The 243265-nt window shown below is 37.5% G+C and overlaps 14 protein-coding genes and 8 long non-coding RNA genes across 35 annotated transcripts in view; 16 read left to right on the top strand and 6 right to left on the bottom strand.

Moving 5' to 3' along the window:
* Nucleotides 1-8196, top strand: part of LOC116730908 (gastrula zinc finger protein XlCGF57.1-like) — a 31475-nt gene extending 23279 nt beyond the window's left edge. The window contains exon 2 of the mRNA XM_032580474.1: nt 7059-8196. Within this exon, the coding sequence (XP_032436365.1) occupies nt 7059-8083 (1025 nt within the window). The 3' untranslated portion in view covers nt 8084-8196. The remainder of the gene's footprint in view (nt 1-7058) is intronic.
* A 22187-nt stretch (nt 8197-30383) lies between these two features.
* On the top strand, nt 30384-31551 carry LOC116730968 (gastrula zinc finger protein XlCGF8.2DB-like; the record flags this gene model as incomplete). The annotated part of the gene is made up of 1 exon (XM_032580542.1): nt 30384-31551. A coding segment is annotated over one exon (939 nt), but the record flags the coding sequence as incomplete, so codon positions are not given.
* Nucleotides 31552-41133: 9582 nt separating this feature from the next.
* On the top strand, nt 41134-41784 carry LOC116730985 (gastrula zinc finger protein XlCGF8.2DB-like; the record flags this gene model as incomplete). Its single annotated transcript, XM_032580561.1, has 2 exons — nt 41134-41556; nt 41641-41784. Coding segments are annotated over 2 exons (567 nt in total), but the record flags the coding sequence as incomplete, so codon positions are not given.
* A 2912-nt stretch (nt 41785-44696) lies between these two features.
* On the bottom strand, nt 44697-45616 carry LOC116731056 (uncharacterized). Its single transcript, XR_004341514.1, has 2 exons — nt 45506-45616; nt 44697-45320 (listed from the first exon to the last, which is right to left on the bottom strand). It is a non-coding gene; the product is annotated as an uncharacterized LOC116731056 (long non-coding RNA).
* Nucleotides 45617-59892: 14276 nt separating this feature from the next.
* On the top strand, nt 59893-69587 carry LOC116730900 (zinc finger protein 850-like; the record flags this gene model as incomplete). Its single annotated transcript, XM_032580460.1, has 2 exons — nt 59893-60557; nt 68048-69587. Coding segments are annotated over 2 exons (2034 nt in total), but the record flags the coding sequence as incomplete, so codon positions are not given.
* Nucleotides 69588-79326: 9739 nt separating this feature from the next.
* LOC116730924 (oocyte zinc finger protein XlCOF6.1-like) lies at nt 79327-81898 on the top strand. Its single transcript, XM_032580498.1, has 2 exons — nt 79327-79998; nt 81245-81898. The coding sequence occupies exons 1-2, from the start codon at nt 79377-79379 to the stop codon at nt 81808-81810; spliced, it is 1188 nt and encodes a 395-aa protein (XP_032436389.1). The 5' UTR covers nt 79327-79376; the 3' UTR covers nt 81811-81898.
* Nucleotides 81899-96746: 14848 nt separating this feature from the next.
* LOC116731053 (uncharacterized) lies at nt 96747-98103 on the bottom strand. Its single transcript, XR_004341511.1, has 2 exons — nt 97866-98103; nt 96747-97680 (listed from the first exon to the last, which is right to left on the bottom strand). It is a non-coding gene; the product is annotated as an uncharacterized LOC116731053 (long non-coding RNA).
* Nucleotides 98104-100018: 1915 nt separating this feature from the next.
* LOC116730914 (gastrula zinc finger protein XlCGF57.1-like) lies at nt 100019-106039 on the top strand. The gene is made up of 3 exons (XM_032580484.1): nt 100019-100299; nt 100887-103805; nt 104472-106039. The coding sequence occupies exons 1-2, from the start codon at nt 100242-100244 to the stop codon at nt 102068-102070; spliced, it is 1242 nt and encodes a 413-aa protein (XP_032436375.1). The 5' UTR covers nt 100019-100241; the 3' UTR covers nt 102071-103805; nt 104472-106039.
* A 342-nt stretch (nt 106040-106381) lies between these two features.
* On the top strand, nt 106382-111245 carry LOC116730897 (zinc finger protein OZF-like). The gene is made up of 2 exons (XM_032580458.1): nt 106382-106620; nt 108101-111245. Exons 1-2 carry the CDS (start codon nt 106476-106478, stop codon nt 109384-109386), a joined length of 1431 nt encoding a protein of 476 aa, XP_032436349.1. The 5' UTR covers nt 106382-106475; the 3' UTR covers nt 109387-111245.
* Nucleotides 111246-114208: 2963 nt separating this feature from the next.
* On the top strand, nt 114209-123310 carry LOC116731076 (uncharacterized). Its single transcript, XR_004341534.1, has 3 exons — nt 114209-114221; nt 114456-114460; nt 123144-123310. It is a non-coding gene; the product is annotated as an uncharacterized LOC116731076 (long non-coding RNA).
* LOC116730878 (gastrula zinc finger protein XlCGF7.1-like) lies at nt 115813-133910 on the bottom strand. 7 transcript variants are annotated; one of them, XR_004341431.1, is made up of 5 exons: nt 133818-133910; nt 133621-133719; nt 126236-129353; nt 124000-124536; nt 116523-116817 (listed from the first exon to the last, which is right to left on the bottom strand). XR_004341431.1 is itself a non-coding variant. In XM_032580422.1 (4 exons), the coding sequence occupies exons 1-3, from the start codon at nt 126294-126296 to the stop codon at nt 116384-116386; spliced, it is 1032 nt and encodes a 343-aa protein (XP_032436313.1). In that variant the 5' UTR covers nt 126297-127554; the 3' UTR covers nt 115813-116293; nt 116336-116383. The 7 variants fall into 7 exon arrangements, 5 of the variants coding, with proteins under 5 accessions (XP_032436313.1, XP_032436316.1, XP_032436312.1 ...); XR_004341432.1 differs by lacking the exon at nt 124000-124536 and adding an exon at nt 117238-117738; XM_032580422.1 differs by lacking the exons at nt 133621-133719; nt 133818-133910 and adding an exon at nt 115813-116293 and having other exon boundaries at nt 116336-116817; nt 126236-127554.
* A 1081-nt stretch (nt 133911-134991) lies between these two features.
* On the top strand, nt 134992-174101 carry LOC116730869 (gastrula zinc finger protein XlCGF57.1-like). 6 transcript variants are annotated; one of them, XM_032580407.1, is made up of 5 exons: nt 134992-135268; nt 136995-138413; nt 138750-138792; nt 153983-154023; nt 173773-174101. In XM_032580407.1, exons 1-5 carry the CDS (start codon nt 135127-135129, stop codon nt 173988-173990), a joined length of 1863 nt encoding a protein of 620 aa, XP_032436298.1. In that variant the 5' UTR covers nt 134992-135126; the 3' UTR covers nt 173991-174101. The 6 variants fall into 6 exon arrangements, with proteins under 6 accessions (XP_032436298.1, XP_032436295.1, XP_032436299.1 ...); XM_032580404.1 differs by having other exon boundaries at nt 136995-138792; XM_032580408.1 differs by lacking the exons at nt 138750-138792; nt 153983-154023; nt 173773-174101 and adding an exon at nt 139747-141088 and having other exon boundaries at nt 136995-137512.
* Nucleotides 174102-174263: 162 nt separating this feature from the next.
* Nucleotides 174264-175897, top strand: LOC116731001 (uncharacterized). 2 transcript variants are annotated; one of them, XR_004341453.1, is made up of 3 exons: nt 174264-174304; nt 174473-174640; nt 175835-175897. It is a non-coding gene; the product is annotated as an uncharacterized LOC116731001 (long non-coding RNA). The 2 variants fall into 2 exon arrangements; XR_004341454.1 differs by lacking the exon at nt 174264-174304 and adding an exon at nt 174352-174387.
* Nucleotides 175898-182190: 6293 nt separating this feature from the next.
* On the top strand, nt 182191-202677 carry LOC116730982 (gastrula zinc finger protein XlCGF8.2DB-like; the record flags this gene model as incomplete). The annotated part of the gene is made up of 2 exons (XM_032580558.1): nt 182191-182767; nt 202520-202677. Coding segments are annotated over 2 exons (735 nt in total), but the record flags the coding sequence as incomplete, so codon positions are not given.
* A 163-nt stretch (nt 202678-202840) lies between these two features.
* On the top strand, nt 202841-204644 carry LOC116731000 (uncharacterized). 2 transcript variants are annotated; one of them, XR_004341451.1, is made up of 3 exons: nt 202841-203047; nt 203216-203383; nt 204582-204644. It is a non-coding gene; the product is annotated as an uncharacterized LOC116731000 (long non-coding RNA). The 2 variants fall into 2 exon arrangements; XR_004341452.1 differs by lacking the exon at nt 202841-203047 and adding an exon at nt 203096-203131.
* A 3879-nt stretch (nt 204645-208523) lies between these two features.
* LOC116731024 (uncharacterized) lies at nt 208524-209278 on the bottom strand. The gene is made up of 2 exons (XR_004341479.1): nt 209112-209278; nt 208524-208688 (listed from the first exon to the last, which is right to left on the bottom strand). It is a non-coding gene; the product is annotated as an uncharacterized LOC116731024 (long non-coding RNA).
* A 1810-nt stretch (nt 209279-211088) lies between these two features.
* On the top strand, nt 211089-213281 carry LOC116731620 (gastrula zinc finger protein XlCGF57.1-like; the record flags this gene model as incomplete). The annotated part of the gene is made up of 5 exons (XM_032581432.1): nt 211089-211302; nt 211387-211934; nt 212352-212654; nt 212987-213086; nt 213169-213281. Coding segments are annotated over 5 exons (1278 nt in total), but the record flags the coding sequence as incomplete, so codon positions are not given.
* Nucleotides 213282-213881: 600 nt separating this feature from the next.
* LOC116730987 (gastrula zinc finger protein XlCGF8.2DB-like) lies at nt 213882-214645 on the top strand (the record flags this gene model as incomplete). The annotated part of the gene is made up of 2 exons (XM_032580564.1): nt 213882-214184; nt 214433-214645. Coding segments are annotated over 2 exons (516 nt in total), but the record flags the coding sequence as incomplete, so codon positions are not given.
* A 7843-nt stretch (nt 214646-222488) lies between these two features.
* On the bottom strand, nt 222489-223382 carry LOC116731023 (uncharacterized). Its single transcript, XR_004341478.1, has 2 exons — nt 223082-223382; nt 222489-222653 (listed from the first exon to the last, which is right to left on the bottom strand). It is a non-coding gene; the product is annotated as an uncharacterized LOC116731023 (long non-coding RNA).
* Nucleotides 223383-233816: 10434 nt separating this feature from the next.
* Nucleotides 233817-234896, top strand: LOC116730948 (gastrula zinc finger protein XlCGF8.2DB-like). The gene is made up of 2 exons (XM_032580521.1): nt 233817-234482; nt 234735-234896. The coding sequence occupies exons 1-2, from the start codon at nt 233879-233881 to the stop codon at nt 234818-234820; spliced, it is 690 nt and encodes a 229-aa protein (XP_032436412.1). The 5' UTR covers nt 233817-233878; the 3' UTR covers nt 234821-234896.
* A 3734-nt stretch (nt 234897-238630) lies between these two features.
* On the bottom strand, nt 238631-239458 carry LOC116731005 (uncharacterized). Its single transcript, XR_004341458.1, has 2 exons — nt 239218-239458; nt 238631-238795 (listed from the first exon to the last, which is right to left on the bottom strand). It is a non-coding gene; the product is annotated as an uncharacterized LOC116731005 (long non-coding RNA).
* Nucleotides 239459-240811: 1353 nt separating this feature from the next.
* On the top strand, nt 240812-242077 carry LOC116730970 (gastrula zinc finger protein XlCGF8.2DB-like; the record flags this gene model as incomplete). The annotated part of the gene is made up of 2 exons (XM_032580544.1): nt 240812-241586; nt 241923-242077. Coding segments are annotated over 2 exons (930 nt in total), but the record flags the coding sequence as incomplete, so codon positions are not given.
* Nucleotides 242078-243265: the final 1188 nt, after the last annotated feature.

The raw sequence follows: 243265 nt of genomic DNA, 5'->3' as shown, positions 1-243265 counted from the left end.
AGAGAAAGCTTTAAAAATGAAGGAACTAATGATTATAGTATTTTTTGATATAGAAAAAGCGTATGACTCACTATGGAAAGAAGGATTACTTATAAAAATGAAACAGATGGGAATAGGTGGGAGAATGTATAATTGGATAGCAAATTTTCTGCTAGATAGAAAAATAAGAGTAAAAATTGGGAATGATTATTCAAAAGAATTTAATGTTGAAAATGGAATATCTCAAGGTAGTGTAATTAGTCCAATTTGATTTAATATTATGATCAATGATATTTTCTATGATACTGATAAATGTATAAAATCTGCACTATATGCAGATGATGGGGTCATATGGATGAAGGGGAAAAATATTAAATATGTGGTAGGAAATATTAAAAAAGCAATTAGTAAAGTAGAAAAATGGTCTTATGAATGGGGTTTTAAATTATCAGCAAGCAAGTCTTGTTATATGGTTGTCACAAAGAAGAGAAATATTAATATAGAAACAATAACATTATATGGACAAACGTTAGAAAGAGTAACAGAATATAAATATCTAGGTTTATGGTTGGATAGTTCGTATTCATGGAAAACACATTTAGATAACTTAGAAACCAAGTGTAAAAAAAGTTATTAATCTATTAAAGGCTGTGGCTGGAAATAATTGGGGTGCAGATAGACAGTCATTATTAAGCATATACAGGGCTCTCATGAGATCAATAATAGATTATGGCAGTATAATATATGGAGCAGCAGCTAAAACATCATTAAAAAAATAGAAAGATTACAGTGTAGGGCTTTACGTATATGTACAGGAGCAGTAAAAACAACACCTATTAATGCTCTTTTAATTGAAACTGGGGAAACTCCACTGGAAATGAGGAGAATTAAATTAGCTTTAGCATATTGGATGAAAATCAAAAGTAATAAAGATGATAATGTGAATTCAATTATTTTACAGAATTGTTGGGAATATTTGAAGTTCCAAAGTAATGGATTTGGATGGATGGTTAGGAAATGGATTAAAATGTATAGATTAGAGGACAAGAAAATAGATCATTTTAATCCAATTAGCGTTATTCCTCCATGGTTAATACCAGAGGTTAATGTAGATTTGAAAATTAATACAATGAAAAATGATTGGAATTTAAATGAAATAGGGATCAAGACTGATATTTATTTAAGAAATACATATAACAATTATCTTAAAATTTATACAGATGGATCTAAGAATTTAAAAGGATATGTGGGAATAGGAATATATATATCAGAGTTTAATAAATTTATTTCTAAAAGAATATCAGATCGTCGGTTTTTACAGCAGAAATGGTGGCAGTTATATTAAGCTTGCAATGGGTTGAGGAGGTCCGACCAGACAGGGTGGTGGTGTGCACAGATTCCAAAGCAGTAGTAGAAAGTATTAAGGGAGAAGGAAACGATAGAAAAGATTTAGTATTAGAAATTCATCATATTTTATTTAGATTATATAGGGGTGGCATTGATGTTTGGTTTTGTTGGGTGCCAGCACATGTAGGAGGAAAAGGCAATGAAAAGGCAGATAAATTAGCTAAAAGGGCTTTAGAGGGGAAATAACAATTTCAATTCCTTTTGGGAAAGAGGAAGGGAAATCACTTATTAAGAGTAAAGAAATGGAGAAATGGCAAAAAATGTGGAATGAAGATAAGAAAGGAAGAAGATTATATGAAGTACAAAAGTCAGTTCGAATTCGAAGCATTAATGAAAGAAACAGAAGAGAAGAAATAATAGTTAGTAGATTAAGAGTAGGTCATACCTACTTAAATGACATGCTTTATACAATAGGGAGGAAAAATTATGATAAATGTGAGAGATGTGGAGAGAAAGAAAATGTAGAACACATATTGATGAACTGTAAGTCATATGAACTCGAAAGGGAAGAATTAAAGAGAATAGTTAGAAATATAGGGCATGAATGGAAACTTAAAAAAGGTATATTAGGAAATGAAGGAAACATAACAGATATTCACAAATTAAGGAAAGCATTGTTTATTTATCTTAAGAATACAAAATAAAAAAATAGAATTTAATAGATGTGAAGTAATGTTGCTACACACTCATGTACAGTAGGTGGCGGTATGCACCTTAAAGTTGCTTGTGATCCGCCATAATAGAAAAGAAGAAGAAGAAGAAGAAGAAGAAGAAGAAGAAGAAGAAGAAGGACGAGGAAACGGAAAGAAAGAAAGAAAATGGCGCATGGTCTGTTTGGTTGAATGTTCGACTGTTTCTCTAAACGAGTTTATCAACGAGCCGTTAACTGCTGCTGAAGAAACATTCACAGAGTTTAAAGAAATCATCGTCAAGTCGGAGGAAGAGATGGATGATCATCGCAGACTGCTGGATTTCTCCCGGAGGCCCCAGATAATCTTACACCGAATAGGTAGGAACCACCAGCGTTTGGATGCAGGTTAAGGTCTAAATGTCTGCACCTTTCTATATGAGGATCATTTTAGTAAATGTTCTTTTCCCGTATAAATGTTTTGTTAACCGGTAAATGAACGCAGGAATCACAATTACGCTGTGAAAATGGCTTATTGATGTAGAAATAAAATGACCTTTTATGGCTTTTCCTCCTTTAACTACACGAAGCTGAAGTTGGTTTCCGATTCCACCTAATTTTTCACTTCCTTTCGCATCTTTAATAGACTCTGGTTTAAAAACTGCAAGAACTACACTCTTCAAAACCTGGACTGGATTATTCTGCTCTAATAGCAGAATATTTAAATCCATGTTTGGGATTTGTGAAACTTTTTTCTGATTTGTGAAACTTTATGTAACAGACGGCTGCAGAAGATCTTTCCTTCCAACAACCATCTCCATCTACAATAACTCTTGGAAGAATTCATGAGTAACACCAACATTTAATTTCCCATTAGGATTAATTAAGTGGTTTTGAATTAGAATTGAATTGGAATTTTAAAAAACTGCATGGAACAAGTGTGAATAGTAATCTAAACTTTAGTGAAGTTTCACAAATCCCAAACATGAATTAAAATATTCTGCTATTAGAGAAGAATGATCTAGTCCAAGTTTGAAATATGTAGTTGTTGTAGTTTTGGCATTAGAGCAGTTTTAATATGAGCTGGATGCAAAGATGGGTAAAAATGGCATTTTATTGAAGTTCCACAAATCGGATAAAAGTTTCACAAATCACAAAGATGATTTTAAATATTCTGCTGTTAGTTGAAAATAATCTTGTCCAGGTTTCAAGAGTTTAGGTGTTATGGTAGTTTTGGAATTTGAGCAGTTATACTATAACAGAGATTTTAAAAAAAGTGGTGAAATCAACCTTTATTGAAGTTTCACAAATCAGAAACATGGTATAAATATTCTGCTGTGAGAGCAGATTAACCCAGTCCAGGTTAGAAGAGTCTAGCTGTTGTAGTTTTTAAACTAGATTCGATTAAAGATGTGGAAGGTAGTGAAAAATTAAGTGGACTCGCCCTTTAGTGATTTTGTGAATCAGAAGCTGGAAATGGAAACCAACTTCAGCTTCATCCAATGATCTCAGGTAATTACTAATTGGAATGTGCATATATAAGCTAGTAAAGCCTTGCAAAGCAAACAGCATGAAACAATAATAGAGGTGTTATTATCTGTCAAACTAAACCTCATATAAAAGTCCAATCAACAAGCCACTGCTGCATTGAGGTGATGTTTCATACGTAGGTGTAACACATGAGAAAACCCGGATCGTGACAGACGACGTGGAGTTTCAAATAATATCAAGTGGCCTAGGCTCTCCCTATTAAAAGTACCCAGGCAAGTCTGGCTTAAAATTATGAAACAGAAGTAGTATACAAAATATATTTTATTTATACATACTTTTATAATATTAAAAATAGACTTTATTATTCTAATTTAAAACCCAATGAAGCACAGCAACCCAGAACAAACACTAGGAGCAGTCTGAGACTTAAAACAACTGCAAACCAAATTAGTAGCACACACCACACACTACAGGATGATCGGTTACGAAATCGCAAGCGACAATCTTAGAGAACGATCAACGTTCTAAAATTGTCGTATGGAGAGGGGGGGGGATTGTGTAGTGTGAACTATTGCATCGGGTAGTCGATGTGCCCATCTTCTCTATTTAAATCTAATTATTACTATAGGGCAACATGATATACAGACTTTATAATCTGCACTCTTTTGGTTGAATGCAGTATTTATTTCCACTTTGGCTTTATGTTGTTTAATTTTTGTTCAAGTAGATTTTTTATTAATGGAGACTGAGAATCCATGTTATTTATGGTTTTGGTTGTTTTGTTTTGTTCATCAGCTCCAGTGTTAAATGTTCTTTTGAAAATAAAGTGTATCTATCTTTGGCAGGAAATCGCATGCATTATTACGTCATTTCCATTAAATCAGTGTAAAATGGTCTTCAAACAATATTATCGTTTATCGCAATAATTTTTGAGACGATTAATCGTTCAGCAAAATTTGTTATCGTGACAGGCCTAGTAGCAACAATATAAAAAGCGACACTGACGTTACACAGAACCAGCCACAAGTGACACATCAAAAATCCATTTATCCTACCAGCAGCACATATATTGATGATCCTGCGGCGCCAGCGCTCATCCGACAGACATCCAACTGCACAAACAACACTCATAGCTTGGCTGCCACACTCGGTGCCTATCTGCACTAATAAGCCCGACAATGCTGTGAACCGGAAGTGAAGGTGGGGAAAAGCATAGACATAATATAATGAGTAGACCCCGCATGGCTGCTCTGGCGTAGGAAATACGGCGGCCATCTTGGAGCGGTCGTCCCTCCTACTTGGCTAAACCAAAACAGCAGAAGATGCCTCAGCACTGCCAGATATTTGTGTTCAGATCGACAGACTAATGACGCGAGATCTCGGACGATAACGTTTCACAAGTAAGATGGACATATTACAGTTTATATTTTGTGATTAGAATATTACTATACTGTATTTATGTCCACTGACAAAACAACAGCTAATATTAGCTATCAGCTTAGTGTAATACCGGGGTTCAGCCCCGCTATGAAGGCTAACCGAGATTTTGTAAATCTTAAAAAGTTTTAAATATTCCCTAACATTGATTTAGATTATTCCACACAAAGTGGCAAAGACTCTTATTTATATGAAATTCTTTCACTCTGTCTAAAGTAAAATAGCTCCTGTTTTGTTTGGAAGGTTTCATAAAGACCATGTGAGGAAGAAGTGGGGAATGTCTTTAAGGAGAGACGGATTCACTGCACTGATGAATCTCAGCTGCTGAATCTCTCTTAAGCTCCTCCTCAGCTGGAAAACATGAATAAAACCTATATAGATATTATGTATATACGCATGTCCATATAAATATGTGTAGTTTAATGCATATTATTCAGCATTAATAATTATTTAAGCATCTTTATTTCTCTCTGATTGTATTATTTTGTGTTTGTATATTTATATAAATATGTATTGATATCACTAAATAACATATTTCAAAAATTATGACTGGTTGTGTGCTTTGTAAAATAATCATAATACAGAAATATCAACACATTCTATTCTGACTCTATTCTGTTTTCCCCACTAAGAATAGTTAAATATGCTCAACCTTATATCAGTCATTCAAAAATACTTTAAAAATCATTTCCTTGTAAATGTTGCTAACCTTTTAATAAGGTTTACAGAAAAATTGGTGAATATCTGTTTAGTATTTAGCGAGTTAGTTATGATAAATGCGCTGATACGTCATTGAGTCTGTTAAACATAAAGCTGAGTGGAACGGTCGACCGCTCCAAGATGGCCGCCTTAAATCTCTTCAGTAACAATAGGCAAGAGCGGTCCATGAGGCGTTTATTTATAGTCTATGGGGAAAAAGGGCACAATGACGTATGGGCAAAGGTGCATTCATGGGCCCAATATGGGTGGGAATTTACAGCTACTTCATGTAAACACATTTTTCAACTAATACACCAAACAGTTACATAAATAAAAGAAGTTCAATGTCCAAAAAACTTGAAGATTGCTTTTATAGTTTATTTTTTCCAGTTTGACAAGCAAATAACAAAGATCAAACTTTACATTAGTGATGTGTTGAGTAATGAAGCGGGTAAGACAGAGAACTCACCTAAACCTGAGCAGTTAAAGTTTTTATTTTTAAATAATAAATCGTTGTCCCTGGTGACATAGCGAGTAACAAGCCAATCACAACCCTCTTTTCTATTTGTTTCTAGTTTTCTTTTTGATCCAGCCATTATTTCATACAACCAGATTAATCAGAATTTATGTATCAGAATCACAAACATTTTAAACTTGTTTATTCATTGTAAAGCTTCATGTTGTTTTCACGTTGCCTATTTTACATATATTGTCCAGTTGATGTCACAGTAGAGCAAATGAAGCACCGCGGTGCATCGGCTCATGAGTCGAATGATTGGATGGAGTTCCTCAGGGCTTTTAAAAATGTGGACTAAAATGAAATTTGAATATAATTTATAGTATTTGTTTAAAATCCGTTCATTTGAGAATTCTCCAAATGTCAGCTGGATATGTCGATTCATCTATATCTCTGTCTACGCTCTTGAGTTTTCAAATGGTTTTTTGTTCATTTCTGCCTTAAACGATTTACTTCAGTAAAGTTAACAATTACTCTTTTTCTCTGTTTTCTTCTCCAGATTCCCTGAAGTGTAACGTTTATAACCTGGAGAGGAGATCCACTCTGGACCAGGAGGAGTTAGAACCTGTGCAGGAAAAACAACAGGAAGAGCCAGAAGATCATCAGATAACAATGGAAGAGAAAGAAGTTTACTGCAGTCAGGCTGAAGAACAGATTGGATTAAAACAGGAGACTGATACCTGCATGTTGGTTCCTGTTGATGAGCAAACAGACCACAGTGAATCAGAACCAAACAGGAACCAAGTCATCTTCCAGGAAGCTAAGAACCAAAATCAGGAAAGAGAAAACCTTTCTCATGTGTCATCTGTAAAAAGCGTTTGACTTTCAAATCTGATTTTGGTGCTCACATGAGAACTCATACGGGTGAAAAGCCGTTTACATGTGTGAACTGTGGAAAAGGTTTTAGTCAAAAAGGTAATTTAACTCAGCACATGATGATTCACACTGGTGAAAAGCCGTTTTCATGTGTGAAATGTGGAAAAAGTTTTAGTCAAAAACAGGATTTAACTTGGCACATGATGATTCATACTGGTGAAAAGCCGTTTTCATGTGTGAACTGTGGAAAATGTTTTAGTCGAAAACAGGACTTAACTAAGCACATGATGATTCACACAGGTGAAAAGCCGTTTTCATGTGTGAACTGTGGTAAAAGTTTTAGTCAAAAAGGTAATTTAACTGAGCACATGATGATTCACACTGGTGAAAAGCCGTTTTCATGTGTGAACTGTGGAAAATGTTTTAGTCGAAAACAGGACTTAACTAAGCACATGATGATTCACACAGGTGAAAAGCCGTTTTCATGTGTGAAATGTGGAAAAAGTTTTAGTCAAAAACAGGTTTTAACTCAGCACATGATGATTCATACTGGTGAAAAGCCGTTTTCATGTGTGACCTGTGGAAAAAGTTTTAGTCGAAAACAGCATTTGACTCGGCACATGATGATTCATACTGGTGAAAAGCCGTTTTCATGTGTGAAATGTGGAAAAAGTTTTTGTCAAAAACAGGATTTAACTCAGCACATGATGATTCACACTGGTGAAAAGCCGTTTTCATGTGTGAAATGTGGAAAAAGTTTTAATCAAAAACAGGTTTTAACTCTGCACATGATGATTCATACTGGTGAAAAACCATTTTCATGTGTGAACTGTGGAAAACGTTTTAGTCAAAAACTTAGTTTAACTGAGCACATGATTATTCACACAGGTGAAAAGCCGTTTTCATGTGTGAATTGTGGAAAAGGTTTTAGTCACAAACAGCATTTATCTCGGCACATGATGACTCACACTGGTGAAAAGCCATTTTCATGTGTGAATTGTGGAAAAGGTTTTAGTCGAAAACAGCATTTAACTCTGCACATGATGACTCACACTGGTGAAAAACCATTTTCATGTGTGACCTGTGGAGAAAGTTTTCGTCAAAGGTGAGTTTAATTCACCACATGAGGCGTCACACAGTTGAAAAGCAGTAGAAGTATTTTCCAATACATGTTCTATGTTGAGGTTCACTATAGAACTGATTTGGTTTAAAACTAGAATGAAAGACTGGAGGATTTCATGTCTAAAGCTGAAAATTGTTGTATTTGTTAAATGTGATCATTTGGATACTTGTAGATGTGCAACCATGACACATTTTCCTTCAGAGATGCTTTCTTGTTCTTTCTGGTATATTCTGTATCAAAAACAATAATGATAAACTGTATGTTATTGTATTAACATACAGTTTATGTCAAACTGTATGTTGTGTGTGTACAACGTGAAGAGCAGAGGGCTCAGCACACAGCCCTGAGGAGTGCCAGTACTGATGCTGATAGATGAAGAGGCTTGGGGGCCCACTGACTATTTCATGCATTAACAGAGTTTGACCGGACATGGACTCCCTTCCAGAACATTCTCACATGATTGGACTTGAGGGATTGATTTGTATTATTCTGTACCATAGAGAGTTGTGGGGTTTATTTTTGTAGTTTTTAAAATCAACAATAGAATGTACAGAATTGAGTGTTTTCAAAACATCTGCAAAAAAAGTATTTGTGATAGTTTTGTCTTTAAAGTAAAATGAGATTTCTTTCAAATTATTGTGACCAGTTTTACTCTACCTAATTAAAATCTTTTCAAATGAAAGAAAACGCATTTGTACTTTAAAGAAAATGCAAGATTCACCACAAACTAATTTTCATGCATTGATTGCACAAAGTACATGTGATTATTTTCAATTATTTGCTTTTTTCTCTAGTTTTAGCTGTAATATTTTGCTCTTTTTTGCTGCATGCATTTATGTTGAAACAATTTTTATGTGTATTTATATATGTATTTTAGAAAGAAGTTAAAGTGTAACATTTCATTGAAGATTAAAAGTTTTGAGTTTTCTTTTAGTGTATGTTATGCCTCATACTTGAACCCAGTAGATGGTGGTACTACAACTAAACTGGTTGTAAGTAAGTAAGTAAGTAAACTTTATTTCTATAGCGCTTTTCACAGACCAGGTTACGGTGGCCGACAGGTGCAAATGCGCAGCAAAAGAGAAAACATGCAAACAAAAAAAAACGCGCACAAATTAAATGCGGCAAGCAAAAAGCGAATAAAATGCAGCAAACAAAAAGAGAGACGCAAACAAAAAAGAAGACACCCCCGAATGAAATGCAGCAAACAAAAAGTGTTGAAAACGGAAGTGCTCCAGACCACTAGGGGGAGTCAAAGAAAATAGTATTCATTTCTATGGGACCAGATGCAAGATTCAGAGAAAGAAATTTGAAAGAAAGTAAAGGTACGTATTACTATATTTCTTTTCAGATATGCCGTTTTTATAATATTAAAGAATAACAGAATAATTTATGGGTAGCGTGATAGACTTTGTGTCTTTTTTGTTTGTGTCTCACTTTTTGTTTGCTGCATTTCATTCGGGGGTGTCTTCTTTTTTGTTTGCGTCTCTCTTTTTGTTTGCTGCATTTTATTCGCTTTTTGCTTGCCGCATTTAATTTGTGCGCGTGTTTTTTTTTTGTTTGCATGTTTTCTCTTTTGCTGCGCATTTGCACCTGTCGGCCACCGTACCAGGGTCACAAAGTGCTGCACAAAGTGTAAAAAATAAATAAATTAAAAGCAACATACAAAACAATAAAACACAGTATTAAGCTAAAAAGCAAGTTTAAAAAAGTGGGTCTTAAGTTGTTTCCTAAAAGTGTCTATACAATCCAGAGATCGAATGGTACAAGGTAGCTCATTCCAGAGGCGAGGCGCCACAGCTTTAAAAGATCTGTCTCCTCGAGTCTTAAAAAGGGTCCGAGGAACCATCAGCAAGTTCAGATTGGACGACCTGAGGCTCCTAGTCGAAACATAAGGCTGGATGAGGTTCTTAATATAGTCTGGCGCCTGTCCATGAAGAGCTCTAAAAGTCAGTACCAGGATTTTGTAGTGCATCCTGTAAGATAACAGGCAGCCAGTGCAAGCTTTTGAGGATGGGTGTAATATGTTCCCTCCTGTGAGTGCGAGTGAGCAGGCGTGCAGCAGAGTTTTGTACAACCTGCAGACGCGCAAACTCCCTCTTGTTAAGACATGTGAACAGACTGTTACAATAATCCAATCTCGATGAGACAAAAGCATGAACAATCATCTCAAGCTCACCATAAGTCACCATCTTACGAAGTTTAGAAATGTTCCGAATTTGGAAAAAGCAGTTCCTAACAAGCTGATTTATGTGCCGCTCCATAGACATCGCTCCATCCATGAAAACACCCAGGTTGCGCAGGTTGCTTTTAACTGTGCAGCTCAAGTTTCCGAGGTGCTGCTTAATTCCAGGCACACCACTGTCAGGAGCAACAATCAAGGTCTCGGTCTTGTTGGAGTTCAATAATAGGCTGTTTTCAGTGAGCCATTTTGTCACTTCGGCCAAGCAACTAGTGAGAGTGCAAAGTTTATGTGGCTCACTTGGCTTGAAAGAGCAGTACAGTTGCAGATCATCGGCGTACAGATGATAGGACACATCACTGAACTTCTGGATGACCCTGCTCCAGAGGAAGTAGGTACAGCAGGAACAGAACAGGTCCCAAGACCGATCCCTGCGGCACACCCCACAAAAGCTCTGCAGAATCAGACACTGCATTTCTCACTGACACACTAAAAGTTCTGCCAACCAGGTAAGAGGTGAACCATTTCAAAACGCAACCCGACATTCCAACCAAATGTTGGAGCCTGTTTATCAGGATGCCATGGTCCACTGTATCAAACGCCGATGACAGATCCAACAAAACCAGCACAGAACATTTACCGGTGTCAGCTGCCATCATAATATCACTAAACACCTTCAACAGGGCTGTTTCAGTGGAGTGAAACTCACGATACCCAGATTGAAAAGTGTCATAAATGTCATTTACCTGCAAAAATGATCTAAGTTGGGTGCAGACCACCTTTTCCAGGACTTTGGCCAAGAAAGGGGTCTTGGATATTGGCCGGAAATTCTTGAGTTCGGAAGAGTCCAGTCCCGTTTTCTTTAACTGTGGCTCCACAATGGCATGTTTGAAAAGACAAGGAAACACACCACTAAGCAAAGACATGTTAAACATTTTAGCAATATAGGGCCCAATGGAGTCAAAAACCCTCACAAACAGTTTAAAAGGAAGAACATCTAAAGTACCAGAGGACGGTTTCATTTTTTTCATGATGGTTGAGATGTCTTCCACAGTGACAGGCTCAAATGAGGCCCAGCTCTGAGTGGGAGGTTCCAAATGCTGGGAACCAGGCAAGGAGGCAAGCTGTCCTTTATTACTTTGACCTTATCAATAAAGAAATCCAGGAACTCATCACAACTAATTGTAGAGTTACGAGGATTTACAGCAGCAGGTGACACAAGAGAGCTGATAGTGTCGAAGAGCACTTTAGGATTTTTTTTATTTGAGGCAATCAGACATTTAAAATAACTTGCCCTGGCCTCCTCAATCCTCTTATTTATGAACAATATTAAGTCCTTTAAATGCAGCCTATGGACCTCCAATTTAGTAGACTTCCATAAACGTTCAGTCTGGCGGCATGTTCTCCTCAGAGACATAATTTCATCATTTATCCAAGGACAGAAACTTTCCTGTGGTGCCTTCCTAGCCTTAACTGGCGCTACTTGATCCAAGATATCAGCACATTGGCTATTAAAACAATTCACAAAACAGTCAGTTTCAGTGAGATTATTAAGAAGAGAAGGATCAAACTTATCGCAGAAAAGCATGGCTGTCGCCTCTGTGATGATTCTCCTCTTTGCCTTAGTAAATACAGGCCGAGGTTCAGATGGCACCATCAAGTCAAAGAAAACACAGTAATGGTCACTGAGAAGCACATCCTCCACACACACATTGGTAATTTGCAAGCCCAGTGCAAAAACCAGGTCTAACATGTGACCCTTGTTGTGTGTGGGACCTGACACATACTGTGTAAAGTTAAGCGCCTCTGTCAGTGATATAAGATCTCTTGCTGGGATAGAAGTAACATCATGAATCTGCAAATTAAAATCACCCACAATCAAGACCTTTCCCAATCTAATTATAGAAGATAAAAAGTCAGCGAAATCCTGAAGAAAAGTCCCAGCAGGGCCAGGAGGGCGATATTCAAAATAGTATAAAATGTATCTGAGGAACCAACTTCCATCATGAGGGTTTCAAAAGAGGTGGTGTGGCTTCAGAGAGAGCGGCGCGAGAGTTTTTGAAACAACTTTACAAAGGGATTTGTTATTTTGGCGGTTGGCATAAACTGGAGTGTGACTGGATTGGGATGACCACAAAGGTAGATGGGGGTGGTGATGAAGATGATATGGATTTTGACGAATGGACTACGGTAGGTAGAGGAAGGGGTAGAGGGAAGGAACAAGTTTCGAAAGATGATAGAGAGATTGGTAACCTAAATAGTAAGAGAAGTTTAGAAGAATATAGTTCAGATGAAGAAAACAGAGTGGTTAGGAGGAAAATGGTAAATGAGGAGTTTAAGGTAATACTTAAATTCAGGAAGGAAGATATGAACATAAACCTCAGTCCGATAGCAGTGTCTAGAGAAATAAAAAAGAAACTAGGGGAAGTTGAGTTTGTAAAAATCTTGCGAGATGGTAATATGTTGATAAAATGTAAGTCTGAAGAACAAAAGAATAAATGCATGCAGATTGATAACATTTGTAAAAAGGTTGTGAGTGAAAAGAAAATTGTTGGAGAAAACAGAGTATCACGTGGTGTAATCACAGGTATTCCGCTTGAGGAAGATTTAGAAAAACTTAAAAGAAATATACATGGTGGTGAAGTGCGGAGATTGAAAAGATTGTTAAAATCTGTGGATGGGGAGAAAATAGAAAGTTTTTCGATACTTCTGGAGTTTCAAGGTGATGTTCTTCCTGATAAAGTGAAAATTGGGTTCTTGAGTTTTCCTGTTAGACCTTATATTCCTCCTCCCTTGCGCTGTTACAAATGTCAAAGGTATGGTCACATTGCATCAGTGTGTAAAGGGAAGCAAAGATGTGCTAAATGTGGTGGAGATCATCGATATGATGAATGTGGAGCAGATGTACAGTTGAAATGTTGTAACTGCGGTGGTCAGCATAATGTAGCATATGGAGGGTGTGAAGCAAGGAAAAAGGCAGCAGAAATTCAACAGCTGAAAGTAGTTAAAAACATTTCTTATGCAGAGGCAGCAAAAAGTGTTCAAGAAAAAAGAATAGTTCAGAAAAATCAGCAAGTGTCTTCTAGTCCAAATCGTGAATCAAGTCAAAAAACAATGTCAGGAATGGAAATTACAATGGATAAATTAATTTTATTCATGGCTTATGTTATTAATTGTACTGATCAGGTGAAACAGAAAACTGAAAAAATCAAGATTATAGTGAAAGGTGCAGAAAAATTTCTAGCTGTGAAGGATTTATCTTGGGAGTTGATAAATAAAAGGCTTGAAATAGATGGGAAGCAAGGTGGAGGAAGAATTTAATGCTTATTTTACAATGGAATGCAAGAAGTTTGTTAGCAAATGGACAAGAATTTAAAGGATATTTAAACTATTTGAAAAATAAACCAGATATTATTTGTATTCAAGAAACATGGCTTAAACCAGAGTTAGATTTTGTCATAAGAGGGTATAATAGTATTAGAAGAGATAGGGAACAAGAAAGTGGAGGAGGATGTGTAATATTTATAAAACAAGGAATACAGTATAGATTTTTAGGAAAATGAGCTTCACTAGAATGGTTATCTGTGGAAATTTGGATTAATAAAGAGAGTATTAATATATTAAATTTTTATAATCCGTGTAAAAAATTGGATTTAGATGAAATGGAGGAAATGTTTAAAAATATAGGAAGAAAGTTCATTTGTTGTGGAGATTTCAATGCTTATAGTACTTTGTGGGGTAATAGGAATGATGCAAATGGAGAAGTGGTGGAAGAAGTAATGGATAGAAAACATTTGGTTTGTCTTAATAATGGAGAAGGGACGAGAATTAATATTAGAAATGGATCAGAATCAGTGTTAGATTTAACTTTAGTTTCAAAGAATTTGGCTGGGATTAGTAAGTGGAAAATATTAAGAGAATCAACTATAGGTAGTGATCATTACCCTATACTTATTGAAATTGGTAAAGAAATAGGAAAAAGTGTTAATGAGAACTTAGAAAGATGGATATTTGGAAATGTTGATTGGGAAAATATAAAATAATAAATGATGAAGAGATGCAAAAAGTTAATATAGATTTGGATGTTGATATTGATAAATCATCTTATTTGTGAGGCCATTTTAGGGGGCTGCTCGAGAAAACAATCCAAAGGAAAAAAGGAAAATATAAGAAGAAAATTGTTCCATGGTGGACGAAGAGGAGGTTACCTCCTAAAGGGCAGAGCGGCCCGAGGCGGAGGTCCGGCAGGGAGGACAGGGGCTGGCTGAAGCCCTCGCCGACCTGCAGCGGGAGCTATTCCGGGGGACAAGACTGGTTGTTGGCACCCCCCGGATATGGCCCCCGTCGATACCTCCGTCCGGGAAGCCAGCGAACCTGAGCCGCCGGTGGAGCCGGCCCCTCGTCGCTTTCCGGAGCCGCCACCTCCGCTGCCCGCTCGGAGACAGCGACGTGAGCCGCCGGCAGACCCGGTCCCTCGTCGCTTTCCGGAGCCGCCACCTCCACGGTCAGCCCGGAGACAGCGACGTGAGCCGCCGGTGGACCCGGCCCCTCGTCGCCTTCCGGATCCGTCACCTCCGCTGCCATATCGGAGACAGCGACGTGAGCCGCCGGTGCAACCCGGCCCCTCGTCGCTTTCCGGAGCCGCCACCTCCGCTGCCCGCTCGGAGACAACGACGTGAGCCGCCGGTGCACCCGGCCCCTCGTCGCTTTCCGGACCCGCAGCGTTTCCCAGGCTTCGCTCCGGCTCACCTCCGCAGCCGTTTCCAAGGCTTCGCTGCGGCTCGCCCCCGCGGCCGGTTCCAAGGCTTCGCTGCGGCTCGCCCCCGCGGCCGGTTCCAAGGCTTCGCTGCGGCTCGCCCCCGCGGCCGTTCCAAGGCTTCGCTGCGGCTCGCCCCCGCGGCCGGTTCCAAGGCTTCGCTGCGGCTCGCCCCCGCGGCCGGTTCCAAGGCTTCGCTGCGGCTCGCCTCCGCGGCCGGTTCCAAGGCTTCGCTCCGGCGCACCCGAGGCCGAGTCAGCCGGCGTTCCAGCCGGAACACCCGAAGCCGAGTCAGCCGGCGTTCCAGCCGGCGCACCCGAGGCCGAGTCAGCCGGCGTTCCAGCCGGCGTTCCTTCCGAGACTCCCAGTGTTCCTTCCGAGACTCCCAGTGTTCCTTCCGAGACTCCCAGTGTTCCTTCCGAGACCCAGACCCCCAGCGCTCCGACTCAGACTCCCTGTGTTCCTCCAGAGACTCCCAGTGTTCCTTCCGAGACTCCCAGTGTTCCTTCCGAGACCCAGACCCCCAGCGCTCCGACTCAGACTCCCTGTGTTCCTCCAGAGACTCCCTGTGTTCCTTCCGAGACCCCGACTCCCGAGACCCTCTGCGTTCCTCCTGAGACCCTGACCTCCTGCGTTCCTCCTGAGACCCTGACCTCCTGCGTTCCTCCTGAGACCCTGACCTCCTGCGTTCCTCCTGAGACCCTGACCTCCTGCGTTCCACCCGAGACCGAGACTCCCTGCGTTCCACCCGAGACCGAGACCCCCTGCGTTCCACCCGAGACCCCCTGCGTTCCACCCGAGACCGAGACTCCTGCGTTCCACCCGAGACCGAGACTCCCTGCGTTCCGACCGAGACCCCCTGTGCTCCACCAGAGACCCTGCCTCGGGGGGCTCGTCGTCGCCGTCTGTGGGCGGCCCCCGGGACTCATCGCCACCTCCAGCGCCGCGGACGGCCGCCGGACCGCCTCCGTGGTTCCCGCCTCCAGCGCCGCGGACGGCCGCCGGACCGCCTCCGTGGTTCCCGCCGCCGCGGACGACCGCCGGACCACCTCCGTGGTTCCTGCCTCCTTTGCCTCCGCCCACCCTGTGGGTAGTTTTTTGTTTGTTTTCGGACTCTTGGCCCTTCTTGTGTTTCCGCCCACGATGGTGGGTTGTTTTTTGTTTTTCTGGACTCTGGCCCCCCGTCCAGCGCCCCTCCGCCCACCCTTGTTGTGTTTTTGTTTTTTCTGGACTCTGGCCCCCCATCCGGCGCCCCTCCGCCCACCCTTGTTGTGGTTTTTTTTTTTTGGGCGTCTGGTAGCCGCCCTTGAGGGGGGGGTACTGTCAGGATCTGTGTTTTCTGTGTTCATTTAGAGTTTTTTGTGTCCTTGCGTCTCTTCGTTGTCCTGTCCTCCCCTTGATTGTTCCCAGGTGTGTCTCGTCTCTGTGATTACCCTCCCGTGTAATGTGATGGTGCAATTAATACCGAAATAAAGCTTTTAGATTGTTAAAGAGAAATCAGAATTTTTTTCAGAATTTTATTGAATATAAAAGGTCACAAGCTCTGGTTAAAAGAACGGTGATGAAAAATGCAAAAAAAGGTTTATTGGAGTAATTTTTGTGATTCTGTAGGTAGGGAAACAAAGATTTCAAAAGTCTGGGGAATGATAAAGAGAATGAATGGAATTAAAAGGGAATATGGATATCCAGTTCTGAAAGATGGAAATGTTATTGCTGTGACTGAGGAGGAGAAAGCAAATATGTTAGTTAAAAAATTTGTTAAAGTTCATAGTTGTAATAATTTAAGTGTAGAAGAAAACCGCAGAAGAAATTGTACAATTAATGAAAATGTAAATTTATTAGAAGAAAATGTAAGAAATAATGATTTATTGAATAGTCCCTTTTCTTTATTTGAATTAAACAATGCCTTAGGAAAATCAAAAAATTCATCTCCAGGAAAAGATAATATTTTTTATATTATGGTTAATAAGCTTAGCAATTCATCTAAGAAGGTTTTATTGGAATTCTATAATAAGATATGGGAAGTGGGTATTTTACCTCTGGCATGGAAAGAAGCAATCATAGTTCCAATCTTAAAGCCAGGTAAAGATCAGTCAAACCCAGCAAGTTACAGACCCATTGCTTTAACTTCTCATATTTGTAAAATAATGGAGAGAATGGTAAATGAAAGATTGAGCTACTTTGTTGAAAAGAGGGGATATTTATCAAAATGTCAAAGTGGATTTAGAAAAGGGAGAAGCACTATGGATCCTTTATTATGTTTAGAACATGAAATCAGAAAAGGGCAAGTTAACAAGGAGAGTGTAGTGGCTGTTTTCTTTGATATAGAGAAAGCTTATGATATGATGTGGAAAGATGGATTTTTAATTAAATTGAAAAAAATGGGAATTAATGGATCAATGTTTTATTGGATAAAAGATTTTTTTACAAGATAGATCAACACAAGTAAGAATAGGACAACAATTGTCAGAAAAGTTTTTTGTTGAGAACGGTACACCTCAGGGAAGTATAGTGAGTCCTTTGTTTTTTTCTATTATGATTAATGATATGTTTGACAATTTGGAAAGTGGAATGGGGTGTTCTTTATTTGCTGATGATGGAGCAATATGGAAGAGGGGGAAAAATTTAAAGTTTATTGTTAAAAAGATACAAGAAGCCATTAGTATTATAGAAGACTGGTCATTTAAATGGGGATTTAAAATTTCTATAGACAAAACAAAGACTTTATTTTTTACAAGGAAGAAAGCATCTGAAAATTTAAAACTGCAAATATATAATCATGAATTAGAAAGGGTAAGGGAATTTAAGTTATTGGGTTTATGGTTGGATGAAAAACTTACTTGGAAAAATCATATTCAAAAAGTAGTGAATAAATGTAAGAGAGTTTTAAATGTTATGAGGTGTTTGGTGGGAAGTGAATGGGGTGCTGAGAGGAAGGCATTGAAATCAATATATACTGGGTTAATAAGGTCTGTATTTGATTATGGAAGTATTGTATTTGGGTCAGCATCAGAAACACTATTAAAAAAATTAGATAGTATTCAGTATCAAGCCTTGAGGTTATGTACAGGAGCAGTTAGAACAACTCCAACGTCAGCTTTGCTGATAGAAATGGGAGAGATGCCACTTAATCTCAGAAGATTACAGTTAAAGACCAATTATTGGTGTAATTTAAAGGACCATGATGAAAATCATCCATGTCAAGACATTTTAAAATCTAGTTGGGAAAAAGAAAAGAAGAAATTAAATTCTTTTGGATGGGAGATAGAAAATGTTATAAAAGATTTTGGTTTATTTGATATAAACATTAGTCAAACAGTTCCTCTTTCACCAGTTTATCCGTCTCTATTTCATAATAATGTTGTTGATTTAACTTTGTTGGAGAAAAGGAAAGGAGAAAACGTTTCAGATCCATATTTGGTTCAATCATATTTAGATAGTAAGTACTATGGATATGTCCAAGTTTTTACAGATGCATCTAAAAACTCAAATAGCAGTAATGGGGTAATAGTATGCTCTGATTCAAGTTCTTCATTATATTCATTAAAAAATAATCATGCTATTAGTAGACCGGATCTTTTATTAGAAATTCAGTTAATAACATATAGAATTCAAGCAATGGGGTTATTAGTTATATTTACATGGATACCTTCACATATAGGAATAAGAGGGAATGAGTTGGCTGATAAATATGCGAAACTGGCTTCAAAATATAGTGATATTGATATATTAGTTCCATTTAGTAGAGAAGAAATCAAATCTATTATTAAACAAAAGGTTAAGGAAAGATGGCAGAGACAGTGGGATCAAGATAGAAATGGTAGATGGCTGTACAGTATTCAAAGAAAAGTTGGTGCAATGAGGAGAACGGGACGAAATAGAAAAGAGGAAACAGTTATATCTAGGTTGCGTTTTGGACATACAAGGTTAAACAGTAATTTATTTAAAATAGGAAAACATCGAACTGGAAGTTGTGATTTTTGTGGTCAAGAAGAGACAGTAAAACATGTTTTGTTGTTCTGTACCAAATATTCTGTTGAGAGAAGGAAATTAGTTTGCCGGTTACAAGAAAATAAATTACAGTTAAATTTACAAGATATTTTGGGAAAAATTTCTAATTCTAAAGATATAAGTTATTTAATTAATTATCTTAAGAAAACAAAATTGATAGAAAAGATTTAAGTGTTGTTATTTTATTATTATTATTATTATTATTTTATTTTTTTATTTTTATTTTTATTTTATTGTTTTGTTTGTTTTGTTTGTTTGTTTTGTTTTGAGGGGGGTGTATATAGTTAGCGTCCCGATCCACACTCCATTCCAGTAGATGGCGGTAATGCACATCTAAAAGTTGCTTGCCAACCGCCATAAAAAAAACAAGAAGAAGAAGAAGAAGAAGATTTTTGATTTTTCACAAAACATTTATTATACAATAAACCTATTTTTGTCACATTATTTCCTTAAATCAAGGCACTAATCAATACATAAAAAATAAATATACATATTCACAATAACAATTTGTTATAAAATAATTCCTTCTGGTCTGAAATGGTGCACAATACATTTTGAAAACCCCACAAGCTTAAAAAACCCGACAAATTCCCAGTGGCTCTGTGGAAACAAAACTCTAACCTCAACCTGGCTTTGACGTTGACCTTCCACAGAGTCGCAGCATCAAATTGAGGTCCAGCCTGCATTCTGTCCCGTCGAGTAATATAAATAGCCATTTTGGCTTCGGAAATTAAATAATTTAAAATCCGGGATTTAAAACTAGTGGTTTTACTATGATGTACTCCATTGATAAAGACAGCATTAGAAAAAACCATATGAAAAAAACTAAAAAAAGTCGATAAAAGATTAAAAAAACTAGTTAGCCGTGCACAATCTATAAAAACATGAAAAACACTCTCGGACATCTTGCAAAAAGGACACTCGTTTAAAACCCCAGGACTGATGACAGATAAAAAAGAATTGGTGGCAATGGCTCCGTGAAGGATCCTCCACTGAAGGTCACCAGTCCTTTTCTTGATTGGAGGCTTGTACAAGGTTCTCCAGTGAGTTTTCTGTCCTCCGAACTTGCTGTCCCACACACTCACTTCTCTTTTTTGGAGGGTCCTTTTGTTTAAGAGTTTTGTACAGTATCTATACAGTATTTTTGGACCTGTTTTACACAGGTCCATCTTCGAGTCTGTGCTCTGCAGTAGGGGACCACTGTCCTTCCTCAAAATCCGGTTCTAGAAACATTTCAGGGAACGGGTCAGTGGAATCCGGCAGGCACTCCTCCTTCTCGTACCATTGTAGGAGCCTCCTCTCCTCGGCGGTCAACCGATTTTTCACCCTCTCCAAGAAGCGCCTCGTCAATCTGACGGACCGTATTCCAATGACCGAGGCAACCTCCTGGGCATTATCAAAGTCCGGTCCGGACGCCTGGATCAGTTGCCGGAGAGTTACCGTTCTGGACTCAGACAACACTTCAGAAAAACCCGGAACGGCGTTATCGCTGACATCCAATCTTGCTCCACAGATCAAAGGTTCTTCTAAAAGCCAATACAGAGAGTTATTCTTATCTGGTCTGTGCAATTTAAAAAATGCACACGATCTAAAAACGCTTTGATAAAATTGAGGAATTCCCTTTAACTTTAAAAGGCTAAAATTTGTTAAAAACAGAGCAGCATCCAGCCCTAGAAAATTTACACGTCTCAGAATGCAGCTGGCCACATCCCTCCACACAGGGGATCCTGTTAGATACTTTTGCAGAAACTGCAACCGGAAAACAGCGGCTCTACTGGCCAGGTGGACAAGGCCCTGGCCCCCCTCCTCTCTGGATAAAAACAAAACGGACTGCGGCACCCAGTGATGGTTGTTCCAGAAGAAATTGACCATCTCTGACTGTATTTTTACTAGTAGTCCTGATGGAGGATCTAAAACAGCAAGCTTGTGCCACAATTGTGACGCCACCAAATTATTCAGAACCAGCACTCTTCCTCGATATGACATTTGTTTATGCAACCATTTCCATTTTGCCAGTTTATTCTGTATTTTTTGTTCCAAGTCTTCCCAGTTTCTTTTTACAGTATCCTTTCCACCTAAAAAAACACCAAGATATTTAAAACCGTCTCTCTTCCACTGGAGTCTTTGAGGGAGAACTGGTAGCCCACCGGGCCACTCGCCCACGGCCAAAGCTACGGTCTTTCCCCAGTTCACCTTCGCAGCAGACAAGACGGAGAATTTTTCTATTATCTCGATTAAAATGTTGACATCATGTTGATCTTTAATAAAAACAACAACATCGTCAGCATAGGCGGATAAAATCAACTTGTTGTTAAAACCAGGTAAAACCAGACCATGAATTTCTGAGCGTATTTTCAAGAGAAGGGGTTCCAGGGAGAGTGCGTAGAGCATCCCCGAGAGCGCACAGCCCTGTCGGACGCCTCTACACACTCTAAAAGGGGCACACAGGCTACCGTTGATCTTCAGCACACTCTCAATGTCACTGTACATCACCTGGATCTTGGCGATAAAACCCTCGCCGAACCCAAACCTCCTCATTACTTTCCAGAGGAAGTCGTGTTCGACGCGGTCAAACGCCTTTTCTTGATCTAATGAAATCAAGCCTGTCTGTAAACCCAATGAACTGGAGACTTCCAAAATGTCCCGAATTAGATAGACATTGTCCACCATGGACCTGCCGGGGACGCAGTAGGTCTGGTCCCGGTGGATGACTTGCTCCATGGCTTTCCCTAGTCTCGTGGCCAGAGCCTTCGAAAGGATTTTGTAATCCGTGCAGAGGAGGGACACGGGGCGCCAGTTTTTTATTTCCTGCAGGTCGCCCTTCTTTGGCAGCAGGGTGATGACCGCCCTGCGACAGGATGTGGGGAGCGAACCGGTGGCTAGACTCTCGTTGTACATTTCGAGCATGTCTTGGGCCAGAAGGTCCCAGTAGGCCTTGAAAAACTCGACTGTTAGCCCATCAACGCCCGGGGACTTCTGGCCCTGCATGCTCTGGAGGGCTGTGTGGAGCTCTTGTATGCCCAGCGGGCGCTCCAGATCGGTACTGATCTCCTTATAGATCTGAGGTAGGTCTTCGCAGAACTCCTCCATCATTCTCTCACTCTCATCATATTCGCTCCGGAACAGAGAATGATAAAACTCCACAGCCCTCCTCCTTATCTGCCCCGGTTCGCTCAGGTGCTGCCCCGTGTCCGACAGCAATGAGTGGATCATCTTCCTCTGACCTTGTTTCCTCTCTAGACCAAAGAAAAAGCCAGAGGGAGCATCCATCTCTGTGATGTTCTGCATCCGGGACCTGACCAACGCGCCTTGTACCTTACTCTCCAGCAGGTTGGCTAAAGTTAGCCTTTTTGATTTGAGAGCTTCAAAATACTCTCGATTTCCTGTGGTGTCACTAAGTCGCTCCAAATCCACTATACTCATCTCCAGATCTCTGATAGATTCAGTGATGTCACGAGTGACATTGACAGTGTGCTGCTGACTCAGCAGTCTAATCTGGACCTTCCCATAGTCCCACCACTGTTTGATTGAACTAAAATCAGCCTTTGTTTCTCTAAAACCGGTCCAAAAATAAGTTAAAACCTCTTTAAAACTCTGATCGTATATCAATGCAGAATTAAAATGCCAATACGCACTTCTCGGTAAAATGTTTCTAATAAAAACACTTCCTAAAAGTAACGAATGGTCTGTGAAGGGCACAGGTACGATCTGGCATGTTTTAAACACATTAAAATGATGCTTAAAACAATAAAAACGATCTAAACGAGCTAAAGAGATTTTACCTTCCTTGATGTGGGACCATGTATACTGCCTGAAGCCTGCATGCATCCTCCTCCATACATCCACCAGGCTATGAGACGAGACCAGCTGCTTCAAGACATGTTGGGCTGCCGGGTGCGGCTCTGCGTGATTACGATCTAAAAACTCGTTTTCTGTGCAATTAAAATCCCCACCTATAAAAACATAATCTTCAGTCTCACAATTTTCCAATCTTTCCCCAATTTTTTCATAAAAACGTTTCTTCTCTGCATTGACGATTGGAGCATAGATGTTAATAAAAACCATGTTAAAAAAATCAAACTTCATCTTTACTAAGAGACACCTCCCTTGTATAACGTGCTCAGTTTCAATAGAAAGTGGGATAAAAGCTTTAGAAAAAACAAAGCCCACTCCTGCATTCTTGGAGGTGCCGTGACTCAGAATCACCTCCCCCCTCCACTCTCTTCTCCAGTCTGTTTCGATCAAAAGATCGCTGTGCGTTTCTTGCAAGAAAATGACATCTATTCTTTTTTGATTCAACATTTGATACACTAATGCCCTTTTTTTTTGCCTCCCGCGCCCCGTTAAGATTCAAAGATGCTATCTTAAAAGAATCCATGATGGGTAAAAGGCTAAAGACAACATGCCAAAAACAATTTAAAAAAAATAAAAATATTAAAAAGTTACTGTGTATCATTAAAACTGTTTTCTGGCTTTGGTCATTATTTTCTTTAACCTAAAAACCTCTGTATTTGTAAAACCTGACACCTCTTTGTGTTTTACATAATGCCTCGCAGAGAAATAAAATATTTTTAGATCAGGGAAATAGCTTTCAAGTTTTATTCCTTTTAATCCTTTTGTTTGTTTTAAAAAGGTCTTGAATAATTCTACCGGGTACCTTGGGTCTTTGCTTGCTTGTGACATTGAAACCTCACTGGTGTCGGAAAACCAGCTCTCTTCATCACTGCTCTCCGACACCTCTTTCCTTTCTACAGCTAACTTACTAGCTTGCTTACTAGCCTGTTCAGCAGTAACCACATTTCTCCTTTTGCTTCGCCTCTTTGCGGGATAACAAACCTCTAAATCCATCTCCTTCTCCGCCCCACCCATATCCTTCTCTTCTCCACCTCCTTTAACTGACTTTTCACTATATTTTCCTTCAACCTGTTCATGCGCCTGCACTTCCCCTCTCTCCCCCTTGTCTCCACACACTAGATGCTCCACATCATCCTGCACTCCCTCTTGCTCTTCTTGTACATCACCTCCTCCCCCCTCTACACTCTCACCTGCATCACCAATTGTCCCACCTCCACACACCACCGTGCTCTCATCTTCTGCCGCATACACACTCCTACTACTATCCTCTATTGACCCCTCAACAGTGGCTTCCACCACCACCTCCTCCGCTGCCCCCAAATCCCCCACCGCGGCGTCGGGTTCCCCCGCCGCTTCAGCAGCAGCTGGTTTCTCCGCTGCTGCAGCAGCAGCAAGTTCCCCCTCCACAACAACCTCGCTGCCTGTTCCCCCACTCTGCTCAGCAGCAGCGGGTTGCTGCTTTGCTGAATCCGGCCTGGCCGACTCTGCCTTATCCGGGCACATTTTTATTACGTGGCCCTCCTGTCCACATCCAAAACATTTCATCTGACCTGATGTTGCAAACAGCACATAATCAAAATCATCCACTCTAACGTGAAACCGCAAATTCATTTCCTCATCTTTTTTATTCAAAATCATGAATAAGTGTCTCCGATGAGAAACAACATGTTTCAGTAGCGGTGATTTACACCCGGAAGGGATTTTTTTGATCGGTGACACCACTTTGCCGTGCCTCGACAATTCTTTTATCAAGAACTCATCGCTGATAAAAGGGGGTATATTTGACAACATTATCTTAGTGGCTGGTAGCGTGAGCGGTGTAACTTGTAAAAATAACCCATTCACCGACACACCTTTTTCCACCACCTGTTGTGCATGTTCCACTTTTGCAACAAACAATACCACCGCTCCATTCATTCGTGCCGCCGACCTTATATTCCCGTGTCCAATCATTTCCCCTACAGCCAAACAAACTTCCTCCACGCTGCACGGAGAACCAGCACCCACCTTGATACCGTTCTTCCGTGTCAGCGTGGAGAAAGACCCACCACCGACAACACCCACCATTGTTGCCGTCAGACGCCGGCAAGCCAGGCACGCCCGACGGCCACACCTAAACTAAACGAAAAACCCCCCTAAAACGTGACCAACTAACACAAAAACACAATTAAACAAATGAAAAACAAAACACCTAGTGAAAAACAGTAAGACAAACAAAGATAGAAAAGTACACACTCGCTCTCTCTTTCACTCTTCTTCCGCTCTCCACTCACCCTCCTCTCACACGAAGAAGAAGAAGAAGAAGAAGAAGAAGAACTCCGAACAAAGCAGCAGCGATCATTGTGGATATACGGAAACTATAGGAAAGGTTCTGATCTGGTGGAGTGAAGAAACTGTGAAACATGTTGCGGGATGTAGGAGATACGAATCAGAAGACAATATTAACTTTGGATTTGTGGAAAACTGGAATACTAATATTGTATTTGTTTTATTTAGATAAAGTGGAAGAAAAGATTTTACGTCTTTCAAAGAGAACTGGCACTGTATGAGAAATCTTTAGATGTGATGATCGTAAGATCCACAAGGTGGCGGTAATGCAATGACATGAATGAACGACAGTCATAAAATCCCAAAGAAGAAGAAGAAGAAGACAAAGAAAATGGCGCATGGTCTGTTTGGTTGAATGTTCGACTGTTTCTCTAAACGAGTTTATCAACGAGCCGTTAACTGCTGCTGAAGAAACATTCACAGAGTTTAAAGAAATCATCGTCAAGTCGGAGGAAGAGATGGATGATCATCGCAGACTGCTGGATTTCTCCCGGAGGCCCCAGATAATCTTACACCGAATAGGTAGGAACCACCAGCGTTTGGATGCAGGTTAAGGTCTAAATGTCTGCACCTTTCTGTATGAGGATCATTTTAGTAAATGTTCTTTTCCCGTATAAATGTTTTGTTAACCGGTAAATGAACGCAGGAATCACAATTACGCTGTGAAAATGGCTTATTGATGTAGAAATAAAATGACCTTTTATGGCTTTTCCTCCTTTAACTACACGAAGCTGAAGTTGGTTTCCGATTCCACCTAATTTTTCACTTCCTTTCGCATCTTTAATAGACTCTGGTTTAAAAACTGCAAGAACTACACTCTTCAAAACCTGGGCTGGATTATTCTGCTCTAATAGCAGAATATTTAAATCCATGTTTGGGATTTGTGAAACTTTTTTCTGATTTGTGAAACTTTATGTAACAGACGGCTGCAGAAGATCTTTCCTTCCAACAACCATCTCCATCTACAATAACTCTTGGAAGAATTCATGAGTAACACCAACATTTAATTTCCCATTAGGATTAATTAAGTGGTTTTGAATTAGAATTGAATTGGAATTTTAAAAAACTGCATGGAACAAGTGTGAATAGTAATCTAAACTTTAGTGAAGTTTCACAAATCCCAAACATGAATTAAAATATTCTGCTATTAGAGAAGAATAATCTAGTCCAAGTTTGAAATACGTAGTTGTTGTAGTTTTGGCATTAGAGCAGTTTTAATATGAGCTGGATGCAAAGATGGGTAAAAATGGCATTTTATTGAAGTTCCACAAATCGGATAAAAGTTTCACAAATCACAAACATGGTTTTAAATATTCTGCTGTTAGTTGAAAATAATCTTGTCCAGGTTTCAAGAGTTTAGGTGTTATGGTAGTTTTGGAATTGTAGCAGTTATACTATAACAGAGATTAAAAAGTGGTGAAATCAACCTTTATTGAAGTTTCACAAATCAGAAACATGGTTATAAATATTCTGCTGTGAGAGCAGATTAACCCAGTCCAGGTTAGAAGAGTCTAGCTGTCGTAGTTTTTAAACTAGAGTCTATTAAAGATGTGGAAGGTAGTGAAAAATTAAGTGGACTCGCCCTTTAGCCATTTCCTGAATCAGAAGCTGGAATCGGAAACCAACTTCAGCTTCGTCCAATGATCTCAGGTAATTACTAATTGGAACGTGCATATATAAGCTAGTAAAGCCTTGCAATGCAAACAGCATGAAACAATAATAGAGGTGTTATTATCTGTCAAACTAAACCTCATATAAAAGTCCAATCAACAAGCCACTGCTGCATTGAGGTGATGTTTCATACGTAGGTGTAACACATGAGAAAACCCGGATCGTGACAGACGACGTGGAGTTTCAAATAATATCAAGTGGCCTAGGCTCTCCCTATTAAAAGTACCCAGGCAAGTCTGGCTTAAAATTATGAAACAGAAGTAGTATACAAAATATATTTTATTTATACATACTTTTATAATATTAAAAATAGACTTTATTATTTTAATTTAAAACCCAATGAAGCACAGCAACCCAGAACAAACACTAGGAGCAGTCTGAGACTTAAAACAACTGCAAACCAAATTAGTAGCACACACCACACACTACAGGATGATCGGTTACGAAATCGCAAGCGACAATCTTAGAGAACGATCAACGTTCTAAAATTGTCGTATGGAGAGGGGGGGGATTGTGTAGTGTGAACTATTGCATCGGGTAGTCGATGTGCCCATCTTCTCTATTTACATCTAATTATTACTATAGGGCAACATGATATACAGACTTTATAATCTGCACTCTTTTGGTTGAATGCAGTATTTATTTCCACTTTGGCTTTATGTTGTTTAATTTTTGTTCAAGTAGATTTTTTATTAATGGAGACTGAGAATCCATTTTATTTATGGTTTTGGTTGTTTTGTTTTGTTCATCAGCTCCAGTGTTTAGTGTTCTTTTGAAAATAAAGTGTATCTATCTTTGGCAGGAAATCGCATGCATTATTACGTCATTTCCATTAAATCAGTGTAAAATGGTCTTCAAACAATATTATCGTTTATCGCAATAATTTTTGAGACGATTAATCGTTCAGCAAAATTTGTTATCGTGACAGGCCTAGTAGCAACAATATAAAAAGCGACACTGACGTTACACAAAACCAGCCACAAGTGACACATCAAAAATCCATTTATCCTACCAGCAGCACATATATTGATGATCCTGCGGCGCCAGCGCTCATCCGACAGACATCCAACTGCACACAACACTCATAGCTTGGCTGCCACACCCGGTGCCTATCTGCACTAATAAGCCCGACAATGCTGTGAACCGGAAGTGAAGGTGGGGAAAAGCATAGACATAATATAATGAGTAGACCCCGCATGGCTGCTCTGGCGTAGGAAATACGGCGGCCATCTTGGAGCGGTCGTCCCTCCTACTTAGCTAAACCAAAACAGCAGAAGATGCCTCAGCACTGCCAGATATTTGTGTTCAGATCGACAGACTAATGACGCGAGATCTCGGGGGATAACGTTTCACAAGTAAAATGGACATATTACAGTTTATATTTTGTGATTAGAATATTACTATACTGTATTTATGTCCACTGACAAAACAACAGCTAATATTAGCTATCAGCTTAGTGTAATACCGGGGTTCAGCCCCGCTATGAAAGCTAACCGAGATTTTGTAAATCTTAAAAAGTTTTAAATATTCCCTAACCTTGATTTAGATTATTCCACACAAGGTGGCAAAGACTCTTATTTATATGAAATTCTTTCACTCTGTCTAAAGTAAAATAGCTCCTGTTTTTGTTTTGAAGGTTTCATAAAGACCATGTGAGGAAGAAGTGGGGAATGTCTTTAAGGAGAGACGGATTCACTGCACTGATGAATCTCAGCTGCTGAATCTCTCTTAAGCTCCTCCTCAGCTGGAAAACATGAATAAAACCTATATAGATATTATGTATATACGCATGTCCATATAAATATGTGTAGTTTAATGCATATTATTCAGCATTAATAATTATTTAAGCATCTTTATTTCTCTCTGATTGTATTATTTTGTGTTTGTATATTTATATGAATATGTATTGATATTACTAAATAACATATAACAAAAAATTATGACTGGTTGTGTGCTTTGTAAAATAATCATAATACAGAAATATCAACACATTCTATTCTGACTCTAATCTGTTTTCCCCACTAAGAATAGTTAAATATGCTCAACCTTATATCAGTCATTCAAAAATACTTTAAAAATCATTTCCTTGTAAATGTTGCTAACCTTTTAATAAGGTTTACAGAAAAATTGGTAAATATCTGTTTAGTATTTAGCGAGTTATGATTGATAAATGCGCTGATACGTCATTGAGTCTGTTAAACATAAAGCTGAGTGGAACGGTCGACCGCTCCAAGATGGCCGCCTTAAATCTCTTCAGTAACAATAGGCAAGAGCGGTCCATGAGGCGTTTATTTATAGTCTACGGGGAAAAAGGGCACAATGACTATGGGCAAAGGTGCATTCATGGGCCCAATATGGGTGGGAATTTACAGCTACTTCATGTAAACACATTTTTCAACTAATATACCAAACAGTTACATAAATAAAAGATGTTCAATGTCCAAACAACTTGAAAATTGCTTGTATAGTTTATTTTTTTCCAGTTTGACAAGCAAATAACAAAGATCAAACTTTACATTAGTGATGTGTTGAGTAATGAAGCGGGTAAGACAGAGAACTCACCTAAACCTGAGCAGTTAAAGTTTTTATTTTTTAGTAATAAATCGTTGTCCCTGGTGACATAGCGAGTAACAAGCCAATCACAACCCTCTTATTTTTGTTTCTAGTTTCTTTTGGATCCAGCCATTGATTCATACAACCAGATTAATCAGAATTTATGTATCAGAATCACAAACATTTTAAACTTGTTTATTCATTGTAAAGCTTCATGTTGTTTTCACGTTGCTTATTTTACATATATTGTCCAGTTGATGTCACAGTAGAGCAAATGAAGCACCGCGGTGCATCGGCTCATGAGTCGAATGATTGGATGGAGTTCCTCAGGGCTTTTAAAAAAGTGGACTAAAATGAAATTTGAATATAATTTATAGTATTTGTTTAAAATCCGTTCATTTGAGAATTCTCCAAATGTCAGCTGGATATGTCGATTCATCTATATCTCTGTCTACGCTCTTGAATTTTCAAATGGTTTTTTGTTCATTTCTGCCTTAAACGATTTACTTCAGTAAAGTTAACAATTACTCTTTTTCTCTGTTTTCTTCTCCAGATTCCCTGAAGTGTAACGTTTATAACCAGGAGAGGAGATCCACTCTGGACCAGGAGGAGTTAGAACCTGTGCAGGTGAAACAAGGACAGGAAGAGCCTGAAGATCATCAGATAAAAGTGGAAGAGAAAGAAGTTTACTGCAGTCGGGCTGAAGAACAGATTGAATTAAAACAGGAGACTGATACCTGCATGTTGGTTCCTGTTGATGAGCAAACAGACCACATTGAATCAGAACCAAACAGGAACCAAGACATCTTCCAGGAAGCTGCTGAAGCTGAGAACCAAAATCAGGAAAGAAGAAAACCTTTCTCATGTGACATCTGTAAAAAGTGTTTTGCTTTCAAATCTGCTTTTGATGCTCACATGAGAACTCATACGGGTGAAAAGCCGTTTTCATGTGTGAACTGTGGAAAATGTTTTAGTCAAAAACAGTATTTAACTCAGCACATGATGATTCACACAGGTGAAAAGCCGTTTTCATGTGTGAACTGTGGAAAATGTTTTAGTCAAAAACACGTTTTAACTCGGCACATGATGATTCACATTGGTGAAAAGCCGTTTTCATGTGTGAACTGTGGAAAACGCTTTAGTCAAAAACAGGTTTTAACTCTGCACATGATGACTCACACTGGTGAAAAGCCGTTTTCATGTGTGAACTGTGGAAAAAGTTTTAGTCAAAAACAGCATTTAACTCGGCACATGATGATTCACACTGGTGAAAAGCCGTTTTCATGTGTGAACTGTGGAAAAGGTTTTAGTCGAAAACAGCATTTGACTCTGCACATGATGATTCACACAAGTGAAAAGCCATTTTCATGTGTGAACTGTGGAAAAAGTTTTAGTAAAAAATGTAATTTAACTCAGCACATGATGATTCACACTGGTGAAAAGCCGTTTTCATGTGTGAACTGTGGAAAAAGTTTTAGTCAAAAAGCTAATTTAACTCAGCACATGATGATTCACACAATTGAAAAGCCGTTTTCATGTGTGAACTGTGGAAAAAGTTTTAGTCAAAAACTTAGTTTAACTCAGCACATGATGATTCACACTGGTGAAAAGCCGTTTTCATGTGTGAATTGTGGAAAAGGTTTTAGTCAAAAACAGCATTTAACTCAGCACATGAGGATTCACACTGGTGAAAAGCCTTTTTCATGTGTGACCTGTGGAAAAAGTTTTAGTCAAAAACTTAGTTTAACTCAGCACATGATGATTCACACTGGTGAAAAGCCGTTTTCATGTGTGACCTGTGGAGAAAGTTTTCGTCACAAGGTGAGTTTAATTCACCACTTGAGGCGTCACACAGGTGAAAAGCAGTAGAAGTATTTTCCATACATGTCCTATGTTGAGGTTCACTATAGAACTGATTTGGTTTAAAACTAGAATGAAAGACTGGAGGGGTTTCATGTCTATAAAGCTGAAAATTGTTGTATTTGTTAAATGTGATCATTTGGATACTTATAGATGTGCAACCATGACACCTTTTCCTTCAGATATGTTTTGTTTTTCTGGTATATTCTGTATCAATAAACAATAATGATAAACTGTATGTTATTGTATTAACATACTGTTTATGTCAAACTGTATGTTGTGTGTGTACAACGTGAAGAGCAGAGGGCTCAGCACACAGCCCTGAGGAGTGCCAGTACTGATGCTGATAGATGAAGAGGCTTGGGGGCCCACTGACTATTTCATGCATTAACAGAGTTTGACCGGACATGGACTCCCTTCCAGAACATTCTCACATGATTGGACTTGAGGGATTGATTTGTATTATTCTGTACCATAGAGAGAGTTTGTGGGGTTTATTTTTGTAGTTTTTTAAATCAACAATAGAATGTACAGAATTGAGTGTTTTCAAAACATCTGCAAAAAAACTATTTGTGATAGTTTTGTCTTTAAAGTAAAATGAGATTTCTTTCAAATTATTGTGACCAGTTTTACTCTACCTAATTAAAATCTTTTCAAATGAAAGAAAACTCATTTGTACTTTAAAGAAAATGCAAGATTCACCACAAACTAATTTTCATGCATTGATTGCACAAAGTACATGTGATTATTTTTAATATTTTGCTTTTTTTCTCTAGTTTTAGCTGTAATATTTTGCTCTGTTTTGCTGCATGCATTTATGTTGAAACAATTTTTATGTGTATTTATATATGTATTTTAGAAAGAAGTTACAGTGTAACATTTCATTGAAGATTAAAAGTTTTGAGTTTTCCTTTAGTGTATGTTATGCCTCATACTTGAACCCAGTAGATGGTGGTACTACAGCTAAACTGGTTGTAGCCACTGTGGTTCCTGTAACTGATGGGTTGCCGGTTCAAACTCCCCACATCCATCTCAGTTGTTGAGTCCTTGAGCAAGGCACCAAACCTGCCTTGCCTGCTGTTAGTCAGAAGTCCGATGGTGCCGATTGTGTAGCAGCTTCTATCAGTCTGCCCTGCTCAAAAAGACAACCATACACAAGTTATTTCAAAACGTCAATCTTGCTTCTCTGACGCCCAACAGCAAGGAGGTATGGCTGCAGACCCTGTTGACCCCAGAGATGCTCCTCTAAACTGCAGCATGACTAAAATTAAAAAGATATACACCAAACATAAGAAAAAAACATACAGCTTTACGATACACGTTACATCGAAAATAAATGTAAGTATGCCCAGACATCTTCAAAGCTGTCATATAAACATCTGTATTTATGCATGTCTATAAAAGGAAATAGACAGATAATTTTGCATATTTTAAATTTCAATTACCTTATGAAAGACAACAAGTCTCTCAACTGCATCACTTGCACTGATTTTTGGAGACTTCTGTCCTCCTGGTTGCGGTGGAAGGAGATGTAAGAGAAGTAACAGCGAGGCCGTTTCTTGGTCATAGCCTGAGGACAAATTTATAAAAGTTTTCAGATATAATATCAGAACTTTATGAGTACTCTGAACAGTCAACTATCTTCAGATATATCTAGGTACTTACTATTTGTGTTAGCAGACAAAAAATATTGTTACATTCTTAGCAGACACTGAGTTATTAGGATTCTCAGTTTTATGGAAATATTAAAATTATAAATTATTATAATCCATGTAAAAATCTTGATAATGAAATATTTAAGGAAATAGGGAAAATACATAGAAGAGAAGTTTGGTGTGGAGATTTTAATTCTCACAATAGTCTATGGGGTAGCAAGAAGACAGATCATAATGGTGAAATAGTGGAAGAATTAATGGATGAAAGGTCATTAGTTTGTCTTAATAATGGAAAAGGTACAAGAGTAAATATACATAAAAATGCAGTTTCATGTCTTGATATTACATTAATATCAGACTGTCTTGTTAATGCATGTGAATGGGATGTTAATTGGGAGTCTACAATAGGGAGTGATCATTTTCCAGTAAGTACAATAATTGATGACAATATAAATAGACAAGAAGAGTTAACATTAATAAGATGGTGCTTTAATAAAGCTAATTGGTTTAAATTTAAAACAAAATGTGAAGAAACAAGTCATGTAGTAACATTAAAAGGTAATATTGAAGAATGTACAAATCAAATAACAGAACATATCTTAAATGCTGCAAATTATAGTATACCAAAAATAAAAGTGAAAGGTCAGAAGAAAGTAGTTCCTTGGTGGAATAATGAATGTAGTAAAACAATTAAAGATCGTAATAAAGCATTTAAAATATTACAGAAAAATGTAACAATCGAAAACAGGAAGATCAACAATGGATGCTCTAACTAGAGTCAGTAATGAAATAGAGAAAGCTTTAAAAATGAAGGAACTAATGATTATAGTATTTTTTGATATAGAAAAAGCGTATGACTCACTATTTAAAGAAGGATTACTTATAAAAATGAAACAGATGGGAATAGGTGGGAGAATGTATAATTGGATAGCAAATTTTCTGCTAGATAGAAAAATAAGAGTAAAAATTGGGAATGATTATTCAAAAGAATTTAATGTTGAAAATGGAATACCTCAAGGTAGTGCAATTAGTCCAATTTTATTTAATATTATGATCAATGATATTTTCTATGATACTGATAAATGTATAAAATCTGCACTATATGCAGATGATGGGGTCATATGGATGAAGGGGAAAAATATTAAATATGTGGTAGGAAATATTAAAAAAGCAATTAGTAAAGTAGAAAAATGGTCTTATGAATGGGGTTTTAAATTATCAGCAAGCAAGTCTTGTTATATGGTTGTCACAAAGAAGAGAAATAATATAGAAACAATAACATTATATGGACAAACGTTAGAAAGAGTAACAGAATATAAATATCTAGGTTTATGGTTGGATAGTTCGTATTCATGGAAAACACATTTAGATAACTTAGAAACCAAGTGTATAAAAGTTATTAATCTATTAAAGGCTGTGGCTGGAAATAATTGGGGTGCAGATAGACAGTCATTATTAAGCATATACAGGGCTCTCATGAGATCAATAATAGATTATGGCAGTATAATATATGGAGCAGCAGCTAAAACATCATTACAAAAAATAGAAAGATTACAGTGTAGGGCTTTACATATATGTACAGGAGCAGTAAAAACAACACCTATTAATGCTCTTTTAATTGAAACTGGGGAAACTCCACTGGAAATGAGGAGAATTAAATTAGCTTTAGCATATTGGATGAAAATCAAAAGTAATAAAGATGATAATGTGAATTCAATTATTTTACAGAATTGTTGGGAATATTTGAAGTTCCAAAGTAATGGATTTGGATGGATGGTTAGGAAATGGATTAAAATGTATAGATTAGAGGACAAGGAAATAGCTCATTTTAATCCAATTAGCGTTATTCCTCCATGGCTAATACCAGAGGTTAATGTAGATTTGAAAATTAATACAATGAAAAATGATTGGAATTTAAATGAAATAGGGATCAAGACTGATATTTATTTAAGAAATACATATAACAATTATCTCAAAATTTATACAGATGGATCTAAGAATCTAAAAGGATATGTGGGAATAGGAATATATATATCAGAGTTTAATAAATTTATTTCTAAAAGAATATCAGATCGTCGGTTTTTACAGCAGAAATGGTGGCAGTTATATTAAGCTTGCAATGGGTTGAGGAGGTCCGACCAGACAGGGTGGTGGTGTGCACAGATTCCAAAGCAGTAGTAGAAAGTATTAAGGGAGAAGGAAACGATAGAAAAGATTTAGTATTAGAAATTCATCATATTTTATTTAGATTATATAGGGGTGGCATTGATGTTTGGTTTTGTTGGGTGCCAGCACATGTAGGAGGAAAAGGCAATGAAAAGGCAGATAAATTAGCAAAAAGGGCTTTAGAGGGGGAAATAACAATTTCAATTCCTTTTGGGAAAGGGGAAGGGAAATCACTTATTAAAAGTAAAGAAATGGAGAAATGGCAAAAAATGTGGAATGAAGATAAGAAAGGAAGAAGATTATATGAAGTACAAAAGTCAGTTCGAACTCGAAGCATTAATGAAAGAAACAGAAGAGAAGAAATAATAATTAGTAGATTAAGAGTAGGTCATACCTACTTAAATGACATGCTTTATACAATAGGGAGGAAAAATAATGATAAATGTGAGAGATGTGGAGAGAAAGAAAATGTAGAACACATAATGATGAACTGTAAGTCATATGAACTCGAAAGGGAAGAATTAAAGAGAATAGTTAGAAACATAAGGCATGAATGGAATCTTAAAGGTATATTAGGAAATGAAGGAAACATAACAGATATTCACAAATTAAGGAAAGCATTGTTTATTTATCTTAAGAATACAAAATAAAAAAATAGAATTTAATAGATGTGAAGTAATGCTGCTACACACTCATGTACAGTAGGTGGCGGTATGCACCTTAAAGTTGCTTGTGATCCGCCATAATAGAAAAGAAGAAGAAGAAGAAGAAGAAGAAGAAGAAGAACTCCGAACAAAGCAGCAGCGATCATTGTGGATATACGGAAACTATAGGAAAGGTTCTGATCTGGTGGAGTGAAGAAACTGTGAAACATGTTGCGGGATGTAGGAGATACGAATCAGAAGACAATATTAACTTTGGATTTGTGGAAAACTGGAATACTAATATTGTATTTGTTTTATTTAGATAAAGTGGAAGAAAAGATTTTACGTCTTTCAAAGAGAACTGGCACTGTATGAGAAATCTTTAGATGTGATGATCGTAAGATCCACAAGGTGGCGGTAATGCAATGACATGAATGAACGACAGTCATAAAATCCCAAAGAAGAAGAAGAAGAAGACAAAGAAAATGGCGCATGGTCTGTTTGGTTGAATGTTCGACTGTTTCTCTAAACGAGTTTATCAACGAGCCGTTAACTGCTGCTGAAGAAACATTCACAGAGTTTAAAGAAATCATCGTCAAGTCGGAGGAAGAGATGGATGATCATCGCAGACTGCTGGATTTCTCCCGGAGGCCCCAGATAATCTTACACCGAATAGGTAGGAACCAGCAGCGTTTGGATGCAGGTTAAGGTCTAAATGTCTGCACCTTTCTGTATGAGGATCATTTTAGTAAATGTTCTTTTCCCGTATAAATGTTTTGTTAACCGGTAAATGAACGCAGGAATCACAATTACGCTGTGAAAATGGCTTATTGATGTAGAAATAAAATGACCTTTTATGGCTTTTCCTCCTTTAACTACACGAAGCTGAAGTTGGTTTCCGATTCCACCTAATTTTTCACTTCCTTTCGCATCTTTAATAGACTCTGGTTTAAAAACTGCAAGAACTACACTCTTCAAAACCTGGACTGGATTATTCTGCTCTAATGGCAGAATATTTAAATCCATGTTTGGGATTTGTGAAACTTTTTTCTGATTTGTGAAACTTTATGTAACAGACGGCTGCAGAAGATCTTTCCTTCCAACAACCATCTCCATCTACAATAACTCTTGGAAGAATTCATGAGTAACACCAACATTTAATTTCCCATTAGGATTAATTAAGTGGTTTTGAATTAGAATTGAATTGGAATTTTAAAAAACTGCATGGAACAAGTGTGAATAGTAATCTAAACTTTAGTGAAGTTTCACAAATCCCAAACATAAATTAAAATATTCTGCTATTAGAGAAGAATAATCTAGTCCAAGTTTGAAATACGTAGTTGTTGTAGTTTTGGCATTAGAGCAGTTTTAATATGAGCTGGATGCAAAGATGGGTAAAAATGGCATTTTATTGAAGTTCCACAAATCGGATAAAAGTTTCACAAATCACAAAGATGGTTTTAAATATTCTGCTGTTAGTTGAAAATAATCTTGTCCAGGTTTCAAGAGTTTAGGTGTTATGGTAGTTTTGGAATTTGAGCAGTTATACTATAACAGAGATTAAAAAGTGGTGAAATCAACCTTTATTGAAGTTTCACAAATCAGAAACATGGTTATAAATATTCTGCTGTGAGAGCAGATTAACCCAGTCCAGGTCAGAAGAGTCTAGCTGTTGTAGTTGTTAAACTAGACTCTATTAAAGTTGTGGAAGGTAGTGAAAAATTAAGTGGACTCGCCCTTTAGCCATTTCCTGAATCAGAAGCTGGAATCGGAAACCAACTTCAGCTTCGTCCAATGATCTCAGGTAATTACTAATTGGAACGTGCATATATAAGCTAGTAAAGCCTTGCAAAGCAAACAGCATGAAACAATAATAGAGGTGTTATTATCTGTCAAACTAAACCTCATATAAAAGTCCAATCAACAAGCCACTGCTGCATTGAGGTGATGTTTCATACGTAGGTGTAACACATGAGAAAACCCGGATCGTGACAGACGACGTGGAGTTTCAAATAATATCAAGTGGCCTAGGCTCTCCCTATTAAAAGTACCCAGGCAAGTCTGGCTTAAAATTATGAAACAGAAGTAGTATACAAAATATATTTTATTTATACATACTTTTATAATATTAAAAATAGACTTTATTATTCTAATTTAAAACCCAATGAAGCACAGCAACCCAGAACAAACACTAGAAGCAGTCTGAGACTTAAAACAACTGCAAACCAAATTAGTAGCACACACCACACACTACAGGATGATCGGTTACGAAATCGCAAGCGACAATCTTAGAGAACGATCAACGTTCTAAAATTGTCGTATGGAGAGGGGGGGGATTGTGTAGTGTGAACTATTGCATCGGGTAGTCGATGTGCCCATCTTCTCTATTTAAATCTAATTATTACTATAGGGCAACATGATATACAGACTTTATAATCTGCACTCTTTTGGTTGAATGCAGTATTTATTTCCACTTTGGCTTTATGTTGTTTAATTTTTGTTCAAGTAGATTTTTTATTAATGGAGACTGAGAATCCATGTTATTTATGGTTTTGGTTGTTTTGTTTTGTTCATCAGCTCCAGTGTTTAGTGTTCTTTTGAAAATAAAGTGTATCTATCTTTGGCAGAAAATCGCATGCATTATTACGTCATTTCCATTAAATCAGTGTAAAATGGTCTTCAAACAATATTATCGTTTATCGCAATAATTTTTGAGACGATTAATCGTTCAGCAAAATTTGTTATCGTGACAGGCCTAGTAGCAACAATATAAAAAGCGACACTGACGTTACACAGAACCAGCCACAAGTGACACATCAAAAATCCATTTATCCTACCAGCAGCACATATATTGATGATCCTGCGGCGCCAGCGCTCATCCGACAGACATCCAACTGCACACAACAACACTCATAGCTTGGCTGCCACACTCGGTGCCTATCTGCACTAATAAGCCCGACAATGCTGTGAACCGGAAGTGAAGGTGGGGAAAAGCATAGACATAATATAATGAGTAGACCCCGCATGGCTGCTCTGGCGTAGGAAATACGGCGGCCATCTTGGAGCGGTCGTCCCTCCTACTTGGCTAAACCAAAACAGCAGAAGATGCCTCAGCACTGCCAGATATTTGTGTTCAGATCGACAGACTAATGACGCGAGATCTCGGACGATAACATTTCACAAGTAAGATGGACATATTACAGTTTATATTTTGTGATTAGAATATTACTATACTGTATTCATGTCCACTGACAAAACAACAGCTAATATTAGCTATCAGCTTAGTGTAATACCGGGGTTCAGCCCCGCTATGAAGGCTAACCGAGATTTTGTAAATCTTAAGTTTTAATTATTCCCTAACATTGATTTAGATTATTCCACACAAGGTGGCAAAGACTCTTATTTATATGAAATTCTTTCACTCTGTCTAAAGTAAAATAGTTCCTGTTTTTGTTTTGAAGGTTTCATAAAGACCATGTGAGGAAGAAGTGGGGAATGTCTTTAAGGAGAGACGGATTCACTGCACTGATGAATCTCAGCTGCTGAATCTCTCTTAAGCTCCTCCTCAGCTGGAAAACATGAATAAAACCTATATAGATATTATGTATATATGCAAGTCCATATAAATATGTGTAGTTTAATGCATATTATTCAGCATTAATAATTATTTAAGCATCTTTATTTCTCTCTGATTGTATTATTTTGTGTTTGTATATTTATATAAATATGTATTGATATTACTAAATAACATATTTAAAAATTATGACTGGTTGTGTGCTTTGTAAAATAATCATAATACAGAAATATCAACACATTCTATTCTGACTCTATTCTGTTTTCCGCACTAAGAATAGTTAAATATGCTCAACCTTATATCAGTCATTCAAAAATACTTTAAAAATCATTTCCTTGTAAATGTTGCTAACCTTTTAATAAGGTTTACAGAAAAATTGGTAAATATCTGTTTAGTGTTTAGTGAGTTATGATTGATAAATGCGCTGATACGTCATTGAGTCTGTTAAACATAAAGCTGAGTGGAACGGTCGACCGCTCCAAGATGGCCGCCTTAAATCTCTTCAGTAACAATAGGCAAGAGCGGTCCATGAGGCGTTTATTTATAGTCTATGGGGAAAAGGGGCACAATGACTATGGGCAAAGGTGCATTCATGGGCCCAATATGGGTGGGAATTTACAGCTACTTCATGTAAACACATTTTTCAACTAATATACCACCCAGTTACATAAATAAAAGAAGTTCAATGTCCAAAAAACTTGAAAATTGCTTTTATAGTTTATTTTTTCCCGTTTGACAAGCAAATAACAAAGATCAAACTTTACATTAGTGATGTGTTGAGTAATGAAGCGGGTAAGACAGAGAACTCACCTAAACCTGAGCAGTTAAAGTTTTTATTTTTTAGTAATAAATCGTTGTCCCTGGTGACATAGCGAGTAACAAGCCAATCACAACCCTCTTTTCTATTTGTTTCTAGTTTTCTTTTTGATCCAGCCATTGTTTCATACAACCAGATTAATCAGAATTTATGTATCAGAATCACAAACATTTTAAACTTGTTTATTCATTGTAAAGCTTCATGTTGTTTTCACGTTGCTTATTTTACACATATTGTCCAGTTGATGTCACAGTAGAGCAAATGAAGCACCGCGGTGCATCGGCTCATGAGTCGAATGATTGGATGGAGTTCCTCAGGGCTTTTAAAAAAGTGGACTAAAATGAAATTTGAATATAATTTATAGTATTTGTTTAAAATCCGTTCATTTGAGAATTCTCCAAATGTCAGCTGGATATGTCGATTCATCTATATCTCTGTCTACGCTCTTGAATTTTCAAATGGATTTTTGTTCATTTCTGCCTTAAACTATTTTCTGCCTTAAACTATTTAAGGCAATTACTCTTTTTCTCTGTTTTCTTCTCCAGATTCCCTGAAGTGTAACGTTTATAACCAGGAGAGGAGATCCACTCTGGACCAGGAGGAGTTAGAACCTGTGCAGGTGAAACAAGAACAGGAAGAGCCAGAAGATCATCAGATAAAAGTGGAAGAGAAAGAAGTTTACTGCAGTCAGGCTGAAGAACAGATTGAATTAAGTCAGGAGACTGATACCTGCATGGTGGTTACTGTTGATGAGCAAACAGACCAAATTGAATCAGAACCAAACAGGAACCAAGTCATCTTCCAGGAAGCTAAGAACCAAAATCAGGAAAGAAGAAAACCTTTCTCATGTGTCATCTGTAAAAAGCGTTTGACTTTCAAATCTGATTTTGATGCTCACATGATGATTCACACTGTTGAAAAGCCGTTTACATGTGTGAACTGTGGAAAATGTTTTAGTCAAAAACAGGTTTTAACTAAGCACATGATGATTCACACTGGTGAAAAGCCGTTTTCATGTGTGACCTGTGGAAAAAGTTTTAATCAAAAACAGGTTTTAACTAAGCACATGATGATTCACACTGGTGAAAAGCCGTTTTCATGTGTGACCTGTGGAAAAAGTTTTAGTCGAAAACTTAGTTTAACTCAGCACATGATGATTCACACTGGTGAAAAGCCGTTTTCATGTGTGAACTGTGGAAAAAGTTTTAGTCGAAAACTTAGTTTAACTCAGCACATGATGATTCACACTGGTGAAAAGCCGTTTTCATGTGTGAACTGTGGAAAAAGTTTTAGTCGAAAACTTAGTTTAACTGAGCACATGATGATTCACACTGGTGAAAAGCCGTTTTCATGTGTGAATTGTGGAAAAGGTTTTTGTCAAAAACAGGTTTTAACTCAGCACATGATGATTCACACTGGTGAAAAGCCATTTTCATGTGTGAATTGTGGAAAAGGTTTTAGTCGAAAACAGCATTTTACTCGGCACATGATGATTCACACTGGTGAAAAGCCGTTTTCATGTGTGACCTGTGGAAAAGGTTTTAGTCACAAAGAGCATTTAACTCAGCACATGATGATTCACACTGGTGAAAAGCCGTTTTCATGTGTGAAATGTGGAAAAGGTTTTAGTCGAAAACAGGATTTAACTCGGCACATGATGAGTCACACAGGTGAAAAGCCGTTTTCATGTGTGAACTGTGGAAAACGTTTTAGTCAAAAACCTAGTTTAACTCAGCACATGATGATTCACACTGGTGCAAAGCCGTTTTCATGTGTGAATTGTGGAAAAATGTTTAGTCAAAAACAGGTTTTAACTCAGCACATGAAGATTCACACTGGTGAAAAGCCGTTTTCATGTGTGACCTGTGGAAACGTTTTTTGTCATAAACAGGTTTTAACTCAGCACATGATGATTCACACTGGTGAAAAGCCGTTTTCATGTGTGACCTGTGGAAAAGGTTTTTGTCAAAAACAGGTTTTAACTCAGCACATGATGATTCACACTGGTGAAAAGCCGTTTTCATGTGTGAATTGTGGAAAAGGTTTTAGTCGAAAACAGCATTTTACTCGGCACATGATGATTCACACTGGTGAAAAACCATTTTCATGTGTGACCTGTGGAGAAAGTTTTCGTCACAAGGTGAGTTTAATTCACCACTTGAGGCGTCACACAGGTGAAAAGCAGTAGAAGTATTTTCCATACATGTTCTTTATTGAGGTTCACTATAGAACTGATTTGGTTTAAAACTAGAATGAAAGACTGGAGGGGTTTCATGTCTATAAAGCTGAAAATTGTTGTATTTGTTAAATGTGATCATTTGGATACTTGGAGATGTGCAACCATGACACATTTTCCTTCAGAGATGCTTTCTTGTTCTTTTTGGCATATTCTGTATCAAAAAACAATAATGATAAACTGTATGTTATTGTATTAACATACTGTTTATGTCAAACTGTATGTTGTGTGTGTACAATGTGAAGAGCAGAGGGCTCAGCACACAGCCCTGAGGAGTGCCAGTACTGATGCTGATAGATGAAGAGGCTTGGGGGCCCACTGACTATTTCATGCATTAACAGAGTTTGACCGGACATGGACTCCCTTCCAGAACATTCTCACATGATTGGACTTGAGGGATTGATTTGTATTATTCTGTACCATAGAGAGAGTTAGTGGGGTTTATTTTTGTAGTTTTTTAAATCAACAATAGAATGTACAGAATTGAGTGTTTTCAAAACATCTGCAAAAAAAGTATTTGCGATATTTTTGTCTTTAAAGTAAAATGAGATTTCTTTCAAATTATCGTAACCAGTTTTACTCTACCTAATTAAAATATTTTCAAATGAAAGAAAACGCATTTGTACTTTAAAGAAAATGCAAGATTCACCACAAACTAATTTTCATGCATTGATTGCACAAAGTACATGTGATTATTTTTAATATTTTGCTTTTTTTCTCTAGTTTTAGCTGTAATATTTTGCTCTTTTTTGCTGCATGCATTTATGTTGAAACAATTTTTATGTGTATTTATATATGTATTTTAGAAAGAAGTTACAGTGTAACATTTCATTGAAGATTAAAAGTTTTGAGTTTTCTTTTAGTGTATGTTGTGCCTCATACTTGAACCCAGTAGATGGTGGTACTACAGCTAAACTTGTTGTAGCCACTGTGGTTCCTGTAACTGATGGGTTGCCGGTTCAAACTCCCCACATCCATCTCAGTTGTTGAGTCCTTGAGCAAGGCACCAAACCTGCCTTGCCTGCTGTTAGTCAGAAGTCCGATGGCGCCGATTGTGTAGCAGCTTCTATCAGTCTGCCCTGCTCAAAATGACAACCATACACAAGTTATTTCAAAAAGATGCATTACTGAAACTACTGCCGATCGATTTATTCAGGCTGTTCCTTCAACTGCTATACACTCCTGTACTTCTCTGAGTGATTTAACAGACAAGTTTATTTTTAAAATTCAGAAGGTTATTGACACCATTGCTCCTGTTACTACAAAAGTAATCTCTGGGAAACGTAAACCACCTTGGAGAAATTTTGAGTCAGTTAGAAAAGGAAAAAAAAGAGTCCCGGAAAGCAGAACGTCGGTGGCGTAAAACTAAAGTACAAACCCATTTAGATATCTTCAAAGATAAACTGAGAAATGCAAGAGTTTTTTTTTTTTTTCCAAATGTCATCTCTACCTCTGCCAACAACTCTCGTGCTCTGTTCTTGATTGTTGACAGATTGACAAATCCACCTTCTTCTGTTAACTGTAAATTTTTCTCCTCTGAGGCCTGTGACAAATTGACCACCTTTTTCATTAATAAAACGGTGAAAATAAGGGAGACAGTGAACTCCTCTGTGTCTGTTGTTAGGAAACAATTAACTATATTTTCCACCAAACAGGACTTACCTAGGATCACAGCAAAAAGCCCAGTGTTAATTTAACTCCCACAGAGTGGATTTTAACACTTTTTCAGTGTTTATATAGTCCACACTCTTCAGAGTTAAATTAACACTTTCAATATAGTTAAAATTTTAACACTTTATCAGAGTTACTTATTTAACTCACAAAACAGGGTTCATCCATATAATGGATAACACTGATCCAAGAACAAAATGTACCACTTTTAGTGTTGATTTAACATTTTCAAGTATTATTTACTCCAAAAAAAGTTACTTTATGATTATGATTAATTATAATAATTATTAAGAAAAAACATTTGACACAAGTACATTAATTTTGAACACTTTATTTTTGCAGCTGTGTTTCCAACATTTTAAATTGTGGTACGATGAACAAGCATTCATTAGAAACGCCATAAGAGTTTTGAATATCAAAAGGCTTATGAAATTTAAGTTTTCTTTACTAAATTCTTCACTTTGAACAATCCTGAAAGCATGATGATGATCATCAAATGTTTCTGTGAATAGCTGTTTAGATAACAAAAGAAAGGTATTGTCAACTAAAAGTACATCACTTATCGGACAAAACACTGGCATCTCATCTTGAATTGTGCTGCAAACAGCAAGTCCTGGTCTGTATTCAACACCCTCAACTCTAACCCAGCTGGTTGAGAAAACATCTCCTGATGAAATCATTTGAAGCATTTCTTTGTTGACCACATCTTCATCTTTAAGTGAAAATGGTTTGAGAGGCCCATGCTCATTTTCTTTAATACTTATTGTTTCCCAATGATAAGCTGTGGCCATCTGATGCTTTTTCGCAAGTGATTTGGTTATATTTTTAAAGTTTTTAAAATATTCTTTAAATATTTTGTGTTTAGCCTCAAACCTCATAGACCACATATGTAACAATGGACCTATTTTCCTAATGGAAGATGGATAGTGGATCATAAAATGATGCTTAGGTATCAAATTTCGATGTGAATACAAGAACTTAAAGAGTCTATGGTGTTCAACAATCAAATGCTTCAAATATATCGTCATACCCATAGTGAGAATAGGAGAAAAGACAATGTTCACAAAATGTGCTTTGAATAGCTCATCAAATGCTCCAAGAGAACCGTTTGTCTGGCATGGGATGAGGCACTTATCCATGACGATGTAGAAGCTGTCAATCTTGCTTCTCTGACGCCCAACAGCAAGGAGGTATGGCTGCAGACCCTGTTGACCCCGGAGATGCTCCTCTAAACTGCAGCATGACTAAAATTAAAAAGATATACACCAAACATAAGAAACAAAACATACAGCTTTACGATACACGTTACATCGAAAATAAATGTAAGTATGCCCAGACATCTTCAAAGCTGTCATTCAAACATCTGTATTTATGCATGTCTATAAAAGGAAATAGACAGATAATTTTGCATATTTTAAATTTCAATTACCTTATGAAAGACAACAAGTCTCTCAACTGCATCACTTGCACTGATTTTTGGAGACTTCTGTCCTCCTGGTTGCGGTGGAAGGAGATGTAAGAGAAGTAACAGCGAGGCCGTTCCTTGGTCATAGCCTGAGGACAAATTTATAAAAGTTTTCAGATATAATATCAGAACTTTATGAGTACTCTGAGCAGTCAACTATCTTCAGATATATCTAGGTACTTACTAGATGTGTTAGCAGACAAAAAATATTGTTACATTCTTAGCAGACACTGAGTTATTAGGATTCTCAGGTTTTTGCTTCTTGTGTGGTATCTCATCCATTAGTATTGTTGATGTTGATGCATTTGAGTCGAAGCTCGAGTCAGACTCAGAAGCAGATGACCATTCTGAGAACTCTGAAGAAAGAGACAATAGACATCAGTGACATTCTTTGGTAAAATCTGTATAACAGTATATTTAATTTGCTTTGGTATCTCACCATCATAGCAGAAAACTGTCAGTACCACATTGCCTTGTCTAAGGAGGTCACTGAATATTTCTTCGTCAACTTCAGTATCTGTTTGTATGTAACTTTGCCTTCAGGTGGCAGGCAAAATCGTTCAATGACTGAAAAAACAAGGCAAGATTTAGAGCCATCCATCCATCTTCTGTTCACCCTTGTCCCTAATGGGGTCGGGAGGGTTGCTGGTGCCCATCTCCAGCTACGTTCCGGGCGAGAGGCGGGGTACACCCTGGACAGGTCGCCAGTCTGTCGCAGGGCAACACAGAGACATACAGGACAAACAACCATGCACACACACACTCACACCTAGGGAGAATTTAGAGAAACCAATTGACCTGACAGTCATGTTTTTGGACTGCGGGAGGAAGCCGGAGTACCCGGAGAGAACCCACGCATTCACAGGGAGAACATGCAAACTCCATGCAGAAAGACCCCGGCCGGGAATCGAACCCAGGACCTTCTTGCTGCAAGGCAACAGTGCTACCAACTGCGCCACTGTGCAGCCATTTAGATTTAGAGCCTAATTCTGTAATTAGCTGGATTTTTTTAAACTAACAGTTACTTGATATGGATCATGTGATTAGTATAAAACATATTAATGAAAATACAATGGATTACTCTTTTTACTTACCACAAATGTGTAAAATATGTGTTAAATAGACATAGATTGAAAAGAATAATGCCCATGCCCCACACAGGTGTTAAATAACAAACCTTTCTCATGAAACTGATTAAAGTCATCCATCTGTTCCCTTGACTTTATACCCACAAGTTTATTCCTAAAGGTCTTTTATGTTTTTGCTCCTGATCTTTTACAAAAAATTAATAAGTCACTCTCCTCTGGAGTCTTCCCTCAGGCTTTAAAGACAAGTGGTTATGGGATTTTTTACGGGATAGAAATATTCAAGTAAAAATAGGATGTCAGTTTTCGAAATTATGTAAAATAGAAAATGGAACACCTCTAGGAAGTGTGGTAAGTCCAACATTATTTTCAGTTATGATCAACGACATTTTTAAAGAATTATCCATCGGTTTTGGTAAGTCACTTTTTGCTGATGATGGAGCATTATGGACAAGGGGAAGAAATGTGGACCATCTTATTGTTAAAATACAGGAAGGTATAGATAAAGTGGGTAAGTGGGGAGTAAAGTGGGGCTTTAAATTTTGAAAAGACAAAAGTAATGTTTTTCACAAATAAAAAAATAGGGGTTGAAAAAAAGTTGTGTTTATATGGGTAAGAGTTAGAAAGGGTTGATTGGTTTCGTTTTTTGGGAGTAGTTTTTGATAAGAAACTAACTTGGGGAAATCATATAGAACATATTATGGAGAAGAATAAAAAGGTTCTAAACATTATGAGGTGTTTAGCTGGGTTGACATGGGGTGCGAATTTCGATTCCCTTAAAAATATATGTGTCTCTAATTAGATCAAGAATAGATTATGGGAGTGTGGTGTATGGATCAGCAGCTAAAACTAGGTTAAAAAAGTTAGATGTTATTCAAGCCAGAGCACTGAGAATATGTTTAGGGGCAGTTAAATCAACACCAATATGTGCATTACAAGTAGAGTCAGGAGAAATGCCATTATGCATTAGAAGACAGCAGCTAATGGTCAATTATTGGATAAGTTTAAAAGGACATAATGCAGATCACCCGGTTAAGAAATTATTAGGAGAGTGTTGGGAAAGAGGAAAGAAACAAATTGATAGCTTTGGGTGGGTTGGGGATGATAGAGCGGAAATGTTTAATGTATATTATAAGGAATTTAGTCCAACTGTATTGTGGCCTTTGAGACCGACATGGACTTGGAAATATATTAATGTAGACAGAACACTAACAAATATTAGGAAAAGGAACATATTAGATACTTGCCAAGAATTTTATAATCAAATGCAGAATAAATATAATGAATATTTGCAAATTTATACGGATGGGTCGAAAGACCCTAAAAGTGAAGCAACCAGTATAGCCGTAGTGATTCCTGAATTAAAGATTAGTATTTCAAAAAGAACATCTGATTATTTGAGTGTATTCGCGGTAGAACTAGGTGCTATTTTAATAGCTTTAGAATGGGTGGAGGAAACTGATAGGAATAAAATAATAGTTTGTAGTGACTCTCTATCTGCATTGACGAGTATCGGAAAGGGACGTACAAAAAATCATCAAAATATTTTATATGAGATTATGGCGGTTCATCATAGGATATGTGAACAAAATAAAAATGTTGTATTATTCTGGACTCCTGCTCATGTAGGTATTATGGGGAATGAAAGAGCGGACAGGCTGGCGAAGGAGAAAATTAAAAAGATGATATTGATATGCAAATAAAGTTATCCAAATCTGAAGGCAAAAGTATAATTTGGAAAGAAAGCAAGAAGATATGGGAAGTTAGGTGGGTAAATGAAATAAATGGAAGACATTTATTTAGAATACAAAATACAGTCGATGTAGAAAGGATCAGAGGATTAAACAGGAGGGAAGAGATAATTATAAATAGAATAAGAACTGGGCATAGTTTCCTAAACGGAACTCTTTTTAAGATGGGGAAACATCTTACTGGTTTATGTAGATGGTGTGATGAAGTAGAAACAGTGGAACATGTTTTGATTAAATGTAGGAAATACGCAAGTCAAAGAAGATTATTAAAAACAGAACTAGGTGTTAGTAGGGAATTGAAATTTGACAAGGTGATCGATCAGCTGAATAGTATTGAGGGGAAAAAGAAGATTTTTCGTTTTTTAAAAAACACTGGGATTTTTAAGAGTCTTTGAGGAGTAGGTGGTAGGAGGCAATAGAGGGCAGTAGTGCAACATAATTGGATGCAAGCTGCCGTTAAAATCTAAAGAAGAAGAAGAAGAAGACAAAGAAAATGGCGCATGGTCTGTTTGGTTGAATGTTCGACTGTTTCTCTAAACGAGTTTATCAACGAGCCGTTAACTGCTGCTGAAGAAACATTCACAGAGTTTAAAGAAATCATCGTCAAGTCGGAGGAAGAGATGGATGATCATCGCAGACTGCTGGATTTCTCCCGGAGGCCCCAGATAATCTTACACCGAATAGGTAGGAACCAGCAGCGTTTGGATGCAGGTTAAGGTCTAAATGTCTGCACCTTTCTGTATGAGGATCATTTTAGTAAATGTTCTTTTCCCGTATAAATGTTTTGTTAACCGGTAAATGAACGCAGGAATCACAATTACGCTGTGAAAATGGCTTATTGATGTAGAAATAAAATGACCTTTTATGGCTTTTCCTCCTTTAACTACACGAAGCTGAAGTTGGTTTGGGATTTGTGAAACTTTTATCTGATTTGTGAAACTTTTTTCTGATTTGTGAAACTTTATGTAACAGACGGCTGCAGAAGATCTTTCCTTCCAACAACCATCTCCATCTACAATAACTCTTGGAAGAATTCATGAGTAACACCAACATTTAATTTCCCATTAGGATTAATAAAGTGGGTTTGAATTAGAATTGAATTGGAATTTTAAAAAACTGCATGGAACAAGTGTGAATAGTAATCTAAACTTTAGTGAAGTTTCACAAATCCCATACATAAATTAAAATATTCTATTAGAGAAGAATAATCTAGTCCAGGTTTGAAATACGTAGTTGTTGTAGTTTTGGCATTAGAGCAGTTTTAATATGAGCTGGATGCAAAGATGGGTAAAAATGGCATTTTATTGAAGTTCTACAAATCGGATAAAAGTTTCACAAATCACAAAGATAGTTTTAAGTATTCTGCTGTTAGTTGAAAATAATCTTGTCCAGGTTTCAAGAGTTTAGGTGTTATGGTAGTTTGGGAATTGTAGCAGTTATACTATAACAGAGATTAAAAAGTGGTGAAATCAACCTTTATTGAAGTTTCACAAATCAGAAACATGGTTATAAATATTCTGCTGTGAGAGCAGATTAACCCAGTCCAGGTCAGAAGAGTCTAGCTGTCGTAGTTTTTTTTTATATATATATATATTTAATCTTTTATTTGGAAAGGCAAGTTACAATTACATTGTACAATTCAACGTCCAACACAGTGGAAATATAAGAAGGAATAGCATAAGCCAATCCAGGTTTTTTTTATTTTTTTTTTACAGTAACCAAACAACCATAACACAAGAGCGAGTGGGGGATAAAGGAGGGCCAGATCTAATTCTTCTTATGTTATGAGAAAGAAAACACAATCAAGAGCATAATTTTGCCATAATCCTAAGCCAGGGTACAATACACTGCACAACAGTATTTGCATGTGATTGACATATTTAGTTCACAGGAATGACTGATTTTACATAGTTTGTCCATTTAGACCAGATCCTGAAGAACGATTCCCTTCGACCTTGTACAGAAAAAGATAACTTCTCCAGAATGTAAATGTCCTGTACAATATTGACCCAGTCCTCCACTGTAGGTGCTTCAGGCTTTAACCATTTTCTAGTGATTGACTTTTTGCTCGCTGCCAAAAGCATTAACAGCAGTTTTTTATCATCCAGAGTCCAGTTATCAAATGAAATGTTTCCTAAATATAGGGATTCACATTTACATGGGATTCTTTCAGTAAAGATGTTATTTAGGTGTGAACACAGTTGCTCCCAAAAAACTTTAATCACAGGACAACCCCAGAAGATGTGATGATGATTTGCCCCGTTTGTTCCACAGAGTCTCCAGCATGTGTCTCCGCTGCCCCGATGCTTTTTCTGAACTGGAGTTACAAAATATCGAACCGTATTTTTCCAGCAGAACTGTCTCCATGTATTGGAGCTCGAGGTCATCCAGTGTAATTTGTTAATCTGTTCCCAGTCTCCAGTTGAGATGGATAGGCTTCCTTCTTTTACCCACTTGTTTCTTATGTAGTTTGTGTCACCTTGTTTAGAGGATAGAATACCATTGTACAGCAAGGAGACAAGTTTCTTGCATGAACCTGACTTCAACAAAGACAAAAACACCTTAAAAAGTCCAGGTTTGGCTGCTTCCCAATTGTCACGTATATTGTGATTAAAATAATCCCTAACCTGTAGATATCTAAAGAAGTCATCCCTCTCCAGCCCTTTAGATCTCTGAAGCTCCTCAAAACTCTGAAACACCCCCTTCTGGGTAAATGTATAGTAAGTGGTTAATCCTTTTTGGATCCATCCTCCAAATCTTCTGTCAATCTTGTTCGGTTTAAAAGCTGAATCAAAGGCACACCATCTGAGTATTTTTATCTGGTTACCCACTCCACAAATTTTAATTACCCTTCTCCAAGAATCCAGCATTGTGTGTAGCATTGACTCATGTGGTATATTCAGCCCCTCCTGTAAATCCTTGTCCATTAGCACTGATATTAAAGGTATTCCTTCCACTGTTGTTCCTTCCAAATCTTTCCACTTTGCATCGTAGGATGGAGAGCTTAGACAGAACACTGGTCTTAGCTGAGCTGCAAGGTAATAAATCTGTAGATTGGGAAGACCCAGTCCACCTTTCTCTTTCTTTAACTGCAGCGTTTTATACCTAACCCTTGCCTTTTTCCCCTGCCAAATATATTGAGATATTAATCTTTCCCACTCTATGAAGCGCCTTTCTGGTATCAAGATAGGTAAACATTGAAATAGGTATAGGAAGCGCGGGAGAATGTTCATTCTGACCGACTCCACTCTGGAGTGTAAATTTGAGAAAGGGATCAGATTCCACCTCTGTATGTCTGATTTCAGATTTGAAATTAGGGGCCCATAGTTGGCATAGAGAATCCTGGAAAAATCCTTGGGCAAAGTGACCCCTAAATATTTTATGGATTCTGCTTCCCAGTTCCAATTGTACAGGCTCCTAATATTGTTCTGTGGGTTATAGTTTATCGTTAAAACCTGAGTCTTGGTAATGTTTATCTTGTAACCAGAGAGCGAACCATATTCCTCGATCGCCTCCATAAGTACAGGTAGAGTTTGAGCTGGGTTTGTTATGGTTAACAATAAATCGTCCGCGAACAATGACAACTTTTGTTTCCCGGATGCCATGTGAACACCAGTTATGTCTGTCCCCTGTCTTATCCACTGACTTAACGGTTCTATGAAAAGGGCGAAGAGGAGCGGCGAAACACAGCATCCCTGTCTTGTACCCCTTTCCAAAGTAAAGGGATCAGAAAGGTCTCCGTTAATTTTAATCTTAGCCGATGGTTTATTGTACAAAGCTGCAATGACATCTATTATGGTCTGGTGGAACCCGAACCTGGACATAACTTTGTAAAGAAAAGACCATCTGACCGAGTCAAAGGCCTTCTCCGCATCCAGACTCAGTACAAGAGTCTCTATTTTTTGTTGAGCTACATGATTTAGAATATGCAAGGTTTTTCTGATGTTATCCTGCGTCTGTCTCTGTCTGATGAAGCCTGTTTGGTCCTTATGGATTATCACTGGCAATATGTTTTCCATTCTCTGTGCGATTATAGCAGTAAATAATTTATAATCAATATTTAGCACGCTTATTGGCCTATAGTTTCCGCATTCCAACTTATCCTTTCCCTCCTTAGGAATTAGCGAAATAATTGCGTCTCTCCATGAAGGAGGGATTATTTTCTTTTCCATTACATTGTTAAAAGCTCTTAGTAAAACAGGGACTAGCTGATCTTGCATTTCTTTGTACCACTCGGAGGTAAACCCATCCGTTCCTGGAGATTTCCCCCCTTTCAACTTTCTGATCACTGATCTTAGTTCTGCTTCAGTTATCTCTGATGTTAATTGTTCGTTTTGCTCGTCTGTAATGTTGGGCAGAGAGAGTTGGGAAAGGAATGTATCTATTTGCTGTTCATTATTCAATTTGGGTTGGGAATATAGAGTTTGGAAAAAATCTCTAAAGCATTTTTGAATCTTTTCTAGGTTTGTTTCAACCATATTTGTGTATATATTCTGTATTTTGTGAATAGTTCTATCAGCTTGTTGTTTTCGTAATGTAAATGCTAGGAGCTTCAGAGATTTTCCCCCTGCTTCATAATATTTCTGTTTAGTGAAGAGAAGTTTCTTTTGTATTTCTTGTATGTTTAAATTATTCAGTTCTTTTTTCACCATCTCAATTTTAGCTCTTGTTGCCCTCTTGAACGATTTGGAATGTTCTTTCTGAAGTTTTTTTAGTTCCACTTCCAATTGAGTTTGTTTTTGTTGTCTAATTCTCTTTTCGTTGGAGGAAAAGGCTATTATTTTCCCCCTGACTACCGCCTTTAGAGCATCCCAAAGTATTGCCGGACCCACCTCTTTATTATCGTTCTCTTCCAAATACCTTTTGATTTCAATTTTCATATTCTCCTTAAAGATTGTACTATTTAATAAGTTTGTATTTAGCCTCCAGAGCGTGGATCTGCTTTTTTCAGCTAGTTGAAGGGAGATATAGATTGGGCTGTGGTCTGAAATTGGACTATATCCGATCTCCCAATTTTTTAATTTATGCACATCATTTTTAAACATGAAGAAATAATCTATTCGTGAATATACATTGTGGGAAGAGGAATAATGTGTGTAGTCACGACTGGTTGGATACTTATCCCTCCATACATCCACTAATCCCAGCTCGTCCATCATATTTTTCATTCTTTTACTAATATTTTTCGAGTTTGTTTTCCCATTTGATGAGTCCAGATTTGGGTTTAACCTAATATTAAAGTCCCCAGCACATATCATTACACCCTGACTTTTTGTTGCTGCTAATTCAAGTATTTTCTTATAAAATGACCAGTCGCTACCAGGTGGGGCGTACAGGAATAATAGACTTATCAGGATGCCATCTATTATTCCTGTAATTAAAATATAACGACCCTCCCTGTCTTTATGTTCTGCAACATGTTCATAATACAAGGAGCTAGATATTAAAATCGCAACCCCTCTTCGCTTCCCGGAGCTGTGGGAAGAAAAATAGACAGATTTAAACCCCATCTTGTTCAGTTTAGCATGTTCAGAGTCATCTAGATGGGATTCCTGCAGCATTGCTATGTGAACCTTCTCTTTTCTGAGTTTAGATAAAACTCTCCATCTCTTAATTGGATTATTTATGCCATTTATATTGAAAGAAACCACCTTTAACTGTGTCCTCCCCATTTGTGTAATTTTCTCCGGCATGTCACAGATGACCCTGAAGATCCCCCACCACTCACTAGAACTAATATAAACAGAATGTAAACAGGTGAACCAGAAACAAACATGTAAACAGGAACCATGAAAAAACAGAACATGTTCAACATCCAAAGCAGGGGTCTGTTGACTAGACCCTGTTGGGCCGCTTGAAAACAGCCCAGAAGGGAAAAACCTCCCATATCTTTAAGGAGGGCCCTTACAGGTGGCAGCAGCCCAAATAAGAGAGAACCCCAAACAAACCTTTTTTAACGTCCCATCATTCTTAAAACCTTCACTTAAAATACTTGACCGCATAATCAATCACATAATGTATGCGGATGATTTGGTAATCTTATGCCCATATAGTGCTGGCCTTCAACAATTACTAAGGGTCTGCTCCCAATATGGATGTGATTTTGATGTCAAATATAACGCTAAGAAAAGCAATGTCATGATTGTTAGAAGTAGAGCAGATAAGCATCTGATAACCCCTGACTTCTCTTTATCTGGCATTGTCCTCAATATATACAATGAAATTAAATATCTGGGACATTACATAACTGATGACCTATCTGATGATCGTGACATTCGTAGGCAGTATTGCATGATGTATGCACAGGCTAATATTTTGATCAGAAAGTTTGGTATGTGTTCATCCTCTGTGAAGGTAGCTCTTTTTAAAGTTTTTTGTACTTCATTTTACACAGCCCATCTATGGCGAAGATATAAAAAAAGTAGCCTGCACAAACTTTATGTGGCATACAATGATGGCCTGAGGCTCCTACTCAAAGTGCCTAGATGGAGCAGTGCCAGCCACATGTTTGCACATAACGCTGTTCCCACATGTGCAGCTGCGCTCAGGAATCTCATGTATAAATGTATGTGTAGATTACCCGTGTCACACAATAATATAATAGCAATTTTAGTAAACCCTGTTTTTAGTACAGCGAGATTTTTCTCAAGATTGTGGAAACATTGGCGTCATCATTTATTTGTGGCTCAGTGACTGTCATATTCCTTTTTGTTTTTTTCTTTTCTTTTTGTTTTTACTATGGACCTCTTTTGTGTCTGAAATAAAGATTGATTGATTGATTTAAAACAGCCCTTTATACACTTATCTCTGAGAGGAAAAACCAGGGAGGGAAAGTGATGTATCCTTCAGTTCTCAGGTCGCAGGTGGAGATGTTCTTCTGAAAGCTCGGAGCCTCTCTTTGTAATTTTCTCCTCTTGTAGAACCGGAGGAGCCTTTCTGTTTCCTCCCCTCCTTTCTGCTCAAGGACAGATGCTCAATCTGCTCCTTCAGAGAAGCTGGAGATCTGATGACTTTAACTTTGTAGCCCCTTTTAGCCATGTCCTCGGTGGTTTCCTCAATGGTGTCGTAGGTTCTGGACCCTTCTTTATGTTTCACTCGCAGCCTCGCCGGGAAGAGCGTCTGAAACGGGACCCCGTTCTCTTTCAGGACCCTCCAAACCTCGGTGTACTCTCTGCGCTTTCTGAGGATGGCTGGTGGATAATCATGATCCAGATTTATTTGTTTTTCACACCAGACAAAACCCTTACGCTGCCAAGCCTTGCGAAGCAACAGCTCTTTATATTTGAAACTCAGAAATTTCACAACGATGGACCGTGGCAGCGCTCCCTCCGGTGGCTGCGGTCCCAGCGCCCGATGTGCTCGCTCAATCTGCATGTCTGGCCCGCTGTCCTCCAGACCGAGCCCCTCTTTAAGTAAAGTTTCCACAAATGCAACCACGGAGACACAGTCCTTTTCAGCCCCCTCTGGAACACCATAGATCCTGATATTCTCTCTCCTGGAACGGCTCTCCAGGTCTACCAGCTTATCTTCCAGACTCATGTGTAGCTTTAGCAACTCTGCTACCACTTCCTCCGTGTTTTGAGTTCGCTCCTCTGTCTTCTCCAACCGCTCCTCTACTTCACTTATCCTTGCGTTTGCTTTTCGTATTTCCTCTTTAATAGTCGAGAGTTGTGCCTTGGTTTCCTGGCGGAACCCTCTCAGTTCTTCCAATAAAATTTCTAGGCTAGCCATTCCGTCCTATTAGCTTAAAGCTACGATACGTTAGCTGAACCTGTTCGTGAAGTTTTTCGTCCTCCCTCTTCTAATTTTATTGTCGTTGGGGCTTCGTTGTCGTCTTAACCCCTCTAAATGGCTTTCGCAAGGCAATATTACTCAGCTGAACGGGAGTATTTCAGTAATTTCTCCGGTCACCTGGGGAGTTTCTCTACTGAGCAGCCATCTTTACGGTGTTCCGGCCGGAAGTCAGCTGTCGTAGTTTTTAAACTAGACTCTATTAAAGATGTGGAAGGTAGTGAAAAATTAAGTGGACTCGCCCTTTAGCCATTTCCCGAATCAGAAGCTGGAATCGGAAACCAACTTCAGCTTCGTCCAATGATCTCAGGTAATTACTAATTGGAACGTGCATATATAAGCTAGTAAAGCCTTGCAAAGCAAACAGCATGAAACAATAATAGAGGTGTTATTATCTGTCAAACTAAACCTCATATAAAAGTCCAATCAACAAGCCACTGCTGCATTGAGGTGATGTTTCATACGTAGGTGTAACACATGAGAAAACCCGGATCGTGACAGACGATGTGGAGTTTCAAATAATATCAAGTGGCCTAGGCTCTCCCTATTAAAAGTACCCAGGCAAGTCTGGCTTAAAATTATGAAACAGAAGTAGTATACAAAATATATTTTATTTATACATACTTTTATAATATTAAAAATAGACTTTATTATTCTAATTTAAAACCCAATGAAGCACAGCAACCCAGAACAAACACTAGGAGCAGTCTGAGACTTAAAACAACTGCAAACCAAATTAGTAGCACACACCACACACTACAGGATGATCGGTTACGAAATCGCAAGCGACAATCTTAGAGAACGATCAACGTTCTAAAATTGTCGTATGGAGAGGGGGGGGATTGTGTAGTGTGAACTATTGCATCGGGTAGTCGATGTGCCCATCTTCTCTATTTAAATCTAATTATTACTATAGGGCAACATGATATACAGACTTTATAATCTGCACTCTTTTGGTTGAATGCAGTATTTATTTCCACTTTGGCTTTATGTTGTTTAATTTTTGTTCAAGTAGATTTTTTATTAATGGAGACTGAGAATCCATGTTATTTATGGTTTTGGTTGTTTTGTTTTGTTCATCAGCTCCAGTGTTTAGTGTTCTTTTGAAAATAAAGTGTATCTATCTTTGGCAGGAAATCACATGCATTATTACGTCATTTCCATTAAATCAGTGTAAAATGGTCTTCAAACAATATTATCGTTTATCGCAATAATTTTTGAGACGATTAATCTTTCAGCAAATCGGGGGATAATGTTTCACAAGTAAGATGGACTTATTACAGTTTATATTTTGTGATTAGAATATTACTATACTGTATTTATGTCCACTGACAAAACAACAGCTAATATTAGCTATCAGCTTAGTGTAATACCGGGGTTCAGCCCCGCTATGAAGGCTAACCGAGATTTTGTAAATCTTAAAAAGTTTTAAATATTCCCTAACATTGATTTAGATTATTCCACACAAAGTGGCAAAGACTCTTATTTATATGAAATTCTTTCACTCTGTCTAAAGTAAAATAGCTCCTGTTTTTGTTTTGAAGGTTTCATAAAGACCATGTGAGGAAGAAGTGGGGAATGTCTTTAAGGAGAGACGGATTCACTGCACTGATGAATCTCAGCTGCTGAATCTCTCTTAAGCTCCTCCTCAGCTGGAAAACATGAATAAAACCTATATAGATATTATGTATATACGCATGTCCACATAAATATGTGTAGTTTTATGCATATTATTCAGCATTAATAATTATTTAAGCATCTTTATTTCTCTCTGATTGTATTATTTTGTGTTTGTATATTTATATAAATATGTATTGATATTACTAAATAACATATTTAAAAAATTATGACTGGTTGTGTGCTTTGTAAAATAATCATAATACAGAAATATCAACACATTCTATTCTGACTCTATTCTGTTTTCCCCACTAAGAATAGTTAAATATGCTCAACCTTATATCAGTCATTCAAAAATACTTTAAAAATTATTTCCTTGTAAATGTTGCTAACCTTTTAATAAGGTTTACAGAAAAATTGGTGAATATCTGTTTAGTATTTAGCGAGTTATGATTGATAAATGCGCTGATACGTCATTGAGTCTGTTAAACATAAAGCTGAGTGGAACGGTCGACCGCTCCAAGATGGCCGCCTTAAATCTCTTCAGTAACAATAGGCAAGAGCGGTCCATGAGGCGTTTATTTATAGTCTATGGGGAAAAGGGGCACAATGACTATGGGCAAAGGTGCATTCATGGGCCCAATATGGGTGGGAATTTACAGCTACTTTATGTAAACACATTTTTCAACTAATACACCAAACAGTTACATAAATAGAAGAAGTTCAATGTCCAAAAAACTTGAAAATTGCTTTTATAGTTTATTTTTCCCCGTTTGACAAGCAAATAACAAAGATCAAACTTTTCATTAGTGATGTGTTGAGTAATGAAGCGGGTAAGACGGAGAACTCACCTAAACCTGAGCAGTTAAATTTTTATTTTTTAGTAATAAATCGTTGTCCCTGGTGACATAGCGAGTAACAAGCCAGTCACAACCCTCTTTTCTATTTGTTTCTAGTTTTCTTTTGGATCTAGCCATTGTTTCATACAACCAGATTAATCAGAATTTATGTATCAGAATCACAAACATTTTAAACTTGTTTATTCATTGTAAAGCTTCATGTTGTTTTCACGTTGCCTATTTTACATATATTGTCCAGTTGATGTCACAGTAGAGCAAATGAAGCACCGCGGTGCATCGGCTCATGAGTCGAATGATTGGATGGAGTTCCTCAGGGCTTTTAAAAATGTGGACTAAAATGAAATTTGAATATAATTTATAGTATTTGTTTAAAATCCGTTCATTTGAGAATTCTCCAAATGTCAGCTGGATATGTCGATTCATCTATATCTCTGTCTACGCTCTTGAATTTTCAAATGGTTTTTTGTTAATTTCTGCCTTAAACGATTTACTTCAGTAAAGTTAACAATTACTCTTTTTCTCTGTTTTCTTCTCCAGATTCCCTGAAGTGTAACGTTTATAACCAGGAGAGGAGATCCACTCTGGACCAGGAGGAGTTAGAACCTGTGCAGGTGAAACAAGAACAGGAAGAGCCTGAAGATTATCAGATAAAAGTGGAAGAGAAAGAAGTTTACTGCAGTGAAGATGAAGAACAGATTGGATTGAAACAGGAGACTGATACCTGCATGGTGGTTCCTGTTGATGAGCAAACAGACCACATTGAATCAGAACCAAACAGGAACCAAGTCATCTTCCAGGAAGCTGCTGAAGCTGAGAACCAAAATCAGGAAAGAAGAAAACCTTTCTCATGTGACATCTGTAAAAACCGTTTGACTTTCAAATCTGTTTTTGATATTCACATGAGAACTCATACGGGTGAAAAGCCGTTTTCATGTGTGAACTGTGGAAAAGGTTTTAGTCACAAACAGCATTTAACTCGGCATATGATGATTCACACTGGTGAAAAGCCGTTTTCATGTGTGACCTGTGGAAAAGGTTTTAGTCACAAGCAGCATTTAACTCGGCATATGATGATTCACACTGGTGAAAAGCCGTTTTCATGTGTGACCTGTGGAAAAAGTTTTAGTCACAAACAGCATTTAACTAAGCATATGATGATTCACACAGGTGAAAAGCCGTTTTCATGTGTGACCTGTGGAAAAGGTTTTAGTCACAAACAGGTTTTAACTCGGCACATGATGATTCACACAGGTGAAAAGCCGTTTTCATGTGTGAGCTGTGGAAAAGGTTTTAGTCAAAAACAGAATTTAACTCAGCACATGATGATTCACACTGGTGAAAAGCCGTTTTCATGTGTGACCTGTGGAAAAGGTTTTAGTCACAAACAGGTTTTAACTCAGCACATGATGATTCACACAGGTGAAAAGCCGTTTTCATGTGTGAGCTGTGGAAAAGGTTTTAGTCAAAAACAGGTTTTAACTCAGCACATGATGATTCACACAGGTGAAAAGCCGTTTTCATGTGTGAACTGTGGAAAAGGTTTTAGTCAAAAACAGAATTTAACTCAGCACATGATGATTCACACTGGTGAAAAGCCGTTTTCATGTGTGAAATGTGGAAAAAGTTTTAGTCACAAACAGGTTTTAACTAAGCACATGATGATTCACACTGGTGAAAAGCCGTTTTCATGTGTGAACTGTGGAAAATGTTTTAGTCGAAAACAGCATTTGACTCAGCACATGATGATTCACACTGGTGAAAAACCATTTTCATGTGTGAACTGTGGAAAAAGTTTTGGTCAAAAACAGCATTTAACTCAGCACATGATGACTCACACAGGTGAAAAACCATTTTCATGTGTGACCTGTGGAGAAAGTTTTCGTCACAAGGTGAGTTTAATTCACCACTTGAGGCGTCACACAGGTGAAAAGCAGTAGAAGTATTTTCCATACATGTTCTATGTTGAGGTTCACTATAGAACTGATTTGGTTTAAAACTAGAATGAAAGACTGGAGGGGTTTCATGTCTATAAAGCTGAAAATTGTTGTATTTGTTAAATGTGATCATTTGGATACTTGGAGAAGTGCAACCATGATACATTTTCCTTCAGAGATGCTTTCTTGTTTTTTTTTTTTGGTATATTCTGTATCAAAAAACAATAATGATAAACTATGTTATTGTATTAACTTACTGTTTATGTCAAACTGTATGTTGTGTGTGTACAACGTGAAGAGCAGAGGGCTCAGCACACAGCCCTGAGGAGTGCCAGTACTGATGCTGATAGATGAAGAGGCTTGGGGGCCCACTGACTATTTCATGCATTAACAGAGTTTGACCGGACATGGACTCCCTTCCAGAACATTCTCACATGATTGGACTTGAGGGATTGATTTGTATTATTCTGTACCATAGAGAGAGTTAGTGGGGTTTATTTTAAAAGTTTTTAAAATCAAAACTAGAATGTACAGAATTGAGTGTTTTTTTTTTTTTAATCTGGAAAAAAATATTTGCGATATTTTTGTCTTTAAAGTAAAATGAGATTGAGTTTTCTTTCAAATTATATTAACCAGTTTTACTCTGATTAAAATCTTTTCAAATGAAATAAAATGGATTTGTACTTTAAGGAAAATGCAAGATTCACCACAAATTAATTTTCCTGCTTTGATTGCCAGAGCCGGCACAAGGCATAGCAAACTAAGCAGCCGCTAAGGGCCCCAGGGCCACTAGGGGGCCCCCTCAGTGGAGCTGATTTTATTTATTTTTCTTAGTAATAATTTCTGTCATAATATCAAAACCACACAATGTCACTATTAAGTGGTTTGTTTTTACAATAATATATATATTTGATAATGTATGTAGAAATTATTTCTTTATTGATAGAAAGAAACAATATGCTCTTGGCGGTCCCTGGTGGCCGCGGTAGGTACCGCACGCTTCGCTGGTAACATGAGCCTCATCCAAACGTGAAAAGCTCCGGTCAGAAGACAAGTCAGCAAAACAATGTCTCCAAAAAGGACTTATCCTTCAGGAAGGGAGAAAAGAAAGGAAGAATAGAAAAAAGCCAAGATAAAGGTTTGTTTTAATGTGTCTTGGTAATGTCATGTAAAAGATTTGTAAAGCTGCTAACAGAAAATTAGCTTGAATGGTCCAGATCAACAGCCCAACATTTATAGGGTCTTTGTGTTTGTGTGAACCTGAGTTTAAACTTTAAATGAGTTGATTCTCATGGTTGGCTCTGTATATTTCTCAGGTATTTTTGGCTTCAAAACTCCGTGTTTGATAAGGTTTGATAACAATAACTTAAACTTCTCAATGTTTGACATTGTCTAGCAAAATGTTTTTACGTCAGGCTACATAGCTGCTACATGGATGAGCTGCTCTATGCTGTAGTTGGTGATTTGTTGTTTGCAGCTGAGCATAATCATTTTGTGGCCAAAACAAACATTATTTTTACATCAACTTCTAAATTATGTTAAAATCATTTGAAGGATCAGAATCAGTCCAGTACTGGTACCGGTCCACATTGTAGAGGAGAAAGACTCACATGGTATAAATTACAATTTTTAACTATTTGTTAGATTTTAAATTTCTTATTTTCATATGTCCTCATTTATCTTACTTTAATTTGCTTTTTCTAGCAGCTGTTAACTTCTGTAACTAGGGTTTCCCAAGTCTGAATAAAAAGAGGAGCAGCGAGAGGGGAAATTTAGAGTGAACTGCAATAGACGCTGTTTCAAAGTTATAATAATTTATTAAAATAAAAACAGTAAAATTAAATAATACCTCTATGTAGATGAGAAGAAGTTAGGAAAAACTAAGCTGAGTTGCCGAGGCTTGGCGGTAGGTGCTGACAGGTTCTGGATCGGAGGCTCCCGAGCAAAGAATCACCAAACACCGTGACGTCACACACTCGTTGGATTTCCCTCAATCGATTTATGTTGATCACGGGACAGCCACAGCAACAGGGGGCGCCACCATCTGGGCCAAACGCACCACCTTCAATCCTCAGAGCTAAAAAAGAAAAAAATACAAACTATTATTAAAATACCGGTAGAAAAATCAAATAGATAAAACCGGTAAAAGTCTTTTACACTCGACCACCAGCACCGCACAATTCAGTGAACAAGCCGGTGCTGATCGGCTCTCAATAAGCCACAGGATGGGCGGAACCAGCGGTAACTCCGAACAAAGCAGCAGCGATCATTGTGGATATACGGAAACTATAGGAAAGGTTCTGATCTGGTGGAGTGAAGAAACTGTGAAACATGTTGCGGGATGTAGGAGATACGAATCAGAAGACAATATTAACTTTGGATTTGTGGAAAACTGGAATACTAATATTGTATTTGTTTTATTCAGATAAAGTGGAAGAAAAGATTTTACGTCTTTCAAAGAGAACTGGCACTGTATGAGAAATCTTTAGATGTGATGATCGTAAGATCCACAAGGTGGCGGTAATGCAATGACATGAATGAACGACAGTCATAAAATCCCAAAGAAGAAGAAGAAGAAGACAAAGAAAATGGCGCATGGTCTGTTTGGTTGAATGTTCGACTGTTTCTCTAAACGAGTTTATCAACGAGCCGTTAACTGCTGCTGAAGAAACATTCACAGAGTTTAAAGAAATAATCGTCAAGTCGGAGGAAGAGATGGATGATCATCGCAGACTGCTGGATTTCTCCCGGAGGCCCCAGATAATCTTACACCGAATAGGTAGGAACCAGCAGCGTTTGGATGCAGGTTAAGGTCTAAATGTCTGCACCTTTCTGTATGAGGATCATTTTAGTAAATGTTCTTTTCCCGTATAAATGTTTTGTTAACCGGTAAATGAACGCAGGAATCACAATTACGCTGTGAAAATGGCTTATTGATGTAGAAATAAAATGACCTTTTTATGGCTTTTCCTCCTTTAACTACACGAAGCTGAAGTTGGTTTCCGATTCCACCTAATTTTTCACTTCCTTTCGCATCTTTAATAGACTCTGGTTTAAAAACTGCAAGAACTACACTCTTCAAAACCTGGACTGGATTATTCTGCTCTAATAGCAGAATATTTAAATCCATGTTTGGGATTTGTGAAACTTTTATCTGATTTGTGAAACTTTTTTCTGATTTGTGAAACTTTTTTCTGATTTGTGAAACTTTTTTCTGATTTGTGAAACTTTATGTAACAGACGGCTGCAGAAGATCTTTCCTTCCAACAACCATCTCCATCTACAATAACTCTTGGAAGAATTCATGAGTAACACCAACATTTAATTTCCCATTAGGATTAATAAAGTGGTTTTGAATTAGAATTGAATTGGAATTTTAAAAAACTGCATGGAACAAGTATGAATAGTAATCTAAACTTTAGTGAAGTTTCACAAATCCCAAACATGAATTAAAATATTCTGCTATTAGAGAAGAATAATCTAGTCCAAGTTTGAAATACGTAGTTGTTGTAGTTTTGGCATTAGAGCAGTTTTAATATGAGCTGGATGCAAAGATGGGTAAAAATGGCATTTTATTGAAGTTCCACAAATCGGATAAAAGTTTCACAAATCACAAAGATGGTTTTAAATATTCTGCTGTTAGTTGAAAATAATCTTGTCCAGGTTTCAAGAGTTTAGGTGTTATGGTAGTATTGGAATTGTAGCAGTTATACTATAACAGAGATTAAAAAGTGGTGAAATCAACCTTTATTGAAGTTTCACAAATCAGAAACATGGTTATAAATATTCTGCTGTGAGAGCAGATTAACCCAGTCCAGGTCAGAAGAGTCTAGCTGTTGTAGTTTTTAAACTAGACTCTATTAAAGATGTGGAAGGTAGTGAAAAATTAAGTGGACTCGCCCTTTAGCCATTTCCTGAATCAGAAGCTGGAATCGGAAACCAACTTCAGCTTCATCCAATGATCTCAGGTAATTACTAATTGGAACGTGCATATATAAGCTAGTAAAGCCTTGCAAAGCAAACAGCATGAAACAATAATAGAGGTGTTATTATCTGTCAAACTAAACCTCATATAAAAGTCCAATCAACAAGCCACTGCTGCATTGAGGTGATGTTTCATACGTAGGTGTAACACATGAGAAAACCCGGATCGTGACAGACGACGTGGAGTTTCAAATAATATCAAGTGGCCTAGGCTCTCCCTATTAAAAGTACCCAGGCAAGTCTGGCTTAAAATTATGAAACAGAAGTAGTATACAAAATATATTTTATTTATACATACTTTTATAATATTAAAAATAGACTTTATTATTCTAATTTAAAACCCAATGAAGCACAGCAACCCAGAACAAACACTAGGAGCAGTCTGAGACTTAAAACAACTGCAAACCAAATTAGTAGCACACACCACACACTACAGGATGATCGGTTACGAAATCGCAAGCGACAATCTTAGAGAACGATCAACGTTCTAAAATTGTCGTATGGAGAGGGGGGGGATTGTGTAGTGTGAACTATTGCATCGGGTAGTCGATGTGCCCATCTTCTCTATTTAAATCTAATTATTACTATAGGGCAACATGATATACAGACTTTATAATCTGCACTCTTTTGGTTGAATGCAGTATTTATTTCCACTTTGGCTTTATGTTGTTTAATTTTTGTTCAAGTAGATTTTTTATTAATGGAGACTGAGAATCCATGTTATTTATGGTTTTGGTTGTTTTGTTTTGTTCATCAGTTCCAGTGTTAAATGTTCTTTTGAAAATAAAGTGTATCTATCTTTGGCAGGAAATCGCATGCATTATTACGTCATTTCCATTAAATCAGTGTAAAATGGTCTTCAAACAATATTATCGTTTATCGCAATAATTTTTGAGACGATTAATCGTTCAGCAAAATTTGTTATCGTGACAGGCCTAGTAGCAACAAGATAAAAAGCGACACTGACGTTACACAGAACCAGCCATAAGTGACACATCAAAAATGCATTTATCCTACCAGCAGCACATATATTGATGATCCTGCGGCGCCAGCGCTCATCCGACAGACATCCAACTGCACACAACAACACTCATAGCTTGGCTGCCACACCCGGTGCCTATCTGCACTAATAAGCCCCTCAATGCTGTGAACCGGAAGTGAAGGTGGGGAAAAGCATAGACATAATATAATGAGTAGACCCCGCATGGCTGCTCTGGCGTAGGAAATACGGCGGCCATCTTGGAGCGGTCGTCCCTCCTACTTGGCTAAACCAAAACAGCAGAAGATGCCTCAGCACTGCCAGATATTTGTGTTCAGATCGACAGACTAATGACGCGAGATCTCGGACGATAACGTTTCACAAGTAAGATGGACATATTACAGTTTATATTTTGTGATTAGAATATTACTATACTGTATTTATGTCCACTGACAAAACAACAGCTAATATTAGCTATCAGCTTAGTGTAATACCGGGGTTCAGCCCCGCTATGAAGGCTAACCGAGATTTTGTAAATCTTAAAAAGATTTAAATATTCCCTAACCTTGATTTAGATTATTCCACACAAGGTGGCAAAGACTCTTATTTATATGGAATTCTTTCACTCTGTCTAAAGTAAAATAGCTCCTGTTTTTGTTTTGAAGGTTTCATAAAGACCATGTGAGGAAGAAGTGGGGAATGTCTTTAAGGAGAGACGGATTCACTGCACTGATGAATCTCAGCTGCTGAATCTCTCTTAAGCTCCTCCTCAGCTGGAAAACATGAATAAAACCTATATAGATATTATGTATATACGCATGTCCATATAAATATGTGTAGTTTAATGCATATTATTCAGCATTAATAATTATTTAAGCATCTTTATTTCTCTCTGATTGTATTATTTTGTGTTTGTATATTTATATGAATATGTATTGATATTACTAAATAACATATTACAAAAATTATGACTGGTTGTGTGCTTTGTAAAATAATCATAATACAGAAATATCAACACATTCTATTCTGACTCTATTCTGTTTTCCCCACTAAGAATAGTTAAATATGCTCAACCTTATATCAGTCATTCAAAAATACTTTAATAATCATTTCCTTGTAAATGTTGCTAACCTTTTAATAAGGTTTACAGAAAAATTGGTAAATATCTGTTTAGTATTTAGCGAGTTATGATTGATAAATGCGCTGATACGTCATTGAGTCTGTTAAACATAAAGCTGAGTGGAACGGTCGACCGCTCCAAGATGGCCGCCTTAAATCTCTTCAGTAACAATAGGCAAGAGCGGTCCATGAGGCGTTTATTTATAGTCTATGGGGGAAAAAGGGCACAATGACTATGGGCAAAGGTGCATTCATGGGCCCAATATGAGTGGGAATTTACAGCTACTACATGTAAACACATTTTTCAACTAATACACCAAACAGTTACATAAATAAAAGAAGTTCAATGTCCAAAAAACTTGAAGATTGCTTTTATAGTTTATTTTTTCCAGTTTGACAAGCAAATAACAAAGATCAAACTTTTCATTAGTGATGTGTTGAGTAATGAAGCGGGTAAGACAGAGAACTCACCTAAACCTGAGCACAGTTAAATTTTTATTTTTTAGTAATAAATCGTTGTCCCTGGTGACATAGCGAGTAACAAGCCAATCACAACCCTCTTTTCTATTTGTTTCTAGTTTTCTTTTGGATCCAGCCATTGTTTCATACAACCAGATTAATCAGAATTTATGTATCAGAATCACAAACATTTTAAACTTGTTTATTCATTGTAAAGCTTCATGTTGTTTTCACGTTGCCTATTTTACATATATTGTCCAGTTGATGTCACAGTAGAGCAAATGAAGCACCGCGGTGCATCGGCTCATGAGTCGAATGATTGGATGGAGTTCCTCAGGGCTTTTAAAAAAGTGGACTAAAATGAAATTTGAATATAATTTATAGTATTTGTTTAAAATCCGTTCATTTGAGAATTCTCCAAATGTCAGCTGGATATGTCGATTCATCTATATCTCTGTCTATGCTCTTGAATTTTCAAATGGATTTTTGTTCATTTCTGCCTTAAACGATTTACTTCAGTAAAGTTAACAATTACTCTTTTTCTGTGTTTTCTTCTCCAGATTCCCTGAAGTGTAACGTTTATAACCAGGAGAGGAGATCCACTCTGGACCAGGAGGAGTTAGAACCTGTGCAGGTGAAACAAGAACAGGAAGAGCCTGAAGATCATCAGATAAAAGTGGAAGAGAAAGAAGTTTACTGCAGTCAGGCTGAAGAACAGATTGAATTAAAACAGGAGACTGATACCTGCATGGTGGTTCCTGTTGATGAGCAAACAGACCACACTGAATCAGAACCAAACAGGAACCAAGTCATCTTCCAGGAAGCTGCTGAAGCTGAGAACCAAAATCAGGAAAGAAGAAAACCTTTCTCATGTGACATCTGTAAAAAGCGTTTTGCTTTCAAATCTGTTTTTGATGCTCACATGAGAACTCATACGGGTGAAAAGCCGTTTTCATGTGTGAACTGTGGAAAATGTTTTAGTCAAAAACAGCATTTAACTCAGCACATGATGATTCACATTGGTGAAAAGCCGTTTTCATGTGTGAACTGTGGAAAACGCTTTAGTCACAAACAGGTTTTAACTCTGCACATGATGACTCACACTGGTGAAAAGCCGTTTTCATGTGTGAACTGTGGAAAAAGTTTTAGTCAAAAACAGCATTTAACTCGGCACATGATGATTCACACTGGTGAAAAGCCGTTTTCATGTGTGAACTGTGGAAAAGGTTTTAGTCGAAAACAGCTTTTGACTCAGCACATGATGATTCACACAAGTGAAAAGCCATTTTCATGTGTGAACTGTGGAAAAAGTTTTAGTAAAAAATGTAATTTAACTCAGCACATGATGATTCACACAGGTGAAAAGCCGTTTTCATGTGTGAACTGTGGAAAAAGTTTTAGTCAAAAAGCTAATTTAACTCAGCACATGATGATTCACACAAGTGAAAAGCCGTTTTCATGTGTGAACTGTGGAAAAGGTTTTCGTCACAAACAGGTTTTAACTCGGCACATGATGATTCACACTGGTGAAAAGCCATTTTCATGTGTGAATTGTGGAAAAGGTTTTAGTCACAAACAGCATTTGACTCTGCACATGATGATTCACACTGGTGAAAAGCCGTTTTCATGTGTGAACTGTGGAAAAAGTTTTAGTCAAAAACTTAGTTTAACTCAGCACATGATGATTCACACTGGTGAAAAGCCGTTTTCATGTGTGAACTGTGGAAAAAGTTTTAGTCAAAAACTTAATTTAACTCAGCACATGATGATTCACACTGGTGAAAAACCATTTTCATGTGTGAATTGTGGAAAAGGTTTTAGTCAAAAACAGAATTTAACTCTGCACATGATGTTTCACACTGGTGAAAAGCCGTTTTCATGTGTGAAATGTGGAAAAGGTTTTAGTCGAAAACTTAGTTTAACTCAGCACATGAGGATTCACACAGTTGAAAAGCCTTTTTCATGTGCGATCTGTGGAAAGTGCTTTAATCGAAAACAGCATTTAATTCAGCACATGATGTTTCACACTGGTGAAAAGCCGTTTTCATGTGTGACCTGTGGAAAAAGTTTTAGTCAAAAACTTAGTTTAACTCAGCACATGATGATTCACACTGGTGAAAAACCATTTTCATGTGCGATCTGTGGAAAGTGCTTTAATCGAAAACAGCATTTAACTCGGCACATGATGATTCACACTGGTGAAAAACCATTTTCATGTGTGACCTGTGGAGAAAGTTTTCGTCACAAGGTGAGTTTAATTCACCACTTGAGGCGTCACACAGGTGAAAAGCAGTAGAAGTATTTTCCATACATGTCCTATGTTGAGGTTCACTATAGAACTGATTTGGTTTAAAACTGGAATGAAAGACTGGAGGGGTTTCATGTCTATAAAGCTGAAAATCGTTGTATTTGTTAATGTGATCATTTGGATTCTTGGAGATGTGCAACCATGACACATTTTCCTTCAGAGATGTTTTATTTTTCTGGTATATTCTGTATCAAAAAACAATAATGTTAAACTGTATGTTATTGTATTAAAATACTGTTTATGTCAAACTGTATGTTGTGTGTGTACAACATGAAGAGCAGAGGGCTCAGCACACAGCCCTGAGGAGTGCCAGTACTGATGCTGATAGATGAAGAGGCTTGGGGGCCCACTGACTATTTCATGCATTAACAGAGTTTGACCGGACATGGACTCCCTTCCAGAACATTCTCACATGATTGGACTTGAGGGATTGATTTGTATTATTCTGTACCATAGAGAAAGTTTGTGGGGTTTATTTTTGTAGTTTTTAAAATCAACAATAGAATGTACAGAATTGAGTATTTTCAAAACATCTGCAAAAAAAGTATTTGTGATAGTTTTGTCTTTAAAGTAAAATGAGATTTCTTTCAAATTATTGTGACCAGTTTTACTCTACCTAATTAAAATCTTTTCAAATGAAAGAAAACGCATTTGTACTTTAAAGAAAATGCAAGATTCACCACAAACTAATTTTCATGCATTGATTGCACAAAGTACATGTAATTATTTTTAATATTTTGCTTTTTTTCTCTAGTTTTAGCTGTAATATTTTGCTCTTTTTTGCTGCATGCATTTATGTTGAAACAATTTTTATGTGTATTTATATATGTATTTTAGAAAGAAGTTACAGTGTAACATTTCATTGAAGATTAAAAGTTTTGAGTTTTTCTTTAGTGTATGTTGTGCCTACTTGAACCCAGTAGATGGTGGTACTACAGCTAAACTGGTTGTAGCCACTGTGGTTCCTGTAACTGATGGGTTGCCGGTTCAAACTCCCCACATCCATCTCAGTTGTTGAGTCCTTGAGCAAGGCACCAAACCTGCCTTGCCTGCTGTTAGTCAAAGGTCCGATGGCGCCGATTGTGTAGCAGCTTCTATCAGTCTGCCCTGCTCAAAAAGACAACCATACACAAGTTATTTCAAAAAGATGCATTACAGAAACTACTGCCGATCGATTTATTCAGGCTGTTCCTTCAACTGCTATACACTCCTGTACTTCTCTGAGTGATTTAACAGACAAGTTTATTTTTACAATTCAGAAGGTTATTGACACCATTGCTCCTGTTACTACAAAAGTAATCTCTGGGAAACGTAAACCACCTTGGAGAAATTTTGAGTCAGTTAGAAAAATGACAAAAAGAGTCCCGGAAAGCAGAACGTCGGTGGCGTAAAACTAAACTACAAACCCATTTAGATATCTTCAAAGATAAACTGAGAAATGCAAGGTTTTTTTTTCCAAATGTCATCTCTACCTCTGCCAACAACTCTCGTGCTCTGTTCTTGATTGTTGACAGATTGACAAATCCACCTTCTTCTGTTAACTGTAAATTTTTCTCCTCTGAGGCCTGTGACAAATTGACCACCTTTTTCATTAATAAAACGGTGAAAATAAGGGAGACAGTGAACTCCTCTGTGTCTGTTGTTAGGAAACAATTAACTATATTTTCCACCAAACAGGACTTACCTAGGATCACAGCAAAAAGCCCAGTGTTAATTTAACTCCCACAGAGTGGATTTTAACACTTTTTCAGTGTTTATATAGTCCACACTCTTCAGAGTTAAATTAACACTTTCAATATAGTTAAAATTTTAACACTTTATCAGAGTTACTTATTTAACTCACAAAACAGGGTTCATCCATATAATGGATAACACTGATCCAAGAACAAAATGTACCACTTTTAGTGTTGATTTAACACTTTCAAGTGTTATTTACTCCAAAAAAAGTTACTTTATGATTATGATTAATTATAATAATTATTAAGAAAAAACATTTGACACAAGTACATTAATTTTGAACACTTTATTTTTGCAGCTGTGTTTCCAACATTTTAAATTGTGGTGCGATGAACAAGCATTCATTAGAAACGCCATAAGAGTTTTGAATATCAATAGGCTTATGAAATTTAAGTTTTCTTTACTAAATTCTTCACTTTGAACAATCCTGAAAGCATGATGATGATCATCAAATGTTTCTGTTAATAGCTGTTTAGGTAACAAAAGAAAGGTATGGTCAACTAAAAGTACATCACTTATCTGACAAAACACTGGCATCTCATCTTGAATTGTGCTGCAAACAGCAAGTCCTGGTCTGTATTCAACACCCTCAACTCTAACCCAGCTGGTGGAGAAAACATCTCCTGATGAAATCATTTGAAGCATTTCTTTGTTGACCACATCTTCATCTTTAAGTGAAAATGGTTTGAGAGGCCCATGCTCATTTTCTTTAATACTTATTGTTTCCCAATGATAAACTGTGGCCATCTGATGCTTTTTTGTAAGTGATTTGGTTATATTTTAAAAGTTTTTAAAATATTCTTTAAACATTTTGTGTTTAGCCTCAAACCTCATAGACCACATATGTAACAATGGACCTATTTTCCTAATGGAAGATGGATAGTGGATCATAAAATGATGCTTAGGTATCAAATTTCGATGTGAATATAAGAACTTAAAGAGTCTATGGTGTTCAACAATCAAATGCTTCAAATATATCGTCATACCCATAGTGAGAATAGGAGAAAAGACAATGTTCACAAAATGTGCTTTGAATAGCTCATCAAATGCTCCAAGAGAACCGTTTGTCTGGCATGGGATGAGGCACTTATCCATGACGATGTAGAAGCTGTCAATCTTGCTTCTCTGACGCCCAACAGCAAGGAGGTATGGCTGCAGACCCTGTTGACCCCGGAGATGCTCGTCTAAACTGCAGCATGACTAAAATTAAAAAGATATACACCAAACATAAGAAACAAAACATACAGCTTGTTAGGATGGCCCTTAGCGGGAGGCTGAAATAGGAGTCTGGAGGCAGGGGTGGTGCAACCAACCAGGTTGAAAAAGTATTATCCTGACCAGTAATGAAGACCTTCATTACATTTCCTCCCCCCTCTCCATAAGCTCCCAGTACCTTAACTTTCAGGAATCCTGGATAAACAGTCAGCTGCAGTGTTGGTTTTTCCAGCCTTATAACATACAGTGAAGTTATACGGTTGCAGAGCAAGGTACCATCCAGCAATCCGTGCATTTGCATCTTTCATCCGATTCAACCACTGGAGGGCCCGGTGGTCTGTTTCCAGGACGAAATGCCGTCCCAGCAGGTAGTATCTCAAGGAGTCGATGGCCCACTTCATCGCTAGACATTCCTTCTCCACCGTCGAATATCTGGTTTCTCTGTCCAGAAGCCTGCGGCTCAGAAACACCACCGGCTTCAGCTCTCCATCCACTTCCTGCAACAAAACTGCCCCAAGACCCACTCCCGAAGCATCTGTCTGCAATGTAAAAGACTTTTCAAAATCAGGAGTATGCAAAACAGAGTCTGTACAGATTGCATTTTTAAGATCTTCAAAAGCTTTGCTGCATTCCTCAGTCCATTGAATCTTATTTGGAGACTTACTCTTTGTCAAGTTATTGTCAAGTTATTTAACATAACTGTTAAATAACAGTTATGTTATTCCTCGTTCAGCAAACCGAGGAATAAACTTCCTGTACCACCCGACCAAACCCAAGAAGCTCCTCACTTTCTTCTTTGTTGTAGGTACAGGGAAAGTACGAACCGCCTCCACTTTCCCCACCTGTGGCCTAATCTTGCCAAAACCAATGATGTAGCCTAAATAGGCCACCTCTCTCTGGGCAATGGCACATTTCTGAGGGTTGATGGTCAGTCCAGCTGCTCTGATGCATCCTAACACTTGTTGTAAATGTAACATGTGGTCCTCCCATGTGTGACTGAACACCACCACATCGTCCAAGTAAGCTGCTGAAAAGCCTGAGACATCTCTCAAGACATGGTCCATAAGTCTTTGAAAAGTGGCAGGCGCTCCCTGAAGACCAAATGGCATCACTTTAAAATGATACATACCAAATAGTGTCCTGAATGCAGTCAGCTTGCGGGCCTCCGATGCCAGCGCCACCTGCCAATATCCTTTACTTAAGTCCAGTGTAGTAATGTATTGCGCTCCCCCAACTCTTTCCAACAGGTCATCTATTCTGGGCATAGGATATGGATCAAACTGAGACAGAGAATTCAGGTAACGAAAGTCAATACAAAATCTCAGTGAACCGTCTTTTTTGGGTACCAGAACCACAGGGCTGCACCATTCACTGGTTGATATTTCAATGATGCCAAGTTCCAACATAAAATTGATCTCTTTCTCCAACTCCGGCACCAACCGCTCCGGAATCCTATAGCTCTTTCGTCGAGCTGGAGAATCCTTCTTGAGACAGACATTATGTTGTACCAGGTCTGTAAAACCCGGAACCTCTGAAAAGAGTTCAGGATCCAGCAGAGCTGCAACCTCCTCCTGTTGGGCTGCAAGCAAATGAGACAGATCAATCACACAGAGCTGTGTTTCGGTGGAGGGCAAAAACTTCTCCTTCACCTCCTCATCTTGAACATCACAAATCAAAAACTGCTGCCCTGATCTCCGACGTACCTGAAATTCTTTCAGTAAGTTCACATGAAATGTCTGATGTTTTTTCACTCTGTCAGGCATAAACAGTTCATATGTGACCTTACCCACTTGTCGCGTCACTACATATGGGCCATGCCATTTGGTAAGCAGCTTGTTATCTGAGGTTGGTAGCAGCAACAGGACCTGCTGTCCCGGTTTCAGGACCCTCTCTTTGGATTTCTGGTCATACCATTTTTTCTGGTTCTGTTGTGCCGTCTGCATGCTCTCCTGTGCCAGAGCTGTCATTTCCTCCAACCTCTGTCGCATCTTGACCACATATGCCACGATGTTCTCCTCCGCTGATTCGGGACGTTCCCAGTAGTCCTTCAGGAGGTCCAATGGTCCTCTCACTTGGCGTCCATAGAGCAGTTCAAACGGTGAAAATCCAGTCGAAGCCTGCGGGATCTCTCTGTAGGCAAACAGCAAATAGGGCAACCACTGGTCCCAATCTGCTCCTGTAGTAGAAACAAACTTGCGCAGCATGTTCTTTAAAGTCTGGTTGTATCTCTCAACAAGCCCGTCCGTTTGAGGATGATAGGGGGTGGTCTTAATTCCCTTCACTCCTAGCAACTTATAGACCTGTTGTAACAGCTTAGACATAAAGTTTGTGCCACAGTCTGTCAAAACCTCTTTCGGTATCCCTACTCTGGAGAACAGTTGTATCAGGCAGTTGGCAACGTTTCTGGCTTTCACACACCTCAGGGGAAAAACTTCAGGATAGCGAGTTGCATAATCGCATATAACCAGGATGTACTTGTTACCCGCTGAACTTCTCTCTAAGGGACCAACTACATCCATCCCTATCCTCTCAAAAGGAGTACCAATAATTGGTAGGGGCTGAAGATGGGCCTGAGAAATCTTCTTCCCTGAAGTAAGTTGACATGTTACACAGGACTTACAGAAGTGTGATATTTGAGTATACATTCCCGGCCACACAAATCGTCTGGCAATTCTACACAGTGTTTTCTGGAATCCCATATGTCCCGCCCACGGAACTGTGTGTCCCAGATCCATTACTCTCTCTCTGAATTGTTGTGGTAATGCTAGGGACTCTACTTCCCCTTTACACTGGTACAAAATTCCCCCTTTTATGACGTATGTAGCATCCTCCAGAAAGCCTGCAGAGCCCTGTGCTTTTCCTTCCACCTGTGTGACCTTCTCAAACCAACCTTTTAAAGTTGGATCCTGCCGCTGAAGCTCACCCACACTAACTGGAAGATCAACATCTAATAGGTGCAATGGTTTAACAATGTTATCTGTTTGTTTGACAGAACCTCTCATTTTTTCCCTCCTCCTTGCAGCCCTGGTTTTATAAGGTTTAACTGGTCCCATTTCCCACATTTCTTCAAAAAATGGTAACTCTCTCAAAGTGTTCTGAGCACTCTGAGCCCTTGTGGTGACCATATTGTGCCCTATTGGCGTCCTTTTACTTGGGTACTCCATGGTTTGCTTTAAAAGAGCCCCAGTCACGTCCTGTGGGGGAAAATTTTCTGGTTGTGTGGGTACCAGTTTGGGAGGATGCAGTTCTGCCTGCTGAATGAGATCTGCAATAATGGGGACATCATTACCCAGAATAACCGCATACGGCAGCATTGCTGCAAGAGCTACTGACATAAAAAATGTGTGCCCCCCCACAGTCAAATAAATGTCAGCTAATGGATATTCATGTTTATCCCCATGTATGCAGCTTATGTAACATTTATCCCCAGTCCACCTTTCTCTAGGTATTAAAGAAGACAAAACCACAGTCTGAAACCCCCCTGTATCCAGCAAAGCTGTTTCCCTCTGACCATTAATGAGAACAGGTGCAGTACAAGCAGCATTATGAAGAACAGATTTTGTAGGTCTAGGAACTGTGCAAAACAGAGATGGCTTCGATTGATTCGTACGGGGACAGAAATACTGGGTATGGCCCAGTCCATTACATAAGTAGCATCTTATGTCTCGTTTGGCAGAACGAAAAGGGGCATTCTTAACCGAATCAGGTTTATATTCAGGTTTGTATTTATTCGAAACAAAGTGCCTACCACTAGAAATGTCTCTACTCTCCGACTGACCACCACCCCATTCATCCCCAACGGACTTACTGGCATGGGCAAAGTTCGAGTCCCGGCCGAAGGTACTACGTTTTGTCCCTCGTCTAGCCGCCGTGAAGACCTCCGCCAACTGTGCCGCTTTCTCTGCTGTCTTTGGGTCATGCTCCCGAAGCCACACCTCCAGTTCCGGGTTCACCATCCGCAGGAATTGTTCCAGGATCATTGTCTCAGAAATTTCTTTCACCGTTGCTTTGTCTGGTTTAACCCATTTAAAAAACAGTTCTTTAAGGCGCACATATAGTTCTTGTGGAGTCTCACCAGAGAGAATGTTCAAAGACCGGAAACGTCGACGATAGGTTTCCGCTGTAATGTCATACTTCCGCAATATGGCCGCTTTGACATTATCATAGTCTTCGGAGTCAGCAAAATCCATCAAGACATAAGCACTTCGTGCCTTACCAGTCAATAGGGGAATTAGCCGAATCGCCCATTCCTCTCTCGGCCATCAGCAGACTTGAGCCATTCGTTCAAAAGTAGTCAAGAAATGTTCGATGTCGTCATCCGGTAGAAGAGGATGTAGCTTAGGTTCTCTGTGCATGCCGAAATCCCTCTCCGGCCCGACACGCCAAGAATGTTGACTTGTTCCGTCTCCTAGATCGTCCATCTCATCCTGAGGCTGCAGTGATCCAGGCTGTAGCCGGTCCCCGTCAGCCTCCTGCCTCAGGTCATTCACCTGCTGCTGAATTTGGTGAAACTGGTGCTGCACCGACTTCCATCTGTGCTCTTGACGGGAAGCGTCTTTTGCCAGCTGTTGGTCCCGCACTGATTGAGACTGAATAAGTGCTTTCACCAAATCTGCCAACTCTTCAATCTTCTCAGGGTTACTGGGTGCCACGCCCACCTGATCAGCAGATGCCGTCGCTCCCTCATCAGGCTCCAGCTGTTGATCTTGTTTCCGCCTTTCCCTGTCCTTTGTCATCCTCAACTCCACCGTGTGACTCCGGCCCCAAACTTCTGACACCACTTGTTAGGATGGCCCTTAGCGGGAGGCTGAAATAGGAGTCTGGAGGCAGGGGTAGTGCAACCAACCAGGTGTTTTAATCTCCAACATTTAACAAAGATGACATTCCTGCTTACATGGTCATGAGGTGTCGCAGCACCCGCACCTATTACTCCTATCATGTGGCCAACATGCAGGCTTTGTAATCCTGGGCGGCACCAATTAACACACTTCTCAAAAGACAGGGTAGAACAAACCACATATACACCAAACAACTTAACAAAAGAACCAATCTTCAACACATAAATAACACACATTCTTCATGGTTACATACTCATTTACTATCTAAAACTACCCTCCTATAAATATTAATTTATTCATCACTTCTAAAATGCCTCAGGCTTTGTTCCCCCTCTTCCATCTGCACTTGGTCTCTTCCAGAATCTTTATCAGGTGTTCAGGCCCCCGGACTCTTTTCGCCTGAACACCCTACAGACAGAGGTAAGCCATAATCTACAAACATTTGTACTACATTTCATAATTACCATACCTACTTCATTTATATTATTCCCCCCAGGACACCCTCAATACCCACTGAGATGCCCTGTATAAAACACCCAATAAAATACGTCAATCTATTTGTACCCGTCTCATTATCATTTACACATAATTAAAGTATTATCCTGACCAGTAATGAAGACCTTCATTACACAGCTTTACGATACACGTTACATCCAAAATAAATGTAAGTATGCCCAGACATCTTCAAAGCTGTCATTCAAACATCTGTATTTATGCATGTCTATAAAAGGAAATAGACAGATAATTTTGCATATTTTAAATTTCAATTACCTTATGAAAGACAACAAGTCTCTCAACTGCATCACTTGCACTGATTTTTGGAGACTTCTGTCCTCCTGGTTGCGGTGGAAGGAGATGTAAGAGAAGTAACAGCGAGGCCGTTTCTTGGTCATAGCCTGAGGACAAATTTATAAAAGTTTTCAGATATAATATCAGAACTTTATGAGTACTCTGAACAGTCAACTATCTTCAGATATATCTAGGTACTAACTAGATGTGTTAGCAGACAAAAAATATTGTTACATTCTTAGCAGACACTGAGTTATTAGGATTCTCAGGTTTTTGCTTCTTGTGTGGTATCTCATCCATTAGTATTGTTGATGTTGATGCATTTGAGTCGAAGCTCGAGTCAGACTCAGAAGCAGATGACCATTCTGAGAACTCTGAAGAAAGAGACAATAGACATCAGTGACATTCTTTGGTAAAATCTGTATAACAGTTGATTTAATTTGCTTTGGTATCTCACCATCATAGCAGAAAACTGTCAGTACCACATTGCCTTGTCTAAGGAGGTCACTGAATATTTCTTCGTCAACTTCAGTACCTGTTTGTATGTAACTTTGCCTTCAGGTGGCAGGCAAAATCGTTCAATGACTGAAAAAATGAGGCAAGATTTAGAGCCTAATTCTGTAATTAGCTGGATTTTTTAAAAACTAACATTTACTTGATATGGATCATGTGATTAGTATGAAACATATTAATGAAAATACAATGGATTACTCTTTTTACTTACCACAAATGTGTAAAATATGTGTTAAATAGACATACATTGAAAAGAATAATGCCCATGCCCCACACAGGTGTTAAATAAATAACAAACCTTTCTCATGAAACTGATTAAAGTCATCCATCTGTTCCCTTGACTTTATACCCACAAGTTTATTCCTAAAGGTCTCCGATGTTTTTGCTCCTGATCTTTTACAAAAAATTAATAAGTCACTCTCCTCTGGAGTCTTCCCTCAGGCTTTAAAGACTGCGGTGGATAAACCACTTCTCAAAAAACGTAATCTAGACTCATCCATTCTAAGCAATCATCAACCAATATCAAATGTACCTTTTTTTGGCTAAAATATTAGAAAAAATTATTTTTCAACAGATAAAAGGTTTTCTAGCCCTGAACAACTGTTTTGATGTCCATCAATCAGGCTTCTGCCAACATCACAGTACTGAAACTGCTCTTGTTAAAGTATTCAATTCAAGTTAAACCACTTCTCAAAAAACATAATCTGGAAGTTTAAAGCTGTAATTATTGGCTCTTTTCTGCTGCGCATTTAGATTACTGTCTTTTTATGTTCAAATTATTTTTATGTATTGATGAATTGAGAATGAGCTCTGCATCAATCAGGATGAAGAACAACTTGTGGTGAAGAAGCAGGAGATGAAAACCTTTCCTGCATCTCCTACCAGTGTAGAAATAAGCTGCAGTGAACCCGAACCAAACAGGGAGCAAGTCGTCTCTCGGGACGGCTGTGATGCTGAGGACCGAAATCAGGAAGAAAGCAATGATGAAGACACAGAAATAAGCAGCGATGAAGAACCGAAACAAAATAACAGATGTCAGAAAACCAGAGGGTATGATAACAATTCTGACAAATTAAAACAAAAAGAGCAGAAGAAAACGCACAAAGATAAAAATCTGTATTCATGTACGATGTGTGATAAATTGTTTTCTCAAAAGACTCACTTGATCTACCACATGAGAACGCACACAGGTGAGAAGCCTTTCTCATGCAAGTTTTGTGGAAAATGTTTCAGTCGAGAAAGTATTGTGAACAATCACCTGAGAATCCACACAGGCGAAAAGCCCTTCTCATGTCTGACCTGTGGAAAAAGTTTCACTCTCAAACATAAGTTGACGGATCACATGAGAATTCACACAGGTGAGAAACCGTTTCCGTGCAACGCTTGTGATAAATCTTTTAATCTAAAAAGCAATCTGAAGCAGCACCTGAGAATCCACACGGGCGAGAAGCCTTTCTCATGTGTGACCTGCGGTAAAAGTTTCAGTCAAAGAAGTCAAGTAACGCTTCACATGAGAAGTCACACGGGTGACCGACCTTTTTCATGCGTGACCTGTGGGAAAAGTTACAGCCACAAAGGTCACCTAACTGATCACATGAGAACTCACACAGGTGAGAAGCCATTTTCATGTCTGACATGTGGAAAAAGTTACAGTCAGAAAGGCCATTTGACAGTTCACATGCGAATTCACACAGGTGAGAGGCCGTTTCCATGTAGCACCTGTGGAAAAACCTTCAGTCGAAGAAGTCGTTTAAAAAAACACGTGAGAATTCACACATGATAGACGTCCTGTGTGTGACCTGTGGGAAGTGTCTCAGTTTAAGGAGATAAGAAGCATTTTATACAGCTGTGAACTTTAAATCATCCCCTCACATATTTTTTCTGATTTTACTTCTTGGTTACTGAAATGTAAAAATCCGTAGCATCCGTGTCTGAACAATGTTTACATCTCTAATGAATGGACGGGTCTTCAGAACAATCTTGTGTTGAACTCACAGTAAGAGCTATAAGGAAAGAATAAAACTACTGTTTGCTCTTACACACACACAGAGGTTCACTTTAGAGTGACATTAGGTCATACTTAACAAATTCAAGCATATCTAAATAAACACCAGCTTCTTCATGTAAAAACTGTCTCTCCTCCTAAAGTTCAACATGAATGGAACGGCAACTACGGATTTAAAAGACTGTGGGAGTTAAGAGTTGTATGAATGGAAGACGGAAAGAAGAGGTAGTCTTATCTCGACTTAGAATTGGTCATACTGGTCTTAATAGTTCTCTTTTCAGAATAGGGAAACATGAAATAGGGACTTGTAAATATTGTAAATAGATGGAAACAGTGGAACATGTTTTATTAGAATGTAATAAGTATTCAGAGGAACGTCAGCACTTAAATTCAATGCTAAATAGAGAGAAAATAGGATTTTCTATGATAAATCTTTTAGGAAATAAATTCTGTTAGAAGTCAATTAATTATTAATTGGATTTTTTTTTTAAAAACACTGGGTTATTTAATCATATATATATATATGTGTGTGTGTGTGAACTGTGGAAAAAGTTTTAGTCAAAAACAGGATTTAACTCGGCACATGATGATTCACACTGGTGAAAAGCCATTTTCATGTGTGACCTGTGGAAACGGTTTTTGTCATAAACAGCAGTTAACTCGGCACATGATGATTCACACTGGTGAAAAGCCGTTTTCATGTGTGAATTGTGGAAAAGGTTTTAGTCACAAACAGCATTTAACTCTGCACATAATGACTCACACTGGTGAAAAGCCATTTTCATGTGTGACCTGTGGAAAAAGTTTTAGTCAAAAACTTAGTTTAACTCAGCACATGATGATTCACACTGGTGAAAAGCCATTTTCATGTGTGACCTGTGGAAAAGGTTTTAGTCGAAAACAGCATTTAACTCGGCACATGATGATTCACACTGGTGAAAAGCCGTTTTCATGTGTGACCTGTGGAAAAAGATTTTGTCAAAAACAGGACTTAACTAAGCACATGATGATTCACACTGGTGAAAAGCCGTTTTCATGTGGCAATTGTGGAAAAAGTTTTAGTCAAAAACTTAGTTTAACTCAGCACATGATGATTCACACTGGTGAAAAGCCGTTTTCATGTGTGACCTGTGGAAAAAGTTTTAGTCAAAAACTTAGTTTAACTCAGCACATGATGATTCACACTGATGAAAAGCCGTTTTCATGTGTGAATTGTGGAAAAAGTTTTCGTCACAAGGTGAGTTTAATTCACCACTTGAGGCGTCACACTGGTGAAAAGCAGTAGAAGTATTTTCCATACATGTTCTATGTTGAGGTTCACTATAGAACTGATTTGGTTTAAAACTAGAATGAAAGACTAGAGGGGTTTCATGTCTATAAAGCTGAAAATTGTTGTATTTGTTAAATGTGATCATTTGGATACTTGGAGATGTGCAACCATGACACATTTTCCTTCAGAGATGCTTTCTTGTTCTTTTTGGTATATTCTTTATCAAAAAACAACAATGATAAACTGTATGTTATTGTATTAAAATACTGTTTATGTCAAACTGTATGTTGTGTGTGTACAACATGAAGAGCAGAGGGCTCAGCACACAGCCCTGAGGAGTGCCAGTACTGATGCTGATAGATGAAGAGGCTTGGGGGCCCACTGACTATTTCATGCATTAACAGAGTTTGACCGGACATGGACTCCCTTCCAGAACATTCTCACATGATTGGACTTGAGGGATTGATTTGTATTATTCTGTACCATAGAGAGAGTTTGTGGGGTTTATTTTTGTAGTTTTTAAATCAACAATAGAATGTACAGAATTGAGTGTTTTCAAAACATCTGCAAAAAAAGTATTTGTGATAGTTTTGTCTTTAAAGTAAAATGAGATTTCTTTCAAATTATTGTGACCAGTTTTACTCTACCTAATTAAAATCTTTTCAAATGAAAGAAAACTCATTTGTACTTTAAAGAAAATGCAAGATTCACCACAAACTAATTTTCATGCATTGATTGCACAAAGTACATGTGATTATTTTTAATATTTTGCTTTTTTTCTCTAGTTTTAGCTGTAATATTTTGCTCTTTTTTGCTGCATGCATTTATGTTGAAACAATTTTTATGTGTATTTATATGTATTTTAGAAAGAAGTTACAGTGTAACATTTCATTGAAGATTAAAAGTTTTGAGTTTTCCTTTAGTGTATGTTGTTCCTCATACTTGAACCCAGTAGATGGTGGTACTACAGCTAAACTTGTTGTAGCCACTGTGGTTCCTGTAACTGATGGGTTGCCGGTTCAAACTCCCCACATCCATCTCAGTTGTTGAGTCCTTGAGCAAGGCACCAAACCTGCCTTGCCTGCTGTTAGTCAGAAGTCCGATGGCGCCGATTGTGTAGCAGCTTCTATCAGTCTGCCCTGCTCAAAAAGACAACCATACACAAGTTATTTCAAAAAGATGCATTACAGAAACTACTGCCGATCAATTTATTCAGGCTGTTCCTTCAACTGCTATACACTCCTGTACTTCTCTGAGTGATTTAACAGACAAGTTTATTTTTAAAATTCAGAAGGTTATTGACACCATTGCTCCTGTTACTACAAAAGTAATCTCTGGGAAACGTAAACCACCTTGGAGAAATTTTGAGTCAGTTAGAAAAATGACAAAAAGAGTCCCGGAAAGCAGAACGTCGGTGGCGTAAAACTAAAGTACAAACCCATTTAGATATCTTCAAAGATAAACTGAGAAATGCAAGAGTTTTTGTTTTTCTTCCAAATGTCATCTCAACCTCTGCCAACAACTCTCGTGCTCTGTTCTTGATTGTTGACAGATTGACAAATCCACCTTCTTCTGTTAACTGTAAATGTTTCTCCTCTGAGGCCTGTGACAAATTGACCACCTTTTTCATTAATAAAACGGTGAAAATAAGGGAGACAGTGAACTCCTCTGTGTCTGTTGTTAGGAAACAATTAACTATATTTTCCACCAAACAGGACTTACCTAGGATCACAGCAAAAAGCCCAGTGTTAATTTAACTCCCACAGAGTGGATTTTAACACTTTTTCAGTGTTTATATAGTCCACACTCTTCAGAGTTAAATTAACACTTTCAATATAGTTAAAATTTTAACACTTTATCAGAGTTACTTATTTAACTCACAAAACAGGGTTCATCCATATAATGGATAACACTGATCCAAGAACAAAATGTACCACTTTGTTAGTGTTGATTTAACACTTTCAAGTGTTATTTACTCCAAAAAAAGTTACTTTATGATTATGATTAATTATAATAATTATTAAGAAAAAACATTTGACACAAGTACATTAATTTTGAGCACTTTATTTTTGCAGCTGTGTTTCCAACATTTTAAATTGTGGTACGATGAACAAGCATTCATTAGAAACGCCATAAGAGTTTTGAATATCAAAAGGCTTATGAAATTTAAGTTTTCTTTACTAAATTCTAAACTTTGAACAATCCTGAAAGCATGATGACTGTTAAGTTTATTTGGATTCCGGCTCATACCGGAATAGTTGGAAATGAATTAGCAGATACATTTGCAAAGAGTGCGAGTAAGAGAAGTGAAATTGAATTGGAAGTTAAGTATAGTAAAAACGAGATAAGGAGTATAAGTAAAATATTTTACAAGAAGAAGTGGCAGGAACAATGGGAGGGTGAAAAGAAGGCAAGGTTTTATTATAGTATTCAAAAAAACGTGGGGGAGTGTAGAAAGGAAAATAGGAATAAACAAGAGGAAGATATTATATCTAGGTTAAGATTTGGACATGTAGGGCTAAATAGTACTTTGAAAATAATAAATAAACATAGTACGGGGTTATGTAATTTTTGTGGAAAGTTGGAAACAGTTATACATATTTTTATGGAATGTAATAAATATAATCTAGAAAGAGAGGAATTAGTAGAAGAGTTAAATAGGAATAAAGTTAAATTAAATATTAGAGATCTGCTACAAAAATCATCTGGAGATGTGGTTTTTAATTCCGTGTTTAGTTTTCTTAGAAAAACAGGTCTAATAGGGAGATTATAGGGATTAGACATCTTGTTCATACTCCAGTCCAGAAGGTGGCGGTAATGCACCTGAAAGTTGTTTGCCAACCGCCATAAAACAAAAAGATTTTTTTTTTGATTTTTAACACATTTATTAAACAATAAAAATCAAATCAAACAATCAGCAGCACAATAATTTACATTTATAATAATAATTTGTTATATTCTAATTCGTTCTGTTCTGAAATGGAGCACAGTCTGTTTTCAAACCCCCACAGGTCCACAAACTCTTTGAGGTTCCCGGTAGCTTTGTAAAAGCAAAACTCCAGCCTCAGTCTGGCTTTCACGTTAATCTTCCACACATCAATAATACTCAAATGAGGTCCAGCCTGCATCTTATCACGTTGAGTTAAATAAATAGCCATCTTGGCTTCTGATAATAAATAATTTAAAATCCGTGACTTAAATCTTGTGGCTTTACTGTGAGGAAACACCCCCCCCCCTCCTTTCTGTCTCTACTCTCTCACTCTCGTACTTCCTCTTCCGAGAGGGGAGATGTGCTACCAGCTCTCCTTCTAACGGGTTAATTGAGTTTCCTAAATCTGCTGGGATTTACCCTGTCCAGAACTGAAGTAAACTCTGTTTAAGCTGGTTTCGAGAAACGATTCGCCTGGTTTTCTGACGGCCTACATCCAGGTGTCCCACCCTTCTTCCCCCTGTGAATTAGCCAGACTGAGCAGCCTACAGCCAACTAGTTTCACAGAGCACACCTGTTAACGGTCGCTCGTTCTCTATTTTACAACTTGCATTTGTTATTGAACCAGGTAGGTTTTAGTAACTCGGGCGAGTCCCAAGGATGATGTTTTTCATATGGGCTACCAGCAACCTAAAAACATTTTCCACTTCTTCCTCTTCAGAATCAAACATCATAGCTATTTTACAACCATCAAAGAACTTTAAGGCGACTCATTAACTGAATGTCCATAACATCTTTTAGATTTTCTTTATGCTAAATATTTTATTAGTAAGGCATTTTTGCAAGGGTCAGTACAGCTTAATTCAGTAGCAGAAATAATCAAATAAGTAAAATCAATCATCTAGTCTATCTTTCCCTACTGCTGATACTGAGAACTAAAAAAGGGAACCTTTGAGAGAGACGGACGGAGTTTGGCGTTTCGAACCCCAGACCTGGCCTGATGATGATGAAGATGTTGCAGCAGGAGGAAGATGTTGATCGGCGAAGGCAGGAATCTCTGTAGGTCTGATGAGCTTCTTCTCCGCATGGATGGTGAGGTCACACAGGACTTGGTGCTGGCAGGAAAAAAGGCACCAGTTCTTCTTCTTTGTCTTTGCCTTTGTCTTCATCTTTGTCTTTGGGGTCTGAACCCAGCCGATGAGAGAAGTGCGATTCAAAGCCACAAGTTGCGGGGCTGACGGGTTGGTCCCCATGAGCAGGACAGTCTTCAGCTCTGTGGCCCCGGCTCTTCTTCAGCTGCAGAGTTCTTTGTCCATCTCTTGGCTCGAAGCTGCCCGGAGGATCCAACGAACGGTTCCTCTTTTGCACCCACCTTTTATAGGGTTTATCCACCCTTTTGGTGCGTTTGCATTGACTAGCACTGTTGCTGTGCTTGTTTCATTGGTTGACTGCTTAGACAGATGATCTCATATCCATCACTGTCTTACAGACATTATGTCCTGATGTCTGTGCTAATGTCTCAGGGTTGCTCAACCTGCTATGTCTCTTGCCTGCACGACCTTTTCTCTAATTAAGGCGTTGATCATCTCTGCTCTCCTGTTAGTTCCCCTTTTTCCCTTCCTTTCACCTTTCACCTACCATCTACCTCCAGCATATCAGTGATGTTTAATTGCAGTTACACCTTTTACACCATTTCAAGTTCAATGTCAAAATCACATTTATCACATTTATTTTCTTTAGCTTCTCTGATTTAGCATTCATTTATAATTTTATAACCATAACTTATATCACATTTATTTTCTTCAGCTTCTCTGATTTATCATTCATTTATGATTTTATAACCATAACTTATTAATTATCCTTATAATAATCTTAATGTGAGTTATTACATATGTTTTTCTGAAAAGAAACCAAGAATAATCCATGATTCTAATTATTTGATGCCAAAGTTACAGTTACTTGTTTTTCTTGTAAGTGTTCCCACAAATGTAACTGTAAGTATTATTACAAGTAAACCAATATTAATATAAGTATTTTACTTTGAATCTTATCAAATTACTCAAAATGTTTAGATTTCATTCTTTAAACTTTCATGCTTTAAAATAAGGAATAGTCTCAGCTATTTTTATAAATCTGCAGGCTGGAAACTTACTTCCTCTTTTTCCAGGAAACCTGCTCTTCTTGTTTAATGACTCTCTCTGACTGACTATGATTTCTTATGATTAGATAGAAAAACGTAGAATTAAAGCAAAGTTTGCATGAGACAAAAACAACACACACAACCAGATTTATTTTATTGACACTTAAGTCTACTGTTGGGCCTAGATGTCACTTGAGTGATTCATTTTAAAGATAACTTTATTTATTATTACTGTTAAACTAAAATCTCCAGCATGGGGAAGTGGGATGAGCTCGGATTTTCTTGACACGTCACACACTCGTTGGATTTCCCTCAATCGATTTATGTTGATCACGGGACAGCCACAGCAACAGGGGGCGCCACCATCTGGGCCAAACGCACCACCTTCAATCCTCAGAGCTAAAAAAGAAAAAATACAAACTATTATTAAAATACCGGTAGAAAAATCAAATAGATAAAACCGGTAAAAGTCTTTTACACTCGACCACCAGCACCGCACAATTCAGTGAACAAGCCGGTGCTGATCGGCTCTCAATAAGCCACAGGATGGGCGGAACCAGCGGTAACTCCGAACAAGGCAGCAGCGATCATTGTGGATATACGGAAACTATAGGAAAGGTTCTGATCTGGTGGAGTGAAGAAACTGTGAAACATGTTGCGGGATGTAGGAGATACGAATCAGAAGACAATATTAACTTTGGATTTGTGGAAAACTGGAATACTAATATTGTATTTGTTTTATTTAGATAAAGTGGAAGAAAAGATTTTACGTCTTTCAAAGAGAACTGGCACTGTATGAGAAATCTTTAGATGTGATGATCGTAAGATCCACAAGGTGGCGGTAATGCAATGACATGAATGAACGACAGTCATAAAATCCCGAAGAAGAAGACAAAGAAAATGGCGCATGGTCTGTTTGGTTGAATGTTCGACTGTTTCTCTAAACGAGTTTATCAACGAGCCGTTAACTGCTGCTGAAGAAACATTCACAGAGTTTAAAGAAATCATCGTCAAGTCGGAGGAAGAGATGGATGATCATCGCAGACTGCTGGATTTCTCCCGGAGGCCCCAGATAATCTTACACCGAATAGGTAGGAACCAGCAGCGTTTGGATGCAGGTTAAGGTCTAAATGTCTGCACCTTTCTGTATGAGGATCATTTTAGTAAATGTTCTTTTCCCGTATAAATGTTTTGTTAACCGGTAAATGAACGCAGGAATCACAATTACGCTGTGAAAATGGCTTATTGATGTAGAGAGAAAATGGAGCCAATAACTTTTTTTATGGCTTTTCCTCGTTTAACTACACGAAGCTGAAGTTGGTTTGGGATTTGTGAAACTTTTATCTGATTTGTGAAACTTTTTTCTGATTTGTGAAACTTTATGTAACAGACGGCTGCAGAAGATCTTTCCTTCCAACAACCATCTCCATCTACAATAACTCTTGGAAGAATTCATGAGTAACACCAACATTTAATTTCCCATTAGGATTAATAAAGTGGTTTTGAATTAGAATTGAATTGGAATTTTAAAAAAACTGCATGGAACAAGTGTGAATAGTAATCTAAACTTTAGTGAAGTTTCACAAATCCCAAACATAAATTAAAATATTCTGCTATTAGAGAAGAATAATCTAGTCCAAGTTTTAAATACGTAGTTGTTGTAGTTTTGGCATTAGAGCAGTTTTAATATGAGCTGGATGCAAAGATGGGTAAAAATGGCATTTTATTGAAGTTCCACAAATCGGATAAAAGTTTCACAAATCACAAAGATGGTTTTAAATATTCTGCTGTTAGTTGAAAATAATCTTGTCCAGGTTTCAAGAGTTTAGGTGTTATGGTAGTTTGGGAATTTGAGCAGTTATACTATAACAGAGATTAAAAAGTGGTGAAATCAACCTTTATTGAAGTTTCACAAATCAGAAACATGGTTATAAATATTCTGCTGTGAGAGCAGATTAACCCAGTCCAGGTCAGAAGAGTCTAGCTGTTGTAGTTGTTAAACTAGACTCTATTAAAGATGTGGAAGGTAGTGAAAAATTAAGTGGACTCGCCCTTTAGCCATTTCCTGAATCAGAAGCTGGAATCGGAAACCAACTTCAGCTTCGTCCAATGATCTCAGGTAATTACTAATTGGAACGTGCATATATAAGCTAGTAAAGCCTTGAAAAGCAAACAGCATGAAACAATAATAGAGGTGTTATTATCTGTCAAACTAAACCTCATATAAAAGTCCAATCAACAAGCCACTGCTGCATTGAGGTGATGTTTCATACGTAGGTGTAACACATGAGAAAACCCGGATCGTGACAGACGACGTGGAGTTTCAAATAATATCAAGTGGCCTAGGCTCTCCCTATTAAAAGTACCCAGGCAAGTCTGGCTTAAAATTATGAAACAGAAGTAGTATACAAAATATATTTTATTTATACATACTTTTATAATATTAAAAATAGACTTTATTATTCTAATTTAAAACCCAATGAAGCACAGCAACCCAGAACACTAGGAGCAGTCTGAGACTTAAAACAACTGCAAACCAAATTAGTAGCACACACCACACACTACAGGATGATCGGTTACGAAATCGCAAGCGACAATCTTAGAGAACGATCAACGTTCTAAAATTGTCGTATGGAGAGGGGGGGGATTGTGTAGTGTGAACTATTGCATCGGGTAGTCGATGTGCCCATCTTCTCTATTTAAATCTAATTATTACTATAGGGCAACATGATATACAGACTTTATAATCTGCACTCTTTTGGTTGAATGCAGTATTTATTTCCACTTTGGCTTTATGTTGTTTAGTTTTTGTTCAAGTAGATTTTTTATTAATGGAGACTGAGAATCCATGTTATTTATGGTTTTGGTTGTTTTGTTTTGTTCATCAGTTCCAGTGTTAAATGTTCTTTTGAAAATAAAGTGTATCTATCTTTGGCAGGAAATCACATGCATTATTACGTCATTTCCATTAAATCAGTGTAAAATGGTCTTCAAACAATATTATCGTTTATCGCAATAATTTTTGAGACGATTAATCGTTCAGCAAAATTTGTTATTGTGACAGGCCTAGTAGCAACAATATAAAAAGCAACACTGACGTTACACAGAACCAGCCATAAGTGCCACATCAAAAATCCATTTATCCTACCAGCAGCACATATATTGATGATCCTGCGGCGCCAGCGCTCATCCGACAGACATCCAACTGCACACAACAACACTCATAGCTTGGCTGCCACACCCGGTGCCTATCTGCACTAATAAGCCCGACAATGCTGTGAACCGGAAGTGAAGGTGGGGAAAAGCATAGACATAATATAATGAGTAGACCCCGCATGGCTCCTCTGGCGTAGGAAATACGGCGGCCATCTTGGAGCGGTCGTCCCTCCTACTTGGCTAAACCAAAACAGCAGAAGATGCCTCAGCACTGCCAGATATTTGTGTTCAGATCGACAGACTAATGACGCGAGATCTCGGGGGATAACGTTTCACAAGTAAGATGGACTTATTACAGTTTATATTTTGTGATTAGAATATTACTATACTGTATTTATGTCCACTGACAAAACAACAGCTAATATTAGCTATCAGCTTAGTGTAATACCGGGGTTCAGCCCCGCTATGAAGGCTAACCGAGATTTTGTAAATCTTAAAAAGTTTTAAATATTCCCTAACATTGATTTAGATTATTCCACACAAGGTGGCAAAGACTCTTATTTATATGAAATTCTTTCACTCTGTCTAAAGTAAAATAGCTCCTGTTTTTGTTTTGAAGGTTTCATAAAGACCATGTGAGGAAGAAGTGGGGAATGTCTTTAAGGAGAGACGGATTCACTGCACTGATGAATCTCAGCTGCTGAATCTCTCTTAAGCTCCTCCTCAGCTGGAAAACATGAATAAAACCTATATAGATATTATGTATATACGCATGTCCATATAAATATGTGTAGTTTAGTGCATATTATTCAGCATTAATAATTATTTAAGCATCTTTATTTCTCTCTGATTGTATTATTTTGTGTTTGTATATTTATATGAATATGTATTGATATTACTAAATAACATATTTAAAAATTATGACTGGTTGTGTGCTTTGTAAAATAATCATAATACAGAAATATCAACACATTCTATTCTGACTCTATTCTGTTTTCCCCACTAAGAATAGTTAAATATGCTCAACCTTATATCAGTCATTCAAAAATACTTTAAAAATCATTTCCTTGTAAATCTTGCTAACATTTTAATAAGGTCTACAGAAAAATTGGTGAATATCTGTTTAGTATTTAGCGAGTTATGATTGATAAATGCGCTGATACGTCATTGAGTCTGTTAAACATAAAGCTGAGTGGAACGGTCGACCGCTCCAAGATGGCCGCCTTAAATCTCTTCAGTAACAATAGGCAAGAGCGGTCCATGAGGCGTTTATTTATAGTCTATGGGGAAAAAGGGCACAATGACGTATGGGCAAAGGTGCATTCATGGGCCCAATATGGGTGGGAATTTACAGTTTTTTTATGTTTACGCTGTTTTCAACTAATACACCAAACAGTTACATAAATAAAAGAAGTTCAATGTCCAAAAAACTTGAAAATTGCTTTTATAGTTTATTTTTTCCAGTTTGACAAGCAAATAACAAAGATCAAACTTTTCATTAGTGATGTGTTGAGTAATGAAGCGGGTAAGACAGAGAACTCACCTAAACCTGAGCAGTTAAAGTTTTTATTTTTTAGTAATAAATCGTTGTCCCTGGTGACATAGCGAGTAACAAGCCAATCACAACCCTCTTTTCTTTTTGTTTCAAGTTTCTTTTGGATCCAGCCATTGTTTCATACAACCAGATTAATCAGAATTTATGTATCAGAATCACAAACATTTTAAACTTGTTTATTCCTTGTAAAGCTTCGTGTTGTTTTCACGTTGCCTATTTGGGGCCTGCCATGCAAAGCAATGGCAGGAACCTATTACTATTCTCCCAATTCTTTATTTTTCATCCGTAACCGTTAATGCGGCTCATACCGCTGCGTGCACACCTACAAATGAGGTATCAAAACGTGCAGAAAATTCACGCCATTGGAGCTATTACTTTTGGTGGGATTCGGGGTTAACATGGCGACATAATTCGCAAAAAACTACGAAAAAAACCCCCTTATAAGTCAATGGGAAAAATCCTTCAAATACCCTATTTTTGAGGATTTTCTGTGTCGTCACGAATTCACGTAGAAATGCCATTCAAATTTCATTTTGTAGATACGTCTGTGATCTCTTCGAAAGTGAAGACGGCTCGTCGATACCAATTATGGTTTGTCCACAATTTGTCTCTAAGCGACCCAAAGTTTTTCATTTTTCCTAAAATTAGAGTGAGAGTCAGGGCCTTTAGATCTCCGCTAGAGTGAGAAATGAAGAGAATTTTTCACCCCAAAATAATTTTGAAATCGCCATCACGCCCACAAATATCGCACGATTGGTATCAAAATCGGTCCTGACATTGATACGCATGTCTGCTCCGATAAAATGTTTTCGAAATTTATCTAGACCGTACGGTTTTCTGTCACGGTGCTTCAGAGCAAAGTCATTTCGACAGGATTTTCTCAGGCTGTCTGAGGCTCTCTCCCATGTATTTGAATAGAATTTCAGATCTGGGCACAACATTTCTTTCTCTCATCACTGTAAATGCTCTGAGTGAGGTAGAGATATGAATCTCAGGACTATCGCAGAAGACACATTGCCCTCTCATACGCTTCAAACTGTTTTTGCATATGTATTACGGTTCCCGAATGGAAAGGAGTTGTTTTCAATGCTTTTTTTCAGTAAAACTGGCTGCCTCAAAGAGAGTATTCTCTGCCCCAGCCTCTCTCACTAACAGTTCACACTTTGCTGAGAAAATTATTTACCATAGCAACGGAACTCAAGAGGCTATTGGCTGCTGATTAGGACTACAAATACGCATCACTGTAGTTCTAACTATAGTGGAACCCTCAGTTGAAACAGATCAGGACTGAACTGGCCTTTAGAACTACTTGCTGCTATGGGCTGTATATAACTGATTTAACTCAGTAACTGTTACACATGGGATTAGTTCAAAACTTTAAAATGAAGCATAATAATAATTTCAAAATAAAAGCCTTGAATATTTTTAAATCAGGTAATTGCTCTGTTGAGCATTATATAACTGATTTAACCCAATGACTGTTATACATGGGATTAGTTTGGCCCTTTGAAATGAAGTTTAACAAAAATTGCAAAATAAAAGCCTTGACAAATTTTAAATCATACTGAATGGTGCACGTCCACCTTACTTAACGTTCTTGTGATTCTCCACATGCTATTGATTACATTGCAGAGTTCTTTAGCATCGATGCTAATTTCTAGCATGATAACGCCGGGCCCATACCGACGGACACGCTTTGGCAGGCCCCAGTTAAATTTCTTCAGAAATTTTCTAGTTTACATATATTGTCCAGTTGATGTCACAGTAGAGCAAATGAAGCACCGCGGTGCATCGGCTCATGAGTCGAATGATTGGATGGAGTTCCTCAGGGCTTTTAAAAATGTGGACTAAAATGAAATTTGAATATAATTTATAGTATTTGTTTAAAATCCGTTCATTTGAGAATTCTCCAAATGTCAGCTGGATATGTCGATTCATCTATATCTCTGTCTACGCTCTTGAATTTTCAAATGGATTTTTGTTAATTTCTGCCTTAAACGATTTACTTCAGTAAAGTTAACAATTACTCTTTTGCTCTATTTTCTTGTCCAGATTCCCTGAAGTGTAACGTTTATAACCAGGAGAGGAGATCCACTCTGGACCAGGAGGAGTTAGAACCTGTGCAGGTGAAACAAGAACAGGAAGAGCCTGAAGATCATCAGATAAAAGAAGAGCAGGAGGATCTGAAACACCAGCAGATAAAAGTGGAAGAGAAAGAAGTTTACTGCAGTCAGGCTGAAGAACAGATTGAATTAAAACAGGAGACTGATACCTGCATGTTGGTTCCTGTTGATGAGCAAACAGACCACACTGAATCAGAACCAAACAGGAACCAAGTCATCTTCCAGGAAGCTAAGAACCAAAATCAGGAAAGAAGAAAACCTTTCTCATGTGTCATCTGTAAAAAGCGTTTGACTTTCAAATCTGTTTTTGATGTTCATATGAGAACTCATACGGGTGAAAAGCCGTTTTCATGTGTGACCTGTGGAAAAAGTTTTAGTGAAAAAGGTCATTTAACTCAGCACATGATGATTCACACAGGTGAAAAGCCGTTTTCATGTGTGAACTGTGGAAAAAGTTTTAGTCAAAAATGTAATTTAACTCAGCACATGAAGATTCACACAGGTGAAAAGCCGTTTTCATGTGTGAACTGTGGAAAAAGTTTTAGTCGAAAACAGGATTTAACTCAGCACATGATTATTCACACTGGTGAAAAGCCGTTTTCATGTGTGAATTGTGGAAAAGCTTTTAGTCACAAACAGCATTTAACTCAGCACATGATGATTCACACTGGTGAAAAGCCGTTTTCATGTGTGAAGTGTCGAAAAAGTTTTAGTCAAAAACAGGATTTAATTCAGCACATGATGATTCACACTGGTGAAAAGCCGTTTTCATGTGTGAAATGTGGAAAAAGTTTTAGTCGAAAACAGGATTTAACTCGGCACATGATGATTCACACCGGTGAAAAGCCATTTTCATGTGTGAATTGTGGAAAAAGTTTTAGTCAAAAACGGCATTTAACTCCGCACATGATGATTCACACTGGTGAAAAGCCGTTTTCATGTGTGAACTGTGGAAAAGGTTTTAGTCGAAAACAGAATTTAACTCATCACATGAGGATTCACACAGGTGAAAAGCAGTAGAAGTATTTTCCATACATGTCCTATATTGAGGTTCACTAAAGAACTGATTTGGTTTAAAACTAGAATGAAAGACTGGAGGGGTTTCATGTCTATAAAGCTGAAAGTTGTTGTATTTGTTAAATGTGTTCATTTGGATACTTAGAGATGTGCAACCATGACACATTTTCCTTCAGAGATGCTTTCTTGTTCTTTTTGGTATATTCTGTATCAAAAAACAACAATGATAAACTGTATGTTATTGTATTAACATACTGTTTATGTCAAACTGTATGTTGTGTGTGTACAACGTGAAGAGCAGAGGGCTCAGCACACAGCCCTGAGGAGTGCCAGTACTGATGCTGATAGATGAAGAGGCTTGGGGGCCCACTGACTATTTCATGCATTAACAGAGTTTGACCGGACATGGACTCCCTTCCAGAACATTCTCACATGATTGGACTTGAGGGATTGATTTGTATTATTCTGTACAATAGAGAGTTTGTGGGGTTTATTTTTGTAGTTTTTGAAATCAACAATAGAATGTACAGAATTGAGTGTTTTCAAAACATCTGCAAAAAAAGTATTTGTGATATTTTTGTCTTTAAAGTAAAATGAGATTTCTTTCAACTTATTGTAACCAGTTTTACTCTACCTAATTAAAATCTTTTCAAATGAAAGAAAACGCATTTGTACTTTAAAGAAAATGCAAGATTCACCACAAACTAATTTTCATGCATTGATTGCACAAAGTACATGTGATTATTTTTAATATTTTGCTTTTTTTATCTAGTTTTAGCTGTAATATTTTGCTCTTTTTTGCTGCATGCATTTATGTTGAAACAATTTTTATGTGTATTTATATATGTATTTTAGAAAGAAGTTAAAGTGTAACATTTCATTGAAGATTAAAAGTTTTGAGTTTTCTTTTAGTGTATGTTGTGCCTGATACTTGAACCCAGTAGATGGTGGTACTACAGCTAAACTGGTTGTAGCCACTGTGGTTCCTGTAACTGATGGGTTGCCGGTTCAAACTCCCCACATCCATCTCAGTTGTTGAGTCCTTGAGCAAGGCACCAAACCTGCCTTGCCTGCTGTTAGTCAAAGGTCCGATGGCGCCGATTGTGTAGCAGCTTCTATCAGTCTGCCCTGCTCAAAAAGACAACCATACACAAGTTATTTCAAAAAAATGCATTACAGAAACTACTGCCGATCGATTTATTCAGGCTGTTCCTTCAACTGCTATACACTCCTGTACTTCTCTGAGTGATTTAACAGACAAGTTTATTTTTACAATTCAGAAGGTTATTGACACCATTGCTCCTGTTACTACAAAAGTAATCTCTGGGAAACGTAAACCACCTTGGAGAAATTTTGAGTCAGTTAGAAAAGGGGAAAAAAAAAGAGTCCCGGAAAGCAGAACGTCGGTGGCGTAAAACTAAAGTACAAACCCATTTAGATATCTTCAAAGATAAACTGAGAAATGCAAGAGTTTTTTTTTTCCCAAATGTCATCTCTACCTCTGCCAACAACTCTCGTGCTCTGTTCTTGATTGTTGACAGATTGACAAATCCACCTTCTTCTGTTAACTGTAAATTTTTCTCCTCTGAGGCCTGTGACAAATTGACCACCTTTTTCATTAATAAAACGGTGAAAATAAGGGAGACAGTGAACTCCTCTGTGTCTGTTGTTAGGAAACAATTAACTATATTTTCCAACAAACAGGACTTACCTAGGATCCCAGCAAAAAGCCCAGTGTTAATTTAACTCCCACAGAGTGGATTTTAACACTTTTTCAGTGTTTATATAGTCCACACTCTTCAGAGTTAAATTAACACTTTCAATATAGTTAAAATTTTAACACTTTATCAGAGTTACTTATTTAACTCACAAAACAGGGTTCATCCATATAATGGATAACACTGATCCAAGAACAAAATGTACCACTTTTAGTGTTGATTTAACACTTTCAAGTTTTATTTACTCCAAAAAAAGTTACTTTATGATTATGATTAATTATAATTATTAAGAAAAAATTTTGACACAAGTACATCAATTTTGAACACTTTATTTTTGCAGCTGTGTTTCCAACATTTTAAATTGTGGTACGATGAACAAGCATTCATTAGAAACGCCATAAGAGTTTTGAATATCAAAAGGCTTATGAAATTTAAGTTTTCTTTACTAAATGCCTTTCTTCACTTTGAACAATCCTGAAAGCATGATGATGATCATCAAATGTTTATGTGAATAGCTGTTTAGATAACAAAAGAAAGGTATTGTCAACTAAAAGTACATCACTTATCTGACAAAACACTGGCATCTCATCTTGAATTGTGCTGCAAACAGCAAGTCCTGGTCTGTATTCAACACCCTCAACTCTAACCCAGCTGGTTGAGAAAACATCTCCTGATGAAATCATTTGAAGCATTTCTTTGTTGACCACATCTTCATCTTTAAGTGAAAATGGTTTGAGAGGCCCATGCTCATTTTCTTTAATACTTATTGTTTCCCAATGATAAGCTGTGGCCATCTGATGCTTTTTCGCAAGTGATTTGGTTATATTTTTAAAGTTTTTAAAATATTCTATAAACATTTTGTGTTTAGCCTCAAACCTCATAGACCACATATGTAACAATGGACCTATTTTCCTAATGGAAGATGGATAGTGGATCATAAAATGATGCTTAGGTATCAAATTTTGATGTGAATATAAGAACTTAAAGAGTCTATGGTGTTCAACAATCAAATGCTTCAAATATATCGTCATACCCATAGTGAGAATAGGAGAAAAGACAATGTTCACAAAATGTGCTTTGAATAGCTCATCAAATGCTCCAAGAGAACCGTTTGTCTGGCATGGGATGAGACACTTATCCATGACGATGTAGAAGCTGTCAATCTTGCTTCTCTGACGCCCAACAGCAAGGAGGTATGGCTGCAGACCCTGTTGACCCCGGAGATGCTCCTCTAAACTGCAGCATGACTAAAATTAAAAAGATATACACCAAACATAAGAAACAAAACATACAGCTTTACGATACACGTTACATCGAAAATAAATGTAAGTATGCCCAGACATCTTCAAAGCTGTCATTCAAACATCTGTATTTATGCATGTCTATAAAAGGAAATAGACAGATAATTTTGCATATTTTAAATTTCAATTACCTTATGAAAGACAACAAGTCTCTCAACTGCATCACTTGCACTGATTTTTGGAGACTTCTGTCCTCCTGGTTGCGGTGGAAGGAGATGTAAGAGAAGTAACAGCGAGGCCGTTTCTTGGTCATAGCCTGAGGACAAATTTATAAAAGTTTTCAGATATAATATCAGAACTTTATGAGTACTCTGAACAGTCAACTATCTTCAGATATATCTAGGTACTTACTAGATGTGTTAGCAGACAAAAAATGTTGTTACATTCTTAGCAGACATTGAGTTATTAGGATTCTCAGGTTTTTGCTTCTTGCGTGGTATCTCATCCATTAGTATTGTTGATGTTGATGCATTTGAGTCGAAGATCGAGTCAGACTCAGAAGCAGATGACCATTCTGAGAACTCTGAAGAAAGAGACAATAGACATCAGTGACATTCTTTGGTAAAATCTGTATAACAGTTGATTTAATTTGCTTTGGTATCTCACCATCATAGCAGAAAACTGTCAGTACCACATTGCCTTGTCTAAGGAGGTCACTGAATATTTCTTCGTCAACTTCAGTACCTGTTTGTATGTAACTTTGCCTTCAGGTGGCAGGCAAAATCGTTCAATGACTGAAAAAACGAGGCAAGATTTAGAGCCTAATTCTGTAATCAGCTGGATTTTTTTAAACTAACAGTTACTTGATATGGATCATGTGATTAGTATGAAACATATTAATGAAAATACAATGGATTACTCTTTTTACTTACCACAAATGTGTAAAATATGTGTTAAATAGACATACATTGAAAATAATAATGCCCATGCCCCACACAGGTGTTAAATAAATAACAAACCTTTCTCATGAAACTGAAACCTTTCTCATCCATCTGTTCGCTTGACTTTATACCCACAAGTTTATTCCTAAAGGTCTCCGATGTTTTTGCTCCTGATCTTTTACAAAAAATTAATAAGTCACTCTCCTCTGGAGTCTTCCCTCAGGCTTTAAAGACTGCGGTGGATAAACCACTTCTCAAAAAACATAATTTAGACTCATCCATTCTAAGCAATCATCAACCAATATCAAATGTACCTTTTTTGGCTAAAATATTAGAAAAAAATATTTTTCAACAGATAAAAGGTTTTCTAGCCCTGAACAACTGTTTTGATGTCCATCAATCAGGCTTCTGTCAACATCACAGTACTGAAACTGCTCTTGTCAAAGTATTCAATTCAAGTTAAACCACTGGAAAAACATAATCTGGAAGTTTAAAGCTGTAATTATTGGCTCTTTTCTGCTGCGCATTTAGATTACTGTCTTTTTATGTTCAAATTATTTTTATGTGTATTGATAAATTTATTTTATTAAAGGGGCCAATCAAAATGCAAACACCAGCCAACACAAGCACGTTCACCACTTCATGCACAAATAAGCCAAAAACACAAGCCTCTCAACTTGCCGACTACACCACCAGTAGGAAGGATGCTACAGAAAAGCCAACGCACCAACTGTGAAAAAGGAAGCAGCCCCTCACAGGTCCATAAACATCCCAGCCGCCAAGTGATAAGTAAAAAAGCCAATCCTAACCTGGTACAAGACGATGGTTGTTGTGAAGTCCAACATAATGAGAGCTCAGCGACCCCAACCCTGACAGACCCACACAGAGACTGCTGGATCATCCAGACACAGGACCACCACCACCCCACTGCGATCCACCTCACAACTGAGGACAAGACGTGGCATAAAGAGCCCAAAACCATGTTGAAAATTCACAGTGCAAACATGCAGTGCATGAACCGGCCCCAAATCCAGACTACATACTGAGCAGAACCCAAGTCTCAGGGTTCAGCCAGGATCCAGGGAAAATACGCCCCCAGAATCCCAAGACTACCCCAGGAACAATACAATAAAGGCAGATTAACCTCACAGTGCAATAGACAGTGGCGTGTGTTTTAAGGGACATTGCTAACAATAAAGTGTCTTATGTCTAAGTAAACAACATGTTTTCAATCATTACACTATAATAATGCTACAAAATTAAAATTTTCCGACTTACACAGGCAATATCTAATTATCTTAGACAAATGCATGCGTTTGTAGGATTATATACTAAAGTGACGCTGCAGTCTGTCCTCCAGACCAGTTGGTGGCGATAATGACCTGACTCGTTGTTTGCCAACCGTCAATAAACACCAAAAGAATTAAGCTAAATGTGATGCTAGCAGCATTAGCTTTCTTTCGTTCTGCTTGAAGCCATCCTAGGGAGTCAGGCCATCTGTGAGCTGAACATGTGAGTGTTTGCAGTAAAAATATCTCCAGTCTGGATTCAACACGAGGTTTTAAACGAGCTGCTGCTGAAGAAACATTCACAGAGTTTAAAGAAATCTTCAAGTCTGAGGAGGAGATGGATGATCAGATACTGGCTTTTACCCCGACACCTCAAATCATCTTATATCGAATAGGTATGAAACACCCGCGATGGTAACTTTTTACCGATGAGATGCAGATTGTGGATATAAAGCTTTCATTTGGGAGCTTTATTAGCGGAGATTATGCAACGAAGCTAAAGTTTGCTTCCGGCCGGTTGTGGCTTCCACTTTAAAAACAGACTAAAGGGCGATTCCACCGATTGTTTTCAAGTTCAAAAATACTTTATTGAGCCCAAAGGAAGAATAAATGTTGTTGTAACTCATATTAATCCTAATTCTTAAGAGAGTTATTGTAGATTACAATGACTGTGAACTGCAATAGAGATTGTATTGGGAGGAAAGATCTCTTGTAGCTGTCTGTATTACAGAGAATTTGAAGAAGCCTCTGACTGAAGACACTCTGTTTTCCCAAGACAGTCTCATAAAGAGGATTGTCCTTTTTATGAGACTTGTCAGGATTATGAGGATGGTCAGGGTTGTCCATAATTTTCTTTTTATTGCTTTTACCATCTCCAGTCTGCTCTAATTGGTAAGCTTCAAAACCTAGACTCTTTAATCATAGACTGGATTGTTCCAGACTGAGATTTTGATGTTTCAGACCATTTTTATATGTTTTTCAGACCACCTACTGGATCGGTTTTGGAAAGAGGAGGTTTGCTCTGACCAGCAACTCTGTAAACCTGAGACAGGTCCCAGTTTGGACCAGGAGGAACCAGAACCTCTGCAGCTGAAAGACAAGCAGCAAAAGCCAGAACATCCCTGGACTAAAGAGGAACCATTGGAGCTCTGCATAGGTGAACATAAAGAGCATCTTGAGCTGAAGCAGGAGACTGAAGATTCATTAATGTTGACTCCTAATCATGAAGAAAAGAACCACATTCAACCAGAACCAATCAGTAACCAAGTGCTCTCTCAGATCTTTAAAAAAGATTCCTTTATTCCAAAGAAAAACTTGACTCAAGACTTGAAAAGTCATACAGGTGAGAAACGTTTTCCGTGTCGGACATGTGGAAAAAGTTTTTCTAAAAAAAGAGATTTAACAGATCACATGAGGATTCATTCAGGTGAGAGACCTTTCAAATGTTGGCTCTGTAGAAACAGTTTCACTACAAAAGTTGTTCTGGACTCTCATGTCAGAACCCACACAGGGGTGAAGCGATTTTCTTGTGCCGTTTGTGGCAAAGGTTTTAGTCGAAATTATACTATGAATTATCACATGAGGCGCCACAAAAATGAAAGGCCTTTTCCCTGGAATACCTGTGAGAAAACGTACACATCAAAAGATCCATTGAGCGATAATACAGTTGAGAATCCCTTTTTGTGTGGGATCTGTGGAAAAGCTTTCCAAGAAAGCAATAGCTTAAGAACTCACCTGATGACTCACACAAAAGAGACACCGTTTCAGTGCAGAACATGTGGAAAAAGTTACAAAGAAAAAGTACATTTCACAATTCACATGAAAACTCATACAGATGGGAAGCTTTGTTCTTTCTGTGGAAAAACTTTCACAACCAAGTCTAATTTTGAAAGACACGTCAGAATTCACACTAGTGAGAAGCCTTTCTCTTGTACAATTTGTGGCAAAGGCTTTATTCAAAAAGAGCATTTGGCTTATCACATGACGCATCACACAGATGATAGGCCTTTTCCCTGTAATATCTGTGAAAAATCTTTTAAAAGAAAGGATGCATTGAAAAGACACATGAGAATTCACACAGGTGAGAAACCCTTTTTGTGCAAGACCTGTGGAAGAGCATTCATCCACCATAACAGCTTTAAAGCTCATTTGCTAACTCACAAATGAGAACCCTTTACATTGTGTGATGTGTGGATAAGGTTATGAGAAAAACATATTGATACTTGGCATGAGGCACAAATGCTTAGGGGCATTTGTCAGAATGTTTCTCTTTATTTGGTGGTAGAAAATGAAATCAAAGACAACAGATTTTATTTGATATTAAAATCCAAGTATAAAGGATAATAAATGAATGAATAATAAAGAAGTACGACTCATGCCATGGTGTCCTGTTAATGCAGTACTTGTTTCTGTGCAGTTTTCACATGCTATCTCAACCAGATTTTATCACAAAGCTCTATTTAGCACCAAGCTAACTGTCATAACAAAAACATGACAATCTTGTTCATAAACAATGGTGTCAGGACTTTTCATTTTGATGACATTGACACTTTCATTGATATGAATACTTGCTTTTAAGGAAGAAGCTTTTAATTGTTAGCAAGTCGCTCACTCCTACAGGTTATCAACTGTGTTTTGTATTTATTCTTTTAAGAAATGTAGTTGTTTTTGTGCTAATGTTAATGTATGAAATGCACAAAAGTGACAGGAAAAACTGTAGAACTAAAAATCCTCAGGCTTCTCACTAGTTTATAAGTTATTTTAGACTAATAGACTGCTTTTCAAAATTAAACATCTTTGTCAGATGACAGAATTAAGATTGCAGATAGATACAATAGTAAAAGTGTATGTAAAACTTGATGCATTTGACTGCTTTGTTAATATCTACATTGATTTAAAATAATAAAATTAAAGAAGAAACATTTTTGTTTAATATATTTCCAGAAAATGAAAGCAGAGTTAAGCTACAGGTACCATCAATTTTGTCCAGACCTGTTTCATTAATTAGTTTTTTCAAATGATTTTGTTGATCCACAGTTCAAAAGCAATATCTAGTTTTCATTTTTTCATTTTCAATAAATTTTTATTTATCATTTCTGTTGTCCATTTCAACTTATTTCAGCTTCCCAGTTATAAACAGAAGGTAGATAACCAAGAATGTTATCTACAATTAATTTACTGTGTGATTTTTGTTACTGGATGTGAGAGAAATAAAATCTGGGTTAAGAAAAAGTTGAAACCAGAAGTTTACATACACTAAGTAAAAAAAAAACGTTTCTTCTCATTGAAGTTAAATAAAACCTAACTTCTCTTGTTTTAGGTCAGAATTATCAAACAAATTTGAGTACTGTGGAGATGAGGGGACAATATATCATCTTATATAACACTGTTAGAAACAAAGAATTGATCTAAACAGAATTATAATAAAACTTATTTACTTTAAAATGATTCAGAAACGTTTTCTGGCAATATTTGATTATCTTCGATCAAAGTGACGTTGCTGTTCACCCTCCAGACCATTCGGTGGCTCTAATTATCTCATTCGTTGTTTCTCAACCGCCAATAAATACCAAGAAGAAGAATGTTGCTGTACACTCTTGTAAGGTAGGTGGCGATATTCACTTTGAAATCCGCTATAATATAAAAGAAGAAGAAGAAGAATGTGTTGCTAGTAGGGTTAGCTTCTCTTCTACTTGAAGTCATTCTGGAGAGTCTGATCATCTGTTGGCTGAATATGTGAGTGTTTGCAGTAAACATGTCTTCAGTGCAGCTTCAATGAAAGATTATCAACGAGCAGTTAACTCCTGCTGAAGAAAGATTCAGAGTTTAAAGGGATAATCAAGACCGAGAAAGAGATGGATGATCAGCGCAGACTGCTGGATTTCACTAGGACACCGAAAAGGTACGAAACACCTGCGATTGTAATGTTTTACTGAAGAGGAAGGACGCATACTGTACGCATAAGAACATAAATTGGGAACAGTTACAAGGATGCAGTATTCTCGTTTCCTGTCCGCTTTCAAAATAAAAGCATTTTGAAAGGTTTGCCAATTTGCATTATAATTTTTCCATCTGAAACAGCAGTATTTATAAACACGTAAAGTCTTATTGGTTGTTCGGAACAGGTTTCCTCATTTCCCAACTGTTTTTCCATCTAAATCTAAATATTAGATTTTAAACATTCATTCATAAATTGGAGCCTTAATACTCCGACCAGCTCTCACTCCAGGGAGAACGGGCTCCAGTTTTTGGGAGCTTTGGCGACACCTAGTGACTATCCTGCAGAGCTGTTGTCAAAATTATGTACAAAGACACACTGGATATTTTTTTCACGTGTCCATATTAAATAAGGTGGGAGGTAAATATTTTAAAAACACAAATTATTATGGAGAATTATTGATATTGACTCATATGAAATACTTATATTGTAATTTTTTCCCCAGCTCTCATTATTTAACATAGGATGCCCTCGAGGGCAGGATTCTATGTGTTAATTTGATATTTGTGTTTTATTTCATATAAATAAAATCATTAAGATGTGTTTTATTTTGCTTTTTTGTCCTCTCAGACCTCAAACAGGAACATGTTTGGAAGGAGGAGGCGCTCGCCGACCAGCGGAGGAACTCTAGTTTTGACGAAAGTGAGCTGGAACATTTTCAGATAAAGGAAGAAGATAAGGAAGCCTGTATTAGCCAGGATGAAGAGGAGCTTGGGCAGAAGCAGGAGACTGAAACCTTAATGGTGACTCCGACTCATGAAGAATTTCACACTGAGTCAGAAGCAAACTGGAACCAACTCAACTTTCCTCCTGAAACTGAGAATGAAACAGGAAAAAAGCAATCCCAAAGTCTCAGAAGTAATGATGGATGAAGAGCAAATACATTGGAAAACTAGACACCATAATGACACAAGAAGTTCACCAGAAAAAGGGCGCACAGAAACTCATAGCGATAAGAAACTTTACTTTTGTGAAATGTGTGATAAAGGTTTTTCTTTAAATAAAAACTTGATCGCGCACCTGAGAATTCACACAGGGTGGAGAGGCCTTTCTCATGTAAAACCTGTGGCAAATGTTTCACCAAAAAATCCAATTTAACTCACCTCTTAAAAGCTCACACAGGCAAGAAGCCTTTTTCATGTGACGCATGTAAAAAGACATTCAGTCTAAAAAGAGATCTGGTCAAACACATGAGAATTCACAAGGACGAGAAGCCTTTCCTGTGCATGACCTGTGGAAAACGTTTCAGGTTGAAATTTATTTTAACTGAACACACAAGAACTCACACGGGTGAGAGGCCTTTTCCTTGTGACGCATGTAAAAAGACATTCAGCCTTAAAAGAAACATGGTGAAACACATGAGAAACCGTGGAAAACATCTTAAATCTACAGGTTGTTTTGATTCAAGTCGGATAATGAGATGAGAGCGCTTTGTCTGGCTGAACATGTCACAAACATTTTAAGTCTTTTTGCCTACCAATGTTGAAAATATTGGAGATTAGTGAGGTTATTCCTGCTAGCATTACAGATTGACAATTTAACCTAAATTAAGAGATTATGTTTGCTGTGTCAATGCATTCTTATTTAATATGTGTCATTTGAAGGGGCAGTATGATATAAAATCAACTTTGAGCTTTAGATCATATTATGTTAGTCCGTCGTCAAAAACATATTTGGAGTGTTGCCTTGATTTTAAATTTTTTTTTATGTTTGAGAAATTGCCCACTCAGCTCCTTCAGACTAGCCAGCAACAATTAGCAAGCGCCTGGTGGAACTGTGCATCTGCTGAGGTCATTACATGAACTACTTTTCAGTAAAACGCTGCTAAAAACATTGTTAACGTGTTAATAGAGGCGTTGTGATGTGGCGACATCCTGAAGGCAGAGTTTCAGTTTTTAAAGAGACAGAAGCCTAATTTCAAGACTTTAAATTGTGATGTCAAATCTCTTTTAAATCATATTTGATACATGCAGCAATCAAGCAACTGAAGACAACAGTTGCTTGATTGTGATATAAAATGACGCTCTGTGTCCATTCAAAAGATTTGTTATAAAAAAAATAGACTTCTAGTGTAATTTGCTCACTAGCTGATAAAATGCTTTGATTCATCAAAAATAAAATGAAGTGAATTCTACCAACCAATTTTCACGTTTTTTCTTCATGTTTCTATGTTTAATAATTGTCTTATAACGTTTGTCTTTGAGAGAATAATCTTGTGCAACATTTAGCTATTATTTTTAAAAATAGTTAATGTATACCGTTTTTATATACCGTTTTCCATCTTTAGTTGGAAAAAACAACAATAACATTAGAATAAAATATTTGAATGCTTTATATGGACCAATTACGAAATTGGTTTCTAATTTTTATGGGGGGTTTAATCTATATGAAGAAAAAGTTAAGAAATGTATTGGATTTTCTCCTTATATTTTGTTATCTTCTGCTTTCATCCACTAGGGGGTGGTAGTGTGTTCACTCGCTGGAAAAAAAAAAAACGCCAGTAGAAGAAGAGGCGGCGGATGTAAACGGATTGCTAGCAGTTATTCTCTGAATATGTGAGTATTTGCAGTAAAGATGTCTTCAGTTCAGCCGCAGAGGAGATTTATCAACCAGCATTTAACTCCTGCTGAAGAAACCGACCCAGAGTTTGAAGAAGTCATCGTGAAATCGGAGGACGAGCTCGATGATCAGTCCAGTCTGCTGGATTTCTCCCAAGAAGGTATTGAAATGAGCGATGCTAACGTCATTTCTCTGCTAAATTTTGAAATCTGCGTGCGTTTTATGTTCTGGATGCTGACACAGAAAGCCGGGAAGCTCATGAAGCTCCGCAGAGATCAGCATCCAACATGGCTGCGAGCAAAATAGCGAACGTTGGAGCTATAAACTATAATTAAACGCTCCGGACGGGTTGTATCTCAGCAAATCAGTATCAGACACACACTGCTGCGAAATATCCGCAGGTAAAATAGATTATTTTGTGTTTAAATGTAGAAATGAAGAGAAAGTTATTTTCGACTCGTATTAGGAAGCTGGCTTCCGATTTGATTAACGACTAAAATATGATTCCGCCTCATCTTTTTTACTTTTATCTTTAATCTACGGAGCGCCCTAAGGGACATGAAGGGGACATTTTTTCGTTTTCAGTAAATCGCAATAAATTAACAAATACCCCCTGGTCTATTTTGTATACAGACACTGTGATCAATGTGGATTCAAAATTTCTGTTAAAAATCCTCAGTGAAAACGTGTTTATACATTCTTAACTATTTGCTGCAGAAAACTGGTTGAAAATCGATTTATTCACTGTTGTATTCATTTTTGTTTATCCAATACAGTATATATCAAAACAACTATTTCTTAATACCACCAAAACTGGTAGATAATGACATTACCCTGTGAATTTAACTCAAGTAGTCAAAATAGTTTAGATGTAGCTTATTTTCCTTCTTACAGAAAGTTTGTCATGTTTATGTAGGGATGGAAATAACACGTTTGACCTGTTTTGCTCTGGTATTTTTCACATAAAAACAAAAATATGAAACTTTGTAGAACTCAATCGAGATGTAAACATAGAATTCCTCCATAGAAAAACCGGACATTGTGGGAGAAAGATTTAAAAGTATTCAAGATACTTCATATTCTGAACACTAGATGCATTGTTGGCCGTTAACTCAAAAGTATTGAGTGGAAATGCAATACTCTCTATATAAATTTCTTAACCTGTATCATACAACAATAAAAGGTAATTACATATAATCTTGAACTTAGTGATCAAATAAAATTTGAGTCAGTCTGATTTTTTTGCTGATTGCTGTTCTACTCCTCGATGAGTAATTCTGTGCTAATATTGGCCAGCTAATTACCAGAGCATAGTCCTCTAACGCACCTGAATCAAATGAAGAGTTGTTGACCAGGCCTTTGAAAAACTTCTTGTAATGCTGAAGTAATTCAGTCTTTTGATTCAGGTGTGCTGCAGGACTGAAGTTATAGACCCCTGCTTTATAAACTTCACTTTCGAAAGAGCATTATGCTAATAACAGTAAAAGATTTCATCCTTTAGTTTTCAGCCCAAGGAAACAGATAATAAGACACACTCTGCTGCAAACTCATCGTCTAACTTTAGAGTGTTAGCTGGAATTTTATTAAAGGGAGTTTAAGACCATTAATTGACCCAGGCTCTTTACTGTTTAACCCTCCAGACATCCACCAGGATGATGTTTGGAAAGAGGAGGCGCTCGCCGATCAGGAGAGGAGCTCCAGATTTGATGAAGAGGATCCCGAACCTCTGCAGATGAAAGAGGAGCAGGTTGAGTTTGGACATCTGCAGATAAAAGAGGAAGACATGGAGCTCCTTGTCAGTCAAGATGAGGAACTGCTTGAGCTGAAGGAGGAGTCTGACACCTTCATGGTGACGCCTACTGACGAGGAAAGCTTTCACACCGAACCAGAACCAAACTGGTACCCGCTCGACTCTCAGGACTCCCCTGAAAGTGACAACCAGGATCAGGAAGGAAGCATTTCAGAAGACTGGGGGTCAAAGAGTGATGAAGAGCAAATGTTAAATGAACGGGGTCAGGAAACGAGACAATATAATCAGTATTCTGAGAGCTCAAATCAAGAAGGGCACAGTGCTCACAAAGAAAAGAAACAATATTCTTGTAAAATGTGTGATAAAAGCTTTTCCCAGAATAATAACCTGACGATACACATGAGAAGTCACACAGGGGAGAGGCCTTTCTCATGCGAGACATGTGGCAAAGGTTTTACTACAAAATCGAATTTAACCCTTCACTTGAGAACGCACACAGGTGAGAAGCCTTTTCCGTGCGTGACCTGTGGAAAAAGCTTCAGTCTAAAATGTATTTTAACTGAGCACATTAGAACTCACACTGGTGAGAAACCCTTCCCATGTCTGGTCTGTGAGAAAAGTTTCCCCTCCAAAAACCATTTGAATAAGCATTTGAGAAGTCACACTGGTGAGAGGCCATTCTCATGTATCACCTGTGGGAAAAGGTTCAGTCTGAAGTGTAATTTAACTGAACATATGAGGACTCACACTGGTGAGAAGCCTTTTCAGTGTTTGGCTTGTGACAAAAGTTTTAACTCTAAAAACCATTTGAATAAACACCTGAGAGTCCACACAGGTGAGAGGCCTTTCTCCTGCATGATCTGTGGAAAAAGGTTCGCTCAGAAAAGTTGTTTAACGGATCACATGAGAACTCACACGGGGGAGAAACCTTTTCTTTGTGATATGTGTCAGAAAGCCTTCAGCCTGAGGAGCAGCTTGAATAACCACATGAGAACCCATACAGGTGACAAGCCTTTCTCATGCGACACCTGTGAAAGAACGTTCACGTTAAAGAGTCGTCTGAATAGACACATGAGATCTCACACAGGGGAGAAACCATTTACATGTAATGCATGTACTAAAACCTACAGCCTTAAAAGTAGTTTGACCAAACATATGAAAACTCACGTTGGCTAGGAGCATTTCTTCTGTATACAGTGTAGAGATAAAGATGTTAGTAACCAGTAACATATTTTAATGTAATATGAAAGATAGTGACTGTTCACTAGGGTTGGACATAAAGCTTTATTATGAAATTTTGTGGTGCCGTTGTGATAACAATAAAAGTGATAATAAGAACTATTTATTAATCAATTGTTGGCTCATAAAAGTCTGGCTTTTTCACTTTTACAATTCAAATTCAAAAGATGCTTTATTGATCCCAAAAAATTTTGATGTCGCTCCAATTCATTAATTCAAGGTTCTTCAAAGAGTTATTGTACATTTTTGTACATCCATTTGGGTCTCTACTGCTTCTAGAAAGGCTCCAGGTGTTCAAAAAAAGAACAAGTTAATATTTTTTGGTGTCTAGACAGCAAACTGTTTCAAAAACCTTTCGTAATATAATGTTACATATCAACAGGCATTGCCCTGTTACCTAGCAACCTCAGTTGCAGAGCAACTGCTCCAGCAAAGCTTGAGCACGTTTGGTCAGCTGGTTTTACTGCTGTATGTGCTGTACAATGGCTGCTGGAAAAAGCAAGAGGCCCTAAAACGGCTCATTGTGAAAAGAGCTCAAAATAGTCTAAATCTGTGTCTGCGAATTATTTTGGGTAAAAAATGTTATGAAGGTATTTTGTGTAGCCCGCAGTCCTATCCTGACTCGTTCAAGGAAACATAACAAGTCCCCTTTAAGATGGCATTCCTGCTCCACCTCTTACAAATTATAGGTTTCCATCCCAAAAATCAGTTGTAGTGAAAAGCCACAAAGTTTGTGTTTTTCTTTGTATTCATTGCAATAATTGACTGACGACGAGTTGTCCATTCAGCTACTGTAGAAAAAAAATTAATTCATTATATCCATCTTGATAACATGCCGTTATTTTCAAAATATTTGCATGTATGATTGATTTCTGGGTGAAAACTGATTTGATGCAGTTTCCTATTAACTTTAAAAGAAAATAAAATTTTCTCCAGCATTAAACTTTATTTAAAATTTATTGCAGGCGTCATATTTTTATTGCAGTCTAAACAAATAAATATGCCATAGCTGCATACTGTCTACTTCACAGAAGTGTGTCCTTCCTAAAACTGGAGGATTGAATAGATTTATTTCTGCAACATATAAGTCAGTATTATGATAATGTCCTTTATGAATTGTTGCACATTTAGGTTTTAAAAGTCATGAATTTGCAGGCAAAGGAAGGCACCAAAAATACATTGAATAATAACTTTCAAACAAAATTAGGTGAATTTAAGAAGACATGAATAAAAACACTGGACTGACAGTTTGGATTCAAATTAAAAAGGTTAAATCAAGACTAGGCTTCTCATTATTGTCTTCATGTTCTGTCTGGAGATCTTATTGTTGCAAAGTCAGTAACTCAGTGCTGCTTGATATCCTTAGATAAAAATCTTTGCAAATTTGAATCAACTGAATTTTTACTGCATTGATTAATAACTAAACTGAAATTGTAATATAATTTATATAGTATGTTTAGATTGTATTTAGATTGCTGTTTATAATTTGGCTATTTTTTGTTAATGTACCTTGATATTGTATTTTACGTCCATCAAGCTATATAAAATATCTGGATTAAATATAAAATAAGATAAATATGACAAAGTTAGAGAGCAGAATATAGAAAGGTTGTTTTATGGAAATCTGAGAAAAACGGCAGCCAGGAAGTGATTTCAGGGACACATGAGACACAAACATGTATATTAAAGAGCCAACAATTAATCTGAGTAGAATGAAAATAAAAATGTGTCCTTTGGAAATCATGCAAATTAACTTGTACTACGTGAAACAAAGTGATTAAACCGAATTTAATTGCTTTCTTGTTGTTGTTGTTTTAATTCCCCACCAGAAGGAGGCGGTACTTCGTTACTACCCTACCGTAGTCAAGGAAACCAACAGAAGAAGAGCTGAGTCGCTAACAACATTAGCTATTTTGCTGCTACTAATAATTTAGGAGAAAATAATTTGCTGTAAGCTGAATAGGTGAGTGTTTGCAGTGAGAATGTCTTCAGTGTGAGAGTTTATCAGCGAGCAGTTAACTCCCGATGAAGAAACATTCACAGAGTTTGAAGAAGTGGATGAAAAGAGCAGACTGCTGGATTTCACCTGGACATCCCAAATCATCGTACGACGAATAGGTACGAAACACCAGCGGTTACAACGTTTCTCTGATTGGGGGTATTTAAGGGTATCGTTTGCGTGGAGGTTAAATTAAGCTGTTTTTACCTTCGGAGCTCACAAAAGGTGTTGGTGTGTGAAAAACGATCCGCACTAATGACAGATGTGCGTTGTGGTTGTGAATTTGGGGCTATTTCTGTTGTTGTTTTCTAACGAGAAGAAACGGAAAAGAACGAGACATAACGAGTGCTGAAAGCTGGGCTCGGGCCTTGAGCTAAAGGAGGCTTAGACACCGGACGGGTCTAGTTACTAAAAACTACTGAAGTTAGAGGGGTTTTTATTCAAAAATAGAGTAGTTGTAAAAGCTGTCGTCCCAAAATTACTCAAGATTTTTTTTTAAAAAGTTGCTCAAGTACTGAGTAGCTGATCATAATGTATCTGATTAATATTTTAAAGTAATGACATCAAAAACTAAAATATAGTTATTTGCAAATACTGGTATTTTTAAGACTAATATTAAGATTATTTCAGATATGTGCAAAATAACACATTCAAGCAGAAGAAACAGTTTCTTCCCAATGTCAAACTTTAAATAAAAGTAACATTTACAGTAAGTAATGTCTACATGGATGAAGTATTTCCAGTGATCATATATAGTGTAGCTTACTGATCTGCAAATAGGACAATACACACAGAGGACAGAAAATAGCATTAGAACAACAAAACTTGTGGAGAAAAAAGAGGTCTCACGTTAACATGTCGCTTGTATTTTTGGTTAAAATGTTTGTTCTTTATTCATTGAAGTTACTCATGTTGGGTAGAGTATCCAGATATTTTACTCGGGTAATAGTAGGAATGTTTAATAATAATATAACTGAAATAAAAGGAAAAGACATGGTGCAGTAAAAATACTCCCCAGATTATTTTTCTAGCAAATGCAACTGAGCATTTATTAACCTTAACTAGTGACGACCTGCCATGTTTATTCCAGCTATTTGAAATTATTTATTCTAGTGTTTTTTAAGTCACAAAGAAGTAGACACTCCAACAGTGAGGTGGAGTACTTAGTTCATCATTGCATGTGTATTTTGTTCATAATTTGATGGTTCAATCTGGTTTTAAAGCATGTTTCTATGAATCACTTGCTTGCATACATAATCTTTCTTTCTGCATGTCCAGATATTTTGCAGCATGACGTCAAAGAGGAAGAGACTCTTTATGGCCAAGAGAGCAAATCCGGTTTGGACCAGGGCCAACCAGAACCTCTGCAGAGAACAGAAGAGCAGGAGGAGCTGGAAAATCAACAGCCTGAATATCAACAGGTAAAAGAGGAAGAGGAAGAACTCTGCATCAGTCAGGATGAAGATCAGCATGAACTGAAACAGGAGACTGAGACCTTTATGGTGACGATATTTAGTGAGGAAAAATACAATAAAGAACCAGAACCAGATGGAAACAAACATGACAACCAGGATCAGGAAAAATTGGATAGAGATGAAGAGTTGAAACAAAATCAGAAAACCACAAATAAGTCAAAACGAAAAGGACACAAAAAGATGCACCGAGATAAAAACCTGTATTTTTGCAACATTTGTGAAAAATGTTTTTCTACTAGTAGCAACTTGAATATGCATTTGAAAATTCACACAGGTGAGAAGCCTCACTCATGCCTGACCTGCGGAAAAAGCTTCAGTCAAAGATGTCATATAAAGCTACACACCAGAATTCACTCAGGGGAAAAGCCTTTCTCATGTGTGATCTGTGGAAGCAGTTACAGTCAAAATCATTTTCTAACTTGTCACATGAGAGTTCACACGGGTGAGAAGCCTTTTCTATGTCTAACATGTGGCAAAAGTTTCACCATGAAAACTCTTCTGAATAAGCACCAGAGAACTCACACAGGTGTGCAACCGTTCTCATGTGATGATTGTGGCAAAGGTTTTACTCAAAAATCCCATCTAACATATCACTTCAGAACTCACACGGGAGAGAAGCCTTTCCCATGCAGTACCTGTCGAAAAAGTTTCAGCCTCAAAATAACTTTAAGTAGGCACATGAGAATCCACGTTGTTGAGAGGCCTTTTCAGTGTTTGATGTGTGGGAAAAGCTTTAACGAGGAACAGCAGCTAACGCTCCACATGAGCAACCATGCGGGTGAAAAACCTTTCCAATGTGTGACCTGTGGAGAAAGTTTCAGCCTAAAAGAGAATTTAACGGATCACCTGAGAAGCCACATAGGTGAAAATCCCTTCTTATGCATGATCTGCGGAAAAGGTTTCAGTCTATTCTCACATGAGAATACACAGAAGTGAGAAGCCTTTTCCATGTTTGACCTGTGGAAAAGGCTTTACTACAAAAACTCTTTTGAACAAACACCTGGGAGTTCACACAGTTGAGAAGCCTTTCTCATGTTCCACCTGTGGAAAAAGCTTCAGGCAAAAGATTCATTTAACTCAGGGGTGTCAAACTCCGGTCCTCGAGGGCCGGTGTCCTGCAACTTTTAGATGAGCCTCTGCTGCACCACACCTGAATAGAATAATTAGGTCATTAAGGCTCTGGAGAACTGATCTACACAAGGAGGAGGTAATTAAGTCATTTCATTCCACTGTTTTGTACCTGTGGCACATCTAAAAACTGCAGGACAGCGGCCCTCGAGGACTGGAGTTTGACACCTGTGATTTAACTGAACACATGAGAAGTCACACAGGAGAGAAACCGTTTCAGTGTCACAGGTGTAAAAAATCTTTCAGCATTAAATGTAGTTTGAATAAACACATGAAACTGCATGCAACCTAGATGCCTTCCTCTGTTGCATCCTGGACGTATAACATTTTTAGATGAGCTGTATTTTGATTAAACTTCATAGACGTTGAGGTATAATCATTAGTGATTCTTGTTAAATTCTCAGCTGGAGTCTTTCAGCTCATCCTTTCACTTTATGATCAAACCACGTTCTTTATGCCTCAAAATTGACTAAAATATCCTGCCTCTGAATAAAGGACTTAAAGTTATCTGAGAAATATGATCTTCTGCAAGATCTGATGGAGATTTTAACATGTTGAGGACGGAACACAGCGACTTTTCCTGTATTTACAACACTGCATGGATTTTAATAAGCCAGCATCAGGTCACAATATAAACTCTAACAATTTCCTTCGTCTTACAAGTTGCTCAGAGGGGAGTGCTATATTGTCTACCTGCAATCACCAGATATGTTGTGCTTAACATAAAGGGGCCAAAGTGTCTGATGTGAAAGAACAAAGGGATCCATTTATATTTTGTAGCTTTTTATTGCAGAACTACAACCTAAAAACCAACTAATTCTTGAGAAATAATCCATTTGTTAAGCTATTCAGATATACAAGTGACACAAAATACTTGAGAAATGTTTATATTTAACTAACAACTAATTTTCATGCAGACATTCTGTGTTTCTATGTGCACTAATTGGGTTTCTTAAAGCTGCTTTCTAATTCAAATGTTTTTTTCCATTGAAGCTGCTTCCATGGATTTCCATTGTTTTGTTTTTTATTAATAAAACAGTCATGTCAAGAAACAAGTAGACAAAGCATCATTTAGTTTTTTACACAAGTTGAAAACTAACTTTGATTTTTGTCTTTTGACAATGAAAAAACTTAAAAGAAGAGCTTATGTTCTTTCAGATATAAGTTGTCATTTTGTGAAATTGTTTGTGGTCACTACTCATCACATCTTAACTGTCTAATTTTAATCATTGCTGCTGTTGCTATGTAAACTAAATGAACAGTTTATTTGCATTTTTGGCAGTGTGTACGTTTTGAAATCTGTCAAACAATCTCACTCTCTTAAAAATATTTTTTTCTTGTAGCTTTTTGCCTGTTATATTGCACAACACATGGTGAAAAATCTTTTATTCATTTCAAGACTAAACATACAGTTGTAAATACAGATAAATGTTAAGTGAATGAAGAAGATATAATTCAACTTTACTTTTTACTCACAAGTAGGTTGAACATAATGATAGAAGGTAGAACATGTTAAATTGACTATTATATAAGGATTATAGGTACAGTTTCTTTTTTAGTCACTTTTGTAATGTAATTTATACATTTTTAATATCTTACACAATTAAAATACATTCTTGGTAACTTCAATTTGAATATAATCTTGGTGAATAAAACAGATGGTGTCCAACTAGTCTAAGCTTGGTTTCACTGACACATGCAGCCACCAACTACACCTTTAAACGAGTCACAATCCACAGCTAAACTGGGGAAAAAAACCCATCACAATGGGAAATTTACGTTATTATTACATAAAAACCACAAAGTCTGGCATTCACTCTGATTCAGGATTTCGTTCCTCAATCAGAAACATAAAAAATAATGCAAATAATAATGAGTGATGTTTACATTCAAATACAGAAAACATTAATCCCAATCCTAGTAGCTGTAGTCTACCGGTCCAAACATGAACCCATAACATGAATCTAATATGTGACTACAATTATAACTCTTAACTGAAAAGCTGCTTTAACTAAACTAAATATTTTAAAATGTGATCCAGATGTAATTACTACCTCAGTGAAGTTGCTCTCCCACAACTCACCCCACTGTCTTCATATATAATTTTAAAGATATTAGTAAAAAAGAAAAAAAGTTATCCAGAGGTCATCTGAGGTTATCATCAATATTTTCAAAGCAAAAGCAGCAAAGTGACTTTTTTTGCTGCAAAAATGTTTGACAGCAACTTTGTTAGATTTGAAGACTGTGGGAGGAGATATGGAGGAGCAACTTCACTCAGGTGTAATTACAGAATAAGACAAGTTACAGAGCAACTTGGTACTTGAGGTTCACATTAAATAGTCTGACTGCTGTGAGTTCTCATGTGAATATATAAACTCTTTCTATGGCTGAAACTTTTTAAACAAGTAATACATGTGAAAGGTTTCTCACCTGTGTGAATCCTCATGTGAGAAGTTAATATTTTTCTCTCTGTAAAACGTTTTCCACAAGTCATACATGGGAAAGGTGTCTCACCTGTGTGAATCCTCATGTGGATAGTTAAACTACATTTTTTAGTAAAACTCTTCCCACAACTAATACATGTGAAAGGTTTCTCACCAGTGTGACTCCTCATGTGAATATATAACCTCTTTCTATGGGTAAAACGTTTTCCACAAGTCATACATGGGAAAGGTTTCTCACCTGTGTGACACCTCATGTGAGTAGCTATATTACTTTTCTGAGTGAAACTCTTCCCACAACTAATACATGTGAAAGGCTTCTCACCTTTGTGAATCCTCATGTGAGTAGCTAAATAACTTTTCCGAGTGAAACTCTTTCCACAGCTAATACATGTGAAAGGCTTCTCACCTGTGTGAATCCTCATGTGAGTAGCTAAATAACTTTTCCGAGTGAAACTCTTTCCACAGCTAATACATGTGAAAGGTTTCTCACCTGTGTGAATCCTCATGTGAGTAGCTAAATTAGTTTTCTGAGTGAAACTCTTTCCACAACTAATACATGTGAAAGGCTTCTCACCTTTGTGAATCCTCATGTGAATAGCTAGCTGACTTTTCTGAGTGAAACTCTTTCCACAACTAATACATGGGAAAGGCTTCTCACCTGTGTGAATCCTCATGTGAGAAGCTAAACTACATTTCCGAGTGAAACTCTTTCCACAACTAATACATGTGAAAGGTTTTTCACCTGTGTGAATTCTTGTGTGTTTCGTCAAACACTCGTTTCTGGAAAAGATTTTATCACAAACTGTACAAGGATATAGTTTTTTCTTTAGGTGAGATTTTTTGTACTTCTTTTGTTTTGGACCTTCAGTAGTTCCTTTTTGCCGTATGTTTTTCTGACATCTCTTGTTTTGTTTCTGCTCTTTGTCTCTCTTTTCTCCTGGGTCTCCAGAATTGCTTCCTTCCTCAACCTGGTTCTCATCTTTTGGAAAAGCTTGAGAGACGAGTTGGTTCCGGTTTGGTTCCGTTTCATTGTTGAGTTTTCGTACATCAGAAGGAGTCACTAAAATGTCTCCAGTTTCGTGTTTCAGCACAAGCTGCTCTTCATCCTGACTGATGCAGAGTTGATTCTCTTCCTCTCTGAACTGTTGATCTTCCAGTTCCTTTTCATTTAAAGTGGACTTCCTCTTCTGGTTGCTGAGCTCTTTGAGAACCTCCTCTTTACACACACAGTATCGTGGGCGATCTGGACAAGCAGACAAACAAAAGTTTAAAAATTTAAATAAAAACCAAACACTTCACTTTAATCACTTGGTGCATCTGAACAAGTTTTATTTTCTTTGAAAGTATGACTTTGAAACAATGTCCCTTTGACGAGAGCGGAACTAGGTTTGTGTAAATATATAACATTTTGTCAGAAATTTCAGAAAATATAAAAATAAAATAATTTTAAAGATTACAACAAGGGCTGGGCGATGCATTTTCAATGTACGATAATTAAAATGGCTATATCGCAACTATCAAGTATAAATTGTTGTTCAAATAATAACCTTTCACCATCAAATTCGCTGCGAGAATGGTTTATCCCACACCCTATGAATGCTCCGTAGGTGCATTCATAGCATCCTCTCCCCTCTCAACTTGAAAATCTTCTAACAATCACGCTGCGCGGAGAAAACAAATAACATGGTGACAGCGAGAGTTTGAGGCGAGCAGCTGAATGAGACGGTAACTGAAGAGGAGTCAGATTAACTAGTCTAGCTGGATGAATAATTTGGCAGTGGCTTGGATTTTATATGGAGGATGTCAAACAAAATGAGGTAATTTGCGTAACATTTTATAAAACTATTGCCACACAAGGTTGTACCACAAATGTATTTCCCTCCCTAATCAGACTATTCTTTTACATGCTGTTCATAGCCGGTAGAACTAGTCTGTTAAAGTGAGACCTGGAGATGTAGGTAGGATTCATTTAGTGCTATGCAATGGAAAAATAACTCAAAATTTCCCCTTTTTTTTCTCGTGTTCTGTCAAGTAGACTTGTTGCCATAGCAACTAACAACAACACAACTATATATATCAGGATTCAGCACCAAAACCAGTAAACCATTACCCCCACATAGAACAGAACATTCAGTTCGTTACAGATTTGGGTTTTTAGGCTTGATGTGTGTAACAGGTGGTACCATTAGGTGTCGCACTCTCCACAGCCTGAGCCTCCATAAAAGGGAAACTGGAAGGGTGGTGGCCAAGCGTTAATTTCCTGTGTGTGAGACCAGGTGTGTGTTGGGCCCACGCTGTTTGCTGGCTATGGTAGGTTGGAGGGAAACTGTTTTAAAGTGATTCTCTTAAGTAAGTTGTGCTGATTTGGTGTTTTTATACAGGGCTGCATTATTAATGACGTTCCGGTGGTAGCGTTACCTGGGTGTGTGGTTGTTCGACGCCGCAGGTAGGTTTAAGCATTAGTCTCTTAATCAGAATGAATTGTATGTTTTTTTTCTATCGTTTTTATCTGGTAGGGCTGCACCAGATCTGCTAGACCAAGGTTGATCTTAGAGTACTGGTTAATGCGATGCATGTATGCAGTGTTTTTAACGTGTTTTAGATTGACTTGATTAAAATGATTTAATAAGCATTTAGTAATTTTTGTGTTTTTGTTTTATAGTGTTGACACTGCGTCCTGCTGTCCTTTTAGAGTTTTTATTTTGTTAGTCCGACCAGGTAGGACTTAGTACTTGTGAGGGCGGGCTAACAACTTTTCATTTATTTTTTTGTTTTGTCCTCCGTTTGTTTTTGGGTCACCTCCCAGAATTTCCATATCCAATGTCTCTGTTAATCTTCAATAATTGAGACCCGATCCTGTTTGGTTTGATCTCTAGTTTGAATTGCATGTGATCATGTTTGCAGTGTATCGGGTGCATCTTAAGTTTGCAGTGAACATTGTGGTTTATCCACCTGAAGTGGTTAAATTCTGGTCGCACATTATCAGGTTGACAAACGACGGATGAAGTTAACGGGGAATCCCTTTTATGTGTGTAACAATAAATGTTGTTAATAATTAACTTCGTTCTGATTGTTTATTGCCCTTCGGCTTGACAGAACTGTAACGTGTATTTTGTGATTATTAATAAGTGATTGTTGTGGTAGATCAGCCACCGCTGCTATTAGCCAGTCTAACACAGCAGTGGCTGATTAGCTTATTTAAACAACTGCTTTACTGATGATCTGTCAGTTTGTGTGTAGGTCGCCTTTTTTTTTTTTTAAGCTGAACCAAAACACACCTTATTCCACAGCACATCTATTTAAGTCAAAGTCAAGCATAACTGACCTACTTCCCTCCCTCTTTATTTTTTTCTTGGTTAAAACTTATTTCTCACCTTGTTATCTAGTCATAATGTATTCCTTTTATATTTCACATTTAAGTCTAGCTGGGAAATGGTTACAACCGGATTCAATGAAACATAAATGACGGAAAATTCTCCACTTTCTGCTCACGTTGGTTCCCATCTCTCTAGCAGAGGTCGTGCTAGACTTTTATGCTGTCAAAATCTGCTAAAAGATACGAAGGTTTTAGGGCCTACATGGAAAATAACCATGATAATGTTACGAATATTTTTAATAGTTGTCTCGTCGGTCACATTTCAGTCAGTTTTCTCATCAATAGGAGAGTTTAGAGCGACGCGCGTTCCCGCGACAGACATGCGTTTCTGGGCGTAACACGTGTTAAAACTTTCCTTAACCCAGCATGGAAACTTTATTTAACCCATTTCCAACTATCTCTATTCTGTGTCACCAGTAAAACGTAAAGGTGTTTCTTACCTATTCGATGTAAGATTATCTGGGGAGTCCGTAGTCTGCGCTGATCATCCATCTCTTCCTCGGATTTGACGGTGATTTTATAAAACTCCGTTAAAGTTTCTTCAGCAGGGATAAACTGCTCGTTGATTAACTCTCTCTGGGACTGAACTGAAGACAGAGTTGCTGCAAACACTCAAATATTTGCCAAATAAATCAAAACCGTCTTCAAGCTACATTCTAACAAAAGAAAAGCTAACGCCGCTACCTGTGCTCTGTTTTCATTTCCTGTGTGTTTCACGGTGGCTCCACTGAAGAAACACGAAACCGACGTTTAGTTCCGCTTTGAATCTCCTAATTCCCTCTGAATGTGAAACAGACAAACGTCCCGTCTGACCATCAATACAAAGGCGTGTTAATGTTATTGTTGTTACCCCCACCCCTAAATGAAGGATTGTGGCTTTTCTGTTGAACAGTGAGGTTTATTGGGTGCAAACCGTGAGTTTCACCATAAGAGCTGTACAAACACACACACACACACAAAGACAGTGTAAGCCAACCGCGCTCTAAAACCGTAACGTTTGATTTGTTTTTATGTATTATATAAGCATTGTTCCATATGATGCAGTAATGAGGAGAGTAGATGTGTTTATATAACAGAACCTGCTGATGAAATTTAACTAATTTGACTGGAAGTTTCCCAACTGAGAAAGGACAACGCAATAAAAACTTTTAGAGCCCCTAGTTCACTGATGATTTGGGAAAATATTCCACATGGAATTTTGAGTTTTTAGAAATCTTTTAATCCAATTAATTTTTAACATTTGATTAAAGGCAGTAAAAGTCAAAACATTTAAACCTTCTTCAGCTAAAGAGTTGGACAGAACAGATTTTTATTTTATTTTATGGGCCTTATTTTTCCATATAACCTTGAAGAGAATTTTATCCAGATCAGAGCAGAATGATTTATTAACATCTAATGATGCTAAAAGATATGACGCCCTTGACATTCCTTCTGCTTTGCTGAATAGTTACATCCCTAGCTAACCAAGTGTTAGGTTTCTTTTTAATTGATTCACAAACAGGAGTAAAATTAATACCCATGTTATTGTGGTCAGTGGAGATTTGAATTCCTAGGTAAGTTACAGGGATATTACACATTTCAGTAACAGCAGTTGTAAATAAGGGAAGGATTTCACTTTTTTTTTTAGATTGAGCTTCAATCCTGAAATGCCTGAGAATTTAGCTATAACAGAGCTACAGGAATTTCATTCGAATTTCTTAAAAATACTGTTGCATCATTAGCAAGTTGTGAAATTTTAAGTTCTTGAACAAATATTTTAATTCCCTCAAATGAGCTCTGTCTGATTAAATAATTTAGAATTTGGCCAACAAGCAGAAAAATGTAAGGGGAGGCCTGACAACCCTGACGAAACCCTTTATTGATACTAAATCGGCTAGATGTGCCATGTAGGAGTTTTATAGAACTGTTATTATCTCTATAAAGTGTCTTAAAGGCTTTAATGAAAAAAGCACCAAAGTTAAAAAAGGACAATGTGTCAAAAGTAAAGTTGTGACTAACTGTATCAAAGGCCTTTTGATAATCTAAAAACAGAATAATTGGATCACCAGGAATAAGATCTTTATAATCAACTAATAAAAGCACTAATCGAATATCAGAAATATTGCGTCCAGGCATAAAGACATTTTGAGATTCATGTATAATATCATTTAAACCATTTTTCAGGTTATTAGCTAATATGGAGGCCAAACTTTTATAACCATTATTTAATAGAGTGATTCCACACCAATTATCTGTTATTAAATGGTCTTTATTTAATTTAGGGATCAGAGTGATAAGACCCTGTTTCATTGATGGGGGTAGCACTTATCTTCTGTTGCTTCAGTTGCCAAACTGCCGCTGCACAACATAAACAGCAGAAGCCCTCTCATCAAAATAAAAGCATCAAATCAAAATCCGGAAGTTAATCATATACTACACAAAACAAAATTAAATAAAGGCAACAAACGCCAAAAAAGGAATACAACAAATAAGGAGCTTAACCAGGGATTATTTAGTTATTGTAAATAAAAAAAGTAAATTCTAATAAAAATAAATAAATAAATACATTTTGACATTAATCTCTAAAATTCTCTAGTAAAAAAATAAATAAATTCTGAGCTCCAAAGGTAAAAACAAATCTAAACAAAACGAAGAACAACCCTCAAACTGTGAGATTAAGCTCAGAAATATTCATGTGATGTGTGTTCAGTGAAATGAGACGTTGATCACCAGTGTCTTCAAATAAAGAAATATAAAGACAAAAATTAATCTCTCTCTAGTTACTGGAACAGGTCTGTCCTATTAGAATTTCTCAGTTGCAGAAATTTATATTGAACTGCCTTGTTGCTGAAATGTGCTATACAAATAAACTTGATTGATTGATGATCTTAAATTTCCCTTTTTTTGCTTCTCAGAGAACCTCTGGGATTTGCAGTGGAGCAAAGACGAATGTACTGTAAATCAGGATAATAATAAGCACATACACTCACACACCTTTAAAGTCAAAATTCTCTGCCAAACTGAAAAAAGACCATGTTGTTATTAAATTTTATTGAAGAGTTTATTACACGAGAATTACAAACTATATTTTATTTACAAACATATCTGTATCCGCATGCAGCTGTAATTACTACCTAAGTTTCCTAAAAATAAATATATAAATTCAATAATGCAAGAAAAGAAATACAAAGTTAAAAAAATATAGATCAAACACACTACAATTAATGGAACAAACTAAATGTCACGTTATCTGGCCCCAGTAGTGCACTACTGATCGCTTAAGGCTTACTGAGTTAAGGAGTTTGCTCACCCAATTGAAGAAAATGGATCCATAGAAACAACGGTGTTAAAACTTAATCACAACATGATATCCATCTATCCTGAATGAAGAACGTACCTTCATTAAGGTGTAATTGCAACATGAACGGCAAATTACAGGGCAACTTGGTTCTTGAGGTTCACATTATGCCGTCTCATCTGTGTGAGTTCTCATGTGAATATTTAAACTTTTTCTATAGGTGAAACATTTTCCACAAGTAAAACATGAGAAATGCTTCTCACCAGTGTGAATTCTCATGTGAATATCTAAACTACTTTTCAAGGTGAAACCTTTTCTACAAGTCATACATGTGAAAGGTTTCTCACCTGTGTGAATTCTCATGTGACAAGCTAAATGACATTTCTGTGTGAAACATTTCCCACAAGTTGTACACGTGAAAGGCTTCTCACCAGTATGAATTCTCATGTGGATATCTAAATTACTTTTCAAGGTGAAACTTTTTCTACAAGTCTTACATGCAAAAGGCTTCTCACCTGTGTGAATCTTCATGTGGGTAGTTAAATGATGGTTTTTAGTGAAACTTTTTCCACAACTAATACAAATGAAAGGCTTCTCACCTGTGTGAATTCTCACGTGACAAGCTACATGACATTTCTGTGTGAAACATTTTCCACAAGTTGTACATGCAAAAAGCTTCTCACCTGTGTGAATTTTCATGTGAATATCTAAACTACTTTTCAAGGTGAAACTTTTTCTACAAGTCATACATGTGAAAGGTTTCTCACCTGTGTGAATCCACATGTGAGAAGTTAAGCTTCTTCTTTCAGTAAAACTTATTCCACAACTAATACATGTAAAAGGTTTCTCACCTGTGTGAATCCTCGTGTGACACGTCAAAGAGTCTTTTCGGGAAAAGATTTTATCACAAACTTTACAAGGATATAATTTTTTTTTTTGGTGAGATTTTTTGCGATTTTTTTGTTTTGGACCTTCATTAGTTCCTTTTTGCCGTATGTTTTTCTGACATCTCTTGTTTTGCTTCTGCTCTTTGTCTCTCTTTTCTCCTGAGTCTTCAGAATTGCTTCCTTCCTCAACCTGGTCCTCATCTTCAGGAGAAGCATGAGAGACGAGTTGGTTCCGGTTTGGTTCTGTTTCACTGTTGATTCTTTGCTCATTAGAAGGAGTCACCAAAATGTCTCCAGTCTCCTGTTTCAGCACAAGCTGCTCTTCGTCTTGACTGAAGCAGAGCTGATTCTCTTCCTCTTTGAACTGTTGATGTTCTGGTTCCTCTGAGTCCAATTTTATTTTAAAAGGTTCTGGTTCCTTTTTATCTAAAGTGGGATTCCTCTTCTGGTTGTTGAACTCTTTGAGAACCTCCTCTTTACACACACAGCTTCGTGGGCGATCTGGACAAAAAGACAAATCAAAAGCTTATAAATTTAAGTAAAAAATGAACTCTTCACTTTAATCACTTGTTTTATCACAACAGGCTTCATTTTGTTTGAAAATTAACCAACGTCTCCCTCAGTAGAAGGAAGCTAGGTTTGTTGAAATATATTATATTGTGCCAGAGATTTCAGAAAAAAAAGAAAAATCAGTTTTAAAAGTTGTTTCAAACCTGCAACCTGTAACTTTTTAACCAGAGTAAATTAAAGATGCTGAAGGCAGCCGTGAACTGATGGTCGGGTCCAACTTACACTTCTGGAAGTCACGCATGATTGTGGTGGAGAAGATAGAAAAGTTTGGACTGAACTTTTACAGGATGTTCTATGCGATTGAATTCAGAATATGGCAACGATGGATTTAGAAAGAAGCGATTGGAATAGTGTGAATTGTAGTGAAGAGGAAGAGATGGGTGGTCAAGATGAAGAGAACAAATGGGAAACGGTGGTAAGAAGAAGAGAGCTATTGAAAGAGTATTGAGGAAAGAGCAAAAAATCCATCTATGACTTTACAGTAACCTTTGATGAAGAAGGAGTAACAAAGATTGATCCATTTAAGTTAACAAAAACACTTAAAGCTCAAGTTGGAGAAATTAAACATGCGAGAGAAAAAAATCTTCTGCTGAGTAGCTGATTAATGCTGGCTCTGATTGGTTGTTTCTGACTGAGCTGCGTATTTCTGCAGAACAGGGAGGAGGCAGAGATTTTCTTTCAGAGATTATCGGTCTTATGTCAGGAGATAGCGAAAGTTTTAATGCATGTGTAAAATCTTTTTTCTAGTTACATGCTGCAGCTTTAAGCAGCTGTTCGCTGTGAGAGTTCACTGCCAGGTGGAGGTTGAACGGCGCTGCGTCGGTAAAATATGACTACCAGTAGCGAGTAGCGGCAGTACAACAACTAGAGCAAAACCAGGGTTTTACAAGCTTGTTGACTTAAATTAATATGTTTTTTTTGTTTAGCATTCTGATCGTCATACTTATCTGGGTGAGTGTTGGTAGCCGAATAGCTAAATTACATCAGATAGATAAAGGAGGAAACATGTTTAACTGGTTATGGGATTTTCTATGTGATGGAACTATTCAAGAGGAATAAACAGGAGGGAGGAGATAATTATATACAGAATAAATAGAATAAGAACTGGTCATAGTGTTTTGAGTGGCACTTTTTAAGATGTGAAAACATCTAGTGGTTTGTGTAATTGGTGTAATACTGCAGAAACGATGAAACATGATTTTATTAGTAGTAGGAAAAATGTGAATCAAAGAAGATTACTGAATATGGAAATAGGTTTTCGTAGGGAATTTAAATTTGAGAATGTGGTTGCTCAGTTAAATAGTAATGAAGCAAAAGGAATTTTTTGTTTTTTAAAAAATACCGGGATTATTAGGAGAATTTGAAGAATAAGTATTACGATCCAAGTGATGGGAGTAGTGCAACAATAATGGACGCAAGCTGCCGTTAAAATATACAGAAGAAGAAAATGCTGAATGCGGTGAAAATGTTGGTGAAATCGCCCTTTTGACATTTCCCAAATCGGAAGCTGCAATTGGAAACCAGCTTCAGCTTCGTAAAAACTTTCCTTAACAAAGCCTCCAACTTTATTTAACCTATTTCCATCTCTCTCTAATCTGCATCCTGAGTAAAACGTAAAGGTGTTTCATACCTATACGGTGTAAGATTATCAGGGGAATCCGGGAGAACAGCAGTCTGCGATAATCATCCATCTCTTCCTCGGACTGGACGATGATTTTATAAAAGTCCGTTAAAGTTTCTTCAGCAGCAGTTAGCTGCTCGTTGATTAACTCTCTCTGGGACTAAAGTGAGGACAGAGTTACTGCAAACACTCAAATATTTGCCAAATACACCAAACCCGTCTACAAACAACATTAAAACTGAAGAAAACTAACGCAGCTATCTGGGCTGTTTTAATTTCCTGTGTTTCACGGTGGCTCCACTGAAGGAACACTAAACAGACTTTTAGTTCCGCTTTGAACGAAATGATGTTTCTAATCCTCCTGCAGTCTTAGTGTGAGGATAAGGAAGATCGGATGTCACAGTCAGACATCTGGGAAGAAATGGAGGCGTCCCGCTTTCACATCAATACAAAGGCATGTTAATGTTATTGTAGGCAGAAAAAATAAGTATATTTTGCCAAAAAACTAAATTTTAAGATTAACCTATGGAAAAAAAGAGCAATTTCTGAACACCAAAAGTATATAAAGTACTTCACCCCCTTGGATGTTTTACTCTTTTATTGTCTTACAAATCATGACTAAATTTGGCTTTTCTGTCAAAAAAAGAAAACAATTGAATGTCAAAGAAAACTGTTCTACAAAATTACTAAACTACAAAACATAAAAGTGATTTCATATTCAGTTCAGTCAAGTCAATACTTGTAAATGCATTCATGTTATCTAGATTCAATTTTAGAAAATATTAATCCAAATAAAGGGAAATCATGTGTAGCCTACTACTCTGTGCATTTGAACATGTATCCGCTAACAAAAATCACAAAATATTTAAAGTACAGCAAAGGAACAACAAACCTTTTTGCCTTTACTCATTTGTATCTGTGTATTCTCATATGCACATAGCTATGAGTGATTCTATTTCACATATGCAGCTATAACAAAAGTCCAAGTTTAAAAAATTCACTGCAGTCTGAAAGTAAAAGCATTGAAATGCATTGTTCTTTAAAAAAAAATGCATTCAAAACAATTTTATGAAGACACTGACAATCTCACTGAAAAAAATAACTTTAAATGTTAAAGTAAAACTCCCAAAAATGATGAATTTCATAAAGTATTTCAGCTAAACTTATTATTTGAATACATTGTTTGTAATTCATACAGGCTTCTCATCTCTACGAGTCTTCATGAAATCATTCCCCTCTCTAAACAAAAATTTACTAATTTGATATTTCTAGTTTTCATCACTTTGTCTCACATTTGGGTGACGTAGTAAAGGACATTTCTGCTGGAAAGCTTCTTAACAGAACAAGCAGAAAAATGGCTCCTAACCTGTATGAGTCTTCATGTGAACAGTTAACCTGCTTTTTATGGCATAGCTTTTCTCACATATTGTGCATGTGAAAGGCTTCTCCCCTGTGTGACTTCTCATGTGCAAAATTAAATGAGAATTATGAACAAATCCTTTTCCACAGGTCACACACGGGAATGGCTTTTCCTCTGTGTGATTTCTCATGTGGTAATTGAAACTACTTTTATTATGGTAACCTTTACCACAGGTTGCACATGAGAAAGGCTTCTCATTTGTATGAGTCTTCATGTGAAAAGTTAAGTTACATTTCACAGAGAAACTTTTTCCACAGGTCATGCATGAGAAAGGCTTCTCCCCTGTGTGACTCCTCATGTGACATATTAAATGAGACTTCCTAAGAAACCCTTTTCCGCAGGTCACACATGAGAAAGGCTTTTCCTCTGCGTGATTTTTCATGTGGTAATTTAAACTACTTTTGCCACGGAAACTTTTACCACATATCGCACATAAGAAAGGCCCCTCATCCCTATGAGTTTTCTTGTGAATAGTCAATTCACATTTCTGAGTGAAAGTTTTTCCACAGGTCACACATGAGAAAGTCTTCTCAACTGTGTGAATTTTCATGTGATTTGTTAAAAAGGATTGTTTTCGGAAACTTGCCTTACAAGTCACACAGGAGAAGGGTCTCTCAGCTGTGTGAGTTTTGACATGATAAGCTAAACCACTTCTCTCACTGTAAGTCTTTCCACAGGTGGTACATGAAAAAGGCCTCTCACCTGTGTGCCTTCTCATGTGATTTCTTAAAAGGCTTTTGTGACTGAAACATTTCCCACAAGTAGAACATGAAAAAGGCTTCTCACCTGTGTGAGTTTTGATGTGCTCAGATAAATTACCTTTATGAGTGAACGTTTTTCCACAAGTCATGCATGAAACGGGTTTCTCACCTGTGTGAGTCATCATGTGATACCGTAACTGACTTTTCTGACTAAAACGTTTTCCGCAAGCAATACACGAGTAACGTTTCTCACCTGTATGAATTATAATGTGAGAATTTAACACGCTTTTATTAGAAAACCTTTTCCCACAGGTTGTGCATGAATAAGGCTTCTGATCTGAGTGAGTTCTCATGTGAGTATGTAAAGCTGAACTTTGACGGAAATCTTTTCCACAAACAACACATTTGAACCGCCTTTCCCCTGTGTGAGTTCTCATATGAAAATTTAAAGAAACCCTGCTACCATAGCTTTTTCCACAGGTTGCACATGTGAATGGTTTTTCCCCTGTGTGGGCTCTCATGTGCAGATTTAAACCACTTCTGCTATAGTAACGTTTTCCACAGGTTGTACATCCATGCGTCTTCTCACGCATGTGATTTCTCATATGTATTGTGAAACCCTTTTGTCCAGAAAATATTTTATCACAAACTTCACAGGAATACAAACTGTGGCCTGGGAGAGTCCCTTTCTGCTGTTTGGTCGTCTGACATATCTCATGTTGTTTCTGATCATCTCTAGTTTTTCCTTGATTTTCAGAATCAATTTCTTCTTGATCCCGATTCTCAACTAGGGGAGAATCAGTGTCCTGTTTTTGCACAAGCTGCTCTTCATCCTGACTGACGCAGAGTTGATTCTCTTTGAATTGTTGATGTTCCGGTTCCTCTTCCTCCTGTTTTATCCCCAGAGGTTCTGGTTCCTCTTGATCTAAAGTGGAATTCTCATCCTGGTTATTGAGCTGAACGGGAACCTCCTCCTCTTCTTTAACTACAAGGCATCGTGAGAGATCTGGACAAAAACACAAAATAAAAGCTTATAAATGTGAGCAAAAGAACACACCTTTCAATTTTACTTATTAGAAATCAAGTTATCGATGAATGAGTTGATCAATCTTTTCAACCGACTAAAGATTAATCGATAAGCGGCCATCTTCTTAAAACCTGAGATTTCTCATGCATGAATAGAGTCTTTCTATAATATGAAGAACATATTTTAAATAATAAGGAAAACATACATGTGAAGCACTATTGTCCATGAAGAGAGATGTAAAACTATAATTTAATAACAGCAACATTTAAAATGCAACTAACACACTTTCAATGTGTCAGCATAACCGCTGACAAATTTTGAATATTCCAGCAAAGTCAAGTCAGAATTTTTTTATATAGCACATTTACAAAAGTCTCAGCTGTCCGAAGTGCTTCACAAAAATCCCAAACCAATTATAAAACAAAAAATAAAACTGAAGTTTGATAAAAAAAAATTAAAAAATTATAAAATTCACAGAAAATATCAAAAGCTAATAAAATCCAAGACAGCTACAACAATTTACAAAAAAATTTAAGAAAGTTGAATCAGTGAGGTACAAATATTTTCCCTTTTTTTTTAAAACTAGTTTTGAAGGCCAGAGAGAATAGACGTGGTTTTTAACAAAAATTAAACTGACCTACTGACTGACAAAGCTCAACAGACAGAATGAGACTGATCGCAGTCTGGCTGCTGCCACAGAGAAAGCTCTGTCTCCTCTGGTTTTTAGCCTAACTTTAAGGACAGACAATAAAAGCTGTTCAGTTTACCTCAGGCCTCTGGTGGAGTGTAGCGCTGCAAGAGCTCACTAATCTCTATCAAAACAGAGATTAGACACCTAAAAACAATCAATAAATCCTTAAATTTAAAAACAAGTCAGTGAAGGTTGCGCAAAATGGGGGTAATAGATTCACGCCTGCTTGTTTTCATCAGCAGACGGGCTGCAGCATTATGTCTGCTCTGCAGTGGCTGCAGCGAGCTCTGGTCCAACCTAAAGTACAAAACCATTAGTAATCTAAACGTGATGTAATGAATGCAGGGATAGCCCTCTCAAAATCAGGCTGAGGAAGATAAGATTTTATCTTAACAAGGTTGCTCAGCTAAAAGAAACTGGCTTTGATAACAGCGCTAATATGGTTATCAAATTTAAACAGGATCAACAATCACACCCAGATTTTTCATAAATGGACGACAAATGGAGGTCAGGGGGCCAACAGCACTGTCATGCCCAAGCACTGGATTGCATTTAAGTTAAAAAAATGTTCTTAGCCATGTCTGTACATCCTGAAGACAATCCTGTCTTTACAGAAGACTGGCTGTCATTAGTAGTCACAGGTAGATAGATTTGAGTGTTGTCTGCAGAGCAACCGTACTTCAGAGAAGAAACAGAGTAGGAATGAGAGATTCACAGAAAACTCCTATTTGAAAGCTAGGACAGGAACCAATGTACCATATTTTCTGCAATCTAAGGCGCACCTAAGAGTCCTGAATTTTCTCAAAAATCCGCAGTGCGTCTTATAATCCGGTGGGCCTTATGTGTGCACTGAATTCCAAAATCTGTCCCTGACACAGAAACGTAATGTGTACAATACCGGTACATACGCTGGCAGCAATAAGCCAATCAGAGTACATAACATAATACATACACTTCCTCCGGTAGGAATACCACCGGTATGCAGGAAAACAACATTTGATTTTCTCAAAACCCCCAAAATGGCGCCAGTGAAGAGACATGCTTACGATAACTACAGGCTATCAGTACAGGCCATCATTCCAGGAGGATTAACAAAAGAACTCCATCTGCTGGACATTGGTAGTTCGTTCAAAGTGAAGTTGCGAGCTGCGTGGGAGCGATGGATGATAGACAGCAAACGCACGTTTAGTAAGACAGGTAGGCGAGTTACGCCACCGTATGTGAATGGACTGTGGATGCCGGGGCTAAGGTATCTGATTTAACTGTTGTCTGAACTTTTGCCACAGCTGGCATCATTGCTGAACGGCCAGCTGACAACGAGACTGACTCCTACAATGAGAGGGAACCTGGCATGTTTGATGGCAAAATTGCCCAGCTGTTCAATTCAGACACAGAAGATGAGGACTTTGATGGATTTGTGGAAGAATGATAAAAAATAATGTGAGTGTATTGATACATAGTAGAAAAAAGTTAAATTAAACTCACTGTTTTGCTTACGTGACTTTTTTTTTTTGTAGACAATATGTTTTAGCATTTGCCTCTTAATCCGGTGAGCCTTATGGTCCAGAAAATATAGTAGTGCAGAACCTTGAATACCAACAAAAGACTCCAGACGGGTCAAAACGATCATGCTGTGATCCGAAAGCAGCAGACGAATAGAAAAGTAAAATAACTGCTGACTTTCCCGCATCAACAGTTAAAAAAAGAAGAAAGATTATTTAAACTTTTAAAAGGGCAAAGAGGGTCCAACCAGGTGTTTTGCACAGCTCAGTGGTTGCCATGGAGATTGAAGGATTTCTCAAACATGCATGAAAGAATCAAGGCAACACTTTGATGAGGGACTTTATGTCATTAAAACATGACATAAAGCTAAAAATATAAATTTTATACATTACTGCTCCTTTAAACAATAGAAACATTCAACTGCCTAAGCACCGTTCGGCTGAGGGAGGCCGGCACTGAGACGGTTTTAGCCAAAATAGCACAGAACTAAACAAATTTACACAAAAATATCAAAATTTGCACAGAAATAATATTTAGACAGTTTGGGCAAGAAAAGTTAATGTGGGGATTAATTACACTTTAAAGTAAACTGTCAGACCCTCTTTTTTTTTTTTTAATGAAATTTCTCTTGCGGCTAAACAACCCCACAACATGATGCTGCCACCACCATACTTAACAGTTAAGGTGGCACAACCATCACCCTTTTTCCTCCAAATGTAACGATGATCATAAAGGGCCAAACGGTTCCACTGTAGCTTCAGTAGACCACAGGACATGTATCCAAACATGACGATCTTTGACCCTGTGTGCATTTGCAAACTTCAATCTGGCTTTTCTATGTTTCCTTTGGAGTAATGGCTTCCTCATTACTGGGTGGCGTTTAGCCCATGTCAGTGCAGAGCAGGTTTTACTGCGGATAATTACACTGTCTAACCAGCTTCTGCCAACATCTTATGTTTATGTCTTTTGTTCTTGGGTCAATCTGGACATTTTGTACCAAAATACTTTAATCTCTGGGACACAGAGCCCATCTCCTTCATGATAGGTACGACGGTTGGACATTCCCATCTATACTTGTTTGGACTCATGAATGCGGCGCCTTCGAGGATCTCTAAATTCTTCCCAAGGATGAACGAGATTTGTGCAGCTCTTCCTGATATCTTGGCTGACTTCATGTCGAACAAGAAAGAGGTGTGTTTCAGTTCTGGCATTAAAATACGCCTACGGATGTCCCTCCAGTTAACTCAGATGTGTCAGCTAACCTATCAGACGTTTGTCAAAGGAAACCCAAAAGACAATTATCCCTGACCAAAAGTATGTAAACTTATTCATTCAAAAAAAAGTTACAAAAAAATCTTTAAAATAGGTTCTTGCTAAATTTTCTGGCATTTAGCAAATAGAAATTATTTAGGTAATTCTAGCAAAACTAAGACAAGAAGCTTGGAAAGATTTGACTTTAGAAAGTGAAAAAATATATATTGAATTTAAATTACTATATCTTTCTGTAAATCTTTTGAGATTGTGAATTGATAAAGGGCCACTTACTGGTTTCAAGATACACCAAAACCACTGGTCATAAATAAAGTGCACCAGTCGTAAAGCTACTAGCTTTGCAAGTCCATGAGTTTAATACAGCTGATGCAAGAGATAGTTAAAACATAATTATGTGCTTTTTTTGTTTTCAATTTAGAATAATATAAAAAACAGCCCCTCAAGAACTTCGACCCTCTTGGTGTAATTGATAAGCCAGGTTTTTCAGAAGATGGCCGCATCTCTGAACATTAGTCAATCGATAGGATCAATAAACTTTACATTAACTCATTAATGTAACCCCTTTCTGCGGTTTCACACTTGGCTTTAAATATTCTGATATTTGTGTATTTTTGTTTTTGAACCTGAGCAGATTAAAGATTATGAAGGTAGTTTTTTTTTTAGCCATTTTCCGAATCGGAAGCTGCAAACGGAAACCAGCTTCGGCTTCATTTGACGGTTCTGAGTATTTAATTTTCCCAGCCGTCATTTTGTTTGCTGAAACGTGAGGGTGTTTCATACCTATTTGGTATAAGATTATCTGGGGTGTCCGGGTGAAAACCAGCAGTCTGTGCTGATCATCCATCTCTTCCTCGGACCTGGCGATGATTTCTTTAAACTCTGAAAACGATTTTTCAACAGGAGTTAAACACTCGCTGATAAACTGTCATTGACGCTGGATTGAAGACATTGTTTAAAGAAAACATTCATGTGTTTACCTAAAACGCCAAATCCGTCTTCAAACCACTTTCTAACAAAGGAAAAGCTAACGCTGCTATCTGTGCTCCGTCTTTATTTTCCGTGTGTTTCACTGTGGCTCCACTGACGAAACAATAAAAGATGTTAAGTTCCGCTTTGCATTGTATGATTCCCACTGAAACACCTCCTTTACATTACATTTGTATTTAGAATATTGTTGCAAAGTTTATTTATTTAAGGAGCACAATTCACTAAATGAAACGCATGTTAATTACACATTGTGTAGTTTTCCACCCTTTATTCTTTGAGTACAGCTAATGGAAACAGGAGGTTTAAGATGAAAATATTAATATTAATATTAATTAAAAAGGACATATTAATTAAGAAATGTGGATTTGGTGAAGAGAAGACAGCTTAAAGGTTTTCAAAATTAATTTCAATCTAATAAAAGTGCCTCTCCCTGAAAAAAGAGACAGGAACTCCAACGTTTAAAAAAAAGGTTTCCATCAAATTAAGTTTTTCAAAATCTATTTATTTATTTGGCTAAACTTGATTTGATTACTCATACCAAATTAACTCATTTTTTAAAAAGTTTTATTATCTGAATTGTTTTCAGTTTAATTGAAATATCTAATTTATTTAATTTGATTAGATGTTTAAGCTTGGACAATAGGACTTACGTTTTTTCATATCTGCACCTTAGACTGTAGTTTTAAAACAAATACAAATAGTATGTATAAATAAAATCTACAAAGACTACTTAAAAAAGAGTGGTAACCTGGCATGTATTATGTAAAGTTTGTCATCCAGTTCTGGAGAATTAGTGGTAAAGATGCTGTTATGAATAATTGTTATAATTTCAAAAGTAAGAAGATAAATACAAAACTGGAAAATACATTCTGATGACGTTTGTAGTGAGATGTAAAGTATCTTCTGAAAATAAACTTTAGAAAGTTGTTTTATTTAAGATGTTGCGTTGTCAATAGCTTTAAGTTGAAAATCATCAAGTTGATTGAAACAAAAGCTTGAAAACATCCGACTGGGAATAATCTACAAAGCGTGTTTCACTCAGAGAATTCAGTCAGTAAAATAAATTAATGTTTCTTTTTCTTTTAAATATATACTGAAAGAGATGACTCAGCGGGATTTGGAAAATTCAAAGCGGAACTAAACATCTTCGACAGTTTCCTCGACGGAGCTACAGAGAAACGCACCAGAGATAAAACAGAGCACAGATAGCAGCGTTAGCATAGCCTTTGTTAGAAGGCAGTTTGAAGACGAGTTTATAGGTTTGATATATATTTGTACATTTGAGTGTTTGTAGCAACAATGTCTTCAGTTCAGCCTAAGAGAAAATGGATTAACGAGCAGTTAACTCCTGCCGAAGAAACAGAGTTTAAAGAAATCCTGGATAATCAGCGCAGACTGCTGGATTTCTCCCGATTACCCCTGATAATCTTACACCGAATAGGTACGAAACACCCTCACGTTTTACTTTTGATACAGGTTAAAGAGAGGGCTAAAGTGATTTGGAGAAAAGTTAAATGAAATTGTTTGGGACGTCGCTAAACTCTGCAACCTATTTAAAGTACAAAGTACAACAAAGTAAATTACCCTGGAATGACAAATCTGCTGTATCTGTTTAGGACTGTGACACAAATCCATAAGAACATAGACCACAACAGACACGTGATCAGAATAAATCAAAACTACCTCCGATAAAATGTTGAATGACCGCACAGCACTCTGGGACATGTAGTCAGATGCACCAGGCGAAAAATGTCAGCCCTTAAATTTGCAGTATGTAACTGTTAGAAAAGAAAAGTTAAATACTGCAACTAGAAACCTAGTTATTAGGTTGTGACAGTATAAGACAGATAACATGTTTTTTTTTTTTTTTAAAAAAGAGCTCGTCTGCCTTCTCCCAGTGCTCCCAGTACTAACTACAGAAATGCACAACTCAGTCAGAAACAACCAATCAGAACCAGGAGAAGGGTTTTAGCGCTGTCAATCAATCTTGCGACACCCACTTGCTCTCTGATTCAATGCCACTTGTTCACTGCAACGGAGCCTGCCACAAATGCTAAGGCTAGTTAGCATGGTTACTGATGATGGCGGATAAATGGGTCTCCTGGAATGGTAGTCTATTTCTCTGCCATTAGCACATTTAGCAGTACTGATTGGCAGTTCTAACACCCTCCCCCTGGGTGCGATTGGTTGTTTCTGACCAGTATCGGACCAGAAATAACCATTAGCCATCTAATGGCTATTATTGCTTTCAGATGCCAATAATGGCACAAGGAGGAAGTGGAGGGGATTGATCTTTTCACAGATTATTTGTCTCATATATTGCCACAACATGGTGACCGTTTTAACAAATATGGAAAAAAGGTATTTTTGTAAAAGTTACAGCTTTAATGAACCAGTCCAAGTAAAAGCTCTCAGTGGAAGCCAGCTGTGGTGGCATTGGGGTGTATTTCCTGCCCACAGGTTATTTACTTTATGTGGGATTTGTTTTGCTTGGTTTTACCTCATAGTGGCCAACTTTCCATTATTCCTATCTCGATTTGAGGCAGCAGGAGTTCCTGGACTTCCTGTATCTGTCCCGTCTGGCACGTTTTTCAGCCGTTACAAGCCAACACACAACAAAGAATTTGCACAATTTTTCCAAACAAGTCGAGTGAGTTGACTATTGTTACTGATTGAAGATAATGTTAGCTACATGATGACTAGTTAATCAATGCCAATATTATGTTACGCTTGTTAACAAGAATAGGCTACTAATTAACAAGTGGGTGGTTGAGTAACTTTTTGTAAAAAAAAAAAGGGTGCTTATGTGTAGTTTCCCTGCACTGTATTTCTAACTTTTACTTGAGTAGATTGAGTCAGAGATGGAAACTTTAGATTTTTCCTGCAACGTGTGAGCTAATGTTTATGCTAATCGGAGCATAATTACTCAGGATTTTCAACATGTGACTGTTTGCATCAATGTTTATTTTATATTAACAACATGGTTATTTTATTAGACAGGTTGCATAAATGTTCCTGTATTTATATTAAATATACATACTATTTACACATCTACTTTCCTTTTGATCAAAAGAATATCAAATTAATTTTCATACAGCCTATTTAGATGTGCCAAGTTATTAATTTTTTAACTTAAATTTCAAAACTTTTTTTGTCTGTTGGTCCAGATCTTCCACAATGCTGTGTATGTAAAAAGGAGGAGGTTGTCACTGAGCTCAGCAACCAGGATGGGGACTTCACTTTAGATCAAGAAAAAACAGAACCTTTGGTGATAAAAATAGAGCAAGACGAACCAGAGCACCTGGAGATAAAACATGAACAAGAAGAACCAGAGCATCTGGAGATAAAACATGAACAAGAAGAACCAGAACATCTGGAGATAAAACATGAACAAGAAGAACCAGAACATCTGGAGATAAAACATGAACAAGAAGAACCAGAGCATCTGGAGATAAAACATGAACAAGAAGAACCAGAACATCTGGAGATAAAACATGAACAAGAAGAACCAGAACATCTAGAGATAAAACATGAACAAGAAGAACCAGAACATCTGGAGATAAAACATGAACAAGAAGAACCAGAGCATCTGGAGATAAAACTGTTCAAAGTGGAAGAGAATAAACCCTTCTCCAGTCAGGATGAAGAGCAGCTTGTGCTGAAACAGGAGACTGGAGACATTTTGGTGACTCCTAATGTGCAAAGAATCAACAATGAAACAGAACCAAACAAGAACCAAAAAATGCTAAAGAAAAGTCACCAAGACCAAAATTTATTTGCCTGTAAAATTTGTGATAAAACCTTTTCCTATAACAGTAACTTGACTAAACACATGAGAAGTCACTCAGGGGAGAAGTCTTATTCATGTAAAACCTCAAGAAAAAGTTCAGATCCTGACTTTACAACTCATAAGGGAAAGAAGCTTTCCTCATGTGTTGTTTGTAGCAGAAGTTTCAGGAACAAAAGTAATTTAAATAATCATATGAAAACTCACAAACCTAAGAAGACTTTCTCATGTATAAACTGTCCAAAAACATTTAATCAAAAAAGCAATTTAACTACTCACATGAGGATTCACACAGGCAAGAAAGCTTTCTCTTGTGTGACCTGTGGAAAAAAATTCAGAAACAAAGCTCATTTAATTTCTCACATGAGAATTCACACTGGTGAGAAGCCTTTCACATGTATGACGTGTGGAAAAAGTTTCACTCAAATAGGTCATGTAGGTGCTCATATGAAAAGTCACACAGGTGAAAAACCTTTCACCTGTGTGACTTGTGGAAAACAATTTAGGGAAAAAAGGGGTTTGATTTCTCACATGAGAAGACACACAGGTGAAAAGCCTTTCTCATGTGGGACCTGCCGAAAAAGTTTTTTCACAAAAGATGGTTTATCTTGCCACAAGAGAATTCACAAAGCTGAGAAGCCTTTCTCGTGCAAGAGCTGTGAAAAAACATTCACCACTAAAAGTTGTTTAGCTTCTCACATGATGACACATACTGATGAGAAGCCTTTCTCATGTGGGACCTGTGGAAAAGGTTTAAGTAGCAGATCTCATTTTACTTATCACATGAAGACTCACACTGGTGAGAAGCCTTTCACATGTTGTACTTGTGGAAAAAGCTTCATTCAAAAAAGTCATTTGGCTACTCATATGAAAGATCACACGGGCGAGAAGCTTTTCACATGTGGGATCTGTGGAAAAGATTTTAGTCTAAGACGCTGTTTAACTATTCACATGAGAACACACACAGGTGAGAAGCCTTTCACATGTGGGACCTGTGGAAAAGGTTTCTCTACAAAAGATGGTTTAAACTCTCACATGAGGATCCACACAGGTGAGAAACCGTTCTCATGCAAGTGGTGTGAAAAAAGCTTCACCAATAAAACCAATTTAACTTTTCACATGAGAAGTCACACAGGTGAGAAGCCTTTTTCATGTACAACATGTGGAAAGAGTTTTAGGGTAAGAAGTTCTTTAACTATTCACATAAGGACTCACACAGGTGAGAAGCCTTTCTCATGTATGACTTGTGGAAAGAGTTTTAGTGCAAGAAATTGTTTAACTATTCACATGAGAACTCACACAGGTGAGAAGCCTTTCTTATGTGTGACATGTGGAAAGAGTTTTAGGGAAAAAGGGGCTTTAACTTCTCACATGAAAATTCATACAGGTGAAAAGCCTTTCTCATGTGAGATCTGTGGAAAATGTTTCACCAATAGAAAGAGTTTACCTGTTCACATGAGGACCCACTCTGGTGAGACGGCATAATGTGAACCTGAAGTACCAAGTTGGTCTGTAAGTTAACTGGCAGACTAGCCAGCAGCAATTAGCTGCTGGCTAGTCTGCAAATTAGTTAGCAAACACCTGGTGGAACTGCACATCTGTTGAGCTATTTCTTGGTACAATGCTAGTAAAAATGTTGTTGAAGGTTTTATAGTGGGGCGATGTTATGATGACTTCCTGAAGACGGTGTTTCAGAAGAAGCAAGAGTTTCATTGAAAGATGGAGGTCCAATTTCAAGGCATTAAATTACAAAGTCTTTTTTTCCTATTTGGTGTGTATATAGCATTTTTATAACAATTGAAGGTAACATAGATGCTTGATTGTGTTATAAAATCGCACTATATCCCTGGAAAACACATAATGTTGCCCTTTTTAAAATTGAGCATCTTGGTTTCCAAAGGTTTTCTTCTAGGCCCCCCTATGGATTACAATAAAATCCCACCCAAAAAAAGAAAAACAAATCAACTGGGCACACACATCGTTCAACCAGACAAAAACCTATACACATATTTTGTTTTCAAACTCCACTGAGGTTTATTTCACACTTTAGGTTGCAACAAAACAAACTACAAACCATCTTTCCAGCGAAACACTTGTGTAACTGTTTTTTTTTTTTTTTCATTCATTCATAGTGCTTCCTGCCCCCGACCCCTCCTGCAATGGCACTGACCCTCCCTGGGGGGAACCACTGGATTAAGAAAAGGCTTCAAATAGCTTAAGTTGAAATAATTAAATTTTTCTGATAATGTCTCATTTCTAAAGGTATAAGTGAAAACTAATCAAAGGAATGATGGATCTAAATTATTTTAAGATTCACATCTATAAATCTTTTGAAGTCTTTTTGTGTTCTTATGCTTTATTGTATCTACACTGTTTTTTTTCAGTTATAGGGGTAACCGTATCAATTGATAAATCACAAAATAATTTGTTTTTTGATTAAAAACTAAATATTACACATTACTTTCATTCTTTTCTCTCAGTTTGAAATACTGCTGATTATGCTGGGTTTCCTTAGATAGAAACTTTTTAAACTACTTTGAATAATTAACTTACTTACTGTACTGTGTCACAACTAGAATCGATTGAAATGTTTGTGTGACTAAACTGAAATAATTTTTTGGTAAAGTTCCTTGAGGTGACATTTGCTGTGAATTTGCGTTATATAAGTAAAACTGAATTACTTTTTTTATTTTTATATCTTTCTTGATGTAATTCTTCTTAAAAGTACTCTAAATTGTATGTTTGTCTTTTACACAGTTTATGTTTGAAAAGGTTTTTATTTTTTAACATGCTAGAAAATGTATTGACGTAAATTCAATTTCTGGTACAATAATGGAAGTGAAAAACATTGTATTTGTAATTCTTATGTAATAAACTGGATTTACCACCAAGATGGTCTTCTTTCAGCTTAGCAGTGGATTCTGAGTGACATAATAGTGTGAGCAAATTCCTGCTGTCTGTCGTAATAGAACATTTTGTTTTTAGCCTTATTTCATCTTTCATGGACCTGATGATACTTTTTGCCATTTATTTACCGATTACATCTGCTGTGGTTTTGTATTTCTGCAAGTTGTTTTTTTTTTCCATTAAAAATGTTTCCAGGTAATGTTTAGATGTTTCCACAGTTGTGACAGCAGAAGAGTCCTGAAGACATGTTGAGTAAAATGCTTGATCTGGAAATTGTCTTTAACGACTTCATGTGTGGACTAGTTTGCACCCAGGAGTAACTGACAAAAAATAATTAGAAGTTTCTCCTGAAATCCTTATCAGCTCTTTTTCCTGCCATAAAACATTCCCTCCAAGAGGTGAGGGATAGTTTTGAGGTGGGGGTAAGGATTGTCTAGCGGTCCATCTGGCAGTAAAGATAAGACCAGACTTTGGGTTGGTCTTTTCCTTGGTGTGATGTGTCGTTCAGTGAGAAGCTTCTTTGAACGCTTTTGCCTTCGAATAAAGAAACTTAAAGACGAAGATTAATCTTTCTCTTATTATTGAAACTGCTTCTCATTTCTTAATAAAGATTTTGATAATTGTCCATCCTGATTTGCAGTACAGTATTTGCATTTCGGCTCCTCGGAGAACCCTTGAGAAAAATTAATATATTTAAGCTTATTTTAAATATGCTATAATTTTCTGAATTCCATTATTATCAAGAGGATATACTCATTAAGATTATATTAAAAATGTAAAAATAAGTACAAAACCAAAAAAAAGAAATACATTCTAAATGTATTTTTGCTTTCCAAAGTCATTGCAGGAGTCATTTGGCTGTTCAAATGTGTCTTGTTATAACTTGTTGAAAACAGACTAAAGTTATGTCATGTAATGCATAATACTAGGGAGGCTAAGTGGAAAGGTAGTTAGCATAATAGATACCAGGATGTTTGTTTATTGTGGCCTAAATTTAACCAGTGGTGTTATAATCAACATCAAGTGTCCTTAATCATCTGAATCTTTTCCTACCAACTAATGCACTTCCTACCACAGTGCATTAGTTATACTCCACTCCATAGTTTGACTCCACAGATTATTCCCTTTCCTTGCCGTATGTCAGCAGCAAAGTTTTCTGCTACTGCAAACTCAGGAAATTGAGCCTGTTTGACATAAGGCTCAAATTGGGAAGATGTTTTAATGGAAAATCATTTTTTATTCCAAAAACAATTCAGTTTTATGACATATAAGAGGAAAACATGTGCTGCAGGTTTGTTGTTTTGAATCAAAGTAAACTTTTTTTTTCAGATTTGTGCATCATAACATATCTAATATTTATCAGATCTTTAATAGCTCCAAAGAAAAGTGCATCAACATTCATGCTGCTGAAGCTTTTAGACTGAAAAAGCGTGAAAATTTGTAGTTTGATCAGGGCCGGCCCAAGGCATAAACTAAGCAGCCGCTTAACACCAAGAAATATTTCAAAAGATGTTTTAATGGATCCTGCTCTTTTTATCTTGAGAGTCAAAAAATCTACTGCTCTCTCTTGGAAAAGAATAGAAAGTCTGAGTGTCACCATTTTGGATGAGACAAATGTTAACCTTTCCTTCGGAAAGGCTAATATTCATATAAGAAGGGAAGCAAGAAAATTTTGAGGTTTGGCCTTCATTTTATTCATTTGTTAAAAATACAAAACTCAACTGAGGGTAATTATTCTTTTTTGTTGTTTTGAGAATTTTGTTCACTTATGGAGCTCAGAAATTGCTTGTTTTTTTTCAAAGGTTAATCTTAAACATGTGTTTTTTTGGCGACAAATACTTATTTTTTCTATCTACAATAACATTAACAGGCCTTTGTATTAATGTGCAGGCGGGACGCCTCCATTTCTTCCCAGATGTCTGACCGTGACATCCGCTCCTCCTGAGCATCGCACTAAGACTGCAGGAGGATTAAAAACATCATTCCATGTGTAGTTCAAAGCGGAACTAAAAGTCTGTTTCGTGTTTCTTCAGTGGAGCCACCGTGAAACACACAGGAAATGAAAACAAAGCCCAGATAGCTGCGTTAGCCTTTCTTCAGTTTTAATGATGTTTGAAGACGGGTTTGGTGTATTTGGCAAATATTTGAGTGTTTGCAGTAACTCTGTCTTCACTTTAGTCCCAGAGAGAGTTAATCAACGAGCAGCTAACTGCTGCTGAAGAAACTTTAACGGACTTTTATAAAATCATCGTCCAGTCCGAGGAAGAGATGGATGATCAGCCCAGACTGCTGTTCTCCCGGATTCCCCTGATAATCTTACACCGTATAGGTATGAAACACCTTTACGTTTTACTGGTGATACAGAATAGAGAGGGTTGGAAATAGGCTAAATAAAGTTTTAAAAGTTGTTTCGCCTAGAAACGCATGTCTGTCGCGGGAGCGCGCAATAAACTCTCGCTTATTGATATTACAGACAAGACAAATATTTAAAATATTCGTAACATTATCATATTTCTTAGCCATATTTTCTCTAAAAAGGCAGCAGGGTCGAGTTCAAATCGTGGCAGTGGCAGTTATTGGGGAACTTCCGGTGCCGAGAAACGCATGCCCTGCGGCGGGAGCGCGCATCGCTCTAAACTCTCGCTGTCTAGTCTATTAATGGTAAATGGACTGAACTTATATAGCGCTTTTCCAGTCATTTTGACCACCCCTTAATGTAGGGGATGCATTTTAATTTCTGAGCCTGCCAATATTTGCATCCCCTGTCTATTGTCCTGTTGGTATGAAACTTATAGCGGTAGCACAGAGAAGAAGTGTCATTATGTAGAAAAGGTGAAGTCCCTCTTAACTATTAATTTCTTCAAGTTAGTAGGGGGATGCATTTTTTGGCATAGCAAATTATTAACTTGCCGATATAAGCAGGTCCTATATATTTTCCCCAAATATCATCCTATTGATGTGAAACTCATACCAGGAGCTCAGAGGATAAGTGTAATTATGTATAAAAGATTATTTCACTCTTAACTCTTTCTTCAAGCTAGGAGGAGGATGCATTTTTTGGCAAAGCAAATTATTACCCTGCCAGTACATGCATCCCGTCTATTTCCCCCAAATATCGTCCTTTGGTTGAAACAGTACCAGTAGCTCAGAGAACAGGAATGATTATGTAGAAAAGTTAAATTCTTCCTAACTCTTTATTTGGCTGAGTTAGCAGTGGATGCATATTTTGGCACACCAAATTATGAGCTGCCTATATTTGCAGAAACAAACAAAACAGGAGGGTTAAACGAGTTTATCAACGAGCAGTTGATAAAAAAAAAATACGTATAAGTGTTTTTCACCTGTGAAAATGTACGCCGCTGCCATACGTTTGGCTGAGCCTCAAATCTGACCCTTCACCATGAAACATCAAGGTTCACTATTAAATAGTGAACCTCATTTAATAGTGAGGTTCACTATTAAATGTATTTGTGTTAAAAACTAGAATTAAAGACTGGAGGGATTTCATGTCTATAAAGCTGAGAAATTGTTGTATTTGTTAAATGTGATCATTTATGTCTTGACATTAGGATACGTAGAGATGTGAAACATTTTCCTTGAGAGATGCTTTGTTTTTTTCTGGCATATTCTGTAGCAACAATAATGACAATCTGTATTGCTATTATATAAACCATTCAATAAAATGACACGAATTATAAGAAAATTGGGTGATAAATTGTACTAGGTGGCATTTAATGCCCTTATGGCTACTGAGTATAAACTGATCTTCAGTCTGTTTGTCTTTGTTTTAATGCTCCTCTATCTGCAGCCAGTTGGAACAAATTGTAACCTGGGTGTGAGGAGTCTTAAAATGTTCTTGGCTTTCGTGAGGCAACGGACCTGTGGAGTTCCTCGAGAGAAGGCAGAGAGTAGTCGATAGTCCTCTGGGCAGATTTTATGATTCTCTGGAGAGGCTTCCTCTGTGCTGCTATGCAGCTGGAGAACCACGCAGAGACAGTGGCAAAAAAAGTTTCTTAGAGGTACCTCCTAAATTACATGGAGAGGCAGCCATTTTGGGTCAGGGGGCATATCTAGGTAATTTTTCACTTTTAGTCACATCGAACTTTAACAAACTCCTCCTAAGGATTTTCACCTATTGGCTTCATTCTTGGCCAGGATACAGGTAATGAGTGGGGCTTTAAAAGTTATCAAAAAAATTAACTTTTTGTATATGTTCAGGTGGCGTGGTAGAGCGGCGACTTTGGCGCACTCGCCAACGCAAACAAAACGTTATGACTTTCACTTTAAAAGGTCAATTGGCACCAAACTTGGCATGAATGATCCTGGTTGGTTCCCTGACAATCCTATGTCATCAGAGTTTGATGTGATCTAAGCCCCTCCCCCTCTGAACAGCGAGTTACTTTTTTTTCTTGGAAAGCTCCATCTCTGACCCCCTTGACCTAATCGAGGTGATCTTGTGTCAGAGCACAGATAACAAGTTGGTCTCACTTGCCTTAAAGCGGCAAGAGTTTTCAGTGGAGGGCGTGGTGATGGCGATGCGGCGAAGTGACGGGTCACGCCGCTGCCACACGTTTGACTATAAATTCTACATTTTGACCGAGCTGGAACAAACTCGCTGTGATAGATTCTTATCCAACCCCTGACAGGAATGCAGTCCAATATTTGGTGGGTGTGGACTAATTCCTCCACAGCGCCCCCTAGAATCATTTTAAAACCAACCCCAAGCCATGCTTTGGCTTATGATCATAAAATTCGGCACACATGTACATCTTGACAGGACGTAAAAAAAATTGTACATCAAAGCATGTGGGTGTGACTAAGCCTCAAATCTGATCATTCGCCATAAAACATCAAGGTGGAATAACATCCCCACATAAGCTCCCAGGTGCATCAAACTTCATTTGTATTATGACAGACCAGAGCTCATCACATTCACATGGCCAATTAGTGACATCACCACAACCCCTACCCCTTTCAACAGGAAGTCAGTGTTTTCCCACTCTCTTTCTTCCCTTTACTCGGCGGTTCATGCAGATTTCAACCTGTGTTTAATGAAGTAGAACAACATGATGGTAAATCCTTCTCTCAACACTGGCTGGCAGCAGCATGTGGATGTGGCTGAATGGTGAATACTAATCCATTGCTGTTTGCACCTTTATCTCAAAATCATACATGAATTATTGCATTTGCACTATAATTGTTATGATTGACCTTTGTTAATTGTTAATAAATTTACTCGTAAATATTAACAAAGGCGACTATAATTTTCTAATAAATAAAAAAAATAATTTTAGTATCCGTTCATTTGGGAATTCTCCAATTGTCAGCTGGATTTGTCGACTGATCTGTATCTCTGTCTGTGCTCTTGAATTTTCAAGTGTTTTTTTGTGTTTTTTTTTTTGTTCCTTGCTGTTATAAACAATGAACAATTTCTCCTATTTACTTCAGTAAAGTTAACAATTACTCTTTTGCTCTATTTTCTTGTCCAGATTCCCTGAAGTGTAACGTTTATAACCTGCAGAGGAGATCCACTCTGGACCAGGAGGAGTTAGAACCTCTGCAGGTGAAACAAGAACAGGAAGAGCCAGAAGATCATCAGATAAAAGTGGAAGAGAAAGAAGTTTACTGCAGTCAGGCTGAAGAACAGATTGAATTAAAACAGGAGACTGATACCTGCATGGTGGTTCCTGTTGATGAGCAAACAGACCACATTGAATCAGAACCAAACAGGAACCAAGTCATCTTCCAGGAAGCTGCTGAAGCTGAGAACCAAAATCAGGAAAGAAGAAAACCTTTCTCATGTGACATTTGTAAAAAGCGTTTGACTTCAAAATCTGTTTTTGATGCTCACATGAGAACTCATACGGGTGAAAAGCCGTTTTCATGTGTGACCTGTGGAAAATGTTTTAGTCTAAAACGGGATTTAACTCGGCACATGATGATTCACACAGGTGAAAAGCCGTTGTCATGTGTGAACTGTGGAAAAAGTTTTAGTGTAAAACAGGATTTAACTCGGCACATGATGATTCACACTGGTGAAAAGCCGTTTTCATGTGTGAACTGTGGAAAAAGTTTTAGTCTAAAACAGAATTTAACTCGGCACATGATGATTCACACTGGTGAAAAGCCGTTGTCATGTGTGAACTGTGGAAAAAGTTTTAGTGTAAAACGGAATTTAACTCGGCACATGATGATTCACACTGGTGAAAAGCCGTTTTCATGTGTGAACTGTGGAAAAAGCTTTAGTCATAAACAGCATTTAACTCGGCACATGATGATTCACGCAGTTCAAAAGCCGTTTTCATGTGTAAACTGTGGAAAAAGTTTTTGTCAAAAACGGGATTTAACTCAGCACTTGAGGATTCACACAGGTGAAAAGCCGTTTTCATGTGTGAACTGTGGAAAAAGGTTTAGTTTAAAATGTAATTTAACTCGACACGTGAGGATACACAGGTGAAAAGCCGTTTTCATGTGTGAACTGTGGAAAAATCTTTAGTCGCAAAGGTAGTTTGACTCGCCACGAGGCGTCACACAGGTGAAAAGCAGTAGAAGTATTTTCCATACATGTTCTATGTTGAGGTTCACTATAGAACTGATTTGGTTTAAAACTAGAATGAAAGACTGGAGGGGTTTCATGTCTATAAAGCTGAAAATTGTTGTATTTGTTAAATGTGATCATTTGGATACTTGTAGATGTGCAACCATGACACATTTTCCTTCAGAGATGCTTTCTTGTTCTTTTTGGTATATTCTTTATCAAGAAACAATAATGATAAACTGTATGTTATTGTATTAAAATACTGTTTATGTCAAACTGTATGTTGTGTGTGTACAACATGAAGAGCAGAGGGCTCAGCACACAGCCCTGAGGAGTGCCAGTACTGATGCTGATAGATGAAGAGGCTTGGGGGCCCACTGACTATTTCATGCATTAACTGAGTTTGACCGGACATGGACTCCCTTCCAGAACATTCTCACATGATTGGACTTGAGGGATTGATTTGTATTATTCTGTACCATAGAGAGAGTTAGTGGGGTTTATTTTAAAAGTTTTTAAAATCAAAACTAGAATGTACAGAATTGAGTGGGTTTTTTTTTTAAATCTGGAAAAAAGTATTTGTGATATTTTTGTCTTTAAAGTAAAATGAGATTGAGTTTTCTTTCAAATTATATTAACCAGTTTTACTCTGATTAAAATCTGTTCAAATGAAATAAAATGGATTTGTACTTTAAAGAAAATGCAAGATTCACCACAAATTAATTTTCCTGCTTTGATTGCCAGAGCCGGCACAAGGCATTAGCAAACCAAGCAGCCACTAAGGGGCCCAGGGCCACTAGGGGGCCCCCTCAGTGGAGCTGATTTTATTTATTTTTCTTAGTAATAATTTCTGTCATAATATCAAAACCACACAATGTCACTATTAAGTGGTTTGTTTTTACAATAATATATATATTTGATAATGTACGTAGAAATTATTATTTTATTGATAGAAAGAAAAAATTGCTCTTGGCGGCCCCTGGTGGCCGCGGTAGGTACCGCACGCTTCGCTGGTAACATGAGCCTCATCCAAACGTGAAAAGCTCCGGTCAGAAGACAAGTCAGCAAAACAATGTCTCCAAAAAGGACTTATCCTTCAGGGAGGGAGAAAAGAGGAAGAATAGAAAAAAGCCAAGATAAAGGTTTGTTTTAATGTGTCTTGGTAATGTCATGTAAAAGATTTGTAAAGCTGCTAACAGAAAATTAGCTTGAATGGTCCAGTTCAACAGCCCAACATTTATAGGGTCTTTGTGTTTGTGTGAACCTGAGTTTAAACTTTAAACGAGTTGATTCTCATGGTTGGCTCTGTATATTTCTCATGTATTTTTGGCTTCAAAACTCCGTGTTTGATAAGGTTTGATAACAATAACTTAAACTTCTCAATGTTTGACATTGTCTAGCAAAATGTTTTTACGTCAGGCTACATAGCTGCTACATGGATGAGCTGCTCTATGCTGTAGTTGGTGATTTGTTGTTTGCTGCTGAGCATAATCATTTTGTGGCTAAAACAAACATTATTTTTACATCAACTTCTAAGTTATGTTAGAATCATTTGAAGGATCAGAATCAGTCCAGTACTGGTACCGGTCCACATTGTAGGGGAGAAAGACTCACCTGGTATAAATTACAATTTTTAGCTATTTGTTAGATTTTAAATTTCTTATTTTCATATGTACTCATTTATCTTACTTTAATTTGCTTTTTCTAGCAGCTGTTAACTTCTGTAACTAGGGTTTCCCAAGTCTGAATAAAAAGAGGAGCAGCGAGAGGGGAAATTTAGAGTGAATTGCAATAGACGCTGTTTCAAAGTTATAACAATTTATTAAAATAAAAACAGTAAAATTAAACAATACCTCTATGTAGATGAGAAGAAGTTAGGAAAAACTAAGCTGAGTTGCCGAGGCTTGGCGGTAGGTGCTGACAGGTTCTGGATCGGAGGCTCCCGAGCAAAGAATCACCAAACACCGTGACGTCACAAACACTCTTTGGATTTCCCTCAATCGATTTATGTTGATCACGGGACAGCCACAGCAACAGGGGGCGCCACCATCTGGGCCAAACGCACCACCTTCAATCCTCAGAGCTAAAAAAGAAAAAAATACAAACTATTATTAAAATACCGGTAGAAAAATCAAATAGATAAAACCGGTAAAAGTCTTTTACACTCGACCACCAGCACCGCACAATTCAGTGAACAAGCCGGTGCTGATCGGCTCTCAATAAGCCACAGGATGGGCGGAACCAGCGGTAACTCCGAACAAAGCAGCAGCGATCATTGTGGATATACGGAAACTATAGGAAAGGTTCTGATCTGGTGGAGTGAAGAAACTGTGAAACATGTTGCGGGATGTAGGAGATACGAATCAGAAGACAATATTAACTTTGGATTTGTGGAAAACTGGAATACTAATATTGTATTTGTTTTATTTAGATAAAGTGGAAGAAAAGATTTTACGTTTTTCAAAGAGAACTGGCACTGTATGAGAAATCTTTAGATGTGATGATCGTAAGATCCACAAGGTGGCGGTAATGCAATGAGATGAATGAACGACAGTCATAAAATCCCAAAGAAGAAGAAGAAGACAAAGAAAATGGCGCATGGTCTGTTTGGTTGAATGTTCGACTGTTTCTCTAAACGAGTTTATCAACGAGCCGTTAACTGCTGCTGAAGAAACATTCACAGAGTTTAAAGAAATCATCGTCAAGTCGGAGGAAGAGATGGATGATCATCGCAGACTGCTGGATTTCTCCCGGAGGCCCCAGATAATCTTACACCGAATAGGTAGGAACCACCAGCGTTTGGATGCAGGTTAAGGTCTAAATGTCTGCACCTTTCTGTATGAGGATCATTTTAGTAAATGTTCTTTTCCCGTATAAATGTTGTGTTAACCGGTAAATGAACGCAGGAATCACAATTACGCTGTGAAAATGGCTTATTGATGTAGAAATAAAATGACCTTTTATGGCTTTTCCTCCTTTAACTAATCAAACTTACTTTTGAAAACAGGAGAAATGTGAACAATGCAGCGCAAGGTTAGTAAAGCAAGCAGCATGAAACAATAATAGTGTGTTAGTAGCTGTGAAATGTAATAATTTGTAATAAATAAATTGTAGTGGCGATTGTTTGTCAAACCAAACATCCTATAAAAGTTCAGTCAACAAGCCACTGCTGCCAGTGTTGGGTAAGTTACTTTAAAAATGTAATCCGTTACAGTTACAAGTTACCTTGTTTAAAATGTAATTGTAGTGTAACTTTTTCGATTACTTTTAAAAAGTAATGTAACTAATTACTTTTGATTACTTTTGATTACTTTGAGGTTTTAATGAGTATTGACCCATGTTCAACATTTAATTTTTGAGAACTGAGTGGGAACCTTAAAAGAGCACTAAGCTGAGAGGGAATTGCTGACAGGCAATCACAGGAGGTCCACAAGAAGAGATGCCAGCACCAGGCATGTAAGATTTTCTCAGACTCCTCTCATCGGGCCATACTCTTTTCTGCTCCTCCCCCAGGCTCTACCATTTACGCAGTTTGCAGACTAACACAAGCAGGTTCAGAAACCACTTCTTTCCTACAGCGGTCACCTTATTGAACTCTTCCCAAAGACCAGTCTTTCCTTCCCCTCTATCCATACCTTACTGTACCATCCCAACATTTGTACAGTGTTCCTCTTCAATTCGCACTTGTATAGCCCTATCTACAGTGGCTCTGCACATACATGCATTTCCCTAGGGGTAATTTATTTATTCTGCTGCACATATCTATCAACCATCTTTCCTTACCCTAGCTGTGAATAACTGCATTTTATCTCTAAATACTGCATGCTGTACAATCTGCACACGTTGCACTTGATTAGATGCCAAACTGCAGTTCATTACTTCATACATGTGCAATGACAATGAAGTGCTCTAGTTTAGTAATAAATAAGCAAAGTAAGACTTTTACATCACATTTTATTTTTCGTGATTTTTTCTTTGCACACCCTTGCTTGTAAAATTAAACACGGCACAATACAGTGCATCAAGAATTAAGGTGGACGATGGGTCCCGAGTATCAGATGGACTAAACGTGCCTTTCAGAAGAACGCCTGGATGCTTCCTCTGAAAAGAGAGAAAAAGAGATAGAAGAAAAATATACTATGATTAATAATTATATGTTCAAAGTAGCATTAATTGGGGCCTGCCCATAGCAATACATAAGGAGAGTAGTGACTGACTTGCGAAGCAAGTGATAAAATTCCACAAGCTAATGACTACTATTTAGCTAAGCTTAGCATTGGTGCTAATTTTTAGCATCAGAACGCTGGGTCCAAACCGACGGGCACACTTTGGCAGGCCCCCGTTACATTTCTTCAGGAATTTTCTAGTTTACTTTATGTTCATCATGAAAACCATAACACTATCACATTGCATACAATGTCTCATGGGAAAGAATAGATTCCAACGTTTGTCATGCATCAACACCAAACAGTCAAATATTCGTAAAACAATACGCTTCGTCCATCAGTGAGTTGCACTTACCTCTAAATGTTTCCTCAGGTTTGACATAGATTGCTTCGACGTGGACAAGTTCTTGATAGCCGGCAAACACTTCTTGCACTGCACGGTTAAATTTGAGCCATTTTCACATATGTAAATGAAATGCTCCTTATATTTCCAGTGCTGGAAGGCTGTCATTTTTGATGCGCTGCTTGAGCTGAAATGGAACCGTCCGCTCGCTTGCTGTTCCTCCAGGAGGCTCCGCCAGCACAGGATGGAACATCAGAGTGGCATTGCGGCTGGCAAATATGATAGAGACAAGGAACCGTAGCGGGAAACGGCGATATAGGGCGCAAAGCAATAAAAATATCATTACATATTTCGCAAAGGTTTTTGTTCATATTTTTTTAAAAATGTAACTAAATTTGTAATTCTTAATATTTTCGGAAGTAACTGTAACTGAATTACATATTTTCTCATTGTAACTGTAACGAATTACAGTTACTCTTTTTTTGTAATTAAATTACGTAACGTCGTTACATGTAATCCGTTACTACCCAACACTGACTGCTGCACTGAGGTGATGCTTCGTACGAAGGTAAAAGAAGTTCAAAAAACTTGAAGATTGCTTTTATAGTTTATTTCTCCCAGTTTGACAAGCAAATAACAGAGAGCAAACTGTACATTAGTTATGTGTCGAGTAATGAAGCGGGTAAGACAGAGAACTCACCTAAACCTGAGCAGTTAAAGTTTTTATTTTTTAGTAATAAATCGTTGTCCCTGGTGACATAGCGAGTAACAAGCCAATCACAACCCTCTTTTCTTTTTGTTTCTAGTTTTCTTTTGGATCCAGCCATTGTTTCATACAACCAGATTAATCAGAATTTATGTATCAGAATCACAAACATCTTTTACTTGTTTATTTATTGTAAAGCTTCATGTTGTTTTCATGTTGCCTATTTTACATATATTGTCCAGTTGATGTCACAGTAGAGCAAATGAAGCACCGCGGTGCATCGGCTCATGAGTCGAATGATTGGATGGAGTTCCTCAGGGCTTCATGAAGCTGCATCTCACCATCACTACTTTTCATTGTTTCCTCTCCTGCTCTGGTCAAAACCAACAGGCCCAACCCAGTGCATGCTGGTCCTATACCAGTCCCTATACTTACAGAAAATGGACCCACAGTTCTTAATGTCTAACTTAGAAAAGTTAATAACAAATAAACCGACAAATAAACTCATGTTTATAAATAAACCATAAAAATATAAAGTGGACTACAATAAAATTTTAATATAATTCAAAGTAATAGAAATAAATATCTTGAAATAATACATTTTACTGTTAAATATGAACAATGATCCCGACTACAATTAATTTTGTAATAAATAAAATATATTTTTTACATCTGTTCACTTGAGAATTCTCCAAATGTCAGCTGGATATATCGACTGATCTGTATCTCTGTCTGCACTCTTGAATTTTCAAGTGGGTTTTTTTTGTGTGGTTTTTTTTGTTCCTTGCTGTTTCAAACAATGAACAATTTCTCCTATTTACTTCAGTAAAGGTAACAATTACTCTTTTTCTCTGTTTTCTTTTCCAGATTCCCTGAAGTTTAACGTTTATAACCAGGAGAGGAGATCCACTCTGGACCAGGAGGAGTTGGAACCTCTGCAGGTGAAACAAGAACAGGAAGAGCCAGAAGATCATCAGATAAAAGTGGAAGAGAAAGAAGTTTACTGCAGTCAGGCTGAAGAACAGATTGAATTAAAACAGGAGACTGATACCTGCATGGTGGTTCCTGTTGATGAACAAACAGACCACATTGAATCAGAACCAAACAGGAACCAAGTCATCTTCCAGGGAGCTGCTGAAGCTGAGAACCAAAATCAGGAAAGAAGAAAACCTTTCTCATGTGACATCTGTAAAAAGCTTTTTTCTTTCAAATCTGTTTTCGATGCTCATATGAGAACTCATACGGGTGAAAAGCCGTTTTCATGTGTGACTTGTGGAAAATGTTTTAGTCAAAAAAAGTATTTAACTCGGCACATGATGATTCACACTGGTGAAAAGCCGTTTTCATGTGTGAAATGTGGAAAAAGTTTTAGTCAAAAAAAGTATTTAACTCGGCACATGAGGATTCACACTGGTGAAAAGCCGTTTTCATGTGTGAACTGTGGAAAAAGTTTTAGTCAAAAAAAGTATTTAACTCGGCACATGAGGATTCACACTGGTGAAAAGCCGTTTTCATGTGTGAACTGTGGAAAAAGTTTTAGTCAAAAAAAGTATTTAACTCGGCACATGAGGATTCACACTGGTGAAAAGCCGTTTTCATGTGTGAACTGTGGAAAAAGTTTTAGTCAAAAACGGGATTTAACTCGGCACATCAGGATTCACACAGGTGAAAAGCCGTTTTCATGTGTGAACTGTGGAAAAAGTTTTAGTCAAAAACAGGATTTAACTCAGCACATGAGGATTCACACTGGTGAAAAGCCGTTTTCATGTGTGAACTGTGGAAAAAGTTTTAGTCTAAAACACAATTTAACTCAGCACATGAGGATTCACTCTGGTGAAAAGCCTTTTTTATGTGTGAACTGTGGAAAAAGTTTTAGTCGAAAACAACATTTTACTCGGCACATGATGACTCACACTGGTGAAAAGCCGTTTTCATGTGTGAACTGTGGAAAAAGTTTTAGTGTAAAACTGAATTTAACTCGACACGTGAGGATTCACACAGGTGAAAAGCAGGAGAGGAGATCCACTCTGGACCAGGAGGAGTTAGAACCTGTGCAGGTGAAACAAGAACAGGAAGAGCCAGAAGATCATCAGATAAAAGTGGAAGAGAAAGAAGTTTACTGCAGTCAGGCTGAAGAACAGATTGAATTAAAACAGGAGACTGATACCTGCATGGTGGTTCCTGTTGATGTGCAAACAGACCACACTGAATCAGAACCAAACAGGAACCAAGTCATGTTCCAGGAAGCTGCTGAAGCTGAGAACCAAAATCAGGAAAGAAGAAAACCTTTCTCATGTGACATCTGTAAAAAGCGTTTGTCTTTCAAATCTGATTTTGATGCTCACATGAGAACTCATACGGGTGAAAAGCCGTTTTCATGTGTGAACTGTGGAAAAAGTTTTAGTCTAAAACAGAATTTAACTCAGCACATGAGGATTCACACTGGTGAAAAGCTGTTTTCATGTGTGAACTGTGGAAAGAGTTTTAGTCAAAAACAGGATTTAACTCGGCACATGAGGATTCACACAGGTGAAAAGCCGTTTTCATGTGTGAACTGTGGAAAAAGTTTTAGTCTAAAACACAATTTAACTGTGCACTTGAGGATTCACTCTGGTGAAAAGCCTTTTTCATGTGTGAACTGTGGAAAAAGTTTTAGTCAAAAACAGGATTTAACTCGGCACATGATGACTCACAGGTGAAAAGCCGTTTTCATGTGTGAACTGTGGAAAAAGTTTTAGTCAAAAACAGGATTTAACTCGACACATGATGATTTATAATGGTGAAAAGCCGTTTTCATGTGTGAACTGTGGAAAAAGTTTTAGTCAAAAACAGGATTTAACTCGGCACATGATGACTCACACTGGTGAAAAGCCGTTTTCATGTGTGAACTGTGGAAAAAGTTTTAGTCTAAAACACAATTTAACTGTGCACATGAGGATTCACTCTGTTGAAAAGCCTTTTTCATGTGTGAACTGTGGAAAAAGTTTTAGTCAAAAACAGGATTTAACTCGGCACATGATGACTCACAGGTGAAAAGCCGTTTTCATGTGTGAACTGTGGAAAAAGTTTTAGTGTAAAACGGAATTTAACTCGACACATGATGATTCATAATGATGAAAAGCCGTTTTCATGTGTGAACTGTGGAAAAAGTTTTAGTCAAAAACAGGATTTAACTCGACACATGATGATTTATAATGGTGAAAAGCCGTTTTCATGTGTGAACTGTGGAAAAAGTTTTAGTCAAAAACAGGATTTAACTCGGCACATGACTCACACTGGTGAAAAGCCGTTTTCATGTGTGAACTGTGGAAAAAGTTTTAGTGTAAAACGGAATTTAACTCGACACATGATGATTCATAATGATGAAAAGCCGTTTTCATGTGTGAACTGTGGAAAACGTTTTCGTCAAAAACAGGATTTAACTCGGCACATGACTCACACTGGTGAAAAGCCGTTTTCATGTGTGAACTGTGGAAAAAGTTTTAGTCAAAAACAGGATTTAACTCGGCACATGATGACTCACAGGTGAAAAGCCGTTTTCATGTGTGAACTGTGGAAAAAGTTTTAGTGTAAAACGGAATTTAACTCGACACATGATGATTCATAATGATGAAAAGCCGTTTTCATGTGTGAACTGTGGAAAAAGTTTTAGTCAAAAACAGGATTTAACTCGACACATGATGATTTATAATGGTGAAAAGCCGTTTTCATGTGTGAACTGTGGAAAAAGTTTTAGTCAAAAACAGGATTTAACTCGGCACATGACTCACACTGGTGAAAAGCCGTTTTCATGTGTGAACTGTGGAAAAAGTTTTAGTGTAAAACGGAATTTAACTCAGCACATGAGGATTCACACTGGTGAAAAGCTGTTTTCATGTGTGAACTGTGGAAAGAGTTTTAGTCAAAAACAGGATTTAACTCGGCACATGAGGATTCACACAGGTGAAAAGCCGTTTTCATGTGTGAACTGTGGAAAAAGTTTTAGTCTAAAACACAATTTAACTGTGCACTTGAGGATTCACTCTGGTGAAAAGCCTTTTTCATGTGTGAACTGTGGAAAAAGTTTTAGTCAAAAACAGGATTTAACTCGGCACATGATGACTCACAGGTGAAAAGCCGTTTTCATGTGTGAACTGTGGAAAAAGTTTTAGTCAAAAACAGGATTTAACTCGACACATGATGATTTATAATGGTGAAAAGCCGTTTTCATGTGTGAACTGTGGAAAAAGTTTTAGTCAAGAACAGGATTTAACTCGGCACATGATGACTCACACTGGTGAAAAGCCGTTTTCATGTGTGAACTGTGGAAAAAGTTTTAGTCTAAAACACAATTTAACTGTGCACATGAGGATTCACTCTGTTGAAAAGCCTTTTTCATGTGTGAACTGTGGAAAAAGTTTTAGTCAAAAACAGGATTTAACTCGGCACATGATGACTCACAGGTGAAAAGCCGTTTTCATGTGTGAACTGTGGAAAAAGTTTTAGTGTAAAACGGAATTTAACTCGACACATGATGATTCATAATGATGAAAAGCCGTTTTCATGTGTGAACTGTGGAAAAAGTTTTAGTCAAAAACAGGATTTAACTCGACACATGATGATTTATAATGGTGAAAAGCCGTTTTCATGTGTGAACTGTGGAAAAAGTTTTAGTCAAAAACAGGATTTAACTCGGCACATGACTCACACTGGTGAAAAGCCGTTTTCATGTGTGAACTGTGGAAAAAGTTTTAGTGTAAAACGGAATTTAACTCGACACATGATGATTCATAATGATGAAAAGCCGTTTTCATGTGTGAACTGTGGAAAACGTTTTCGTCAAAAACAGGATTTAACTCGGCACATGACTCACACTGGTGAAAAGCCGTTTTCATGTGTGAACTGTGGAAAAAGTTTTAGTCAAAAACAGGATTTAACTCGGCACATGATGACTCACAGGTGAAAAGCCGTTTTCATGTGTGAACTGTGGAAAAAGTTTTAGTGTAAAACGGAATTTAACTCGACACATGATGATTCATAATGATGAAAAGCCGTTTTCATGTGTGAACTGTGGAAAAAGTTTTAGTCAAAAACAGGATTTAACTCGACACATGATGATTTATAATGGTGAAAAGCCGTTTTCATGTGTGAACTGTGGAAAAAGTTTTAGTCAAAAACAGGATTTAACTCGGCACATGACTCACACTGGTGAAAAGCCGTTTTCATGTGTGAACTGTGGAAAAAGTTTTAGTGTAAAACGGAATTTAACTCGACACATGATTATTCATAATGATGAAAAGCCGTTTTCATGTGTGACCTGTGGAAAAAGTTTTTGTCAAAAAGGTAATTTAATTCATCACATGAGGCGTCACACAGGTGAAAAGCAGTAGAAGTATTTTCCATACATGTTCTATGTTGAGGTTCACTATAGAACTGATTTGGTTTAAAACTAGAATGAAAGACTGGAGGGGTTTCATGTCTATAAAGCTGAAAATTGTTGTATTTGTTAAATGTGATCATTTGGATACTTGGAGATGTGCAACCATGACACATTTTCCTTCAGAGATGCTTTCTTGTTCTTTCTGGTATATTCTGTATCAAAAAACAATAATGATGAACTGTATGTTATTGTGTTAACTTACTGTTTATGTCAAACTTTATGTTGTGTGTGTACAACGTGAAGAGCAGAGGGCTCAGCACACAGCCCTGAGGAGTGCCAGTACTGATGCTGATAGATGAAGAGGCTTGGGGGCCCACTGACTATTTCATGCATTAACAGAGTTTGACCGGACATGGACTCCCTTCCAGAACATTCTCACATGATTGGACTTGAGGGATTGATTTGTATTATTCTGTACCATAGAGAGTGCATGTGGGGTTTATTTTAAAAGTTTTTAAAATCAAAACTAGAATGTACAGAATTCAGTGTTTTCTAAAAAATCTGCAAAAAAGTATTTGTGATATTTTTGTCTTTAAAGTAAAATGAGATTGAGTTTTCTTTCAAATTATATTAACCAGTTTTACTCTGATTAAAATCTTTTCAAATGAAATAAAATGGATTTGTACTTGAAGGAAAATGCAAGATTCACCACAAATTAATTTTCCTGCTTTGATTGCCAGAGCCGGCACAAGGCATAGCAAACTAAGCAGCCACTAAGGGCCCCAGGGCCACTAGGGGGCCCCCTCAGTGGAGCTGATTTTATTTATTTTTCTTAGTAATAATTTCTGTCATAATATCAAAACCACACAATTTCACTATTAAGTGGTTTGTTTTTACAATAATATATATTTGATAATTGTTGGATAAATTGTATTTTTAGTAATTATCAAATATTCGTTGTATCATGTAGCCTTGTAGTTACATTTAGATAATGTTTAATTATATGCTTTTTCTCTTTTTCTTCTATTTTAAGTAATGTTTCTGTGTGTTAAATAACTTTGATTCCTTCCTGTGACTTCCTTGAGATCCAGCAGCAAAGCCTGGGAGATAGCGGAGACAACTCTTCTAGCAGAGTTTATTGCCTAGCAATAAACTCTGCTCTCCTGTGTGATATACAACTTGTTTTACTCAACGCCGGCCGTGTCTGGAACTCGACTGGAGTAGAAGGATTTAGAGTGTAGATAACATGTGTCTAAATAGTGAATGTCATTAGCGCTGCAACTAGTGATGAATTGTTTTCCCCCTCCCTTTGAGAAGTTGCAAGCGCCCAATGTACGAGGGTTTCTGAAAGTAATAAAAAGAGAGGAGCGGTCAGATGTGTTTCAGAGCGTTTGGAGATTTGTAACTGAAAGCACATCTCTGTCTGCTCTCCTCGCGAGAAACAAAGAATCTAACTCTCTTGTCTTTCCTGTGTTTGTTTAAATTGTCTAATAGGTATTTAGACCTGACATTATTTGGTCCTTCGCAGCCGGATGTCAATATACCGAACAGATTCCGGCAGGCGTGGTCGACTCCAGTAAAGACCGTGCGCACGGCAAGTTTCCTAGTGGAAACTTATCAGAACCTGTTAAAGGGCTGGCGCTCGGCCTGCCTGCTGGGATCTGACGGTTGACGACTCCAGGGGACGACAGAGGGTGAGTGGATTCTTGTTTAAAAGTGTGGCGAATGACTGAGGGTCATTGCGCGAATAAGAAAACCCTGGAAATTCTAGACTCTAACAGGTAAAAATAGGGCACAAAATCCGTGAAGGACGTCCAAAGTCCTTGCGCAAAATTTTGTGGAAAAAGGCGCACGGAGCCTGGTGCAGACCTGCAGTAAAATTTAATAAATTGGAAGGTAAAAATAAACATAATAAAATTTAATCAATTAGGCGATAAAAATAAAAAATAATAAAATTTAATCAATTAGGCGATAAAATAAAAAATAATACAATTTAATCAATTAGGTGATAAAAATAAAAATAATAAAATTTCCTCAATTCGATATATAATAATAAAATTTAATCAACAATAAAAATATTTAAATCAGGCACTAAAATTGTAATTGGAACGGATGGCGGAGTCCGGCGAAGCAAGGCGCTTAAATTCCGCAACAACACGTGTGCTTGTGTGTGTGATTGGAGATATAAATACCACTTGGTGTTTTATCTCATATAAAACAGTAGGATTGAAACCAGCAAACCTGTCTTGGATGCACAGGTAAGAACCCCCCACTCGAAAGAGTTGAAGCGGGGGTTACCACTACAGGTATTTTTAATTGCTGGCCTACTGAAAAGATCTCCAGTTTATAGGATTCCCTAGGAGTCAAAAAAACTGGGCCAAATTTTATTAAAAAAATAAAAAAAAAACATGGGGAAAAGTATAAGCAAGAATAAGCCAACAGACAGTTTCAAAACAAATGACTGGAAGTATGTTGAAAATCAGGATCCGCATAAAATAAAACATTTAGATAAATGGATAACAAACTATAACTTTGACAGTCGTGTAAATTCAAAAAAACTAACAGTACTACAGGATAAAATAAAGCAAAAAACAAAGTCAAACCCAAAGAAAATGCGCAAAGACGGGTATGAGGATGTAAAATTTTGGTTAGAATTAGCACAAAAAAGAGAAGAGGAGGAAGAATCATTTGATGAATACAGCCTGAGAATGCATCAACATTACATGAGATTGAGAACTGGGATTTTAGATGAATACATTAACCACGCTATACACGTAGAAAAGGTCTCAAAAGAAAAGAAAAAGGTTTCAGGAACCTTTTTCCAAGATGAGGAGCAAATATTTTATCAAGAAAGGAGAGGAAGAGGAAGCTTTAGGGGTAGAGGTCAGAACCCCAGAGGACAGAGAGGGAGATTGGGAAGAGGGAACTACAGACAACGCTATTTAGGAGGATGTTGGTGTTGTGGGAAAGAAGGACACATAGCCAGATATTGCCCAGAAAAATACATAGATCAGTCAGCATGACTAGAATCAGAAAGTTTAGAGAGTGAAGAGGTCCAATTAAATCTACAGGATTTATTATCTATGGATAGTGTAAGACCAGAAATGACTCTTTTCATGAATGATGGCAGAATGCCCAGTAAACTTATTAGGCAGAGATGGCCTTATATAGCTAGGATTAGCTTTGATTCCAACCACTGATGGGCACATAGCGGTTAAAAGGCAGTCAGAAATAAAAAAGGGAGCCATCTCTGCCCCCCAGGATCAAATGCCTCCAGACAACTTACACATAATTCTTTGGTTCAAAAATGCGGCTGGGCCTGACAAGAATTATGAAGACAGGCTCAACAAGGTCACTCCAGCTAAAATCACAGTGACCTATCTGTATACAGATACAAAACACACAGCCGTTGCAGCTGTCGCTCTTCCTGATGATTTAAAATCTTTAGACAGAATGTGGACCTCCCCGCATGTATCTCTGTTTAAACAAAGAAATGAACAGTGGAATCAATTAGGTAATCTTGTTGAGGAAGGAGAAGCAGCTACCGATTGGGTAACTACTTCCTCAAACATAGAAACTAGTGCTTCTACTGGTTTAACTAGAAAAGCTTTGTTCTGGACAACAGGGGTGCAAAAGGGACAACATTTGTATTCCAAACAAAACTGACAAATGTTACTTACAGAAGAAGAGGAAGTTCTTTTAAAAGACGTTCCTGATAAATTATGGTCAAAGGGACCCACAGACGTGGGTCTTGTGAAGGAAGCTTTGCCAGTGCAAATTAGACCCAAAACAGAGTTTAGACCAAAAGTTAAGCAATATCCTTTAAAAACAGATGCACAGGAGGGTATAAAACCAGTAATTAAAGACCTTATTGAGGCAGGAGTCATAGTGCAGTGTGAAAATTCTCCATGTAACACTCCTATTTTTCCTGTTAAAAAAACAACCACCTTCTGTTGGATGGCGCATGGTTCAAAATTTACAAGCAGTAAATAATGCCGTCATTCAAAGAGCACCGTGTGTACCTGATCCACATACATTGTTAAACTCTCTTAGATCAGATGCCAAAGTATTTACGGTCGTAGACATCAGTAATGCCTTTTTCTCAATACCAGTAGATAAGGAGAGTCAATTTTGGTTTGCATTTACTTTTGAAGGGAACAGGTACACATACACCAGGCTGCCCCAGGGCTACTGTGAGAGCCCTACAATTTATTCTCAAGAGATGAGTGCAAGCATGTCAACATTTCAACCTCCAGGAGGGAGCCAGGTCTTGTTGTATGTAGATGATGTTTTATTAGCATCTCCAAATATGGAAATCTGTAAACAAGACACTTTAGCACTTCTAAGACATCTAGCTGAGGAAGGTCATAAGGTCAATAAAAATAAACTCCAACTGTGTAAAGAACAAGTAAAATATTTGGGTCATAATTTAAGTGCAGGAGGGCGGACCATAATGGAGGATAGAAAAACAACGATTCTCCAGGCACCAAATCCGCAAACAAAAAACAACAGATGATGTCTTTTCTGGGGTTAACTAACTATTGTCGAAACTGAGTGCCTAATCATGCAGTAATAGTGGCTCCTTTTTCGCAAACTAATGTATGAAAAAGATCCTAAAAGACATGCAACAATTGAGTCCTGAAAATGGAAAAGATCTTTGGATTAAAAATGGAGAAAAAAAAAATAGAAGATCAAATCTATAAGTGACCTGCAAATAAGCCTATCTTGCCAAAAAACTTGTATAGGTGGGCTGCAATATTGAGCCATGGCGTTTTCGCATGTCTCAACAGGGGGGATGGTAGGACAGATACATTAACATTACACTATTTATGGATTTATTTCTTTTTAAGAACTTTTAATGCATTACAAAAGGTACCCCAAAAAGGTTTTTAAGTTCACATTAAAATTAGATGAAACTAAAACATATCTGATGATTCAAGTGCAAAATAAAGTAGTAAAAGAATTGAGAGTTCCTCCTGCAGATCCTTATTGGCTCTCTTTCCTGCCATAAAGTCGGTCCCTCTGAGAGGTGAGGGAGGGGTTTTATGGTAGGCTTAAGGGTTTGTTTTGTGATCTGACAATAGAGGTTGCTCAGATTAGTGTAGTGACTTTAAAATATAAATTGTGAAATCTAAAAATATAAGGATTTAATTAATTTTAGAGAGTCTTTACCATCACATAAGGCAGGATTTTGATGCAGTTTGGTTTCCTAGATTTACTGAAACATTTTCTCTTTAGAGTAGATAGTTTAAAGAAGCAAATACATAGTGAGCAAGGAATAATGGGGAAAATGTTAAATATAAGTTTTTAGCATCCAAACACTGAGTATGTGACAGCTGTCCTGACTGTCACACACAGATACTCTTGGTAATGATTTTCTGTTTTCCTTTCATATTACTTTATATATTGAGTAGTGAGTAGTTTAGATTTTTATCTTTAAATTTGTTTTCATTAGTCTGACTCTTTAGTTAGCTATTTGTGTCAGTTCTTTGTCTATTTTGTTAAATATAACAAATTAATTTCTTTCTTTTGACTTACCAGTTTCCTCTGGACCCGTTCACCAGGGGAGGGGGAAATTTGGTCTTTAGTTTAATTTCTTTCATTTGTAGATTTGGTAATATTCTGACCAGTATTTGTTAGGTTTTTGTGTGTTTAATTACACCCTAGTGTGTGTTAATGGTCTGATCAGCCACTATTTAAGTTCCCCTCATGTCTTGTTTGTTAGGTCAGTTTATGCTTGAGTTTGTTCTGTTACCACCTGAATTGTACTTTGTTATGTTGACTTTAGTTTGGGCCCAATTTATCATTTTTGGATTTTCTTTGTCGACTATATTTTAAATTTTCTCCAACGTCTCTCTGGCTGGTTTATGCATAACCTTCACAGAGTCTTAATTGGTAAACATGCCTTGTCAAACGCTAGTGAACATTTTTGAGAAGTTTGTAAAATGAATTATTTGAAAATCATAACAGTAACATGAAATAATGAGTTTTACAACTGTAATGTCAAATATTTTGGGAAAATAGTAATCTTGAAGATTTAAAGCATGCTAAAATAAATTGTTCTGTTTGTTTTGAAAAGTTTACCTTTTGGGAAAAAGGCAGCATTAAATTTGGTAGAATTTCTCAGGGAACATAATAAACCTGTTTCATCAACATCGTTATTTAAAGTAGTAGAAATTGTGATGCATTAGCAGGTAATGCATCATCAGGGGGGAGAATATGTTATGGGTTTATCTTTTATATTACTTAATTAGACTACTAAAACTTATATTACTTAAACAAAAATTTTTGAAGAACATGTTTGATCTGTGTTACACATAAAAGTGAAAGGGATAATTTCTCCAGGTTTAACTCTTTTGAAATTTTGTTTAAGGAACGCATGTAGAATGTTTTAGACAAATAACCAGTAAGATCTAGTTTGTTCTATAAAAGTAATTTAAACTGGACTGTTAATTCACACTGATATTCATTGTTTTGATGATAAACGTAAACTGTAAAACTGCAGCACATTTTGAGCTTTTGTTGTTGTTTTGTTTCAGAAGAGGCAACACTTACAGAAACGTGAAGTGACATGGAAAAATACAGATACTGATCCGACATACATCGATGCCATCGGAATCCCCCGTGGAGTGCCTGATGAATATAAGTTAGTTGATCAGGTTGGGGCTGGTTTTGAATCTACAATTTGTTGGTGGTGCACGATTAACAAAAACGTAGACAGAATAAATTACATCCATTACAACGTGCAAAAACTGGGCAACTGGACACAGGCTGGTTTCGAGGCAGTGCATGAACAGCTGGCTACTACTTCACTGATGGCTTTTCAGAACCGCATAGCTCTTGACATGCTGCTGGCTGAGAAAGGAGGGGTGTGCATGATTTTTGGAGAAAAGTGTTGCACATTTTTGCCAAACAATACAGCGGCTGATGGGAGCTTGACGAAGGCCATTACAGGGCTCCGTACCCTTAATGGCAAAATGAAGGAATACTCTGGAGTGGATACTTCCATGTGGGATGCATGGATGGATGCCTTTGGGAAGTATAGAAACCTTGTGTCCTCTGTCTTAGTATCAATTGCAGTTTTTGCTGCAATTTTGACTTTGTGTGGATGTTGTTTTGTTCTGTGCCTGCGTTCTTTGTTTAACCGTCTCATTACCACAGCGATTTCACCCATGGAGGACCAGATGGCACAGATGTATCCTTTATTAGAGAAAAAATCTGATGTTGACAAAGAATACTCTGATGAGGATTCTTCTGACAGGTATCCAGATCCTGGCTTTTGGACTGGGTATGACCCCTGAGTGTAAACATGTTTGCTTTCCAAAAAATGAACTCCCAGCTGAAAATCATTTGAAGTGGCTGTTTTTGGAGGGATATGAGATATGGAACAATATGTGATAAACAGGGGGGAGATGTTGGATAAATTGTATTTTTAGTAATTATCAAATATTCGTTGTATCATGTAGCCTTGAAGTTACATTGTTTACTTATATGCTTTTTCTCTTTTTCTTCTATTTATGTAATGTTTCTGTGTGTTAAATAACTTTGATTCCTTCCTGTGACTTCCTTGAGATCCAGCAGCAAAGCCTGGGAGATAGCGGAGACAACTCTTCTAGCAGAGTTTATTGCCCAGCAATAAACTCTGCTCTCCTGTGTGATATACAACTTGTTTTACTCAACGCCGGCCGTGTCTGGAACTCGACTGGAGTAGAAGGATTTAGAGTGTAGATAACATGTGTCTAAATAGTGAATGTCATTAGCGCTGCAACTAGTGATGAATTGTTTTCCCCCTCCCTTTGAGAAGTTGCAAGCGCCCAATGTACGAGGGTTTCTGAAAGTAATAAAAAGAGAGGAGCGGTCAGATGTGTTTCAGAGCGTTTGGAGATTTGTAACTGAAAGCACATCTCTGTCTGCTCTCCTCGCGAGAAACAAAGAATCTAACTCTCTTGTCTTTCCTGTGTTTGTTTAAATTGTCTAATAGGTATTTAGACCTGACATTATTGTATGTAGAAATTATTATTTTATTGATAGAAAGAAAAAATTGCTCTTGGCGGCCCCTGGTGGCCGCGGTAGGTACCGCACGCTTCGCTGGTAACATGAGCCTCATCCAAACGTGAAAAGCTCCGGTCAGAAGACAAGTCAGCAAAACAATGTCTCCAAAAAGGACTTATCCTTCAGGGAGGGAGAAAAGAGGAAGAATAGAAAAAAGCCAAGATAAAGGTTTGTTTTAATGTGTCTTGGTAATGTCATGTAAAAGATTTGTAAAGCTGCTAACAGAAAATTAGCTTGAATGGTCCAGTTCAACAGCCCAACATTTATAGGGTCTTTGTGTTTGTGTGAACCTGAGTTTAAACTTTAAACGAGTTGATTCTCATGGTTGGCTCTGTATATTTCTGAGGTATTTTTGGCTTCAAAACTCCGTGTTTGATAAGGTTTGATAACAATAACTTAAACTTCTCAATGTTTGACATTGTCTAGCAAAATGTTTTTACGTCAGGCTACATAGCTGCTACATGGATGAGCTGCTCTATGCTGTAGTTGGTGATTTGTTGTTTGCTGCTGAGCATAATCATTTTGTGGCCAAAACAAACATTATTTTTACATCAACTTCTAAGTTATGTTAGAATCATTTGAAGGCTCAGAATCAGTCCAGTACTGGTACCGGTCCACATTGTAGGGGAGAAAGACTCACCTGGTATAAATTGCATTTTTAGCTATTTGTTAGATTTTAAATTTCTTATTTTCATATGTACTCATTTATCTTACTTTAATTAGCTTCTTCTAGCAGCTGTTCTGCCCAAATCACGGCAGAATTAAATGTGCACCTCAACTCTCCTGTTTCCACCAAAACTGTCCGTCAGGAGCTCCACAGGGTCAATATACACGGCCGGGCTGCTATAGCCAAACCTTTGGTCACTCGTGCCAATGCCAAACGTCGGTTTCAATGGTGCGAGAAGCGCAAATCTTGGGCTGTGGACAATATGAAACATGTATTGTTCTCTGATGAGTCCACCTTTACTGTTTTCCCCACATCCGGGAGAGTTACGGTGTGGAGAAGCCCCAAGGAAGCGTACCACCCAGACTGTTGCATGCCCAGAGTGAAGCATGGGGGTGGATCAGTGATGGTTTGGGCTGCCATATCATGGCATTCCCTTGGCCCCATACTTGTGCTAGATGGGCGCGTCACTGCCAAGGACTACCGAACCATTCTGGAGGACCATGTGCATCCATGTATATATATATATATATATATATATATATATATACAGTATATATATATTTAAACAGCACTTACTTTAAGGGCAAACGTACCACATGAAACCACATCTTGCTGGATGGCATGTTATACTGTTTCACATTTCCACATTGACACTTTCATTCCTTTGCTTCTCATAAATGTCCTTGTTGAGAGGATAAAATGTTAAATTAACATTCTAGTTATCCAATTATGACATTTTTTATTATAATAAACAATAATTGTTCTTGTTTTTCTCACCTTGTTACTTCCAAGCACCTCTTCACATCTTTTTGGGACTCTCCAAGTGAGTTAAGGAAACCTATTGTTATGAATATTCTTTTGTTGAAATTAATGAAAAAAAGTGATTTAATTTTATGTTAAACCAAAATAAAAATGGTTTGTGCATGCTTTACATTTAGCAAAGATGCATTGTCAGATTTATTTCCTTCAGTATCCTTGCAATAGCGATAATAAAGAAATAACATTATCTACATAATCACATTTGTTCCCTTAACTGCTGGTATGAGTTTTATATCAATAGGATGATATTTGGGGGAAATAGGTATGGCATGCAAATATCGGCAGGCTCAAATTCGATATTGCCAAAAAATGCATCCCCCTCCTAGCTTGAAAAAATAAAGAGTCAAGAGGGATTTTACCTTTTCTACATAATTACACTTATCCTCTTAGCTACTGGTATGAATTTCATATCAGTAGGATAATATTTGAGAAAAATAGAGGGGGCATGCATATTTTGGCAAGCTAATGATAGACCTTGCCAAAAAATGCATCTCCTGCTAAAATGGAGAAATAAAGAGTTATGAGTGGAATACGTTTTTCTACATAATCACATTTGTTCTATGAATTGCTGGTATAAGTTTCATATCAATAGGATTATATTTGAGAAAAATAGAGGGGGCATGCATATTTTGGCAGGCTAATAATAGGCTCTGCCGTAAAATGCATCCCCTGCTAAAATGGAGAAATAAAAAGTTAAGAGTGGAATAACTTTTTCTACATAATCACACTTGTTCTATGAATTGCTGGTATAAGTTTCATATCAATAGGATAATATTTGAGGAAAATAGAGAGGGCATGCATATTTTGGCAGGCTAATAATAGGCTTTGCCAAAAACGCATCCCCTGCTAAAATGGAGAAATAAAGAGTTAAGAGGGATTTTACCTTTTCTACGTAATGACACTTGTTCTCTGAGCTACTTCTGTAAGTTTCATATCAACAGGACAATAGACAGGGGATACAAATATTGGCTGGCTCAGAAATTAAAATGGATCCCCCCTACATTAATAGACTAGACAGTAAAGGATGATATAAAATGTTCTACATAACGGGCTTCTGTTTTGTAATGCTTTAAGCCATTGTGTTAAAAGAAAAATCGGGGAATTTCAAACCATCTGCGGAGAACATTTTCATCAGACGCTGACTGAAAAACGTTCGACTCATATGTGTCAATAAAGCTATAAAAACCGTATTTATTTCAATTAATCTGCGAAATAAAACCCACCGTTTTATGTCTTACATGATTAAGAAACGTGATAATGTTACGAATATCTTCAAAAATTTCCTCATCGGTCATATTTCAGTCCGTTTTCTCATCAATATGCGAGAGTTTAGAGCGATGCGCGCTCCCGCGACAGGGCATGCAATTTTTGGCAGGCATGCATTTCTCGGCATAAACACCTGTTCACTGTAGAGGAGAAAGACTCACCTGGTATAAATTGCATTTTTAGCTATTTGTTAGATTTTTAATATCTTATTTTCATATGTACTCATTTATCTTACTTTAATTTGCTTTTTCTAGCAGCTGTTAACTTCTGTAACTAGGGTTTCCCAAGTCTGAATAAAAAGAGGAGCAGCGAGAGGGGAAATTTAGAGTGAATTGCAATAGACGCTGTTTCAAAGTTATAATAATTTATTAAAATAAAAACAGTAAAATTAAATAATACCTCTATGTAGATGAGAAGAAGTTAGGAAAAACTAAGCTGAGTTGCCGAGGCTTGGCGGTAGGTGCTGACAGGTTCTGGATCGGAGGCTCCCGAGCAAAGAATCACCAAACACCGTGACGTCACACACTCGTTGGATTTCCCTCAATCGATTTATGTTGATCACGGGACAGCCACAGCAACAGGGGGCGCCACCATCTGGGCCAAACGCACCACCTTCAATCCTCAGAGCTAAAAAAAAAAGAAATCAATACAAACTATTATTAAAATACCGGTAGAAAAATCAAATAGATAAAACCAGTAAAAGTCTTTTACACTCGACCACCAGCACCGCACAATTCAGTGAACAAGCCGGTGCTGATCGGCTCTCAATAAGCCACAGGATGGGCGGAACCAGCGGTAACTCCGAACAAAGCAGCAGCGATCATTGTGGATATACGGAAACTATAGGAAAGGTTCTGATCTGGTGGAGTGAAGAAAACTGTGAAACATGTTGCGGGATGTAGGAGATACGAATCAGAAGACAATATTAACTTTGGATTTGTGGAAAACTGGAATACTAATATTGTATTTGTTTTATTTAGATAAAGTGGAAGAAAAGATTTTACGTCTTTCAAAGAGAACTGGCACTGTATGAGAAATCTTTAGATGTGATGATCGTAAGATCCACAAGGTGGCGGTAATGCAATGACATGAATGAACGACAGTCATAAAATCCCAAAGAAGAAGAAGAAGAAGACAAAGAAAATGGCGCATGGTCTGTTTGGTTGAATGTTCGACTGTTTCTCTAAACGAGTTTATCAACGAGCCGTTAACTGCTGCTGAAGAAACATTCACAGAGTTTAAAGAAATCATCGTCAAGTCGGAGGAAGAGATGGATGATCATCGCAGACTGCTGGATTTCTCCCGGAGGCCCCAGATAATCTTACAACCGAATAGGTAGGAACCACCAGCGTTTGGATGCAGGTTAAGGTCTAAATGTCTGCACCTTTCTGTATGAGGATCATTTAGTAAATGTTCTTTTCCCGTATAAATGTTTTGTTAACCGGTAAATGAACGCAGGAATCACAATTACGCTGTGAAAATGGCTTATTGATGTAGAAATAAAATGACCTTTTATGGCTTTTCCTCCTTTAACTAATCAAACTTACTTTTGAAAACAGGAGAAATGTGAACAATGCAGCGCAAGGTTAGTAAAGCAAACAGCATGAAACAATAATAGTGTGTTAGTAGCTGTAAAATGTAATAATTTGTAATAAATAAATTGTAGTGGCGATTGTTTGTCAAACCAAACACCTATAAAAGTTCAGTCAACAAGCCACTGCTGCCAGTGTTGGGTAAGTTTACTTTAAAAATGTAATCCGTTACAGTTACAAGTTACCTTGTTTAAAATGTAATTGTAGTGTAACTTTTTCAATTACTTTTAAAAAGTAATGTAACTAATTACTTTTGATTACTTTTTGATTACTTTGAGGTTTTAATGAGTATTGACCCATGTTCAACATTTAATTTTTGAGAACTGAGTGGGAACCTTAAAAGAGCACTAAGCTGAGAGGGAATTGCTGACAGGCAATCACAGGAGGTCCACAAGAAGAGATGCCAGCACCAGGCATGTAAGATTTTCTCAGACTCCTCTCATCGGGCCATACTCTTTCTGCTCCTCCCCCAGGCTCTACCATTTACGCAGTTTGCAGACTAACACAAGCAGGTTCAGAAACCACTTCTTTCCTACAGCGGTCACCTTATTGAACTCTTCCCAAAGACCAGTCTTTCCTTCCCCTCTATCCATACCTTACTGTACCATCCCAACATTTGTACAGTGTTCCTCTTCAATTCGCACTTGTATAGCCCTATCTACAGTGGCTCTGCACATACATGCATTTCCCTCGGGGTATTTTATTTATTCTGCTGCACATATCTATCAACCATCTTTCCTTACCCTAGCTGTGAATAACTGCATTTTATCTCTAAATACTGCATGCTGTACAATCTGCACACGTTGCACTTGATTAGATGCCAAACTGCATTTCATTACTTCATACATGTGCAATGACAATGAAGTGCTCTAGTTTAGTAATAAATAAGCAAAGTAAGACTTTTACATCACATTTTATTTTTCGTGATTTTTTCTTTGCACACCCTTGCTTGTAAAATTAAACACGGCACAATACAGTGCATCAAGAATTAAGATGGACGATGGGGTCCCGAGTATCAGATGGACTAAACGTGCCTTTCAGAAGAACGCCTGGATGCTTCCTCTGAAAAGAGAGAAAAAAAGATAGAAGAAAAATATACTATGATTAATAATTATATGTTCAAAGTAGCATTAATTGGGGCCTGCCCATAGCAATACATAAGGAGAGCAGTGACTGACTTGCAAAGCAAGTGATAAAATTCCACAAGCTAATGACTACTATTTAGCTAAGCTTAGCATTGATGCTAATGTTTAGCATCAGAACGCTGGGTCCAAACCGACGGGCACACTTTGGCAGGCCCCCGTTAAATTTCTTCAGGAATTTTCTAGTTTACTTTATGTTCATCATGAAAACCATAACACTGGCACATTGCATACAATGTCTCATGGGAAAGAATAGATTCCAACGTTTGTCATGCATCAACACCAAACAGTCAATATATTCGTAAAACAATACGCTTCGTCTATCAGTGAGTTGCACTTACCTCTAAATGTTCCTCAGGTTTGACATAGATTGCTTCGACGTGGACAAGTTCTTGATAGCCGGCAAACACTTCTTGCACTGCACGGTTAAATTTGAGCCATTTTCACATATGTAAATGAAATGCTCCTTATATTTCCAGTGCTGGAAGGTTGTCATTTTTGATGCGCTGCTTGAGCTGAAATGGAACCGTCCGCTCGCTTGCTGTTCCTCCAGGAGGCTCCGCCAGCACAGGATGGAACATCAGAGTGGCATTGCGGCTGGCAAATATGATAGAGACAAGGAGCCGTAGCGGGAAACGGCGATATAGGGCGCAAAGCAATAAAAATATCATCACATATTTCGCAAAGGTTTTTGTTCATATTTTTTAAAAAATGTAACTAAATTTGTAATTCTTAATATTTTCGGAAGTAACTGTATCTGAATTACATATTTTCTCATTGTAACTGTAACGAATTAGTTACTCTTTTTTTGTAATTAAATTACGTAACGTCGTTACATGTAATCCGTTACTACCCAACACTGACTGCTGCACTGAGGTGATGCTTCGTACGAAGGTAAAAGAAGTTCAAAAAACTTGAAGATTGCTTTTATAGTTTATTTCTCCCAGTTTGACAAGCAAATAACAGAGAGCAAACTTTACATTAGTGATGTGTTGAGTAATGAAGCGGGTAAGACAGAGAACTCACCTAAACCTGAGCAGTTAAAGTTTTTATTTTTTAGTAATAAATCGTTGTCCCTGGTGACATAGCGAGTAACAAGCCAATCACAACCCTCTTTTCTTTTTTTTTTCTAGTTTTCTTTTGGATCCAGCCATTGTTTCATACAACCAGATTAATCGGAATTTATGTATCAGAATCACAAACATTTTAAACTTGTTTATTCATTGTAAAGCTTCGTGTTGTTTTCACGTTGCCTATTTTACATATATTGTCCAGTTGATGTCACAGTAGAGCAAATGAAGCACCGCGGTGCATCGGCTCATGAGTCGAATGATTGGATGGAGTTCCTCAGGGCTTCATGAAGCTTCATCTCACCATCACTACTTTTCATTGTTTCCTCTCCTGCTCTGGTCAAAACCAACAGGCCCAACCCAGTGCATGCTGGTCCTATACCAGTCCCTATACTTACAGAAAATGGACCCACAGTTCTTAATGTCTAACTTAGAAAAGTTAATAACAAATAAACTCATGTTTATAAATAAACCATAAAAATATAAAGTGGACTACAATAAAATTTTAATATAATTCAAAGTAATAGAAATAAATATCTTGAAATAATAAATTTTACTGTTAAATATGAACAATGATCCCGACTACAATTAATTTTGTAATAAATAAAATATATTTTTACATCTGTTCACTTGAGAATTCTCCAAATGTCAGCTGGATATATCGACTGATCTGTATCTCTGTCTGCGCTCTTGAATTTTCAAGTGGGGTTTTTTTGTGTGTTTTTTTTTGTTCCTTGCTGTTTCAAACAATGAACAATTTCTCCTATTTACTTCAGTAAAGTTAACAATTACTCTTTTTCTCTGTTTTCTTTTCCAGATTTCCTGAAGTGTAACGTTTATAACCAGGAGAGGAGATCCACTCTGGACCAGGAGGAGTTAGAACCTGTGCAGGTGAAACAAGAACAGGAAGAGCCAGAAGATCATCAGATAAAAGTGGAAGAGAAAGACGTTTACTGCAGTCGGGCTGAAGAACAGATTGGATTAAACAGGAGACTGATACCTGCATGGTGGTTCCTGTTGATGAGCAAACAGACCACACTGAATCAGAACCAAACAGGAACCAAGTCATCTTCCAGGGAGCTGCTGAAGCTGAGAACCAAAATCAGGAAAGAAGAAAACCTTTCTCATGTGACATCTGTAAAAAGCGTTTGTCTTTCAAATCTGTGTTTGATGCTCATATGAGAACTCATACGGGTGAAAAGCCGTTTTCATGTGTGACCTGTGGAAAAAGTTTTAGTGTAAAACGGATTTTAACTCGGCACATGATGATTCACACAGGTGAAAAGCCGTTTTCATGTGTGAACTGTGGAAAATGTTTTAGTCAAAAACAGGATTTAACTCTGCACATGAGGATTCACACAGGTGAAAAGCCGTTTTCATGTGTGAACTGTGGAAAAAGTTTTAGTCAAAAACATCATTTTACTCATCACATGAGGATTCACACAGGTGAAAAGCCATATACATGTATGAACTGTGGAAAAAATCTTTAGTCGCAAAGATAGTTTGACTCTCCACATGAGGCGTCACACAGGTGAAAAGCCGTTTTCATGTGTGACCTGTGGAGAAAGTTTTCGTCACAAGGTGAGTTTAATTCACCACTTGAGGCGTCACACAGGTGAAAAGCAGGAGAGGAGATCCACTCTGGACCAGGAGGAGTTAGAACCTGTGCAGGTGAAACAAGAACAGGAAGAGCCAGAAGATCATCAGATAAAAGTGGAAGAGAAAGAAAGTTTACTGCAGTCGGGCTGAAGAACAGAGATTGGATTAAAACAGGAGACTGATACCTGCATGGTGGTTCCTGTTGATGAGCAAACAGACCACACTGAATCAGAACCAAACAGGAACCAAGTCATCTTCCAGGGAGCTGCTGAAGCTGAGAACCAAAATCAGGAAAGAAGAAAACCTTTCTCATCGTGACATCTGTAAAAAGCGTTTGTCTTTCAAATCTGTGTTTGATGCTCATATGAGAACTCATACGGGTGAAAAGCCGTTTTCATGTGTGACCTGTGGAAAAAGTTTTGGTGTAAAACGGATTTTAACTCGGCACATGATGATTCACACAGGTGAAAAGCCGTTTCATGTGTGAACTGTGGAAAATGTTTTAGTCAAAAACAGGATTTAACTCTGCACATGAGGATTCACACAGGTGAAAAGCCGTTTTCATGTGTGAACTGTGGAAAAAGTTTTAGTCAAAAAACATCATTTTACTCATCACATGAGGATTCACACAGGTGAAAAGCCATATACATGTATGAACTGTGGAAAAATCTTTAGTCGCAAAGATAGTTTGACTCTCCACATGAGGCGTCACACAGGTGAAAAGCCGTTTTCATGTGTGACCTGTGGAGAAAGTTTTCGTCACAAGGTGAGTTTAATTCACCACTTGAGGCGTCACACAGGTGAAAAGCAGGAGAGGAGATCCACTCTGGACCAGGAGGAGTTAGAACCTGTGCAGGTGAAACAAGAACAGGAAGAGCCAGAAGATCATCAGATAAAAGTGGAAGAGAAAGAAGTTTACTGCAGTCAGGCTGAAGAACAGATTGGATTAAAACAGGAGACTGATACCTGCATGGTGGTTCCTGTTGATGTGCAAACAGACCAAACTGAATCAGAACCAAACAGGAACCAAGTCATCTTCCAGGAAGCTGCTGAAGCTGAGAACCAAAATCAGGAAAGAAGAAAACCTTTCTCATGTGACATCTGTAAAAAGCGTTTGTCTTTCAAATCTGTGTTTGATGCTCATATGAGAACTCATATGGGTGAAAAGCCTTTTTCATGTGTGAACTGTGGAAAAAGTTTTAGTCACAAACAGGTTTTAACTCGGCACATGATGATTCACACAGGTGAAAAGCCGTTTTCATGTGTGAACTGTGGAAAAAGTTTTAGTCGAAAACATAATTGAACTCTGCACATGAGGATTCACACAGGTGAAAAGCCGTTTTCATGTGTGAACTGTGGAAAAAGTTTTAGTCGAAAACAACATTTTACTCATCACATGAGTATTCACACTGGTGAAAAGCCGTTTTCATGTGTGAACTGTGGAAAAAGTTTTAGTCTAAAACAGGATTTAACTCGGCACATGATGACTCACACAGGTGAAAAGCCGTTTTCATGTGTGAACTGTGGAAAAAGTTTTAGTCAAAAACAGGATATCACTCGGCACATGATGACTCACACAGGTGAAAAGCCGTTTTCATGTGTGAACTGTGGAAAAAGTTTTAGTGTAAAACGGAATTTAACTCGGCACATGATGATTTATAATGGTGAAAAGCCGTTTTCATGTGTGAACTGTGGAAAAATTTTAGTCAAAAACAGGATTTAACTCGGCACATGATGATTCACACAGGTGAAAAGCCGTTTTCATGTGTGAACTGTGGAAAAAGTTTTAGTCAAAAACAGGATATAACTCGGCACATGATGACTCACACAGGTGAAAAGCCGTTTTCATGTGTGAACTGTGGAAAAAGTTTTAGTCAAAAATAATTTTACTCATCACATGAGGATTCACACAGGTGAAAAGCCGTTTTCATGTGTGAACTGTGGAAAAGTTTTTGTCAAAAGTAATTTAACTCAGCACATGAGGATTCACACAGGTGAAAAGCAGTAGAAGTATTTTCCATACATGTTCTATGTTGAGGTTCACTATAGAACTGATTTGGTTTAAAACTAGAATGAAAGACTGGAGGGGTTTCATGTCTATAAAGCTGAAAATTGTTGTATTTGTTAAATGTATTCATTTGGATACTTGGAGATGTGCAACCATGACACATTTTCCTTCAGAGATGCTTTCTTGTTTTTTTTGGTATATTCTGTATCAATAAACATAATGATAAACTGTATGTTATTGTATTAACATACTGTTTATGTCAAACTGTATGTTGTGTGTGTACAACATGAAGAGCAGAGGGCTCAGCACACAGCCCTGAGGAGTGCCAGTACTGATGCTGATAGATGAAGAGGCTTGGGGGCCCACTGACTATTTCATGCATTAACAGAGTTTGACCGGACATGGACTCCCTTCCAGAACATTCTCACATGATTGGACTTGAGGGATTGATTTGTATTATTCTGTACCATAGAGAGTGTTGGGGTTTATTTTAAAAGTTTTTAAAATCAAACTAGAATGTACAGAATTGAGTGGTTTTTTTTTAAATCTGCAAAAAAGTATTTGTGATAGTTTTGTCTTTAAAGTAAAATGAGATTGAGTTTTCTTTCAAATTATATTAACCAGTTTTACTCTGATTAAAATCTTTTCAAATGAAATAAAATGGATTTGTACTTTAAGGAAAATGCAAGATTCACCACAAATTAATTTCTTTCCTGCTTTGATTGCCAGAGCCGGCACAAGGCAAGCAAACTAAGCAGCCACTAGGGCCCCAGGGCCACTAGGGGGCCCCCTCAGTGGAGCTGATTTTATTTATTTTTCTTAGTAATAATTTCTGTCATAATATCAAAACCACACAATGTCACTATTAGTGGTTTGTTTTTACAATATATATATTTGATAATGTATGTAGAAATTATTTTTTTATTGATAGAAAGAAACAATATGCTCTTGGCGGCCCCTGGTGGCCGCGGTAGGTACCGCACGCTTCGCTGGTAACATGAGCCTCATCCAAACGTGAAAAGCTCCGGTCAGAAGACAAGTCAGCAAAACAATGTCTCCAAAAAGGACTTATCCTTCAGGAGGGAGAAAAGAAAGGAATAGAAAAAAGCCAAGATAAAGGTTTGTTTTAATGTGTCTTGGTAATGTCATGTAAAGATTTGTAAAGCTGCTAATAGAAAATTAGCTTGAATGGTCCAGTTCAACAGCCCAACATTTATAGGGTCTTTGTGTTTGTGTGAACCTGAGTTTAAACTTTAAACGAGTTGATTCTCATGGTTGGCTCTGTATATTTCTCAGGTATTTTTGGCTTCAAAACTCCGTGTTTGATAAGGTTTGATAACAATAACTTAAACTTCTCAATGTTTGACATTGTCTAGCAAAATGTTTTTACGTCAGGCTACATAGCTGCTACATGGATGAGCTGCTCTATGCTGTAGTTGGTGATTTGTTGTTTGCTGCTGAGCATAATCATTTTGTGGCTAAAACAAACATTATTTTTACATCAACTTCTAAGTTATGTTAAATCATTTGAAGGATCAGAATCAGTCCAGTACTGGTACCGGTCCACATTGTAGGGGAGAAAGACTCACCTGGTATAAATTACAATTTTTAGCTATTTGTTAGATTTTAAATTTCTTATTTTCATATGTACTCATTTATCTTACTTTAATTTGCTTTTTCTAGCAGCTGTTAACTTCTGTAACTAGGGTTTCCCAAGTCTGAATAAAAAGAGGAGCAGCGAGAGGGGAAATTTAGAGTGAATTGCAATAGACACTGTTTCAAAGTTATAATAATTTATTAAAATAAAAACAGTAAAATTAAATAATACTCTATGTAGATGAGAAGAAGTTAGGAAAAACTAAGCTGAGTTGCCGAGGCTTGGCGGTAGGTGCTGACAGGTTCTGGATCGGAGGCTCCCGAGCAAAGAATCACCAAACACCGTGACGTCACACACTCTTGGATTTCCCTCAATCGATTTATGTTGATCACGGGACAGCCACAGCAACAGGGGGCGCCACCATCTGGGCCAAACGCACCACCTTCAATCCTCAGAGCTAAAAAAGAAAAAAATACAAACTATTATTAAAATACCGGTAGAAAAATCAAATAGATAAAACCGGTAAAAGTCTTTTACACTCGACCACCAGCACCGCACAATTCAGTGAACAAGCCGGTGCTGATCGGCTCTCAATAAGCCACAGGATGGGCGGAACCAGCGGTAACTCCGAACAAAGCAGCAGCGATCATTGTGGATATACGGAAACTATAGGAAAGGTTCTGATCTGGTGGAGTGAGAACTGTGAAACATGTTGCGGGATGGGAGATACGAATCAGAAACAATATAACTTGGATTGTGGAAAACTGGAATACTAATTTGTATTTGTTTTATTTAGATAAAGTGGAAGAAAAGATTTTACGTTTTCAAAGAGAACTGGCACTGTATGAGAAATCTTTAGATGTGATGATCGTAAGATCCACAAGGTGGCGGTAATGCAATGAGATGAATGAACGACAGTCATAAAATCCCAAAGAAGAAGAAAACAAAGAAAATGGCGCATGGTCTGTTTGGTTGAATGTTCGACTGTTTCTCTAAACGAGTTTATCAACGAGCCGTTAACTGCTGCTGAAGAAACATTCACAGAGTTTAAAGAAATCATCGTCAAGTCGGAGGAAGAGATGGATGATCATCGCAGACTGCTGGATTTCTCCCGGAGGCCCCAGATAATCTTACACCGAATAGGTAGGAACCACCAGCGTTTGGATGCAGGTTAAGGTCTAAATGTCTGCACCTTTCTGTATGAGGATCATTTTAGTAAATGTTCTTTTCCCGTATAAATGTTGTGTTAACCGGTAAATGAACGCAGGAATCACAATTACGCTGTGAAAATGGCTTATTGATGTAGAAATAAAATGACCTTTTATGGCTTTTCCTCCTTTAACTAATCAAACTTACTTTTGAAAACAGAAATGTGAACAATGCAGCGCAAGGTTAGTAAAGCAAGCAGCATGAAACAATAATAGTGTGTTAGTAGCTGTGAAATGTAATAATTTGTAATAAATAAATTGTAGTGGCGATTGTTTGTCAAACCAAACATCCTATAAAAGTTCAGTCAACAAGCCACTGCTGCCAGTGTTGGGTAAGTTACTTTAAAAATGTAATCCGTTACAGTTACAAGTTACCTTGTTTAAAATGTAATTGTAGTGTAACTTTTTCGATTACTTTTAAAAAGTAATGTAACTAATTACTTTTGATTACTTTTGATTACTTTGAGGTTTTAATGAGTATTGACCCATGTTCAACATTTAATTTTTGAGAACTGAGTGGGAACCTTAAAAGAGCACTAAGCTGAGAGGGAATTGCTGACAGGCAATCACAGGAGGTCCACAAGAAGAGATGCCAGCACCAGGCATGTAAGATTTTCTCAGACTCCTCTCATCGGGCCATACTCTTTTCTGCTCCTCCCCCAGGCTCTACCATTTACGCAGTTTGCAGACTAACACAAGCAGGTTCAGAAACCACTTCTTTCCTACAGCGGTCACCTTATTGAACTCTTCCCAAAGACCAGTCTTTCCTTCCCCTCTATCCATACCTTACTGTACCATCCCAACATTTGTACAGTGTTCCTCTTCAATTCGCACTTGTATAGCCCTATCTACAGTGGCTCTGCACATACATGCATTTCCCTAGGGGTAATTTATTTATTCTGCTGCACATATCTATCAACCATCTTTCCTTACCCTAGCTGTGAATAACTGCATTTTATCTCTAAATACTGCATGCTGTACAATCTGCACACGTTGCACTTGATTAGATGCCAAACTGCAGTTCATTACTTCATACATGTGCAATGACAATGAAGTGCTCTAGTTTAGTAATAAATAAGCAAAGTAAGACTTTTACATCACATTTTATTTTTCGTGATTTTTTCTTTGCACACCCTTGCTTGTAAAATTAAACACGGCACAATACAGTGCATCAAGAATTAAGGTGGACGATGGGTCCCGAGTATCAGATGGACTAAACGTGCCTTTCAGAAGAACGCCTGGATGCTTCCTCTGAAAAGAGAGAAAAAGAGATAGAAGAAAAATATACTATGATTAATAATTATATGTTCAAAGTAGCATTAATTGGGGCCTGCCCATAGCAATACATAAGGAGAGTAGTGACTGACTTGCGAAGCAAGTGATAAAATTCCACAAGCTAATGACTACTATTTAGCTAAGCTTAGCATTGGTGCTAATTTTTAGCATCAGAACGCTGGGTCCAAACCGACGGGCACACTTTGGCAGGCCCCCGTTACATTTCTTCAGGAATTTTCTAGTTTACTTTATGTTCATCATGAAAACCATAACACTATCACATTGCATACAATGTCTCATGGGAAAGAATAGATTCCAACGTTTGTCATGCATCAACACCAAACAGTCAAATATTCGTAAAACAATACGCTTCGTCCATCAGTGAGTTGCACTTACCTCTAAATGTTTCCTCAGGTTTGACATAGATTGCTTCGACGTGGACAAGTTCTTGATAGCCGGCAAACACTTCTTGCACTGCACGGTTAAATTTGAGCCATTTTCACATATGTAAATGAAATGCTCCTTATATTTCCAGTGCTGGAAGGCTGTCATTTTTGATGCGCTGCTTGAGCTGAAATGGAACCGTCCGCTCGCTTGCTGTTCCTCCAGGAGGCTCCGCCAGCACAGGATGGAACATCAGAGTGGCATTGCGGCTGGCAAATATGATAGAGACAAGGAACCGTAGCGGGAAACGGCGATATAGGGCGCAAAGCAATAAAAATATCATTACATATTTCGCAAAGGTTTTTGTTCATATTTTTTTAAAAATGTAACTAAATTTGTAATTCTTAATATTTTCGGAAGTAACTGTAACTGAATTACATATTTTCTCATTGTAACTGTAACGAATTACAGTTACTCTTTTTTTGTAATTAAATTACGTAACGTCGTTACATGTAATCCGTTACTACCCAACACTGACTGCTGCACTGAGGTGATGCTTCGTACGAAGGTAAAAGAAGTTCAAAAAACTTGAAGATTGCTTTTATAGTTTATTTCTCCCAGTTTGACAAGCAAATAACAGAGAGCAAACTGTACATTAGTTATGTGTCGAGTAATGAAGCGGGTAAGACAGAGAACTCACCTAAACCTGAGCAGTTAAAGTTTTTATTTTTTAGTAATAAATCGTTGTCCCTGGTGACATAGCGAGTAACAAGCCAATCACAACCCTCTTTTCTTTTTGTTTCTAGTTTTCTTTTGGATCCAGCCATTGTTTCATACAACCAGATTAATCAGAATTTATGTATCAGAATCACAAACATCTTTTACTTGTTTATTTATTGTAAAGCTTCATGTTGTTTTCATGTTGCCTATTTTACATATATTGTCCAGTTGATGTCACAGTAGAGCAAATGAAGCACCGCGGTGCATCGGCTCATGAGTCGAATGATTGGATGGAGTTCCTCAGGGCTTCATGAAGCTGCATCTCACCATCACTACTTTTCATTGTTTCCTCTCCTGCTCTGGTCAAAACCAACAGGCCCAACCCAGTGCATGCTGGTCCTATACCAGTCCCTATACTTACAGAAAATGGACCCACAGTTCTTAATGTCTAACTTAGAAAAGTTAATAACAAATAAACCGACAAATAAACTCATGTTTATAAATAAACCATAAAAATATAAAGTGGACTACAATAAAATTTTAATATAATTCAAAGTAATAGAAATAAATATCTTGAAATAATACATTTTACTGTTAAATATGAACAATGATCCCGACTACAATTAATTTTGTAATAAATAAAATATATTTTTTACATCTGTTCACTTGAGAATTCTCCAAATGTCAGCTGGATATATCGACTGATCTGTATCTCTGTCTGCACTCTTGAATTTTCAAGTGGGTTTTTTTTGTGTGGTTTTTTTTGTTCCTTGCTGTTTCAAACAATGAACAATTTCTCCTATTTACTTCAGTAAAGGTAACAATTACTCTTTTTCTCTGTTTTCTTTTCCAGATTCCCTGAAGTTTAACGTTTATAACCAGGAGAGGAGATCCACTCTGGACCAGGAGGAGTTGGAACCTCTGCAGGTGAAACAAGAACAGGAAGAGCCAGAAGATCATCAGATAAAAGTGGAAGAGAAAGAAGTTTACTGCAGTCAGGCTGAAGAACAGATTGAATTAAAACAGGAGACTGATACCTGCATGGTGGTTCCTGTTGATGAACAAACAGACCACATTGAATCAGAACCAAACAGGAACCAAGTCATCTTCCAGGGAGCTGCTGAAGCTGAGAACCAAAATCAGGAAAGAAGAAAACCTTTCTCATGTGACATCTGTAAAAAGCTTTTTTCTTTCAAATCTGTTTTCGATGCTCATATGAGAACTCATACGGGTGAAAAGCCGTTTTCATGTGTGACTTGTGGAAAATGTTTTAGTCAAAAAAAGTATTTAACTCGGCACATGATGATTCACACTGGTGAAAAGCCGTTTTCATGTGTGAAATGTGGAAAAAGTTTTAGTCAAAAAAAGTATTTAACTCGGCACATGAGGATTCACACTGGTGAAAAGCCGTTTTCATGTGTGAACTGTGGAAAAAGTTTTAGTCAAAAAAAGTATTTAACTCGGCACATGAGGATTCACACTGGTGAAAAGCCGTTTTCATGTGTGAACTGTGGAAAAAGTTTTAGTCAAAAAAAGTATTTAACTCGGCACATGAGGATTCACACTGGTGAAAAGCCGTTTTCATGTGTGAACTGTGGAAAAAGTTTTAGTCAAAAACGGGATTTAACTCGGCACATCAGGATTCACACAGGTGAAAAGCCGTTTTCATGTGTGAACTGTGGAAAAAGTTTTAGTCAAAAACAGGATTTAACTCAGCACATGAGGATTCACACTGGTGAAAAGCCGTTTTCATGTGTGAACTGTGGAAAAAGTTTTAGTCTAAAACACAATTTAACTCAGCACATGAGGATTCACTCTGGTGAAAAGCCTTTTTTATGTGTGAACTGTGGAAAAAGTTTTAGTCGAAAACAACATTTTACTCGGCACATGATGACTCACACTGGTGAAAAGCCGTTTTCATGTGTGAACTGTGGAAAAAGTTTTAGTGTAAAACTGAATTTAACTCGACACGTGAGGATTCACACAGGTGAAAAGCAGGAGAGGAGATCCACTCTGGACCAGGAGGAGTTAGAACCTGTGCAGGTGAAACAAGAACAGGAAGAGCCAGAAGATCATCAGATAAAAGTGGAAGAGAAAGAAGTTTACTGCAGTCAGGCTGAAGAACAGATTGAATTAAAACAGGAGACTGATACCTGCATGGTGGTTCCTGTTGATGTGCAAACAGACCACACTGAATCAGAACCAAACAGGAACCAAGTCATGTTCCAGGAAGCTGCTGAAGCTGAGAACCAAAATCAGGAAAGAAGAAAACCTTTCTCATGTGACATCTGTAAAAAGCGTTTGTCTTTCAAATCTGATTTTGATGCTCACATGAGAACTCATACGGGTGAAAAGCCGTTTTCATGTGTGAACTGTGGAAAAAGTTTTAGTCTAAAACAGAATTTAACTCAGCACATGAGGATTCACACTGGTGAAAAGCTGTTTTCATGTGTGAACTGTGGAAAGAGTTTTAGTCAAAAACAGGATTTAACTCGGCACATGAGGATTCACACAGGTGAAAAGCCGTTTTCATGTGTGAACTGTGGAAAAAGTTTTAGTCTAAAACACAATTTAACTGTGCACTTGAGGATTCACTCTGGTGAAAAGCCTTTTTCATGTGTGAACTGTGGAAAAAGTTTTAGTCAAAAACAGGATTTAACTCGGCACATGATGACTCACAGGTGAAAAAGCCGTTTTCATGTGTGAACTGTGGAAAAAGTTTTAGTCAAAAACAGGATTTAACTCGACACATGATGATTTATAATGGTGAAAAGCCGTTTTCATGTGTGAACTGTGGAAAAAGTTTTAGTCAAAAACAGGATTTAACTCGGCACATGATGACTCACACTGGTGAAAAGCCGTTTTCATGTGTGAACTGTGGAAAAAGTTTTAGTCTAAAACACAATTTAACTGTGCACATGAGGATTCACTCTGTTGAAAAGCCTTTTTCATGTGTGAACTGTGGAAAAAGTTTTAGTCAAAAACAGGATTTAACTCGGCACATGATGACTCACAGGTGAAAAGCCGTTTTCATGTGTGAACTGTGGAAAAAGTTTTAGTGTAAAACGGAATTTAACTCGACACATGATGATTCATAATGATGAAAAGCCGTTTTCATGTGTGAACTGTGGAAAAAGTTTTAGTCAAAAACAGGATTTAACTCGACACATGATGATTTATAATGGTGAAAAGCCGTTTTCATGTGTGAACTGTGGAAAAAGTTTTAGTCAAAAACAGGATTTAACTCGGCACATGACTCACACTGGTGAAAAGCCGTTTTCATGTGTGAACTGTGGAAAAAGTTTTAGTGTAAAACGGAATTTAACTCGACACATGATGATTCATAATGATGAAAAGCCGTTTTCATGTGTGAACTGTGGAAAACGTTTTCGTCAAAAACAGGATTTAACTCGGCACATGACTCACACTGGTGAAAAGCCGTTTTCATGTGTGAACTGTGGAAAAAGTTTTAGTCAAAAACAGGATTTAACTCGGCACATGATGACTCACAGGTGAAAAGCCGTTTTCATGTGTGAACTGTGGAAAAAGTTTTAGTGTAAAACGGAATTTAACTCGACACATGATGATTCATAATGATGAAAAGCCGTTTTCATGTGTGAACTGTGGAAAAAGTTTTAGTCAAAAACAGGATTTAACTCGACACATGATGATTTATAATGGTGAAAAGCCGTTTTCATGTGTGAACTGTGGAAAAAGTTTTAGTCAAAAACAGGATTTAACTCGGCACATGACTCACACTGGTGAAAAGCCGTTTTCATGTGTGAACTGTGGAAAAAGTTTTAGTGTAAAACGGAATTTAACTCAGCACATGAGGATTCACACTGGTGAAAAGCTGTTTTCATGTGTGAACTGTGGAAAGAGTTTTAGTCAAAAACAGGATTTAACTCGGCACATGAGGATTCACACAGGTGAAAAGCCGTTTTCATGTGTGAACTGTGGAAAAAGTTTTAGTCTAAAACACAATTTAACTGTGCACTTGAGGATTCACTCTGGTGAAAAGCCTTTTTCATGTGTGAACTGTGGAAAAAGTTTTAGTCAAAAACAGGATTTAACTCGGCACATGATGACTCACAGGTGAAAAGCCGTTTTCATGTGTGAACTGTGGAAAAAGTTTTAGTCAAAAACAGGATTTAACTCGACACATGATGATTTATAATGGTGAAAAGCCGTTTTCATGTGTGAACTGTGGAAAAAGTTTTAGTCAAGAACAGGATTTAACTCGGCACATGATGACTCACACTGGTGAAAAGCCGTTTTCATGTGTGAACTGTGGAAAAAGTTTTAGTCTAAAACACAATTTAACTGTGCACATGAGGATTCACTCTGTTGAAAAGCCTTTTTCATGTGTGAACTGTGGAAAAAGTTTTAGTCAAAAACAGGATTTAACTCGGCACATGATGACTCACAGGTGAAAAGCCGTTTTCATGTGTGAACTGTGGAAAAAGTTTTAGTGTAAAACGGAATTTAACTCGACACATGATGATTCATAATGATGAAAAGCCGTTTTCATGTGTGAACTGTGGAAAAAGTTTTAGTCAAAAACAGGATTTAACTCGACACATGATGATTTATAATGGTGAAAAGCCGTTTTCATGTGTGAACTGTGGAAAAAGTTTTAGTCAAAAACAGGATTTAACTCGGCACATGACTCACACTGGTGAAAAGCCGTTTTCATGTGTGAACTGTGGAAAAAGTTTTAGTGTAAAACGGAATTTAACTCGACACATGATGATTCATAATGATGAAAAGCCGTTTTCATGTGTGAACTGTGGAAAACGTTTTCGTCAAAAACAGGATTTAACTCGGCACATGACTCACACTGGTGAAAAGCCGTTTTCATGTGTGAACTGTGGAAAAAGTTTTAGTCAAAAACAGGATTTAACTCGGCACATGATGACTCACAGGTGAAAAGCCGTTTTCATGTGTGAACTGTGGAAAAAGTTTTAGTGTAAAACGGAATTTAACTCGACACATGATGATTCATAATGATGAAAAGCCGTTTTCATGTGTGAACTGTGGAAAAAGTTTTAGTCAAAAACAGGATTTAACTCGACACATGATGATTTATAATGGTGAAAAGCCGTTTTCATGTGTGAACTGTGGAAAAAGTTTTAGTCAAAAACAGGATTTAACTCGGCACATGACTCACACTGGTGAAAAGCCGTTTTCATGTGTGAACTGTGGAAAAAGTTTTAGTGTAAAACGGAATTTAACTCGACACATGATTATTCATAATGATGAAAAGCCGTTTTCATGTGTGACCTGTGGAAAAAGTTTTTGTCAAAAAGGTAATTTAATTCATCACATGAGGCGTCACACAGGTGAAAAGCAGTAGAAGTATTTTCCATACATGTTCTATGTTGAGGTTCACTATAGAACTGATTTGGTTTAAAACTAGAATGAAAGACTGGAGGGGTTTCATGTCTATAAAGCTGAAAATTGTTGTATTTGTTAAATGTGATCATTTGGATACTTGGAGATGTGCAACCATGACACATTTTCCTTCAGAGATGCTTTCTTGTTCTTTCTGGTATATTCTGTATCAAAAAACAATAATGATGAACTGTATGTTATTGTGTTAACTTACTGTTTATGTCAAACTTTATGTTGTGTGTGTACAACGTGAAGAGCAGAGGGCTCAGCACACAGCCCTGAGGAGTGCCAGTACTGATGCTGATAGATGAAGAGGCTTGGGGGCCCACTGACTATTTCATGCATTAACAGAGTTTGACCGGACATGGACTCCCTTCCAGAACATTCTCACATGATTGGACTTGAGGGATTGATTTGTATTATTCTGTACCATAGAGAGTGCATGTGGGGTTTATTTTAAAAGTTTTTAAAATCAAAACTAGAATGTACAGAATTCAGTGTTTTCTAAAAAATCTGCAAAAAAGTATTTGTGATATTTTTGTCTTTAAAGTAAAATGAGATTGAGTTTTCTTTCAAATTATATTAACCAGTTTTACTCTGATTAAAATCTTTTCAAATGAAATAAAATGGATTTGTACTTGAAGGAAAATGCAAGATTCACCACAAATTAATTTTCCTGCTTTGATTGCCAGAGCCGGCACAAGGCATAGCAAACTAAGCAGCCACTAAGGGCCCCAGGGCCACTAGGGGGCCCCCTCAGTGGAGCTGATTTTATTTATTTTTCTTAGTAATAATTTCTGTCATAATATCAAAACCACACAATTTCACTATTAAGTGGTTTGTTTTTACAATAATATATATTTGATAATTGTTGGATAAATTGTATTTTTAGTAATTATCAAATATTCGTTGTATCATGTAGCCTTGTAGTTACATTTAGATAATGTTTAATTATATGCTTTTTCTCTTTTTCTTCTATTTTAAGTAATGTTTCTGTGTGTTAAATAACTTTGATTCCTTCCTGTGACTTCCTTGAGATCCAGCAGCAAAGCCTGGGAGATAGCGGAGACAACTCTTCTAGCAGAGTTTATTGCCTAGCAATAAACTCTGCTCTCCTGTGTGATATACAACTTGTTTTACTCAACGCCGGCCGTGTCTGGAACTCGACTGGAGTAGAAGGATTTAGAGTGTAGATAACATGTGTCTAAATAGTGAATGTCATTAGCGCTGCAACTAGTGATGAATTGTTTTCCCCCTCCCTTTGAGAAGTTGCAAGCGCCCAATGTACGAGGGTTTCTGAAAGTAATAAAAAGAGAGGAGCGGTCAGATGTGTTTCAGAGCGTTTGGAGATTTGTAACTGAAAGCACATCTCTGTCTGCTCTCCTCGCGAGAAACAAAGAATCTAACTCTCTTGTCTTTCCTGTGTTTGTTTAAATTGTCTAATAGGTATTTAGACCTGACATTATTTGGTCCTTCGCAGCCGGATGTCAATATACCGAACAGATTCCGGCAGGCGTGGTCGACTCCAGTAAAGACCGTGCGCACGGCAAGTTTCCTAGTGGAAACTTATCAGAACCTGTTAAAGGGCTGGCGCTCGGCCTGCCTGCTGGGATCTGACGGTTGACGACTCCAGGGGACGACAGAGGGTGAGTGGATTCTTGTTTAAAAGTGTGGCGAATGACTGAGGGTCATTGCGCGAATAAGAAAACCCTGGAAATTCTAGACTCTAACAGGTAAAAATAGGGCACAAAATCCGTGAAGGACGTCCAAAGTCCTTGCGCAAAATTTTGTGGAAAAAGGCGCACGGAGCCTGGTGCAGACCTGCAGTAAAATTTAATAAATTGGAAGGTAAAAATAAACATAATAAAATTTAATCAATTAGGCGATAAAAATAAAAAATAATAAAATTTAATCAATTAGGCGATAAAAATAAAAAATAATACAATTTAATCAATTAGGTGATAAAAATAAAAATAATAAAATTTCCTCAATTCGATATATAATAATAAAATTTAATCAACAATAAAAATATTTAAATCAGGCACTAAAATTGTAATTGGAACGGATGGCGGAGTCCGGCGAAGCAAGGCGCTTAAATTCCGCAACAACACGTGTGCTTGTGTGTGTGATTGGAGATATAAATACCACTTGGTGTTTTATCTCATATAAAACAGTAGGATTGAAACCAGCAAACCTGTCTTGGATGCACAGGTAAGAACCCCCCACTCGAAAGAGTTGAAGCGGGGGTTACCACTACAGGTATTTTTAATTGCTGGCCTACTGAAAAGATCTCCAGTTTATAGGATTCCCTAGGAGTCAAAAAAACTGGGCCAAATTTTATTAAAAAAATAAAAAAAAAACATGGGGAAAAGTATAAGCAAGAATAAGCCAACAGACAGTTTCAAAACAAATGACTGGAAGTATGTTGAAAATCAGGATCCGCATAAAATAAAACATTTAGATAAATGGATAACAAACTATAACTTTGACAGTCGTGTAAATTCAAAAAAACTAACAGTACTACAGGATAAAATAAAGCAAAAAACAAAGTCAAACCCAAAGAAAATGCGCAAAGACGGGTATGAGGATGTAAAATTTTGGTTAGAATTAGCACAAAAAAGAGAAGAGGAGGAAGAATCATTTGATGAATACAGCCTGAGAATGCATCAACATTACATGAGATTGAGAACTGGGATTTTAGATGAATACATTAACCACGCTATACACGTAGAAAAGGTCTCAAAAGAAAAGAAAAAGGTTTCAGGAACCTTTTTCCAAGATGAGGAGCAAATATTTTATCAAGAAAGGAGAGGAAGAGGAAGCTTTAGGGGTAGAGGTCAGAACCCCAGAGGACAGAGAGGGAGATTGGGAAGAGGGAACTACAGACAACGCTATTTAGGAGGATGTTGGTGTTGTGGGAAAGAAGGACACATAGCCAGATATTGCCCAGAAAAATACATAGATCAGTCAGCATGACTAGAATCAGAAAGTTTAGAGAGTGAAGAGGTCCAATTAAATCTACAGGATTTATTATCTATGGATAGTGTAAGACCAGAAATGACTCTTTTCATGAATGATGGCAGAATGCCCAGTAAACTTATTAGGCAGAGATGGCCTTATATAGCTAGGATTAGCTTTGATTCCAACCACTGATGGGCACATAGCGGTTAAAAGGCAGTCAGAAATAAAAAAGGGAGCCATCTCTGCCCCCCAGGATCAAATGCCTCCAGACAACTTACACATAATTCTTTGGTTCAAAAATGCGGCTGGGCCTGACAAGAATTATGAAGACAGGCTCAACAAGGTCACTCCAGCTAAAATCACAGTGACCTATCTGTATACAGATACAAAACACACAGCCGTTGCAGCTGTCGCTCTTCCTGATGATTTAAAATCTTTAGACAGAATGTGGACCTCCCCGCATGTATCTCTGTTTAAACAAAGAAATGAACAGTGGAATCAATTAGGTAATCTTGTTGAGGAAGGAGAAGCAGCTACCGATTGGGTAACTACTTCCTCAAACATAGAAACTAGTGCTTCTACTGGTTTAACTAGAAAAGCTTTGTTCTGGACAACAGGGGTGCAAAAGGGACAACATTTGTATTCCAAACAAAACTGACAAATGTTACTTACAGAAGAAGAGGAAGTTCTTTTAAAAGACGTTCCTGATAAATTATGGTCAAAGGGACCCACAGACGTGGGTCTTGTGAAGGAAGCTTTGCCAGTGCAAATTAGACCCAAAACAGAGTTTAGACCAAAAGTTAAGCAATATCCTTTAAAAACAGATGCACAGGAGGGTATAAAACCAGTAATTAAAGACCTTATTGAGGCAGGAGTCATAGTGCAGTGTGAAAATTCTCCATGTAACACTCCTATTTTTCCTGTTAAAAAAACAACCACCTTCTGTTGGATGGCGCATGGTTCAAAATTTACAAGCAGTAAATAATGCCGTCATTCAAAGAGCACCGTGTGTACCTGATCCACATACATTGTTAAACTCTCTTAGATCAGATGCCAAAGTATTTACGGTCGTAGACATCAGTAATGCCTTTTTCTCAATACCAGTAGATAAGGAGAGTCAATTTTGGTTTGCATTTACTTTTGAAGGGAACAGGTACACATACACCAGGCTGCCCCAGGGCTACTGTGAGAGCCCTACAATTTATTCTCAAGAGATGAGTGCAAGCATGTCAACATTTCAACCTCCAGGAGGGAGCCAGGTCTTGTTGTATGTAGATGATGTTTTATTAGCATCTCCAAATATGGAAATCTGTAAACAAGACACTTTAGCACTTCTAAGACATCTAGCTGAGGAAGGTCATAAGGTCAATAAAAATAAACTCCAACTGTGTAAAGAACAAGTAAAATATTTGGGTCATAATTTAAGTGCAGGAGGGCGGACCATAATGGAGGATAGAAAAACAACGATTCTCCAGGCACCAAATCCGCAAACAAAAAACAACAGATGATGTCTTTTCTGGGGTTAACTAACTATTGTCGAAACTGAGTGCCTAATCATGCAGTAATAGTGGCTCCTTTTTCGCAAACTAATGTATGAAAAAGATCCTAAAAGACATGCAACAATTGAGTCCTGAAAATGGAAAAGATCTTTGGATTAAAAATGGAGAAAAAAAAAATAGAAGATCAAATCTATAAGTGACCTGCAAATAAGCCTATCTTGCCAAAAAACTTGTATAGGTGGGCTGCAATATTGAGCCATGGCGTTTTCGCATGTCTCAACAGGGGGGATGGTAGGACAGATACATTAACATTACACTATTTATGGATTTATTTCTTTTTTAAGAACTTTTAATGCATTACAAAAGGTACCCCAAAAAGGTTTTTAAGTTCACATTAAAATTAGATGAAACTAAAACATATCTGATGATTCAAGTGCAAAATAAAGTAGTAAAAGAATTGAGAGTTCCTCCTGCAGATCCTTATTGGCTCTCTTTCCTGCCATAAAGTCGGTCCCTCTGAGAGGTGAGGGAGGGGTTTTATGGTAGGCTTAAGGGTTTGTTTTGTGATCTGACAATAGAGGTTGCTCAGATTAGTGTAGTGACTTTAAAATATAAATTGTGAAATCTAAAAATATAAGGATTTAATTAATTTTAGAGAGTCTTTACCATCACATAAGGCAGGATTTTGATGCAGTTTGGTTTCCTAGATTTACTGAAACATTTTCTCTTTAGAGTAGATAGTTTAAAGAAGCAAATACATAGTGAGCAAGGAATAATGGGGAAAATGTTAAATATAAGTTTTTAGCATCCAAACACTGAGTATGTGACAGCTGTCCTGACTGTCACACACAGATACTCTTGGTAATGATTTTCTGTTTTCCTTTCATATTACTTTATATATTGAGTAGTGAGTAGTTTAGATTTTTATCTTTAAATTTGTTTTCATTAGTCTGACTCTTTAGTTAGCTATTTGTGTCAGTTCTTTGTCTATTTTGTTAAATATAACAAATTAATTTCTTTCTTTTGACTTACCAGTTTCCTCTGGACCCGTTCACCAGGGGAGGGGGAAATTTGGTCTTTAGTTTAATTTCTTTCATTTGTAGATTTGGTAATATTCTGACCAGTATTTGTTAGGTTTTTGTGTGTTTAATTACACCCTAGTGTGTGTTAATGGTCTGATCAGCCACTATTTAAGTTCCCCTCATGTCTTGTTTGTTAGGTCAGTTTATGCTTGAGTTTGTTCTGTTACCACCTGAATTGTACTTTGTTATGTTGACTTTAGTTTGGGCCCAATTTATCATTTTTGGATTTTCTTTGTCGACTATATTTTAAATTTTCTCCAACGTCTCTCTGGCTGGTTTATGCATAACCTTCACAGAGTCTTAATTGGTAAACATGCCTTGTCAAACGCTAGTGAACATTTTTGAGAAGTTTGTAAAATGAATTATTTGAAAATCATAACAGTAACATGAAATAATGAGTTTTACAACTGTAATGTCAAATATTTTGGGAAAATAGTAATCTTGAAGATTTAAAGCATGCTAAAATAAATTGTTCTGTTTGTTTTGAAAAGTTTACCTTTTGGGAAAAAGGCAGCATTAAATTTGGTAGAATTTCTCAGGGAACATAATAAACCTGTTTCATCAACATCGTTATTTAAAGTAGTAGAAATTGTGATGCATTAGCAGGTAATGCATCATCAGGGGGGAGAATATGTTATGGGTTTATCTTTTATATTACTTAATTAGACTACTAAAACTTATATTACTTAAACAAAAATTTTTGAAGAACATGTTTGATCTGTGTTACACATAAAAGTGAAAGGGATAATTTCTCCAGGTTTAACTCTTTTGAAATTTTGTTTAAGGAACGCATGTAGAATGTTTTAGACAAATAACCAGTAAGATCTAGTTTGTTCTATAAAAGTAATTTAAACTGGACTGTTAATTCACACTGATATTCATTGTTTTGATGATAAACGTAAACTGTAAAACTGCAGCACATTTTGAGCTTTTGTTGTTGTTTTGTTTCAGAAGAGGCAACACTTACAGAAACGTGAAGTGACATGGAAAAATACAGATACTGATCCGACATACATCGATGCCATCGGAATCCCCCGTGGAGTGCCTGATGAATATAAGTTAGTTGATCAGGTTGGGGCTGGTTTTGAATCTACAATTTGTTGGTGGTGCACGATTAACAAAAACGTAGACAGAATAAATTACATCCATTACAACGTGCAAAAACTGGGCAACTGGACACAGGCTGGTTTCGAGGCAGTGCATGAACAGCTGGCTACTACTTCACTGATGGCTTTTCAGAACCGCATAGCTCTTGACATGCTGCTGGCTGAGAAAGGAGGGGTGTGCATGATTTTTGGAGAAAAGTGTTGCACATTTTTGCCAAACAATACAGCGGCTGATGGGAGCTTGACGAAGGCCATTACAGGGCTCCGTACCCTTAATGGCAAAATGAAGGAATACTCTGGAGTGGATACTTCCATGTGGGATGCATGGATGGATGCCTTTGGGAAGTATAGAAACCTTGTGTCCTCTGTCTTAGTATCAATTGCAGTTTTTGCTGCAATTTTGACTTTGTGTGGATGTTGTTTTGTTCTGTGCCTGCGTTCTTTGTTTAACCGTCTCATTACCACAGCGATTTCACCCATGGAGGACCAGATGGCACAGATGTATCCTTTATTAGAGAAAAAATCTGATGTTGACAAAGAATACTCTGATGAGGATTCTTCTGACAGGTATCCAGATCCTGGCTTTTGGACTGGGTATGACCCCTGAGTGTAAACATGTTTGCTTTCCAAAAAATGAACTCCCAGCTGAAAATCATTTGAAGTGGCTGTTTTTGGAGGGATATGAGATATGGAACAATATGTGATAAACAGGGGGGAGATGTTGGATAAATTGTATTTTTAGTAATTATCAAATATTCGTTGTATCATGTAGCCTTGAAGTTACATTGTTTACTTATATGCTTTTTCTCTTTTTCTTCTATTTATGTAATGTTTCTGTGTGTTAAATAACTTTGATTCCTTCCTGTGACTTCCTTGAGATCCAGCAGCAAAGCCTGGGAGATAGCGGAGACAACTCTTCTAGCAGAGTTTATTGCCCAGCAATAAACTCTGCTCTCCTGTGTGATATACAACTTGTTTTACTCAACGCCGGCCGTGTCTGGAACTCGACTGGAGTAGAAGGATTTAGAGTGTAGATAACATGTGTCTAAATAGTGAATGTCATTAGCGCTGCAACTAGTGATGAATTGTTTTCCCCCTCCCTTTGAGAAGTTGCAAGCGCCCAATGTACGAGGGTTTCTGAAAGTAATAAAAAGAGAGGAGCGGTCAGATGTGTTTCAGAGCGTTTGGAGATTTGTAACTGAAAGCACATCTCTGTCTGCTCTCCTCGCGAGAAACAAAGAATCTAACTCTCTTGTCTTTCCTGTGTTTGTTTAAATTGTCTAATAGGTATTTAGACCTGACATTATTGTATGTAGAAATTATTATTTTATTGATAGAAAGAAAAAATTGCTCTTGGCGGCCCCTGGTGGCCGCGGTAGGTACCGCACGCTTCGCTGGTAACATGAGCCTCATCCAAACGTGAAAAGCTCCGGTCAGAAGACAAGTCAGCAAAACAATGTCTCCAAAAAGGACTTATCCTTCAGGGAGGGAGAAAAGAGGAAGAATAGAAAAAAGCCAAGATAAAGGTTTGTTTTAATGTGTCTTGGTAATGTCATGTAAAAGATTTGTAAAGCTGCTAACAGAAAATTAGCTTGAATGGTCCAGTTCAACAGCCCAACATTTATAGGGTCTTTGTGTTTGTGTGAACCTGAGTTTAAACTTTAAACGAGTTGATTCTCATGGTTGGCTCTGTATATTTCTGAGGTATTTTTGGCTTCAAAACTCCGTGTTTGATAAGGTTTGATAACAATAACTTAAACTTCTCAATGTTTGACATTGTCTAGCAAAATGTTTTTACGTCAGGCTACATAGCTGCTACATGGATGAGCTGCTCTATGCTGTAGTTGGTGATTTGTTGTTTGCTGCTGAGCATAATCATTTTGTGGCCAAAACAAACATTATTTTTACATCAACTTCTAAGTTATGTTAGAATCATTTGAAGGCTCAGAATCAGTCCAGTACTGGTACCGGTCCACATTGTAGGGGAGAAAGACTCACCTGGTATAAATTGCATTTTTAGCTATTTGTTAGATTTTAAATTTCTTATTTTCATATGTACTCATTTATCTTACTTTAATTAGCTTCTTCTAGCAGCTGTTCTGCCCAAATCACGGCAGAATTAAATGTGCACCTCAACTCTCCTGTTTCCACCAAAACTGTCCGTCAGGAGCTCCACAGGGTCAATATACACGGCCGGGCTGCTATAGCCAAACCTTTGGTCACTCGTGCCAATGCCAAACGTCGGTTTCAATGGTGCGAGAAGCGCAAATCTTGGGCTGTGGACAATATGAAACATGTATTGTTCTCTGATGAGTCCACCTTTACTGTTTTCCCCACATCCGGGAGAGTTACGGTGTGGAGAAGCCCCAAGGAAGCGTACCACCCAGACTGTTGCATGCCCAGAGTGAAGCATGGGGGTGGATCAGTGATGGTTTGGGCTGCCATATCATGGCATTCCCTTGGCCCCATACTTGTGCTAGATGGACGCATCACTGCCAAGGACTACCGAACCATTCTGGAGGACCATGTGCATCCATGTGTATATATATATATATATATATATATATATATACACAGTATATATATATTTAAACAGCACTTACTTTAAGCGCAAACACACCACATGAAACCACATCTTGCTGGATGGCATGTTATACTGTTTCACATTTCCACATTGACACTTTCATTCCTTTGCTTCTCATAAATGTCCTTGTTGAGAGGATAAAATGTTAAATTAACATTCTAGTTATCCAATTATGACATTTTTTATTATAATAAACAATAATTGTTCTTGTTTTTCTCACCTTGTTACTTCCAAGCACCTCTTCACATCTTTTTGGGACTCTCCAAGTGAGTTAAGGAAACCTATTGTTATGAATATTCTTTTGTTGAAATTAATGAAAAAAAGTGATTTAATTTTTATGTTAAACCAAAATAAAAATGGTTTGTGCATGCTTTACATTTAGCAAAGATGCATTGTCAGATTTATTTCCTTCAGTATCCTTGCAATAGCGATAATAAAGAAATAACATTATCTACATAATCACATTTGTTCCCTTAACTGCTGGTATGAGTTTTATATCAATAGGATGATATTTGGGGGAAATAGGTATGGCATGCAAATATCGGCAGGCTCAAATTCGATATTGCCAAAAAATGCATCCCCCTCCTAGCTTGAAAAAATAAAGAGTCAAGAGGGATTTTACCTTTTCTACATAATTACACTTATCCTCTTAGCTACTGGTATGAATTTCATATCAGTAGGATAATATTTGAGAAAAATAGAGGGGGCATGCATATTTTGGCAAGCTAATGATAGACCTTGCCAAAAAATGCATCTCCTGCTAAAATGGAGAAATAAAGAGTTATGAGTGGAATACGTTTTTCTACATAATCACATTTGTTCTATGAATTGCTGGTATAAGTTTCATATCAATAGGATTATATTTGAGAAAAATAGAGGGGGCATGCATATTTTGGCAGGCTAATAATAGGCTCTGCCGTAAAATGCATCCCCTGCTAAAATGGAGAAATAAAAAGTTAAGAGTGGAATAACTTTTTCTACATAATCACACTTGTTCTATGAATTGCTGGTATAAGTTTCATATCAATAGGATAATATTTGAGGAAAATAGAGAGGGCATGCATATTTTGGCAGGCTAATAATAGGCTTTGCCAAAAACGCATCCCCTGCTAAAATGGAGAAATAAAGAGTTAAGAGGGATTTTACCTTTTCTACGTAATGACACTTGTTCTCTGAGCTACTTCTGTAAGTTTCATATCAACAGGACAATAGACAGGGGATACAAATATTGGCTGGCTCAGAAATTAAAATGGATCCCCCCTACATTAATAGACTAGACAGTAAAGGATGATATAAAATGTTCTACATAACGGGCTTCTGTTTTGTAATGCTTTAAGCCATTGTGTTAAAAGAAAAATCGGGGAATTTCAAACCATCTGCGGAGAACATTTTCATCAGACGCTGACTGAAAAACGTTCGACTCATATGTGTCAATAAAGCTATAAAAACCGTATTTATTTCAATTAATCTGCGAAATAAAACCCACCGTTTTATGTCTTACATGATTAAGAAACGTGATAATGTTACGAATATCTTCAAAAATTTCCTCATCGGTCATATTTCAGTCCGTTTTCTCATCAATATGCGAGAGTTTAGAGCGATGCGCGCTCCCGCGACAGGGCATGCAATTTTTGGCAGGCATGCATTTCTCGGCATAACACCTGTTCACTGTAGAGGAGAAAGACTCACCTGGTATAAATTGCATTTTTAGCTATTTGTTAGATTTTTAATATCTTATTTTCATATGTACTCATTTATCTTACTTTAATTTGCTTTTTCTAGCAGCTGTTAACTTCTGTAACTAGGGTTTCCCAAGTCTGAATAAAAAGAGGAGCAGCGAGAGGGGAAATTTAGAGTGAATTGCAATAGACGCTGTTTCAAAGTTATAATAATTTATTAAAATAAAAACAGTAAAATTAAATAATACCTCTATGTAGATGAGAAGAAGTTAGGAAAAACTAAGCTGAGTTGCCGAGGCTTGGCGGTAGGTGCTGACAGGTTCTGGATCGGAGGCTCCCGAGCAAAGAATCACCAAACACCGTGACGTCACACACTCGTTGGATTTCCCTCAATCGATTTATGTTGATCACGGGACAGCCACAGCAACAGGGGGCGCCACCATCTGGGCCAAACGCACCACCTTCAATCCTCAGAGCTAAAAAAAAAAGAAATCAATACAAACTATTATTAAAATACCGGTAGAAAAATCAAATAGATAAAACCAGTAAAAGTCTTTTACACTCGACCACCAGCACCGCACAATTCAGTGAACAAGCCGGTGCTGATCGGCTCTCAATAAGCCACAGGATGGGCGGAACCAGCGGTAACTCCGAACAAAGCAGCAGCGATCATTGTGGATATACGGAAACTATAGGAAAGGTTCTGATCTGGTGGAGTGAAGAAACTGTGAAACATGTTGCGGGATGTAGGAGATACGAATCAGAAGACAATATTAACTTTGGATTTGTGGAAAACTGGAATACTAATATTGTATTTGTTTTATTTAGATAAAGTGGAAGAAAAGATTTTACGTCTTTCAAAGAGAACTGGCACTGTATGAGAAATCTTTAGATGTGATGATCGTAAGATCCACAAGGTGGCGGTAATGCAATGACATGAATGAACGACAGTCATAAAATCCCAAAGAAGAAGAAGAAGAAGACAAAGAAAATGGCGCATGGTCTGTTTGGTTGAATGTTCGACTGTTTCTCTAAACGAGTTTATCAACGAGCCGTTAACTGCTGCTGAAGAAACATTCACAGAGTTTAAAGAAATCATCGTCAAGTCGGAGGAAGAGATGGATGATCATCGCAGACTGCTGGATTTCTCCCGGAGGCCCCAGATAATCTTACACCGAATAGGTAGGAACCACCAGCGTTTGGATGCAGGTTAAGGTCTAAATGTCTGCACCTTTCTGTATGAGGATCATTTTAGTAAATGTTCTTTTCCCGTATAAATGTTTTGTTAACCGGTAAATGAACGCAGGAATCACAATTACGCTGTGAAAATGGCTTATTGATGTAGAAATAAAATGACCTTTTATGGCTTTTCCTCCTTTAACTAATCAAACTTACTTTTGAAAACAGGAGAAATGTGAACAATGCAGCGCAAGGTTAGTAAAGCAAACAGCATGAAACAATAATAGTGTGTTAGTAGCTGTAAAATGTAATAATTTGTAATAAATAAATTGTAGTGGCGATTGTTTGTCAAACCAAACACCTATAAAAGTTCAGTCAACAAGCCACTGCTGCCAGTGTTGGGTAAGTTACTTTAAAAATGTAATCCGTTACAGTTACAAGTTACCTTGTTTAAAATGTAATTGTAGTGTAACTTTTTCAATTACTTTTAAAAAGTAATGTAACTAATTACTTTTGATTACTTTTTGATTACTTTGAGGTTTTAATGAGTATTGACCCATGTTCAACATTTAATTTTTGAGAACTGAGTGGGAACCTTAAAAGAGCACTAAGCTGAGAGGGAATTGCTGACAGGCAATCACAGGAGGTCCACAAGAAGAGATGCCAGCACCAGGCATGTAAGATTTTCTCAGACTCCTCTCATCGGGCCATACTCTTTTCTGCTCCTCCCCCAGGCTCTACCATTTACGCAGTTTGCAGACTAACACAAGCAGGTTCAGAAACCACTTCTTTCCTACAGCGGTCACCTTATTGAACTCTTCCCAAAGACCAGTCTTTCCTTCCCCTCTATCCATACCTTACTGTACCATCCCAACATTTGTACAGTGTTCCTCTTCAATTCGCACTTGTATAGCCCTATCTACAGTGGCTCTGCACATACATGCATTTCCCTCGGGGTATTTTATTTATTCTGCTGCACATATCTATCAACCATCTTTCCTTACCCTAGCTGTGAATAACTGCATTTTATCTCTAAATACTGCATGCTGTACAATCTGCACACGTTGCACTTGATTAGATGCCAAACTGCATTTCATTACTTCATACATGTGCAATGACAATGAAGTGCTCTAGTTTAGTAATAAATAAGCAAAGTAAGACTTTTACATCACATTTTATTTTTCGTGATTTTTTCTTTGCACACCCTTGCTTGTAAAATTAAACACGGCACAATACAGTGCATCAAGAATTAAGATGGACGATGGGTCCCGAGTATCAGATGGACTAAACGTGCCTTTCAGAAGAACGCCTGGATGCTTCCTCTGAAAAGAGAGAAAAAAAGATAGAAGAAAAATATACTATGATTAATAATTATATGTTCAAAGTAGCATTAATTGGGGCCTGCCCATAGCAATACATAAGGAGAGCAGTGACTGACTTGCAAAGCAAGTGATAAAATTCCACAAGCTAATGACTACTATTTAGCTAAGCTTAGCATTGATGCTAATGTTTAGCATCAGAACGCTGGGTCCAAACCGACGGGCACACTTTGGCAGGCCCCCGTTAAATTTCTTCAGGAATTTTCTAGTTTACTTTATGTTCATCATGAAAACCATAACACTGGCACATTGCATACAATGTCTCATGGGAAAGAATAGATTCCAACGTTTGTCATGCATCAACACCAAACAGTCAAATATTCGTAAAACAATACGCTTCGTCTATCAGTGAGTTGCACTTACCTCTAAATGTTTCCTCAGGTTTGACATAGATTGCTTCGACGTGGACAAGTTCTTGATAGCCGGCAAACACTTCTTGCACTGCACGGTTAAATTTGAGCCATTTTCACATATGTAAATGAAATGCTCCTTATATTTCCAGTGCTGGAAGGTTGTCATTTTTGATGCGCTGCTTGAGCTGAAATGGAACCGTCCGCTCGCTTGCTGTTCCTCCAGGAGGCTCCGCCAGCACAGGATGGAACATCAGAGTGGCATTGCGGCTGGCAAATATGATAGAGACAAGGAGCCGTAGCGGGAAACGGCGATATAGGGCGCAAAGCAATAAAAATATCATCACATATTTCGCAAAGGTTTTTGTTCATATTTTTTAAAAAATGTAACTAAATTTGTAATTCTTAATATTTTCGGAAGTAACTGTATCTGAATTACATATTTTCTCATTGTAACTGTAACGAATTAGTTACTCTTTTTTTGTAATTAAATTACGTAACGTCGTTACATGTAATCCGTTACTACCCAACACTGACTGCTGCACTGAGGTGATGCTTCGTACGAAGGTAAAAGAAGTTCAAAAAACTTGAAGATTGCTTTTATAGTTTATTTCTCCCAGTTTGACAAGCAAATAACAGAGAGCAAACTTTACATTAGTGATGTGTTGAGTAATGAAGCGGGTAAGACAGAGAACTCACCTAAACCTGAGCAGTTAAAGTTTTTATTTTTTAGTAATAAATCGTTGTCCCTGGTGACATAGCGAGTAACAAGCCAATCACAACCCTCTTTTCTTTTTTTTTCTAGTTTTCTTTTGGATCCAGCCATTGTTTCATACAACCAGATTAATCGGAATTTATGTATCAGAATCACAAACATTTTAAACTTGTTTATTCATTGTAAAGCTTCGTGTTGTTTTCACGTTGCCTATTTTACATATATTGTCCAGTTGATGTCACAGTAGAGCAAATGAAGCACCGCGGTGCATCGGCTCATGAGTCGAATGATTGGATGGAGTTCCTCAGGGCTTCATGAAGCTTCATCTCACCATCACTACTTTTCATTGTTTCCTCTCCTGCTCTGGTCAAAACCAACAGGCCCAACCCAGTGCATGCTGGTCCTATACCAGTCCCTATACTTACAGAAAATGGACCCACAGTTCTTAATGTCTAACTTAGAAAAGTTAATAACAAATAAACTCATGTTTATAAATAAACCATAAAAATATAAAGTGGACTACAATAAAATTTTAATATAATTCAAAGTAATAGAAATAAATATCTTGAAATAATAAATTTTACTGTTAAATATGAACAATGATCCCGACTACAATTAATTTTGTAATAAATAAAATATATTTTTTACATCTGTTCACTTGAGAATTCTCCAAATGTCAGCTGGATATATCGACTGATCTGTATCTCTGTCTGCGCTCTTGAATTTTCAAGTGGGGTTTTTTTGTGTGTTTTTTTTTGTTCCTTGCTGTTTCAAACAATGAACAATTTCTCCTATTTACTTCAGTAAAGTTAACAATTACTCTTTTTCTCTGTTTTCTTTTCCAGATTTCCTGAAGTGTAACGTTTATAACCAGGAGAGGAGATCCACTCTGGACCAGGAGGAGTTAGAACCTGTGCAGGTGAAACAAGAACAGGAAGAGCCAGAAGATCATCAGATAAAAGTGGAAGAGAAAGACGTTTACTGCAGTCGGGCTGAAGAACAGATTGGATTAAAACAGGAGACTGATACCTGCATGGTGGTTCCTGTTGATGAGCAAACAGACCACACTGAATCAGAACCAAACAGGAACCAAGTCATCTTCCAGGGAGCTGCTGAAGCTGAGAACCAAAATCAGGAAAGAAGAAAACCTTTCTCATGTGACATCTGTAAAAAGCGTTTGTCTTTCAAATCTGTGTTTGATGCTCATATGAGAACTCATACGGGTGAAAAGCCGTTTTCATGTGTGACCTGTGGAAAAAGTTTTAGTGTAAAACGGATTTTAACTCGGCACATGATGATTCACACAGGTGAAAAGCCGTTTTCATGTGTGAACTGTGGAAAATGTTTTAGTCAAAAACAGGATTTAACTCTGCACATGAGGATTCACACAGGTGAAAAGCCGTTTTCATGTGTGAACTGTGGAAAAAGTTTTAGTCAAAAACATCATTTTACTCATCACATGAGGATTCACACAGGTGAAAAGCCATATACATGTATGAACTGTGGAAAAATCTTTAGTCGCAAAGATAGTTTGACTCTCCACATGAGGCGTCACACAGGTGAAAAGCCGTTTTCATGTGTGACCTGTGGAGAAAGTTTTCGTCACAAGGTGAGTTTAATTCACCACTTGAGGCGTCACACAGGTGAAAAGCAGGAGAGGAGATCCACTCTGGACCAGGAGGAGTTAGAACCTGTGCAGGTGAAACAAGAACAGGAAGAGCCAGAAGATCATCAGATAAAAGTGGAAGAGAAAGAAGTTTACTGCAGTCGGGCTGAAGAACAGATTGGATTAAAACAGGAGACTGATACCTGCATGGTGGTTCCTGTTGATGAGCAAACAGACCACACTGAATCAGAACCAAACAGGAACCAAGTCATCTTCCAGGGAGCTGCTGAAGCTGAGAACCAAAATCAGGAAAGAAGAAAACCTTTCTCATGTGACATCTGTAAAAAGCGTTTGTCTTTCAAATCTGTGTTTGATGCTCATATGAGAACTCATACGGGTGAAAAGCCGTTTTCATGTGTGACCTGTGGAAAAAGTTTTGGTGTAAAACGGATTTTAACTCGGCACATGATGATTCACACAGGTGAAAAGCCGTTTTCATGTGTGAACTGTGGAAAATGTTTTAGTCAAAAACAGGATTTAACTCTGCACATGAGGATTCACACAGGTGAAAAGCCGTTTTCATGTGTGAACTGTGGAAAAAGTTTTAGTCAAAAACATCATTTTACTCATCACATGAGGATTCACACAGGTGAAAAGCCATATACATGTATGAACTGTGGAAAAATCTTTAGTCGCAAAGATAGTTTGACTCTCCACATGAGGCGTCACACAGGTGAAAAGCCGTTTTCATGTGTGACCTGTGGAGAAAGTTTTCGTCACAAGGTGAGTTTAATTCACCACTTGAGGCGTCACACAGGTGAAAAGCAGGAGAGGAGATCCACTCTGGACCAGGAGGAGTTAGAACCTGTGCAGGTGAAACAAGAACAGGAAGAGCCAGAAGATCATCAGATAAAAGTGGAAGAGAAAGAAGTTTACTGCAGTCAGGCTGAAGAACAGATTGGATTAAAACAGGAGACTGATACCTGCATGGTGGTTCCTGTTGATGTGCAAACAGACCAAACTGAATCAGAACCAAACAGGAACCAAGTCATCTTCCAGGAAGCTGCTGAAGCTGAGAACCAAAATCAGGAAAGAAGAAAACCTTTCTCATGTGACATCTGTAAAAAGCGTTTGTCTTTCAAATCTGTGTTTGATGCTCATATGAGAACTCATATGGGTGAAAAGCCTTTTTCATGTGTGAACTGTGGAAAAAGTTTTAGTCACAAACAGGTTTTAACTCGGCACATGATGATTCACACAGGTGAAAAGCCGTTTTCATGTGTGAACTGTGGAAAAAGTTTTAGTCGAAAACATAATTGAACTCTGCACATGAGGATTCACACAGGTGAAAAGCCGTTTTCATGTGTGAACTGTGGAAAAAGTTTTAGTCGAAAACAACATTTTACTCATCACATGAGTATTCACACTGGTGAAAAGCCGTTTTCATGTGTGAACTGTGGAAAAAGTTTTAGTCTAAAACAGGATTTAACTCGGCACATGATGACTCACACAGGTGAAAAGCCGTTTTCATGTGTGAACTGTGGAAAAAGTTTTAGTCAAAAACAGGATATCACTCGGCACATGATGACTCACACAGGTGAAAAGCCGTTTTCATGTGTGAACTGTGGAAAAAGTTTTAGTGTAAAACGGAATTTAACTCGGCACATGATGATTTATAATGGTGAAAAGCCGTTTTCATGTGTGAACTGTGGAAAAATGTTTAGTCAAAAACAGGATTTAACTCGGCACATGATGATTCACACAGGTGAAAAGCCGTTTTCATGTGTGAACTGTGGAAAAAGTTTTAGTCAAAAACAGGATATAACTCGGCACATGATGACTCACACAGGTGAAAAGCCGTTTTCATGTGTGAACTGTGGAAAAAGTTTTAGTCAAAAACATAATTTTACTCATCACATGAGGATTCACACAGGTGAAAAGCCGTTTTCATGTGTGAACTGTGGAAAAGGTTTTTGTCAAAAGTAATTTAACTCAGCACATGAGGATTCACACAGGTGAAAAGCAGTAGAAGTATTTTCCATACATGTTCTATGTTGAGGTTCACTATAGAACTGATTTGGTTTAAAACTAGAATGAAAGACTGGAGGGGTTTCATGTCTATAAAGCTGAAAATTGTTGTATTTGTTAAATGTATTCATTTGGATACTTGGAGATGTGCAACCATGACACATTTTCCTTCAGAGATGCTTTCTTGTTTTTTTTGGTATATTCTGTATCAATAAACATTAATGATAAACTGTATGTTATTGTATTAACATACTGTTTATGTCAAACTGTATGTTGTGTGTGTACAACGTGAAGAGCAGAGGGCTCAGCACACAGCCCTGAGGAGTGCCAGTACTGATGCTGATAGATGAAGAGGCTTGGGGGCCCACTGACTATTTCATGCATTAACAGAGTTTGACCGGACATGGACTCCCTTCCAGAACATTCTCACATGATTGGACTTGAGGGATTGATTTGTATTATTCTGTACCATAGAGAGTGTATGTGGGGTTTATTTTAAAAGTTTTTAAAATCAAAACTAGAATGTACAGAATTGAGTGGTTTTTTTTTTAAATCTGCAAAAAAGTATTTGTGATAATTTTGTCTTTAAAGTAAAATGAGATTGAGTTTTCTTTCAAATTATATTAACCAGTTTTACTCTGATTAAAATCTTTTCAAATGAAATAAAATGGATTTGTACTTTAAGGAAAATGCAAGATTCACCACAAATTAAATTTCCTGCTTTGATTGCCAGAGCCGGCACAAGGCAATAGCAAACCAAGCAGCCGCTTAGGGCCCCAGGGCCACTAGGGGGCCCCCTCAGTGGAGCTGATTTTATTTATTTTTCTTAGTAATAATTTCTGTCATAATATCAAAACCACACAATGTCACTATGTAGTGGTTTGTTTTTACAATAATATATATTTGATAATGTATGTAGAAATTATTTTTTTATTGATAGAAAGAAACAATATGCTCTTGGCGGCCCCTGGTGGCCGCGGCAGGTACCGCACGCTTCGCTGGTAACATGAGCCTCATCCAAACGTGAAAAGCTCCGGTCAGAAGACAAGTCAGCAAAACAATGTCTCCAAAAAGGACTTATCCTTCAGGAAGGGAGAAAAGAAAGGAAGAATAGAAAAAAGCCAAGATAAAGGTTTGTTTTAATGTGTCTTGGTAATGTCATGTAAAGATTTGTAAAGCTGCTAATAGAAAATTAGCTTGAATGGTCCAGTTCAACAGCCCAACATTTATAGGGTCTTTGTGTTTGTGTGAACCTGAGTTTAAACTTTAAACGAGTTGATTCTCATGGTTGGCTCTGTATATTTCTCAGGTATTTTTGGCTTCAAAACTCCGTGTTTGATAAGGTTTGATAACAATAACTTAAACTTCTCAATGTTTGACATTGTCTAGCAAAATGTTTTTACGTCAGGCTACATAGCTGCTACATGGATGAGCTGCTCTATGCTGTAGTTGGTGATTTGTTGTTTGCTGCTGAGCATAATCATTTTGTGGCTAAAACAAACATTATTTTTACATCAACTTCTAAGTTATGTTAGAATCATTTGAAGGATCAGAATCAGTCCAGTACTGGTACCGGTCCACATTGTAGGGGAGAAAGACTCACCTGGTATAAATTACAATTTTTAGCTATTTGTTAGATTTTAAATTTCTTATTTTCATATGTACTCATTTATCTTACTTTAATTTGCTTTTTCTAGCAGCTGTTAACTTCTGTAACTAGGGTTTCCCAAGTCTGAACAAAAAGAGGAGCAGCGAGAGGGGAAATTTAGAGTGAACTGCAATAGACACTGTTTCAAAGTTATAATAATTTATTAAAATAAAAACAGTAAAATTAAATAATACTTCTATGTAGATGAGAAGAAGTTAGGAAAAACTAAGCTGAGTTGCCGACGCTTGGCGGTAGGTGCTGACAGGTTCTGGATCGGAGGCTCCCGAGCAAAGAATCACCAAACACCGTGACGTCACACACTCTTTGGATTTCCCTCAATCGATTTATGTTGATCACGGGACAGCCACAGCAACAGGGGGCGCCACCATCTGGGCCAAACGCACCACCTTCAATCCTGAGAGCTAAAAAAGAAAAAAATACAAACTATTATTAAAATACCGGTAGAAAAATCAAATAGATAAAACCGGTAAAAGTCTTTTACACCCGACCACCAGCACCGCACAATTCAGTGAACAAGCCGGTGCTGATCGGCTCTCAATAAGCCACAGAATGGGCGGAACCAGCGGTAACTCCGAACAAAGCAGCAGCGATCATTGTGGATATACGGAAACTATAGGAAAGGTTCTGATCTGGTGGAGTGAAGAAACTGTGAAACATGTTGCGGGATGTAGGAGATACGAATCAGAAGACAATATTAACTTTGGATTTGTGGAAAACTGGAATACTAATATTGTATTTGTTTTATTTAGATAAAGTGGAAGAAAAGATTTTACGTCTTTCAAAGAGAACTGGCACTGTATGAGAAATCTTTAGATGTGATGATCGTAAGATCCACAAGGTGGCGGTAATGCAATGACATGAATGAACGACAGTCATAAAATCCCAAAGAAGAAGAAGAAGAAGAAGACAAAGAAAATGGCGCATGGTCTGTTTGGTTGAATGTTCGACTGTTTCTCTAAACGAGTTTATCAACGAGCCGTTAACTGCTGCTGAAGAAACATTCACAGAGTTTAAAGAAATCATCGTCAAGTCGGAGGAAGAGATGGATGATCATCGCAGACTGCTGGATTTCTCCCGGAGGCCCCAGATAATCTTACACCGAATAGGTAGGAACCACCAGCGTTTGGATGCAGGTTAAGGTCTAAATGTCTGCACCTTTCTGTATGAGGATCATTTTAGTAAATGTTCTTTTCCCGTATAAATGTTTTGTTAACCGGTAAATGAACGCAGGAATCACAATTACGCTGTGAAAATGGCTTATTGATGTAGAAATAAAATTACCTTTTATGGCTTTTCCTCCTTTAACTAATCAAACTTACTTTTGAAAACAGGAGAAATGTGAACAATGCAGCGCAAGGTTAGTAAAGCAAACAGCATGAAACAATAATAGTGTGTTAGTAGCTGTAAGATGTAATAATTTGTAATAAATAAATTGTAGTGGCGATTGTTTGTCAAACCAAACATCCTATAAAAGTTCAGTCAACAAGCCACTGCTGCCAGTGTTGGGTAAGTTACTTTAAAAATGTAATCCGTTACAGTTACAAGTTACCTTGTTTAAAATGTAATTGTAGTGTAACTTTTTCGATTACTTTTAAAAAGTAATGTAACTAATTACTTTTGATTACTTTTGATTACTTTGAGGTTTTAATGAGTATTGACCCATGTTCAACATTTAATTTTTGAGAACTGAGTGGGAACCTTAAAAGAGCACTAAGCTGAGAGGGAATTGCTGACAGGCAATCACAGGAGGTCCACAAGAAGAGATGCCAGCACCAGGCATGTAAGATTTTCTCAGACTCCTCTCATCGGGCCATACTCTTTTCTGCTCCTCCCCCAGGCTCTACCATTTACGCAGTTTGCAGACTAACACAAGCAGGTTCAGAAACCACTTCTTTCCTACAGCGGTCACCTTATTGAACTCTTCCCAAAGACCAGTCTTTCCTTCCCCTCTATCCATACCTTACTGTACCATCCCAACATTTGTACAGTGTTCCTCTTCAATTCGCACTTGTATAGCCCTATCTACAGTAGCTCTGCACATACATGCATTTCCCTAGGGGTATTTTATTTATTCTGCTGCACATATCTATCAACCATCTTTCCTTACCCTAGCTGTGAATAACTGCATTTTATCTCTAAATACTGCATGCTGTACAATCTGCCCACGTTGCACTTGATTAGATGCCAAACTGCATTTCATTACTTCATACATGTGCAATGACAATGAAGTGCTCTAGTTTAGTAATAAATAAGCAAAGTAAGACTTTTACATCACATTTTATTTTTCTTGATTTTTTCTTTGCACACCCTTGCTTGTAAAATTAAACACGGCACAATACAGTGCATCAAGAATTAAGATGGACGATGGGTCCCGAGTATCAGATGGACTAAACGTGCCTTTCAGAAGAACGCCTGGATGCTTCCTCTGAAAAAAGAGAGAGAAAAAAAGATAGAAGAAAAATATACTATGATTAATAATTATATGTTCAAAGTAGCATTAATTGGGGCCTGCCCATAGCAATACATAAGGAGAGTAGTGACTGACTTGCGAAGCAAGTGATAAAATTCCACAAGCTAATGACTACTATTTAGCTAAGCTTAGCATTGATGCTAATTTTTAGCATCAGAACGCTGGGTCCAAACCGACGGGCACACTTTGGCAGGCCCCGTTACATTTCTTCAGGAATTTTCTAGTTTACTTTATGTTCATCATGAAAACCATAACACTATCACATTGCATACAATGTCTCATGGGAAAGAATAGATTCCAACGTTTGTCATGCATCAACACCAAACAGTCAAATATTCGTAAAACAATACGCTTCGTCTATCAGTGAGTTGCACTTACCTCTAAATGTTTCCTCAGGTTTGACATAGATTGCTTCGACGTGGACAAGTTCTTGATAGCCGGCAAACACTTCTTGCACTGCACGGTTAAATTTGAGCCATTTTCACATATGTAAATGAAATGCTCCTTATATTTCCAGTGCTGGAAGGCTGTCATTTTTGATGCGCTGCTTGAACTGAAATGGAACCGTCCGCTCGCTTGCTGTTCCTCCAGGAGGCTCCACCAGCACAGGATGGAACATCAGAATGGCATTGCGGCTGGCAAATATGATAGAGACAAGGAGCCGCAGCGGGAAACGGCGATATAGGGCGCAAAGCAATAAAAATATCATTACATATTTCGCAAAGGTTTTTGTTCATATTTTTTTAAAAATGTAACTAAATTTGTAATTCTTATTATTTTCGGAAGTAACTGTAGCTGAATTACATATTTTCTCATTGTAACTGTAACGAATTACAGTTACTCTTTTTTTGTAATTAAATTACGTAACGTCGTTACATGTAATCCGTTACTACCCAACACTGACTGCTGCACTGAGGTGATGCTTCGTACGAAGGTAAAAGAAGTTCAAAAACCTTGAAGATTGCTTTTATAGTTTATTTTTTCCAGTTTGACAAGCAAATAACAAAGATCAAACTTTACATTAATGATGTGTCGAGTAATGAAGCGGGTAAGACGGAGAACTCACCTAAACCTGAGCAGTTAAAGTTTTTATTTTTTATTAATAAATCGTTGTCCCTGGTGACATAGCGAGTAACAAGCCAATCACAACCCTCTTTTCTTTTTGTTTCTAGTTTTCTTTTGGATCCAGCCATTGTTTCATACAACCAGATTAATCGGAATTTATGTATCAGAATCACAAACATCTTTTACTTGTTTATTCATTGTAAAGCTTCATGTTGTTTTCACGTTGCCTATTTTACATATATTGTCCAGTTGATGTCACAGTAGAGCAAATGAAGCACCGCGGTGCATCGGCTCATGAGTCGAATGATTGGATGGAGTTCCTCAGGGCTTCATGAAGCTGCATCTCACCATCACTACTTTTCATTGTTTCCTCTCCTGCTCTGGTCAAAACCCACAGGCCCAACCCAGTGCATGCTGGTCCTATACCAGTCCCTATACTTACAGAAAATGGACCCACAGTTCTTAATGTCTAACTTAGAAAAGTTAATAACAAATAAACCGACAAATAAACTCATGTTTATAAATAAACCATAAAAATATAAAGTGGACTACAATAAAATTTTAATATAATTCAAAGTAATAGAAATAAATATCTTGAAATAATACATTTTACTGTTAAATATGAACAATGATCCCGACTACAATTAATTTTGTAATAAATAAAATATATTTTTTACATCTGTTCACTTGAGAATTCTCCAAATGTCAGCTGGATATATCGACTGATCTGTATCTCTGTCTGCGCTCTTGAATTTTCAAGTGGGTTTTTTTTGTGTGGTTTTTTTTGTTCCTTGCTGTTTCAAACAATGAACAATTTCTCCTATTTACTTCAGTAAAGGTAACAATTACTCTTTTTCTCTGTTTTCTTTTCCAGATTCCCTGAAGTTTAACGTTTATAACCAGGAGAGGAGATCCACTCCGGACCAGGAGGAGTTGGAACCTCTGCAGGTGAAACAAGAACAGGAAGAGCCAGAAGATCATCAGATAAAAGTGGAAGAGAAAGAAGTTTACTGCAGTCAGGCTGAAGAACAGATTGAATTAAAACAGGAGACTGATACCTGCATGGTGGTTCCTGTTGATGAACAAACAGACCACATTGAATCAGAACCAAACAGGAACCAAGTCATCTTCCAGGGAGCTGCTGAAGCTGAGAACCAAAATCAGGAAAGAAGAAAACCTTTCTCATGTGACATCTGTAAAAAGCGTTTGTCTTTCAAATCTGTTTTTGATGCTCATATGAGAACTCATAAGGGTGAAAAGCCGTTTTCATGTGTGAAATGTGGAAAAAGTTTTAGTCAAAAAAAGTATTTAACTCGGCACATGAGGATTCACACTGGTGAAAAGCCGTTTTCATGTGTGAACTGTGGAAAAAGTTTTAGTCAAAAAAAGTATTTAACTCGGCACATGAGGATTCACACTGGTGAAAAGCCGTTTTCATGTGTGAACTGTGGAAAAAGTTTTAGTCAAAAAAAGTATTTAACTCGGCACATGAGGATTCACACTGGTGAAAAGCCGTTTTCATGTGTGAACTGTGGAAAAAGTTTTAGTCAAAAACGGGATTTAACTCGGCACATCAGGATTCACACAGGTGAAAAGCCGTTTTCATGTGTGAACTGTGGAAAAAGTTTTAGTCAAAAACAGGATTTAACTCAGCACATGAGGATTCACACTGGTGAAAAGCCGTTTTCATGTGTGAACTGTGGAAAAAGTTTTAGTCAAAAAAAGTATTTAACTCGGCACATGAGGATTCACACTGGTGAAAAGCCGTTTTCATGTGTGAACTGTGGAAAAAGTTTTAGTCAAAAACGGGATTTAACTCGGCACATCAGGATTCACACAGGTGAAAAGCCGTTTTCATGTGTGAACTGTGGAAAAAGTTTTAGTCAAAAACAGGATTTAACTCAGCACATGAGGATTCACACTGGTGAAAAGCCGTTTTCATGTGTGAACTGTGGAAAAAGTTTTAGTCTAAAACACAATTTAACTCAGCACATGAGGATTCACTCTGGTGAAAAGCCTTTTTCATGTGTGAACTGTGGAAAAAGTTTTAGTCGAAAACAACATTTTACTCGGCACATGATGACTCACACTGGTGAAAAGCCGTTTTCATGTGTGAACTGTGGAAAAAGTTTTAGTGTAAAACTGAATTTAACTCGACACGTGAGGATTCACACAGGTGAAAAGCAGGAGAGGAGATCCACTCTGGACCAGGAGGAGTTAGAACCTGTGCAGGTGAAACAAGAACAGGAAGAGCCAGAAGATCATCAGATAAAAGTGGAAGAGAAAGAAGTTTACTGCAGTCAGGCTGAAGAACAGATTGAATTAAAACAGGAGACTGATACCTGCATGGTGGTTCCTGTTGATGTGCAAACAGACCACACTGAATCAGAACCAAACAGGAACCAAGTCATGTTCCAGGAAGCTGCTGAAGCTGAGAACCAAAATCAGGAAAGAAGAAAACCTTTCTCATGTGACATCTGCAAAAAGCGTTTGTCTTTCAAATCTGTTTTTGATGCTCACATGAGAACTCATACGGGTGAAAAGCCGTTTTCATGTGTGAACTGTGGAAAAAGTTTTAGTCTAAAACAGAATTTAACTCAGCACATGAGGATTCACACTGGTGAAAAGCTGTTTTCATGTGTGAACTGTGGAAAAAGTTTTAGTCAAAAACAGGATTTAACTCGGCACATGATGATTCACACAGGTGAAAAGCCGTTTTCATGTGTGAACTGTGGAAAAAGTTTTAGTCTAAAACACAATTTAACTGTGCACATGAGGATTCACTCTGGTGAAAAGCCTTTTTCATGTGTGAACTGTGGAAAAAGTTTTAGTCAAAAACAGGATTTAACTCGGCACATGATGACTCAGGTGAAAAGCCGTTTTCATGTGTGAACTGTGGAAAAAGTTTTAGTGTAAAACGGAATTTAACTCGACACATGATGATTCATAATGATGAAAAGCCGTTTTCATGTGTGAACTGTGGAAAAAGTTTTAGTCAAAAACAGGATTTAACTCGACACATGATGATTTATAATGGTGAAAAGCCGTTTTCATGTGTGAACTGTGGAAAAAGTTTTAGTCAAAAACAGGATTTAACTCGACACATGATGATTTATAATGGTGAAAAGCCGTTTTCATGTGTGAACTGTGGAAAAAGTTTTAGTCAAAAACAGGATTTAACTCGGCACATGATGACTCACACTGGTGAAAAGCCGTTTTCATGTGTGAACTGTGGAAAAAGTTTTAGTCTAAAACACAATTTAACTGTGCACATGAGGATTCACTCTGGTGAAAAGCCTTTTTCATGTGTGAACTGTGGAAAAAGTTTTAGTCAAAAACAGGATTTAACTCGGCACATGATGACTCACAGGTGAAAAGCCGTTTTCATGTGTGAACTGTGGAAAAAGTTTTAGTCAAAAACAGGATTTAACTCAGCACATGAGGATTCACACTGGTGAAAAGCCGTTTTCATGTGTGAACTGTGGAAAAAGTTTTAGTCTAAAACACAATTTAACTCAGCACATGAGGATTCACTCTGGTGAAAAGCCTTTTTCATGTGTGAACTGTGGAAAAAGTTTTAGTCGAAAACAACATTTTACTCGGCACATGATGACTCACACTGGTGAAAAGCCGTTTTCATGTGTGAACTGTGGAAAAAGTTTTAGTGTAAAACTGAATTTAACTCGACACGTGAGGATTCACACAGGTGAAAAGCAGGAGAGGAGATCCACTCTGGACCAGGAGGAGTTAGAACCTGTGCAGGTGAAACAAGAACAGGAAGAGCCAGAAGATCATCAGATAAAAGTGGAAGAGAAAGAAGTTTACTGCAGTCAGGCTGAAGAACAGATTGAATTAAAACAGGAGACTGATACCTGCATGGTGGTTCCTGTTGATGTGCAAACAGACCACACTGAATCAGAACCAAACAGGAACCAAGTCATGTTCCAGGAAGCTGCTGAAGCTGAGAACCAAAATCAGGAAAGAAGAAAACCTTTCTCATGTGACATCTGCAAAAAGCGTTTGTCTTTCAAATCTGTTTTTGATGCTCACATGAGAACTCATACGGGTGAAAAGCCGTTTTCATGTGTGAACTGTGGAAAAAGTTTTAGTCTAAAACAGAATTTAACTCAGCACATGAGGATTCACACTGGTGAAAAGCTGTTTTCATGTGTGAACTGTGGAAAAAGTTTTAGTCAAAAACAGGATTTAACTCGGCACATGATGATTCACACAGGTGAAAAGCCGTTTTCATGTGTGAACTGTGGAAAAAGTTTTAGTCTAAAACACAATTTAACTGTGCACATGAGGATTCACTCTGGTGAAAAGCCTTTTTCATGTGTGAACTGTGGAAAAAGTTTTAGTCAAAAACAGGATTTAACTCGGCACATGATGACTCAGGTGAAAAGCCGTTTTCATGTGTGAACTGTGGAAAAAGTTTTAGTGTAAAACGGAATTTAACTCGACACATGATGATTCATAATGATGAAAAGCCGTTTTCATGTGTGAACTGTGGAAAAAGTTTTAGTCAAAAACAGGATTTAACTCGACACATGATGATTTATAATGGTGAAAAGCCGTTTTCATGTGTGAACTGTGGAAAAAGTTTTAGTCAAAAACAGGATTTAACTCGACACATGATGATTTATAATGGTGAAAAGCCGTTTTCATGTGTGAACTGTGGAAAAAGTTTTAGTCAAAAACAGGATTTAACTCGGCACATGATGACTCACACTGGTGAAAAGCCGTTTTCATGTGTGAACTGTGGAAAAAGTTTTAGTCTAAAACACAATTTAACTGTGCACATGAGGATTCACTCTGGTGAAAAGCCTTTTTCATGTGTGAACTGTGGAAAAAGTTTTAGTCAAAAACAGGATTTAACTCGGCACATGATGACTCACAGGTGAAAAGCCGTTTTCATGTGTGAACTGTGGAAAAAGTTTTAGTCAAAAACAGGATTTAACTCGACACATGATGATTTATAATGGTGAAAAGCCGTTTTCATGTGTGAACTGTGGAAAAAGTTTTAGTCAAAAACAGGATTTAACTCGACACATGATGATTTATAATGGTGAAAAGCCGTTTTCATGTGTGACCTGTGGAAAAAGTTTTTGTCAAAAAGGTAATTTAATTCATCACATGAGGCGTCACACAGGTGAAAAGCAGTAGAAGTATTTTCCATACATGTCCTATGTTGAGGTTCACTATAGAACTGATTTGGTTTAAAACTAGAATGAAAGACTGGAGGGGTTTCATGTCTATAAAGCTGAAAATTGTTGTATTTGTTAAATGTGATCATTTGGATACTTGGAGATGTGCAACCATGACACATTTTCCTTCAGAGATGCTTTCTTGTTCTTTTTGGTATATTCTTTATCAAAAAACAATAATGATAAACTGTATGTTATTGTATTAACATACTGTTTATGTCAAACTGTATGTTGTGTGTGTACAACGTGAAGAGCAGAGGGCTCAGCACACAGCCCTGAGGAGTGCCAGTACTGATGCTGATAGATGAAGAGGCTTGGGGGCCCACTGACTATTTCATGCATTAACAGAGTTTGACCGGACATGGACTCCCTTCCAGAACATTCTCACATGATTGGACTTGAGGGATTGATTTGTATTATTCTGTACCATAGAGAGAGTATGTGGGGTTTATTTTAAAAGTTTTTAAAATCAAAACTAGAATGTACAGAATTGAGTGTTTTCTAAAAAATCTGCAAAAAAATATTTGCGATATTTTTGTCTTTAAAGTAAAATGAGATTGAGTTTTCTTTCAAATTATATTAACCAGTTTTACTCTGATTAAAATCTTTTCAAATGAAATAAAATGAATTTGTACTTGAAGGAAAATGCAAGATTCACCACAAATTAATTTTCCTGCTTTGATTGCCAGAGCTGGCACAAGGCATAGCAAACTAAGCAGCCACTAAGGGCCCCAGGGCCACTAGGGGGCCCCCTCAGTGGAGCTGATTTTATTTATTTTTCTTAGTAATAATTTCTGTCATAATATCAAAACCACACAATTTCACTATTAAGTGGTTTGTTTTTACAATAATATATATTTGATAATTGTTGGATAAATTGTATTTTTAGTAATTATCAAATATTCGTTGTATCATGTAGCCTTGTAGTTACATTTAGATAATGTTTAATTATATGCTTTTTCTCTTTTTCTTCTATTTTAAGTAATGTTTCTGTGTGTTAAATAACTTTGATTCCTTCCTGTGACTTCCTTGAGATCCAGCAGCAAAGCCTGGGAGATAGCGGAGACAACTCTTCTAGCAGAGTTTATTGCCCAGCAATAAACTCTGCTCTCCTGTGTGATATACAACTTGTTTTACTCAACGCCGGCCGTGTCTGGAACTCGACTGGAGTAGAAGGATTTAGAGTGTAGATAACATGTGTCTAAATAGTGAATGTCATTAGCGCTGCAACTAGTGATGAATTGTTTTCCCCCTCCCTTTGAGAAGTTGCAAGCGCCCAATGTACGAGGGTTTCTGAAAGTAATAAAAAGAGAGGAGCGGTCAGATGTGTTTCAGAGCGTTTGGAGATTTGTAACTGAAAGCACATCTCTGTCTGCTCTCCTCGCGAGAAACAAAGAATCTAACTCTCTTGTCTTTCCTGTGTTTGTTTAAATTGTCTAATAGGTATTTAGACCTGACATTATTGTATGTAGAAATTATTATTTTATTGATAGAAAGAAACAATATGCTCTTGGCGGCCCCTGGTGGCCGCGGCAGGTACCGCACGCTTCGCTGGTAACATGAGCCTCATCCAAACGTGAAAAGCTCCGGTCAGAAGACAAGTCAGCAAAACAATGTCTCCAAAAAGGACTTATCCTTCAGGGAGGGAGAAAAGAGGAAGAATAGAAAAAAGCCAAGATAAAGGTTAGTTTTAATGTGTCTTGGTAATGTCATGTAAAAGATTTGTAAAGCTGCTAACAGAAGATTAGCTTGAATGGTCCAGTTCAACAGCCCAACATTTATAGGGTCTTTGTGTTTGTTTGAAACTGAGTTTAAACTTTAAACGAGTTGATTCTCATGGTTGGCTCTGTATATTTCTGAGGTACTTTTGGCTTCAAAACTCCGTATTTGATAAGGTTTGATAACAATAACTTAAACTTCTCAATGTTTGACATTGTCTAGCAAAATGTTTTTACGTCAGGCTACATAGCTGCTACATGGATGAGCTGCTCTATGCTGTAGTTGGTGATTTGTTGTTTGCTGCTGAGCATAATCATTTTGTGGCTAAAACAAACATTATTTTTACATCAACTTCTAAGTTATGTTAGAATCATTTGAAGGATCAGAATCAGTCCAGTACTGGTACCGGTCCACATTGTAGGGGAGAAAGACTCACCTGGTATAAATTGCATTTTTAGCTATTTGTTAGATTTTAAATTTCTTATTTTCATATGTACTCATTTATCTTACTTTAATTTGCTTCTTCTAGCAGCTGTTCTGCCCAAATCACGGCAGAATTAAATGTGCACCTCGACTCTCCTGTTTCCACCAAAACTGTCTGTCGGGAGCTCCACAGGGTCAATATACACGGCCGGGCTGCTATAGCCAAACCTTTGGTCACTCGTGCCAATGCCAAACGTCGGTTTCAATGGTGCGAGAAGCGCAAATCTTGGGCTGTGGACAATATGAAACGTGTATTGTTCTCTGATGAGTCCACCTTTACTGTTTTCCCCACATCCGGGAGAGTTACGGTGTGGAGAAGCCCCAAGGAAGCGTACCACCCAGACTGTTGCATGCCCAGAGTGAAGCATGGGGGTGGATCAGTGATGGTTTGGGCTGCCATATCATGGCATTCCCTTGGCCCCATACTTGTGCTAGATGGACGCATCACTGCCAAGGACTACCGAACCATTCTGGAGGACCATGTGCATCCATGTGTATATATATATATATATATATATATATATATATATATATATATATATATACACAGTATATATATATTTAAACAGCACTTACTTTAAGCGCAAGCACACCACATGAAACCACATCTTGCTGGATGGCTTGTTATACTGTTTCACATTTCCACATTGACACTTTCATTCCTTTGCTTCTCATAAAGGTCCTTGTTGAGAGGATAAAATGTTAAATTAACATTCTAGTTATCCAATTATGACATTTTTTATTATAATAAACAATAATTGTTCTTGTTTTTCTCACCTTGTTACTTCCAAGCACCTCTTCACATCTTTTTGGGACTCTCCAAGTGAGTTAAGGAAACCTATTGTTATGAATATTCTTTTGTTGAAATTAATGAAAAAAAGTGATTTAATTTTTATGTTAAACCAAAATAAAAATGGTTTGTGCATGCTTTACATTTAGCAAAGATGCATTGTCAGATTTATTTCCTTCAGTATCCTTGCAATAGCGATAATAAAGAAATAACATTATCTACATAATCACATTTGTTCCCTTAACTGCTGGTATGAGTTTTATATCAATAGGATGATATTTGGGGGAAATAGGTATGGCATGCAAATATCGGCAGGCTCAAATTCGATATTGCAAAAAATGCATCCCCCTCCTAGCTTGAAAAAATAAAGAGTCAAGAGGGATTTTACCTTTTCTACATAATTACACTTATCCTCTTAGCTACTGGTATGAATTTCATATCAGTAGGATAATATTTGAGAAAAATAGAGGGGGCATGTGTAACGGTTGTGAAACAGGAAGTCAGGACCACCTCGGAATCAGGATTCAGGATAATTTTATTCCTGTTCAAAACAAGAACATTTTAATCACAGCAGCTCCTGGGCTCCGGATTCTCCACAAACACCCTCTCCCCAGCGCAGCTTGGCGCGAACTGACAGAAATGCATTAAACAAAACTAAAATTCCCTGACATACAAAGCAATTAAAATAAAACCTAAACAGAAATAATCTGCCCTACAATTACAATTTTCCACCATAACATAGAAATGTGCTAAATACATTAATTTAACATCCAAATAAAATCTGAAACAACCCACATACCTGTTCAAAACAAGAACATTTTAATCACAGCAGCTCCTGGGCTCCGGATTCTCCACAAACACCCTAATCAACCAAAAGGAAAAAAAAATAACCACGTTGATACGGAAAACTTGATGGGTGTCACCAATGTGGGAGACAAATTCCCATCATAGTGCTGCGCTAAACATGAATATATATATATGTGAGTTTACAACATATTTTTAGAACGTTTTCAATATTTTAATACTCGAATGAAAGACAACTCTGTACACTTACCTCTCCCCAGCGCAGCTTGGCGCGAACTGAGGAGGGCAGCGGGAACACACAGGATGTAGCGCGCAAACAGGAAGTAAGAAAATAAAAGCTTCCCCACCAAAACAAAATACAATTAAAAAAACAAAGGAAAACCAATATTCATAGATGAGGATGGCCTTTTACACACTAGGGACCAAAAATGAAAGCAAGATAAAACAGAAATAATATATTACAGACATGTCAATTCAAAGAAAATTAGTTTTGAGAAGGTTCATAAAGAAAAATAAAATAAATAAATAAAATTAATTCTGCTACATAATTACATTACATGCTACACATGCATATTTTGGCAGGCTAATGATAGACCTTGCCAAAAAATGCATCCCCTGCTAAAATGGAGAAATAAAAAGTTAAGAGTGGAATAACTTTTTCTACATAATCACACTTGTTCTATGAATTGCTGGTATAAGTTTCATATCAATAGGATAATATTTGAGGAAAATAGAGAGGGCATGCATATTTTGGCAGGCTAATAATAGGCTTTGCCAAAAACGCATCCCCTGCTAAAATGGAGAAATAAAGAGTTAAGAGGGATTTTACCTTTTCTACGTAATGACACTTGTTCTCTGAGCTACTTCTGTAAGTTTCATATCAACAGGACAATAGACAGGGGATACAAATATTGGCTGGCTCAGAAATTAAAATGGATCCCCCCTACATTAATAGACTAGACAGTAAAGGATGATATAAAATGTTCTACATAACGGGCTTCTGTTTTGTAATGCTTTAAGCCATTGTGTTAAAAGAAAAATCGGGGAATTTCAAGCCATCTGCGGAGAACATTTTCATCAGACGCTGACTGAAAAACGTTCGACTCATATGTGTCAATAAAGCTATAAAAACCGTATTTATTTCAATTAATCAGCGAAATAAAACCCACCGTTTTATGTCTTACATGATTAAGAAACGTGATAATGTTACGAATATCTTCAAAAATTTCCTCTTCGGTCATATTTCAGTCCGTTTTCACATCAATATGCGAGAGTTTAGAGCGATGCGCGCTCCCGCGACAGGGCATGCAATTTTTGGCAGGCATGCATTTCTCGGCATAACACCTGTTCACTGTAGAGGAGAAAGACTCACCTGGTATAAATTGCATTTTTAGCTATTTGTTAGATTTTTAATATCTTATTTTCATATGTACTCATTTATCTTACTTTAATTTGCTTTTTCTAGCAGCTGTTAACTTCTGTAACTAGGGTTTCCCAAGTCTGAATAAAAAGAGGAGCAGCGAGAGGGGAAATTTAGAGTGAATTGCAATAGACACTGTTTCAAAGTTATAATAATTTATTAAAATAAAAACAGTAAAATTAAATAATACCTCTATGTAGATGAGAAGAAGTTAGGAAAAACTAAGCTGAGTTGCCGAGGCTTGGCGGTAGGTGCTGACAGGTTCTGGATCGGAGGCTCCCGAGCAAAGAATCACCAAACACCGTGACGTCACACTCGTTGGATTTCCCTCAATCGATTTATGTTGATCACGGGACAGCCACAGCAACAGGGGGCGCCACCATCTGGGCCAAACGCACCACCTTCAATCCTCAGAGCTAAAAAAGAAAAAAATACAAACTATTATTAAAATACCGGTAGAAAAATCAAATAGATAAAACCGGTAAAAGTCTTTTACACTCGACCACCAGCACCGCACAATTCAGTGAACAAGCCGGTGCTGATCGGCTCTCAATAAGCCACAGGATGGGCGGAACCAGCGGTAACTCCGAACAAAGCAGCAGCGATCATTGTGGATATACGGAAACTATAGGAAAGGTTCTGATCTGGTGGAGTGAAGAAACTGTGAAACATGTTGCGGGATGTAGGAGATACGAATCAGAAGACAATATTAACTTTGGATTTGTGGAAAACTGGAATACTAATATTGTATTTGTTTTAATTAGATAAAGTGGAAGAAAAGATTTGACGTCTTTCAAAGAGAACTGGCACTGTATGAGAAATCTTTAGATGATCGTAAGATCCACAAGGTGGCGGTAATGCAATGACATGAATAAACGACAGTCATAAAATCCCAAAGAAGAAGAAGAAGAAGACAAAGAAAATGGCGCATGGTCTGTTTGGTTGAATGTTCGACTGTTTCTCTAAACGAGTTTATCAACGAGCCGTTAACTGCTGCTGAAGAAACATTCACAGAGTTTAAAGAAATCATCGTCAAGTCGGAGGAAGAGATGGATGATCATCGCAGACTGCTGGATTTCTCCCGGAGGCCCCAGATAATCTTACACCGAATAGGTAGGAACCACCAGCGTTTGGATGCAGGTTAAGGTCTAAATGTCTGCACCTTTCTGTATGAGGATCATTTTAGTAAATGTTCTTTTCCCGTATAAATGTTTTGTTAACCGGTAAATGAACGCAGGAATCACAATTACGCTGTGAAAATGGCTTATTGATGTAGACATAAAATGACCTTTTATGGCTTTTCCTCCTTTAACTAATCAAACTTACTTTTGAAAACAGGAGAAATGTGAACAATGCAGCGCAAGGTTAGTAAAGCAAACAGCATGAAACAATAATAGTGTGTTAGTAGCTGTAAAATGTAATAATTTGTAATAAATAAATTGTAGTGGCGATTGTTTGTCAAACCAAACATCCTATAAAAGTTCAGTCAACAAGCCACTGCTGCCAGTGTTGGGTAAGTTACTTTAAAAATGTAATCCGTTACAGTTACAAGTTACCTTGTTTAAAATGTAATTGTAGTGTAACTTTTTCGATTACTTTTAAAAAGTAATGTAACTAATTACTTTTGATTACTTTTGATTACTTTGAGGTTTTAATGAGTATTGACCCATGTTCAACATTTAATTTTTGAGAACTGAGTGGGAACCTTAAAAGAGCACTAAGCTGAGAGGGAATTGCTGAGAGGCAATCACAGGAGGTCCACAAGAAGAGATGCCAGCACCAGGCATGTAAGATTTTCTCAGACTCCTCTTATCGGGCCATACTCTTTTCTGCTCCTCCCCCAGGCTCTACCATTTACGCAGTTTGCAGACTAACACAAGCAGGTTCAGAAACCACTTCTTTCCTACAGCGGTCACCTTATTGAACTCTTCCCAAAGACCAGTCTTTCCTTCCCCTCTATCCATACCTTACTGTACCATCCCAACATTTGTACAGTGTTCCTCTTCAATTCGCACTTGTATAGCCCTATCTACAGTGGCTCTGCACATACATGCATTTCCCTAGGGGTAATTTATTTATTCTGCTGCACATATCTATCAACCATCTTTCTTTACCCTAGCTGTGAATAACTGCATTTTATCTCTAAATACTGCATGCTGTACAATCTGCCCACGTTGCACTTGATTAGATGCCAAACTGCATTTCATTACTTCATACATGTGCAATGACAATGAAGTGCTCTAGTTTAGTAATAAATAAGCAAAGTAAGACTTTTACATCACATTTTATTTTTCTTGATTTTTTCTTTGCACACCCTTGCTTGTAAAATTAAACACGGCACAATACAGTGCATCAAGAATTAAGATGGACGATGGGTCCCGAGTATCAGATGGACTAAACGTGCCTTTCAGAAGAACGCCTGGATGCTTCCTCTGAAAAGAGAGAAAAAAAGATAGAAGAAAAATATACTATGATTAATAATTATATGTTCAAAGTAGCATTAATTGGGGCCTGCCCATAGCAATACATAAGGAGAGTAGTGACTGACTTGCGAAGCAAGTGATAAAATTCCATGACTACTAATGCTAATGACTACTATTTAGCTAAGCTTAGCATTGATGCTAATTTTTAGCATCAGAACGCTGGGTCCAAACCGACGGGCACACTTTGGCAGGCCCCGGTTAAATTTCTTCAGGAATTTTCTAGTTTACTTTATGTTCATCATGAAAACCATAACACTGGCACTTTGCATACAATGTCTCATGGGAAAGAATAGATTCCAACGTTTGTCATGCATCAACACCAAACAGTCAAATATTCGTAAAACAATACGCTTCGTCTATCAGTGAGTTGCACTTACCTCTAAATGTTTCCTCAGGTTTGACATAGATTGCTTCGACGTGGACAAGTTCTTGATAGCCGGCAAACACTTCTTGCACTGCACGGTTAAATTTGAGCCATTTTCACATATGTAAATGAAATGCTCCTTATATTTCCAGTGCTGGAAGGTTGTCATTTTTGATGCGCTGCTTGAGCTGAAATGGAACCGTCCGCTCGCTTGCTGTTCCTCCAGGAGGCTCCGCCAGCACAGGATGGAACATCAGAGTGGCATTGCGGCTGGCAAATATGATAGAGACAAGGAGCCGTAGCGGGAAACGGCGATATAGGGCGCAAAGCAATAAAAATATCATTACATATTTCGCAAAGGTTTTTGTTAATATTTTTTTAAAAATGTAACTAAATTTGTAATTCTTAATATTTTCGGAAGTAACTGTATCTGAATTACATATTTTCTCATTGTAACTGTAACGAATTACAGTTACTCTTTTTTTGTAATTAAATTACGTAACGTCGTTACATGTAATCCGTTACTACCCAACACTGACTGCTGCACTGAGGTGATGCTTCGTACGAAGGTAAAAGAAGTTCAAAAACCTTGAAGATTGCTTTTATAGTTTATTTCTCCCAGTTTGACAAGCAAATAACAGAGAGCAAACTGTACATTAGTGATGTGTTGAGTAATGAAGCGCGTAAGACAGAGAACTGAGCCTGAGCAGTTAAAGTTTTTATTTTTTAGTAATAAATCATTGTCCCTGGTGACATAGCGAGTAACAAGCCAATCACAACCCTCTTTTCTTCTTGTTTCTAGTTTTCTTTTGGATCCAGCCATTGTTTCATACAACCAGATTAATCGGAATTTATGTATCAGAATCACAAACATTTTAAACTTGTTTATTCATTGTAAAGCTACATGTTGTTTTCACGTTGCCTATTTTACATATATTGTCCAGTTGATGTCACAGTAGAGCAAATGAAGCACCGCGGTGTATCGGCTCATGAGTCGAATGAATGGATGGAGTTCCTCAGGGCTTTTAAAAAAGTGGAATAAAATGAAATTTGAATATAATTTATAGTATTTGTTTAAAATCCGTTCATTTGAGAATTCTCCAAATGTCAGCTGGATATGTCGATTCATCTATATCTCTGTCTACGCTCTTGAATTTTCAAATGGTTTTTTGTTCATTTCTGCCTTAAACGATTTACTTCAGTAAAGGTAACAATTACTCTTTTTCTCTGTTTTCTTCTCCAGATTCCCTGAAGTGTAACGTTTATAACCAGGAGAGGAGATCCACTCTGGACCAGGAGGAGTTAGAACCTGTGCAGGTGAAACAAGAACAGGAAGAGCCAGAAGATCATCAGATAAAAGTGGAAGAGAAAGAAGTTTACTGCAGTCAGGCTGAAGAACAGATTGAATTAAAACAGGAGACTGATACCTGCATGGTGGTTCCTGTTGATGAGCAAACAGACCACACTGAATCAGAACCAAACATGAACCAAGTCATCTTCCATGAAGCTGCTGAAGCTGAGAACCAAAATCAGGAAAGAAGAAAACCTTTCTCATGTGTCATCTGTAAAAAGCGTTTGACTTTCAAATCTGCTTTTGATATTCACATGAGGATTCACACAGGTGAAAAGCCGTTTTCATGTGTAAACTGTGGAAAAAGTTTTAGTCAAAAACGGGATTTAACTTGGCACTTGAGGATTCACACTGGTGAAAAGCCGTTTTCATGTGTGAACTGTGGAAAAAGTTTTAGTCAAAACCGGGATTTAACTTGGCACTTGAGGATTCACACTGGTGAAAAGCCGTTTTCATGTGTGAAATGTGGAAAAAGTTTTAGTGTAAAACAGAATTTAACTCAGCACATGATGATTCACACTGGTGAAAAGCCGTTTTCATGTGTGAACTGTGGAAAAAGTTTTAGTGTAAAACAGAATTTAACTCAGCACATGAGGATTCACACTGGTGAAAAGCCGTTTTCATGTGTGAACTGTGGAAAAAGCTTTAGTCAAAAACGGGATTTAACTCGGCACATGAGGATTCACACTGGTGAAAAGCCGTTTTCATGTGTGAACTGTGGAAAAAGTTTTAGTCAAAAACAGAATTTAACTCAGCACATGATGATTCACACTGGTGAAAAACCATTTTCATGTGTGAACTGTGGAGAAAGTTTTCGTCACAAGGTGAGTTTAATTCACCACTTGAGGCGTCACACAGGTGAAAAGCAGTAGAAGTATTTTCCATACATGTTCTATGTTGAGGTTCACTATAGAACTGATTTGGTTTAAAACTAGAATGAAAGACTGGAGGGGTTTCATGTCTATAAAGATGAAAATTGTTGTATTTGTTAAATGTGATCATTTGGATACTTGGAGATGTGCAACCATGACACATTTTCCTTCAGGGATGCTTTCTTGTTTTTTTTGGTATATTCTTTATCAAAAAACAATAATGATAAACTGTATGTTATTGTATTAACATACTGTTTATGTCAAACTGTATGTTGTGTGTGTACAACATGAAGAGCAGAGGGCTCAGCACACAGCCCTGAGGAGTGCCAGTACTGATGCTGATAGATGAAGAGGCTTGGGGGCCCACTGACTATTTCATGCATTAACAGAGTTTGACCGGACATGGACTCCCTTCCAGAACATTCTCACATGATTGGACTTGAGGGATTGATTTGTATTATTCTGTACAATAGAGAGAGTTAGTGGGGTTTATTTTAAAAGTTTTTAAAATCAAAACTAGAATGTACAGAATTGAGTGTTGTTTTTTTTTAATCTGCAAAAAAGTATTTGTGATAGTTTTGTCTTTAAAGTAAAATGAGATTGAGTTTTCTTTCAAATTATATTAACCAGTTTTACTCTGATTAAAATCTTTTCAAATGAAATAAAATGGATTTGTACTTTAAAGAAAATGCAAGATTCACCACAAATTAATTTTCCTGCTTTGATTGCCAGAGCCGGCACAAGGCATAGCAAACTAAGCAGCCACTAAGGGCCCCAGGGCCACTAGGGGGCCCCCTCAGTGGAGCTGATTTTATTTATTTTTCTTAGTAATAATTTCTGTCATAATATCAAAACCACACAATGTCACTATTAAGTGGTTTGTTTTTACAATAATATATATATTTGATAATGTACGTAGAAATAATTTTTTTATTGATAGAAAGAAACAATATGCTCTTGGCGGCCCCTGGTGGCTGCGGTAGGTACCGCACGCTTCGCTGGTAACATGAGCCTCATCCAAACGTGAAAAGCTCCGGTCAGAAGACAAGTCAGCAAAACAATGTCTCCAAAAAGGACTTATCCTTCAGGGAGGGAGAAAAGAGGAAGAATAGAAAAAAGCCAAGATAAAGGTTTGTTTTAATGTGTCTTGGTAATGTCTAGAAAGAGTTTACCTGTTCACATGAGGACCCACTCTGGTGAGACGGCATAATGTGAACCTGAAGTACCAAGTTGGTCTGTAACTTAACTGGCAGACTAGCCAGCAGCAATTAGCTGCTGGCTAGTCTGCAAATTAGTTAGCAAATTAGTTAGCAAACACCTGGTGGAACTGCACATCTGTTGAGCTATTTCTTGGTACAGTGCTAGTAAAAATGTTGTTGAAGGTTTTATAGTGGGGCGATGTTATGATGACTTCCTGAAGACGGTGTTTCAGAAGAAGCAAGAGTTTCATTGAAAGATGGAGGTCCAATTTCAAGGCATTAATACAAAGTCTTTTTTTTCCTATTTGGTGTGTATATAGCATTTTTATAACAATTGAAGGTAACATAGATGCTTGATTGTGTTATAAAATCGCACTATATCCCTGGAAAACACATAATGTTGCCCTTTTTAAAATTGAGCATCTTGGTTTCCAAAGGTTTTCTTCTAGCCCCCCCTATGGATTACAATAAAATCCCACCCAAAAAAAGAAAAACAAATCAACTGGGCACACACATCGTTCAACCAGACAAAAACCTATACACATATTTTGTTTTCAAACTCCACTGAAGTTTATTTCACACTTTAGGTTGCAACAAACTACAAACCATCTTTCCAGCGAAACACTTGTGTAACTGTTTTTTTTTTGTTTTTTTTTCATTCATTCATAGTGCTTCCTGCCCCCGACCCCTCCTGCAATGGCACTGACCCTCCCTGGGGGGAACCACTGGATTAAGAAAAGGCTTCAAATAGCTTAAGTTGAAATAATTAAATTTTTCTGATAATGTCTCATTTCTAAAGGTATAAGTGAAAACTAATCAAAGGAATGATGGATCTAAATTATTTTAAGATTCACATCTATAAATCTTTTGAAGTCTTTTTGTGTTCTTATGCTTTATTGTATCTACACAGTTTTGTTTTCAGTTATAGGGGTAACCGTATCAATTGATAAATCACAAAATAATTTGTTTTTTGATTAAAAACTAAATATTACACATTACTTTCATTCTTTTCTCTCAGTTTGAAATACTGCTGATTATGCTGGGTTTCCTTAGATAGAAACTTTTTAAACTACTTTGAATAATTAACTTACTGTACTGTGTCACAACTAGAATCGATTGAAATGTTTGTGTGACTAAACTGAAATAATTTTTTGGTAAAGTTCCTTGAGGTGACATTTGCTGTGAATTTGCGTTATATAAGTAAAACTGAATTACTTTTTTTATTTTTATATCTTCCTTGATGTAATTCTTCTTAAAAGTACTCTAAATTGTATGTTTGTCTTTTACACAGTTTATGTTTGAAAAGGTTTTTATTTTTTAACATGCTAGAAAATGTATTGACGTAAATTCAATTTCTGGTACAATAATGGAAGTGAAAAACATTGTATTTGTAATTCTTATGTAATAAACTGGATTTACCACCAAGATGGTCTTCTTTCAGCTTAGCAGTGGATTCTGAGTGACATAATAGTGTGAGCAAATTCCTGCTGTCTGTCGTAATAGAACATTTTGTTTTTAGCCTTATTTCATCTTTCATGGACCTGATGATACTTTTTGCCATTTATTTACCGATTACATCTGCTGTGGTTTTGTATTTCTGCAAGTTGTTTTTTTTTTCCATTAAAAATGTTTCCAGGTAATGTTTAGATGTTTCCACAGTTGTGACAGCAGAAGAGTCCTGAAGACATGTTGAGTAAAATGCTTGATCTGGAAATTGTCTTTAACGACTTCATGTGTGGACTAGTTTGCACCCAGGAGTAACTGAATAATTAGAAGTTTCTCCTGAAATCCTTATCAGCTCTTTTTCCTGCCATAAAACATTCCCTCCAAGAGGTGAGGGATAGTTTTGAGGTGGGGGTAAGGATTGTCTAGCGGTCCATCTGGCAGTAAAGATAAGACCAGACTTTGGGTTGGTCTTTTCCTTGGTGTGACTATGTAACAATGTGATGTGTGTCGTTCAGTGAGAAGCTTCTTTGAACGCTTTTGCCTTCGAATAAAGAAACTTAAAGACGAAGATTAATCTTTCTCTTATTATTGAAACTGCTTCTCATTTCTTAATAAAGATTTTGATAATTGTCCATCCTGATTTGCAGTACAGTATTTGCATTTCGGCTCCTCGGAGAACCCTTGAGAAAAATTAATATATTTAAGCTTATTTTAAATATGCTATAATTTTCTGAATTCCATTATTATCAAGAGGATATACTCATTAAGATTATATTAAAAATGTAAAAATAAGTACAAAACCAAAAAAAAGAAATACATTCTAAATGTATTTTTGCTTTCCAAAGTCATTGCAGGAGTCATTTGGCTGTTCAAATGTGTCTTGTTATAACTTGTTGAAAACAGACTAAAGTTATGTCATGTAATGCATAATACTAGGGAGGCTAAGTGGAAAGGTAGTTAGCATAATAGATACCAGGATGTTTGTTTATTGTGGCCTAAATTTAACCAGTGGTGTTATAATCAACATCAAGTGTCCTTAATCATCTGAATCTTTTCCTACCAACTAATGCACTTCCTACCACAGTGCATTAGTTATACTCCACTCCATAGTTTGACTCCACAGATTATTCCCTTTCCTTGCCGTATGTCAGCAGCAAAGTTTTCTGCTACTGCAAACTCAGGAAATTGAGCCTGTTTGACATAAGGCTCAAATTGGGAAGATGTTTTAATGGAAAATCATTTTTTATTCCAAAAACAATTCAGTTTTATGACATATAAGAGGAAAACATGTGCTGCAGGTTTGTTGTTTTGAATCAAAGTAAACTTTTTTTTTCAGATTTGTGCATCATAACATATCTAATATTTATCAGATCTTTAATAGCTCCAAAGAAAAGTGCATCAACATTCATGCTGCTGAAGCTTTTAGACTGAAAAAGCGTGAAAATTTGTAGTTTGATCAGGGCCGGCCCAAGGCATAAACTAAGCAGCCGCTTAACACCAAGAAATATTTCAAAAGATGTTTTAATGGATCCTGCTCTTTTTATCTTGAGAGTCAAAAAATCTACTGCTCTCTCTTGGAAAAGAATAGAAAGTCTGAGTGTCACCATTTTGGATGAGACAAATGTTAACCTTTCCTTCGGAAAGGCTAATATTCATATAAGAAGGGAAGCAAGAAAATTTTGAGGTTTGGCCTTCATTTTATTCATTTGTTAAAATACAAAACTCAACTGAGGGTAATTATTCTTTTTTGTTGTTTTGAGAATTTTGTTCACTTATGGAGCTCAGAAATTGCTTGTTTTTTTTCAAAGGTTAATCTTAAACATGTGTTTTTTTGGCGACAAATACTTATTTTTTCTATCTACAATAACATTAACAGGCCTTTGTATTAATGTGCAGGCGGGACGCCTCCATTTCTTCCCAGATGTCTGACTGTGACATCCGCTCCTCCTGAGCATCGCACTAAGACTGCAGGAGGATTAAAAACATCATTCCATGTGTAGTTCAAAACGGAACTAAAAGTCTGTTTCGTGTTTCTTCAGTGGAGCCACCGTGAAACACACAGGAAATGAAAACAAAGCCCAGATAGCTGCGTTAGCCTTTCTTCAGTTTTAATGATGTTTGAAGACGGGTTTGGTGTATTTGGCAAATATTTGAGTGTTTGCAGTAACTCTGTCTTCACTTTAGTCCCAGAGAGAGTTAATCAACGAGCAGCTAACTGCTGCTGAAGAAACTTTAACGGACTTTTATAAAATCATCGTCCAGTCCGAGGAAGAGATGGATGATCAGCCCAGACTGCTGTTCTCCCGGATTCCCCTGATAATCTTACACCGTATAGGTATGAAACACCTTTACGTTTTACTGGTGATACAGAATAGAGAGGGTTGGAAATAGGCTAAATAAAGTTTTAAAAGTTGTTTCGCCTAGAAACGCATGTCTGTCGCGGGAGCGCGCAATAAACTCTCGCTTATTGATATTACAGACAAGACAAATATTTAAAATATTCGTAACATTATCATATTTCTTAGCCATATTTTCTCTAAAAAGGCAGCAGGGTCGAGTTCAAATCGTGGCAGTGGCAGTTATTGGGGAACTTCCGGTGCCGAGAAACGCATGCCCTGTCGCGGGAGCGCGCATCGCTCTAAACTCTCGCTGTCTAGTCTATTAATGGTAAATGGACTGAACTTATATAGCGCTTTTCCAGTCATTTTGACCACCCCTTAATGTAGGGGATGCATTTTAATTTCTGAGCCTGCCAATATTTGCATCCCCTGTCTATTGTCCTGTTGGTATGAAACTTATAGCGGTAGCACAGAGAAGAAGTGTCATTATGTAGAAAAGGTGAAGTCCCTCTTAACTATTAATTTCTTCAAGTTAGTAGGGGGATGCATTTTTTGGCATAGCAAATTATTAACTTGCCGATATAAGCAGGTCCTATATATTTTCCCCAAATATCATCCTATTGATGTGAAACTCATACCAGGAGCTCAGAGGATAAGTGTAATTATGTATAAAAGATTATTTCACTCTTAACTCTTTCTTCAAGCTAGGAGGAGGATGCATTTTTTGGCAAAGCAAATTATTACCCTGCCAGTACATGCATCCCGTCTATTTCCCCCAAATATCGTCCTTTGGTTGAAACAGTACCAGTAGCTCAGAGAACAGGAATGATTATGTAGAAAAGTTAAATTCTTCCTAACTCTTTATTTGGCTGAGTTAGCAGTGGATGCATATTTTGGCACACCAAATTATGAGCTGCCTATATTTGCAGAAACAAACAAAACAGGAGGGTTAAACGAGTTTATCAACGAGCAGTTGATAAAAAAAAAATACGTATAAGTGTTTTTCACCTGTGAAAATGTACGCCGCTGCCATACGTTTGGCTAAGCCTCAAATCTGACCCTTCACCATGAAACATCAAGGTTCACTATTAAATAGTGAACCTCATTTAATAGTGAGGTTCACTATTAAATGTATTTGTGTTAAAAACTAGAATTAAAGACTGGAGGGATTTCATGTCTATAAAGCTGAGAAATTGTTGTATTTGTTAAATGTGATCATTTATGTCTTGACATTAGGATACGTAGAGATGTGAAACATTTTCCTTGAGAGATGCTTTGTTTTTTTCTGGCATATTCTGTAGCAACAATAATGACAAAATGTATTGCTATTATATAAACCATTCAATAAAATGACACGAATTATAAGAAAATTGGGTGATAAATTGTACTAGGTGGCATTTAATGCCCTTATGGCTACTGAGTATAAACTGATCTTCAGTCTGTTTGTCTTTGTTTTAATGCTCCTCTATCTGCAGCCAGTTGGAACAAATTGTAACCTGGGTGTGAGGAGTCTTAAAATGTTCTTGGCTTTCCTGAGGCAACGGACCTGTGGAGTTTCTCGAGAGAAGGCAGAGAGTAGTCGATAGTCGTCTGGGCAGATTTTATGATTCTCTGGAGAGGCTTCCTCTGTGCTGCTATGCAGCTGGAGAACCACGCAGAGGCAATAGCAGAAAACGTCTCTTAGAGGTACCTCCTAAATTACATGGAGAGGCAGCCATTTTGGGTCAGGGGGCATATCTAGGTAATTTTTCACTTTTAGTCACATCGAACTTTAACAAACTCCTCCTAAGGATTTTAACCTATTGGCTTCATTCTTGGCCAGGATATAGGTAATGAGTGGGGCTTTAAAAGTTATCAAAAAAATTAACTTTTTGTATATGTTCAGGTGGCGTGGTAGAGCGGCGACTTTGGCGCACTCGCCAACGCAAACAAAACGTTATGACTTTCACTTTAAAAGGTCAATTGGCACCAAACGTGGCATGAATGATCCTGGTTGGATCCCTGACAATCCTATGTCATCAGAGTTTGATGTGATCTAAGCCCCTCCCCCTCTGAACAGCGAGTTACTTTTTTTTCTTGGAAAGCTCCATCTCTGACCCCCTTGACCTAATTGAGGTGATCTTGTGTCAGAGCACAGATAACAAGTTGGTCTCACTTGCCTTAAAGCGGCAAGAGTTTTCAGTGGAGGGCGTGGTGATGGCGATGCGGCGAAGTGACGGGTCACGCCGCTGCCACACGTTTGGCTATAAATTCTACGTTTTGACCGAGTTGGACCAAACTCGCTGTGATAGATCCTTATCCAACCCCTGACAGGAATGCAGTCCAATATTTGGTGGGTGTGGACTAATTCCTCCACAGCGCCCTCTAGAATCATTTTAAAACCAGCCCCAAGCCATGCTTTGGCTGATAATCATAAAATTCGGCACACATGTACATCTTGACAGGACGTAAAAAAAATTGTACATCAAAGCATGTGGGTGTGACTAAGCCTCAAATCTGATCATTCGCCATAAAACATCAAGGTGGAATAACATCCCCACATAAGCTCCCAGGTGCATCAAACTTCATTTGTATTATGACAGACCAGAGCTCATCACATTCACATGGCCAATTAGTGACATCACCACAACCCCTACCCCTTTCAACAGGAAGTCAGTATTTTCCCACTCTCTTTCTTCCCTTTACTCGGCGGTTCATGCAGATTTCAACCTGTGTTTCATGAAGTAGAACAACATGATGGTAAATCCTTCTCTCAACACTGGCTGGCAGCAGCATGTGGATGTGGCTGAATGGTGAATACTAATCCATCGCTGTTTGCACCTTTATCTCAAAATCATACATGAATTATTGCATTTGCACTATAATTGTTATGATTGACCTTTGTTAATTGTTAATAAATTTACTCGTAAATATTAACAAAGGCGACTATAATTTTCTAATAAATAAAAAAAATAATTTTAGTATCCGTTCATTTGAGAATTCTCCAAATGTCAGCTGGATATATCGACTGATCTGTATCTCTGTCTGTGCTCTTGAATTTTCAAGTGTTTTTTTCTGTGTTTTTTTTTTGTTCCTTGCTGTTATAAACAATGAACAATTTCTTCTATTTACTTCAGTAAAGTTAACAATTACTCTTTTTCTCTGTTTTCTTCTCCAGATTCCCTGAAGTGTAACGTTTATAACCAGGAGAGGAGATCCACTCTGGACCAGGAGGAGTTAGAACCTGTGCAGGTGAAACAAGAACAGGAAGAGCCTGAAGATCATCAGATAAAAGTGGAAGAGAAAGAAGTTTACTGCAGTGAAGATGAAGAACAGATTGAATTAAAACAGGAGACTGATACCTGCATGGTGGTTCCTGTTGATGAGCAAACAGACCATATTGAATCAGAACCAAACAGGAACCAAGTCATCTTCCAGGAAGCTGCTGAAGCTGAGAACCAAAATCAGGAAAGAAAAAAACCTTTCTCATGTGTCATCTGTGAAAAGCGTTTGACTTTCAAATCTGTTTTTGATGCTCATATGAGAACTCATACGGGTGAAAAGCCGTTTACATGTGTGAACTGTGGAAAATGTTTTAGTCAAAAACATCATTTAACTCAACACATGATGATTTATAACGGTGAAAAGCCGTTTTCATGTGTGAACTGTGGAAAAAGCTTTTGTCAAAAACGGGATTTAACTCAGCACTTGATGATTCACACTGGTGAAAAGCCGTTTTCATGTGTGAACTGTGGAAAAAGTTTTAGTCAAAAACGGGATTTAACTCGGCACTTGAGGATTCACACTGGTGAAAAGCCGTTTTCATGTGTGAACTGTGGAGAAAGTTTTTGTCAAAAACGGGATTTAACTCGGCACTTGAGGATTCACACTGGTGAAAAGCCGTTTTCATGTGTGAACTGTGGAAAAAGTTTTAGTCAAAAAAAGTATTTAACTCGGCACATGATGATTCACACTGGTGAAAAGCCATTTTCATGTGTGAACTGTGGAAAATGTTTTAGTCAAAAACAGGATCTAACTCGGCACATGATGATTCACACAGGTGAAAAGCCGTTTTCATGTGTGAACTGTGGAAAAAGTTTTAGTATAAAACGGAATTTAACTCGACACGTGATGATTCACACAGGTGAAAAGCCGTTTTCATGTGTGAACTGTGGAAAAAGTTTTAGTCACAAACAGGTTTTAACTCGGCACATGATGATTCACACTGGTGAAAAGCCGTTTTCATGTGTGAAATGTGGAAAAAGTTTTAGTCTAAAACGGAATTTAACTCAGCACTTGAGGATTCACACAGGTGAAAAGCCGTTTTCATGTGTGAACTGTGGAAAATGTTTTAGTCAAAAACGGGATTTAACTCGGCACTTGATGATTCACACAGGTAAAAAGCCATTTTCATGTGTAAACTGTGGGAAAAGTTTTAGTCAAAAACGGGATTTAACTCAGCACTTGAGGATTCACACAGGTGAAAAGCCGTTTTCATGTGTGAACTGTGGAAAAATCTTTAGTCGCAAAGGTAGTTTGACTCGCCACGAGGCGTCACACAGGTGAAAAGCAGTAGAAGTATTTTCCATACATGTCCTATGTTGAGGTTCACTATAGATGTGCAACCATGACACATTTTCCTTCAGAGATGTTTTCTTGTTTTTTTTTGGCATATTCTTTATCAAAAACAATAATGATAAACTGTATGTTATTGTATTAACATACAGTTTATGTCAAACTGTATGTTGTGTGTGTACAACATGAAGAGCAGAGGGCTCAGCACACAGCCCTGAGGAGTGCCAGTACTGATGCTGATAGATGAAGAGGCTTGGGGGCCCACTGACTATTTCATGCATTAACAGAGTTTGACCGGACATGGACTCCCTTCCAGAACATTCTCACATGATTGGACTTGAGGGATTGATTTGTATTATTCTGTACCATAGAGAGAGTTTGTGGGGTTTATTTTAAAAGTTTTTAAAATCAATACTAGAATGTACAGAATTGAGTGTTTTCTAAGAAATCTGCAAAAAAGTATTTGTGATAGTTTTGTCTTTAAAGTAAAATTTTCTTTCAAATTTTATTAACCAGTTTTACTCTGATTAAAATCATTCAAATGAAATAAAATGGATTTGTACTTGAAGGAAAATGCAAGATTCACCACAAATTAATTTTCCTGCTTTCATTGCCAGAGCCGGCACAAGGCATTAGCAAACTAAGCAGCCACTAAGGGCCCCAGGGCCACTAAGGGGCCCCCTCAGTGGAGCTGATTTTATTTATTTTTCTTAGTAATAATTTCTGTCATAATATCAAAAGCACACAATGTCACTATTAAGTGGTTTGTTTTTACAATAATATATATTTGATAATGTATGTAGAAATTATTATTTTATTGATAGAAAGAAACAATATGCTCTTGGCGGCCCCTGGTGGCCGCGGTAGGTACCGCACGCTTCGCTGGTAACATGAGCCTCATCCAAACGTGAAAAGCTCCGGTCAGAAGACAAGTCAGCAAAACAATGTCTCCAAAAAGGACTTATCCTTAAGGGAGGGAGAAAAGAAAGGAAGAATAGAAAAAAGCCAAGATAAAGGTTTGTTTTAATGTGTCTTGGTAATGTCATGTAAAAGATTTGTAAAGCTGCTAACAGAAAATTAGCTTGAATGGTCCAGTTCAACAGCCCAACATTTATAGGGTCTTTGTGTTTGTGTGAAACTGAGTTTAAACTTTAAACGAGTTGATTCTCATGGTTGGCTCTGTATATTTCTCAGGTATTTTTGGCTTCAAAACTCCGTGTTTGATAAGGTTTGATAACAATAACTTAAACTTCTCAATGTTTGACATTGTCTAGCAAAATGTATTTACGTCAGGCTACATAGCTGCTACATGGATGAGCTGCTCTATGCTGTAGTTGGTGATTTGTTGTTTGCTGCTGAGCATAATCATTTTGTGGCCAAAACAAACATTATTTTTACATCAACTTCTAAGTTATGTTAAAATCATTTGAAGGATCAGAATCAGTCCAGTACTGGTACCGGTCCACATTGTAGGGGAGAAAGACTCACCTGGTATAAATTGCATTTTTAGCTATTTGTTAGATTTTAAATTTCTTATTTTCATATGTACTCATTTATCTTACTTTAATTTGCTTTTTCTAGCAGCTGTTAACTTCTGTAACTAGGGTTTCCCAAGTCTGAATAAAAAGAGGAGCAGCGAGAGGGGAAATTTAGAGTGAATTGCAATAGACACTGTTTCAAAGTTATAATAATTTATTAAAATAAAAACAGTAAAATTAAATAAGACTTCTATGTAGATGAGAAGAAGTTAGGAAAAACTAAGCTGAGTTGCCGAGGCTTGGCGGTAGGTGCTGACAGGTTCTGGATCGGAGGCTCCCGAGCAAAGAATCACCAAACACCGTGACGTCACACACTCGTTGGATTTCCCTCAATCGATTAATGTTGATCACGGGACAGCCACAGCAACAGGGGGCGCCACCATCTGGGCCAAACGCACCACCTTCAATCCTCAGAGCGAAAAAAGAAATAAATACAAACTATTATTAAAATACCGGCAGAAAAATCAAATAGATAAAACCGGTAAAAGTCTTTTACACTCGACCACCAGCACCGCACAATTCAGTGAACAAGCCGGTGCTGATCGGCTCTCAATAAGCCACAGGATGGGCGGAACCAGCGGTAACTCCGAACAAAGCAGCAGCGATCATTGTGGATATACGGAAACTATAGGAAAGGTTCTGATCTGGTGGAGTGAAGAAACTGTGAAACATGTTGCGGGATGTAGGAGATACGAATCAGAAGACAATATTAACTTTGGATTTGTGGAAAACTGGAATACTAATATTGTATTTGTTTTATTTAGATAAAGTGGAAGAAAAGATTTTACGTCTTTCAAAGACAACTGGCACTGTATGAGAAATCTTTAGATGTGATGATCGTAAGATCCACAAGGTGGCGGTAATGCAATGACATGAATGAACGACAGTCATAAAATCCCAAAGAAGAAGAAGAAGAAGACAAAGAAAATGGCGCATGGTCTGTTTGGTTGAATGTTCGACTGTTTCTCTAAACGAGTTTATCAACGAGCCGTTAACTGCTGCTGAAGAAACATTCACAGAGTTTAAAGAAATCATCGTCAAGTCGGAGGAAGAGATGGATGATCATCGCAGACTGCTGGATTTCTCCCGGAGGCCCCAGATAATCTTACACCGAATAGGTAGGAACCACCAGCGTTTGGATGCAGGTTAAGGTCTAAATGTCTGCACCTTTCTGTATGAGGATCATTTTAGTAAATGTTCTTTTCCCGTATAAATGTTTTGTTAACCGGTAAATGAACGCAGGAATCACAATTACGCTGTGAAAATGGCTTATTGATGTAGAAATAAAATGACCTTTTTATGGCTTTTCCTCCTTTAACTAATCAAACTTACTTTTGAAAACAGGAGAAATGTGAACAATGCAGCGCAAGGTTAGTAAAGCAAACAGCATGAAACAATAATAGTGTGTTAGTAGCTGTAAAATGTAATAATTTGTAATAAATAAATTGTAGTGGCGATTGTTTGTCAAACCAAACATCCTATAAAAGTTCAGTCAACAAGCCACTGCTGCCAGTGTTGGGTAAGTTACTTTAAAAATGTAATCCGTTACAGTTACAAGTTACCTTGTTTAAAATGTAATTGTAGTGTAACTTTTTCGATTACTTTTAAAAAGTAATGTAACTAATTACTTTTGATTACTTTGAGGTTTTAATGAGTATTGACCCATGTTCAACATTTAATTTTTGAGAACTGAGTGGGAACCTTAAAAGAGCACTAAGCTGAGAGGGAATTGCTGACAGGCAATCACAGGAGGTCCACAAGAAGAGATGCCAGCACCAGGCATGTAAGATTTTCTCAGACTCCTCTTATCGGGCCATACTCTTTTCTGCTCCTCCCCCAGGCTCTACCATTTACGCAGTTTGCAGACTAACACAAGCAGGTTCAGAAACCACTTCTTTCCTACAGCGGTCACCTTATTGAACTCTTCCCAAAGACCAGTCTTTCCTTCCCCTCTATCCATACCTTACTGTACCATCCCAACATTTGTACAGTGTTCCTCTTCAATTCGCACTTGTATAGCCCTATCTACAGTGGCTCTGCACATACATGCATTTCCCTAGGGGTATTTTATTTATTCTGCTGCACATATCTATCAACCATCTTTCCTTACCCTAGCTGTGAATAACTGCATTTTATCTCTAAATACTGCATGCTGTACATTCTGCCCACGTTGCACTTGATTAGATGCCAAACTGCATTTCATTACTTCATACATGTGCAATGACAATGAAGTGCTCTAGTTTAGTAATAAATAAGCAAAGTAAGACTTTTACATCACATTTTATTTTTCTTGATTTTTTCTTTGCACACCCTTGCTTGTAAAATTAAACACGGCACAATACAGTGCATCAAGAATTAAGATGGACGATGGGTCCCGAGTATCAGATGGACTAAACGTGCCTTTCAGAAGAACGCCTGGATGCTTCCTCTGAAAAGAGAGAAAAAGATAGAAGAAAAATATACTATAATTAATAATTATATGTTCAAAGTAGCATTAATTGGGGCCTGCCCATAGCAATACATAAGGAGAGTAGTGACTGACTGACTTGCGAAGCAAGTGATAAAATTCCACAAGCTAATGACTACTATTTAGCTAAGCTTAGCATTGATGCTAATTTTTAGCATCAGAACGCTGGGTCCAAACCGACGGGCGCACTTTGGCAGGCCCCCGTTACATTTCTTCAGGAATTTTCTAGTTTACTTTATGTTCATCATGAAAACCATAACACTATCACATTGCATACAATGTCTCATGGGAAAGAATAGATTCCAACGTTTGTCATGCATCAACACCAAACAGTCAAATATTCATAAAACAATACGCTTCGTCTATCAGTGAGTTGCACTTACCTCTAAATGTTTCCTCAGGTTTGACATAGATTGCTTCGACGTGGACAAGTTCTTGATAGCCGGCAAACACTTCTTGCACTGCACGGTTAAATTTGAGCCATTTTCACATATGTAAATGAAATGCTCCTTATATTTCCAGTGCTGGAAGGTTGTCATTTTTGATGCGCTGCTTGAGCTGAAATGGAACCGTCCGCTCGCTTGCTGTTCCTCCAGGAGGCTCCGCCAGCACAGGATGGAGCATCAGAATGGCATTGCGGCTGGCAAATATGATAGAGACAAGGAGCCGCAGCGGGAAACGGCGATATAGGGCGCAAAGCAATAAAAATATCGTTACATATTTCACAAAGGTTTTTGTTCATATTTTTTTTAAAATGTAACTAAATTTGTAATTCTTAATATTTTCGGAAGTAACTGTAACTGAATTACATATTTTCTCATTGTAACTGTAACGAATTACAGTTACTCTTTTTTTGTAATTAAATTACGTAACGTCGTTACATGTAATCCGTTACTACCCAACACTGACTGCTGCACTGAGGTGATGCTTCGTACGAAGGTGAAAGAAGTTCAAAAAACTTGAAGATTGCTTTTATAGTTTATTTCTCCCAGTTTGACAAGCAAATAACAAAGATCAAACTTTTCATTAGTGATGTGTTGAGTAATGAAGCGGGTAAGACAGAGAACTCACCTAAACCTGAGCAGTTAAAGTTTTTATTTTTTAGTAATAAATCGTTGTCCCTGGTGACATAGCGAGTAACAAGCCAATCACAACCCTCTTTTCTATTTGTTTCTAGTTTTCTTTTGGATCCAGCCATTGTTTCATACAACGAGATTAATCGGAATTTATGTATCAGAATCACAAAGATTTTAAACTTGTTTATTAATTGTAAAGCTTCATGTTGTTTTCACGCTGCCTATTTTACATATATTGTCCAGTTGATGTCACAGTAGAGCAAATGAAGCACCGCGGTGCATCGGCTCATGAGTCGAATGATTGGATGGAGTTCCTCAGGGCTTTTAAAAAAGTGGACTAAAATGAAATTTGAATATAATTTATAGTATTTGTTTAAAATCCGTTCATTTGAGAATTCTCCAAATGTCAGCTGGATATGTCGATTCATCTATATCTCTGTCTACGCTCTTGAATTTTCAAATGGATTTTTGTTCATTTCTGCCTTATACGTTTTACTTCAGTAAAGTTAACAATTACTCTTTTTCTCTGTTTTCTTCTCCAGATTCCCTGAAGTGTAACGTTTATAACCAGGAGAGGAGATCCACTCTGGACCAGGAGGAATTAGAACCTGTGCAGGTGAAACAAGAACAGGAAGAGCCTGAAGATCATCAGATAAAAGTGGAAGAGAAAGAAGTTTACTGCAGTCAGGCTGAAGAACAGATTGAATTAAAACAGGAGACTGATACCTGCATGGTGGTTCCTGTTGATGAGCAAACAGACCACACTGAATCAGAACCAAAGAGGAACCAAGTCATCTTCCAGGAAGCTGCTGAAGCTGAGAACCAAAATCAGGAAAGAAGAAAACCTTTCTCATGTGTCATCTGTAAAAAGCGTTTGACTTTCAAATCTGCTTTTGATATTCACATGAGAACTCATACGGGTGAAAAGCCGTTTTCATGTGTGAACTGTGGAAAAAGTTTTAGTCAAAAACAGAATTTAACTCTGCACATGAGGATTCACACTGGTGAAAAGCCGTTTTCATGTGTGAACTGTGGAAAAAGTTTTAGTGTAAAATGGAATTTAACTCGGCACATGATGATTCACACTGGTGAAAAGTCGTTTTCATGTGTGAACTGTGGAAAATGTTTTAGTCAAAACCGGGATTTAACTCAGCACTTGATGATTCACACTGGTGAAAAGCCGTTTTCATGTGTGAACTGTGGAAAAAGCTTTTGTCAAAAACGGGATTTAACTCAGCACATGATGATTCACACTGGTGAAAAGCCATTTTCATGTGTGAACTGTGGAAAAAGTTTTAGTGTAAAACGGAATTTAACTCGGCACATGATGATTCACACTGGTGAAAAGCCGTTTTCATGTGTGAACTGTGGAAAAAGTTTTAGTGAAAAACAGGATTTAACTCGGCACATGATGATTCACACTGGTGAAAAGCCGTTTTCATGTGTGAACTGTGGAAAAAGCTTTTGTCAAAAACGGGATTTAACTCAGCACATGATGATTCACACAGGTGAAAAGCCGTTTTCATGTGTGAACTGTGGAAAAAGTTTTAGTGTAAAACGGGATTTAACTCGGCACTTGAGGATTCACACTGGTGAAAAGCCGTTTTCATGTGTGAACTGTGGAAAAAGTTTTTGTCAAAAACGGGATTTAACTCAGCACATGAGGATACACAATGGTGAAAAGCCGTTTTCATGTGTGAACTGTGGAAAAAGTTTTAGTCAAAAAAAGTATTTAACTCGGCACATGAGGATACACACTGGTGAAAAGCCGTTTTCATGTGTGAACTGTGGAAAAAGTTTTAGTCAAAAACAGGATTTAACTCGGCACATGAGGATTCACACTGGTGAAAAGCCGTTTTCATGTGTGAACTGTGGAAAAAGTTTTAGTCAAAAACAGAATTTTACTCATCACATGAGGACTCACACTGGTGAAAAGCCGTTTTCATGTGTGAACTGTGGAAAAAGTTTTAGTGTAAAACTGAATTTAACTCGACACGTGAGGATTCACACAGGTGAAAAGCCTTTTTCATGTGTGAACTGTGGAAAAAGTTTTAGTCAGAAACAGGATTTAACTTGGCACGTGAGGATTCACACAGGTGAAGAGCAGGAGAGGAGATCCACTCTGGACCAGGAGGAGTTAGAACCTGTGCAGGTGAAACAAGAACAGGAAGAGCCAGAAGATCATCAGATAAAAGTGGAAGAGAAAGAAGTTTACTGCAGTCAGGCTGAAGAACAGATTGAATTAAAACAGGAGACTGATACCTGCATGGTGGTTCCTGTTGTTGTGCAAACAGACCACACTGAATCAGAACCAAACAGGAACCAAGTCATCTTCCAGGAAGCTGCTGAAGCTGAGAACCAAAATCAGGAAAGAAGAAAACCTTTCTCATGTGACATCTGTAAAAAGCGTTTGTCTTTCAAATCTGATTTTTATGCTCACATGAGAACTCATACGGGTGAAAAGCCGTTTTCATGTGTGAACTGTGGAAAAAGTTTTAGTCAAAAACAGCATTTAACTCGGCACATGATGATTCACACTGGTGAAAAACCATTTTCATGTGTGAACTGTGGAAAAAGTTTTAGTGTAAAACGGATTTTAACTCAGCACATGAGGATTCACACTGGTGAAAAGCTGTTTTCATGTGTGAACTGTGGAGAAAGTTTTAGTCAAAAACAGCATTTAACTCGGCACATGATGATTCACACTGGTGAAAAACCATTTTCATGTGTGAACTGTGGAAAAAGTTTTAGTGTAAAACGGAATTTAACTCAGCACATGATGATTCACACTGGTGAAAAACCATTTTCATGTGTGAACTGTGGAGAAAGTTTTCGTCACAAGGTGAGTTTAATTCACCACTTGAGGCGTCACACAGGTGAAAAGCAGTAGAAGTATTTTCCATACATGTTCTATGTTGAGGTTCACTATAGAACTGATTTGGTTTAAAACTAGAATGAACGACTGGAGGGGTTTCATGTCTATAAAGCTGAAAATTGTTGTATTTGTTAAATGTGATAATTTGGATACTTGGAGATGTGCAACCATGACACATTTTCCTTCAGAGATGCTTTCTTGTTTTTTTTGGTATATTCTGTATCAAGAAACAATAATGATAAACTGTATGTTATTGTATTAACTTACTGTTTATGTCAAACTGTATGTTGTGTGTGTACAACATGAAGAGCAGAGGGCTCAGCACACAGCCCTGAGGAGTGCCAGTACTGATGCTGATAGATGAAGAGGCTTGGGGGCCCACTGACTATTTCATGCATTAACAGAGTTTGACCGGACATGGACTCCCTTCCAGAACATTCTCACAAAATTGGACTTGAGGGATTGATTTGTATTATTCTG

This window comes from Xiphophorus hellerii, chromosome 13, assembly GCF_003331165.1.
Source record: "Xiphophorus hellerii strain 12219 chromosome 13, Xiphophorus_hellerii-4.1, whole genome shotgun sequence".
Taxonomy (NCBI): domain Eukaryota; kingdom Metazoa; phylum Chordata; class Actinopteri; order Cyprinodontiformes; family Poeciliidae; genus Xiphophorus; species Xiphophorus hellerii.
The sequence above is the reverse complement of the archived record's forward strand: the minus strand, read 5'-3'. Positions and strand labels throughout refer to the sequence as shown.

Bases quoted from the DNA above. Each gene is read 5' to 3' on its own strand.
- LOC116730924 (XM_032580498.1), top strand. From the start codon at position 79,377: ATGAAAACCTTTCCTGCATCTCCTACCAGTGTAGAAATAAGCTGCAGT. The intron at 79,999-81,244 runs GTTTCAGTCAAA...ATTGTGGAAAAG, and splicing joins ATGTGTGACCTGCGGTAAAA to GTTTTAGTCACAAACAGCAT.
- LOC116730914 (XM_032580484.1), top strand. From the start codon at position 100,242: ATGGATGATCAGATACTGGCTTTTACCCCGACACCTCAAATCATCTTA. The intron at 100,300-100,886 runs GTATGAAACACC...TATGTTTTTCAG, and splicing joins AATCATCTTATATCGAATAG to ACCACCTACTGGATCGGTTT.
- LOC116730869 (XM_032580403.1), top strand. From the start codon at position 135,127: ATGTCTTCAGTTCAGCCTAAGAGAAAATGGATTAACGAGCAGTTAACT. The intron at 135,269-136,994 runs GTACGAAACACC...CTGTTGGTCCAG, and splicing joins GATAATCTTACACCGAATAG to ATCTTCCACAATGCTGTGTA.
- LOC116730897 (XM_032580458.1), top strand. From the start codon at position 106,476: ATGTCTTCAGTTCAGCCGCAGAGGAGATTTATCAACCAGCATTTAACT. The intron at 106,621-108,100 runs GTATTGAAATGA...TTAACCCTCCAG, and splicing joins GCTGGATTTCTCCCAAGAAG to ACATCCACCAGGATGATGTT.
- LOC116730878 (XM_032580421.1), bottom strand. From the start codon at position 126,296: ATGGATGATTATCGCAGACTGCTGTTCTCCCGGATTCCCCTGATAATC. The intron at 124,537-126,235 runs GTATGAAACACC...CTTTTTGTCCAG, and splicing joins GATAATCTTACACCGTATAG to ATCGCCCACGAAGCTGTGTG. The intron at 116,818-123,999 runs GTGAGAAACCTT...GGATTCACAAAG, and splicing joins TCACACGAGGATTCACACAG to GTGAGAAGCCTTTCACATGT.
- LOC116730948 (XM_032580521.1), top strand. From the start codon at position 233,879: ATGATGATTTATAACGGTGAAAAGCCGTTTTCATGTGTGAACTGTGGA. The intron at 234,483-234,734 runs GTGAAAAGCCGT...GGATTCACACAG, and splicing joins GCACATGATGATTCACACTG to GTGAAAAGCCGTTTTCATGT.